Source organism: Heterocephalus glaber, unplaced genomic scaffold (assembly GCF_053883595.1).
Source record: "Heterocephalus glaber isolate CG9 unplaced genomic scaffold, H.glaber_assembly_v1.0 deba00000546, whole genome shotgun sequence".
NCBI lineage: Eukaryota > Metazoa > Chordata > Mammalia > Rodentia > Bathyergidae > Heterocephalus > Heterocephalus glaber.
The window spans coordinates 4,551,740-4,840,097 of NW_028258147.1; the positions used below are offsets into that span (position 1 = coordinate 4,551,740).

The 288,358-nt window shown below is 43.6% G+C and overlaps 2 long non-coding RNA genes and 1 other non-coding gene across 5 annotated transcripts; 1 reads left to right on the forward strand and 2 right to left on the reverse strand.

The window, feature by feature from the left end:
• Nucleotides 1–2,413: 2,413 nt before the first annotated feature.
• Nucleotides 2,414–46,075, reverse strand: LOC147829597 (uncharacterized). 2 transcript variants are annotated; one of them, XR_015448685.1, is made up of 3 exons: nt 45,479–46,075; nt 45,240–45,386; nt 2,414–7,416 (listed from the first exon to the last, which is right to left on the reverse strand). It is a non-coding gene; the product is annotated as an uncharacterized LOC147829597 (long non-coding RNA). The 2 variants fall into 2 exon arrangements; XR_015448684.1 differs by having other exon boundaries at nt 2,414–7,419.
• A 27,024-nt stretch (nt 46,076–73,099) lies between these two features.
• LOC110344250 (uncharacterized) lies at nt 73,100–237,234 on the reverse strand. Of its 2 annotated transcripts, none has more exons than XR_015448686.1 (5): nt 237,150–237,234; nt 214,292–214,340; nt 77,426–77,556; nt 76,908–77,089; nt 73,100–75,486 (listed from the first exon to the last, which is right to left on the reverse strand). It is a non-coding gene; the product is annotated as an uncharacterized LOC110344250 (long non-coding RNA). The 2 variants fall into 2 exon arrangements; XR_015448687.1 differs by lacking the exon at nt 237,150–237,234 and adding an exon at nt 232,179–233,520.
• A 34,074-nt stretch (nt 237,235–271,308) lies between these two features.
• On the forward strand, nt 271,309–271,415 carry LOC147829598 (U6 spliceosomal RNA). The gene has a single exon (XR_015448822.1). It is a non-coding gene; the product is annotated as a U6 spliceosomal RNA (small nuclear RNA).
• Nucleotides 271,416–288,358: the final 16,943 nt, after the last annotated feature.

Sequence of the window (288,358 nt, forward strand, 5' to 3'; positions counted from 1 at the left end):
CCTGCCCACAGTTTCTGGCTTCAGAGCTCCACACTTTCCTTTATGTCCTGCAACTTCCTTGTCATCCACATTTCTCCAAGGCTCAACTGGAAGCAGCTCTTAAGGGCCACAGAGGCAGTGTCCAAGTTGTCATCCTGCAACTCACCCACATCCATCCCAGGCTTCCTTTTCCTCCACTTGGCACTAAAGAGGGAAGAAGAAAGCTTAGATCTGTGAAGGTCTCCTCTGTGCCAGTCATGGCCACACACTCCACCTACGAGCCCAGGACAGCTAGACCAGGGCAGTTTATTACTCTCCCAGGGCCACAGGACTCCCAAGTGGTGGGGACAGGTCATCCAGTTGTAATATTATTTGCTGTCTTCCCAGCAGTATCTGAACCTGGGTCTTAAGATGCATTTAGTTCTATACCTCCATCTTACAAGTAAATAAATGAAGGAGGATGAGACGGGGGTTGGCCTGGTGTCTCAACAGACTAAGGCTTTGGGTTCCCCAATGGAACCTGTGACCTCTTCTTCCACAATACATCAAGGGTTTGGTGTCCCTGGCCTAACATGTGATCTTCTTTCCTAAACTTCTAAGGATTGAGACCTTGCCTGTTCTCAAATTGCCCTCTAGGACTGTGGTTCCTCTAAGGGCCCTCCAGAATCCTATCCTTTCAGTTCTGTCTTCCTGAAGCAGTATCCAAGGTAATTAATGGATGGACTATTATCAAAGGAGGCAGAAGGCACCATTCTTAGGGAATTGAGAGGTGGCTGTGCCACACTTAACTGAAATGCCAACCCTACCCTCCAGGCTAGCAGCTTCCAGATTTCAGAAGGATCAATATCCATCGTAGAATGACTAATTTGCCTTCAGCATCTGAAGTCTGTCGCAAGGAGGGTACTACCAATTAACCTATCAGTGAGAGAGAATCAGATTTGAGGGTGGAATTGCCCTGGGATCCATACAAAAGTGGCAGCATTCTACAGTAGAGTGAGGAGCCTACAATCTGGAAGCAAACAGATTCTGGGTCTGAAAGAAATGACAGTTGAGAAAGCACAAAATAAATCCATAATTCTTTTAGCTCCTGGATGTTCTGTTGTTAAGGAAATTTAGTCTTAAAATCCCTCCCTCTCTCTCTCTCTCTCTCTCTGAGGATTCAACCTAGGGCCTTCTCACTGAGCTACATCCACAGTCCTTTTTTTTTTTTTGAGACATGGTCTTCCTAAATTATTTACAATCCTTCTGCCTCAACTTTAAAGAGTTCTGGGATTACAGGCATACTACCACATGGCTTCCTTCTCTAAAATATCTCTCAAATTTCTTGCCTTCTTCCTTGTCACAAAGCCACCCATTGTCTCTCGTCATCTCAGACTGGGGAAATATCAACAGCCTACTAAATGTCCCCTTTGCCTTGAGTATCACCCCTTCCAATTTTCTTTCCACATGCCAACAGGAGGATCCATCTAAAATTAAAGTCTCTTTAAGAGGTCATTTGCTTAGAGGCAAAGTCTTCTAATTGCCAGGAATGCACAAGATATATTAGGGTATAGGAAGAAAAAAAATACAACTTACATTGCCTTTTATCTTAAAGTAGACCCCAAATCAGACTAATCATGATCATTGATTCATAACACATTTAATCCTTGGTCCTTTATTCATTTACACATATTTTTTCCACAGTGTGGTAAGTGTTCATAAATCCACCATCTAACCTGAAGGCTAGCATCTTGACAATAATTTCCATCAATATATTCAAGAATCTCATCCCTTCCTCTTGCTACCACCACCCAAGGTATCCACCATCCTGAACCACAGATCCATTGTGGCCTTACTTTCTTTTTTAATACAGTGTTAACACATTTATATGCATTTCTTTAAAAATATGTACAGTATTCCTTTTTATTTTAGTTGTTTTAAGCAGTGTTCTGTTACAATATTCTGATCTTTCCCCTACTTAATATAACTTTGTCAGTATTCATCCATATTGCTGCATATCAGAGTTCATTCATTTAGACTGCTGTGTAATATTCTTTTTTGTATATGTACCTCAGTTTTTTTCTTTACTCTTGTTACTCTTGTGTTGATATTAATAGATAAAATTAAAATTTATTTTAAGATTTAAGTGGAAATACAAAGATTGAAGAATAGCCAAGAAAGTCTTAAAAATATGTGTGTATGCATATATATTTTATTCAAAGGACTCTTAGACAACTCTTACACAGGATATCAGAATATATAAAGAACATCAAAATTCAATTAAAAGAAGACAAATTATCTGATAGGAAATGGAAAAAGATGCAAGTACTTCAAGAAGGAAAATACCCAATCAGGTAATAAATACATGAAGTAAAACTCAAGATCATTAACCTTAAAAGAAATGCAAAAAAAATAAATAAAACCATAAAACAAAATAAAGTGAGTTACAACCTCATCCAGCACAATAATAAAAATTAGAACAAATGATGATACTAATTGTTGGTGAAAATGTAGAGAAACTAGAACTCTCAAATTCTCAAAAGTATAAATTGGTTCAACTACTTCAGAAAACTGGCATTCTCTAGGCATGTTAAACATATATATACTGTATGATCCAGCAATTCCACTAGATATATGTAAAGAAAATCTACAAATAGACTCTAAAAGACATGTATACAAATATTTACAGAAGCATTATTGAACCTAGTTTGGTGCCAGTTATAAATTCTTCCCGAGGACATAATAGTTATTCCTTGGGTTCCACCAAAGGTTTGGTTTCAGGCCCCCCTGCAGATGATAAAAATCTGTGGGTGCTCAAATTCCTCATATAAATAGTTGCTACACTTTATTGTTTAGAGAATAATGACAACAAAAACGTTTGTACATGTTCATTACAAATGCAATTTTTTAAATATTTCTGACTAGTGGTTGGTTGAATCCATGGATGCAGAGTCTATAAATATGGCAGGATGAATGTATATACTTTATATGTATACACATCCTCCTTTGGCATCTCCACAACAAGCTGTAAGAGACTGGAACCCACCTCTTCCCAACAGGATGTATGGCAAGCTTATTTCTGAGTACAGTGTGTTCTAGAGAGACATCCTCAATCTCATGGAGAAAAGTTATTGTGCTCCAAGAGTACCAACTTGAGGATCCAATGCTAAATAGCTACAAAAGAGAAAAAAAAATGTATTTTGGACTCCAGGTACTCAACAATGGATTAATCTGAATTCCTGGTTGTGGCCCACTTTCAACATCTTTCCATAGATAGTCACCTTGTTTGCTCCTTCGTTCATACATTCCTTCATTTTTACTCACCATCAAACTCAAAAACCTAGAATAATATAGATAATATATCTGTGTGTTCTTCACCCAGCCTGGACCACTCCCTCACCTGTCACCTCTGCCCACAGTGATCATCATACTAAACCTTTTGCTCTTTGCTTTATTTCCAGGCAGTATCACCTATAAATATAGGCCTATGTTGATTATTTTGTAGTTTTAATTTTGAGATTTACTGTGAGCCTTCTATATACCTGCTTTTTCCCACTCATTGTACTTCAAGTGGAACCCATGTTACCATGTGTAGTACATTCCTCTCTGTTTCCCTTGCCATAAAATATTCTACTCAGTGAAGAGACCATAATTTATTTACCCATTTTCCTCTCCATGGACTCGAGAGTTTTTTCCAAATATTGCTGTTCTGAACAGTTCTGCTCATGTCCTAGGATGCATCATTTCTCATAGTGATTGTTAAGGTTACAGTATGTTTCTGGACACGTATTTTTGGAAAGATGATAGCAACAATAATAAGCCTGTGCCAGTGATAGCTGATATTTGTCTGATATGTTACCTGTCTCAAAGCACTACCTAATTGGACAACTCTAGTCCAGGCAGGTCAACCACAGGGTTAGAAAGTGACCAAATCCACCTGTCTCAGACTTTGTTTAGTGAATTATTCTGATCCACTCCAGGACCTTGGGACTTAATTAGCATTTCTAACTGTAAAGCCTATTCACTTGGCAATACATCATTAAAAATGAGTGAGATCTGTTATGTCAGTGGGCATCTGAGGAAATTGAGGCATATGAAAAGACCAGAAGAGGGCAGTCAGTTCTGGTACCACCCAAGGATTCATTCTCTCTTCTCCAGCCGAAGGTGGGAGCTTGCAGGGCCTAAGAAAGTGGAGCTTCCCAGAAGGCAGAATTCCCCCTAGTACAATCCACCCGGATGAGAGCTGATCATCCTTGCCTCTTCCACACTGTGTGGCTCTCCCAGTTCACACAGCACTCTCCCCCTGCAACACCACACTCATTTGGTGGCAGGATACTAGCCCTTCTCCACTCCCCATCCCCACCACTGAATAATGATACCAGATAAGTGACGGGATGGTGCCAGCAACCTCATAGCAAATACTCCCCCTGGATCTGGATCAATAACACTTAGCTGCTCCTTTTTGGCTTGGCAGGCAGGAAGCAGGAAACCCAGCCTGGGCCTTTCCCTCAGGGAGATGCTGCTCTGATACCCTCAAGCCCACCCTTGCAGACTCATGATCATTTCCAGCTCCCTGTAGAGAAGGGAAATAGCTCCCCGCGACCAGAATCAACCGCCTCCGTTCACACCCTGGGGCCTCCCATCTCCACTAGAATGTGATTATTATGTTCACCTCCAGGGAAAGGCTCTTGTCCTGAAAGTTCAGGTCTGGGCAGCCTGCAGAAGCTCAGGAAATCCCTGGATCCATCTGCCATCTTAGCACCTTGAGCTAATTGATTTGGATTAAAGGAGAACAAAGGGAAAGAGGAGGCACTTTACACATAGATGACTCACTGGACAACTTGGTCACCCACTAGTGTCTAGTCTAGACATTGTTGGGTCCAAATTGGTTCAAAGAATTACATCCTTCTTGTCCTTAGAAGTTCTGTAGAGATTAAAGAATAAAGACAGCCAGTACTCACAGTGCTTCCAAGCCCTTAGCTTATGATCCCTGAATCTCACAGTATGTATAGTCTATCATCTCCACTTTAGAGATAAGGAAATTGAAGGACAGAGAGAAATAAAGTGACTTACCCAGGGTCACAAGGCTGCTAGGCAGTGGAGCCAAGAATTGAAACCAGTTATGCAGTTCTAGACTATGTGATCTGGACCACTCCACTAAACTGCCTTCCAGGATTCTCCACCCCTGGGGCCAGGAGGACTGTGGAGGAAGATGTTCATGGTTCTGAATCCAGCTGTCATTTATCAATGACATCTCTATGGTTTGAATATGAATAGTATCCCCGGGAGTTCATGTGTTAAAGCCCCAGTCACCAGGGTGACACTATCGGGAGATGCTATGGACCTTTAAGAAGCGGAACCGAGTGGGAGGGCCTTAAGCTATTGGGGGCAGGCTCTCAAGAGGAAGATGTGAAACCGCAGGCTCTTAGAGCCTCTGTCTGCTTCCTAGTTTATCATGGGTTTTCTCCCACACATACTCCCTGCCATTGCCATCCAATCCCTCACCAGGCCAAAAGCAGGGAGACCAAAGAAATGGGGTTAACTGATCTCAGGCTAGAACTATGAGCAGCTAAATAAACATCCCTTTCCTTCATAAGTATCCTGTCCCAGGTACTTCATTATAGTGACACAAAGCTGACTAATACAGATGTGATGGGCCAGTCTCTCAATCTTTGTATTCATTAGTCTTCTTTTACTTTTGTGAAAAATAAAGATAATACTTATCATAAAGGGTTGTTGTAAAACTTAAAATGCAGTAAGTACAGGGTTGGTGTTCACAAGTGTCATAGTCATTTTTTCCACTGGGACACAATACCCAACACCCACAACTTAAAGGACTAGAAGATTATTTTGGCTCACAATTTTAGTCCTTAGGTGGCCAGATCCAAGGGGAAAGCATTGTGGAAAGGGTCTTGGCAGAAGAAGCAGAAATCAAGGAGAGACAAGCAACGGAGGGAGATAGACTATTCCACATCATGCTCCCAGTGACCCACCCCTTCCAACCAGGCCCTACCTCCTAACATCACATTTAGCTATAGTGCCTCTGTGATGCAACCACTTTCCAAGAGCTCCACCTATGAGTGCATGAGGCCTTGGGGGCACATCTAGACATAAACCATACAAGGTATTTGTTTCCTAGTGCTGGGCCTGAGCTTCCTTCATGCCCACTATGGAGGCAGGTCTTCTGACCTGGGCAGGAAAGCCTTTGTCCACATTTGAGGTTCTGGTATCACCTCCCTGGCCTGATATCACAGCCTTATCTTTTTCTTTGGTGGTTGTTCTCAGTTTCCTCTTCCCATCACCTCCCCAGTTCTCAGCCCTCTTCAAAGGGCGGGAGATCTTGAACCACTTCCATCCCCTGATTCTGCTGGCCCCTACCACTCCTGCCAACCTCCTTGGCCACACCTGGTGCATGTCTGGGCTGATGTCTGAGGCCTTTATCCAAATACTGGCAGGGGCTGTGCCTTCCTCAAGCAATCCTTGGCCATGTGTCTTGGAGCATAGTGCTTTGCTGTGCACATCTTAAGTGTGTGACCAAATGGCATTCTTGGTGCTGGGAGTGTAACACAATGGAGGATTGCTTGCTTAGTTACCATGCATAGGTCCTTGGGTTCAGTCCCTATCACTATATAGGATAGAAGTAAGGAAGGGAAGGGATAGAAGGGGAGGGGAACAGGGGAGGGGAGAGACAAATAAAATAGGCAAATAAGATCCTGCTCCTGCACTTACCTCACAGCCGAACTAGCCCCTCTAAAAGAGACCACCCAGCAGGCATGAGGTCACTGTTTTCTAAAGCTCCTTCACGTTCAGCAGTTAGGGAGATGGATCAAGAGAAGGCATGGTGGGGGGAACAACAGTAGCAATGCTCCTCTGAAGCTCTTGCCTCTTGGGGAAGGAAAGCTTCATTCCCTCCATGGAAAGCTGAGAATAACTTCTCAGTTGTGAAGAGAGGGTCCATTCTACTCCCTGGTTTGCCCTGTTGTGTGTGTGTAACTGAGCCTCTGTGTGTGTGTGTGTGAGTGTGTAAATAACTGAACCATATCTGTCAAGCTTTGGTGTCATTAAATTGGGTCCAAGAAGGTCACCCTAAAAAAGAGATGGAGAACTCAACTTGGCCAGGCAGGTTCTTGATTTATCATCATAGAAAACACATTTCAGGAAATGTCAATGAGAGGCATGGACTAATTTATTAGGCAGAGTTAGAAAGTAAGGGAAAATGAGAAAGGATTTCAGTTTAAGAAGAACAACTCAGATGAAGAAGATCAGACTGAACTGTTGTTAACAAAGGAAAAAAACCAACCTTTATGGGTTTGTTGTGGTGGGCAAGGGTCTGGTGGATCATTATTTCAGTTCTAGTTTTGCAAGGTGACTCTGAAGAAGTCCTTGAAGTATCTTGTGAGGGTAATTCAGTCTCTAGGAGATGATTCTGCTTGCAACAGTCTCAGTCTTGTGGAGGCTCTGCTGAAATCCAAGGTGACCATTGGTTTAGGACAATGACTAGAGTTCTAGGCACTCTAGGCCCTGGTTGGTAGTTGAAGGTCCCTGTAAATCTCTTATCTTCTTGCTGACTTAAGTCATGAAGGGGGAATGAAATAGGTTATGTAAATGTAGGGCATATCAAATTCGGCATTGCCAGCTTTTAGACAGATACTCTTCCAAATGATTACCATTCCCATATGCAGAGCTGAGCAAGGATCTGACTCAAATTTTTAAGGTAATAAAGGGACAAATACAAAATGAAGGACAAGGTTTTAATTACCTATTGGGCATTTGTAGGCTTAAGAGCCACTTCTTTTGCTTTGTTTTGTTTTCTTTTTTAGCAAAAGCAGTTTTTAAAACCCTGAAATGCCTCACAAGAAATTACAAATCATGTTTTCAATGAATAACAGGTTAAGGGCCCAGAAGTTATTTGTCCTCTGTCCCCATGGTGATCTGATTGTCTCACTGGGGCAGAATAGACACTATCGAATGGACAAAGATGAATAAGATGTCTGCTGTTTGCAAGAAGCTTACAGTGTACAGCTCACCACCACACAAAATAAGAGTGATTGTTAATTCCCAGAGCACACTGACCTGTATTCATGGCCAATTAAAGGGAGGTTCCAGTCCTTTGTTCTGAGTAGATGTGTGACTTAAAAGCAGAACTCTGTTGTTCCTTTCCCCTTATCTGATTAATCTTCAGAAAAAAAATGAATTATGACCATGCTATCATCTGCTACTCTTGATCAGAGCATGCGAGATGTGGGTCAGAGCTCTGGATTGTCTGTAGCTCATTTACTGAGCCCCACTGGGTGTATCCATGAAGATATACAGTAAGTCTGAGGCTAACAGCACAACCTCGATATAGTGGTAGCTGCTCACCTCTGATAACTGCCAGCCTTCAACATGGACTTGATGTTCACTTGGCCCTCATGGTCATACCTGAGTCCTTCACAGGGCTGCCAGCCCTCCCTTCTTCCCTCACTGTGTATTCCCTGGACATCACACCAGAATACAACTATAGTCAATTCTCCCCTGCCCCACTTCCATATAATATTTCTCTTAAGCTAACCCTCACCTGGCTCAAGTTCTGGGGACCTGAAGAAAAAGGAGGTCATTGTATGATAAGGCCTTCCTTTCTGTTTTCTGGTACTGGAGATTGAACACAGGGTCTTCACACTGAGCTACATCTCCAGTTCTTTTGATTTTTGTACTTTGAGATAGGATCTCACTGAGTTCCTCAGGCTAGTCTCAAACTTGTGATCCTTCTGCCTCAGCCTCCCAGAGTGCTGGGATTACAGGCCTGCACCACCAAGCCCAACAAGGCCATCTTTCCTAAGAACCCATGGGGCTGATTTGAAGTTATCACACCCCCTCCCTACTAGAGAAGGGGGATCCCTCTAGCCCCAACTGGCCACATCTCCCATTCTCCTCATCCATCACCTGGACAGTTGGGCCCTAGAGAGGAGCCACAAGCAGGATGAGGGTAATTAGGGTCCATTAAGGGGTTGAGGCTGAGCGGGGTGGGGGCGTTCACTCCCCGTCCAGTTCTCAGTGGCACCATCAAGCCTGTGGAGCTTATTCCCAGAGTTCCCGGGGAGTGGGGAGGCAGCTGGGTAAGTGAGCATCTTGAGGACAGAGAGGCCTGGAGCTGACGCAGGCATGATAAACCAGAGTTGGGCAGAGAAGGTAGGGAGTGGAGAAAGAGAAAACAGGATCTCCCAGCAGGAGCCAAGGTGCTCCCTTGTTCCTGAGCCAAGGTCAAAGTTGATGACTCCAAATTCTGCAATCAAGTCTGCTTTCAGCGCCTCCCCACAGAGCTCTGCCCAGGGTCCTCTTGGTGCCACAGTAGTGCCTGTACAACGGCTCTCATGGCACTGTCTAGACAGAAAGCAAATGCATTCTTTGAGAGGGGTGACAAATCAACCTCTTAACAGCTCATCAAGCCCCTTCTTCCTGATTAATCTACCAGGCAGGCTGACATGACAAAGAACAGCAACGCTCAATAGTAAAACTACGGGTTTTTATTCCTTTTTTACCAGATCAGAAAAACTGGATGGTGTGTGATTATGGAGAGAAGGGTAGACAAAGAGTGAGGTCTAAGAAGCACCAACTGCAGGTGAACCAAGATCAATGCCCACCTCTCTCCTGATGTCAGGCCTAACTCCGCTGGAGGAGGAACAGCAGTCTCTCCAGGACAGTGGGTAATGATGGAGAAAGTCAAGCCCCACATGTGCGCACACACGCTCAGCACACAGGGTCATGACTGAGTGAAAGCACCCAACCTCCAGATCGTGCCCAATCAGCAGAAACCCTCAGAAGCCATGCAGCAGACTCCGGCTAGCTGCCTTCTCTCACCAGCCTGTTCTTTTGAGGCAGTGAGGTAGCACAGGGGAGTCACAATATTTCTGGGCTGCCCAAGTCTGTGGAGAAGACAACAATGACCATGTTTCCCCCAAAATAAGAGCTAGCTGGAAAATAAGAAACCTTGAAAACCAGAGCAGCCTATTCTTGCCTTACCTCCCTTACAGAGTAGCTGCCAAGCAAAAGAATAGTGAAGACAGGCAAGACAAGGACAGGCTGACTGGGTCTGGCATTTTTAATCTCTACTTATCAAGGCTCTACTTATCTGCCTCTCATTGTTTTGCCCAGGCTGGGCTCCAGTTTTCAGGTTCAAGTAATCTTCCCACCTCTTCCTCCTAAGTAGCTGGGATTACAGCCTTATCCCACCACACCAAGTGGTAAAAATGATTCTTGGCTTTAGGGACAGTGTTTGCTCTACACAACTGCCTACATACTCATGATGTGTCAGTAGCTCTTATCTCCAAGAGATTACGCATCACCAGGGGACAACTTGCCACTATGTGACGTGCCCAAGGTCACACAGCTAGTAGTAACAGAATCTGGACCAAACCAGTTCATTTTATTTTCAGTATAAAATCCAGTTCTTTAATACACAAAAGCTGTTTAAATCATCTATGTCCTGGCAAATCCTCCAAATCTTCACTTCCAGGCTCTCAATATACATCTAAACTCTTCACTTACTCATTCAGAAATTCTTTCAGAACCAGTAAAAAAGATGATCCTAGATTAGAAGATGCAAAAACAATTCCAGACACACTCAGCCACCTCATCTTTGACAAAGGAGCCAAACACCCTCACTGGAGGAAAGATAGCCTCTTTAATAAATGGTGCTGGAAAACTTGGGTTTCAACTTGCCAAAGATTAAAACTACACCTATATCTCTCACCATGCACTAAACTAAAATTGAAATGCATTAAAGATTTAAATATTAGAACAGAAACACTAAACCAGCTGGAAGAGAGGTTAGGTAGAACTCTTGAAGACACTGGCGTACGAAAAGATTTCATGAACAAAACCTTAGTCGCACATGAACTGGCACAAAGAAGCAACAAATGAGATCTCTTCTTATTAAAAAGCTTCTGCACAGCAAGAGAAACTACCAACAGCATAAAGAGACAACTCACAATGTGGGAAAAAAATTTTACCAGCTGTTCCTCCAAGGTCTGCTATCTAGAATATATAAAGAACTAAAAAAAAAAAATCAGACCTCCCAAATTTAAAGACCCAATCCAAAAATGGACATCTGAAATGAACAGACATTTCTCAGACAAAGAAGTAGAAACAGCAAATAAACATAGGAGAAAATGTTCAACATCACCAGTCATTTGAGAGATGCAAATAAAAACAATGCTGAGATTCACCTCCCCCCAGAAAGAATGGCTGCTATCATGAAATCTACCAATAACAAATGCTGGCAGGGCTGTGGGGAAAGAAGAACCCTTCTCCACTGTTGGTGGGAGTGTAGACTGGTACAACCACTATGGAAATCAATATGGAGATACCTTAAACTACTAGGATTAGAGGTCCCATTTGATCCAGCTATTCCCCTGCTGGGTATCTTCCCAAAAGAATTATACCACAGCAATATATGTGCACACATGTTTATAGCAGCATATTTTATAACAGCCAAAACTTGGAAGCAGCTCAATTACCCATCAACTGGAGACTGGATAAAGAAGACGTGTTTTTTTTTTATTAAATAGAATACTACTGAGCCATGAAGAGTGAGAAATTAGAGACATTTATAGCTAAATGGATGCATATTGAGGTCATATTCTTAAGTGAAATAAATAGGACACACATGTGTAAATATCAAATAGTTTCTCTGGTGTGAGAAACTGAAAGTGTAAATAAGGATCAAAATGTATAATAGATAATGTGAAACAGGAAGAAAAGGTGCAAAGGGAAAGGGAGGGGTAGAGGAAAGTAGGAGGGGTAGAGGAAAGGAAAGAAGGGAAAGGAATAAATATGAGAAAAGGAAAAAATGGAAACGAAGTCTTTGTAAATAGGAAGGGGTGGAGGGGTTGAACAGAGGGCAGGGGAATGGGGAAAAAAATAAGAACCAAGATATACTATGTAAAGGTAAAAAATTCACAAATAATGAATGTCAGCATATTGTATACCTAAAATGTACCAATAAAATTAATAAATTAAAAAAAAAGATGATCCTATAATGATCTTCACATCTGCACACCAAGCCCTTAGTGATGGTTCTCCCAGTGAGGGCAGCTTACAGACTGTGCCTCAGTTTTTATGAGGCCACAGAGGACCACGAACTTCGGCCAAGTCAGATTGGTAAGGGCCATCTATTTTGTGGTTTAAAGTCCCCAAAAAGAGGTCAGAAAATAAAAGATAAAAAATATTGTGACTTTAGTCATTTCATTGAAGCTGTGCCCCTTAAATAAAAGAGCAAGAAGACATACTTTGATTAGAATTTGATATATTTACCACAAGCACAAATGCTATCTGAAATGTGTTTATTAGGTCTTTGGTTGTTGCTTCTCCCTCTCCTCTCTCCTCTTTTTCCTCCTCTTCTTCCTTATCTTCCTTTTCTCTGCCTCCACTTTCTTCCTCCTGCCTCAACCTCCTTCTCCTCCCTCTCTGTCTTCTTTGAAAGGGCTGGGGACACCCGGTTCCATAATGTCTAGCTAGGATCTGAAAAGAACAGGAAATGTCAAGGTTCCAGACCAAGGAGAGTGGCTGAAGCCACCTCCACCCAGTATACCCTGAATCCCACTACACAGGAACCTTGAAGAAGACATCCATCAGCTTCGTCTTTCCCAAGACCCTTACAGAGCAGAACTGAATTGAACCTGTATCATAGGTGCCTTTATCTCGCTGACTCTCCTGTAAGTCTGGCTCCCTTTACCTTCCTTTGCCATGTTCTTATTCAGGGTAGCAGTTAAAGCCACATGAGATCAGGAGATGGAAGAGGCTAATTATTAAAGTGCTGATGGTAAAAAAAATAATAATAATAATAATACTTGTACTGAGGTTTGATGTTAAGTATAAGGGGACTTAATTATTTAGACAGGTAGAAACTTTTGAATTTACTATAGAGTGGCAGTGAATGGCCACACACATTTGCATAATAGCTTTCTTGTTGTTCTCTTTGTTCTTTTCCTTGCTTCAACTAATTGCTTTTAAGCATCCTGTTATTTTCCTCTTTCCTTTGAAAGGAACCAGCTCTGGTGATCCACAAACCCTAACTTGCATCAGCACAATGCAGTTGTTCTATGTTCGTAAATGTGGAGAAATGAGATGGAGCTCTTGATGGAGACAGCCACAGGAATGTCTCCTCTTGTTCTTCTGTCAAACAGGCTAGGGAAGCTTTCCTCCCCAGCTGGCCCACAGGTGTAGCACCTGTAAACCTCAATATATGCCCCATGCTTAGCAGGACCCTGGTTTTAGAAAGGCACTATGCTTGATTTAATGCTCTGCTGTCACTGTCTAGAATTTCAATAATCTTTGACAGGAGCCCCAAATTTTCACTTAACACTTGGTCCTGCACATTATGTATGTTTCTATGAGTTTCTATGAGTCAAGTCTGGCTGGAATGTTGCCTCACTCCATGGAGGTGGTGGGGGCCAGGATGAGGGATTTGGGGGCATGACTAGGATAGAATCAATCAACAAGGCTTGGTGACCAATTTGATGTGAAGTGAGGGAGAGGGGTGTCCAGGAGATGTCTGAGATGATCTCAGCCAAGTCTGTCCGGGGAGTGAGCAGATGCCAGGCTGTGTTCTACACCCTGGGAGTATGACATGGAGGACAGGTTTAGAGTGGGGACTAGCGAGTCCAATCATGTTATCTGGCTCCCCTGGCAATCAGTCCTCCCTTTCAACTCTACACACCTCATACTCTCACTATCGGCTGCCATTCACCCAGTCTTTCTTTCTGGAACAATCTCTGAGCATCCCACAGATGACTTGAGCTCAGGAAAAATGAAAAGTTGGTTGTCTGTGAGCTCTCCCAAGATTCCAGGACTCCCAAACACTGATGTGCTGCAGGTACTTCATTTTTCCTTGATGTGCTGCGATATTAGAACAAGCTGACTTAAACCTTAACCTATCACTTAGGAAAAAACAGAAAGACCTTATTACAGTTGAAATTTCAACTGTGGCCTCCCCAGAACAGAAAGCATGAAAGTATGTATGCACTGAGGGTTAATTGTGGCCTTAGTCTTTCCCACAGCTTCAAGTCCCTGCAGGACTGAAATGGAAATGATGGGGTCCGGCCTCTGTTCTCCAAGCCTACTGAGTGTGTTTCCCCAGCCCTGGGCCCCTCTTCCTGTTTGTTGTGCTGACTCTTACATGTAGATTATTTATTTCTGTGCCTTTTTCTGATTTTGTGTCTCACACATGCCAAGACCTTTTAGCAGGAAAGGGACATTTGGTAGAAGAGGACTTGCGATTTCCCCCAAAGAAGCACCATCTTACTTGCAGTGTTTTGCTCTTAAGGAGGGCTGTTTAGAAGAGTGACACATTCTTCCCCTATTACTTGGGACCCACAGGTACTGCCTTTGGCTAAGCGGCCTATCTTTCTCTGCTCTGTCCAATATGGTAGCCAATGGCCACATGCAGCTCTTTGAATTTAAATGTCAGTTCATTAAAATGAGACCCACAATCCCCATACTGAGAATTGAACTCATGGGCCTTATCATTAAGCTGCATCCCTAGTCCATTTTCTTAATTATTTATTTGAGAACCAGTCTCCCTAAGTTGCCCGGGCTAGACTCAAACTTACAATCCTCCTGACCACTGCCCTCAGTGCTGGGATTACATGCATACAGCACTCTGCTCAGCTTTAAAATGAAATTTTGAAAAGTTTAAAATTCTGTTTTTCAATCCCAATGGCCACATTTCACATGCACCATAGCCACACGTGGCTGGTGCCCATGTCTTGGACAGTACAGAGAGGTAACAATTTCATCATTTTAGAGAGTTCTGTTTGGCAGCACTATTTCATTCCACCCATTCCAGATATGCCTTGAAACATGTTGGGCCAGATTGTGTGATCCAAGACCATGCCACTTTACAATAGTGCTTCTCAGCGACTGGAAGTTTATTGGAGAGGGAAGGAAGTCCACAGCCCTCAAAGGCCTTAGGGATACTGAGAGAACCATTTTGGGTATGGGTGGCACCACTCAAAATGCTTGTAGTCTGTATGGGATAAAAGGGAAAGGGAGGTTTGTTTTGCTGCTGCTGCTTCACTTGCTGCCACCTGCTTACCCTGCCATGGACTGTTTCTCCTCTACCATTCTCCTCTGTCATGTGGGGAGCCAAGGGGACTTAGTTTTGTGCAGCTAAAATAAGAAGCATGAACCCCAGAGGTGGCCTTTGCAGAACTGTATTCTAGCCTTAGCTCCAGGGAAAGAAGTCCACAGGAGTTTAGGGAATGCACAGATGAGTTTAGATATATCATGGCTCTCTGGCTCACTCCAAAGAAAGCAGTCTACCCCCATCACCACCACCACTACCACCACCACCTTTTATGGCTTGTTCTAAATGTCACCCCAAACCCCATGTGCTCATAGGTGAGGCTTTTCACGGGTGGCTGGATCTAGGGTGTGTGAGACTGGGATTAAGGTACTGGATTAGTCCACTAATTGGTTTATCATAGTTCTGGGTATGAGTAATGGGAACTCCCACCTGGATATGGGTGACACCACGCAAAAGGCTTATACCCTGGATGGAATAAAAAGGAAAGGGAAGTTTGTTTTGCTGCTGCTGCTGCTGCTTCACTTACTGCCACCTGCCTGTCCTGCCATGGACAGTTTCTCCTCTGCCTTGACCTTTTGCCATGCCACTCTGCCTTGGAGCCAGCTGACTATGGACTCAAACCTCTGAAATCTTGTACAAAGCTCCTCCTTTAACCTTGGGTGTTGGGTATTTTGTCCTAGCAACAAGAAAAGTAATTAAGATACCGCCCCTTCTTGCACCATCTCCAAAGGAACATCAGAGCTGCAAACAGGACACTGCAGGGCACTTAGAACCAGGTCCATCTATATGCTGCCCCAAATGAGTGTCGACATAGGGGTGCTGCTGTGGCTGGTCTCTAAGGATTGGGGCACCAGTCCTCAATACCTTCTCAAAAGCTCTGTGATCTCACCAAAGTCAGTCCCACCAGCAGCTCAAACCTTGGCTTCTCACTTGAGGGCCTAATCACTCTCTGAGGCCTGTTTCCCCATCTTTAAAATGCACTTCCTAAGCCAGGTGTCACAGGTTTGTAATCCCACCTACTCAGAAGGCTGAAGCAAGAGAATCAAAAGCTTGAGCCCAGCCTAGGCAAATTCACAATATCCAACCTCAAAATTTAAAATTAAAAAAAAAAGGCTAGGGATGTATTTCAGTGGTAGAGCAATCCTGGATTCAGTGCCCAGTACCACCAAAAAAAAAAGCATTTGCTCTTAATAAGGTGAGCTGAGGGTAGATGCAGGCTGAAGAACAGAATGCCACTTTGGGGACAGGTCACTGAGATGAACTCAGTAGATATTTTAGTAGGAAACTCTCCAGAGGCCACTTGTCTGCAACCTGCCTGGTGGTAAAGGAATTACCCACCCTCTTGCCTGAGTATCCCCTCCCATCCTTCCTTCTCCTATGAATCTTTAAGAGTGCACAGAGAAGCCTGTGTCTCCCTTTTGCCATCCTCTGGTCTCCTTGGCAACAGTTCTGCCCCTTCAATGACCCCTCTCCCAGGTCTTTCTCAACAGGACCACAAGGGAGATGTGAAAATGCAGAGGAAATAAAAGACCACAGTTTCTTTTTTCCCTGAATTAGCAGGCTGAGAAGAAGGCTGCTGCATCTGCGAGCTTCTCTACCTGCCTGGGCAGCCCACAGTGTTGGGGCCACTTGATTGCATGAGTCCAAGTGATTTTTGTTCTTCCCGTTTCTGAAAGACAGAAAAGGGATGGGTATTATTCATTGCCAGACCCACCCAGGTAGGCTTCTTTGGCCCCTCTTTCCTCTTCACCAGGATGGACACTTCTTTTCTTCTTTTCTAGTGCTGAGGATCAAACCTGGGACTTCATGCATGCTAGGCAAGTGCTGTACAACTGAGATACATCCCCAGTCCAACTGAGATCCTTTTAATTGGGGAAAATAAAAATGTCCACTGACCGTACAGTTAGCCAAAATTTGCATTAGGTCAGAGAGTGAGCAAAGGGTCATGATAGCTGAAATGGGCAATAAATTCATAGTGAAGTAAAGCAAGAGTGAAACTGTCTTTAAGTAGGATATTCATGTCTATCAATACAGTGGAATTTTAGGAATATCACCCTGCTCTAAAATTGCTCCATCTGCAGATAATAAAATCTGGAATTGCACTGTTAGAGACTCATTATTTTGGTTCCATAGTCTTTTAAAATAATTTAAATAAAAACAACCCTACTTAGGGATAGACTCATTTCTTGACCACAAGATAAGATATAGAAAACAGGTCAGAGAATAGTGCTCTGGGATGAGTTTGTCATTATATTTACTCCTCAACATCTTGGTATAACAAAGACAAATTTTTCTTACGTCCTAATTTCACCTGGATCTGGTTCCAAGTAGGTGATCTAGATTGAGCTTCTTTAATTGGTGTTGCAACCAAAGTCAAGACTATTACCCACATTCCAACTTGTAAAACTGCATCAGAACTGAACTAAGAAGCCCCAGGAATTCTATATTCTTTTTCTGATAGACCAGTCACGATCATTACAAATAGTTCAGTTAGCTCAGTTCTAGGAGCAGAGGCTGCCTGCCCAGTGCCCAGCATTTAATCAGACAAAACCCATAGACACACCTACTATAAGCAAGCCCCTGTTTATCAGATAGGATGATTTGCTACAAAACCCAGAAAAAACAGACAAATGTATATTAAATGATAAAATTTTAAAGTTACATAGCAAGAATTCTGGAGATAGGCTAGGTGGTTTCAAGTTGCTTAATACCTATTTAACCACATCATCAAGATCTCAGGTTCTTTCTGTCATTGTTCACTCTCATCTTTAATCAGGTGGTCTTCTTCATCATGGTCATAGGTTGCCTGCCATAGCTTCAGATACCTCGTGTTGTTATGAAACTACCCAATTGAAGAAAAAGGACCATTTCCTCCCATGATTCTCTTTATATCAGTTGGAAATCGTTTTCCTTTTTTGACACAGGGTCTTGCTATGTAGTTCAGGATAACACTGAACTCTCTATGTAGCCCAGGCTGGCCTTAAACTCATAACGATCCTCCTGCCTCAGCCTCCCAAGTGCTGGGATTGCAAGCAGGTGCCACCACGCCCAGCTTGGAAATCTTTTTTGCAGAAATTACCCCATCATTACTCTCATATCTCATTGGCCAAGACTGTCATGTGACCTTTCTTAGACCTACAGTGAGAATGAAACCAATCAAGATCCATATCTCACCCCCCTGGGAAGGGGGCTAGATTGCTTTCTGAAGCAATCATCTCAGAGAAAAATGCCTACATGAAACAAAGCTGGAAGGATGTGCCTCTCTTAGTTTTGTCTCTCAGCTAGACTCTCAGCTAAACTAGGAAAGTTTGAGGTCAGGCTGTGTCTTGGCCAATAGGATCTATCTCCTTTTCCATGAGTGATGGCCACTGAGGTACTGAAATGGTATAGTCAATTGACCCTTGTAAGACCTTATCAAGCTTGTGTCTGATCCCTGTCTCCCCTCCCTTCTTCCTCATGTGCCAAGAACATCAGGCTAAAATTCAAAATGTGTGTTCTCTATAGTCCTCTGCTGAATCTAGGTTCCATATACCCTAAAGTACAATGTCAATACTCCTCTATGTGACAAGCAAGGTCTCTACAGAGCTGACCCAGGATCTCTCCATCCTCAACTCAAACAGGTCTTCCCACATGGACCACAATCCAGCCTGCTGATCCTCCCTCCCCATTGTTCAGACACTCTGCCCAGAAAACTCCTGTTTACCTCCTACCATCCATTCTACCAGGCAGTGTTTTGAGATGAAGCTAAAATTGGATGCTCCCTGCTCTCTGCTCCCACAAACCTCTAGTGTAGATTGGTTCTTTGGTCCAAGGTCTTTCTCCCCTTTAGACAGTGGGCTCTGGGCTCCACTTGGCAGCCAAACAATAGACCAGGATGCAGAAGGAGCTAGAAGTCCAAGAGGGGTTGCACATCAAGAGGTTGATAACTGGAGATTGAGAAAACTAGGACCCCTGTTACTCCCTGGAAGGCCAGGAGCCAAGTGCTAGTGTGTGCAGGTCCTGAGTTCACCCTATGCTCACTCAAAAGAGATAGTTTTTCCAAAGCCCCCAGGAAGGAAACGTGTTGAGGACAAAGGATAATGACCATGGCACAAAAGATAAAGGAACACCTGAGAAAGAATTATCTGAATATTGTGACAGTTGTCAAGTAACAAAATACTCATGTAGTTTTAATGGATCTTCCTACCGATTACTTGTCAAATTCAAAAGGAAAAGAAAAATGCTTAAGAGCAGAGAAACTTGTCTACTACCCACTGGATCGAGAAACTGAAGCGAATGTCATCAATAATGGGACAAACCTAGGTCATTTGCTTTCTCCTCATGTAGGCAGAACACAACACAGCTTCTGCACTCCTTCCTAATCCAGAGGAAACCACAGACAGGCCCAAATCCAGGAACATTGTGCAAAGAAAGTGGTCTGTGTTCTTTAGAAATGTCAAGGTCCTGATAAACAAGGAAAGGCTAAGGAACTCTTCCAAACTGAGGGATGTAAAGAAACAACTCTTAATGGTAATGTGTGATTCTGAGTCAGAAGAGAAAAAAAGACTCCTTTAAAGGTCATTATCAGGACCACTGGTGAAATTGGAATATACTATATCGTATCCTATATCATATCACTGTTAAATACCTTGATTTCAGTACTATACTAAGGTTATAGAAGAGAATGCCCTTCCTCTCAGGAAATATATACTAATCATTAAAGGATAAAGGAACATTATGCATGCAACTTACTCTCAAATGGTTAATGAAATAGATGATGTGTATATATATTTTGAAAGATAACAATATGGCAAATGAGAGAAAATACTAACAATGAGTGAATGTGTGAGGACATTCTTTGTACTTTTTCTTTTGAAATCTGTTTGAAATTCTTTCAAAATAAAAAATGAAAAAGGACAAGGACCTGAAAGAAGAGCTCTTGACCTTAAGAGGGAAGTACAAAGAACTAACCTAATTCTTCTCACAATCACTTGGTCCAAGAATTCAGGCTGGACTCTCAATAAGGAAACACAAAAAGAACAGAACTGTTTTCCTAACCTCCTCTTCCTCCAAAATCTAAAAACTGTACCTCCCACATTTGTACCTTTTTACTCCTCATACTCCAGAAGCTCCCAGTTTCCATCTACTTAGGAAACCAACATTGAAATCTATCTTCCCACAAATCATTCCATGTAGTCCTAGAATGTAAAAATGTAAAAGAAGCTGACTGTCATGGAGGAAGCAGCAGTCTGGTAGCAGAGGCAGAAGCGTGAGTGACAAGTTTCGTAAAAGGCCCTGCAAGTGGTTGTACAGCATCATGGGAAAACAGAGGCACCAACTCTAGGGAGGAAACTCCAAGAACAGTTGCAGGGTGCTACAAGAGCTGGGTATGGAAGGAAAGTTTCCCAGTTGGGTAGGAGAGGAACAATGGCATTCCCAAAAAATTCAACATGAGAAAAACCTCAGAACAATTAAAAGATTAGGTCTGTTCTGAGAATAGTCAATATTTAGGGAGAACATGGGGTATAAATGCAGCAGGAATAGGTAAGTTTTGTCTCCATGCCATAGAGTTTTAGCAAAGGGAAGCCTAGAGTGGAAGAGAGTAGTATGATCAGATGTAATTTGCTACAGAAAATTCTGGTTATTATATGGCATATTAGTTAGGGTTTTCTAAAGGAACAAATTCAACGTAAATATATGTATGATTATACCAGGTATTTATTAGGTAGGCTTACTGGCCCAGAAGCAGAAGAGTCCAAGGGACTGTCTGCTGGATCAGGGGTAGAAGAATCCCAAATGGCTGGCTGAAGGCTTGGAAGCTCATTGCAGAATCACTGGTGTGAATCTGTGTGAGAAGACAAAAGAGTCTCCAATGGAAGGCTGAAGATACTGGAGACAAGTTCCAAAGGCAGTAGTAAAGACCAGAGCTCTTCCAAAAATGGACACATTTCCTTCTTCTTTCCTCTTTTATTCCATCCAGACTACAAGGCTATTGGCTGGTGTCACTTACATCCGAGGTTGGTTTTCCCCCCTCAGTTTGCTGGCCTACATGTCAATCATCCACACACACGCCCATCATTTTGCTAATCTCCTAGGCATTTCTTACTTAAGTCAAGTTGACATATCATAATTAACAATGCATATGGTAAATGTACTGGAAATGGGCACGATGAGAGAAGGAAGAAGAGTTATTAGAATGACTGGGGCTTGAGAGGGCCAGACAGACCCAGGGCTTGCACAGCCTGGGGAGAGAGTTTCTCCCACATTCCCTCAAGGTGCAGACCCCAGAAGGAGGGCCTGAAGGAGCAGAGTAGCTATTTTATGAAAGACATTGAATCCTCAGGATGCAGTGCTTGTGAGTACAGGGGTGACATGGAAGGAGAAAAAGAAAAATTTAAGGAAACTCCTGGAGATGAATGTGTGCAGTGCCAAGTACCAGGGAGACTTGATAATATGTGATGCTTGACAGAATGAAAGGCAAAAACCTCCTTCCTCTGGCCAAAGGTACTGACAAGTTCCCCAGAACTAAGTGAACATCCCCACTAATGAGGACATTAACCAGGGGCCCCTCTCCCTCCTTGTATTTGTTGGCTTAGCGGGTCTGTCTTCTACCCAGTTGGCCAATTACTGGTGAACAAGGAAGAACGCTGACAGGGCTGATTCTCTGGGCCACCCGCCCTATGGGGCAGAGTCAGGAAGAGCCCTAGGCCCTAATCCTGGTCCATCTCACCTGCTCCAAGCATAGCCCTGGGGCTCATGGTACAAATACAATTGTCATGAAAGTCACAGACTCCCTTTCCCCAAGGGCCAGAGGGGCCGGGGATAGTATTTTTATTCTCCAAATGGGACAGTTTGCTATAACAAAATACTGTAGACTGGGGGTCATATTTCTAAAAAAATTCACGAGAGGTCCAAGATCAAAAAGGATACAGTGCTTGGGAAGAGACAGCACTGTCCTGCTGTGTCCTCATATGGTGGAGGGAGGAGAGGGCTCTCTGGGGCCTCTCATGGAGCTAGTAAGTCCATTCATGAAGGCTCTGTCCTCAAGATCTCGCCACCTCCCAAAGACTGTCTCCTAATACTGTCACCTTGGAGGTTAGGACTTCAACATATGAATAGGAAGTTGAGGAGAGGCATATATATTCAGCCCACTGCAAGGAGGCCCGGAGCCTCCAGGAAGTTTTACTTTTATTTTGTTGTCTCTGGCCCTTCTGCATTAGCATTTTTAGCTATCTTATGTTTTGTAACATGTGAATGGTGCTTCTGTGTTCAGGATGGCTGTCCTTGGAGATGAGGGACATCACTGTGATTATTTTTCCTTAACCCCTGTGTCCCAGTGAAGAGAGGAAGAGGCCCTGGAGAACTGACCAAAAGTCAGGTGGCAATAAAGGAATGCTTGCGATGTGTTTTCTAACACAGTCTTTCATAGGAGATGAGTGCCTGTAATACTAATCAGGACACTGGGCCCTACATATGGCAGAGCTTATCCAAGTTCAAGTAACTGACAGGCACTGGGTCTAGGTCTGCTGATGCGCCATGATCCCCAGGGCAATGGAGGGGTGTGCAGATGCCTTGGGAAGCACAAGGGCTCTGGTTTCAAGCTACCTGTTTCTAATCTGGGCTTGCAGCTTTCTGACGTTGGGGAAGTGGCAGAAGCCCTCTGATCCTTGGTTTCTTACATCTCAACTAAAGCAGGACTGGTGGTAACATTTGTCCCAGATGGAAGCTGTTATAAGGATGAAAGATGCTAACACAGCACTTGCTAATGTTTCCTAGACACACAGCTGGACAGCACTTCTCACACCTTATGCACCTATGAATCACCCAGGGACCTTGTTATCATGTACCTCTGTCTCAGTAGATCTATCTGGAAGTGGGGTTGGCTGCCCTTGTGTATGTAAAGCTCCTCATGGTATTGACTCTGCTCTTCATGGACTACACTGAGTGGTGAGGAAGAGAGATCCTTGGGGTAGGGAAACAAAAACAAAATATTTCCCATCATCTAACCAAATAACAGTCTCAGCTATTTAAAACGATGCTCCATTAATTGATGTGGAATATCCTAAAAGAGCAGAAACAGAAAAGCTATAAAATAGAATCCTGCAGTGTTTAAATATAGCTAGATATGTAGAATGATCAGGTCTATCAGATTGGAGAGGGAGAGGAAAAAGAAAAAGGTACATATCGGAAAGTATTGATAATGATTATCTGTGGGGGATGGGATTGCAGCACTTAATTCTTTTCCTTCTAAGTATTTGAATTTTCTCATTTTCTACTATAATGAAACATTTCTTTAGTAACATGAAAAGTGATTTCCATCTTTAAAAGAACTCTCCCATCTGCCTGAGAATACACTTATTTATTGCACTTGCTATAATCACATGACAGCTCCTGGCGTAAGGGGGTCCTTGGGCACCCATCAGGGACTTCTCCTTAGCCCTTCAAGAAGGGATGTGACAAGGGTTAGGCAGCCACTGTGAGAAGTCTAAGCCCAGGCAGCAGCCACCTCCTCAAAAAGATGCTCCAAACACCCAGGGCCCTGGGAGGTATCCACCCTTACCACAGACTGTACAGCTTGTGGGCACCAGGACACAAGCTGACCCTGAACCCTGGGATGTGGCCAAACACTGTCTCTGAATTAAATGTGTAGCGTGCAGGAGGGAGAGCGGCTGTCACATCACTGACTGACAGCCCCTTAGATTAGCATTCCTGCCGAGACTTCTGGCTTCTCCCCAGGGCTCTTTCCCTATGCATCACATTGTTTCACTCTCTCTCCTCTAAATAGTTTATTTTAAGTCCTGAAGATGTTGTCCTTAATAAGCCCTTCTTTCTTATTCTTCAGGGACACATTCACCCTGATTATTCTAATTTTTAAGTAGGAAAACAGGTAGAGCAGAGGATGGACCCACGGTGGGACCTGCAGCAGAGAGCGCTGGAGTCATCCTCCAGCCCTGAGCCTGGGAGGAAACTCCCTGACCTCATTTCTCTTATGCCAGCCCCTGCTGCAGGGTCTTGTTAGTAGACGCCTAAAGGAGGGGAATGTGTAGCCAGGAGGATAGGGGCTCTCTGCTCGATCTAGCACTATGGCTGCAGTAGCCTTTTCTTGTGGGCCTGGGCCCAGGGTGGTGAGAAACAAGGCCCATGCTCACATCCCGAGTGTAGGCAAGGGGGGCAAAGTTGTACTAACAAATAGATCCAAAGCACTTGGTGGCAAACAGCAAGACGTCCACTTGTTACTCATGTAGGGTTTTGAGTTTAAGACACAGCTCTGCTCCACATGGTCACTGAGGACTCAGGCCAGTGGCTGCTCTGCCGTCTGCAGTGCCTGGCTCCCCAGGGCTCCCCAGGGCTCCCTGAGCATGGGCACTCAGGGAGGAAGAAGGAACAGCCAGGCATGCACAGGAAGAAGAGTGGATCTTGATGGGTAGGCACCTGTCTCTGCCAAATCTTATTACCTGACTTTGGGTTTGCCAAACTTTGGGTTCATAAACAAATACTGATTACCTACTATGCAGGCACGAGGAACTCAAAGATGAGCAAGACGCAGATCTCATCCTTGGCATCCCTTCTGCCTAGTCATTGAAGCCTACCTCACAGGGTTTGGGGATGAAGAGACAGAATGCATCGGGCCCCTCATAACTCTTCAGCAGCAACACAGGTAATAGCAAAGGGAACAGGAGCTTGGCACGGTGGCACACACCAGTAATCCCAGTGTCTGGGAGGCTGAGGCAAGAGGATCACAAGTCGGAACCCAGCCCAGGAAACTTAGTGATTTCGTGAGACCCATGTTGCTCAGTGCCAAGTTCCTCGGTTCAATGCCCAGTATTGCATAAAAGAAAGGAAGAAAGGAAAGGGAAAAAGGAGGGATCTGTGTTCCATGGGTGGGCAAGAGGGGCATTATAGAAATCCTCAGGCAATAACGTTGGGCATACACCTGTGAGCAGAATGCCCAGGCCAGGTAGGCAAGTGTGAATGTATGTAGGTGTGCATGTGCGTGAACATGTTTGTAACCATGCATGATGTACGGGAGCACATGGGTGTGCATGACAGAAAGAGAGAGAATTAAATGGCATTCAGAACTAGCCAACATCCTCAACTAATGTGAATATTTCTCTCCATTCTGAAGTCCAAAGTTTGGATTATCATAGTCTAGAAGTTTAAGTAGTTGCAAGGGAACTTTATACCTCCCTTTAATATTCTCTCATTTCTTAGGACATCTACTTAAAATGACTGAGCTACTTTCTACAGAGTTCAACAAAAATCCAACCCATAATCCTCCAGCCCAATGTCTCAGCCTTTCAAATTGCCCCATTTCTCCATCATAGTGTGAGACAAGAGGAAGCCATGACCAAGTGGGGCATAGAGACCAGGGGTCCAGATCAAGCCGAAATGTCCCGGTCTCATAGGGAGCTGGAAAGAAAGAGCCATAGTCCAATGCTCTTTCAAAGACCAAGCATGTGGGCATCCCCAGCAGAGGCTTCCCAGTCCTTTGCAGAACCAGAATGGACAGAACCTTTCTCCACAGAGCAGGCAAGCACAACACCAAGCTGTAGGAAAAGAAAGAAGATGGTTCCAAGCTAATGAAGCCCACTGCATTCCTTAATGAAGTCAGGGGAGGCGAGCATCCTGAGACCAGCCTGAGGGCGCTAGGCTGGGGCTGGAGGAGTGGCCAGGGGAGGATAACCAAAGGGGTAGTTAGGAGCTGACCGGTCCATGAACTTTCAATATTTTTAGGCAAGGATATGAGGCATTTGGTTTCAAAGCCAGTATAAAACTTACTCCAGATCAGGACGGCCCTTCCCATCTGCAGCCACCCCCCACCAAAAGAGGGGGCTACAGCCAGCTCAAGGTGTCTGCCTTCAGTCCCCAAGAGAAGAACACTGTGTGGGCTCCAGCCTGTGCATTCTAAAGTGGCTCACTTTCCCTTCCACTGAGGAAAACCATGCCTGCCAGCGTCACTTCAGCCTGAAGGTTTCCTCTTGCTTCAGGCTGAGGTTGGAGAAGAGATGGTGTCGGTGCAGCCATTCTTCAAGAGTCAGCTTATTGTGACGGGGAAAGAGAGAAACCCATAGTCACGTTAACCCCCATAGTAAAGGTGATTACGATGATTCCTCCCACCTGCGTGGAGCTTGATAGCTAGCAAGGCCCTTTTCTGTCCACTGTCAGCATCCTCTGTGGCCCTGGAGGTGTGGCCAAGGAAGGGAGGAGGATTCCCCAGCTCCATCCCTTAATTATCAGACTGAGGCCCATCAAGGACATTCTTTGGGCAGAGGGAATAAGCCACACAGGGTCTAAGTCCTCTTCCTACAGCTTGCACTGCCGACCTTGGGTTGGGGATACCCTTTCCTTTTGCTGGTATGAGCATTCTCCCATGATGGCCCCGTCCTATAAGGAGGCATCATCAAGACTTCCTGGGAATAAAGGGATCCTCAGAGGACATTTAGCCACTTCCCCTGCCTCTGGGAAAGACAGCCGGCCTCTGAATCTTCAAGCACAGATGGGAGCCTGTCCTATTTTTGCAAAATATCCACAAGACATGCCACCATCTGCTTAGGTAGTCAGATGTGTATGAGCATTGGACAAGGCCAAATAGGAGAAGGAAGTGGCGTCACTTATGGCTGAGATCAGCCATCATGGCATTTGGATCTCTCTGATCAGAACAGCACTGGCCTGTCCACAGGACACTTTCTAGGGAGTGTCACCATTTCCAGAGACTTACCTGAAGAGCTTCTTAAAAGAGCACTGCTCTTAAAGCATGGGTCTTGTCCCCAAGACTCTAAGGAGCAGGTCTGAGATATGACTTCAGCACATGTGGTTATGAAATGGCTCACAAAAAACTCTGATGTCTGGCTAGAACATGAGCCCTGGCCAAACTTAGCTTGGTGATCTTCATGACTGCCCTAAATGACAAATAGGACACATATCTTTAGACCCAATTTATACATGGGAAAACTGAGGCTCAGGACACTGGGTAGCACATCTAGTTAGGTTAACATCTAAAGCCACAGTCCTGCTCTGCAGTCCTCCAGGTGATGCCTCTACCACGCCTCTCTGCCCATTAGAAGCAAGACAGGGAGACACTTAGGAAACTGTCTTCGCCAAACCATGTACCTCCCAACAGGGTGGAGCCTATGAGTCACACAGGCCTTAATCAGTTTAGCAGGATCTTATCATGCTCTGTCATGTCTTACTTTTACTTCTGCATTATGGTGGGGGGAAAAGGTGACCCAGAGGATGGATGTTCTCTCTCCAACCAAGAGTGCTATCTCCTGAATACCAGTGTAGCCAAGAGTGCTATGTGCCCGCTGAGGCTCTCTGAGACAGTTTTCAGACTTTTCTGATCATAAAAAGCACCCAAGACTCTTACTCAAAGAGTAAATTGCTAGAAAAGTAGAAAAAAATGGCTTTAGTCCTTCGGGAGAGGGGACTGAGAAACTATAGCATCAACAGGTGACTTGGTGAGCCTCATCATCACAGAAGTCTGGGGGCACTGCTCCAGGACAGTGGTCCTCAACTGGGCAGGATGGTTGTTCAAACAGGGCAGAGTCCTGATTCTGCACTTTCTCCTTTCAGGTTGTCTTGATGCCTCACTAGGAGTTTCCCTCTGGCGCAGTTTTCTAACCTGTGCACTGCTGACACTGGGACCTGGTCATCCTCTGTTGTGGATTCGTCCTGTGTCCTGGTGAAACTAGCATCTTAGTCTCCACTCACAGGTCTAATAGCACTGCCTATGCAGTTGTGACAACCAAAAATGTCTCCAGACAGCCCACTTGTCCTGGAGGAGGGGAAGGCATCCCCCCACCCCCACCCCAGTGGAGAACCTCGGTCTAGTGGGAAGGCTGGAGGCCTGGGTTCAGGGAGCCCTGCTGGTCCCTGGCTGGTTCTACTGCAGACCCTCCTTGTGTGATGAGGACTTAGGTACAACTTCCTGAAGCCTTGATTCCTCCATCTGTGACATGGGGACACTGTATGTCTTACAGCAATGTTGTAGAGATGGATTCTGACCTAAGGAAGTGGCTTAAGAGAATTACTCAGAGGACCCCCAAGCTCATAGGACTCATCCTGTAAGCTACAAAGTCCTACAAAAGTTACTTCCTTGCTCTGCAACCAAAGCAGTTGCCTGCCTGAGCTACCATTGCTGATTCTGCTCATGGCATTGACTTGTCTTCACTATTTTGCTGGTCCCCTGCACTGGTTCACAATTCCTTCCACTTTTCCCTGGGAGCAGGGAGAAGGAGGACACCTCACAGCCCCTTCCAAGCAGGTCACTGGGGTGGGGTCATCCTCCAGAGGAGTGTGCTAATTCACTTCCCTCCCAAAGCCCTTCCAGGGGTGCTTAACCATAGCACTTGGGGTGAACCTCCAGGAACAACCCCCATAAACACAGGTTTTGGCTCAGGGTAATAATACCCTACATGCTCTTGCTGAAGCAATAACAAAACATTGTGACAAAGGTATATGTTCCTTGTGTTACAAAAATTAAAAAACAACCTTTCAGCAGAGCTGGTTAAGAGTTTGACTTTTCTGGAATGCACCCCCGGGAACATGGCTTTTCTTACTAGGTTAAGAACTTCAGAATACACAGGTGACCCTTAGCTGATGCAAGGCAGATCAGCCTGGATAGGAATCTTGGCCCTTCCAGCTCTGTGATGCTGGGTAAGCCACTTAACTTCTCTGAGCCTTAGTTTCTTCAACTATAGAAATGTGAACACATCCGCACAGTTCTTTTAAGGAAAATATGAGATAGTATCCATCAGAAAACACTAGCACTGTGCCAGGCACTTGGCAGTCCATCGAGGAAGGCTTGTCCTCGACCCTTGTCCTCACTCCTTATTGAGAAACTCATCACTGACTCTTCCACAGAGAGAAGTCCTCCTCTCCCATCAGAAGGCATTCCCCAGTCCAGCTGTTCGTAGAAGACAGACTGGTGTCTCCAGCTACTCCAATCCAGGCTCTCAGAGGCATAAAACAAGGGCTTAGCATTCTCTGCATTAAATTTGTTCCCACAACTTTCTTTCAACCCCTGTTTGAGCACCTACCATGTGCTGAAATCTTCTAAACTATAGAGTACCCCAGGAAACAAAAAAAAGGGACACAGCTCTTACGGAGTGCACCCTATAGATCTGACACTGGCAGCTCTATCCAGGGTCAGAGTTATGTAGGTTCAATCCCAAGCATTGTTCTGGTCACGTGGTATGACTGGAGATAACCAGATTCTGAATCTAGTGATTCTCAGAGGCCAGCAGTGTGACTCTCTCATGGTAAGGTACCAATTTCACCATTTCTGTCACTTTGGGAGAGCTCAGGGGAGGGGGTGCAAACACAGCCTTCCAGCTCTGTGCTCTGAAATGGGTCGAGGACTTGTCATTGTGTACCACAGTGCCACTACCATTCACAGGACTGTGAGAGAGCCTGGGAGAGGTGATAACCCATGAAGCAGACAGGAAGTTCCAGAAACCAGCCTTCTTTAGAAAACCCAACCCTTTGCCCTGATATCTCTGGGTGTCATGGATACAGAGAGGAGTCATTTCTTGCCTTAGGGAGAGAGAGAAATTGAATCTAGAAATACCACATGGATCATCTTAGCAGCATTTCCTATAGTTAAAAAGAAAGAAAACAAATCTCACTGAAGAGGCCACAGCCAAATTAATTGTTTTCCTGATTAACAAAATACAATTAAGCCCCAAATACTGCCGCTTGGGGGAAGGTTAGTCTCATTTTTTTCTGGGGACTATTCTGGGCGCAGAGCAATGACAGCTTCATCCCAATCCCTCCAAGAGGGGCCGAGAGAGACATAATGCCACAAACTCATTATGGCCATACCATCTAATTCCTCTCCAGGGAAGCCAGCCCCAACCCTAGCTAGAGGGAGGAACAAAAGGCAGACAGGAATGTCGTCAGGGAACGGACTGAGCACGGCTTTGGGGAGGGGGGCGGTGAGCCACATTCTGGGAAGCAGGTGAGGGTAGCAAACAGTAACAAAATCCAAGTACCTAGATCTGCTCTGTGTGCAAAGTAATCTTTCAGTGAATATTTGTTGAATCAAGAAGAAAAGAAGGGAAGGAGGAGGACTAAAGAGGAGAGAGGATACAGAGTGTGATCCAAATATATAGTGGATGTTTAAATTTTTAAAAAATGATTGTAGTAAAAGACACATTGGTGTTAATCCCCCTCAAAATACTTCCCCTCCAATTTGAGCACACTTATTCCATCATTCTTGCCACTTTCTGAAGCAATTCTGGAAGTCCTCTGTTATAGGTATCTTTGTTGCTCTGTTGTAGCTACCTTGATGTCTTGAATCCATTCAAAATGTTTACCTTTCATTTTGACATTGGGGAAGAGCCAGAGATTGCATGGTGTTAATTTTTTTTAAATGTTCGCCCCTGATATATTTGAGGTACCTTTATGAAACTGTACACTGGGGGCAATGGCACCTAATTCTGTTTTGGAGGTAGAAATGATAACTAATAATAACAACAATATTTCCCATCTATCAAGTGTCTGCTATTTGTCAGGTCCTTTTCTCAATGCTTGCCGTCCACTCCTTCACTTCCCTTTCCTAACTGTGATGGTTATCCTTGCTTATCAACTTGATTGGTTTGAGAGATGATAGGAGATTAGTAAAGCGTACTTCTTGGTATGTTCAGTGGATGTGTGACCTTAGGGACAACATCTGGTCTCTGCTCTCTTCCCTTCCACTGCTCTTCTCCTGCTCTCTGCTTCCCAGATGACATGGGTTGAGGAGCTCTCTTTTGCCATGCCTTTTTGCAATGATGTTCCTACCTTCAAGCCAGCTGACCATGGACTGAAACCTCTGAAACTGTGAGCCACAATAAACATCCCCTCCTTTAAATTCACACTGAACTACATCCCCAATCCTTTTTTATTTCTTATTTTGAGACAGCATCTCATTAAGTCACTAAGTTTCCTAGGCTTGACTCAAATTTGCAATCCTCCTGCATCAGCCTCCCAGAGTGCTGGGATTATAGGCAGGCACCACCATGCCAAATTAGAGATTTCTGGGTAGTATCTCTGTTCCAGCCACTTTCTGATCCATGAACTTGGACAAGTCCTGCCCTCTCTATCACAGTTGCTCTTGGTAAAGCAGGATAATGGCTGGAACACTGTGACAATTAGGGATAAGTTAGAGAAAGTACTTGACACAGGCAAGCCATCGGTGAGGGATAGAAGGATGGAGATAAAGATAATCACTTCTTTTCTGCAGTTTGCCGTCTGTAGTTCCAGTTACCCATGCCCAACCTCAGTCCAAAAACATCAAATGGAAAAGTTCCAGAAATAAACAATTCATAAGTTATAAATGCCACTCCATTCTGAAAGGTATTATAAAATTTCACACCATTCTGCTGTTCCACGCAGGACAAGTATGATCCCTTTGTCTAGTGTATCTGTGCTGTATATATTACTCACCAATTAGTCAGTGAATAGCTATCACCATTATCAGACTGACTATTTCAGTATTACAAACCTGCATTCAGGTAACCCATATTTTATTTAATAATGGCTGCAAATCACAAGAATAGTAGTGAAAAGGAGGCTCAGGGCATAAAGTATGGAAAGATAGTGCAGCTCTGGTACTATGTGGCAATACTGCAGAACACATAAGAAAATACAGAGTATATATAGAGTTTGGTACTATCTATGACTTCAGGAATACACTGGGGTTCTTGGAACATGTCCCTCATGGATAAGGGGAGACTACGGTATAATAAAAGCACAAGATGTGTTTAGGACAATATTTTCCTTTACCCAGGAAAAATGAGTGGAAGCAAAGCTCAAACTACTCAAACAAGGACCTGATTTCTCTTGTTTTTGCCCTCTCCCTATCTCCTCCACAGATAACTGCTACTCAAGGCAAATATAAGAAAGGCCAACAAGTCTTGTTAGAATCACCCCCCGCCAGGCTCTGCTTGGATGTTATATAGGACAATCTATTTCACTGGCACACGTGACTATGAGTGAAGTAAAGGAGTCTGGGCATTGAATAATTGAGATCCAAGGAAACACTGCTTTGGATGGACAGCTTGCTGTTTTCTTACTTGTGTCTCAGTTTCCCCTTATGAAAAGTGAAGGTCATGATCTCCACCCACTTCTGCCCATTCATTGACATCAAATATATAAAAGAAGTCTCTGGAAGTATTCCACAATCCATTAGGAAGTGGGTAGACTCCTAGAAGTCTTAGAGAAAGACTTCCATCCTTGGAGGAAAAAGAGAGATGTCTGTTTCAAGGAGTGGAAGGAAGAACTCTCAGCCTGGGGTTGCCTCTGGGCTGTGGCGCTGACCCATTGCATAGTGCCAGTCTCCTTCCAATCATAACCAGAGTGAGAATGAGGAATTAGGAGTGACTTCTTCCCCGCTCTCCAGAAACAAGCTCCAGGCTGACAGATCATCATCCCTGTGGGCCTCATCCAAGACTCTGAACAAAGGGGAAGGAGAGAGCACACTGCAGCTTAGTCCACTGTAGCCTTATAGCATTGGCCCCACTCTGCCTTTACTGCTATCTTGTGTCTTACAGGACCACATCCCAAAGAAAACCAATGTGGACTATATCTTGGAACCCCAGGCCTCAGGAAGGCCAGGCCATGAAAGACACCCTGTAAAGAGAAATGAACCACCCAAGACCAAACGCTAATCTTGCAGGGGTGAAATTGCAGGAAACAGAGTACAGTTGTCCAGGGCTCCTTAAGGAGATATGGATGGGAGGCCCAGCTGGCCTCTCTCAGTGTGTTGCAGTACTGGGCAGCAGGGATCTTATGCCAGCCTTTCTCTCTCGGAGCCACTGGGACTCTGGAGCCTCCATGGCCAGTGCTCCTAAGTTTGGATCTTTGTGGTGTTCACTCACTTTCCTCTGTGGCTCAGTGTGGTCCAGATTCCATGTCTAACCACTTGCTCTTCTATTTGGCCTATCCCCAAGAATGTCTAAGGTAAACTCTCTTGTCTGTCTGGAAAAGGAAGCCAGCCCCTCATCCCACTGACCTTCACCCACTCCCAGGGCCTTCCCTGCACCCTGAGACAAGAAGGAAAGGCCCTGTTCCTCTGAGTGGAGTCCCCAGGGCAGAGGAAGGAGAGCAGAGCAGGTTAGGTCCAGAAATGATAGCTCTGCCTGTCTGTGTACTTTACAAATACATTCAAGTTCACTGGCTCATTTAATTAATGTGTTTGATTAGCAAATATTTATTGAGGCCATAGGATGTACCACATGCTGTCCTAAGCAGTGAGGACACAGTGGAGAACATATAAAATTCCCATTCTCCTAAAACGCAGAGTGGGAGATAAGCAGCAAGACACCAAAGGGAGATGGTAATTTTGATAATGATACGGGAACTCAGGGAGTCAATCAGGACAAAGGGACAGCATGTGATTCTGTGTGTGTGTTGGGTGAGTGGGCAGTTCTCGTGTGGACAGGGTGGTCAGGACCTCTCTAAGGAAGTGACATTCATAAACAGAGGCTTAAATGATGCTCCAGCTGTGATGCTCTGGGAAAACTGCAGATAGGGAACAGCAAGCATAAAGATTCTGGGGCAGAAAGGAACTTGAAATATGTGAGTGAGGGTGCCAGCCTGCTATGGTCAGATGGAGGGGAGAGGGGCAGGGTTTTCAGGGCCCAGAGCCTGAGGGTCTGGGAACCAAACAGAGCAGACATGACCCTCTATTGTATCTGTTTTGCAGGTAGGGTACATGAAACCCAGAGAGGCTAAGTCACTAGTCCAAGGTCATATGACCTTGATGTTGGCATTACTACTTACACACAGTTCTTCAGACTCTGGATCTCATTCTCTCTCCTGCAGTGGCTACTTCTGTGGAGTGTGGCTATTGGACAGAAGGAGCTCTTGTCTCTGCACTGATGCAAAGTCCACTCCCCTCATGTTTACACCACTGGGTGCTGCCTGTCCTCTGGTCTATGAGGATTCATGTTCATTCATTCATTTACTCAACAAACATGTATGTGTGCCAGGGCCTTTCTAAGAGCTGGAGATGTAGTAAAGAATGAAATAAACTAAATCCCTCTCCTCGTGGAGCTAACACTCAAGTAACAAGATAGAACCCAAGTAAGTAAATCTTTGTAAAATATGTGAGGTGGTAAAAAGTAGCATGTTTAAAAGGCAGGAGGGAGGGAGGTTGGGAGGGGGAAAGGGAGGAAGGGAAGAAGGGGAGAAATTCTATGTGGCAGGGCTCAGTTTTGACTAAGGGGGTGGGCTTGCCCTTGTGGACAAGGTGATGCCTGCACAAATGTCAGAAGGTGGGACGAAAGGAGCCACGTAGCTATCTAGAGGAAGAGCACTCCAGGCAGAAGAAATAGCAAATACAATGTCCTGGGTGGGGGCCCCTGGAGGAGTTTGAGGAAGAGCCAGCAGAGACCCAGAGCTTGCCACCAGCTTATGCTCACCACACCCTCCAGCCCAGGCACTACTCCCACCAGCAGAAGGGCCCAGCAAGTATCACTGCCCCCATGCACCCTCCGTCTGACTCTGGACTCAAATACCCAAAGACCTCAGCCACACAGAGTGCTTCCGAAAGCCAGACTGGTGACCACAAAGCCTCTCAAGAAGGAAAAGAGGCGATGACATGCAGCCAAAAGCCCCAGGCTCCCAGCTGGAGCTGTGTCTCAACAGTGAAAAAGCATCTTAAGCCATTTGACTTCATCTCAGCTCTTCAGATATTTTATGCATTACGAAACTGCTGGATCCTAATGAAAGCTAGTTACATAAATTTGGAGAAAACAGCAACAAAAGCTCTTATAACACAAGGCATCAGCTCTTTTTGTTCCATTGCTCTTGGCATGAAAGTGAGTTACTATGACAGGTACTTCAGCAGGAAACATAATTTGATGTTTTTCACTTTACTATGGGGGTACTGACTCAGAAGATCTGTTATCATTAGTAAATGCAATCCATTTTCTATATCTTTTTTTTCCAGTCTCCTTTTTCTTTCTTCTTCTTTTCTTCTTGCCTTACTAATTCAACACTCATCAATTGATAGGTTTACCCTTTACCTAGAGCTCTAAATAATATGTGTGCTACAAAAATCACCAAGGCTACTAGACTCTTGTCCCATAAAGTATGACCTAGAAAGTTTTATAGGTTTGGTTCAGTGTAGACAAAGGTGAAATTCTGTTATAACACAGGACAAGGAGATACACTAATACACATTCAGGTGGAAAGGAGCCATGCAGTGGGGGATACAACCCACCACCTGGAGTTGGAAAGTTTGGGCTCCAATCCTTACTGCTTGGGTTTCAACAGTCTAAAGACATCTTAAGCCATTTGCCTTCAACCTAGCTCTTTTGAGCACCAGAGAACAGCCAGCTCATAATGAAAGATGTAAACCTGACGCAAGCATGTAAACCTTAGCTTCCTCACCCACAAAATGGGCATAGTAATTGCACCTACTGCCAACAAGCATTGCAATAGTGAATGAAATAACCACTGGAAAGCAATTAAAAATTAGCACAGAAATCACTCTGTAAAAGTAAGATACTATTATTAGATTTCTGTGACAATCACATATTGAAAATAATTAAGCTAATCAGCTAGGGTTGGGCATGTTTATTGCTATAATGAAATTCAGGGATATGGTCAGTGAATAAAGCATGGTTATGAATGTTAGGAAATTGGCTACTACACATAGGCCTCCTGTGGCATCAATTAGCAAGAGCTGGCTCAATCATTATCTCTCTCATCCCCTTCCAGCACCTCCTCATACAGTGGGTTAGGCTAGTGCCTAGTGCCTCAGGTCCTTTCCAGTGTGGATGCACATCTTTAAAGAGGAGCATGGCCTGTATCAGGGAAGCATGATTCCAGGAGGATCTCCACTGTCTGCCCTTTCCCAGAGAGAGGAAACCTTCCACTTACAACAGATCACCTTGCCCTTGTCTGTCCAGCTTTCCTCTCCTTCCCTTTCTTCCCTCCTGCATGACACTGCAGCAGTTCTCCTGGTGGGAAGTGAGTGGCTGAGGTGATGAGGTAGGACAAATGCACACACACACATGTGCACACACACACAAGTACACTCATGCACTCGTGAGCACATGTGTGTGCATGCACATGCGTGCACACATGCACATGCACATGCATGCCTCCTCTGTGCCTGATGCCTTGGTGGTATAAAGCAGGATGATTTAAGTCTCCTCTAGGGGCAGGATCTGCACCAGCTGCTGCCTGCAGTGGAAGATGCTGTTAACCTACCTACAAATTGTCTGGAAATGGAGAACAGCTGGATTCCTAGTAGGAAAAAGAAAGGGACAGCAGAGCTACTCCACACTAGGACTCCCTGACTAGACCAATTCTCTTCCTCAGTTTTCTCTAACCTGGACACTTGAGCCAAATTCAGGCTGGTACAGGGCCCTGCCAAAATAGAGCCAGGAGGAATGAGATCTACAGTCCCTGGTCAGCAAAAGAGAGTCCAAGCATAAGCAGCCTCCTTAGGAAGGCAGAACTGAAGGACTGTGTCTAGTTTTAAACTTCAGTTCACTCTGTCCTTTCAATCAGTCTCCCTGAACCTCAGTTTCCCTGGTTGGGTTTTATACCAGCTGCTCAGGCCCTCTCCTGGGCAACAGGATTGAGATAACATATGAAGTGTAACAATGGCTCACAAAACTGGTCCCACACTTCAAGATGAGATCAGAACCTGCCATTTCAAAGCAGTAACACCCTGGGCTAATCTGCCACATTCAGTTACAGGATCTGCAGACAGACACCTCCCCAGGACACTCTGCCTGCCTGACCATCTTTCTGGGCAAGCCCTCAGATGGAACTTCAGACCTTTTGGAAAAGCATGCCAAGCAGCTCATTAGCAGCTCCTCCCCTTACAGATGGCCCCCAGGCCGTGTCTATAGTACCCTGCTAGGAGCCCAACACCTTCCTGCCTCCAACCAGTTCTGAGGCATTCTAAAGAAGACCCACCACCCAGCCAGGGTGGTTCCTCACCTGGCTCTGTTCCCTTGATAAGCATTTGTTTCCCCACTGTTCCTCCACATCCACTGCAGTCTCTGGGAACCCAGGCTCATCTGGGAGCCCAGGTGCCTGACATGGGGCCACCACTTCAATTCCTCATTGCCTCAACTTCTGAATCTGTAAAATATGGACATTCATCTCTGTCCTGCCCAATCTCGGGAGCAAAATGAAATCTTTAAATATGAGCTATTTATAAAGGTCGGGCTGGGTTTGTTTGTTCCACCCAGCTTAATAGCTCTTTTCTTTTGTATTGCTTTGCATGTGTTTATTCTGAAGTGAGGACAAGCCTCTTAAATAGAATCCCTTGTCCTATTGGAGAAGGTGGACGAACCAGAGAAAAATAAAAGGAAAACCTGGGAGAGACACAAGCTAAGGAACCTCATCTTCCTGCCAGCTCTAGGAAAGGTTCCTCTCTCTGATGTTCTCTGCCCCACAGGTGAAGGTGTGTGTGGTAAAAACACCCTGCCAAAGTGTCTCTGCGGTAGCTTACACTATTCCCATCATGAAATGCTGCACGTGGATTTAGAATCTGAATAAAATGCCAAGAAAACAGGGACATACAGAGTCAAGTCTGTCTCTCCAGGTGATAAACACCAGCAAAGAGAGCTTGATCCAGGTAGTCATTTTGAATTACATACACTTCCCCATGGTGAGTGACATCTCTCATGGTAAAACGCACTTTCTTTCGGAGAGGAAAGGAGAATGATGGCAATGATGATAAGCCCCTCTCACTAACGTAGTTTACTGAGTTATGTGCTGTGAACTTGACCTGCGGTAGTTATAAACCTCACCACATCCTTATAAATCTGATGACACTATTAGTCACAGCAGCCCTTTTCAAATTTCAGCACATATCAAAATTGCCTGGAAAGCTTTTAAACCCAATTGTTGATAATTCAGTAAGAATTAGGGTATGCCCCAAGAATTTGTGTTTCTATCAATCGACGGTGTTGCTGCTCTGGAAATTACACTCAGAGAGGCACAAATTTAGGGATTTGGAGGTGATACCATAAAAATGAAGTTATCTATCATGGTCACACCATATAAAAATTCCTAAGCTGATCTTTGAATCCAAATCTGTGGACATCAAGCCTAAAATCAGTTCCTGGAAGACTGTCTCATGGAGCTGAGCCCAGGGTGGTGATGTGTATAGGAATGACCTGGAGTTATCTAGAATCCAAACTTTTCTGAAAGTTTGAGAATAATTTAGGATGGGAGATAGAGCCAGATGTACAAGACTTAGAGGAAGCCTAGTCGCTGCTTCAGTCAAATTCTGCATGAAGGAAAGGTCATTCTGAATGCAGTGTTCTATGACCAGTGCTACCCACTCTGAACCAGATGGGAAGGCATGGAGACCATGTAGGAAATCTTCAGTGGTTAATTCATTAACTTGCCATGAGGTGATCTCTACAACCCATGCCAACACTGTGGGACAGAACCTAAGCTTTAATAGTGTCACCCCTACAGGTTGCTGTGACTCAGTCTCCTCATGTATAAAAAGGAGAATGATTTCTGTCACCTCAAGGTCCCAGCTTGGCTGTATAAACAAGTAGCACTTAAAAAATAAATACCCAGCGCTAACAGCTCCTTTGCAATGGGTGTTCTATAAATACCAGCCGTCATCACCATTATTTGTGGTGTGGAGTCCTCTGTGAACCGGGAGGTTTGCAAAGCACTTTCCAAATGTACACCTTCTTACTGATGATGGCAAGAGCTTTAAAAGATTCCTAGAGGGAAGTGTTTCCTATAGATTTTAACTAGATCCTCCCTTGGGTAAAAAATAAAAGAAGAACAATTTACTCAACTTCCACAGCTCCATCTCCTGATCCTGGCATCCCTGCCTGCTACCACCAAGTGTCATATCAAGCATTAGTTAAAACCAAATTAGGTTTTTAAAAATAGTGAGACATCTGCATATAATGTTGCTTTACCAGTACAATTAGGCAAATTGACTTTTAAAGCAAATGCAAAATCATTTCAAGAGGATGTACATTAGTCATGAGATGAATAGGGCAGAGGCAAGCCCTGGGCAGGTGGGCTGCACCTTGGCTCAAGGTTGGGGAGGGCCACTGAAAGGAGGCGGAGGGAGAGGCTAGGGCCGCACTGGTGTTCTGCTCCATGGAGTTCCCAGTCCCCGTCACTCTGGGCAGGATCAGTCTGGCTCAGAGAATTCAATGTGTAGAAGATAGAAGCCTTTCATTTGTACTCCTCTTGGAACCTTCCCAGGCTTCCATCCTGACCCAAGAGGTATCTGCTCACCCATTGAAGTCACTGGCCTTCTTCTAAACAGTGGGGAGGGGGCCTGTCTTCAACCTCCCCCCCCCCATGAAGGTTTCTCAAATCCAAAGGCATTTTTCAGAGCCAGCAACAGAGACAAGGGGAAAGGCCATGCCACTCCATGGACTTTACCTATAAGTATCACTTGATACATGTCTCATAGTTTATCCCCAGAAAAAGTTAACATTCCTTTGCAAAAAGATGTATTTCTTAAATCATACAGTGACATTTGTGTGATGCATTCTATTGCTTCTTTTTGCTTGGACCACCAGACATCTCGCAACTCACATATTTAGTCAGGAGTACAGAATGCAGTATACAGTATTATATAGTATATAAATTTGCCTATATAGTACAATGTGTTTAGCAAATGGGTTCAATGACCTGGGTTCATTGCCTAGCACCAAAAACCAAAAAAAGAAAAAACAAAATAAAAACTCACATATTCCATTGTGGCAACTAAAGTAGCCTAGATTATGAGTATAATTATCTCTGCTCCTCCTTCTATATGGTTCTGAAGTTTTATTTTATGTTTTATTGAATGCTGCCATTTAAAGGAAATCAGGCCTCGAGTTGACATTAACTCTGCATTTCAGTAAGGATACAAAGCATCTTACAATGATATAAGCAGCTGGAATTGGTCCAAACTCATTAATGAACTAAAGCACAGACCAATATTCCTATTTGGGGTCAACATGATGCTAGAACCATCCCAAAACAGGAGTGAATCAAAATCTCTGATACTGTTTATTGAGTGTCTACTCTGTCCTAAGCATCTTTTTTTAAATTCATTAATTTTATTGGTACATTTTAGGCATACCATATGATGACATTCCTCATTGGGAATTTGTACCTTTACATGATATATCTTGATTCCTCATTCCCTTGCCCTTGCTTCAACCCCTCCACCCCTCCCTATTTACAAAGCCTTTGTTTCCATTTTTTCCTTTTCTCATATTTATTCCTTTCCCTTCTTTCTTTTCCCCTACCCCTTAAAATTCCCCTTCCCCTTTGGACCTTTTCTTCCTAGTTCACATCATCTATTATACATTTACCCTTTCAGTTTCTCATACCAGAAAAACTATTCGGTATTTACACATTTTTAATATCCTAATTCTCATAATCCTATGAAACTGGACAAATCCCTCCCTTTGACTCTTAGTTTCCCCATCTGTAATCTAGAATCAGGGTTCTTATTCAAGTCTTCATAAATTGCTGGAGTTGAGATTAGACATGAGATATATCTAACTGCAGAGTACATACTAGGCCACCACTAGCCTAGAGAATGTTTTCGAGTAACCCAAAGGAAGACACCACTCTGGGGGAGGGGGAGACAGAGGTCTCTAGTGACAGGGACACCTTATTATGGTTTGTACTGAGAATGTCCCTCAAAATCCTCGTGTGTGCATAGGTGGGGCTTTTGAAGGTGGGGGTGGGAATAGCTGATTTGCTAGCAGGAGACGAGGTGTGATTGGAATAGCAGTCACTGGGGCATGGCCTGGAAGGGTCACATGACCACTCTGGGGAATGGCAAGAAGGTGACCCTTATGTCACACCCTGCCTGGGTTTAGGAACCCCTTGCAGCCCTCCACTCTCTTTCTTCATCTGTGGCTGAGTAGGAAGCTCTGGGGATGGGGGAGGATGGAGCCCTGAACTGGAAGGGCAGTTGAGTCCCTGGGTGTCTCTGTGAAGAAGAGGCCTCCACCTCTGTCCAACTGCATCACTCTGTGATGTGAGTGAATAATGTAATATGATTGTGGTTCAGCCCCTAACATTTTGGGGTGTTATGGTGCTTGACTTCCTCTAACATGAGCTCAAATGATCCTGCTTCTTTTCAGCAGGCCTGCCTGAAAAATTCAAAAAATGTGTGGTTTAAAGCAGTACAGTTCTGATCCGAGAAAGTGAAGAGATGATTCCATTTCCTTCTTCCTCTAAGTAAAAATCTCTGCAGATCACCCTACTTACTTCTATCCAACCTTCAAAGACATTCTGAGCTAATCTCACGTTCTGCTGAGAGCTTTCACCCTACTTACAGGTCATGGATCTACAGAGTGTTTTAGCCGAAAGGCACCCCTGAGATAACTGTTACAAATATTGAAGATATATGGTTTGTCTGGGGCCATGGCGCCAAGACTAAAAGCCAGGCTGCAGATTCTGTGTCCAGGACTCATGGAAGCTATGCTCAAGCATCTGAACAGGTGAAAGCGGCACAGTGTCAAGTTGCCTCTGAAACAAGCCATGGGTTCCCTCGCTGGAAGGCTGCTCTGTGGAGGGAGGCCAGTGGCGCCCTCCACTGGACCTCCACTGGTATGTCCTCCACTGACGGCCAGGTCCAAATTGCAACAGGGCAAAGACCACTTCTCCACGGGTCCTAGCCATCATCAGCCTTTTTGAGACTCTTTGAGCCTGTGAGCTATTCCCTGCCATGTTTTCCAGGTGACAAGACATGTCTGTTGGACACATGTAAAGTCATTTCAACCAGATTATAGCCCGCCTTCTTCTCTCTGGCTCACCAACCCTACAAAAACAAAGAATATTCCATCTAAGGTTGAACCTCCTTTTTTAACAAAAAATTTAGTCTCCAATTCTAGGCGAAATTAATATTTGTCATCCCTCATTGTGTTTGCAGCAGCATCAGGATAGGAAAGAAATGCACCCAAGAGGAAGAGAGAAAGGCACAGCTTCCTCCTAAATGACAATGGAGTGGGAAATGAAGAGCAGGGCCAGGGGCCCAGCTTGCTCCTGCCTCTCTTATATTCTGCTTTGAACAAAAGCTCACTGGGAGGGAGTGTGGTCTGCTGTGGCCAGTTCACTGAATAGAGAACCCCAGAGCAATTGTAATTCCGCTTTCTATTCAAGAGGCAATTTTCTCGGAGACAGCAAAAAGCTTCTAACACTGAGCCTCAATTTCCTCCAATCTACAAAGCTAATGACTCCCATTTCACAGGAAGGCAGAAGGGACTTCCATGGCATGAATTAACTGCAGAGAAGCAAACCTAGGCCCAGAGAGGGACAGAACTCATCTGAAGTCACCCAGGGCATCACTGGCAAAGGTGGACAGAAACTCAGGTCTTCAACATTCATCCCTTAGCCCAGCCCTACCTTCTCTTCCTGGCCAGGGTGGAAATGGCTCTAGAAAGGGCTCAGAAGAGAGGATGAGGGCATTTCTTCTCCAGACATCTGTAAAATAAAGTAGGCCTCTACCTGCCTGGGTACAGAGCAAGAAACAATACTTCAGCCACAAGTTTTAGGGGTGAGGGGCTTGGGGTCCATGGAACATGAAGCAAGGGGCCACCTCTGCATGGCCTTGAAGAGCCTGCAGCTGTGGGATCCTGAACTCAACCCTACGCAAGTGTCCTCTGTGGATAACCATCCTGGCTGCCCCTTCCATGGAGGACCATGAAGTGTAATGAAATAATACAACCCAAACTCTCTTTTACTTTATTTTACTTTATTAGTAGAGAGTGGGGTCTTCAGGTGACTCTTATCCAGTTCCTTTGTTTTATTTTATTTTTTTAAGAGTAGGAAAATTTGTTGGGGAACAGGATTTGGGGAATAAGAAGAGCTTCTGGGAGGGCCGGAGGTAGCTCAGTGGTGCAGCACCTGCCTGGCAGGCATGGGTCCCTGAGTTTGATTCCAGGTACCAAAAGAAAAGAATAAAAGAACAGCTCCTGGGAGACAGGAGGGGTCCCGAATGGACTGCCCCTTTTGTTTTTAGAACCGTTTTAGAAAACTGGAACTAGAACTCAAGAGTTCAAAGTACTTCAGCACTCTTCTCTCTAAGACAACTTGGCCTCTGTATTGCTTGCTCTGGGTGTTGAGACCCCACAGAAAACTAAAGAGCTCCAGACTCACCAAGGCTTTTCAGAGCCTAGAGGGGTCTCAGAAGCAGAACAGAGGGGGCTGGGTGTGACCTGCTGGTGGATGAGGCTCCCAAGGTATAGCAACGTGTTTTCCCAGAGCCTCCTCTACTGCTGATTCCAAATCTAAACAGCTAGCATCTACCTAATACCTTAGTGAGCCCTCTAAGATCTATCATTGAGAATTTTTCACAGATTTCTTGTTTCAGAACCACAGTTTTGCAGGTGTCCAGGCCTCACATCAGCCACACTGATACAGATCTCCAGAAGTGAGTTCCAGGAATATTTAAGCACATTTATCCATCATGAACTAACAGCATTCCATGTATTTAAAACAAAATACAGTGAAATCCAAAAACCTTAGCATCATCTGTGGGAACCCAGGCGAGCTCCCACTCTTACTTTTCACTATTACAGACACACTGGCCTGCTCTGTGTTCCACAAGCCAAACTCATTCCTGCCTCAGGGCCTTTGCACTAATTTTTTCCTCTAGCTGAAGAAATTATCACCTGATCTTTTCATGACTGGTCCTTTTCATTCATTTCTGATAAAGTAATTATTTACTCTTCATTAGAGAGGACCCAGGCAGCTCCTTTGAGATATCTGCCTTGACCATCTTATCTAATGTTGCACTCTGCCCACCAAGTCCTTTTCTGTCATTATAGTGGCGTCCAAAGTAGAATCTTTGTTTCCTTCTCTTCTGGATTCCTGGCCACTATAGCAATGTCTCACATGTCATTTGTACTTAATAAGTATCTGCTGAATGACTGAATGAATGGCATAACATATTTTGTTCTAAGATTCTCTTATTTGTTCACTTATTATTTATTTCCCCCACAAGAGTGAAAGATGAGTGGAAGCAGAGTCCTCATCTGCCTTGTTCCCACCATATCCTCAGTGCTTAGAATAGGATCTGACTCCTATCATTGGTGCTCAGAAAAGTGTTGCTGAATGAACTAATTTCTGAGATTCCTTGATCTGGGACTTCTGCCCAGTCTGGGGACACAGTTATTGTTTCAATCAACAAACAAATTTCTAGGCACTATGTATGTAAGAAGCCATGACAATGTTAAAAAGGCACAGAACATGTACTTTCTCCTCTGCCAAATCACTCACAGATTCATGGAGGAGACAGAAGTAAGAGCAAAATAAATGCAAGTGCCTGATACAGTGTGAGCAAGGTATTTGGAGGTCAAACCATGAAGCCACCTCTAACTTAGACAACCAGGGAAGTCTTCAGAGGATGTGACATTTGAATCGAGCCCTAAAGGATGAAGTGAAATGGGAGGAATACAAGTGGAAGAAAAAATGGTTTGAAGGCAGAAGGAAACTCGAGGGAAGAGCTGAGTGGGTGGCAGCATACAAGTGATGAGGCCAGAAAAGCTGGTTGATATTTTCTTCCATAGCTCAGTGGTTCCCACACTGTTTAAGTGGAAACAATCTCTCCTCTTTTAAAGGCCCCTTTTGTTTGTTTGGGTTTTGTTTCATTTTGTTTTTCCAGATGCTGGAATTGAATCCAGGACCTTGCACATGCCGGGCAAGCCTTCTACTACCAAGCTATATCCTCAGCCTTTAAAGGTCCTTTATACACAAGTTTTATGAAGATCAAATATTGATCCATATAAAATAAATAAATCTTTAAAGTCTAGAAAATATGAAGCCCGTATTTCTACTCCAGCAACATGAATCAAAAATCAGTGATCACATTTTTTTAATTTAATTGCTATCTGTCCATATAGATGAGTCTATAGATAGGCAGATAGACAATTTTATCTTCAATAAGAGTAACCACCACTTCATGACAAAATGGATAATTCTTAAGGCTGGAGATGGAAAATATAAGATGAGCTTAGAGTAACACAAAATCAGAAAGTAAGAATGTGCTTTAAGGACGAAGGATAAGATAGGGTAAAAGGAGCCAAACCAAAAGACCTCTCAGTGGTCCAGGGTGGAACAAGATGAGCTGATCATGATAGCGTTGGACTACAACTCAGAGAATAAGTTTAGTATCCATTTATCCATATTTACTTAAAAATTAAATAAATAAAAGGGAAGGTAAAGATGAAAGGAGAAACAAACTTTTTCTATAGGAAATTTTCAAATAAGAAATGTAGATAAGACGCCCTACCGAGGTCCTGAGTCACGCAGAAGCCGCCGAATCACCCCACTGCAGACAGGCAGGTCTGTGCACTCCCTTCCGAGGTCCTGAGTCACGAGGAAGACGCCGAATCACCCCACTGCAGACAGGCAGGTCTGTGCACTCCCGTCCGAGGTCCTGAGTCACGAGGAAGACGCCGAATCACCCCACTGCAGACAGGCAGGTTTGCCCACACCCTGCCGAGGTCCCCAGTCGCGCGGAACACACACCGAACCAGCCCTCTGCAGACAGGCAGGTCTGTGCACGCCCTATCGAGGTCCTAAGTCACGCGGAAGACGCCGAATCAGCCCGCTGCAGACAGGCAGGTCTGTGGACGCCCTACCGAGGTCCTGAGTCACGCTGAAGACGCCGAATCAGCCCCCTGCAGACAGGCAGGTCTGTGCACGCTCTACCGCGGTCCTGAGTCACGCGAAAAACAACGAATCACTCCACTGCAGACAAGCAGCCGCCTGATTCCACATTACCAAGGCGCAGAGGACACCAGACCACCGGACCAAGGCACTGAGTCCCGCTGTTCCCGGCCCAGAGGTAGGGGCATCTGAGCCGTAGTCCTACTGCTCCTGGTCCAGAGGAAGGGGCTTCCCGGTCACCATCCCTCCCGCTGCTCCCAGCCCTGAGGAAAGGGCTTTTGGGCCACCTTCTGTCCCGCTGCTCCTGGCCCAGAGGAGGGGGTTTCCCGGCCACCATCCCTCCGGCTGCTCCCAGCCCACAGGAAAGGGCTTTTGGGTCACCATCCCTACCGCTGCTCCTGGCCCCTGTCCCACCTCACCCAGCTCAGAGGAGGTAATCTGTGCAGGCACTAACAGCCCCCCCCACCCCAGTCGAAATGAGAAAACACGTAAATAAGTCTCAAAACCAGACTTCCAGATCACCTTCAGCAACCCCAAAGGGAAATGAGATGGAACCCTCTGATACTCAACCACCTGGACCCACTGAACTGGCAACAAAAGGGGATCTGGAAAAAATGAAATCAGAAATAATTTCTCAGATAACAGGAGAAATTGTGCCCTTAGTGCAAGACATGATTAATAAATCTAGAGAGGAGCTCAGGAACATGATGGAATCCCAACATAAGAAACAAATGGAATCCATAAAACAGATGCAAATAGATTTCCAGGACATGAAAAACTTCATTGAAAGTCTACACAGCAGAATGAGCCAGTGTGAGGACAGAATTTCAGATATAGAAGATAAGATTGCAATTAGTGACCAGGAAAAGAAAAATTGCTTCAAAATTATAAAGGAACATGAGAAGTAATCCAGCAGCTGCTAGATGATGCAAAAAAGAATAACGTAAGACTGATTGGGCTCAATGAAGAAACAGGAGAGAGTGCAGATGACATAAAAAATCTCTTCACAGAAATAATGGCAGAAAACTTCCCAAGCAGGGGAAAAGAGCTTGACATACAGATAAGGGAGGCATATAGGACTCCAAATAGCCTTGATCAAAAAAAATCTACACATAGGCATATAATTGTTAAGATTCCAGAAACACAACAGAAGAACAAAGTTCTCCAAGCAGTCAGAGAAAAGAAACAAATCACATACAAAGGAAAGCCCATCAGAATCACAGCAGACTTCTCAACACAAACCATCAAGGCAAGAAGAGCTTGGAGTGACATATTCCAAGCCCTAAAAGAAAACAGCCTCCAACCCAGATTGATGTACCTTACAAAACTATCTTTCAAAATTGATGGAGAAATAAGATACTTTCATGACAAAGAGCACCTTAGGAACTTTGTGAATACCAAATGAGCACTCCAAAAAAATTTACACAATATCCTACGGATAGACATTGAGGATCACAACCCCAGGGAGCAAAGCAGAATGAACCCATCTGGCATGACAAGAAATTAAATGTAAAGGGGGAGAACCCAACAAAAAGAAAAAGTCATGGAAATGACAATTCAATAGGTTGCAGTTATACCCATCAACGTTAATGGTCTCAATTCACCAATCAAAAGAAATAGACTGGCAGAATGGATCAAGAAGCAAAATCCAACAATATGCTGCATACAAGAAACACACTTCATTCAAAAGGAAACTCATAGACTGAAAGTTAAAGGGTGGAAAACAATACTGCATGCGACAGGAACCCGAAAAAAAGCAGGAGTAGCTCTCCTCTTGGCAGATCAAGTAGATTTCAAACCAACACTAATTAAGAGAGATGAAGAAGGACACTACATCCTTGTAAAGGGAAGAATCCAAGAGGAAGAGATGACAATCATAAATATCTATGCACCAAACACTAGTGCACCCAACTATATAAAACAAATACTAATGGACATGAAAAGCCATATATGCACTAACACAATTGTAGTGGGGGACCTCAACACCCCACTATCACAAATAGATCAACTAGACTAAAAATAAGTACTGAAATACTAGAACTCAATCGAACTCTTGAACAAATGAACTTAACAAATGTTTACAGAGACTTCCACCCCACAAAATCAGAATACACATTCTTCTCAGCTGCACATGGGCCATTCTCCAAAATAGACCACATACTCACACACAGAACATGTTTAAGTAAGTGCAAAGGAATTGAAGTTATCCCCTGTATATTATCAGACCATAGTGCCATGAATTTGGAGATCCATAGCAAAAGAAACAAAAAATTTCATGAGCATGTGGAAATTGAACAACACACTCCTGAATAACCAATGGGTCACAGAGGAAATTAAAGAAGAAATCAGAAAGTTCCTTCAATTAAATGACAATGACAGTACAACATATTGGAATCTATGGGACACAATGAAAGCAGTCATACGAGGGAAATTCATAGCAGTGAATACGCATATTAGGAAAACAGAACAAGTGCAATTAAACAACCTGATGCTGAACCTCAAGCTTCTAGAAAAAAGAAGAGCAAGACAACCCCAAAGCTCATACAAGGGAAGAAATTATAAAGATCAGAGGAGAAATCAATGCAATGGAGACTAAGAGAATGATACAAAAAATCAATGAAGCCAAGAGTTGGTTCTTCTAAAGAATCAACAAAATTGATAAACCTTTAGTCAACCTTGTCAGAAAAAGGAAAGAAAAGGCCCAAATCCATGCAATTAGGAATGAAAAGGCTGAAACTACAACAGACCCAGCAGAAATCCAGATGATCATCAATACCTACTTCCAGAACCTATACGCCAATAAGATGGACAACACAGAAGAAATGGACAGATTCCTAGATACATATGAATTACCAAAGTTGAATTAAGAAGACCTAAAAATTCTGAACAACCCAATATCAACCAATGAAATTGAAAATGTAATTAAAAACTTATCACCTAAGAAAAGCCCAGGCCCTGATGGCTTCACTGCTGAATTCTACAAGACATTTAGAGAGGAACTGCTGCCACTACTGTTTAAACTCTTCAATGAAATTGAAAGGGAAGCAATACTCCCAAATTCATTCCTGGAAGCAAGCATCACCTTGATCCCCAAAGCAGAGAAAGACCCAACTGAAAAAGAGAACTATAGGCCAATCTCACTAATGAACATAGATGCAAAAATCCTTAATAAGATACTAGCAAACAGAATGCAGAAGATCATCAAGAAGATCATACACCCTGATCAAGTGGGATTCATCCCAGGCATGCAGGGATGGTTCAATATATGAAAATCAATTAATGTAATACTATATCAATAGAGCCAAGGACAAAAATCATATGATTATCTCCATAGATGCAGAAAAAGCATTTGACAAAATCCAACATGCATTTATGATAAAAACCCTACAAAAAATTGGAATAGATGGTCTCTACCTCAAACTGATAGAAGCCATCTATGAAAAACCAACAGCCAATAGCATACTAAATGGTCAAAAACTGAAATCCTTCACACTAAAATCAGGAACAAGACAAGGATGTCCACTATCACCACTCTTGTTCAATATAGTTCTGGAAACATTAGCCACAGCAATTAGACAAGAGAAAGAAATAAAAGGAATAAAGATAGGAAATGAAGGAGTAAATTGTCATTATTTGCAGATGACATGATACTCTATAGAGAAGACCCCAAGAACTCCACCAAAAGTCTTCTAGACTTAATAACCAAATTCAGTCAAGTAGCTGGTTACAAGGTCAACACACAGAAATCAATAATTTTCCTCTACATGAAAGACAGACTCACTGAGAGAGAAATGGGGCAAATAATTCCTTTCACAATAGCACCCAAAAAACTGAAATACTTAGGAATCAACCTAATGAAAGAAATCAAAGACCTCTTCTCTGAAAACTATAGCACTCTGAAAAGAGGGATTGAAGATGACATCAGAAAATAGAAAGACATCCCTTGGTCCTGGGTAGGAAGGATCAACATAGTGAAAATGTCCATACTTCCAAAACTGCTATATAGAATCAATGCAATCCCAATTGAGATCCCAGCAGCATACTTCATGGACGTTGAGAAAACCATCCAAAAATTCATTTGGAATAAGAAGAGACCCAGAATAGCAAAAGCAATTCTAGGTAACAGAGACATGGCAGGGGGTACCACAATCCCCAACCTGCAACTCTACTACAAAGCTACTGTGATAAAAACAGCATGGTACTGGCAAAGAAACAGACCTGAGGACCAGTGGAACAGATTAGAAGATGCAGAAACAACTCCACACACACTCATCCATCTCATCTTCAACAAAGGAGCCAAACACCCTCACTGGAGGAAAGATAGCCTCTTTAATAAATGGTACTGGAAAAATTGGGCTTCACCTTGCCAAAGATTAAAACTAGACCTATATCTCTCACCATGCACTAAACTAAAATCAAAATGGATTAAAGATCTAAATATTAAAATAGAAACTCTGAACCAGTTGGAACAGAGGTTAGGTAGAACCCTTGAAGACATCAGTGTAGGAAAAGATTTTATGAACAAAACCTCAGTTGCCCATGAACTAGCACAAACAATCAATGAATGGGATCTCTTCTAGTTAAAAAGCTTCTGCACAGCAAGAGAAACCACCAGCAATGTGAAGAGACAATCCACAATGTGGGAAAAAATCTTCACCTGCTCTTCCTCAGACAAAGGTCTACTATCTCAAATCTATAAAGAACTTAAAAAGAGCAGACCTCCCAAATTTAAAGACCCAATCCAAAAATGGACATCTGAAATGAACAGACATTTCTCACACAAAGAAGTAGAAATAGCAAATAAATACATGAAAAAATGTTCAATGTCACTGGTCATTCGAGAGATGCAAATGAAAACAATGCTGAGATTCCACTTCACTCCAGAAAGAATGGCCGCTATCATGAAATCAACCAATAACAAATGCTGGCAGGGCTGTGGGGAAAGAGGAACCCTGCTCCACTGCTGGTGGGAGTGTAGACTGGTGCAACCACTGTGGAAATCAGTATGGAGATACCTCAAAGAACTAGGACTCGAAGTCCCATTTGACCCCGCTATTCCACTGCTGGGGATCTTCCCCAAAGAATTAAAAGAATCATACCACAGTGATATATGTGCACCCAGGTTCATAGCAGCACAGTTTGTAATAGCTAAAACTTGGAAACAGCCCAAATGCCCATCAACTGGAGACTGGATAAAGAAAATGTGGGTTTTTTTATAAAATGGAGTACTACTCAGCCATAAAAAATGAGAAATTAGAGACATTTATAGCTAAGTGGATGCACATTGAGGTGATACTCTTAAGTGAAATAAATAGGACACAGATGTGTAAATACCGAATAGTTTCTCTGGTGTGAGAAACTGAAAGTGTAAATAAGGACTAAATGTAGAATAGGTCATGTGAAATAGGAAGAAAAGGGGCAAAGGGGAAGAAAGTGGGAGGGCTAAGGGAAAGGATAGAAGGGAATGGGATTAATATGAGAAAATGGAAAAATAGGAACAAAATCTTTGTAAATAGGGAGGACTGGAGGGGTTGAAGGGAGGGCTGGGCAAAGGTGAAAAACAAGAACCAAGAGAGACTGTGTAAAGGTGCAAATTTCCAATGATGAATGTCATTATATTGTATACCTAAAATGTACCAATGATGAGAATGAACAATCGATGATGTAAAATAGGAATAAAAGGTCCAAAGGGGTAGGGGTAGTGGGAGGCACAGGGGAAAGGAAAGAAGGGAAAGGAAAAAATGATGGGAAAGGAAAAAATGATGAGAAATGGAAAAAATGGAAATAAAGTCTTTGTAAATAGGGAAGGGTGGAGGGTGTGAAGGGAGGGCTAGGAATGGGGAAAAAATAAGAACCAAGATGCATTATATAAAGGTACAAGTTCCCAATGAGAAATGTAATTGTGTTGTATACCTACAATGTACCAATAAAAGAATTTAATACAAAAAAAAAAAAAAGAGAAGAAATGTAGATAAGTAATGCACAATAGAAAATCACCACTGGAGCCCCATGGTTCAAAATTACCATAGCAAATAGTTTGTGGGAAAATGTAAAAGGAGAAACAGTATGTTTAGCCTGGAAATCTTTCCCACTAAATATTCATTACTTTTTTCTAATAATTTCCCTAAAGAGCAGTCACAATTTAAAAAGCAAATATTTCTTCTGTTTCATTGTCCCTTGCTTGATAAAAAAAAAAAAAAAAAAAAAAACTTCTTAAAATATTTAGAATGCATATAAGGAAAGTATAACTATATTATATACATAACTTTTTTAAAAAATTAATCAAACCCAAGCATATTGGTAGATGTCTATAAACTCAGCTTCTCGGGAGGCTCAGGTAGGAGGATACCAAGTTTAAAGCCAGCCTGGGCAACTCAGTGAGACCCTATCCCCAAATTTTAAAAAATAATTAAAAAGCACTGGGAATGTAGCTCAGTACTTCCTGGATTCAGTTCCCTGCCCCCCCCAATTGAATTTATCTTTGAGGGTAGCAGTTTTGAGTTTACAGGAAAAAAATGAGAGAAAAATTGAGTCCCTACTTGGTCTCACCTGCCCCTCTCAGATTTCCCTACTTTAGCATCATGCATAGTGTGGTGTTGATCACCATTGATGACCAAATAGCAACATGTTATTATGAACTAACGTCTGTAATTCACATTAACACTTTCTCTTTGTGTTGCATATTCCATAGGCTTGAAATGGATAAGGAATGTATCCACCACTTCAGTATCCTGCAGAGTACGAGTCTCACTACCCTGAACATCCTGTGTTCCTCGTATGCCATCTCTTCCTTCCTTCCTTTAAATAAAAAGGCTTTAAACCAATTGTGTTGTTACTGTATGATGACAGCAGTATTTACCTGTACTGCAAAAACATCATTTAACCTATGTTACATGCATTTACTGGTCCTACTGGTTATGCATAGAGCAAGTGTGAGTCATGAACCTGTTTTCCTGGGGCCCTCTGGAGCTTGGGAACCACCTGCTAAAAGTGATAGGGAGCCAAGGAAAAATGATGGGCAGGAGTGGATTAGGATGAGTGTATCAATTGGGGGTCGATAGGAGAAAAGATTTACTATAAAAATATATATATATAAAGAATTTACAAGGTAGGCTTACAATGGCTGCCCACAGAGTCAGAATGGAAGAGTAGAACAGGGCCATCTACACATTGGAGAGCCAGAGAATCCAGTCAAAAGTCTAGGGCCTGGAGCTCACTGCAGAGTCCAGTGCAAGTGTCTGTCGGGAAGCTGAAGGGTCTGTTCTACAAGGCTGAAGGGTCTGCATTGAAAGACTGAAGGGTCCATGCTGGAACCCAGGAGATGAATGTCCAAGGGTGATGGTGAAGACTTGCGATCCTCCAAAGAGGCAAAAGTGAGACTTACTTCTGCTTTCCCTTTTCTTCCATCTAGGCTACAAGCCTATTGGTTGGTGCCACCCACATCCAGAGTGGGTCTTTCATCTTCAGTAAGTCCATCATCCACACACACCCAGAACTGTGCTAAACTAATCTGCTAGGTGTTTCTTATTCAAGTCCACAACACAATTAACTATCACAAAGGGGTTTGAGTTTAAGTAAGCCATTGCAGACTTGAAGACAGAGATTGGAAAAAGAGGGATCAGAGAGGAGCCTAAGTCACTCATGGGTGCTCCAAGATGTGTCACTGCCTCTACATTTGTGGGAAGCACGACATTGTGACCAGAGGCACTGACTCCACCCCCTTATCTCTCTGCATCCCACCCTGTTTCCCAAAGATAGCAAATGGCAATAGCCCAAGGTAAAGATGAACCAAACCACAACTGCATGTGATTTGCACCCATAGAGCCCTGACCATCAAGGTGGAAAAGAGTCTTAATGAGCTGCCTGCAGTCCTGCAGTCTGGGCCCAAACTCAGCCGAGCAACTCACATGTTGGTAGATTTTCTTCTAGACATTTTGTTAAGATCACACCGCCTTATGTCATCTTTTTTTCCCATCTGTATTATTAACACTGCTATGCCATAAAGCATTTTTCTAAAAGCATGATTTTTAGTTGTCACATAATATTCCACTCTAAGAATGTCCGATAATTTACCATTCTCCCATTGTTTGATATCCAGAGAGTCTCTAATATTTCACTATTATTAATAGCACTGAGATGTACATCCTTATACATAAATCTCTGCACATCTCTGATTATTTCCTTGGGGCAGATTCTGAAAAGTGTGATTGCTGGAATACTTGCCACTTTGATGGATTTTTCCTCTCACTGTTCCACCCTCCCTCATGTCCAAATGGCAAAAGATAAATACCCATGAAGGGCTGCATATGAAAAACAGGCCAAGCACTGACTGACCAGTACTGTTCAGGGGAGCAGCCCAGTGCCTAAGGGACAATCTGGGTGGCAAGCAAGGCTGCATATCTATTTGTGACATTTCCCTGAGCCTGCATTGAGAGGGGAGTAACCAACATTAGGAAGAACTAAGCATCACAAGAAGATGTCCAAGGGGTTGAGGAAGAGGAGGTTCCACATAGTCCCATGAGTTAGCTGCCCAATACCCAAAAGCATAAAAACAGAGCAATGTGGGATCTTCTACTATGTTTTCCTGCTTCAAGGGATGCCAGAAAACATACAGGATGTCCTGTTCAATTTGAATTTTCAAAAAGCAAGGTATAATTTTTTAGTACAAGAATCTCCCGTGTGATATTTGGAACGTACTTATACCCAAATAATACCCTGCTGATCTGATGCTCTAATGCAGTGGGCATGCTGGATTTTTCTTTGCTAGGTCTGGGAGCCCCACCTGCTGCACAATGACAGTAGCCACACCACTGCAGATAGAGTAACTATGAACTGAGGCAGTGTGCAACTTGGTACCTTGAAGTTGAAAGCAATCGTTAAAGGAGGCAGGGGCTGGAGCTTCTTAAAAATAGGGCAATTTATTTATTTGGGAGATCTCTGCACAAGGATCCCCACCCTCAATTGAGAGAAAAACTGAGACATCCAGAGATCCTGAACGGCTCTGACTGCACCTCTTAGGGTGGCTCACCTGGCTCAGGTGTGTGCTGGGATCCCTGGGCCAGGAAATGGAGAGGACACATGTGACTACAGCAAGGAGAGCTGTGGCCACTGCAGCCTTTCCAGGTGGGACCAGAAGGAGGCAGCTGAAGACTGGCAGAGGCTTGGGACCCTGAGAAAGGGCTCTCTCTCCCTCCTCTCACTTATGCCTAAACACTGCTTTATCTAAAGGAAGGAAAGAAAAAGTAGGGCTCTCTCTTTATACACACACATACATACACACACACACACACACACACACACACACACACACACCTTCTTCAGGTCGTGCCTTAGCAGCCCTTTGAACAATATGCTCTAAATTAATAGCTTCAGGAGGTAATGGTTTATAAAGCAGAAGTTTGTATGCACCTGAAGAAAATGTTCTGCCTCTTATTATATAGCTATATTTATTTATGGCCAGATTATGAACAAAAAAAGGTTCAGTGCACGCAATACACACACACACACACACACACACACACACACACACACAAAGAGGCAAACAGATTTGCATTTTCTGCTCCGTGGCCCACTGCTTCAAGCTCCCTTCTTTAGCTCCATCTTGACTCTTGCCTTCACTTCCATTTTTTTCCTTGCCCTGTCTTTCTCCTTTTTTCCTCCTCCTCTTATGCGTCTCATTTATTTTCTTTTCCTTTGTTTTTTCCATTCCTGTGCTGTCTTAGTTTTTCTTATTATTTGTTCATTTTCTTTCTCCTTGAGGCATGAGAATGACTGAATCAAAAATAAAAAGATCACAGAATGCTAAAGCCGGAAGTCTCTGTCCTGCAAAGAAATGAAGGTGCAGGGACATTAAGATAACACAGTTCTAGCACATGGAGTTGGAGAGCAATGGTCTCTGTCCATGTTCATTTCCCTTTCCATAGTGTGAAGCTTCTTATGGGGTGTGGCCATTTGACAGGTTGATTGGTTTTCTATTGTGGGGTGAATGGTGTCCTCCAAAATGCTATGTTAACATCCTAACTATACCTGCCTGTGTCTATGACCGTGACCTCGTTTAAAAATAAAGGTATAGTGGATGTAACCAAGTTAAAACAAAGTCAGACTGGAGTAGGGTGGCTCCTAAATCCAATGTCTAGTGTCCTTATAAGAAGGTTATGTGAAGACACAGAGACACACAAAACAATGCCCCTATGAGACAGGGAGAGATAGAGGTGACACATCCACAAACCAAGGGATGCCAAGGATGTTAGCAACCACCCATCCTGGTAGGAGAGAAGCGTGGAATAGATTTTCCTCCGGAGCCTCCAGAAGGATCCAACCCCACTGACACTTTGGTTTTGGATATCCATGCTCCAGAACTGTGAGAGAAAGCATTTCTGTTGTCTTTAAGTCCCTTGGTTTGTAGTACACTGTGATGAATTTCAGCCACTGGAAACTAACAGACCTTCTCCTGCTCACATTGCTACAAGTAATGGAGGGGAAACTGCACCCGAGGTCTGCAGATGGCCTGGACTCTCTCTTCTCCACCATGCTGTCCTCCTCACCTGAAGAAGGAACCCTACATAAACACCTTGCCCAGGCAAGAGCTTAGGCCTGATATGTTTACCTACTAAGTGGTATAAGACACGGTGTTCCTTTAAGAATAAAATGAGGAAGGCCATACTAAGAAATGGCTGTAGGGTGTCAAAGAGGGGCCAGGCTATCCCAAATGAAATGACTTCTCAAACTGCAGCTCCATCCAGAGAAAAAAGCTCAGCTAAATATTTCCCAAATGGGGACACCCTTGAGACACTGCTTCAGAGGGGCAGCTGACTTTCCAGGTGGTGGCAGACTGCATTCCCAGTAGCCTGACCTTGGGACACTTCTATGACCACCAGCTGCCTGAGGCCTGGAAACTCCACCTCAGGCTGTGTTGAAGGCCTTGGCCTGACACAGCCTCTCCAGTAACTTGACCCTGAGCAAGGCAGGAGGGTGGGGATAGCTGGGGGACAGAGGTAAAGTAGTCTTCATCTTCCTCTTGTCCTCAGGTGGCTGAGATGCTCTCCTTGAACATCAGCATCCCAGCCCAGCTGTTGGGCTCAGCCTCTGAGCTCTTCAGAGGCTACCATCAGCTCCCACTCAGAATCAGGGTATGAGCCTGCTGGCCTGGCCAGAACCAAGGCTTCCCCAGGCCCAGAGGAGCCCCACTCCTGTAGGGGTGGGAGAGGGTGTTCCCAAGGAGAAGAAGGAGGGACTGGACCTCTGGGACTCTCTCCCACCTTGACTCTGGGTGAGGTGCCTATCCTTCACTCCCAGAAAATTAAAATGTCCTTTATATTCATAACAGAGGCAATAATCTGCCTTAGGTTTTAAAGCCAAGGCAGAATATAGTTAATTCAATGCTCTTGTCAGATGCTAATCTGACTCACTGATAATGAAGAAAGCAGAAGGGAATCGAGGGGGAAACCAGGTCGGTCTGTGTTGTCAGATGATTTGCAGGGGAAAGGTGGGGGGGAGGGGGCTTTGAATTAAAATTAAATATTAGGAGGTGGAAAAATCAAATGCAGGAAGACTGGCCTGAAAGCGATACAAGAATTGATGTAAAGAGCAATAAAGAGAGAGGAAGGAGGGAATGACAGCTGGATGGGCTTGGGGGTGGGGGAGATTTGGAAGAAACAGTAATAATGCTGCTGAGTACATTATTAACCTGAAATCAGCTTACAGCCTCCCCTTCTGAATTAATTCGGGGGGAGCGTGTGGGGTGGGGGTAGGGCTACCGATGACAATGGTGGGTTTTCCATGAGTATTCAGTTTTCATTTTAGCTTAGTGCTTGAGTTTGGGGGTCTGCTGGTTGGGGAGGGAGTTTGGTGAAGTATTAAGAGTTAAAATGGGAAAAGAATGAAAGAAAGTAGTCCTCTGCACCTGAGGCAAGAGAAATTTCAGAATGTGACTAGTCTCCATTTCCTGAACTAAAAGAATTTTTTTAAGTACTGTCTTGTTTTTTTTTTCTCTTTTGCTTCTCATTCAGCAAATGAACCTTGCAAGACAATGGTGTTTTTCCCAAAATCTTAGTTTGCACATAGCACATCCCCTCCATCAGTTGCATGTCTTCTTGTTCCTCAGTTTTGGCACAGCACAAGCTCTTTGAGATGCCTGATAGTTCCCCAAGGTGGAACCCCAATACATCACAATATTCCTTCCAAATTCAGTAAGAATTCCTCCAGCTGTTTTCACAGGATGTAAAGGGGAAAAACAGAATTAATGCTATTCCCGTGTGCAAAACCTGTCCCATTGTCAAATGATTCCAAAGGTGTGAAAGTGGTTCCTTCCAGTCACTGCACTCCCACCACCGACCCCATACCTTCCACCCAGCGGGCATGCACACCCCCTCCAGATGACAGCCACACCAGTGTTGGAAACCAGCTGTATTGTCCCATAGGTTTCTACATGTTAAATAAAATTGGATCCCTCGACTTTTCCTCATATAGGTCAAACATCCCTAATCTGAAAATTTAGAAGCTGAAATGCTTCAAAATCTGATACTTTTCTAAGCACCAACACAATGCCACAAGTAGAAAATTCCACACCTGGCCTCATGGGACAGGTTGTAGTCAAAATAAAAGTGTACAAAAATTATTGTATGGAGGTATCTGCAAGCCATGTGTATAATTCTATTTGAGACATAAATAAATTTTGTGTTTATATTTGGGTCCCTTCACCAAAATATCTCACTATGTATAGGCAAATATTCTAAACTCCAAAAAAATTCAAAATCTGAACTTCTGGTTCCAAGCATTTTGGATAAAGAATACTCAAATTCATGTCCTATCTTCCATATCTATGGTCAGGTAGTTTGTTTGTGTCCCTGTTAAAATATGGTCATTATAAATTGATGATATATTGGCCTTCCTTACTTCTTTCTTCCAGTTCATCCTCCACATTCATTACAAAATACATACCACATTAAGCAGCCCCCTGCTAGGCAAAACCCTTTAATGGCTCCCCATTGCCTGTAAGGAAATATTCTTACCCCTTTGCATTCCCTAAATTCCCCGTGTATCTCTGATGGCTCCAACTGGGCTCCTCCTGCTCAGTAATCCATTCTCCATAGTATTGTTTACTTTCCTCTGATTCTAATTCATTAAGGAATCCCCATTGTACTTGGAATAAAATCCAAAGTCCTCCCTAAATCCTACAAGATCCTACTTGATCTGGCTCCTGCCACCTCTCCATCTCCTCCATCACCCCTCCTCTCCACACCCTAGGTTCAGCCCTTGTTTTAGATCCCCACATAGGTCAAGCTCTTTCCTGCCACATACTTTTCTCCCAGTCTGCTCCCTCTGCCTGGAATGCTCTTCCTTTATTCTTCACAGGGCTACTTTCTTCTCATTGTTCATGTTTCAGCAAGGATGCAGCCTCCTGAAAGCTGCCATCTCTGACCACCGTGTGCAAGTAGTGGTCCTTGCTACGCACACAAACACATCATCATCTTATTTCTACCCACTATCATTTTAAATTATAACACTGAACCAAATTTATAAATTGGGGGTTGGCTTCTTTCTTTGTCTGCTTGTTGACTGTCTAACTGACCCACTAGAATTCAATCTTCACAAAAACAGAATCCAGTGTCTAGTCTCATATTGTATTCATAGACAATGCCCAATAAATATTGGTTGAATGAATGAAGGTCTCAAACACCAAATACCCTTATCTGCAACCCTCCTTTCACTCCTACTCACTCTCTAAGATCCAGATCAAGAGTCCAACATGACATCATCTTTGACTTCAAGAAGCAGAAGTTACCAACCCCACTACCACTGCACATGCAGGAAATAATGACTGGATGCCCACTGGGTGCCAAACATGATGACAGGCACTGGGAACACAAGGACAAAGCCACACATGTCCTGGACTTCAAGGATTCTATACCCTAGGAGAAGGGCTATGGGACAAACTCCTCTGGATTTGCCCTCTTCTGCAGGCTGCCTTGGGCCTCCATGGTCACTGATGTTTGCATCCACGCAAAAGACCTCTCACTCAGAAGAGTCCTCCCTGGACAAAACCCAGCTATTTATTGAGAGCCATCTGCCACATGGATTAGTGCAGCCCCATATTTCACCTTTATGGCCAACCCCACTTCACACAGCTGATGCCCCATCTGACCTTTCAGAACTGCTAAGAAATGAGGGGCAATAAATCACTGCCCACTTGACCAGCCTGGCTCACTGCCACTACACTGCCATCACCACTGCCAGCACTGCCTGCACTTCAGAAGAAAGACCTTAGGGGAGCCATAGATGATGCTGAACTTCAGGTTAGTCACACAAGGTGATATTTTCCAATCATGGAACATTAGCATCTCCCCTAATTATGAAATTGTAGAGGTAATATCTTTGGGAGCAAACAAGACCAGTGTTCTCAGCAATTTGAATGTGTGTGAACACACATGTATACATACATCCACAAATGTACAAGAATGCATGCAGGCATGCGTACACACACACACTCATACACACAGTATCCATGGGACAGTTGGATTTACCTATTCCATAACATTGTTTAAAAGTAGACTTTGCATTTTTCTCAGAAGAAGAGGTGAAAATCACGTGAAGGAAATCCTTGAATCTCAGGCAATAATCCTAAGAATTCATAGACAACGGGGATTGTAGAAAACAACAGCTACAATTCAGAGAGAATTAAACTAGGTAAGACAGTCTGCTTTTCCATCAGGCCTGTTCACCAAGAGTGGGTGGGATGTGGAAGATTCTGTGCCACTCAGCAACTCTGTGACTTTATGAAATTCACTGGAACTGAACTCTCTCCATCATATGGAATATGAACACACTTCTCATTCACTCATCCAACAAAGATTTGCTGTGTGACTACTATGCACCCAGCCCTGCTGGAGGTCCAGCAGACATAGCCGTGAGCAAGAGGCAAGGATATTCATACATCTGTACTCACTGGGGTCATGCTCAGGGCTTAGCAACGGTACCATGGGGCAGTTCAGGGTAACATCTGCCATTCCAGTGAGCAGCACATGGGAGCTGCCTAACACAGCTGGCTTTGGGGTAGCCCTGGTTCAAGAGCAGCTCTTCCAGGGTGAAGGAACCTCACTGGAACCTCATAATCATGTATTAGAAACATTTTGTGTCACCGGTAGCTAATGAAAGCTTTAAAAAGTTTGAAACACTTGGCAAAGTATATAAATGAGTAGATACGGGCATTTCCATATTAAAGGTAAAAGAAGTAAAGAAAAGATAAATGATTTATAGAAAGTTATTATATGTGAATATTGTATGTATACACACACTCATATATGCACATATATGGGTATATTGTATTTATATATGTCTGTGTTCATATTTCTACCCTTATGTTCTATTTATCCCAGAGTTACTTTAAGTGATAAAAACGTAAATCTCCTACCAAAGCATCTGGCACATAGTAAGCTTCTAATACATATTAACTATCACTCAGTCTTTGCTTTATGACAATCTAAGTGTGAAGACAAGCCTGGACTGCCATCCTGTGCCGCCCCGTATTGCATTTCCCAAGGGGCATCAGAACTTGCAGTTCTAAAATAGAGCCCTCGGCTTCTTCGTGACATCACTCCAGCCCAGAGGTGCCAACTTGCTCTTTTCACAGCAGGAGCCACAACAGCCTGCCCTGGGGGTTCTCTGGGGTATCCTAGACATATCTCTCTCAGTAAGACTGAGACAGCCACCATCTTGCCCACAAGCCCAGCCCTGCCTGCCATCAAGTATGAACAATACCGATACTCGGTTGGATTTCCTTTCTGTCATGTCCTCCTTCCTCCCATCTGATGTCTCCTGTCCACTCACCCTCAGCCAGTGTACAGAAACAGATGCCATCCAGGACCTTTGCCTGCTAGAAGGCTGGCTGGAACTATAAGCAGTGAATCCCTATTCATTCTACTCTCTGCTGTTCCAAGCACACTGGCTCTGGTTATCTACCAGAGACAGGACTCTAGTCCAGTGTTCATTTGACACATCACTCTTTCCTAAGTTGCACAAAAATGAAATATGCCAGACAGAGCCTGGTCCCTTCCCCTTGCCATACTGCCAGGCATGAAGATTCCATGGGAATGTCTCATCTTTTTTTTTAATGTTTCTCCTTGTTGCCACAGATTGATATGCCAGTTAAATATTTAGACATGCTCCCCCACCTTTCTCATAAAATATCACCTGACTTTGAGCGATGAGCAAGGAGAAATTGGGGCTGCAGCTATTCCCTGCCTGGGACATGGAGAGAGACAAGTGTGACAAGAAGAATATCCCACTCCTTGGGTCTACACCTCTCTGGGAAAATCTGACCAATCAAACTTCAGTGAATTCAGCACACCTGCCCTTAAGAGCTCACAGAGGTCTGAGAAGGGCAGCCACTTCCTGTCCTTGGATGGTCAAGGTCTTGAATTCTGTTCAATCACACTACCTGCACTCCCTCAGTTGGTCAGTCTTGCCTCCCAGCCTTCCTGGCCACCAAATGGCTTTCAGGTCCGTTGGCTCATATAACCTTATAGTATCCCTGTTGGGCTCAACCTGAGCAATTTAATGACTTAGTGAGATCCGGACTCCAAAAAAAAATTTAAAGGGCTGGGGATGTAGCTGAGTGCAAAGCCCCTAGGTTCGATCTCCAGTACTGTAAAAAGAAAAGGAAAGCTAAGCATAACAGCAACATGACATGACACCCATTATCTCATTTAATTGCCACAACAATCCCCCATAAAATGGAAGTTATTGTGCCAATTTACAAGAGTTGGGACTGTTTCAGAAGAAAGCTGAGGCCACCATTATATGGAGCTAAAGGGCCCCCCAGAAGAAGAACCAGTCTCATGAGTGTTTCAGGCTCTGCAGGAGCAGCCAGAGGGAGATAGTTGTAGCTGAATCCTAGTCCTTCACTCCCAAGGTAGGATAACTGGAGGACTAGAATGCCTTCCAGAGAGTCACAAGCTTATCCACAACAATAATTCAGATCTCCTCAGTCCCAGCCCAACACTCACTGGAAAAGCCAGCCCAGTGGCCACCATCTTGGAAGCATCCCAAGACTCCCCAAAATACTAATATGAGGACAAGAATGAAGGTCGTGGTCTTCAGCTATAGGAACATTGGAAAATGGATCTAGGAAATAAATTTAAAAATAGTATGAGAAATTCCAAGAAAAAGAAAAAGTAAGAGAAAGACAAGGAAAGATAACAGATACTAAATAGATGCCATTTTCTACCTTCTCAGTGTGCAGTGGTCTGTGTGCAGGCATTGTAATTTCTACACCTGAGAAGGCAACTTAGCAACAATTGTCAGCACGGACCTCCCAGGAGACACATTTGGCCAGTCACGTATCCTTAAGCTGGGTTTTTATTAAAATGGTAGAGCAATAAAGCCATGATATTTTATGATGGGATCAGAGTGACACACAAAACAAAGCAGAACTCAGGCATCCCAATCCTAATATCACTTCCACAACCTCTTCCTACACCAGTCTAAGGGAAACAAGATTATTTGTCCCTGTGATTGTCCCTTGCCCACAGGTAAAACTTCTCTAACCAGCCTTTGTCTGCCAAGAAAGAATAAATCAAACTTTCTACCACCTCTCAGAGACTAACCAGATCTTAACAGCTTCAAAAGTGGACTTAGGCAACACCAACATGATCCAACCAGCCGCACCACGGGCATTCATTCCAGCATCATCATTCCAGAGTAACTCACCATTTGGAATCCTCCAGGAACTGCAGCAAATCCCTTTCCTATCACACTAACTGATTCCTGGGATAAAACATGCTCCTTCTCCATGCTTCAGCACAGTTGGTGGAGCAGAGTGAACCCTTCTGCCCACTCTTGAGCCCCTCTCCCATCTCATAACAGCTCCTATCTCACTGACTAGAGTGTGGCATACACTAGGCACACTGCATCATGGGCAGAATGACCACACTGCAGGGTGATGGGCCTGGAGCACTTCACTGTGCCAACCAGATGGGTGAGTGTGTTACACAAGATGTTTTTGTTTACAAGTCCAAAACAAAGTAATTTAAGGTAGGGGCCAGGGATTTAGCTCAGTGGTTTCACTGCCTGCTGCGCAAGCACAAGGATCCGAGTTTGATCCCTGGTACCAAAATAAACAAACAAAAACATCCTGGAAGGAAACCTTTATCGTGCCATAGAGAAATCTTCCAAAGTAACTTAAAGTAACAAAGAGACATTATTTACGTAGCTGTAAAGACCAAGAGTAGAACTTAACTCACGCTCAGCTAGATTCAGAATTCAAGAATATCAGCAGGTTCTCACTCTCTCCCTCTCTCCTTCCCACCCTTCTGTTCTCTCTCTCGCTCTCTCTCTCTCCCTTCTGTCTCTTCCCCAATCCTTCCATCTATCAAATCTGCTTGTCTCTATGTAGACTTCTTCTCTACTACACATGATCTTTCCATGGGCAGACAGGTGCCTCGGACACCTCTGTACTTCTCACCCTCCATTGGTAACACTCCAGAGGAAGGGAGACCTTCATCGTTCAGGGCCAGAGGATCAGCCTTGTTGGAGCCACATCCATATTCTACAGTCAATGCATCCATGACCAAAAACACTGTCAGAGAGTTCCTCAAAAGAAATGGCAGTGCCTTTGCCAGGAAAAATAGGACAAATACATGAGACATCCACATACAAAGACAGCCTGGCTCTTCTTGCCTGGATTGGTTTTTAAAAGCAGACTTCAGAATTCCCTACAGAAATTTTCATGTTCAAGGCTCAGAAAACAAGGAATTTTTAAAAGCCACATTTGAACCACTTATCCAAACTAGAAAATCCCCAACTAGATTTTTCCTGAGAAGGAGTGCCTCTAGAGTGATCAGGAGCTTCCCTGCTTAGTAAGAAAGTTGTATGTTTCTCCATTTGACTGTTCTGTAGGGAGAGTTGGGATCCTTAGGCAGGGTTAGATTAGGGAACTGGTCCCTTTAAGAGGTAGAAAGGAGGGAGCCTCTGCATCTCAGTCAGCAGCCCAGCTGACAGCCTGAGGTTTTGAGGCCTTCTACTGTGTATTTACACTAAGCTGACGGTCTGGTTTTGATGCCTACCTGCCTCAGTGCAGGCAGCACTGCCCCCCAGTGCAGGACACCATGCTTACCCAAATTCCCCCATTAGTCCACAAGACCAAACTCCTAGCAACAAGCCCAATACCCAGTCAATCAAGTGTTAACCCTCAAGGGGCTGGAGACCCCTACCCCATAAAACAGGACCGAACTCCCAGATTCATCAGTGTCCCACCTCTGGGCCCCGCCACTCCTCTGGAATGGCTCTTTACCACTTCGATTGCAATACCTACAATAAAATCACTTTCCCTTTGCATTGGTCTTTTCTGACTTCTCTTTCTATGTTGGAGAGAGACCAGCCTGGCAAGGGTGAGTCTTGGGAACCCTAGACCTCAGACCTATCAAACATAATAGTTCCTGGGGAATAGCTTTCTTCAAATAGGAACCCTGAAGGAGAGAGGAATGGTGAAGAACAGAATTCAAAGACAAACCCATAACACCCTGTGCCATTACCCAACTACACCCGGTCACCTCCCTTCCTCCTAAACAGCCCAAATAGGAGAGATAAAGGAGGAAGAGGGGAGGGGAGGATAAGGCAGGACGTATAGTCAGATGAGGTCAGCACATGCTCACACCTGGGAGGAAGACTTTAAAAGATGCTGAACATAGGATTAGAGACCTCACTCCATGCTGGCTCCATGGAAAGCACAGCACTGGGTGACTCAGGCAGACCACAGCTGACATTGATGACAATAATGGACAACAGTGTTAGAAACCCCCAGGGAAGAGTATTTGTTCCATTACTTACCAGCAAACCTTAACATCTGTGATCCTTAGTTTAACCTCTGTAAAATGGGAAGTCTTTGGTGCCTATCTTATAGAGCTATCTGAGGATTAAATAAGATAATACCTTTTTTGTAATATTGAGACAATGCCTTTAAAATGCTTAGAAAATTGCCTGGGACATGGTGAGATCTCAAAGCATGTTTTTCCTTTAAGCAGAAAGAAAAACATGTCTCAATCATGTATGCATTATTTTTCAAGTGTGGTAATTTAATTTATTAAATATAAGAGCACTGAAAATTTTAACTAAATACAGTGTACCTTACAGTAATTACATATCTTAACTGAATACTCAAGTGTAGTTATTGCCCTATTGAGATTTCTATTGTTTTTCAATTAAAAGAATCCTCAAACTCAAAAGAGGTTGAGAAGCAAATACATATCACTATGTTGCTTTAGTGACTTCAATTCCAAAGAAGTTACAACTCAAATGCAGAGTTTAGAACCAATCTCTTAACATTTTCAGAGACTGATGCTCTTTTCTCATTGCCCTTTTCAATTGTTGCTTACAAAGAAATTAGGTAAAATTCATGGCATCAGCAAGCACTAAATATGTCTGCCTTGCCAACCCAGAAGTTTTGCTCACCTAGATTTTTCTCCTGCCACAATGGATGGCCAGGAGCCACTCTGTCAGAATGACTTCCAATCCATAAATAGCCCTGCCATTTAGATGCCATGGGGATAACATTAATACCAAACACAAAAGCTAAATAAAAAGCCTATAGCCATTGAATAGCCCTTAGATTTCAGAGTTATCGATCTGGTGGAGCCTGCTAAGTTATTATGGTTACAGTTCTGTTCAGAGAAATGTGTGATCCTGAGGAAAGGGAGAAGTCACGGTTACCTCTAGCTACAAAGCACAACGAAAGGACTTTGAAGACAACTAATTATGTCATCTACACTGTGACATTCTGAGAGCCCTGTACACTCCTCCACACTCTAATCTAGGGAATTGCTCTGTGGCTCAGTTTTTCCAGACCAACAATAGTTAAAAATTCACAGCACTTCTAACTTTTGGATTTAGTCTCAGAATAATTTTCCAAGATGGGATAGACATTATTACAATTCTGTATAATATAAAAGAAATTAAGAATGGTCAGGAGATTTTTCTAAGATCAAGCAATAAGTGACTGGCAGAGTAGGACAAGAATGGCAGCCTTTTCTTCCTCCTCCACCCAGACAGGAGAGCCTCTAAATTTGCTCTTGGACCCTGCATTCTTTTGTTGCAGTCTCTCCTAAGACTTACTCAGGGTGAGGGCTTACGCTTCACCTGGTACTGACAGCTGTTCTTGCCTAGAAGTTTTTCTAGCTCCTCTAGTAACCCCCACTCCAGGGCTACTCCAGGGTTGGACTAAGTTTATCATACTGCCTTAGACTTTGTGCCAAGCCTAAGCATTGGGGTGAACTCCAATAAATGATGTCTCCCATGGTGCAGTCTGGAGGTCATGGCAGAAAAGGCTGAATTTGCCTGGGTCCTACACTCTCCAGGCATCTTGCAAAGAACCACTCTGGGCTTGGAACCAATTCACACAGCATGGCATGCAACAGTGTGGCAGCAGAGAGATCCCAGTTCCTGGGCCTCTCCTTTATGGGGCCTGATAGTAGCCTTGAAATAATGCTAGGATAGAGGGGCTTCTGAGCCCCTGTCCCACCTCTCCAGGCCCAGAGGAAGAGGCTTCCAGGCTGCCATCTGTCCCACTGCTCCTGGCCCAGAGGTACAGGCTTCTGAGCCACTGTCCCAACTCTCCCAGCTCAGAGGAAGGGGCTTCTGGGCCACCATACATCCCGCCACTCCCAGCCCAGAGGAAAGGACTTTTGGGTTTCCCTCTATCCCTCCGCTCCTGGCCCAGAGGAAGGGGCTTCTGAGCTGCTGTCCCACCTCTCCCAGCTCAGAGGAAGTGAGCTGCACAGGCACCAACAGCCGGTCAAAATGCGAAGACATGTAAATAAGTCTCAAAACCAGACTTTCACATCACCTACAGCAACCCCAAAGGGAAATGACATGGAACACTCTGATACTCAACAACCTGGACCCACTGAACTGGCAACAAAAGAGGATATGGAAAAAATGAAATCAGAAATAATTTCTCAGATAAGAGCAGAGATTGTGCTCCTAGTTCAAGACATGATTAATAAATCTAGAGAGGAGCTGAGAAACATGATGGAATCCCAACATAGGAAACAAATGGAATCCATAAAACAGATGCAAATAGATTTCCAGGACATGAAAAACTCCATTGAAAGTCTACACAGCAGAATGAGCCAATGTGAGGAAAGAATTTCAGATATAGAAGATAACACTGCAATTAGTGACCGGGAAAAGAAAAATTGATTCAAAATTATAAGGGAACATGAGAAATCAATCCAGCAGCTGCTAGATGATGCAAAGAAGAATAACATAACACTGATTGGAGTCAAAGAAGAAACAGGAGAGAGTGTAGATGACATAAAAAAAACTCTTCACAGAAGTATTGGCAGAAAACTTCCCAAGCAGGAGAAAAGAACTTGACATACAGATAAGTGAGGCATATAGGACTCCAAATAGCCTTAATCAAAAAAAAAATCTACACAAAGACATATAATTGTTAAGATTCCAGAGAATCAACAGAAAAAAGTTCTACAAGCAGTTAGAGAAAAGAAACAAATCACACACAAAGGAAAACCCATCAGAATCACAGCAGACTTCTCAACACAAACCATCAAGGCAAGAAGAGCTTGGAGTGACATATTCCAAACCCTAAAAGAAAACAACCTCCAATCCAGACTGATATACCCTGCAAAACTATCTTTCAAAATTGATGGAGAAATGAGATACTTTCATGACAAAGAGCACCGCAGGAACTTCGTGAATACCAAACCAGCACTCCAAAAACCTTTACACAATATCCTACGGATAGACATTGAGGATCACAACCCCAGGAAGCAAAGCAGAATGAACCCATCTGGCACGACAAGAAATTAAATGCAAAGGGGGAGAACCCAACAAAAGGAAAAAGTCATGACAATGATAAGTCAATAGGTTGCCGTTATAACCATCAATGTTAATGGTCTCAATTCACCAATCAAAAGAAATAGACTGGCAGAATGGATCAAGAAGCAAAATCCAACAATATGCTGCATTCAAGAAACACACTTAATTCAAAAGGAAACTCATAGACTGAAAGTTAAAGGGTGAAAAACAATACTCCATGCAACAGGAACCCAAAAAAAAGCAGGAGTAGCTCTCCTCTTTGCAGATCAAGTAGATTTCAAACCAACACTGATTAAGAGAGATGAAGAAGGACACTACATCCTTGTAAAGGGAACAATAAAACAGGAAGAGATGACAATCATAAATATCTATGCACCAAACACTAGTGTGCCCAACTATATAAAACAAACACTAACGGACATGAAAAGTCATATATGCACTAGTACAATTGTAGTGGAGGACCTCAATACCCTTCTGTCACAAATAGATAGATCAACTAGACAAAAAATAAGTAATGAAATACTAGAACTCAATCAAACTCTTGAACAAATGAACTTAACAGATGTTTTCAGAGTGTTCCACCCCACAAAATCAGAATGCACATTCTTCTCAGCTGCACATGGGTCATTCTCCAAAATAGACCACATACTAGCACATAGAGCATGTTTAAGAAACTGCAAAGGAATTGAAGTTATCCCCTGTATACTATCAGACCATAGTGTGATGAAATTGGAGATCCATAGCAAAAGAAACTCAAAAAATTTCATGAGCATGTGGAAATTGAACAACACACTTCTGAATAACCAATGGGTCACAGAGGAAATTAAAGAAGAAATCAGACAGTTCCTTCAATTAAATGACAATGAGAATACAACATATGGAAATCTATGAGACACAATGAAAGCAGTCTTATGAAGGAAATTCATAGCAGTGAAGAGGCATATTAGTAAAACAGAATGAGCTTAATTAAAATACCTGATGCTGAACCTCAAACTCCTAGAAAAATAAGAGCAGGACAGCCCCAAAGCTCATACAAGGGAGGAAATTATAAAGATCAGGGGAGAAATCAATGCAATGGAGACTAAGAGAACAATACAAAAAAATCAATGAAACCAAGAGTTGGTTCTTTGAAAGAAACCCATAGCCACCCTTATCAGAAAAAGGAAAGAAAAGGCCCAATCCATGCAATTAGGAATAAAAAGGGTGAAATTACAACAAACCCAGCAGAAATCCAAGGGGTCATCAATACCTACTTCCAGAACCTATACGCCAATAAGATGGACAACACAGAAGAAATGGACAGATTCCTAGATACATATGAATCACCAAAGTTGAACAAAGAAGACCTAAAAATTCTAAACAACCCAATATCAACCAATGAAATTGAAAATGTAATTAAAAACTTAACAACTAAGAAAAGCCCAGGCCCTGATGGCTTCACTGCTGAAATCTACAACACATTTAGAGAGAAACTGCTGCCACTACTGTTTAAACACTTCTATGAAATTGAAAGCGAAGCAATACTTCCAAATTCATTCCTGGAAGCAAGCATCACCTTGATCCCCAAAGCAGAGAAAGACCCAACCGAAAAAGAGAACTATAGGCCAATCTCACTAATGAACATAGATGCAAAAATCCTTAATAAGATACTGGCAAATAGAATGCAGAAGATCATCAAGAAGATCATACACCCTGATCAAGTGGGATTCATCCCAGGGATGCAGGGATGGTTCAACATATGCAAATCAATCAATATAGAGCCAAGGACAAAACCCATATGATTATATCCATAGATGCAGAAAAAGCATTTGACAAAATCCAACATGCATTTATGATAAAAACTCTACAAAAAATTGGAATAGATGGTCTCTACCTCAAACTGATAAAAGCCATCTATGAAAAACCAACAGCAGGGCCGGGGATTTAGCTCAGTGGTTCCACTGCCTGCCTTGCAAGCACAAGGACCTGAGTTCCATTCCCAGCACCAAAAAAAAAAAAAAAAAAAACCCAATAGCCAGTATCATACTAAATGGTCAAAAACTGAACTCCTTCACACTAAAATCAGGAACAAGACAAGGATGTCCACTATCACCACTCCTGTTCAATATAGTTTTGGAAACATTAGCCACGGCAATTAGACGAGAGAAAGAAATAAAAGGAATAAAGATAAGAAATGAAGAAGTCAAATTGTCATTATTTGCAGATGACATGATACTCTATAGAGAAGACCCCAAGAACTCCACCAAAAGTCTTCTAGACTTAATAACCAAATTCAGTCAAGTAGCTGGTTACAAGGTCAACACACAGAAATCAATAATTTTCCTCTACATGAAAGACAGACTCACTGAGAGAGAAATGGGGCAAATAATTCCTTTCACAATAGCACCCAAAAAACTGAAATACTTAGGAATCAACCTAATGAAAGAAATCAAAGACCTTCTCTGAAAACTATAGCACTCTGAAAAGAGGGATTGAAGATGACATCAGAAAATAGAAAGACATCCCTTGGTCCTGGGTAGGAAGGATCAACATAGTGAAAATGTCCATACTTCCAAAACTGCTATATAGAATCAATGCAATCCCAATTGAGATCCCAGCAGCATACTTCATGGACGTTGAGAAAACCATCCAAAAATTCATTTGGAACAAGAAGAGACCCAGAATAACAAAAGCAATTCTAGGTAACAAAGACATGGCAGGGGGTATCACAATCCCCAACTTGCAACTCTACTACAAAGCTACTGTGATAAAAACAGCATGGTACAGGCAAAGAAACAGACCTGAGGACCAGTGGAACAGATTAGAAGATGCAGAAACAACTCCACACGCACTCATCCATCTCATCTTTGATAAAGGAGCCAAACACCCTCACTGGAGGAAAGATAGCCTCTTCAATAAATGGTGCTGGAAAAATTGGGTTTCAACTTGCCAAAGATTAAAACTAGACCTATATTTCTCACCATGCACTAAACTAAAATTGAAATGGATTAAAGATCTAAATATTAAAATTGAAACACTGAACCAGCTAGAACAGAGGTTAGGTAGAACCCTTGAAGACATTGGGGTAGGAAAAGATTTTTTGAACAAAACCTTAGTTGCCTGTGAACTAACACAAACAATCAACAAGTGGGATCCCTTCTTATTAAAAAGTTTCTGCACAACAAGAGAAACCACCAGCAGTGTGAAGAGACAACCCACAATGTGGGAAAAAAATCACCTGCTTTTCCTCAGACAAAGGTCTAATATCTAGAATCTACAAAGAACTTAAAAAGATCAGACCTCCCAAATTTAAAGATCCAATCCGAAAATGGGCATCTGAAATGAACAGACATTTCTCAGACAAAGAAGTAGAAATAGTAAATAAATACATGAAAAAATGCTCAACAACACTGGTCATTTGAGGGTGCAAAAAAAAAAAATGCTGAGATTCGACCTCACCCCGGAAAGAATGGCTGCTATTATGAAATCAACCAATAACAAATGCTAGTGGGGATGTGGGGAAAGAGAAACCCTGCTCCAGTGCTGGTGGGAGTGTAGATTGGTACAAGCACTGTGGAAATCAGTATGGAGATACCTCAAAGAACTAGGACTCGAAGTCCCATTTGATCCAGCTATTCCCCTGCTGGGTGTCTTCCCCAAAGAATTAAAAGAATCATACCACAGTGATATATTTGCACCCATGTTCATAGCAGCACAATTTGTAATAGCTAAAACTTGGAAACAGCCCAAATGCCCATCAACTGGAGACTGGATCAAGAAAATGTGGGGGTTTTGTAAAACGGAGTACTACTCGGCCATAAAAAATGAGAAATTAGAGACATTTATAGCTAAGTGGATGCACATTGAGGCAATACTCTTAAGTGAAATAAATAGGACATACATGTGTAAATACCGAATAGTTTCTCTGGTGTGAGAAACTGAAAGTGTAAATAAGGACTAAATGTATAATAGGTCATGTGAAATAGGAAGAAAAGGGGCAAAGGGGAAGGGGAAGTGGGAGGGGTAGGGGAAAGGAAAGAAGGGAATGGAATTAATATGAGAAAATGGAAAAATGGAAACAAAATCTTTGTAAATAGGGAGGAATGGAGGGGTTGAAGGGAGGGCAGGGGAAGGGCAAAAAACAAGAACCATGATAAATTATGTAAAGGTGCAAATTTCCAATGATGAATGTCATTATATTGTATACCTAAAATATACCAATGATTAGAATTAATAATCGAGAATGTAAAATAGGAAGAAAAAGTCCAAAGGGGTAGGGGTAGTGGGAGGGGCAGGGGAAAGGAAAGAAGGGAAAGGAAAAATGATGAAAATGGAAAAATTGGAAATAAAGTCTTTGTAAATAAGGAAGGGTGGAGGGGGTGAAGGGGGGGCTAGGAATGGGGAAAAAATAAGAACCAAGATGCATCATGTAAAGGTACAAGTTCCCAATGAGAAATGTAAATGTGTCGTATACCTAAAATGTACCAATAAAAGAATTTGAGAAAAAAAAAAGAAATAATGCCAGGATATAGATAGCTTGGTTAGTATCAAATGCTGTACAGTAGCTTTGAAAGTGACATTAAAAACTGTCTGAGTTTGGCTATCAAATACTGAGCTGAGTACTAGATATTTAGCATCACTAGGAAGGCTGAGGAAGGCTGGCTCCCTGCCTGGTGTCTGAACAATGGAAAAACTGAGGAAGTTGATTGTGCACAGGTGTCCTGCTGGAGAGGGAAGGAGAGCCCCTGACTCATCTGGCTTGTTATGATGCCACTGGAAGAGATCTGGGGGACATTCAGTAACCACTTCTATTTGCTCTCCAATTTGCATTTTTTGACTATTGACATCTCCTTACAATGGGGATGGATAAGGGAGATAGATGATATCCAGTAAAACAACTATCTAGGACTCCAGAGAGCTTCTATAACCATTGCTTCTTCCCAGAAGAAGTTCTCTAATAGGTTGACTATCCTGGGCCATGCAATTCATCACAAAAGCAATGTAAGGAACTCACAGTGGGTAAAACCCACTAACAAGGATTCTCCCTTCTTTGGGAGCAACCTAAAATGTGATCATTTAACCCTAACCCTACCCTTAGCAGACTGATCCATTTGTAGACCCCTGAGTAAATACGGACCACTTGCATTTTCTTCCAACTGATGATTTATATTATGGGTGGTCAGAAGACCCCAAGCTGGGAAATTCAAGAACCAAGCTGCCCAGTGACAGGTTTGGAGACAAGGCCCACATTCTATATTGGAGTGTTTCCAAACTTGCTCCAGTTTCTTGCCTTTTCCTAGACTTGGTTGTTTTACAATTCTTTGAGTTCATAAAATTCCCTAGCTGGGCTGGGGATTTAGCTCAGTGGTTCCACCACCTGCCTTACAAGCGCAAGGACCTGAGTTCGATCCCTGGTACCAAAAAAAACAAAAATAAAAAAATGAATAAAATAAAATTCCCTAGTTTCCCACCAAAAAATTCTCCTTTTGCCGAAGCCAAGCAGAACTGGTTTCTTCTGTTTGAGGAAAATAAAAATCTTTTAATTAATGTGCATGCAATAACTGTTTCAAACTATTCTGTATTATATTCATACATAAAATATTCTGAAGCAAAAGTTGGTTCCTTTCATATGGTTCTAAAATAAACTTTTTAATCAAAGTTTTTTATAATTAGTATAAAACCATGTACATAATTAGTATAACTACGATGTTCTACAATTTCCATTAATGTAAATGGCATGTCAGTAAAGAGAAGAATGGCTAGGGGAAACATTGGCATGAGCTCAAAGACTCCTCCTTGGAAAGATTTTTCTGTTTACAATAAAAGTGAGAGCAATCAGAAGAATTTAGAATAGAGCCAGGGACAAGATTTTGGGCTGGGAAAGCCCAGGTTCCAATCCAGGTATCTCTCATGGCCCTTGACCTTCAGGAGGCAGAGCTGGGCAGGGCTGTGTCACCACTTCTCAGCTATGGGATCTTAGACACATTATTTACTGTTTCTAAATTCTAGTCTGCTTGCCATCTGGCTGAAACATACTTTGTGTGTGCCCAGCACTGTCACCTCATGGTTTCAGACAGGTTCTTAGTGACACTGCTCATGTTTATCTCTATAAGAACCATGAGCAAGCTACTTAAACTCTCTGAATATCAGCATCTTCCTCATTCTTACAAAGGGAGTAATAACAACTGCCTCACAGGGGTTTTTTTTTAAAGAATTAAATAAGATGGAAAACGTAAATCGCTTAGAAAAGTAACTACTGATAAGTGCCCAAAAGACATTAGCAGCTACTGTTATTCTATTAAGTTCTACACCACTCCAAATGAGAAAGTTAACTAGAGAGAAAGAGGGATAGGCAAGGTATTCTAGAAACAAAATTTGGAGAAAAGAATTTGAAAAATGATTTATTTTTGTGAAAGAGCTGTTATTATCCTCTAGAACTAATTAGAGAAGTGATCAAATACTTAGCTCTTTGCCTCCAATACATCATAAGTAGGGTTATTAGATAGATCCACAGGAGAAGAGTTGTAAGCGGTTTTCTGAAAAACTATATACCAAGCTAAGGGCATTTTTGACACTTGAACCACCAAAGAAAGTTAAGTATTCTCCTTGCATTGGAGTAGGGAGACCAAGATGAGGTTAAAGTGGTAATTAATAGTCCAGAAGGAGCAGATAAAAAGGAACTTAATTTGAAGACAGATATTTTATTTCTTTTAATACTGTTTCATATTATTTCCCCTTATTTTATCTCATAATTAAAAATTGAAGTTATGTTGACAGAATTAAGTTTGTACAGGAAATATTTTAGGAGTCCAAATCAAATGATACATTTCTATTTCATTCCAATATTTCACATACTAGATAATTCCAATTCTTTCAATTAAGCTGCACCATTCACATGCAGAAAGAAGATATTCTAGATATTCACATATTTTGACAGTTATTTCATTTCAAACACTATCTCACCTCATTAGTTCATTTACTACAAATAACGTATGTGGCAGGTCTTGATAGCTCCATTTCATGGGCAGCAGAGACACAAGGACTTGCTTAAATTTGCCCTAGTAAGGAAGTAATAAAAAGAGTTAGCATTTCAACCCAAATGTGATGGTGCATACCTGTAATCCCAGCACTCTGGGAGGCTGAGGCCAAAGGATCCCCAGTTTGAACCCAGCCTCAGCAATTTAGAGTGAGACCTCATCTCAAAATTTTTAAAAATATTTTTAATTTATAAAAAAACAACACTTTATTGAGAACTTTCCATGTGCTAAGCATTTTTACAAACATTAATCTCATTTAATTTTTATAACAATCTATTATTTTTATTATTTTCATGTTTTTTAACAGAAAGAAAAACTAAGAGGTTCAATAATATAGCAACTTAATGCTCTATTAAAAGTGAGGGTAGGCTATGGATTCGAATTTGGCTCTTGTGTGACTTTAACATCAGTGCTACAGCAGAGCAAGTTCAGGGCCCAGGTCTTTTGCAGGGACCCTTCTTTCTGACTTCTCTGTGCCTTTCAGGTCCCAGCAGGAACAATCTGCCTGTGTACTCTTGGTAATAAAAATGCTGTTCCAAAAGGCTGGTAAGCAAAGCTGTTTGCAAAACAAAAACATTTGCAAAGCATTTTGTGAATAGCTCATTCTACTGCTCAGAGGACCTAGGTGAGGGCAGGTGGAGCCTGGGAAAGGATTATGCAAAGTCAAGGGTACTTAGCAAGAAGCCCCAGCTTCCACAGCCGTGGATTTCTTTCACAGGACCCAGTGGGGTTTGCACACCATCTGCACTCCATTTCCCTCTCCTGTCCAGCAGCTGCCGCACCAGCCAATCAGAGACCACACGTAGACCTGGACCCCAAGGGAACCTACTGAGACCTGTGTTTTCAGTTAGCAAAGATCTTCATGGAGGAATGGGAGGCATGAGGTTCACTATACTGCAAGGGTAAGACTATAACAGCGATGACACTAATGATGTCAGTTTCAAAGCACAGGCTCAAGCAGGGCACTTAAGATGTGTCCCACTTGAGACTCCCTGTGCCTCCATTTCTCTGCCTCTTCCTCTTGCTCATTTTTATGTTTCTTTATTGTCTCTAGGTCAAAACTAGTTTTATATGGCTTTCAACAAATGAAATATGTTTCATCATCCTACTGGTATGCGCATTTAAGTAGGAAATTGGACACTAGGGAGAGAAAAGCAAGCACTTTTACCTAGATGGCTGGTGTGGGTGCTGTAAGTTGGCACCAGCGTGGGTCTTGGTCCCCTGAGAGCCGCAGCAGATGCTAATCTGCCTGTAACTCTGATTGCCTGGTGCTGGCAAGGGACACACATGAGAGCTGGCTGTAGGGACAGGAGTTGGCTCCACAGAGAGGCTGCCCTATTGGAGACCTCATCCTACAAGGTCCTGAATGTCAAGTCCATGACAATAGTTGCAACACATAGGGATGGAAAGTCCCTCTTTTTTAAAAAAAAAAAAATTCTTACCTGTCTGGCAGAGAGGTCCTTTGGCCCAAAGACAAGGAGTCAAATGCCACCTGCAGCTGAGGCTTCCAGCAGTGACTCTGATAGGGTCCTCAGAATGAGGACATCCTGCTGCCAAAGCTAAACACAACTTTTCAGCTCTTCCTTCATCCCTTATGCAAAGAGCCATAAGCGAGCCCGTATACCTGAAAATAGGAATGACAAGGAGACAGTGACTTTCTGGACTGGGCACTGTGCAGGCTTGCAGAGCCCTGGGATCCAGAATTGGGATTTCTATAGATGCCAAAAAGCCAGCACTTGCAAATGCAGCCTGCCCAGACACAGAGGCAGTGCATCACAGTGCGGAGGGATGCTGACAGGTTAATAGCAGAGTTTTCCCTGGCACGCCACTCCAACACACCACCCACTCACTCCCATCCCCTCCTCCAGGGCCTCTTGCTAATGAGAACAGACTTATAAGACTGCTCCTGGGAGAAAGCTGCTCAGCTTTTAACCTGGCTTCCCCACCTCCACCCCTTTACCTTGGTTCTCTCCATGGGGCCTCCAGGGCTGGGAGCCAGGGTTACACTCACTGAATAAACAGTAGAGCCAGCATGTGCAGAGTCCCTGGGATGTACAGATGATCAAGGTCCAGCCGTAGAGAAACTCTCCACTAGTGGGAGTCAGACACATGAGTCAATCACCATCACAGCCAGATACAGTACCGCACACCTGTAATCCCACCTACTCAGGAAGCTGAAACAGGAGGATCAAAAGTTCAAGGCCAGCAAGGGCAACTTAGCAAGACTGTCTCAAAACATCGTTTTAAAGGGTTGGGGATGTAGCTCAGGGGTAGAGTGCTCCACGGTTTTATCCCAAATATTGCAAAAGGAGAAAAAGAAATAACCATCATACAAAGCAACCAGTGACTTGCCTGTCCCTAGCAGGTCAGATAGTCCTGTGAAGGAGGTCTGTAGAGTCAGGCTCCATGCAGGAGCTTCCTGACATGGCACCAAGAGAGAGACTCTGTTCATCCCTTCCCTCGGCCCAACTCAAATGTGAGCAGTCTGTCCAGAAACAAACTGGGAAAGCCAATGTCTCTCATCTGTTTCCCAAGCAGTTTTTCAGGTTGATCCTAAAGGTAAATTTATGCATCAGAAAGAGACATGGTATAAATCATTTCCGTCTATTTGAACTAATTTAGATGGATGAGCCTCTATTGGCACTGAAAAATAGTGGGCCTGCATGAAACAATGAGGTCAAAGCTGACTAGTGTCTGCAAGGTTCTCCCCATTTCTCAGGAAGGAGACCCAGGCTCAGGGCTGGACCATCCCTGCTTGCCCCTGTGCCACATCCCTAGATCCCAGTCCCAGAGATCCTCCCTTAGTCATCTCCCCCACTCCAGCCCAAAACTTCCAGCTCAGAGTTGAGCACACAGCAATTGCTCTGAAGGGGAGGCTGCAGCTTTTCCTGGCATAGAGAGAAAGGGATGATGGATGTGTTGTGTGTATATGTGCCTGAGAGAAGTTGGGGAGGCCCTTGGAGCCCTCCCCGGGGGCAGAGGTGGCAGGCAGAAAGGAGTGTCTAGCAAGGCAGGCAATCTCAGCATTAACAGACAGGCCACCTGCCAGCTGGCGGGCAGCGCCTCCTCCCCCAGCTCCGAACCAGATCACCCCAGCCTACCTCCCCCTCTCTCTGCCTCAGCTACTCGGATGCTCCATATAGATGTGACAGCTGATCACTCACCTGCCACAGCCCTCTTCCAAATTAGGTCCATTTGCTTTTCCATTATCAACTTCACAAAACTGCTTGACAGGAACAAGCTAGAAAAGACCCCCCTCTTGAAAAGGGGCTTTATCTAACTGTATTGTCACAGCCAACCTGGGAGGTAGTGAACACCTTCCCCCAGAACGCCTGAGAGCCCATGGGAATGCGCCTTGGAATCGTATCACTGATGGCAAGGCAATGTGTGTTTTGTCCCTCCAGTAAGGGTCACTTAGGGTACCTGAACAGTGGCACTTTCAGCTGCCCCAAAAGGAGCTGAGCAAGTAGAAGGATATGGGCCGTGAATGCACCAGCAGCCTCTGCTGCATCTGAAGAGCAAAGGAGCAGAGCAGGTTAGAGAGTTAAGCATAGAAGCCTGATGGGACCATGTTATAGTTTAGATTTTAAATGCTCCCAAAATTCTCACATGTTCAAAGGTAAGCTTGGGGAAGGTGATTGGATCCTGACGGTGCTGTACTCATCAGTGCATTGTTCTGCTGATGAGTTTAGAGCTGAAAGTGCTATTAGGGTGTGGGACCTTGTCAAAAGAGGCAGGTCACTGGAAGTGGGACTGGAAGGTACTCTTGTCCCTGGCCCTTCCCTTCTCTCTCTGCTTCATGCCTGGGGTGGGGGGAGCAGCTTTCCTCCACCATACCCTTCCACCATGCTGTTCCTGCCTTGGAGCCAGCTGAGCATGGACTGAATCCCCTGATATCCTGAACCAAGGTAAACCTCTCCTTCTTTAAGTTGTAGGTGTCAGGTATTTTGTCCCAATAACTTCAAAGTGACTAATACAGACCATTTGTTCAGCTGCCAGTAGAGCCTTTCCTTGGTCACTGTGAGCAGACTGCTGCCCCATCATTTACTAGGCATGACCCTTGTGGCTGAGCTTTTGCCCCATCTCCTAACAGATGCCCTGGTTCTTCCAGGCTGGGGGTCCAATCACAACTCCCACTCTTCATCCCTGTTCCCAATCCTTGACTGCAGAGTGTCAGAAGAAGCTATAGTAGTCCCTCTGACTGGTGCTTTCACTTTCTGCAGTCACGGTTACCTGGGTCAGCTGGTATATGGAGGCAAGTTCTCTTTGCCCCTCAGGGGTACCAGAGGAATGGAGCCCAGGCACCCACAAGTCTCACCTATTCATCAATGCACTCTTGCTGCTACCCACTCCACTCTCCCTGGCCAAACCAGATCACCTCCCAAATCCACTCCTTACACCAAAATAGTAAGGTTGCTGTAGGGGATAATTCAAACTAAGGCACCTGTTATGAATTGAATTGTGTCCCCTAAAAATACACCTTGAAGTCCTAACAATATGACCTTATTTAGACACAGGTCATAGCAATTAGTTAGCACAAGGTCCTACTGGAGGAAGATGGGCCCTTACTCGAGTAGGAGTGTTGTCCCTTTGAGAAGTGACATAAAGGGAGAAGACAGAAGTAGAGAGTGACACATCTACAAGCCAAGAAACCCCAAGGAAGCCAACAAATTCCAGACACCAAAGAGGCAAAGAAGGATCCTCCCTACATGTTTGGGGCAACGGTTTTGGAGTAAATTAAACATGAGTATGGGAGTATAGTGGCTCCTTCCATGAAGCTCAAAATGGCCTGTGGTCAGTCACTTTTTGTGAGGGCACAGGCTCTGAAAAGCAAAGACCGCTGAAGCTTTAGATATAGGGGATTCTGCATGCTGTCTGCATCCCCTCCCCCTCCCAGCTCCAGCTCTCTTAAACATAATACCACAATCCCTGACTGATATTAAAAACTGACAAGGAATTTTGCCACCGGCACTAGCATTTTAATATTGAAAAGTTGTGAAATCTAATAAGAGCTACAAGGAGGTTGATGGGGGTGGCATTATTTTTCCCCCTTCTGAGCTTGAATAGAACTGGGATTCAATAAGCAAATGTGACAGAATGTGTAATTTCCCCTTGATCTGCTGCAGCCAGGCATTTCCTGTTTAATAACCTTAAACCATCATGGCCCCCTCCCAGATCAACCCCTCCCAGAACATCTCTTCTCTCTATCTTATCAGAATAATCCTTCATTTGAACACAACTCAGACTGGCACTTTGGTGGCACCTTATCGCCGCTTGAACACACAAAGGGAACAAGCTGAAATATTATTTTTCCCCTTTGTGGACAGGTGTTAATAAGATCTTCCTGCCATTGCCCTCCCTGCAACGATGGGAAATCCCTGATCCCAGCTGTTCTGGTCGAATCCCAGCTTTAAAACCTGTCCGTAAAAGAAGGGGCTCCTGGTGCACACTCAGCCTCCAGACCAGGGGAGGTCAAGACAGATAATTTCCAGCTGGAAGTTGACAAGCAGTGGGAGGAGCCCCAACCTGGTCTGGGAGCCTGGCCTCTGAGTGTTCCTTCAGCCACGGTCAGATCCCACAGGGCAATGACATCACAGGCTCCTGCCTTGCACACTTAGCATCTTGAAGCAAAAGAGGTCAGTGAAGGGCTCCCAGGAGAGTTCTGGGGTTGGCTGCCCAGCACAGGGTGAGGGGAATCCCACAGCCTGCATGGGGCCTGGGCAGTGCTCTCTGATGCACTAGGTCTTGCAGGGACAGAGTGAAAATCCTGGAGCTAATTTCAGTTTTCTCTATAGTAACCCAAAGGGTACTCTGCTTGTCCTCAAGCAAGCGATTTCTCAGAAGCCCTGCTGAGCAGTGGAATAAGAAACGTGGTGCCGCATGTTAATCATCATTGTTGATGTTGCTGACACAACAGCACAAACTGGAAACCCACTATGCACAGGTACATGCCCAGGCTGCTCATGCATTATGCTTCTTACCCCTTGCAACTACCTAGGAGGCAGTTACTATATTATTTTCCCCATTTTGCATATCATCAAGTGGAAGCTTACAGTGATTTGTTCTCCCCCAACATACACGGGTGATAAATGGCAGGTGCTTAGAACCTGGTCCTTTGATTCCAAAGCCTGTGGGTCTTACAACTTAGTCACAAAGGCCCAGAAGGTCCTGCAGCCATTCCAGGGCTGGGACATAGACACAGAGAGACAAAGACTGCAAGAATTGCAGGGGAGCTGTTTTCTGAAGAGTGTGAGCAACGAGGGGAAGGAAGAGGATGGCTGCTGACAGGAAAGGCCTGAGAAAAGCTGGGAGGCTTGTGTTGTTAGGGTTGTTTAGTACAGGAGGGCCCAAGATTAGGGTGAAGGGAAAGAGCTGGAAAGGAGAGGGACAGTGGTTCCTGTGGTTAAATTCTGGGGAAGAAGGAAGGAGGCATAAAGGGGACACACATAAGGATGCAACCTTGAGCTAGATGCAGGACTGAGTCCTTCAAAGAAGGAAGCAGACAGAGAAAGGAATAAAAGGAAAGAAGATAGGAAAGGAAGAAGTGAAACTGTCATTATTTGCTGAAGATATGATATTCTACATAGAAGACCCTAAAAACTCTACCAAAAGACTTCTAGACCTAATTGACAGATTCAGTAGAGTAGCTGGATACAAGGTCAACACTCAAAAATCAATAGCCTTCTTATACACAAATAACAGACTCACTGAGAGAGAAATTAGGGAAACAATCCCTTTCACAATAGCACCCAAAAAGATGAAATATCTAGGAATCAATCTAACAAAGGAAGCAAAAACCTCTACATTGAGAACTACAGCACTCTGAAAAAAGAGATCGAAGAGGATATAAGAAAATGGAGACACATCCCCTTTGCTGGGTAGGAAGAACAAACATAGTGAAAATGGCCATACTTCCAAAACTGCTCTACAGATTCAATGCAATCCTGATTAAAATCCCAACAGCATATTTCACAGAATTAAAGAAAACAATTCAAAAGTTTATCTGGAACCAGAAGAGACCTAGAATAGGAAAAGTAATTCTAGGTAACAGGGTCATGGTAGGGGATATCACAAGCCTCAACTTGAAACTGTACTACAAAGCCACTGTGATAAAATAACAAGGCACTGGCAAAGAAACAGACTGTAGGATCAGTGGAATAGATTAGAAGATGCAGAAACAACTCCAGACATACTCAGCTACCTCATCTTTGACAAAAGAGCCAACCATCCTTACTAAAGAAAAGATAGCCTCTTTAATAAATGATGTTGGAAAAACTGGATTTCAACTTGCCAAAGATTAAAACTAGACTCCTATCTTTCACCATGCACTAAACTAAAATCGAAGTGAATTAAAGATCTAAATATTAAATCAGAAACACTAAACTTGCTAAAAGATAGGTTAGGTAGAACTCTTGAAGACATTGGCATAGGAAAGGACTTTATGAACAAATCCTCAATAGCTTGGAAACTAGCACAAAGAATCAACAACTGGGCTCTCATCTTATTAAAAAGCTCTGCACTGCAAGAGAAACCACCAACAGAGCTAAGAGACAACCTACAATGTGGGAAAAAATTTTTACCAGCTGTTCCTTAGACAAAGGTCAAAGAAATATAAAGAACTAAAAAAATAAATAAATAAAAAGAACTAAAAATATATATATATAAAGAACTAAAAAAGAACATATAAAGAACTCCCAAATATAAAGACTCAACTGAAAAATGGGCATCTGAAATGAACAGACATTTCTCAGGCAAAGAAGTAAAAGCAGCAAATAAATATATGAAAAAATGTTCAACATCACTGGTCATTTGAAAGATGCAGATGAAAACAACACTGAGATTCCACCTCACTCCAGAAAGAATGGCTGCTATCAACCAATAACAAATGCTGGCAGGGCTGTGGGGAGAAAGGAACCCTTCTTCATTGTTGGTGGGAGTGCAGACTGGTGCAACCACTGTGGAAATCAAACAACTAGGACTGGAAGTCCCATTTGACCCTGCTACCCCTCTATTAGGTATCTTCCCAAAAGAATTAAAAGAATCATACCACAGTGATATATGCACATCCATGTTTATAGCAGCACAGTTTATAATAGCTAAAACTTGGAAACAGCCCAAGTGCCCATCAACTGGAGACTGGATAAAGAAGATGTGGGTTTTTTTTATAAACCGAAGTACTACTCAGCCATAAGGAATGAGAAACTGGAGACATTTGTAGCTAAGTGGATGCACATTGAGGCTATACTCTTAAGTGAAATAAATAGAACACACGTGTAAATACCGAATAGTTTCTCTAGTGTGAAAAACTAAAAGTGTAAATAAGAATCAAAATGTATAATTGATATTGTGAAATAGGAAGAAAATGTCTAAAGGAGTAGGGGAAGTGGGAGGGGTAGGGGAAAGGAAATAAGGGAAAATAAAAAAATATGAGAAAAGAAAAAACATGGAAACAAAGTCTTTGTAAATAGGAAGGGTAGAGGGTGTGAAGGGAAGGGAGGGGAATGGGGGAAAAAAATAAGAACCAAGATACATCATGTAAAGGTACAAGATCCCAATGATGAATGTAACTGTATTGTATACCTAAAATGTACCGATGAACTAAATGGAAAAAAAAGAAGGAAGTGGGCAGGAGGCTGTGCATATAGAATCATTCACAGGTAAGCAGAGGATCAATAAGAGAGTCCCTTCAAGGACCTCAATTTTCTTCCTTTTTTGTCCCCAAGGGCACTTCCATTACTAGGTCACACCACCCTTTTGAGACCTGCCTGATTCTTCCTTCTTCTCACCTGGAGGACTTCACACATCCAAGTTCCTGGAAGTCTCACCTACTCTGTCTGCTTCTGCCCTGGTCCGTTCATCTAGAATAAAATATTAGAGAAGGAACCTTGGGGATCTTTAGGGGGGCAACTTTTAAACAGTAGGCTTTGAAAGGGTGACTGATTTTGCCAAGCAAGAAGGGAGAAAATGTAGTGGGCAGAGTGAATCTGTTGAGGAAAGCAGATCCTGGGGCCAAGATGGGCCCAGACTGTTTGGGGACCGATCAAGGATTCTCAGGGTAGCCAAGACACATTGAGACACCTGGGGAAGTGTGAAAGGAAGACTGGAAGGGAAGTCTTGCAAATGGTCTTGAATGTCACCTATAAGTGCTGTGCTATAGGACTGGATGAGCAGTAACGCTGCAGAGTGACACAAGGAGTTTGGGTTTTGGAGCACTGGACATTGCTGCAGATGGTATGAAAAATGATCTAGGGGAGAACAAGAGGCAGCTGCAGTGGTCCAGGTCAGGGTAGACAAACTCTTTCTGTAAGGGGACAGATGGCAAGTATTGTAGGTTTTGCAAACACAGTCCATACTGTATGGCAGCTATAGAAATGAATGAACACAGCTGTGCTTCCATAAAACTTTATTTACAAAACAGGACAGCAGGCTGAATTCAGCCCAAGGGCTGTAGTTTGCCAAACCCTGGTCTAGGCAATGAAGAGGTAGACAGATCAGAAGTAAAGGATCTTGCCCTGCCTTAATGAGGTGCCCTAGAAAGAGAGCAGAACAGCTTGAGCACTGAGAAAGGCCTAAAAAAAGAATAAAGGGCATCAACAAGGCCGAGTGGTATTGAGGTCACACTTGGCCCAAGCCTTTCTCGGTCAGCAGTGACATCAAATTTTCCCCTAACCCTCCAAGGAGCTCTCAAGACCTTTAAAAATACCCCTATTTGGTACATTTTCCCCCTTATTTTGCAAGTTAGGAAACAAAGCAGACCACTGGCTATGGAAGGGTGCCTCATAAACCACAGCCATGTGGGCAACAGCTAGGCAAGGACAGTTACAAGCATCCTCTGACTACTCTGGCGGCCAGCCAGAGGTATCAAGATGTTGATTTTCTCTTGAGTGAGCCAGAGAGAGCTTTTCTCATCATCAGAGAAAAGACCTGAAGATGCAGACTGAGTCTTAACCACATCATACTGTGTTCCCCTCACAAGAGCCCAGAGAGAACCCAGTATTTATCCAAGGCCACACAGCTTGCTCGTGGTAAAGCCAGAACCCAACTCCATGCATGTGATCTCTGCTCCCTGCTATTTGTGCTATACCAGCTTTTTCACAAAAAATACAGGGTGTGGGCCCAAAATCAGCATGCCCATTCAACATGCCTTGATGAACACACACACAGGCACACAACAATCACAGAGCACAAAAATGTCCCCAGGTTCCAATGATCTAAGTACTCTTGGACAGGAATGGTAGAGCACCCTTCTTTCTGCTGCACAAGCTGCCACCATGAGGCCTGGTGCTTACTCGGATAAATGGTAATCTGCGGCCTACTTCACAGCCAGCGTCAAAGGGTCACCTGATTGATCACACTTCCAATTGTCACTTCAACTCCTAATTTGCCATCATTTGCTCCTAGGTATTTTAGGGGTTTCCTACAAAGTTAAATTAGGCAGACAGGGAACCATGCTGACTTGGAGTGGGCATTTCCTGGTTCTTTCCCAGTACATTATATTCTGGCCCTATGGATGCCCAAGCCTGGGTCCCCAGTGGTACTGGACAGCAAGCTTCCTTATGCTTTCATTGCCAGATCCCTTCTTCTTGTGCCACAAGGAGAAAGGGATGCTAACAAGAGTGGAGAGTCAACGGCACTACCCTTGGTAGATGGGACAAGGGCAGAAGGAGTCCTGAAGACATGAATTAAGGATTATTTAATGCCTGACATCAGTAGCCAGAAAGCAGAGACAATGCAGTATTAGGGGAAAGAATGTTAGATTTGGAGCCCAAAATCCTGGACTTGAATCCAAGCTCTATTAAAAAAAAATGTTTGCCTTGGACAAGCGCTTTTCTCATCTATAATGGATCTTGGTTTTCTTATCTATAATGGAAATAGCATATACAAGGAGTGATCAAAAATACAGTGAATGTTAAAATTTTTAAATTTTATTATAAAGACATTGCTATTAATCCCCCTCAAAATACTCTCCCTCTCTTCAATCACATTTATCCCATCATTCTTGCCACTTTCTGAAGTTGTTTTAGAAGGTCTCTTTTCTGAGTGTCTTTATAAGGTGTGATCAAAAATATAGTGAATGTTGCTCTGCAATTAAAGGCAGGCTCATCCATCTCATTCACTGGATCTTGCACTGTGCAACTTCTGGTTCTTCCCCAAAGACAAGATGACCACAAAAGGTAAATGTCTGTATTGACTCAGGATATCAAAAACAGCCACAACAGTGCATCTAAAGACACTCACAAAAGAAGACTTCCAGAATTGCTTCAGAAAATGACAAGAACAAAGGGCTAAGTGTGTTTGAGGCTAGCTAGTGCAAAGGAGTAGTTTGAGGAGGATCAATGGAAATATGTCTTTACTGTAGTAATTTTTAAAAATTTAAATACATGATATATTTTTCAATCCCACCTCATATTTATGCCCAAAGCTTTTCAGTGAGGACAGAATTATGTAAAGAGCAAGTGAGCATGGTGCCTAGTACATGATGGGTCTCAAAGGAGCTGTATGGTCCTCCCTTGTCCTATGTGCAGGTGGGCCTTAGATGGGGATTTTGTCCTCAGCTCTCAAAGGCTGCAGGTGATTCTGATTCATGAGGCTGGGAATGAAGAGCTAGGAAGACAATAATGACAAGACAGAGAACAATACAAGGTCAGAAGTCAAGCAAAGGGAAAACCCCAGGCAAGAGTCTGGGCACAGACACACATTCTGCCAGGCAGGGTCCCCGGCATCCTGCTATCACCATGAAGGGTATTTCCAGTCAAGTTGCTAGAAGATACAACAGTCAATTCAAGTGTGGGATGTTGATAGAGAAGTAGTAAGGCACAGGGCTTGGAGGGGCAAGACTGTGCTCAGTTCTCCTTCTGGACCCTTTAAACCTGTTCCAGTACAAGTTCAAAGAAGGTCCTCTATCCATATTGTTGTCCTTATCTATCTCCTTCCACAAATGGCTGAATGGCAGGGAAGGAATCTGAGGGCAGAGTTTGGCCTTGGCATGGAGAACCTTCCTGATACCATCCCCTGGCCCTGAGAGAACCAGTTATGCCAATAATGTGAACTAGGCTACGTGCACTGAAAGGCTACAGGTAATTCTGAGAAAGTGGATTACATGGAGCTTTCTTCCAGGGATCTCTTTTATCTCCATTTTTCTGCAGAGCTTATGGGGCTTCTGTCTGCACATGTCTGTCACAATATATAGAAGCAAGGTCAAGTAAAAGACCCTCCTCCAAGAAGATAATTATACTGTTTATAGGATAATTTCCTTTAAAATGTTTAAGTGTATAAACTGGATGGGCAATACGAAGATTGGTCTCTCAGTGCATTCTGGAGGTGGTAAGCATTCGAGATGCCCTAAAACACTCCAAGGTGGTCAATCAGCACAGGGATCCAATCAGAAACTGTCTCTTCAGAGATGATTATTTAGCATGTGAAATATCAGTGTCAAAAGTCTCCTAGGTCAGTTTCCTACCTGAAGATGGGCATAAAGTAGATGAACTTAGCCATTATTGAAAACGCCCATGCTATAAACAGTGGTGTCCAGGCCAGGATACAGCCATGTCTCATTAGGGTGATTTGAGCCATCCTCAGGACCAGAACGTAGCTAACAAAGACTGTGACCAAATCAGTAGCTCAGCAGAATGATACCGTAACAAAGCCCTACTCCCTCTTCAAGATCCTCCATGTAGGAGCACATGGCTATGAACAAAGCCTCCATCAAGGTCTCGGCCAGCACTGGCCAAGGGAGACAGCCCTAAGCTCAACCCAGGTATTGTGTTCCATTTGTTACCATGGAGTGTGGTTGTTAAAGGCAAGCCCTAGTGGCTTTAAATCAGGGCCCTGCTTTTCAGTAGCTGTGCACGCTGCCTAACCTCTCAGTGCATCAGCTAACATAGGTAATAAACATAAAGGCTTAGGGTTGTACTCAGCAAACAGTAAGTACATTAGTAGTCAGCATTATTATCACCATCCCATAGAGGAGAGCTGAGCATCAGGCCATCTGAGCACTGAGACACAAGGTTTTATTATGATGGTAATAATTGCTACCTTTTAATGAGTACTTTAATCACCATAAGCACACTCTACTAGCTCCTTCCCATACATTAATTCCCTTAATCCTCACAACTCCTTCACGTAGTTATTACTATCCCCATTTTATGGATGATGAAATTCAGGCTTAGAAAGATTAAGTAATTTGTTCTCTGCCATGTTGCTTAAAGCAGAACTAAGACATAAATCAAGTCCCACATGACTCCAGAGCTGGGTTCAGAACCCTCACAAACCTCCCTTCTCCCTAGGATGGCAACTTCTTCCTGGAGTGCTAGGAATTGCCGACGTCCTTAACAATTATGTTTCTCACTTTGAGCATTCATATTTATAAGTCAATTTCTTATGGCCTGGGTTCAGGTAGTGGTTGAAGGTGTTGGCTGCACAATGATTTACTAAAGTTTTTAAATCCCGATATCCCAGCCACGCCCTAGATCTGCAGACTGTGACACAAGCCACAGTGTTTTTTTACAGCTTCAAAACACGGTAAGGCACAGCTCATGAACACTGGGTTTGGGTGAACCAGCAAGACTGTATCTTTCGCAAAACTAGACCCTGATCCTATGATACATCCCACTCAGTATAGTCAGGTACACCCAAGCTGACAATAGCATCACCTCTCTGAAGGGGACACTGGGAATGTGCACCGGGTTTAAAACCGTGGCTGAGCCTCCTCCCAATAGAGAGGAAAATGGTCCTGGGAAACCTGGGCTGTCACTGCCCCAACCCTTCCTGTCCTCTCTCTCTGCAGCACCAGCCAATGTATCCATCTCCCTGACTCCAACAACACATTTGTATCTGGACATTCGGCTATCACTCTCAAAATGAAATATAAGGCTTTGCCTGGGATATAATTAGTTGGATAAAATTTTATGGGTCTCTATGGGAGGATTCAGTGGGGGGCTTGAGATCTGGTGGCCAGAGGGGTGGGGAAGGCAGAGGGCAGATGGGTAGCAGCTCCCCTCATCAGTCCCCATGGGCAGATAGAAAGTCTATAGCCAAATCCTCAGAAAAGTCTGGCCATCAGCAGAATTAGCATTCAAACTGCTTCCCCCAGACAGCAGCTCCCCTCAGCCAAGCCCCCATCAGAGGTAGTCAACTCTTATGCCTGCAGTAAATGCTTAGGAAAGCATACGTGATGCCAAATCTCTCTGGAGGCCAGCAGAAAGGGATTGGGGCTTAGGCTTCAGAAATGACACAGATAAAGTAAGTAGCTGAGAATAGAAGGTAGCAGATAGTCACAGGGAAGCCAAGAAGCACATAGTATCCACAACAGCACCTATGGAAGACCAAGCCAAGGCATGAAGATGCCAGCTCCCCCAAAGATGCTATAGATAGCTGAGCTCATCATGGTCTCTCAGGATGACATCTGCTCCTGGAAAGTCAGGAGAGAAAAACCTACCCCCAAAAAGAAGTGCTGTAGTGGTGCATACAGTCATCACCTCCAAGAGCAAGTGACTGGATGGCCTCACTGAAGGCTACACAGGCTTCTTCCTGTCCTAGACCCTGACCTCTCTTAGAGCACATACATTAGCAAACTGGGAACTATAAAGACCCAGAATTGCCAAAGCAATCCTGAGCAAAAAGAGCAATGCTGGAGGTATCACAATACCTGATTTCAAAATATCCTACACAACCATTGTAACAAAAACAGCATAGTACTAGCATAAAAACAGACATGGACTAATGGACTAGAACAGGGGACACAGAAACAAACCTACACAGCTACACAGCCATTTGCTTATAGCCAAAGGGGTCAAAAACATAAATTGGAGAAAAGGCAGCATTTTTAACAAATGATGCTGGGGAAATGATTGTCTGTATGCAAAAGATTGAAACTAGAGCCCTATCTCTCACCCTGAATAAAAATCCACTCAAAATGAATCAAAGACCTAAGTAGAAGAACTGAAACTTTGAAACTGCTGGAAAACATGGGGAAACACTTCAAGACATAGACACAGGAGATGACTTCCTGAAAAGAACTCCAATAGTTCAGGAAATAATAAATGGAATCAATAAATGGGATTACATCAAATTAAAGAGCTTCTGCACAGCAAAGGAAACAACAAAGTAGAAACAGCATACAGACTGAAAGAAAATATTTGTCAGCTACTCTTCCAACAGAGGGTTAATATCCAGACTACATAAAGAACTAAAAAACCACCCAAAAAACCCCACTAAGTTAATAGGGAATTGAACTAGACACTTCTCAAAATGAAAAAATGTTTAACATATTTAGCCATCAAAGAAATGCAAATCAAAACTACATTGAGATTCTGTCTCACCTCAGTTAGAATGTCTATCTTCAAGAACACAAAAAATAATAAATTCTGACAAGGATGGGGGGAGAAATGTTCATAAACTGTTGGTAGAAATGTGAATGAGTACAGCCTATATGGAAATCAGTATGGAGGATTCTCAAAAAGCTAAAACTAGAAGTATATGGTCCATCCATGCCATTTCAGGATAGATATCCAAGGAAATTAAAGTTAGACTACTATAGGAATACCTGCATACCCATGTTTATTTCAGCCAGTTCACAACAGCCAAACTATGGAGGCACCTAGCTGCTGGCCAATGGATAAAGTAAACATGGTGTGTGCATATATATACACAATGGAGTATTATTCAGACACAAAGAACAAAAGCCTGTCACTTGTAGGAAAGTGGATGGAACTGGAGATCATCATGTTAAGTAAAATAAACTAGACTCAGAAAGACAAGTATACATGTTTTCTCTCATATGTGAAATCTGGAGTGGGGGAGAATGATAACATGAAAATAGAGAGGAGACTATTAGACAAGAGTAAGAGGATGGGAGAGAGAGGAGAGAATGGTAAAGAAGGGTAATGAGATGGACAGGATCGAATACATGCATGCATAACAATGTCACAGTGTCACCCGATAGTCTATATAATTAATATACACTCATAAATGTTTAACATTTTTTAAAGAAAATGTAATCTTCCCCCAAACTCTTTTCTATTGTCTCACTCAGGGAGGTCTTTGTCAAGGGACAGTAGCAGTCCTGCTGAAATGCAATTAGCAAGAGAGATAGGACCCCTATTTTCCATTCTCTGTGGATAGGTAGGATAGGTAGGAGCCTAGCTTTTTTCATAGGGAAGATTAGCAAACACAGATGGCCCTTAATCCCTCCTCTGCCCCATGAAATTTTCTTTCCTTGAAACCTCAAAACATCCAGAAAATATCAGTAGCTGCACCTCTCGAGATCCATGTTCTATACAGAAAAATATGAACTTTGAACAATCATTTATTGAAGTTATTTTACCTGGGTCTGCAATATAATTCTAATGTCCACTAGGCCCTGCAGCTTGTCCCTCCGCCCACTGGCTGGGGCACCCCTGATACCTTACCCGGTGGCAGAAGCCCACACCATTCCCATTTTAGTCTGCCTGGAAAGCCCAGGAGGTGGCAAGGAGGAGTGGGCACCCCCACTAACTTCAGAGTGTGTCCACAACTCTGTCCTGTCCCCACAGCTGCTGGGGCCATGCTCTGCACAGGCTGTGGCCACATTTCACTGTCACCCCAATTCAGAACCTTTTTACTTTGAAATCTTCCACACTGGGCAGCTGCCATGGGTGACCTTAGTATTCATCTCTTCTCCAGCCAGAGGGAAAATGCCTTTCTTTCCTCATGCCCACTGTGGGAACCTTCAACTGTTGCTTGACTCCCAACAGAAACATCTCTGTATTCTACTGACTGCCCTCCTCTTTCCAGGGGCAGGTTTGGGGTGAATTCAAGCACAGTGTCATTATATTGAGAACTCTGGGCTCTTTTTTCACTGGGGCCTTCCTCCCTGCAGATTCTTCCCTTCCTCATGACCACCCCACTCCTACCCAGGATCCCACTGTCCCTCCATAATACCTGCTTCTCTTTCAGGGTCTTTTAGAGCACCAAGCTCATCAAGGAATGTGGCTGGAGGCAAAATAGAGGTCACCAGAAACAGGGATTGATGCACTACAAAAACCCCTGCTTCAATTACAATATTCCAGCCACATGGATTGAACTCTGCTCTTTTCAACTCCAGAGAAATTGATTTTCAGGGGCAGTTTACAGATTTGCCCCAATGGCTTTCTTACCATATAACTTTCAGCCAATTGTTAGATTATCATAATCTTTGTTGATGTTGGAATTTTATGCATCCAGGGGTCCAACTGGATGAGAAAAAATACCTAGTTTAATGAGATACTTAATTAGAGGGTGAAAGACTAATAATGATTTAAATCACAAATTTTATTTAGCACTTTCTATGTTCCAACCTCTGTGTGCTAAACCCCACACATGGATCATCTCACTCAATATTTTCAAAACATATGGAGAAAAAATTAGAACTTAGAGAATTTGAGCCGTTTGCCCAAGTTCACACAATTAAGTGCTGAAGTCGAGATGTGAAACCAGACAGCCTGACTGACAGCACACCCTGTCACCTCCTCATCATGGTGCTTTGGCATTCCTGGTGCCTAGATTTAATTCTTCATTCACAGCAGAATCGAGATGTATCTTCTCAGTGTATCTTCATGAGCTTTTTCTGCTGAAAGAATCAGCAACATCAACAAGACACCTTATTTAATTGGAGGCTCTCTAAACAGCAGACTGTTGGTCTATTGCCAGCATTTTATGGATCCATTATTACCACTCTAGCCCAAAACATCTCACATTCACTGTTTACTATGCCACTATGACCACATGGCTCAAATGCTACAGACTAGTCCTAATTTCAATATTGTCACCTATTTTGTTTATAAGCCACAAAACATTAGAGAAATTATAGTCACGTCCAAACTAGATTCTCCCTCTGCTTCTTGTATCTCTTTAGATGCAATTCCTTTGTCAGATTTTCTCTCATCAAAATTCCTCGGGCTCTGAAAAGCCCAGCCACAGCATCATGTGGACTCTTCATATCACGATGAGGTAGTGTTAGCTCACTTACTTGTGGCTGAGGCTAATTTACACTTCAGCAAAGTGATTGGGCCACGTGGTGTAATCACCACAGCTGAGCCAGAGCATCCTGTCTCAGCTCTGGTGTTTAATTAGCCTCCATACACTCATTGACTGCAGCCATTATCATGGAGCCAATTCTTACTTATTATGGACTTCTGCTGGTAGTGGTACTATTTTCCAGAAGCCTGACTTTCTCCCCCAGAGAACAGACAGCAGATTGTCATAAAGCACTGAAGCACATCCTCACCACTCCCTATGTCATACTGCTGTGCCGTGGCACCAAGCCCTGTAGAAACCTGGCCAGTTCTCAGAGGCTGGAGGCTCCTTGGTGCCAGGAACACATGTGGCCAGGCATTCTGTTGGTCCTGGGCTTTGTACACTGCACAGACCCTCATCTGTCTGCCCATCTCTTGCACATGTGTTTATACAACTCTCTTCTGGGCCATGTCCAAAAAGCACCAAAAATACCCTTGGCCAGGAGCCATAAAGGCTAGGGTTCCCCTCCATTGAGTTTCAGCTGAAGGCAGGTGGAAGCCAGGGATTTGCAGCTCCTTCTGTCAGTATCTGCCCTCCAGGCAAGCTCTCAGCCACTGTGCCCCTAATTGATGATGCCACCTTCCTGGAAGCTGTCTCATCTATTGGATGGAGAATGGTGAATGGTGCTCGTGACACAAGGGACATGGGATATGTGGGCTGTAGTACCAGGCTCAGTCTTCCCTTCCCCAATAACTCAGCATTTTGATACATTTAAAATTATCTCTTTGCTTTTGAAGTGAAAGGAAATTTGTATCAAAGTATATCAGCACAAGTCAAAGGGTTAAATAAAAGTCAAAGACTCACTGTTCGGGAGTTAAAGGAAAAGACAAAACAGACGGGGGCCATGCCCTGCAGAACAAGAGCTCCAAGCCTGGCAAGGGAGGGTGGAGGGCAGACAAATGGTCAGGAAAGACAGCAGATTGAGGCAAGAGTGAATTTATTTGGCCAATAATGATCCATCGCACAATTTCAAGCAGGTCCATCTTCTGCACACCAATTGACCTGCATGGCCGGGTAGTGGAGCAAGACCACAACAAGCTGTCAGCAATGAGCCAGGAGTGAAAAAGGCCAGAGCAGAAGGTGAGCGGTATGGTCAGAAACCCAGAGAGCAACAACAAGATGTCAAAGCCAAGATTACATGGTAGAGTGGAGCTCAGGACATGGCCGTGGTTAGACTCTGAGAGAGCAAAATGAGAGATGTCAAGTCCATCAAGGCTGCGTGAGTCAGAGGTGCTACACCCAAGGTCAGGTCAGCAGGAGCCAGTAGGAATACAACACAATATCCTAAAAGTGAGCCCAGAGGGGATCGAAACATGTTCCCACAGAGTCGCCCCTGGAGGGACAGTGGGTGTCACTTCTAATGTGCCTCGTTTTATTTGTGTATGATCCTGAAACATAAGTATGGTGGTTTTGTGTGCATGCATTTTCATTTATGTCAATGTTATTGTGCTTAGATCTCACACTCAATTATCACTTGGCCAAGATGCTCACATGTTGCTGTGTATATATCCCGTCCTCTGTTCCTAACCATTGCCTGTAGCAGGCACCCACCACACCACCATATGTGGTCCCCTGGCAATGGTAACCCAGACTGCTTCTAAATCACCCCTGGCCTACATAATAGAACTATGAGCACCCTCCCCATACCACTGCATAGAATCTCTTTGGGAGATAATGCCCAACAGCAAAATAGCTGTGTCTTAAGAAAAATACATTCTTAATAACCAAAAAGTGTGAGATGGCTCTCCAAACGTTTCACAGTCCACATGCCAACCAGCAGGGCAAGGCTGTTCTTATAGCTGAGGGTTCTCTTCTGATGATCTGGGGCTCTGCTCCTTTCAATTCATTTCTTTCTGTGGCAGGCATCTAATGCCAATCAAACAGAAGCCCCACGTAATGATAGTGCCCAACATCTTCCCCAGGTGACCATGGAAATGTTCTGGGAGACAATGCATGTTTGTGAAATTCTTTTAGCTTTCATCTAAATGTTCCCTGCTCGTTGTCAGGATTTCAAAGCAGAAAATAACTAAGGCATATTTTCAGGCAATGTGTTTCTGGCCTTTTCCAAGCCTCTAGGCCCACTAGGTTCAATTGTCAACATCAGTAGAGGCCCATAATAAAGTGGCTGTTCAAAAAAATCTATACTGCATTACCTATAGCTTCATTAGTTCAATAGGTTTCTGTGCCAACACACTGTGCTTTAAATTGGTGCTTCACTTAGCATATTTTGTAGTCTTTCTTGTAATGAGTTATCTTCTCATGTCCCTGTTATTCCACCTTTGATATTTTCCTCAGATTATTCTATTCTGCTCTAATTAAATATATGTATGTGTGTATGTCAATAATTGCAATATACTGTATATAGCTTTGGCTCAGCCTCTGCTGCCAAGACTTTCAGGCATAAAACTATATCTTGAATATGTAGTCCAGGGACAGAGCTCTTCATCTTATTTCCTTTTATTTTACCCTCCCTGATTGCATTTCCATCTGCCTAAAAGCAACTGCCATCCTGTCCAAAGGTGAACACCATTCAGTGTTCTTCATTTCTTTTTATGTCTTCATTCTTTTATCACAAATGGGCTTGTTGCAGAAGCTGCTAATTGTTCCCCAACAGCCAGTCTTCCTGCTTTACATAATATTGGAATTTTTAGCTGAGTACATACTAGCTCAGGTGAAGCCTATATTTCCTGTCTTTCTTAGATGAAGGCACTTATATGGCTATGCATTGCTGGGAAGTTGTGGCTAGGATAGCTGCAGTGACATCTTCAATCATGAGATGGGCAGTGCTCCTGAAGATGCCAAAGAACCCACAGGGGAGGGTTTTAGTTAAGCCCTGGACTGCTGACCTAGCATTTCATATGAGAAAAATAAACTTCTTTCTTGAGTCTTCCATGAAAGTTATATATCAGCCTAGCATATATGAGGCATCATCAAAATATGGAGTGAATGTTTAAATTTTGAATTTTATTATAGTAAAAGACACATTGCTGTTAACCCCCCTCAAAATATTTCCCTTTGCTTCAAACCCACTTATCATTCCTATTGCTTTCTCTTTTTTAATTTTTATTTTTATTGGTACATATGTACAGTACATAATGATTACATTCCTTATAAAATTTGGTACATGTACATAGCACATTTTAATTGTCTTTTTTATCCCCCTTTCTATTCCCTTGATCACTTGGTCCCTTTCACTTTTGCAAAAGATTTATCTCCCTAAACTGTCACTTTCTGAAGCAGTTCGGGGAGTCCCTTTTTATGTCTTTATGAGGTGGGATCAAAAATAGAGTGAATGCCGCTGCCAAGCACCGTCAAACGAAAAGGCTCGCAAAAACATTACAGTGTTGTCATCCACCTTATTCACCAGATCTGACACTGTGACTTCTGGTTCTTCCCTTAAAGTGAAAATGACTATGAAAGGTAACTATTTGAATCATTTCAGGACATCAAAGCAGCCACGACAGTACAACTAAAGACACTCATGAAAGAGGACTTCCAGAAGTACTTCAGAAAGTGGCAAGAATTATGGCATACACACATTTGAAGTGAGCAAAGGGGAAGTATTTTGACAGGGGTTAATGGCAGTATGTCTCTATCTGTAGTAATTTTTAATTTAAATATTCACATATCCTTTTATCATACTTCCTATGTCCCAGGGACCAGCAAATATTATCTATGGTAAATATTTTGGGCTTTTAAGACCATACTGCCTCTGTTCTCCTCTGTCCCTTAACAAAAAGGTATCTGTAGATAACATGTAATCAAATGGGTGTGACTGCATTTTATGAAAACCTGAATGTAGAAAAATAGGCATTCATTGAGTTGGATTTGGCCAGTAGGCTACAGTTTGCCACCCCTCGTATAAAGTATCATTTACCTGTTTTTACATTTTATGTAAATGGTATCCCACTCCATGTAAACTTCTTCTGCTTACTTCCTTTGCTCAACAGTTTTTGAGATTTATCTGCGCTATGTATATGAATTTAGTTCAATTGTTTTCATCACCAGAAGCTATAGCATGGAATGAATCCTTCCCAATTTATTTATTCTTCTGCTGATGGTCTTTCTGATTGATATAATTCTGTTGATGGTCCACCCTATTACTTTGAATTGTTCATTTTCACAATGTTACAACCCACACTTATGTAAATGTCACCCTGATGCATGTGAGTTCTCTCGAATTCACACCTGGGAATGAAATTAGTATATCTATGCAGTAGGCATGTTCAGCTTTATTAGATGTACCAGATTTTTCTCTCCATGATGGTACCAATTAAACCATCTATCAGTGTATGATGGTTGCTTCTGCTCCATGTTTCTGTTACTTGCTATTATCAGACTAAATTTTATCAATTTGGTGGGTCAGAAACACATCTAGTGTGATTTTAGTTTGTGTTTACCTATATACTAAGAGATTAAGCATTACCAAAAGGATGAATACATTCTCAGGTATTCACTGGTCATTTTAAATTCCTTTTTGCAAAATTCCCCAGTAATATCCCTTACCTCTTTTCCTCTTAGATAATTTGTATGTTTCATATGGATTTATGAGACATTTTCTCATATTCTCAATACTATTTATCTGTTATATGCTGTAAAAAAATCTTTCCCATGTTTGTGACTTGACTTTTACCTTGCATTTTGACAGACGAATATATTTGATGTTAATATAGTGAAATCTATCAGATTTCATATTTTGATTTCTGCTCTTAGCATCTTGTTTAAGACACCTTTCCTTTCCAAGATCATGAAGACATTCTCTTATAATTTCCTCAAATATTTTGAAGCTTTTCTTTTCACATTTAGGTCCTTAGACATCCTAAAACTGGTTTTGGTGTAGATTTTAAGTAGAATATTTTTCCATTTTAGATTGTCATATTTCCCACTGTAATCTTTTAAATTGCCTCTAATTCCTAACAGGTGTACAGTGTACCTTGTCATATACCAAATCCCCATCTATTATGGCCGTGTTTCTGGGATCTTTTTTCTGTCCTTTCTATCCTTTCCATTTTCTATACCAATATCAAACTGACCTTGTCAATATAGCTTTATAAGAAGTTTTTACTTCTGATAGATACATTCTCCTAATTCTTATTATTTTTCCTCAATCAGATACCCTTGCTCCTTCCTTTGTGCTCCCAAATAAAAATTTAGAATTGCTGTATCAGATTCTATGAAAAAGAGGTTGGAATTTTGCCTTGAATTGCATTCAGTTTATGGATTCTTCTGGAGAGGATTGATATCTTTACGATACTAAGTTGTCCTAACTATTGTGTCTCTTGTACTTCCGTAGTATCAGTTGATAATAATTTGAGGCAAATTTATGACCAATTGAACCACTGTGACCAAAGATTGTTGATTAGTGGTTCTATATAGATACAGACAAAAGTTTCTACCACCTGAATAAAGAATTCTGTCCTTGGTCTTGTCCTTTCAAAAATATCTGTCAATTAATTATTCAAATGACACCAACCTAGTAGGGAGAACATGTGCCAGAGGTGACATAATCAAAATTCAGAATGATCTTAACAGTCTACTTGCATCTCCAAAGCCAAGAAGATAAAATTTAATATGTATAAATGCACAGCCCAGAAGCAAGCTCTGAAATTCACTTGTACAAATGCAGAATGGTTGCAGAGGGAGTACCAGTTTGGCAGCAATTTATGTGAAAAGAATTTTGTGGTGCAAAGGAGACAGCTAGGTAGTCATTGATCACAAATCTTATATGAGGCAATAATATGATGTGGCCATATAAAGAGCTAATGTAAACTTATTAAGGTACAATCTAAAGTTCATGTGAATTATAGGCTCCCTGTACTCTGGTGTAATCTGATCACATCCACAGCTCATGCTTCATTTTTGGATGCTACACCTACTTACCCCAGAGCATCTAAATAAGATACGGATAAAGTATCTAAACAAAGAGATGTGGAAAGCTCTCCATCCAAGATCTAGATCAAGAGGCATCGCATGGTAAAGCAACAAAGTAAAGCCACAACTGCCCAGCTTCCAGAGGAGACAACTCTTGACTTACTCTGAGGATCTCCCCAGTGATGAATGGTCAGGTGCTCAAGAGGCTTTGAATGTCTGCTCAAGTTGCACTAACAGAGACTTGACCCTCTCCCAGGATTGGCAGTTGCGGGGGACGCCTACAGGGGGAGCCCTGCATGGTGGGTGATCACAGTTGTAAGATCATCCCCTTCTCCTTCCTGCCAGGTCCAGCACAAGCTTCTTCTATCCTCAGTACGAGAAAGAAACAGTACACAAGCAGGCAGGCGCAAAAACTCAGAGGAAGTACAAAATCCAGTTTTTCCCAAATTAGGAAGAATTTCATCACCTTTTTTATTTAAAAGAATGCAGTTATTAAATATTTCAAACACACAAAAAGCACAGAGAATAATAAACTAAATACCTATATGTCCAACACTGAAAATTAACAACTCAGAAATTGTTAATTAACAATTTTCTGTATTTGCTTAACAGTGTTTAAATATCCCATTGCAGGGATTGTTGGATTTACCATACCAGTCCTATCCCATTTCCTGTAAGAGGCAATTCTCCTGAATTTGGCATATGTCCTTCTCACCTGGGTATTTAAAGCTCACAACATACTTCCATAAAAAACATATAATATAGTTTTATGTGCTTTAAAAATTCATAGAAATAGCTACATGCTATTTATGATGGTCTGTAACTTGCTTACTTTACAAATAAGGCTGCAAAAATCATCTTTGTATCCATCTCCTTGTCTATATATGACTGTCTCAGAGTATGTGTACCTAGAAGTGGCACTGTTTGCTTGAAGTCACATACCATTAATGTTACTGGATAATGTTAAATCAGTTGTACCCACAAGCACTGTAAAAGAGTTTCCACTATTCTACATGTGTGCTGATATGTGGTATTATGTTTGTAGAACATAATGATTACATTTGTGGTCAGCACATGTACATAACATATCTTAATTCTTTTTATCCCTTTTCCCTCTCCCTCCCCCTATCTCTTGGACTCCTCTTTTTTATTTTTTATTTTTATTTTTTGTATGTTGGTGGTACATAATGATCTTGTTCTTTGTAGGGAGTTGGTACATATACACAACACATCATAATCTCTGGAGTTTTTTTCATTGTATTTCCCTCCCTTCTCTCCACCTCAGTCCTTATCTGGTTTTATTTAACTTTCAATTTTGGATAAATTGATAGACGTGAAATGGCATCTAATTTTGTTTTTTATTGTTGTGGATTTTCTGGATGCTAGTAAAGATTAAATGTTTTTAATATACATTTGGCTATTGAGAATCACTTTTCCTACTCCTTTGACTATTTTGAGAGACTTGTCTTTTCTTACTGACTTGTGTGATTATTCATAAAATCTAGATATTTATCCTTAATTAGTTAAATACCAGGAAGTTATCTTCTGCCACCTTTGACTTCATTTTTCTCAAGATCTTCTCTGATTCAAATCTCACTACACACTTAGCAAGTGGTCCCAAATTACCCATGATAGTTGCTGTCGCTTATAATACATGGCTTTACCAAGCAACTCCTCTGGGAGTTGGTTGCCTATATTCATCTTTGGTATTAAACTAGAACTCTACCAACTTCCATAGGCAGTACTTTTGTTTATGCTGGGGAGTTATAAGATGAAGTGGATAATTGAGCCCACTTTGATCTATTTAATTTTTATTAAGACATTACATTTCTTGTTTCATAATTAATAATGAGCCGTTATCTAATAAATTGAGAGCAAGGTTTAAAGAACTATGATACCAGGGTACAAGTCATTAACATTATTGACAACCTTAAGAAAAGCCATCACTGTTTCTTCTATCTCTAGTCCTCTTTCTAGAGTGGGTTCACTTTGAGTCGGGCCGACCACCCCCACTCAGTTCTATACAGTGCCTACCTCAGGCTACCATCAGCACTAGCCAAACTGATCTCAGGTCATCAAGGGCTTCCTGGAGGAAGGAAATGAAGGACTGGACACCAGGAATTGTTAGCATGCTTCAATTATCTTAGGATTGCTCTCCATTCCTTCTTGGAGCTTATCTTTATCACCTGTGCAAAAGCGCCCCTGTTGCAAAACTCAGACTGTCCAGGGAGCTGCTAACCCTAATCTTCTTCTCTCCCGTCCCTGGGCCTCCTCTCAGCTTCTTCACCGGCAGCTCCGCAACTCTATTGTCCGTCACTTCTGGAGATCCAGTAACCACTTGAATAGTCCGTCACTCTTTGGTGCCATCTGTTTGGGAACTGCTGTCCTGAAGTGCAGGGTTCTGAAGCACATAACTAGGTGCCCAGGCCCAGATGCCATCTTGTAGAAATGGTTAGTCCTGAGACAGAAGAGTACACAGGGACAGGGAAATGTTCTCCTCTTGACGACTCTGTGGTTTACTATTGGGTGCACTGTGAGACAGGCTACTTTGTCATTTTTCATGGCTCTTCATATGTGCTGAGGTTTTTTGGTTTGATTTGTTTTCATTTTTGTTATTCACATATATTTAAGATATCCATGTCCCTGGAATACTATTCAGCCTTAAAATGGAAGAAATTCTGACCCATATTATGACGTGGATGAACCTTGAGGACATCCTGATAAATGAAATAAACTAGTGACAAAAAGATAAATATTGTATGACTCCACTCATATAAGGTACTTAGAAAAGTCAAATTCATAGAGACAGAGAGTGGAGTGGTGGTTCCCTGGGGCTGGGGAAGGAAGAAGTTTTTTGGGGGTATAGAGCTTCAGTTTGCAAGATGAAAAAGTTCTGGAGACGGTGATGGTGGTTACTCAAGGTGCTTAATACCACTAAACCATTCACTTAAAAATGGTTACAATGGGGGCTGGGAATTTAGCTCAGTGGTTTTACTGCTTGCTGTGCAAGTGCAAGGACGCAAGTTCGATCCCCGGTACAACAACAATGACAAAAAAAAAAAAAAATGGTTACAATGGTAACCATTTTTACGATGGATACTTTACCCAGTTTTTAGAGTTCATTTCTTTTGTAGATTTCCTAATAATCCCTCATTCCATGCACACAAATGGTATTCTGAGTCATCATCAAGATTTTTTTACCAGCCCTTATAGGCATTTCCACACCACTGTCTTCTTTAATCCTCAAAACAACCTTGTGATATAAGTATTTTAGTTGAATTAACAGGTAAAGAAACTGAGGCTCAGAAATGTTATATAACCTGCCCATAGCTTGTTGGAAAGAAAATCAGGAGAGCCCAGGTCTCCAACACCAGATGAGTGTCATTTCCATGGCTGTAACCTATATTTACTTATCAACTTGGAGATCCAAAATTGAATCCTTCAAGCTCAGACTCAAAGGACATGTTCCAGAAGTTTCTACAAGATCAACAGCTGAGGATACATATCCACATGTCAACCAAGCCGAGGGAGGGAGGGAGGAAGAGAGAGAGAGATCCTCTAAACCATCAAACACCAAAGAAAAGATAGCAGTTATCTCTTGTACCCTGTTTTTGGAAATGTAAATTAATATATCCACTATGGAATTTAAGGAAATGATTCATGAAACACAAGCAACCGTAAGTTAAATTTTAATGATAACTGCATGAAACTTTGACAAAGTTCTCCTCTTGCTCGGCCATCCCTTTTTCTCACTTTTCCTATCTTCTCCCTGACCCTGAATACAGCTTATTTTTATGCGTGGATTTCACATTTTTGTCCATGACTATGAACCTATGATATCTATGAACCTATGGTATCTATGAATCTATGGTCTCCATCAACCAATTTATTAAAATATGTTTTAAAAGAATAGCTCTTCTCTGAGAATTCTTATGCCAAGGATTAAGATAACAATTTTGTTCCACCCACTACAAACAAATGGCAGAAAGACCAAAAGACAGAATTCTTGCACCTTGGATTTAGTCAGAGCACGGATGGGAAGAGGAAAAAAATTTTGGGTTTTTAGCTCAAGAAGTTAGTAGTCAAGGTAAGGCTAGAATTTATCTGTAGTTTGTCTATCTAGTGCTCAATGCCCTAGAGTTACTTTGGGATCTACATTACAGTATCTCACCCAAGAATGAACTTCCTTTTTTCTCTAGAACACTTCAATTTTATTTTCTCAGTTTCCAACTTAACGTCCAATCAATTAGCAAAATTCAGACAGAAAGGTAGATGTGTATTGGAAGCAGCCTGTATGTCTATCAACAGATAAATAAAGAAAATGTGGTACTTACACACAATGAGGTATTATTCCACCATAGAGGACAAACTTGAGTCATTTGTAGGAAAATGGAAGCACCTTATAACCATAAGGTTAAGTGAAGTAAATCAGACATACCGCTTCAACATTGCATAGTTTCTCTTATACTAGAAGCCCAATATATAAATAAAGTTCAAAATAAAAGACAGACAATAAAAAAAGAGAGAGAAAATGTTATTGTAATCCAGCATGGACAATATGTAAACGTATTTAGTTGATTTAGTATAACTGTTTGTGTTTTTTATGTTTTTTGGCCTTTTAGTCTAGCTGTTGATCTGTATGATAATTAACTTGATAAGGACTTATAAAATAAATAAATGAATCTGATGCTGCCAAAAAAACTTTTTAAGGGGGAAGGGTGTAGAGAAAGGAGCAATAAAAGAATTGAGATGCATTACATACATGTACTAATTTCCCACAATGGAGGTAATCATTCTGTACTGCAAACATATAGTACTATTAAAATTTTTTAAATGGGGTACAGGATATGCATACAATGGAATATTATTCAACATTTGAAAAAAAAAAGAAAATCCTGCCATTCATGAAAACATAGATGTGCCTGGCGAACATTATGCTAAGTGTAATAAGTCAGTCACAGAAAGACAAGTACTGCACGATCTCACTTCTATGTGGAGTCTAAAATAGTCAAAGGCATAGAAGCAGAGAGTAGAAAGGGGTTGCCAGGGGCTGGGGGAAAAGGAAGAAATGAGATGTTGGTCAAAGGGTACAAAGTTTCAGGTATGCAGAATGAGCATGTTCTGGGAAGCTAATGTATAGGATTGTGACTGTAGCATGGTTAACATAGTAACTGTATACTTGAAATTTGCTAGGAGGGAAGATCTCAAGTGTTCTCACCACAAAAGAAAAGAAAGAAAAAATGGTTACTACATGTGGTGATGGATGTGGTAATTAGAACCATCAAAACATCATGTTATATACTTAAATACATATAATCTTTATTTGTCAATTATACCCCAATGAAGTTGAAATAAAGAAGTACAGTAGTTCTCAAATAGGTGACCAAGCCAGAGGCAGAAACAGCCTCAGAATTGGTTGCCATGAACAACATAACACAATTCAGTCCCTATGTCCTTGGCATATGTAGCTTTGCTGTCCTTGGTCCCACACCCTGAGGCATCTGAGCAGGGACCACGAGCACATGAAGAGAAAACCACCTATCTTGAAGGAGTACATCCCCACCCCCAATCCTGCTGGCTCCAGGACAGAGTGCTCTGGGGCAGAGCCTCTCTCTGAGAAAGCAGAGGGCAGAGATTGGAAGGCAAAAGGAAATGGCAAATGTGGTACAACAAATCATGCTAGAATGACATGAGAATGTGTGTGTGTGTGTGTGTGTGTGTGTGTGTGTGTGTGTCTTTCAAAATGGTTTTTTCAAGGCTAATGACCTAATAGGAAGTCAAAGACTACTGTTGCTGGCACAAGAAGGTAACATAGTCAAACTTTGAAGTCCCTGCTGGGTCCCCACTCCTTCCATTGCCGTATTTCCAGAGGTAGGTGGTGGTTGGTAAGAAATGCTAATCGTTTTACCTTAGTGCTCTTTAACATTTTAACCTTCTGTAAATAAACAATACAGCCCCTAGCCTTCCTCTTTCTCCTGGGATTTATCCCTACTCACCCACCTCTTGCTCTTACCCCTTCTTTTGTCTGCTTCCTGATCTCCTAGACCCTAATAGGGAACCATGTGGATGAACTGGAGAGGGGCAGGTGACAGATGTCCCCACAGAATGGCAGAGGAAAAAGGTTCAATCTGGCCTGCATCCTTCCAAGCCTCCAGAGACTTCCCAAGATGGGAAGAGGTAATGTTTTCATTTCCATTTAAACCCTCTGCCTTCACATCCCAAAATATATCCACTCAAGAGCTAAACATATAAAACCAGGAAAAGTTAAAAAATAACAAAGCTGAGATATTTCAATCAAGCAAATGCCTTTGAAGTTCCTGCTAGGTCCTTCCATGAAGTCTCACAATTAATTGGGTGGACAAGGTTGATGCACAGGAAACATATATATTGTCCTAGCCATCATATTATTAAGGAGTTGTTTCAGTCTGGCGCCAACAAGTGATCGTAGGTAAGTGACTTCACCTCTCTTAGTCTCAGTTTCCCTCTACGTAAAGTTGAACAGGGGGTGGAAAAGAAGGAGAATGTTTCTTTTACCTCTCAAGGTCACATGAGACCATGGCTCTTTGCAAACATTGTTGGAAAAGCCAGGTTCGGAAACTGACACTCACCTCTGAGCCCTGTCCTCTCACCCCCACCACCCCCTCTCCAAGATCTGTGCATCAAACTTCCCAGAGCCTATCTGTGTGGGTTAATGCTAGGTGAAGGAGAGGCAAGGGAGGTGGAGTGAAGGAGCCAACACAAATGAGGTCTGAAGATGTATCAGCATGTTCTGTGTTTATAAAGCATGCACCACAGGCCAGGGATTTAGCTCAGTGGTTCTGCCTGCCTCGCAAGCACAAGGTCCCAAGTTCGATCCCTAGTACCAAAAAAAAAAAGAGAGAGAGAATGCACCAGAGGTATGGTACACGGCCCTGAGTGTCATCCTCAAATATCAGCTCCCATTGTCCCCTGCTGCCACTTGCATTCTGTGCCTATTTCCCTCTACGTCCAGTCGTGCTCAGCTGACAATAATATACACCACCTTTGAAGCCAGCAGGAACCTCAAAGGACAGCTTAGAAGCCAGGGCAGCAGGACAGGGTAGCTGTGACAAAGGTGAGCAGAAGCTGGGCTGGTGGGATCCAAGACAGCAAAAGACCTCTTCAAATCCACACATGCTTTTGTCTCTGAGTAGGGATAGTGCAGCAGGCCCCCCAACTGGCAGGCACACCTGGGGGTTATAACTTGTTCTGTTTCATTGTACTTTATGAAGGAGACCTCAGCTGAACCTCAGAATGACTTCTGAGCAGTTATGATTTCCTCCAGAGGCCCTGGGGAGGGAGAAGCCTTGTGCCACATTGTAAAGGGCCATCTGGAGCCATTCCATGGGAGGAATTCAGGGAGGTCTGAGGCTGGTCCACAGAGTGTCATTATAATTGAGGTCAGTCAGTTGGTCATTTCTGTTCATCTGTCAAATAACATTCCTAGACAAGCCCATGTTACAGAGTCAGGCCCTTTTTCTAGACTAAAATAATCAGATTCCCCTCTGCTCCAGATGGAAAGGACAACTCCATGTCACTTAAGCACCCTCCCCGCTGCTCCCAGGTCCTGTAATCAGAATGGCTCCGAAACTGTAGGCCTTGGCTATATGCCTGACAGCATGCTTAGGCAGGATCTAGAAGAAAAGCAGGCTATATTCTTTTCCCAGAAAGGACATCAGTCCTTTGCCTTACCTGGTAGTAACAATAACCACAAGTAGCATTTACAGAGCCTCTACTCTGTGTCACACTGTATTCTGACTGGTTTTCTTTTCATGTGTTATCGGCTTAATCCTCATCCACGTCTTAAAGAGGGTTCCTATGGCAGAGGTAAGGGTGCTACTCAGCAATATTTGTGTTTTATATTTTTATAGCAGATTCTATGGTCAAGAAGACCAGGAGGTCTGGAAGAATAGCATTTCCAGCTTCCTGCTACTGGATTATGGGGATGCAGCTACTCCTGAGTCCCTCATGTATGCTGTGGGTAGAACCTTGCTCTGCCCATCATGCCTACCACTGAAGTAACAGAATTGCATTAGTTACAGGTTCAGGGTCATCGGTTCAGGACATATATATATCTTATAGTAGATCCAGGCTAGTAAATCACCACAGACTAAGGGCTGACTGCCTATGAAGAGCCTGTTTCTAGCTCCTCACATGACCCACAGGAACATACTTAAGGTGAACTAACACCTAGCTTTAGGTTTCTCCTATTGTGTGCTCCATTGAGTTAAAACAGCTGGCAACCATCTGTAATGCAGGAAAGGCCATGCCAGTGCCTTGCCTGGGCCTGATGGCCTGGTCAAGAGTTGTTTGTTGGCCCTAAGTCCCCTGGATGTGAAAGAGAGCTCTGGAGTAGCATGAATCCACAGCACCTATCAGACCTTTTAAAACATGGAGTTCAGGGCCCCCAAGTAGAGCTTTGAATTCAGGTCTGGGGTGGAGCTGGAGAATGTTCTTCTCTAGCAAGTTCCTAGAGGATGCTGATGCTGCTGATTGAGGGACCTCACTTTGAGAACAACCATTCCAGTCTAAAGATTTTTTTTTCTCAGCCCTGCTCCACATTGTCATGATCTAGGAACCTTTAAAAATGACCACTTCCTGGGTTCTATCTCCCAGAAACTGACTCTGCTGCCCCTAATCTGGACCCAGCATGGGTACCTGGAGATTCTAGAAGCTCCTTGGTGTTCAATGTGCGGACCATTTTTTGGAGCCAATCTGGAGGCAAACTCAAGCTGGTAGCCTGAGAAAAGTCACTTCACCTCTTCAAGTTTAATTTCCTTCAAGTAAAATATGGATGGGAATTCTTAATGCTCAGGGTTTTTGTGGAAATTAATGATATAATGTAAGTAAAGCACCAGACACACAGTAGGTGTTCAATTCCTGTTCCTCCACCTTTCCCTGACATTGTCTTCACTGAGTAGCCTTCATCTCTACCTTGATCCCCAGATTCTATCTACTTATTCTGTATTCTTTGAATTGGGCCAGCAGTGTCCCCAGAAACCTTCCAGCCCGAGGGTTCAAGGGAGAAAGATAGACTTGATAGACTTGGTCCCTGAAGGACTTGACATTAAGCAAGGAGTTTACTTAAATGGGGGGGGGGGGGTAAATTAAATTTTAAAATGTGAAAAATTCTATGAAGGGAATAAGAGGTCAAACTCTGGGAGGGAAAAAATAAAGCTGATTTTGTAGGTAGTCACTGGTCAAAAAGGTCTTTCTTTTAGTTGACCTCCAAAGGAAAGAAAGGGTTCTTTCTATCAGAATGGCCTCCTTTACTGGCAGTGCAAAGACTTCTGCCATTACCAGTGCAAGACATAAAGTCATACCTTAAATTCTCTCTTCTATGCTAGCTGCAGTGAGTTGTCTCCCAGTGGTGGCCATGGAAGAGGCAATGCTAGCACAGACAAGTGTGGGGAAAATAATTCTGACCCTCTCTAAGGGACTGGTGGACACAAGCTGCAAACCAGAAACAGACCAGAAAGGACCACCCCACTCTGGCCACAGCTGCCAAGGCCACCAAAGCCAGCAAATCTACCAAAGCCACTGTCTTGTAGTACCTCAAATTTTCAATATAACCACATAGAGGGCTAAGAACACTGGCAGTGGTCATACGAGGGAACAAGACCCACTTGAGGCAAAAACACAGGCGAGTGGCTAAGGAGAGGAAGCAGTTACTATAAAGGAGGCCAAAGCATTGCTGGCCAACATAACAACCATCCAGTCCTAGGCCAGCTCAGTCCTGACCCTGGGATTTCACCTTCAGTCTGTCCATTCAATTTCTTTCATCCAAAACTCCAAGCCCAGCCAGGTTCCTAGCAGATACTGAGAAACAAAGACCCAGGATCCAATAAAAAGGCACTGATCTGATCTACATAGATGCTCAGAAGCCCAAGAGGTAGACAAATAGCAGAGATAGACACCAACCTCTGCCAATGTATAAGAAAACAAACCATAAACAAGCACTGCACCCCATGCACCCCAACACTTCTACATACCAATAAGCAGATAGCACCAAAGAGACTGTCTTACCTTGGAGTCTAAATCCCACCATGGGCACAACCTGAATTCCAGATGAGGAACCCAGAAGTGAGTGACTTGTCAGATGTCCAAGTTGCCTTTGTTGACCAGTCTGCCACACTGTCTTTTCTTCCCAGAGTGTCTGGCCTTAGCCACCTGGAGGCTACTGCAATGCTGTGGACTGGGGAGGCAGAGGTCACTCCAAGGATGCATCCTACTGTCTTAGATAAACCTGACCTTTTGAGCACCCAGTCCTGCTGAAGACACAAGTTGGTTTATCTCCATTCCTGACCCAGGGATATAGCCACAGACACTAGTAAGGTTACGTTTCCAACAGACACAGATGGATTTCTGCAAAAGCATCAGAACAACGCTGCTCTGCCAAGCCCTCCATGAAGGTGCAAATTGCTAATGTGATTTGAATGTCACTGGTTAGCTTGGGCCCCATCAAAAAGTTTGCTACAGGATTTGAAAAGTAATAAATACAGGTTTCTGATATAAGCGCTACTTGTATTTGAACCTGAAATGAATTCTTAGTTGTCCATGTGGGAGCCAATCTCTGTGTTTTAAAATGGGGTTGGCACGCAAGACAAGAACAAGATAGAAATGAATCAATAAAATCAAGAGCAGGGATTGATTAAGTTCCCAGAGTTTTCCACAAAACAGTAACAAAAGAAGATGGTAATAGCACTTCTTCCCAAAAAAGACAAGTTGAATATAAATATAATATATATTATAATATGTTATATGTACTATTAATATATGTTATATATTAATAATAATTATTATATATACTTATATTATATTATGAATATATTGTATATTCATATATGTTCAACTTGTCTTTCTTTCAACATATATATATATATGTTTCTGGAAAAATAATTTAATTTTGACACCATCTCCACAAATCAAATGGGCTTATCTTTCTCCCACGGAGAGTAAAGAGTGCCCTTTTTCTGGCCAGAGGGGAATCTCATTTCCCTTCTCCTTATCATTTATTAGAAATCAAAATATTGTTTCAAATGGGTATGTTTAATATTTCAGACTATGTAATGTGTCCAGCACAGAAGGATCATCACAGGAGGCAGGCGACAGAGGTTTGCAAATAGATGAGAAACTAAGACTCAATCCTGAATCTCATGACCAAAGATTTCTCCTCTATCTATTCCTCCTTGTCCTCAGAGCCTTGGCTTCTTGTCCATTCCCTTATTCTTGAACTTGCTCCACTCTGAGGAGGAGGAGAGCAAGCTGAGGTCTTCCCTCTCCTGCTTTCCAATATAAACAAATCCAAACAACATCGATCACAACATCCCCCCACCAGAGCAAATTCCCTGTTCCAAATGATTCTGATCATCTAGAACTAACACATTTTCTCACTGGAAACACCACCCCACAAAAGAGGTAGAAGATTCAGACAGCAAAAACCTTAAGAGCTAGGCCATATCAGTATGGTCCAACTTAGTAACTTGTTTTTCCTTTGTGACATTTTGTATATGGCAGAGATCCTCAGTACCTTTGCCTGCCACCTTCTCTCACCTCCTCTCCTATCTAGAGCTGTGGTGACAGATCGCTTCCTAGACTTGAGCTCCCTCCTTCTTTCTGTGTGTTTAAAACGCCTGCAGAGCCAACCTCGTGCATTGTGTTGTCTCCGCTGAGTGCTTGACAACCCTAGCCCCCAATGTCTTCCGTTCAGCACTCTGACATAGGTAAAATGTAATTCCTGCACTTTATCAATTTGGCAAGTTTGAAATTCAGTGTGTCAAGTTTACCTATAATGAGGGACACCTCTACTAACCTAGATGACAGGATCAGCATGAGGGATAGTGACAATACAGCTAACTCAATTACCAAGTGTTCGGAATGTGTGAAGTGCTATGTGAATCCTAAGTAATAATGTTATGGTTGCATCTGAAAGATGTGTGTATCACCCAGGAGCATCAGTAAGTCAGTAACATAATTTGCAATAAGTCATCATTAATTAACGCTAAATTACTAGGCCCTTCCTGGGGAAGCAGCATATTAAACTGACATCAGGATGTGAAGAGTTCATTATGGTTAATGCTACAAGAACACAAACTGAAGAACTTAATAGTGGATTAGAAGGTATTTATGTCCAAACACCTCAATATGGGCTCTGCAGCTACCACACTCCACCAAAGATATTAGCTTGCTGCCAAGGAGGACAGTGGGACTGTTGGAAACTTAGGAAGAGGCTCCCTCAGCATGGGATAATGAGGCATTTGGAAGCACTGGGAAAAAATGAGAGCTGGTACCCACCCACCCACACTTGCCCTCATCCTCCCCCTTTCCCACCAGAGCCTGGAGGGATGAGATGGAAGCAATGAGCAAAGCGGTGCAGGAGGCAGTGGTCACCTAGGGCACAGATAAGGGTCAGGATTGCCTGGGAAGCAAGACAGGAATGGGTGAGTCAAGGTGGGCTAAGATAATCACATAACTCTTCAGGTGATTCTATTTCCCACCCTAACTCCCCTCTTCCCCTCCCCACTTACTGTTATCAAGTGATTTTGCCATGTCTAACATTGTCACTGTGAATTTAAACGTGAAATGATCCTAGCATGAATTCATGAAATTCATGGTGAATCAACACTGGCATAACTAATATAATCACTAATCTATGTATACATTATCATAAAAATAAAATGAAAAGTCACACATAGTACAAATGCATCTTCTCCAACATCTGCATTTCAGTGGCCTCAGGTCTCCTTGCAATAAAAAAGCAAGAACTCCTGAACGCAGCACACCATAGCTACCACCCATATACCTCCCTTATTCCCACCAAGTGAAAGGACCTAGTAGAAACATACTTTGTTTCCAAGTCTCTTTATTAGGCATGATTGGTGCTTATTAAAAAGGAAGAACATTTCTTCTGCTACTAACAAAATATTAGCATGGAGACAAAAATTGTGAGGTTTTTGTGGGATGAGATATATTATTTTCCATGCATCTATTCACTCAACATTTAAAGCTCTGTGCCTGCATGAACGATATAAAAATGAATGATACAGAAGAGGTTTTCCCCACAAGGCATTCTTGTGCTAGTCAGAGAAAGAGTCAAGTACACAAATGAGTAAATATTTATGAAACAGTGAAGGACAAGGTGGGCTCACAGGTTGTGCAGAACACACTGGGACTGGACAAGCCAGGAAGGTGGCTGGGAATGCTGCTCAGAGACAGGTATGCATGGGGCTCATCGAGGAGTCAAGGATACTACCATTACAAGCAAAGGAGAAACAAAGGCACAAATCCTATGCCTGGAGGAGGAAACCCTTCCCACCACCAAACCTGCCCCTCCAGCCAGCAGACTGGACCAGGGGCGCCACCAGATTGGACCTGGGCCAATCCATCCCCTCTCATAGGAAGACAAGACTAAAAGAGTAGCTTCCTGTAAAACTGAGAACTCAAGTGTCAGATCTGCCATTGTTGGGCCACGTAGCCAGAGAACCAAGCAGAGAAAGGGGTCTGGAGAGAGAAAAGGAAATGAGCACACAGACCCAAGGAACTACCATCCCTCAGCAAGGAGAGAGTGAGAGGGATGATTTTTCCAGCACCCAGTTCTAAATCACCAGCAGGCTCAGCTCCTCTTATGGGCCCTGAGTTCTGGCCAAAGCTTTCAATTCCTTTGAATAATCTTAATTTAAGAGTGCTGGAATGGGACTTGAGTGCTCATAAATGAGATACACTGAAGGATCCTGGAATAGAAATGGGTGATCCTGTGCCCTCGCATATGGCTCCCACTGCAATGGTGATCATGTTAATCACCATCACCAGAAAGGACCAGGCAAACTGATTGGATTAGGGACAGAGGGGCTGGGTTCCCCAGCAGGACTTCACACCTACTTATCAGCTTTTCATAAAGATATAGTCTCTGAAGCACTTGCCAGCTTCTCAGGAGAAAGATGTGAGATAAATACAAGGCATTGTTAACAAAAGGGTCTTTCTTCTTTATTATAAAGCTATGGGAAAAGAATGGCTTTTCCAGGCCATAAGGGAGCTGCAGTCCTGTCTCAACAGGTAACCTTGAAAGTCAGACACCATGGCTATCCCTTTTCTCAGTTCTCTTTCTTCCCTTACCCACCTCCCTGCAGAACCACACTTATCCATTCATAGCCTTATTCAGGTAATGAGACAACACCTCATCCCCTGCATACTGAGTGATCATGGTCACTGGCTGGCTGGACCCTGCCCTGTCTTGTCAGCTCAGCACTGCCCATTCCTCCATGAGGACCAGCCTCCTGGGTTAAAGGCTCCCTACAGCAGTCTAAGGAAGTCTGCTTTTGAAAGAACAAAGGAAAAAGTCTTTCCTGAATTGCAAAATTTCTTCATAATTTTTTCTGTGGGGACAGGATGTTTGTGTCAATAAAACTGTGCTTAAATATTTCAATATACATTGTCATTGGAATGCAACCTGTAGACTTGCAGAGGGTCATCGATGAAAAGCAGGGAAATGCCTGGAAGCATGAGGAAGAAGAGGAAGGCATTACATATTCTGATTTGTGGAAATTGAGGCAAAGAAGTCAGGGCAAGAATTGAGGTGCAAGCATTTGTAGCTATTTGGTGGAGGCTTAGATGCTTAGACAATGTTTAGAAAAGAATCTTCCCTGGAACAAAAGCAGCAAAAACTCATCTCTCTAAGCATCTTCTCTGACTGTGGGCTTAACCTCCCCCGCAACAAAAGAATGCCCTAATCCATCTTGGGAATCTGCTGGGGGATACCAGACATTGAGAAGTCAAGTCAGATACTGAAGCATTTGGGATGCTCAACCTCCATCGTCTTCATTTACACACCCCTGTCACAGAGATTTACAAAACGAAACAACAGCCACCATGACCAGACTCCTGTCCTTGCAATAGTCATCCACCACTACTGAGCCTGTGGTGAGGCCAGGTGGTCACATTTTCACAGATGACCTCTCTTTGCCTCACACCTACTAGGAAATCTGACAAAAGCTGGGCCAATCAGTTTCTTCCCCGTGGAATGGGTCACCTAGGTGTGCACTGAGTTAAACTGAGTGGTCATAGATAAGCAAGGATGGGATTAACAGGATGTGTTAAGATAAGCTGACGTTATGCAATGGCAGGGACCAGGCACAGGCAGAAGTCGTCAGTGTGCAGAAAAGAGGTATGTAAGAGAAATACAAAAATTCAAGGTTAAAAGGCCTGAGACAGACAGACTCACAGAGAAACTTCTTCAGGCCTCACATCTTTTAATTACTCTGTTTATTCAATCTGTATGGTTTATCTTCCTACCCTCACTTTGAACTACCTTTGGTGGATTTTGTTCTTCACAATCAACCCCTGACTCAGACAAGTCCTCCCCAGTCTGTTTCTTCTTCTGTAAAATGATTAATATCCACTTAATTTCACCCCCAGAAAGCAACCTTTGAGATGTGAAGTAATGTACAGGTTCCAAGCAAAGCACACTTTTATTAAAAACATGGCTGTGATGCTTCCCTCCCACAGACACGTATTGAGACAGAAGTTATTGCCCTCCACATGAATCAAAGGGGAAATGTACCTAAAGCAATGGGAATGTGACTTTTCCTAAATAAAACTGCATAATGGTTATTAAACCAGAACAAGAAGGCTAAGTATACATAGCCCTCTTAACCCACAGTAACTTACAGTATAAAAGTAAATATTAATGTTAATACAAATGTGCACACACACAGGCACAGCCTTGCATAGCCACAAACATACTTCACAAATAGGAACTCCTTTCACTACTGGCATATCACAAGACAACATAGACCCCTTGAGTCAACTCTCATATGGGTTTGCTTTCCAGAGCACATTTTCTAAGCACTCAACAGTCTGTCAATGGAGAAACCAACTCAAAGAGTAGTTTACAGGTCTCCCCCAGGCAATTCACGTAAATATTGCAAACAGCAAGTTTATACTGCCAACTCACTGCAGAAACCCAGAAGGATAAGATTTTACAAGCTCTCTTCCCAAAGGAAATCAGACTGCAAATATAAAGTGAGCATAGCTGGGATGATGCTGCCCCCTTCGATGGATGTAACCTGGAGAAATATCTTTTTTATATATGTAATGAATTTTTTAAATTACAAACGTAATGCACATTTACTGTAGGGAATTCTAAAATCCCAAAAATTCAGAGGAGAAAATAAAGTTATGGTTAAATGCTACCACCAAGAGACAATTAAGGTTTGTGATTGATTATTACCTTCTAGTCTTTTTTTCTTCATATATAACACATATATGTATTACATACTCATATGGAAAAAGGCTAGATAGATAATATGCATATATTTATGTACACAAATATATATTAGTCTCTTTAGGAAATTGCAATAATGCCTTTTGTTTGGTATTTCACTTAATATTGTATTGATGGAAGCACAGAGAGAGATAACTAATGAGTACAGTATTTCTTTTTAGTGAGATGAAAAATATTCTATAATTAGGTTATGTTTCCCTTAGTCATTTTCAACCTCCACTTTTCAGTTGTTAAGACCAAACCCTCAACACTCACAACTTAAACAAGGAAAGGTTTATTTTGGCTCACAGTTTCAGTCCGTGGTGGGCTGGCTTCAAGGCAGAAACAACATAGAAGAGGGAAACAGTGGAGGAAAGCTGCTCACATCACGGGGGTCAGGAAGCAGAGAGAGAAAGGCAAAACTGGGAAGAGAGATGTACCCTTCCAGATCAAAACTCCAGTGACACCTCTTCCAAACAGGTCCCACCTCCTAACAGCACATTCAGAACATTCCATCAGTGGTTTATAGCACCGCCATGATCCAATCACCTTCCAGAAGCCCAACCTCTGAACACATGAGAATTTGGGGGGACATTTTAGATATAAACTATAACAACATTGATGATTGCATAACTCTAAACAAAAAACATTTAACTATATACTTTAAATAGGTGAACTTCACAGCATATAAATTATGTCAATAAAACCACGTTTTTAAAACCTTAATGAAATACTATGACATTAGGGTGACTAATAGGTGTGTAATAGAAAGGCTAGTACTAAAAACAAAAATAAAACAAAAAATAAACTCATCTTAAAAATCTGACAATCCCTAATACAAATAAGGATATGGAGCAACTGGTATTCTGATAAGGATATAAAGTAGTCCAGCCACTTTGACAGTTTGCCAATGTCTTACAAACTTTACTACCTTATACCTACCACACTACCTGAAAATCCTACTCCTAGGTATTTACCCAAAAGAAGTGAATGTATATGTCCATGCAAAAACCTGTACAAAAACACTCATAGCAGCTGTATTTGTATTAACCCCAAACCAGTAACAACACAAACACCCAACAACTGGAGAATGGATAAACACATTTTACACATTTTTTTAAATTTATATATTTATTGGTACATTTTAGGTATAAAATACATTAACATTTATCGTTGGGTGTTTGTACCTGAACACGATGTATCTTAGTTCTTATTTTTTCTCCCATTACCTGTGCACCCTTCACCCCCTCCACCCTTCTCTATTTACACAGACTTTGATTCCATTTTTTTTCTTTCTCATAATTTTTCCTTTCCCTTCTTCCCTTTCCCCTTCCCCTCCTGCCACCCCTAAACGCTTGGACCTTTTCTTATTTCAAATTATCAATTATTCATTTTAGTCATTTTCATCCTTATTTACACTTTCAGTTTCTCACACTAGAGAAACTATTCGGTGTTTACACATGTGTCCTATTCATTTCACTTAAGAGTATGGCCTCAATATGCATTCATTTAGCTATAAATGTCTCTAGCTTCTCATTCTTTATGGCTGAGTAGTACTCCATTTTATAAAAAAAACACACCTTCTTTATCCAGTTTCCAGTCGATGGGCACTTGAGCTGTTTCCAAGCTTTAGCTATTACAAACTGTGCTGCTATAAACATAGGTGTACATATATCGCTGTGGTATGATTCTTTTAATTCTTTGAGGAAGGTTCCCAGTAGGGGAATAGCTGGGTCAAATGGGACCTGTAGTCCTAGTTCTTTGAGGTATCTCCATACTGATTTCCACAGTGGTTGCACCAGTCTGTACTCCCACCAACAATGGAGAAGGGTTCCTTTCTCTCCACATCCCCGCCAGTATTTGTTAATGGTTGATTTCTTGATAGCAGCCATTCTTTCTGGTGTGTGGTGGAATCTCAATGTTGTTTTCATCTGCATCTCTCAAATGACCAGTGATGTTGAACATTTTTTCATATATTTATTTGCTGCTTTTACTTCTTTGTCTGAGATATGTCTGTTCATTTTGGATACCCATTTTTTAATTGGGTCTTTTTACATATTTATTTGATGGTATACTAGGTAATAATAAAAAGGAATTACTAATATAGGCACTAACATGGATGAATTTAAAATCATTAGGCTTACTTAAAGAAGCTATACAAAGACAAAATACAGTATTGTTCCACTGATATGAAATTTTAGTTTTAAAAGAGAAATCTAATCTACCACAAGAGAAAGCTGATCAGTGGTTGCCTGGACCTGACAGTGAGAAAAAGCTATTGAGTGCAAATGAACACAAGAGAATTTTGGAGAATGAGGGAAATATTCTGTGTCATAATTGTGTCAGTAGATATGTGGTCATGCACATTTTTTCTAAATTCATCAAGGTGTATACAGAAACTCATTATATTTTATTATATGTGAATTATACCTCAGTGAAATTTATTTTAAAAGATAGAGAAAAAAACTCATCACCCTATACACTTGTGGGAGCATCTATTTCCTCAGTAAATTGTTTATCAGTAGAGTTGAGTTTTTAAAATAGAAACTATATATTATATTGTTTTTATTTTCACGGGTCATTAAATATTTTTCAAAAATATCTTAAACTGAATATTATGCAGTGATACTATTCAGTGTTATAGATCATATTCTATATGAAAAGAACCACAATTTAATTAGATAGTGCATTACTGCTAAATACATAGGTTCTTTTTCTTTCTTCTTTCTTTTCTTCTTTTCTTCTTTTTTCTCTTCTTTTTTGCACTTCAAAACATCTCAGTGAGTATCAGAGTATATAAAATGCTGTCAAGATTTTAGATTCTTAAAGATGGAAAAATTGAGTCACAGAGCAGAAATATTTTCAAGGCACTCAATACATTCTCAGCAACATCTACTGGAGTCATGGAAATATTCTGCATCCTGTTCTAGATGGTTGTATGGTAAAGCTTCTTGGAGCTATCTATTTAATATACTCCAGATGTATATATGTCATATCTCAATGAAAATCATTAAGTAGGAATTAAATTAAATAAAATTTTGAACTAGATAATAACTAAAGTTTCTCTGACATTTTACAGTCTCTCTTGAAAGCTCTCCTGATCTAAAAGTTTTTTATTGTATACAACATTTATTGATAACTTGTATTTACCAAAATGTTAGAATAGCATAATGAAGGAGGCTAAAATGCCATAGAGTATCAATTTCCCTATCACTCCACCTGAAGAGTTCACACATTTCCATTCTCTAGCCCCAAGTCCACCAAGAGATATCCCCTGTCCTGTATCATACCCACACAACTTGTCCTAAACAAAACTCTTCCTCTTTCTCCTCCTTGCCTTCATCCAGCACAGGTTCTGTCAGTGTAGGTCCCCAGCTCACCATAATTTCCCCTACTCTAGTCATAGCCCTAAGACACGGGGTGGGGGTGGAGGGACCTGAAAGCAAGTCTGTCCACCATGAGTCTTACTCCAGGCCACAGTTGCCTAACCTAGGTAAAAACATCTTAATCAAGTTGTCTCTATCCCTCTGCTGTGAGTTTAAAATCTGCACTGAGAGCCACTGAAAGAGCTCCTCACAGATCTCTCTTCTTGCAGTCTCCAACCTCCCCAATTCATCCTTCACAGCTCTGTGAGAAGAGCTCCCTGAAGCCCAGGGCTTACCATGCCATTCAATGGTGAGAGCCTTTGCTGGCCCCCCAGTGTCTCCTAGAGGAAAAGCACAGGCTCCTCAGTGTGGCACCCAATGGCCAACCTGCCTTTCTAGTCTCCTCTCTGGTTCCCATCCTCCAGCTCCTGCCAAGCCACGTGTGCTACCCTTCAACCACACAAGATGACCTGCAGGTTCCCACTATAAGTGTTCCCACCTCTGGGCCTTTGCTAACATTGCTCTTCTGTCAGAAATGTCCCACCCCACTCTTCCTGCCCTCTCTTCCTCTGGGATTGTGCAAACTTCCCCCATTCTTCCAGGCCCACCATGTGCATAAGCTTGCCCGTGTTAGAATTCATCATCAAAAGAGCTTTCCTTGACCCTCTATTGTGTGCTACTCCTGACCTTGAGTGACTATCCCCTCCAGTAAACTGGTTCATTGTGAGTCATAACTAGATCCAGTTTCCCCCATATGCCTTCTTCCTACCACAGTCCCTGGCATGGACTCAACTCAGTGCTCAATGACTGGGTGTGGAATTGAATTTTCTAAACCTGTCATTTAAAAAGAAAAGAAAGAAAGAAAGTGAAAGAGGAGGGTTACAACAAGAGGCCTTAGGCACAGCAACCTGAGAGAATGAGAGAACAAAGAGCAGAAGAAGAAAATGCTTAGGACATGGATCTCTCCCCTGAGGTCAATTCTATCATCAAAAGGGACAAATACTGCCCCATGTATCCCCAGTAATAGTGCTCTTGAGAGAGGAGAGGAGACAAGGTGCAGACGCCAAAGCTGAGACAAGAGCATGGCACACAGGCAGGAGCACCCATTTCCCTAAGCCTGGCTGGGAAGCACTGGGGTACTCTGGCCAGCAGCCTGCCACCAGTGCCTAGGGACTAGCTCACTTTCCTACACCCAGGAGGAACACAGTAATCAGCTTTTTAAAAAATGGACAGAAAGAATAAAGCAGAAAGAAAAATTCTTCCATGATGCTGCCTCCCATGGCACAGAAATGATGGAGATAAAAGGAAGAAGAATGGAATGGTAAAGTCAATCTCCAATCTGAATCTCAATAAAATCCCTATGAGGCCCAAGACTTCCAGCTGATGGAGAGTCAGCCACCGTTCCACTGATCTCCCTGGGAAGGGGGTTGCAAAGTGAGAATAAAGAGGGGAGAGAATCAAATGGCTTTTTATAGCCCCTAATATCTCTTCTGACACCAGAGTGCACAGATTCCCTGTGCCAGAACGCCAGGAAGATGAATGGATTTGTCTTTTTGTTAAATACCATTATAAGGAGCACTGGGGAGAATGAAGAATGGGCTGCAGACTCACATTCGAGGTTTCATCTCTTTTCTCCTAATTACGAAAAAAGCTACAAGAACAATCCCCACGTGCCCTCCCCCACCCATGCTCACCGATCTCAGAGAAAATAGGTAACCCATTGAATTCCAAAGACTGCCTCCTGGCACCAGTGCCCACCTCACCACCCCACCAGCCCTGAGAAACTGAAGTTCAAATCTAGTCCATCAGCACAGTCAAGTTCACAGTAGGTTACTAACCTACTTCAAGATCCATTAAGTCACGTTCAGGAGCCATCATCTTTAAAACCCAATAGCATTTTCCATTAAGAGAAATCACAAGGGTTTGCTCTTTTCCACAGGTACAAATGATTCTTCTTGTTGAGGGGACTCTCTGTTGCTTTGCTGATTTGAGCCATCCATAAATATCACAACAAAGCAAGAAAAACAAATAAAATTGGTGGTCCCGCTTCCAGCTTAAGGACAAATTTAACAACAGGTACAAGATCTGTATATTGGAAACATGAAAATGGCTCTGAAAAATTGAGTGCTATCTCATGTCAAGTAATAGAACCAATATATGAATTCAGTAAAGTCATAAAATACAAAATTAATATAGAAAACTCAATTGTGTTCTCGTGTTAGTAGCACATAATTAGAAAATGAAATTTTAAAATAAGTTTATTTATAGTAGTACCCAAACTATAAAATACTAGCAATAAATCTAACAAAGTTGTCTAGAACCCCACACTGAAAACAACAAAACATTGTTGACATAAATTACATGAGACCTAAATTGATGAAGAGATTCCTCATTCAGTGTGGAATGCTTAACATTGTTGAGATATGAATACTCTTCAAACTAACCCAAAGTATCAACACAATCTGAATCAAAATTCCAGAAAACATCTTTTGTGGAAATTGGCTGCTGTAGTTTGGATTTGGAATGTCATTCAAAAGCCCATGTGTTAAAGTCTTTGTTCCCAAGGTGGTACTATTGAAGTGTAGAGTCTTTAAGAGGTGGGGCCTTTGGTGGTCTTCTGGTTTGGAGGGAGTGCTCTTGAAGAAGACTATAGGATCCTGGCCCCTTCTCTCTTTCATTTTCATTCCCTGGCCATGAAGTGATCAGTTTTGCTCCTCCATGCACCTCCACCATCATACACTACCTCACCACAGGCAATGGGACCAATTTATCATTAGTTGAAACCACCAAAACTGAGAGCTAAAAGAAACCTTTTCATTTTGTAATTTGAATTGGTATTTGCTACAATGACAGAAAGCTGGCTTACACATTGGAAAACTGATTCTAAAATTTGTATGGAAAGTCAAAAGATCTAAAGTAGCCAAAACAAATTAAAGAAAAAAAATGGACTTAGAAGATTTATACTAATTCATTCTGAGACTCCCCAAGGCTAGCTACAATGATCAAGACAGTGTCTATTAGTGTAAGAATAGATATATTGACCAATGGACTAGACTAGCATGTCCAAAAATAGACCCACATATACATATGGACAATTGATTTTATACAAAGGTGACAACATAATTCAATAGAAAAAAGAGGGGTTTTTTCAAATGAACTAGGAAAATGAGATATCCATATGGAAAAAAAAAGATGAACCTTGGATTATCACTCACACCATATACAATTTGAAAATGATCATAGACCTAAACATAAAACCTAAAGTATAAAACTTTAAAAAGAATATATAGGAAAAGATCTTTGTAATTTGTATTAGGCTTTGATTTCTTAGAACACAAAAGCATGAATCACAACAAAAAAACAAAATAGACACACACCAAGGTGCAGAACAGCCCCCAGCACAGGGGAAGTGAACCTTATGGGGCACCATACCATTGCCCCCAGAGCCAAGGAGGTGAGACACATAGGCACCAGCAACACACATCCCCCACCAAATTCCACTGAAATGAGAAGAAACTTAAACAAGTCTCAAAACCAGACTTCCAGACCACCTAAAGCAATCCCAAAGGGAAACGAGATGGAACAAATCTGATACTCAACACCTGGACTCCATGAACTGGCAACAAAAGAAGATATGGAAAAAAAGAAATCAGAAATAATTTCTGAGATAACAGCAGAGATTGGGCCAATAGTGGAAGACATGATTAATAAGTCTAGAGAGGACACATATTAAAAATAGAGGGGCTGAGAAAGATGATGGAACCCCAACATAGGAAACAAATGGAATCCATAAAACAGATGCAAGCACATTTTCAGGATATTAAAAACTCCATTGAAAGTTTATGCAGCAGAATGAGCCAATGTGAGGACAGAATTTCAGATATAGAAGATAAGATTGCAATTAGTGACCAGGAAAATAAAAATTGCTTTTAAAATTGTAAGGGACCATGACAAATCCATCTAGCAGCTGCTAGATGATGCAAAGAAGAATAACATAAGACTGATCAGAATCAAGGAAGAAACAAGAGAGAGGGCAGATGACATAAAAAAACTGTTCACAGAAGCGATGGCAGAAAACTTCCCAAGCAAGGGAAAAGAACTTGACATACAGATAAGTGAGGCATATAGGACTCCAACTAACCTTGATCAAAAAAATCTACACATAGGCAGGCATATAATAGTTAAGATTCCAGAAACCCAACAGAAGAACAAAATTCTACAAGCAATTAGAGAAAAGAAACAAATCACATACAAAGGAAAGCCCATCAGAATCACAACACACTTCTCAATGCAAACCCTCAAAGCAAGAAGAGCTTGGAGTGATATATTTCAAGCCCTAAGGGAAAACAGCCTCCAACCCAGATTGATGTACCCTACAAAACTATCTTTCAAGAATAGCTGCCATCAAGAAAACAACCAATAAAAAATGCTGGTGGGGCTGTGGGGAAAGAGGAACCCTGCTCCACTGCTGGTGGAAGGGGTGTGACCATTGTGGAAATCAGTATGGAGATACCTCGGCGAATTAGGACTGGAAGTCTCATTTCACCCAGCTATTCCTCTGCTGGGTAGCTTCCCCAAAGAATTGAAAGAATCATACCACAGTGATATATGTGCACCCATGTTCATAGCAGCACAATTTGTAATACCTAAAACTTAGAAACAGCCCAAATGCCCATCAACAGGAGACTGGATCAAGAAAAATGTGGTTTTTTAAAAAAATGGAGTACAACAGCCATAAAAAATGAGAAATTAGAGGCATTTATAGCTACATCTATGCACATTGAAGTTATAGTCTTAAGTGAAATAAATAGGACACACATGGGTAAATACAGAATAGTTACTCTAGTGTGAGAAAATGAAAGTGTAAATAAGGACTAAAAGGCATAATAGGTAATGTGAAATAGGAAGAAAAGGGGCAAAGGGGAAAGGGAAGTGGGAGGGGTAGTGGAAAGGAAAGAAGGGAATGGAATTAATATGAGAAAATGAAAACATGGAAACAAAGTCTTTGTAAATAAGGAGGGATGGAGGAGTTGAAGGGAGGGCAGGGGAAGGGGGGAAAAATGAGAACCAAGACAGATTAGGTAAAGGTGCAAATTTCCAATGATGAATGTCATTACATTGTATACCTAAAATGTACCAATAAAATAAAATTTTTTAAAAACTATCTTTCAATATTGATAGAGAAATAAGATACTTTCATGACAAAGAGCACCTTAGGAACTTCAGGAATACCAAACCAGCACTCCAAAGAATTTTACACAATATCCTAGGAACAGACAATGAGGATCACAACCTCAGGAAACCCAGCAGAATGAATCTGTTGGGGGTGACAAGAAATTATGCACAAAGAGGGAGAATCCAACAGAAAGAAAAAGTCATGACAATGATAAGTCAATATGTATCAGTTATAGCCATCAATTTTAATGGTCTCAATCCACCAATCGAAAGAAATAAACTGGCAGAATGGGTCAAGGAGCAAGATCCAACAATACGCTGCATACAAGAAACACATTTAATTCCAAAAGAAACTCACAGACTGAAAGTTAAAGGGTGGAAAATAATACTCTATGTGACAGGAACCTTAAGAAAAGAAGGAGTAGCAATCCTCTTTGCAGATGAAGTGAATTTCAAACCAACACTGACTAAGAGGCAAAAAAGGACACTACATCCTTGTAAAGGGAACAATCCAAGAGGAAGAGATGACAATCATAAATATATATGCACCAAACACTAGTGTGCCCAGCTACATAAAACAAATAGTAATGCACATGAAAAATCAAATAAGCACTAATACAATAGTAGTGGGGGTCCTGACTATCCCACTGTCACAAATAGATAGATCAACTACATAAAAAATAAACAACGGAATACTAGAACTCAATCAAACTCTTGAACAAATGAACTTAACAGATTTTTACAGAGTGTTCCACCCCACAAAATCAGAATACACATTCTTTTCAACTGCTCACGGGTCATTCTCCAAAATAGATCACATACTCACTCATAGAACATATTCAGGAAAGTGCAAAGGAATTGAAATTATCCCCTGTATGGTATCAGACCATAATGCAATGAAATTGGACAGCAGTCGGAAAAGAAACCACAAGAATTTCATAAACACATGGAAATTGAACAACACACTTCTGAATAACCAATGGGACACAGAGGAAATTAAAGAAGATACCAGACAGTCCCTACAATTAAATGACAATACCAATACAACTATTGGAATCTATTGGACACAATGAAAGCAATCTTACGAGGAAAATTAACAGCAGTGAATACTCATATGAGGAAAACAGTGTGAGGCCAATTAAACAACCTGATACTGAACCTCAAGCTTCCAGAAATAGAAGAGCAGGACAAACCCAAAGCTCATATGAGGGAGGAAATTATAAAGATCAGAGCAAAAACCAATGCAATGGAGACTAAGGGAATGATACAAAAAAACCAATGAAGCCAAGAGTTGGTTCTTCAAAACAATAAACAAATTTGACAAACCCTTAGCTAACCTTATCAGAAAAAGGAAAGAAAAGGCCAAAATCCATGCAATTAGGAATGAAAAGGGTGAAATTACAATGGACCCAGCAGAAATTCACAGGATCAGCAACACCTACTTTGAGAACCTAGAAGCCAATAAGGCGGAAAACACAGAACAAATGGACAGATTCCTAGATATGTATGAATTACCAAAGTTGAATGAAGAAGACCTAAAACTTCTAAACAACCCAATATCAAACAATAAAATTAAAAGGTAATTAAGACCTTACCAACTAAGAAAAGCCGAGGTCCTCATGGCTTCACTGCTGAATTCTACAAGACATTTAGAGAGGAACTACTGCCAATACTGTTTGAAGCCTTCAATGAAATTGAAAGGGAAGCAGTGCTCCTGAATTTATTCCTGGAAGCAAGCATCACCTTGATCCCCAAAGCAGAGAAAGACCCAACTGAAAAGGAGAACTATAGGCCTAGCTCACTAATGAACATAGATGCAAAAATCCTTACAAAGATACTGGCAAATAGAATGCAGAAGATCATCAAGAAGATCATATACCCTGACCAAGGGGGATTCATCCCAGGGATGCAGGGAAGGTTCAACGTATCCAAACCAATGAGTGTAATACACCATATCAATAGAGCCAAGGACAAAATCCATATGATCATCTCAATAGATGCAGAAAAAGCATTTGACAAAATCCAACATGCATTTACAATTAAAACCCTACAAAACAATTGGAATACATGGTCTCTACCTCAATCTGATAAAAGCCATCTAAGAAAAACCAAGAGCCAATGTCATACTGAATGGTCAAACCTGAAATCTTTCACACTAAAATCAGGAAGAAGAGAAGGATGCTCATTATCACCACTCCTGTTCAATATAGTTTTGGAAACATCAGCCACAGTAATTCTAAAAGGGAAAAAAATAAAAGGAATAACAATAGGAAATGAAGAAGTCAAATTGTCATTATTTGCAGATGACATGATACTCTATACAGAAGACCCCAAGAACTCCATCAAAAGTCTTCTAGATTTAATAACCAAATTCACTCAAGTAGCTGGATACAAGGTCAACACACAAAAATCAATAGCTTTCCTCAAAACAAACCACAGACCCACTGAGAGAGAAATAGGACAAACAATTCCTTTCACAATAGCATCCATAAAAACTGAAATACCTCAGAATCTACCTCACAAAAGAAATCAAAGACCTCTTCTCCGAAAACTATAGCACTCTGAAAAGAGAGATTGAAGATGATATCAGAAAATGGACAGACATCCCCTGCTCCTGGGTAGGAAGGATTAATATAGTGAAAATGGCCATACTTCCAAAACTGCTAGATAGATTTAATGCAATTCCAATTGGGATCCCAGCAGCATACTTCATGGACCTTGAGAAAACAATCCAAAAATTCATTTGGAACAAGAGACCCAGAATAACAAAAGTAATTCTAGGTAACAGAGACATGGCAGGGGGTATCACAATCCCCACCCTGCAACTATACTACAAAGCTACTGTGATAAAAACAGCATGGTACAGGCAAAGAAACAGACTTGAGGACCAGTGCAACAGATCAGAAGATGCAGAAACAAGGCCAGACACACTCAGCCATCTCATCTTTGATAAAGGAGTCAAACACCCTTGCTGTAGGAAAGATAGCCTCTTTAATAAATGGTGCTGGAAAAATTGGGTTTCAACTTGCCAAAGATTAAAACTAGACCTATATCTCTCACCATGCACTAAACTAAAATCAAAATGGATTAATGATCTAAATATTAAAATAGAAATTCTGAACCAGTTGGAACAGAGGTTAGGTAGAACTCTTGAAGACATCGGGGTAGGAAAAGATTTTATGAACAAAACCTCAGTTGCCAGTGAACTAGCACAAACAATCAACAAATGGGATCTCTTCTAGTTAAAAAGCTTCTGCACAGCAAGAGAAACCACCAACAGTGTGAAGAGACAACCCACAATGTGGGAAAAAATCTTCACCTGCTTTTCCTCAGACAAAGGTCTACTATCTCAAATCTATAAAGAACTTTAAAAGATCAGACCTCCCAAATTTAAAGACCCAATCCAAAAATGGCCATCTGAAATGAACAGACATTTCTCACACAAAGAAGTAGAAATAGAAAATAAATACATGAAAAAATATTCAACATCAGTGGTCATTCAAGAGATGCAAATGAAAACAACACTGAGATTCCACCTCACCCCAGAAAGAATGGCTGCTATCAACCAATAACAAATGCTGGCGGGACTGTGGGGAAAGAGGAACCCTGCTCCACTGCTGGTGGGAGTGTAGACTGATGCATCCACTGTGGAAATCAGTGTGGAGATACCTCAAAGAACTAGGACTGGAAGTCCCATTTGACCCCACTATTCCACTCCTGGGGATCTTCCTCAAAGAATTAAAAGAATCATACCACAGTGATATATGTGCACCCATGTTCATAGCAGCACAGTTTGTGATAGCTAAAACTTGGAAACAGCTCAAATGCCCATCACCTGGAGACTGGATCAAGAAAATGTGGGTTTTTTAGAAAATGGAGTAACTCAGCCATAAAAAATGAGAAATTAGAGACATTTATGGCTAAGTGGATGCACATTGAGGCAATACTCTTAAGTGAAATAAATAGGACACACATGTATAAATACCAAATAGTTTCTCTAGTGTGAGAAACTGAAAGTGTAAATAAGGACTAAAAGGTATAATAGGTAATGTGAAATAGGAAGAAGGGGGCAAAGGGGAAGGAAGTGGGAGGGGTAGGGGAAAGGATAGAAGGGAATGAGATTAATATGAGAAAATGGAAAAATAGGAACAAAATCTTTGTAAATAGGGAGGACTGGAGGGGTTGAAGGGAGGGCTGGGCACGGGAGAAAAATAAGATCCAAGAGAGATTATGTAAAGGCGCAAATTTCCAATGATGAATGTCATTATATTGTATACCTAAAATGTACCAATGATTAGAATGAATAATCGATAATGCAAAATAGGAAGAAAAGGTCCAGAGGGGTAGGAGTAGTGGGAGGGGCAGAGGAAATGAAAGAAGGGAAAGGAAAAATGCTGAGAAATGGAAAAAATGGAAATAAAGTCTTTGTAAATAGGGAAGGGTGGAGGGTGTGAAGGAAGGGCTAGGAATGGGGAAAAAATAAGAACCAAGATGCATCATGTAAAGGTACAATGCCCAATGAGAAATGTAATTGTGTTGTATACCTAAAATGTACCAATAAAAGAATTTAACAAAAAAAAAAAGAAAATGTGGGGTTTTTTTATTAAATGGGGTACTACTCAGCTATAAAAAGTGAGACATTAGATTCATTTACAGCTATGTGGATGCACATTGAGGCGATACTCTTAAGTGAAATAAATAGGACACATATGTGTAAATACTGAACAGTTTCTCTAGTGTGAGAAACTGAAAGTGTAAATAAGGACTAAAAGGTCTAATAGATAATGTGAAATAGGAAGAAAAGGGGCAAAGGGGAAGGGGAAGTGGGAGGGGTAGGGGAAAGGAAAGAATGGAATAGAATTAATATGAGAAAATGAAAACTGGAAACAAAGTCTTTGTAAATAGGGAGGGGTGGAGAGGTTGAACGGAGGGCAGGGGAAGGGGGAAATTTCCAATGATGAATGTCATTATACTGTATACCTAAAATGTACCAATGAAATTAATTGTTAAAAATTGACAAACAACATCATCAAAATGTTAAACTTCTATTATTTGAAAATCATTATTAAAAGTGACACATTTCACTTGAAATTAGTTATGTGTGCATAGGCTCCTAATGCAGCTAACTACAGTGTTGTCTCTGGTCAGAGGTTGCACAGAGCACAAATTTAATAATTTGATAGTCTTTTCTAATGTCTAGCTGACAAACACATTTTAAAAATGAAGTAATTTTTGCTATGGTTATAGCAAAGTACGGGAAAAAGTAAAAGTTATCTTTTGTTATGTCTCTTACTGTGAAAAAAAGCATATATCTCACACCTAAGTCTGTGTGTCTGAATGTATCTGTTATCTGTGACTGACTAACAAATTGCTCCAAAATTGGTACAAGAGAGCAATAATAAAGAAATTCTCCTGGAAAAAAAAAGGTATGGAAATAATGACAATAATGACTGGGAGAAAATACTTGCAATTTATGTATGATATATATGAGATAAATACAAATGTAAATATGTACTAGACGAAGATTTATCAAGACTATGAGAATGATTAGCTATTCCACAACGTATACATACATCAAACGTCATGTCACATACCACAAACTCAAAATTTTTATTTGTCAATTTAATACAACTTTTAAAGATTATGAAGAATTCTTGGCATTCAAAAATAACAAGACAATTCATTTTGAAACAGATAAAAACACAAAAGAAAATATATTAGTAAGAAATAAATACATGAAAAGGTGCTCAATACCATTAGTCATCAAAAAATGCATATAAAGTCTAAATGACATATAACCACAGACCCACTAGAATAGCTAAACTTAAAAGGCCTGGACAAAATGAGATATCACCACACACTCACTAGAATAACTGAAGTTAAAAAGCCTGAGTAAATAAAATTTGGTACACACAATGGGGTATCTACTCTGCCACAAAGAAAGATAAACTCGAATCATTTGCAGGAAAACAGATGCATCTTGGTACCATGGTGTTAAGTGAACTAAATCAGACACACAAGCTTAAGTATTGTTTTATTTCTCTTATGGGAGAAACCGAAATTATAAACAAAGAGAAAACAAAAGGTAGATAATAGGAGTAGGGAGATAGATCTTTCTCAAATGGGAAGGGGATCAAGAGATAGAGGGAGAAGGGCAGGACAAGAAGGCGATGAAAAAGGAATTGAGATGTGTTATGTGCATGTACCGATTTCACACAAGGAATGTAAACATTATGTACTACAAATATATATTCATAAAAAATAAGTAAATGAAAACAATTAAAATGCCATTAGAAATTTTTAAAAAGCCTGACAGTATCAATTGTTTGTGAGAATGTGGAGCAACTAGTACTTGTAAGCATTGCTGTTAAGAATGAATAATAGAGTGGGCTGGGGATTTAGTTCAGCGGTGCCACACCTCCTTGCAAGTGCAAGGTCCTGAGTTCGATCCCTGGTACCAACAAAAAAAAAAAGAATGAATAATAGATTAACCACTTTAGAAAATATTTCAGCAGTTTCTCATAAAGGTAAACATACACTTTACTATAATACTTACCATAAAGGTCATATGCCCTAAGCATTTACTCAAGGAAACTGAAGTTCTATGTTCCCACAATGCCTATATGAATATTTACAGTAGCATATTCAATTCATAAGTGTTAAAAACTGGAAATAACTATGTCCAACAACAGGTAACTAGCAAACATGTTTCCATATTCCATACCATGAATACTACTCATCAGACAGAGGAACTGATACCAGTACACACAATGCCACAGATGAACTTCAAAAGCATTTATCTGTGAAAAAGGAGTCACAGGAAGATTTTATTTATATGGAATTCTAGAAAAGACAGAACCACTGTAAGTGACAGAAATCAGATGAGCTGTGTCCCAGGGAAGGGGGAAGGGATTGTCTACAAAGGGGAGTGGCGGAGCTTTCTGGGGTGATGTAAATGTTCTGTCCCGATTGTAGTGGTGATGGTTACACGGATGCATGTTCTTTAAAGTGTGCATCATATAGTATGCTGCAATAGTTCAAATATAAAAATTTCCCAAAGGCCCATGTGCTAATGTTTGGCTGCCAGCTTTGTACTCCTGGGAAGTGGTGGAACTTTCAAGAGGTAGAGCCTAACAACTTAGGCCACTGGGTGTGTGCCCTTGGATCCCAGGCCCTCTTCCTCCTTTCTGTGTCACATCTGGCCATGATATGAGCAGGCCTCCTCTGCCACTTCTTTCACTGTAATACACTGTGCTATACAGGCCTAAAGCAACAGGGCCCATCGGTCATGGATGGAAACCTCCAGAACTGGAAGCCAAAATAGAACTTTCCTCTTTTTAAGTTTATTCCTCTCAAATGTTTGATACAAGAATGGAAAGTAATATATATATGGAGATCATACCTCAATGAACTTGATTTTAAAATACTGATGTGTGAGTTCCAGCTCTATATGTGTCATTGAATTGGTCTAAGAAATATCTTGGGCATCCAAGATTTCTACAAATTTCCCCCAAAGACTCCAACATACAGCCAAAATTGAGAACTACTTCACGGGCTAAGGAGAAAAACGAAGGACCCAGTGTCCTGGACTGAAGTCACAGACCATACACACTGTCGGACCACCACAGTTCCTACGGTTCCCTTTGGCTCATGCCTGGTTCACATGACCTCTCTGTAGGGTCAGCTCATCTATAACATGTGGTGGTCATTACAGAAGCACATCTTCACTCCTAAGACCAACATCCAAGGCCAATGTTGCCCTTTGAAGCTCCCTGGTCTTTTCTAACAAAGCCCCAGATGAGAATCAGCCCCGCATTCTGGCAGAGGGTGAGTTTGCAGGCATTAGCATAGAAACCCAGATGTGGTACCAAAAACACAGGCTGGCCAGAGAGCACTGGGAGGACCCTCCAAGCAATGTGCCCTGTGGCTCTCTCCCCCTGAGTTGGCAGCCAACAAGGAGAAGCAGCCACCAGGAGAGAGCAGCATTCAGAAGGTTATGTTTGGAGTCACACAGCTAGGGATCATGCGAGTGGCATTTCCATGCCTCACTTTTCCATCTCTGATATGAACAATAGTGTTACATTTTGGATATTTCATTTGTAAAGGGTCAGTGGCCTCTCCAAGGAAGAAGACCCTCATTCTCCTGGTGCAGGTCCAGAAGAGACCTGCTCCAAGAAGATCCATGAAACTCAGCATGAATTCTTTTTCTTCTTGCTCTCTCCTGCATTACAATTTACCCACCTGGACATGGACACACAAGTCCCACATCGTCAGAGCCAGAATGCAAGTATCAGTATGACTGACTTCCCAGTTCCTTCTTCAACAGGGGGACACCGGTGCAGGTGGACTCTGGCTAGAGTTGCAGGTCTGAGATAAGTGAGCCCTGAGCTAGGCCCTGCTCACAGGAGTTTAGGGTAATGAGGCCAGAGGAATCACATGTAAGCTGAAGCCCAGGCTGAGAGGCCTTGCTTACCTGGGACAACCATGAGATTGTCACTCCCAGGTAGCCAGGGCTCATTGCTTGTGTGATGCCCCCCAGCAAGACAGGCATCCTGAGGAAGATCTGCATCTGGACTCGGGTGGGGCAGCAGCAGGTGGGCAATGGGTACAGAGTGGGAGGATAGTAGCACTCAGGAACAGGAGCTATTCAGAGACCCACGCAGGCATCAGTGGAGAGCTTTGTCCATGAGGGACCAGTCTCCAGGCATGTGAGGTGGGCAAGCTAGATCCAGGCAGGTCTGCAGAGCCTAGAGTTCCTGAACTACTGAAAATACTCAGGCCCAAAGAACAAGCCAGAACCAGGACCCAAAACAGAGATTAGGCTCCCAGGGAAGGTAGAAGCCCATGGGTCAGAAATGCCCCACTTGTCCTGACTCCTAACTGCAGATGGTGTGGTGTCAGAGTAGGAGGTAAGGCTGACCCTGAGGCCCACATGAGGAAAGAAGGGGCCTGTGGGGAAAAAGAACTGGCCAGACGTGTCACATGAGCTCAGCAATGCCACTCTCATCCCGGTTCTCACAGCAACACCTGCACTGCTGGGGGCTAGTTAGAAACTCAGGATCTCAGACCCCTACTCAGAGCTACTGAATCAGAATCTGCAGCCTAACAAAATCCCTGAGCAACTCAATTAAACAACAGAACTGCTTTCCTGACTACTAATTATACGTGGGGTGTTGGGACCTAGAGCATAGTAGATGCTCAATATAAAAATAATTGAATAAATATGAAAAGAATTAAAATTGTTTTCTTTCCACAGAAGTCATTACCCAGTGTCCTCAATGAGCCAAAACTTTAAGTAGCATCCTAGCCTCTGAGTTTTAAATGGTGTTTACTCTGGTTGAATACCAGGTGATTTTATTTCCACTTAACATCATATAGAAGTATATCTACCAGCACAAATGTTTAGTGAGGTGCATATAAGGTATGTAAGATGGTCTCTACATTCTTTTTAAAACCTTTCATTTCAAAAGATCACTTTAATCAAGAAGACAAGAAGTGTCCAGATAGACTCAGTAAAAGGATGGATTGGCAAGATGAAATCAAACACAGCTGCCACTGTCAAGGCCCAGAGCAACTGCATTACCTCCACAGGCAAAGGTCTTGGAATCCCTCAGCCCCCTCTCCCACTCCCTGGGATGACAGGAGTAAGCCTGGCCTGCCTGGCCTGCCTGGCCTGGTCCTCCCCTTCCCTGATGGGCTGATGCTCACCCTGCCACCACCAAGACTGACCTTGCTTATGACCCTGGGTAGACACCTTCCCTAACTCCATTTCCCCAAGGATCAGTTGATGCATGGTTCTGACAAGCATTTGCTGTTTTCAATCATTTTATTAACTGCTGGGCAAAAAAGGAAGAAAAGAAGAAAGGAAGATAGGAAAGAAGAAAGGAAGGAAGAGGAAATGAAGGAAGGAGGGAAGGAGAAGAAAAGAAATGAAGGAAGGGATGAAATGAAGGAAGGAGAGGAGGGAGACAATGTAGGAAGAGAAGGAGGAAGGAGGGAAAGATATTTAAAGGAAATAAGTGAAAGTTTCAGAGGTGGAGAGTACCATAATTGAAATACAATACTCACTGGATTGGTTCGGTCAGATAATGGAGTTGAAAGAGGAAAGAATTGTGAACTTGAAGATAAAAAAATATCAATTGTCTTATCTGAAGAACAAAGCAATCAAAAAGAAAAGAGGACCTCCAGGACCTCAAACACCTCTGAGACAATATCAAAGGCCCCATTTTTGTGCATGCAGAGTACCAGAAGGAAGTAAATAACTAGGTACAGACAAAAACAATTGCAGAAGTAATGACTGGAAGCTCACCAAAATGAAAAACTCCACCACAATGTTGCTTTTTAGATTGAGAAACTTCAGCAAATCCAAAATAGAATAAACTCAAGGAAAGCCCACATAGATACATCATAATCAAACAGCTGAAAACTCAAGATAAGGATAAAAATCTTGAAATCAACCAAAGGAAAAAATAACATACAGAAATCAAATTTCACACGACTATGGATTTCTCATTAGAAACAAGGAGAGCAGGAGAGTGTGGAACAGCATCTTTAAAGTGTTGAAACAAAAGAACTGACTACACAATTATATATTTAATAAACATACTCAGGAATTAGAGGGAAAGAAAGACATTCTCAAATAAGAGTAAATTAAGAGAATTTATCATTTGGTTTAACAGTTGTAAAAGAAAGGCTAGAGGAGGTTCTTCAGACTGAAGGAAAATGATACTAGAGAGAAACTTGGAACTTCCAGAATACAAAAAGAGCACAAATTGCCTAAAAATGGAAACATATAATACTTTTTCTCCATTTAAGCTCTTTCAAACTACTGATATTAATATTGACATCAATATTGATATCAATATTAATAACACTGATAGTAATATTGTATGATGGAGTTTTCAATATAGATAGGTGCAACACATTTGTAGATAGATGTAGTTACATAAACAACTATTAAAATTGATCTTTTTTGTTTGTTTGTTCGTTTTTGTTTCAAAGTCCTGGATAAGTTTTTATTTTGACACATACTTGACAACATGACAATTATCTCCATATTAAACTTGATCTTAGCCAAAAGGCCGAGAAGGGATACAACAACTATTACAAATTGAGGAATAAAGAAGTTATGTTTCTTGGGCCGGGGATTTAGCTCAGTGGTTTCGCCGCCTGCCTTGCAGGCGCAAGGACCTGAGTTCGATCCCCGGTACCAAAAAAAAAAAAAAAAAGAATTATGTTTCTACATTTTACTGGATGTGGTAAAATCTTCATTCTTAGATTATAAAGTTTAGTTATGTATATATAATCCCTAGAGCAATCACTAAAAAAATTACAAGGAGATACAGACAAAGTGTCAGTAACTAGATCAGACTGGAAAAATAAAATAAATATCCAAGTAATTCAGTAGAAGGCAGAAAAAGAGAAACAAGAATAAGAACCAAGATGCATTATGTAAAGGTACAATTCCCAATGAGAAATGTAATTGTGTTGCATACCTAAAATGTACCAATAAAAGAATTTAACAAAAAAAAGAGAAACAAGAACAAAAGTAAGAGAGAGTGAATGAAAACAAATGAAAAAAGAATAGACCTAAACCCTACTAGTTCAATAATTACATTAAAGGCAAGTATCAACGTACAAACTGACAGATTAATAAATTGATTAGTAAGAAGGCATGATGCCTATAAGAAACCCATTTTGAAAATAATCACAGAGATAAGTCAAAAGTAAAAGATAGACCTGAAGATGTATCTCAGTGGTAGAATGCTTGCCTAGCTAACGTAAGGGCCTGAGTTCAAGCCCTAGCACCACAAAAAAGTAAAAGATATACCATACAAGCACTAATCAAAAGAAACTTAGAATGATTACATTACTATCAGATAGAGTAGACTTTAGAAAGAGAAATATTTCTTAGTGTAAAGAGTGGAATTATATAATTATAAAATAAGTGTAGTTAGTTTCTCAAGAATCTAGAGGGCTGAGGATGGATGGATGGTGTCCAAGGAGCCCCACAGAAGCAGAATAAAGTCAGATTGTCAATCATCTGGAAGATGAGAGCTGGGAATAAAAGGTTGAGTGGCAAAGTAGAAGGAAGTGAGCACTGAGACTGTCATCCTAATCAGCCCTGGTCCCAAAATCTGGTGTGCTGGCTCTCTGAATCATTTACAGAGTAAGAAATCAAGAGGCAGTTATTCCTAGTATAAGAAGATGCTCTGTCCAGTAGCATGTGCTCAGGGCCATTTCTCCAGTGAATTCTCCACCTGGTCCTCCCAGAGGCCAGTGATCCACACTCCAAATCCCAGGGTGCATGGCCTGAAAGATCAACTTGCTCAATGCCTTCATGTCAGAAATGAGAACCCTGGAGCCCAAAGCCAGTTAAAAGCAAAGTCTGTACTAGAAAACAAGGTTCCATTACTGCTCCACTGAAACACGTGGCTTCTTTTACAAGAAGGCTCTATGGGATTAGGTTTGGTGGGTGAGGCGGTGGGCAGCAGAAACTAAAAGAACTTTCATTTTGCAGAGCTAACTGGTTCGCATCCCTACCAAAGACAATCCTGCTTCTGAAACAGAGGCCAAGGTGAGAGTTAGTTATCAGGGAACCAGCACCAAGGACAGCATCAGAGGCCTTTGTGATGGTATTTTATGCTCTGCCTTTGATTATTGAGCTTTTTTTTTATAGTTCATTCTATACTGATGTCTGAGGTATGCAAATGTAATTACTCAGGGTCCTTGTTTTCAGGGACCTCATAGTCAAGTTGGAAAAATAAGAAACAAAACCCAAATCATTGGGGGAACTATATATAGACCCTGTGGAACTGCTAAAGTTCATGATCAGATGATCAGGTTGATCTGAAAAAGATCTTCAAGAAGATCCACTAGAAGGAGAGGGGATAACAATGAGATCTAAACAGGACAGTGGTTGTAATATTCTACAAGAGTCCAATGAGACAGGTTCAAGAGCTGGAACTCTTTCAAAAGCAGTGGAGAGGACTGAAAAGAGGACTTGAGAAAAATTGATCAACATCGTCACGTAACTGAATAGAATAAAGGGGGAATTGCAGGATAGCTCCCATTTTTCTGGTTTAGTTTGCTTACTACTTGTCACAAACCAAGTCAAAGAATGTAGGAAGTACAGTTGATGAGAAGAAAAGATGATGAGCCTGGTTTTAGATATCTAAAGTCAAAGGTGCCTAGAGGACATGTGCAGGAGATGTACAACTGGTAATTAGGATGGATTCAGAGCTAACAAAGGAGGTCTGGAAAAAAAGATACGGGAGAGGATACTCTCACTCAAGGAGATCGGCTGGAGTGAGAAGGGAGGAAAACTTAAGGAAGAATCTATATTTTTTGATAAGAGCAGTGGGAAGAGACCTCACTAAGGAGACTTGATTTGTGAATTACCAGTGGTATACTGTAACTATGCCAACCTTTAGTCAAAATAATCAATGGGTTAGGTAACAGGACCCTAGGGGTCCAAGTCTTTTAGGAGAACACTGAAACTAGAATTTCCTTGTTGATCTCCATAAAGGTAGAAAATTCCTAAGTTTCAACTCTTCAGTGCCTGCAGATTTTATGTACATGAATCAAGTCTCATGAAGCTTTCTGGAGGAGGGCCAATATGCAATGAGTATGGGTGATCCCAGGAGACACAAGCCCAGAGGACCTTGACTGTACAAGACACAGGAGACTTCTTAAACACAGAAATGTCTCTCCTTCAATTTAGGATCAATACCCTCTTTTTCCCATGGGCCAGACTTCTGTGTATTTTTATTAAAAAGGAAGAAAATCAGCCCTGAGAATTGCAATTCAACAAGCATATGCGCTGAAGCTTCAGAACCCTGAGTAAGAAGTGAAAGCCTCACATATCTTTGGGCTTGATTACTATGGCTATTTTACAGAGATAACTAGCAAAACCCTAATGACCTCTCAACTGTTACATGAATCAAAATATGCTCCACAATCTCATCTCCTGCATCAAGAAACAACCTGGTTAAAGTTTTTGGGAAGGGACAAGTGGCCTATTTTTCTAATGAATGAGAGGGCCTCTTTTCTGAACAACTCAATTAAGGAATGGACCATGAACATGAAGCCCTCATCTATCCAGGTCTAAGTCCTCAATGATATTTAGAAATTCCCCCCACACCCACATCACCAATGATAGATCTGTCAGAAATCCCAGCAGCTGAAATGAGGCAGAACAGATGTGTGCACTGGGCACTGAAAAAGAAAAAGAAATAATAATGACAATAATAACCTCACATGCAGATTTGGAGTTCTACTTCCTAGGAATAACGTATGGAGATGTTATTTCACTAAAAAATGCATGTGGCAGACAGCTGGCCAGGCAGGCATTGACATGGATGTGCTGTAAGCTTATATATTTATTTGCAAATCACAATGTGATAGAAATGGACATCATACTTTGCATTTATATAGCAACTATTTCTCCAAGGACCTCAAAGGATTCCGCAGCCATTACTTGATTCATCCTTGTTACATGCTTGTAAAATGAAGAAGAGGCAAGGATTACTCATTCCATTTTATTAAAGGGAAAGCAGGAACTCCAAAGGGGTACATAGATTGGCCAAGGCCACATTGTGAGTCATTTATTTGCTCAAAACCATGTAGGGGCTGAAATTAGTCCCAAATTATTCTTATACGTGCTTTTTTTACCTACTGACTTCTGAAAAGGAAATGATTCTGTTTCTCAGGCTTGTGCTTATGATTCAGACCATGCAATGGGCAGGGCAGGAAGAAAGATATGGACTGGGGAAGGAGAAAGATGTAAGTAGTTCATAGTTCACTTTTCCTGCAGCCGGCCACCACTGGGCATATTCTTCTGCACAGATAGACCCAGCACTCCTGACAATAAAAAAGGGGGTAGTGTTCCAACCGTGGTTGCATCAGACTCAGCTCTATTAATAGCTGTCACTAATGACCATTCACAATGCACAAATATAACATATTTTATATATTGTTTTGTTTGTCTGTACCATGACTGCTATGTAAGATAGGCATTATTTACATGAAAAAGGAAGATACAGGCTCAGACAGAGTGGCTCATTTGTCCATGGACTTGTACCTAACAGGTTTAGGCTCAGGATTAGGTGAATTTTGGGTGATTTGACTAGATCCTACCTGTGCACTCCTACCATGTCTTACCAACATGATTCCACTCCCATGCAATGGGCGTCCTAAAGTCATAGCCAAGAGAACTGTAAGACACTGGAGCTTCTCACCACAAAAATGGTACTGAATGAGGTAATGCATAAGACAATATATGTGTGTGTTTAGCATAAATACATATAATTTATCTGTCAATCAAATATATAAATTAGCCAAAAAGAAAACCCTGCAGACAGTCTGGATGCCCAACCCCTCCCCCCACCACATGATACCTTCCAAATGACAGCCAGAGAGAGCTCAGGTACCATTCCCTTCTCCCTGGACAGGCTCATGACTTATAGCCTAGCCTTTACCACTCTCATCACCAGCATGGTTTGGGCCTTTCTGGTGCCAGATTCCCATATTGCATAAGACCCAGGCCAAGTGAGGGCAGAGATGGCCAAGGTGCATGAACAGAGGATGGAAAGCAGATGAAAACCTTGAAGCTGCCCAAATATACTGCTCACTCGACCACCACCAGTCAGGATCTGGGGTCTCACCATTGCTAGGGCAGTAGGGTCTGTCTCCCAGGAGCCTTACATCCTTCACTAAGAAGAAAACTAAGGCACAGGCCCATCCTAAATTACCAAGGAAATTAGGAAGTACAAAACCAGCAGGAACTCTTCCCTGATTTTTTTTCTAATTTCAGATTTGTTCACTAGCATGTGATATCCCATGCTGTGGAAAAAGTCATCTAAAAATAAAAGGTGGAAAAGAGAAGACCAATACCTTTAGTGGGATCTTACCCTGTTCTGAATGCTTTGGATCCAATGTCTCTATCGCCATACCTCTGAGGTACAAGTGGTACTATCGCTATTCTCTAGATAAAGAATGTGAAGCCCAGGATATAAAAGCAGAGCTAACATGGAATAAGTCAGGATTCAAACATAGATCTGTAGGTCTCATGCCCTCGCCATTAAGCCCACTAGCTCCCAAAGAGTTTGAGGGTGTGCCCTTCTCCTGACAATGTCATCCCCAATGTGGCAGGAAGGGGATCCTGCTCAACATCAAGAGGCCAAGTACAGGTGGAACACCCTCTCCTAGAACAGGAAACTGGGGCTGGAGCGGAGATCAGTCTCATTAGCACTGTGACTCTCAGATTTTTGTCTCCAGCTGGCAACTGGTTGTACAGAACAGTGCTGTCCACACACACAAGCTACGTAGGCATATGCAGTGTGAAATTTCATATAAGGCACACATGCAAGTCACATATGCAACCTTAGTCTCTGGTAGTTACATAAAATTAGAAAAAAGAAAGAAATTATATTTATTATAATAATAATTTTACTTAAACCCATATACCCCATAGATTATCATTTTAATATGTAATCGATAAATATCATCTTAATAAGATATCTTAAATTCTTTTTAAATAGGTCTTTTGAAACCCAGAATGTATTGTATGTTCTACTTACAACACATCTCTGTTTGAACAAGCCCCTTTTCATGTGTACAGTAATCGCAGATGGCTGGCTAGTGACTACCATATTGGACTGTGCAGGTCTGGAAGGATGAGGGATGGAGGTTTTGAAAACTTGGACTGTGGATTCTGATTTAACCAGCTACCAGAGCAACTTAGCATAATGGTTGAGCTTAGACAGTACAGAAGGCTTGCTTGGCTTTGAATTCCATTCCTACTGCACAACAGCAAGTTGGGCACATTTACTGACTTCTGTTGCCTCAGTTTCCACATCTATAAAATTGAGATGATAACCATGTCCCCCTTCCAAGGTTTTGTGAGGATAAAATAAAGAAGTGCTTAGAACTTCCTTGTTCAATGTCAAGGATATAAAATCATCTGTGGCTAATACCATGATGGTTATTTCCAATGAGATTGTTTCCTTTCCCTAAAATAAGGATGTGGAAAATGTGATTATGGAGATACCGTCTTGCTCTGTTGTTTGTGGAGAACTGGGATGGGAATCCAGTGGCCTGGTTGTATCTTACCTCTGAGCCTTAGGTCTGAAGAGCACACTGGCCAGAGCCCCAGCCTGCTCTACTTACTGCAGACCCTTGCAAGATGCTTCTATGACGGCTATGCAGTGGCACAGCAGAAAGACTCACCCAGTTTATCCCCACTGTCAGAACTATTTCGCTTCTTCTTGGGCTCAGGTTGACTTGCTTCCTCAACAGCCTCCACATTTTCAGAGTTGTTCTTATGGACACTGCCCAAGCTCCCAATTATAATCCCTCCCCTATTTGAATCTCTGTGCTACGAGAAATCCAAGCCAGGTTTGCAGTTTGCAGCAAACTGTCTGTCTCCAAGTGCCTCCAGCATAACCCAAGAGAAAAGAATTCCCCAGGCATGATGACCCCGTGGCTTTGCCTCCCAGCCATCCCTGGGCTGAAAGGAATGGAAAAGGAGAGGTCAAAAGGCCAAATAATTGGAAAGTTGTGAGTGAAGATGGCCAAACTCAGCAATGAGTTATTCTGAGGCCCACAGCTCAGGGAATTTTAGCTGTCTGTCTTGTCCCTCTAGACACCAACTGACAATTGTACAGATTCAAGGGAGAGGCAGCCCAGTGTGTCAGCGCCTTGTCTCCAGGGAGACTAGCAGAGGACAGCGTGTCTCCAGTTCATCTCCAGGGATGGCTCCAATCTTCCTGGAGCACCTCAGAAGTTGGTGAGTCTACTGCTTCTCTTGGAGGGCAAGATTCTGCAAACTAATATGTCTCTGTGCCTGGAATTCTTCCTCCCCAGGATACCAAACAGATAGATGACAGGGCTGCTCATCTTGAAAGAGAAGAACAAAACCATGGCCCCTCCTGGCAAGCCACAGTTTCTTCCCAGCTGTTCTTGTCAGTTTGCTGAGAGCTCCATTCACTCACATCAGCGATACCTTACCAAGAGCCCACTCTGGAAAGAGAGATGCCTTTCATCAATTTCCTGTAAAGAAGCAGAAGCCACAAGCCCACTGATGAGGGAGGGCTCCAGACCAATCACTGGGCAATCATGAGACAAAACACTATTCTTGGCCCCAAAGCGGGCAGGAATAAAACACAAAGACTCGTCCACTCATTCAGACACCATGGCCATTAGCAGCACCAGACCCCAACTTCTCTCCCTTCCCCTGTACTGGACCGCTGTTTCTGCATCTCCCGGACACAGTGGCTGATTGTGAATATCATGGCTGGCTGGAGGACTTGTTAGGGACTGAATGTCTGTGTGCTTTCAAAATCCATCTGTGAAGATACCCCCATAGCTTAGATGTGATGGTATTAGGAGTTGGGTCTTGGGGAGGTAATTAGGGTTAGACCAGGTCACTGCGGTGGAGCCTTCACAAATGGGATGAGTGCCCTTCTCAGAGTCAGGAGACAGCTGGCTGTGGCTTCCTGCTCTCTACCAGGCAAGATACAACAAGAAGTCAGTAATCTGCTCAGAAAAGTGTCCTCACCACAGCCTGGACATGCTGGCATCCTAACCTTGAACTTCCAGCCTCCAGAACTGAGAGAAATGTTTCTGTTGTTTACAAGTCATCCAGTTGATGGTCTTCTGTTGTCACAGTCCAACAGAGCAAGATGTGGTAAGGAGCCACGTCCTCCCTCTTGCTGAGAGCTCCATGGCAGCTGAGCTGTCCCCACAAAGGATCCCAGAATCCTCTACCTTATCAAAAGGGCTGGTCCACACTAATAAAGTGAAGTGCCTTCATGCATGCGCGCTGTGTTTGGCATGGCCAGCTCCCACCCATCCACTGCACTCACCCTGTGCCAGGGAGCCACAGTGAGAGCTCTAGGCACTGAGGAGCCAGGAATGGCAGTGGAGGTGCTGCCAGGCCTGGGTCGTGCAGAGGCAGCTGAATATTTCCACAGTGCAAGAGGAACAGTTTTCTCTCCAAAGCCACCTGTGGTACTCAGATTCAGGCCTCTTCAGGCCCCTGCCTTATGCTCATTAGTTAAATGTCCCAGCTCAAGGAGAGAAATCAAGGTCTGCTTAGCTTTCCCCATTGGCCCTGTCAATCATTCAAAGAAAGTCAGCTCCTGCCACAGCGCTCAGGAAATGGGCCCCATAGGGCCACGAAGCAGCTCCATCCTGTAAATGTGTTTACACAGCACAGGGCTGTTTCCCCCGCCTCTCCCGAGCGCCCCAGGGAAGGTTTATCACCTGGGAAGGCTTGTGCCTTGCCTCGCTCCACATCCCTCCTCGATCATACAACAGACAGGCTGTCGGGCTTCATGGAGGCCCCCCCAAGGCGAGTCGTCTTGGTGGCTGACAGAAGGTGCCCTGGCCGGCAGTAGCAGGCTGAGGCAGGTGGCCTGTGGAGCATCTTCTGGTCACCCACGTCATGCCCTGGCAGGCTCAGAGCTGCTCCTCTCCAGGCTGAGGGGGAGACCGCAGCCCTGTCATAGTAGCATCTTTTTTTTAGTGGGCAGGGGATGCTGAGGATTGAACCCAGGGCTTTCACACTGAGCTACAGCCTCAGCCATGTTTTATTTTTCATTTTGAGACAGAGTCTCACTAAGGTGTTAAATTTCCTGGGCTGGGCCCTGACTTGCAATCCTCCTGCCTCAGCTTCCCAACGTGCTGGGATTATAGGTATGTGCCACCGCGCCTAGCTCATTACATCTTTAACAAGGGTACAGCTTGGAAATGTAGGGAATGGGTCAAGGTCAGTCTCAGACAGGCAAGACTTCATGAAAAGGACTGCATGTTCCAGAATTTCAGAGCTGAATAGGGAGTTCAAAGACTATCCCACCCTACCACCCATTGTACAGGGAGAAAACGGCAGAGAATATAAGAGCCTTGGATAGGAGCTAAGAACAAGACCTTTGAGGTCTGTCTGGGTTTGGTTGTAAGCTACCCTAGCTCTACAGCTTCTTGCCCCATAACCTTGGACTTGATTCCTGAGAGTCCCTATTTTCTCATCTCTAAGATGCATATCATAAAATCTACCCCCAAAAGATGGTTTGACAAGAGGGCCGAGAAGAGGACAATGAAGTAAATAAAACATTTAACACTGATCTAAGCCTGGGAGACAGAAATTGCTCCTGGATACAAGGTGGGCACGGCGGGACCGGAGGAAGAAGCTAGCATTCTGCCGCACAGTAGGAGCGCTGTGGACATCAAGGAATTGAATATTTCCAAACAGCTAGTAGAGGGGATGGTGAATTGACAGATACACCCATTACACTGATTTAATCAATATATGTATTATAATGCCATACTGTACCTCATAAACATGTCCAGTTACTGTATGTCGGTTAAGATGTATATTCTAAAATTTTTTAAGCACTTGGAGTAGTTGCATAACTTATAGTAACTATTATTAGTATTCCATAATTTGGCCAAAATCATCCAAAGAATTTGTATCAACACAAGACTCAAATTCAGTTCTTTCAACTCCCTAATCAGTGTTCATGTGTGGGTAGTCAAAAGAACCTTCAAAGCTTAGTCATTTCCTGAATCAGTTAGGAATTTCATGTATCTACTAGTAATGGTGGCTTAGAAGGTAGAGTTCATATAAAATTAGACCAAATGTAAACATTACAGCACTGGTAAAAGGACCACAAGAAACCAGACTCCTATTTTTCTGCCAATCTTGGCTTTCATCTTCAGTGTCACAAGATAGCTGCTGAGGCTCCAGCCATCAGGGGGAAAGGAATAGGAAGAAACAACTGGGCATTCCTTTCAATACAGACAGTCCCCTTTAAAAGTTCCCCCCACCCCCCGCAATCCCATTCTTTGACTTTTCTCATAATAATATGCCCCCGGATGCAAAGTAAGTTGGACAATGCTTGATAAAGCCCAGATTTTCTTTACCAAGGAGGAAGAGTACATACTGCAACAGTAATGAACAATCTCAGCTTTTTGGCCACACTCTCTAATAATGAAGTAAGTCACCCCTCACATCTGTTTTCCACCAGAACCTTTGACCAAGTCCCTGATGTTTCCTGTCTCTGCTGTGGCTGCCCCAGGGACCCAGCATGGCTCAGGATCAGTGTCTTATAGCCCCGCAGGCATGGCCCAAGCCTTGCTGCTCCATGCTGATGGGCACCTTGGGCACAATGTAGGGCTGGTCTAGGTGAGCCCTGCACTGCCCACCATTTCTCTTGAGGCCTGGGAGTTTAGAGGCTGATTCCTACTTCCTCTCTATTAGAGCCATCTGAGCAACAGAGGTTTTACCTCTGTAAATCAATTTGTAAGTCAAATTATGTCTCCTCTGCTTCAGAATTTCCAAAGCATCCTGTTTCTCACATAGCAAAAGTCAGGTCCTTATACTGCTGTGCTGGGCCCTGGAAGCCCTCTACTGGGCCCTTCTTAGCTTTTCTCCCCTTCACTCACTCTGTTGCTGCTACACCAGCCTCCCGCTGTTCCTCAGGCAGGCCAACTAGAGTGTAACCGCAGGGCCTTTGCACTTGCTCTTCTCTTGTCTAGAACACTCTACCCCTCAGGTATCCAAATGGCTCCTCCTTTACCTCTGGCAAAGCTTTATTTAAATGTCCCATTTTCAATGAGGCACATTGCCACTCTATGTAAAAGTGTAACCACCTTGGCACTCCACAACCCATTACCCTCCTCTACCTCCTATCTGCCTGTGCACTTCATTTATTATGTCTGTCACATGATGAGCTGTGTAATTGATCCATTACTTATGCCTACTTATTTGTGTATTGTGAGTGCTGGGATTCCTGCCTCTTGTCACAGCTGCACCCTCTGCATCTAAAACAGAGCCTGACATGCTGAGCAAATGCTCCATAAATATCTGTTAATAAATGCATGGATTAGCATACATCTGTCTTGGGGCATCAAATTACAATCTCCAATTGGGAAAGGCAGCTGGCAAGAAAGGAACTGACAAAAGTCTGGAGCAAAGAGCAATACCGATAGATTCATCTTATGAAGTCAGACCAAGAAAATGAGCGTTCTGCGAAGAGACACAGAAGGCCGGCATAAAGGGTTGGGTGTGGGCTGCAGCTTTCCCCAATAAATGAGCAAACACTTTCTCCAGTGTTCTCCACCAAGGGTGATCAGACCCATTCAGCAGGTGGGGAAACTAAATCCCAGGAACAGCCAGTCCAGTGTCTCTTATGGTCCTACCAAATGACTCAAAGTCTTAGGCCGGTCTCAAGGTTCCATAGCCTAAAGAAAGCAGCTCATATTCCAAACTGGCCACTACTGATTGTCCATCATCTGCCAACTTTCCGTTGACTGTGACCTTCCTCCTGAGCCACTCTGTTCCTCCGTGGCTTCCACAGGTGCTCTGTTACCGAGGAGGGGTGCCCTTCCATGTCAGACCACATGCTGCAAAAGTAGAAGGACTTCCTGTGTCAGTGAGCAGTCAGTTCTGAGCAAGGTCCCCTTCCACCCATGGGCCTCAACACCCATACTCAAAGGGTGCCCAGGTGATGAGGGAATCTATTGCCTGTCTTTAAAGCAGCGAGAAATGTTGATTTTCCTCCTCCTACTGAATAAGTAGGAAGTGATTTTGAAAATGCAACGCAAAGAGAGCAGTCTTTTTTTTTTCTTCTCACTCTCTCTTCTAGCCATAAAAACACCCACTGCCAGAGCCTGATTAATGTTAAATGTGACCTTTTGCAAAGTTTCTTGGCAGGTTAATTTATGATACTTCCAGATTTTAATGTAGCAGGCAATGGTTGTTTATGTGTTTGATGAAGTATTCTTTGTCCAGAGTTGATACATTTTACCAGAACTTCTGTAACTTGCTCCCCCTTTCTCTCCCTTGCTCTTTCAATCTCTCTTTGACTCTAACTTTGTGATTGAGTATTTAATCAATCTTACTGGGAAGAAAACATGAATATATTTATGAATTCTCAGTCCCTAAGGTGTCATGCACTCTGTATTAGCTTATTACTGTATCTCCAAGATAATTCTTCTTTCTCATCTCCCTACACCTGTGCTTTTGAGTTCAGGGAGATCTCAGCTCAACCAAAATGACTTTTAATGTTTGGTTTCCTACAAGAGCTGCTTTGATGGTTTCTGTCTTGAACAGGTGTATCTTCTCCTTGCATCCTTATTGCTTTTGCCTTTGTTCTTTCCTGTCTCCAAAGATAAATCTAGTGAACTCGACTTGAGCCCCTAGAGGTTGCTTCAGCCCAAGAATATAACTAAGCTTAATGAGCAAGCGGGCACACTATGGAGGAGACACCAACAGATGTGTGTCGGGGATGTAGGAGACTCAGGAAGCATCTCACCCTTGGAAGGTGTGTCACGGAAGGGAACCGTGATTCACATGGGTGGTCCAGGTTATTAGAGATTTGAACCTTTCTTTTCCAGAACCTAGAATGGAACATGGCACACTTGGTAATTGACTTTTGTGGAAGGAAAGAAAAAAGTTAAGATATCACAAGAAGGAAAGGTACAAGAGATCATCATCTCTACTACAGTGACACTCAAATCCTGTATCAGGCTAGGCATGGTGCTGTGTAACTGTAATCTGTAATCCCAGATACTCCAGAGGCTAAAGCAAGAGGATCACAAGTTCAAGGCCAGCTTGGGCTACTGAGAAAGATCCTATCTCAAAATAAAATATAAAAGGGACTGGGCGTGTAGGTCAGAGGGAGAGCACCCCTGGGTTTGATCCCCAGTACTGAAAAAAATCTTTCATCAGAGGTGGATGGACCAGAGTTTGAGACCACAATACAATTTTCAGATTTTATTATTAAGGCTCAGAGAGCTTCCAGGATCTCACTGTCATTTCTCAGGGAGCTGTTCTAGGTGCTGAGAACCCCTTTCCCCAACCCTGCAGCTCCCCTTACGCTGTCAGACCTGGTGTACATCTTTGGATGCATCTGGAGCAGCTTTGCCTACAATAGTGAGGACAGGAAGGGGCCGGCATTCGGCACAAAAGCATCCCTGAGCTGCCTTGAAGACCTAGCTGAGGCACAAGAACACAGATTGGCAAGAAGGCCAGGCAGAGAATGATGTGTCTTCTCCAGAAATGTTTCCTAGCCTGGAGAAGGTGATGGACAAGTTTGTCCACACTGAAGAGTCACCCAGGTAGGTGCAGTATAAGCTCAGGAGAATAAAAGAAGGGACAAAGCCAGAATGAACACAGGACCCAAGCTATAAACAGAGGTGGGAGACACCAAGAACTGTGTGATCTCTATTATCCTTTGATCTATAAGCTTTATTTTATATTTGGCAATATATAAATCATTGATGAGATGTTTTATTTCCCAGCCATTGGGGTATCAATTAATACATCCCAACTCTCTTTGTCCTCAGCAAGGAGAAAAATGAGCAGAGCTGGGCAGGGCTCCCATCCATATCCACATCTTTGGAGGCGTCTTACACAGTGTAACAGTTGCATTTCAGGACTCTAGAGCAGTAATCCTCACTTGTGAGACAAAGAAACAGATGTCACCTCTAAAATGTGACTTGAAGGACAAAGGGAAAGCTGCATAGCCTCCCTGCCCGATGCCTTCTGTCAGCCCACTACAGTGACTGAAATGTCGTCGCTATTATTCACTGTGCAGTTTTACTGTACAGAAACATTAATAAAGCACAAATGTTATCAGAAAAGAGTTGAAGAGCTGAAGCAATACAAAGAACTTGGGAGTCAGACCAAGCTGAGTCACACCCCAGCTTTTACTCTATAGCAGTGTGATACCTAGCAAATGACTTAGCATCCCAAAGGCTCTGTGTCCTTATTTATAAAAATGTGAAACCTGCCAATTTTGTAGGATTATCCTAAAAATGACTGACGTATACAGAGCATCCAACACAGAGATGACAAAATTGCAGACTTGAAAAATGTTTGTCCTTTATACCTTTGTTACCATGAAACCTGGTAAGGTAGGAAACGCCTGGATAAGAGTCAAGAGCCATGGATTCTATTATGAGTTGTTCAACTAATGAGCTGTGACCTTCTTAATGTCACTTTACATCCCTGTGCTTCAGTTTCCAGTAAGAGCTTGACCTGGATTCATTCATTGCTATGGTTTAGATCTAAATTGTCTCCCCAAGCCCCACGTGTTTGAGGAAGGTGATTGGATCATAGGGGTTCAGGGTTTGGGGTTTTTTGGTCAATTTTATTGGTACATTTTAGGTACACAATATAATGACATTCACCACTGGATATTTGCAACTTTACATAATCTCTCTTGGCTATTTTTTCCCCATTCCCCAGTGCTCCCTTCAACAACTCCATCCTCCATATTTACAAAGACTTTGTTCCCATTTTTTTCATTTTCTCATTAATTCCATTCCCTTCTTTCCTTTCTCCTACCCCTCCCATTTCCCCTTCCCCTTCCCCTTTGCCCCTTTTCTTCCCATTTCACATTATCTATTATACATTTTAGTCCTTATTTACACTTTCATTTTCTCACACTAGAGAAACTATTCTGTATTTACACATGTGTGCCCTATTTATTTCACTTAAGACTATCATCTCAATGTGCATCAATTTAGCTATAAATGTCTCTAATTTCTCATTTTTGTGGCTGAGTAGTACTCCATTTTATTTTTAAAAACACATTTTTTTTTATCCAGTCTCCAGTTGATGGACAATTGGGCTGCTTCCAAATTTGGACTTACAAACTGTGCTGCTATGAACATGGGTGCACATATATCACTGTGGTATGATTCTTTTAATTCTTTGGAGAAGATCCCCAGCAGGGGAAGAGCTGGGTCAAATGGGACTTTCAGTCCTAGTTCTTTGAGGTATCTCCATACTGATTTCCACAGTGGTTGTACCAGTCTACACTCCCACCAGCAGTGGAGCAGGGTTTCTCTTTCTCCACAGCCCCACCAGCATTTATTATTGGTTGATTTCGTGATAGCAGCCATTCTTTCTGGGGTCAGGTGCAATCTCAGCATTGTTTTCATTTTCATCTCTCAAATGACCAGTGATGTTGAACATTTGCTCATATGTTTATTTGCTATTTCTACTTCTTTGTCTGAGAAATGTCTGTCCATTTCAGATGCCCGTTTTTGAATTGGGTCTTTAAATTTGGGAGGTCTGATTTTTTTAAGTTCTTTGTAGATTCGAGATAGTAGACCTTTGTCTGAGGAACACCAGGTGAAAATTTTTTCCCACATTGTGGGTTGCCTCTTCACACTGTTAGGGGTTTCTCTTGTTGTGCAGAAGCTTTTTAGTAAGAAGAGATCCCACATGTTGATTGTTTTGCTAGTTCGCAGTTTTTTATGTCATCTGCACTCTGTCCGGTCTCTTCATTGACTCTGATCAGTCTTATGCTATTCTTCTTTGCATCATCTAGCAGCTGCTGGATTGATGTCTCGTGGTTCCTTACTATTTTAAAGAAATTTTTCTTTTCATGGTCAATAATTGCATTCTTATCTTCTATATCTGAAATTCTGTCCTCACAATGGCTAATTCTGCTGTGTAAACTTTCAGTGGAGTTTCTAATCTCCTGGAAATCTGTTTGCATCTGTTTTATGGATTCCATTTGTTTCCCATGTTGGGATTCCATCATGTTCCTCAGCTCCTCTATTTTTTATCTGTGTCCTCTCTAGATTTATTAATCATGTCTTGCACTATGGGCACAATCTCTGCTGATATCTCTGAAATTATTTCTGATTTCATCTTTTCCAGATCTTCTTTTGTTGCCAGTTCAGGGAGTCCAGGTGATTGAGTATCAGAGTGTTCCATTTTGTTTTCCTTTGGGGTTGCTTTAGGCGATGTGGAAGTCTGGTTTTGAGACTTATTTAAGTGTCTTCTCATTTCAATGGCGGGGGGGGGGCGTGTTTTACTGACTCCCGTACAGCTCACTTCTTTGGCGCTTGGGGCAGTGGTTCCCTGGCCTGGAAGGTTCACCTCCTCTGTGTTGGAGGCAGCTCTGCTCCTCGGCACTCAGGGTGGTAGTATGGTGACCTGTTTTTTAACATTTATAGTATTCTTGAAGCCAGATAATATTAGTTTTTTGACTTTCTTCTTTGGTAATGTGTTGGTTATTCTGTGTCATTTGCCTTTCCATTTAAATTTTAGTACCACTTTTGCAGATATCTATGAAGTAACTCTCTAGGATTTTGATTCAGATTGCATTTAATCTATAGATAATGTAGATCAAATTGGGTAGAACTAGCTTATACCTCTTTATTTATTTAGATCTATATTTTTCATCAAAATTGTTTAGTTTTCTTCATAGAGATTCTGTGCTTTTTTATTAGACTTACACCTAAGTGATTCACTTTTTAAGTATTTATTGTGTTTTAAATTTCATATTCCAATTATTCATTCTGGACATACAGGAAAGCAACTGACTTTTTTATATTGACCTCATATTCTACATTCCTGCTATAGTTGCTTGTTAGTTCTAGGAGATTTGGGGAGGGCCAATTCTTTGAGATTTTCAATAGTCATGCTCTCTGCAAACAAAGGCAATTGTATTTCCTTTTCTTCATCTGTTCAATTTTAATTTTATATTTTTTCTTGTCTTATTCCATTAGTTAGAACTTCCAGTATGATATTGAATAGGATGGTGAAAGGAAACCGCTTTTCTTGTTTCTGAGTTTTTGGTGGACTCATCTGATTTCTCATTAAGGATATTACTTCTTGAGGTTTGTAGACTGTGTGCAAAGGTAAGGAGGTTTCTATTCCTACTTCACTCTTTTTTTTTCATTAAATCATGAATAGATGTTGGATGTTTTCAATTTTTTCTGCATCTGTTGATACAAACATATATTTTTTTCTTTTTTGGCCTGTTGATATGAATTGTATAAATTGATTTTTCACTGCAGAACAATATTTGCCTACCTGGAATAAATCTTTTTTGGTCATGGTACACAATTTATTTTATATGTTGTTGGATTTGATTTGCCAGTATTTTGCTGAAGATCTTTATATTTATGTTGACAAATGATATGACCTGTAGTTTTCCTTTCTTGTAGTGTCTTTATCAATGAATATTTCATAGAATATGTTGGGAAATATTCCCTCTGCTGCAATTGTTGGAAGAAACTGAAGAAAACTGGCATTATTTTCTCCTTAAATCTTTAGCAGAATTCACTTTTGAACATAAGATTTTCTTTTTGGAAGGCTATTAGCTAATAATTCAATTTCTTTAGGTATAGTCCTATGACCTATTTCTCCTATGTGAGTTTTAGTGGCTTGTATTTCTCAAGAGGTTGGTCCATTTCATATGTTACCAAATTTTTAGGCATAGAGTTGTTCATAAATTCATTTATTTTGCTTTTAGTTATTCATCATAGGATCAATAGATGTAGCTCCTCTTTCATTTGCAATATTAGTAACTTGCAGTCTGACTAAAAGTTTATCAATTTTTAATTTCTTCTAAAGAACCAGCTTTTGATTTTGTTGATCTTCTGTATAGATACTCTGTTTTCAATTTCATTGATTTCTGCTGTAACTTCCTTTTGCTTCTGTAGGTTTATGTTCTCTTTTCTTTAATTTCTTAAGGCAGAAGCTTAGATGATTGATTTTAGGTCTTTCTTCTTTTCTTATTTATGTATTCAGCATTATAAATTTCCCCCTAAACCCTGCTGTTGTTGTATTCATTCATCTTGATAAGGTGTATTTTCATTTGGCTCAAAATACTTAAATTTATCTTAGGAAATTATCAATTATCTTAGGAAAATTCACATTCACACATGAAGGATGAGCATGAAAGAAACCATTATTGTTTTGAGCTACCAAGCATTTTTTTTGAGCTGTAGAAAACTAGCCTATTTTATTGGTACATGGGGACAAAGGATTTTGTAAGTGTAGTGGTCATGGTTCTAAGTTTCAGGCAACAGAAGCCAAAGTTGGCTAATTTAAGCAAAAATGAACTTATTAAAATGAGAATGAGGTGGTTTAGGATAACCTCAGGCACCCTCAAGGACCTAAAGTATAGGCTACATATCTGGGAACAGTCTTCCAATTGTGCAACAAAACAAAGGCAGGGAAGCCACCACTGTTGGTGCCACCAGGCAGTGACACTGAGGATGGCACTGCAGGTATCCCCAGGATTAGATGCTGCCACAGATCAACAGAGTGAATTCCTTCAGCACCTGGCTCTTCCCAGTCCTTGCTTTCAATGGAAAGTCTTGGAGGGCTCATGCTGGTTAGTTCCACAGAAGATAACATCCACTGTACAAAGTAACAGTGATATAACCAGGAGAGCACTGCACTGCAAAATGACCTGGGTTGGTCTAGGCTCTCATTAGGATGAGCTTGAGCAAATCCCTTCCCCTCTGTGAGCTGCAGGGTAGCATGAGAATGAAGGGAGGCCAGTTCCTTGAGGGTATCACATCTTTTATGGATGAACATTATTATGTTTTTGCATGCTGAAGTGTGGTTAGCATACTCTCCAGTCAACAACACCACATTAGGCACACATCATGCATTTAATATTTATTGCAAATAAAGGATCTAAACCTGTGCATGTTAAAGTTTGTGGCCTCTCAGCACCTGTCTAACTATCAGAGTGTAAGCATTTTTCTAGGGATTTTTGCTGGCAATGATGTAGCCCCACCAGTAAGAACAGGCTTTGGAGAGTGGGCCATAGCAAATATTTGTTGAATAAGTAAATGACCAGTGGAATGAATGAATATCTCTATTCTGTCATTTGAGACCAGAAGGTTCCCATCACAGACCCTTATTTCTATGTTCATCTGAGTATTTACTTTCTGATTTATTTTCACCTGTCTTCAGTTTAAGTGAAGAAGGTTCAAACACTGTCCAATTGTCCAAGCAGCCAGCTTCCAACTTTGTTTCTCCAGGTCTTATGATCAGGGCCTACAGTGTCCCTTTTAGCTTGCCACTGAATGGCTTCTTTGCCTTTTTAGCTGTACTTCTTTCTCTCTTTCCAGGCTTGGTTCTGATTTTCCCTTGCTCAGTGGGAGCCTAGCTGATGTACTCTAGCATCAGTCTCTATTTCTTAGTGAAAGTAATCAGCCCATAAAAGAGTCATCATTTGACTTACCCCAGTGTCTCAACAAAGTCATGTTCTGACTGCAGAGAACAGAAGATGAAGACTGTTGGCCCTAGAAAGGACTTCAGAAGCCATTGGAACTGGCTTCTTCTGAGATAGCTTTTATGTTTGCTATCCCCGTTCTGTGCACAGCATCTGCTCTCGATCCTCTGATGTCTGGGCCATTCTTGTCACTGGAGGCATCAGTATAAAATTGGCCTCTTCACATAAGTCTTCCCTGAGTACTCCCTCTAAAGTAGCCACTCAGGACCTCACTATCATAAGCCCATATTATCATGGTCTGTCTGATGCTTACTGCTATTTTGCGTACACATTCATCCCTTGAATACTGACAAGTGTGTGGTACATATTGTGAGTGCAATAATATTTTTTAAATGAATGAATTAGTCATTTTCTCATCATTGAGACACAATACCTGAAACTAACAACTTGAAACAAAGTTTATTTTGGCTCATGGTTTTAGTCCATGGCCATATGACTCAAACACTGGAAAGGGATGGTGGAAGGGCCTGGCAGAGGAAAGCTGCTCATGCCCTGAGGGCCAGGAATCAGAGAGTAAAGGGAGTAGCCAGAGAGGGAGACACATCCTTCAAAGTCATGCCCCCATGACCCACCTCCTCTGACCAGGCTCCATCTAACAGCACATTCAGCTATGGATTCACCAATGGATTAATCTTTGATGAAAATAGAACCTGGAACTGCCACCTCCAGCGCTGAGGAACAGAGTCACCCCCAGTGATGAGGAGGAAACTTCTGGGCCAATGTACCACTGCTTCCAGTGCCAAAGAACAGAGGTGCCCTCAGTGCAGAGGAGGTGAGCTGTGTGGGTGCAAGCAACACAAACGACCACCAGCACCACCCACTTAACCCATGAGAAATGAGAAAACACATAAACAAGTCTCAAAACCAGGCTTCCACATCACCTAAAGCAACCCCAAAGGGAAACAAGATGGAACACTCTGATACTCAATCACCTGAATTCCCTGAACTGGCAACAAAAAAGGATCTGGAAAAGATGAAATCAGAAATAATTTCAGAGATACCAGCAGAGATTGTGCCCATAGTTCAAGACATAATTAATAAATCTAGAGAGGACAAAGATTTAAAAAAATAGAGGAGCTGAGGAACATGATGGAATCCCAATGTGGGAAACAAACGGAATCCATAAAACAGATGCAAACAGATTTCCAGGAGATTAGAAACTCCATTGAAAGTTTACACAGCAGAATGAGCCATTGTGAGGAAGGAATTTCAGATATAGAGGATAAGATTGCAATTAATGACAAGGAAGAGAAAAAGTTCTCTAAAATAGAAAGAGATCATGAGACATCAATCCAGCAGCTGCTAGATGATGCAAAGAAGAATAGCATAAGACTGATCAGAGTCAATGAAGAGACAGGACAGAGTGCAGATGACATAAAGAAACCGTTCACGGAAGTGATGGCAGAAAATTTCCCAAGCAGGGGAAAAGAACTTGACATACAGATAAGGGAGGAATATACGACTTCAACTAGCCTTGATCAAAAAAAAATCTACACATAGGCATATAATAGTTAAGATTCTATACACCCAACAGAAGAACAAATATCTCCAAGCAGTTAGAGAAAAGAAACAAATCACATACAAAGGAAAGCCCATCAGAATCACAGCAGACTTCTCAACACAAACCATCAAGGCAAGAAGAGCTTGGAGTGATGTATTGCAAGCCCTAAGGGAAAACAGCCTCCAACCCAGATTGATGTACCCTGCAAAACTATCTTTCAAAATTGATGGAGAAATTAGATACTTTCATGACAAAGAGCACCTTAGGAACTTCAGGAATACCAAACCAGCACTCAAAAAGATTTTAGACAATATCCTAGGGACAGACATTGAGAATCACAACCCCAGGAAACTCAGCAGAATGAATCCACTTGGCATGACAAGAAAATAAATGCAAAGGGGGAGAAGCCAACAAAAAGAAAAAGTCATGACAATGATAAATCAATACGTATTAGTTATAACCATCAATGTTAACTGTCTCATTTCACCAATCAAAAGAAATAGACTGGCAGAATGGGTCAAGAAGCAAGATCCAACAATATACTTCATACAAGAAACACACTTAATTCAAAATGAAACTCATAGACTGAAAGTTAAAGGGTGGAAAACAATACTCCATGTGACAGGAACCCAAAAAAAAGCAGGAGTAGCTATCCTCTTTGCAGATCAAGTAGATTTCAAACCAACGCTGATTAAGAGAGACAAAGAAGGATACTACATCCTTGTAAAGAGAACAATCCAAGAGGGAGAGATGACAATCATAAATATATATGCACCAAATACTAGTGTGCCCAACTATATAAAACAAATAATAATGGACATGAAAAATTAAATAAGCAGTAATACAATAGTAGTAGGGGACCTCAATACCCCATTTTCACAAATAGATAGATCAACTAGACAAAAAATAAACAACAGAATACTAGAACTCAATCAAATTCTTCAATAAATGAATTTAACAGATATTTACAGAGTGTTCCACCCCCACAAAATCAGAGTACACATTCTTTTCAGCTGCACATGGGCATTCTCCAAAATAGACCACATACTCACACATAGAACATGTTGAAGTTAGTGCAAAGGAATTAAAGTTATCCCTGTATATTATTGGACCACAGTGTGATGAATTGGAGATCAGTATCAAAAGAAACCACAACAATTTCATAAACACATGGAAATTGAACAACACACTTCTGAATAACCAATGGGTCACAGAGGAAACTAAAGAAGAAATCAGAAAGTTCCTACAATTAAATGACAATGACAGTACAACATTTTGGAATCTATGGGACACAATGAAAGCAGTCTTACGAGGGAAATTCAAAGCTGTGAATACTCGTATTAGGAAAACAGAGCATGCCCAATTAAACAACCTGATGCTGAATCTCAAGCTTCTAGAAAAAGAAGAGCAGGATGAACCAAAAGCTCATACCAGGGAGGAAATTATAAAGATCAGAGCAGAAACCAATGCAATAGAGACTAAGAGAACGATACAAAAAAATCAATGAAGCCAAAAGTTGGTTCTTCGAAAGAATAAACAAAATTGACAAACCCTTAACCAACCTTATCAGATAAAGAAAAGAAAAGGCCCAAATCCATGCAATTAGGACTGAAAAGGGTGAAATTAAAATGGACCCAGCAGAAATCCAGAGGATCATCAATACCTACTTCAAGAACATAGAAGCCAATAAGGTGCAAAACACAGAACAAATGGACAGATTCCTAGATACGTATGAATTACCAAAGTTGAACAAAGGAGACCTAAAAATTCTAAACAACCCAATAACAATCAATGAAATTGAAAATGTAATTAAGACCTTACCAACCAAGCAAAGCCCAGGTCCTGATGGCTTCACTGCTGAATTCTACAAGACATTTAGAGAGGAACTACTGCCAATACTATTTGAAGCCTTCAGTGAAATTGGAAGGGAAGCAATACTCCCTAATTCATTCCTGGAAGCAAGCATCACCTTGATCCCCAAAGCAGAGAAAGACCCAACTGAAAAGGAGAACTCTAGGCCAATCTCACTAATGAACATAGATGTAAAAATCCTTACTAAAATACTGGCAAACAGAATGCAGAAGATCATCAAGAAGATCATATACCCTGACAAAGCGGAATTCATCCCAGGGATGCAGGGATGGTTCAACATACCCAAATTAATCAATGTAATACACTATATCAATAGAGCCAAGGGCAAAAACCATATGATCATCTCAATAGATACAGAAAAAGCATTTGACAAAATTCAACACGCATATATGATTAAAAAAAAACCCTACAAAAAATTGGAATAGATGGTCTCTACCTCAATCTGATAAAAGCTATCTATGAAAAACCAAGAGCCAATATCATAGTAAATGGTCAAAAACCAAAATCCTTCACACTAAAATCAGGAACAACACAAGGATGTCCACTATCACCACTCCTGCTCAGTATAGTCTTGGAAACATTAGCCACAGCAATTAGACAAGAGAAAGAAATAAAAGGAATAAAGATAGGAAATGACAAAGTCAAATTGTCATTATTTGCAGATGACATGATACTCTATATAGAAGACCCCAAGAACTCCACCAAAAGTCTTCTAGACTTAATAACCAAATTCAGTAAAGTAGCTGGATACAAGATCAACAAACAAAAATCAATAGCTTTCCTCAACACGAACAACAGACTCACTGAGAGAGAAATAGGGCAAACAATTCCTTTCACAATAGCATCCAAAAAACTGAAATGCCTAGGAATCCACCTAATGAAAGAAATCAAAGACCTCTTTTCTGAAAACTATAGCACTCTGAAAAGAGAGATTGAAGATGACATCAGAAAATGGAAAGACATCCCTTGCTCCTGGTCAGGAAGAATCAACATAGTGAAAATGGCCATACTTCCAAAACTGCTAGATAGACTCAATGCAATCCCAATTAAAATTCCAGCTGCATACTTCACAAAGCTTGAGAAAACAATCCAAAAACTCATTTGGAACAAGAAGAGACCTAGAATAGCAAAAGCAATTCTAGGCAACAGAGGCATGGCAGGGGGTATCAAAACCCCCAACTTGAAACTATACTACAAAGCTACTATGATAAAAACAGCATGGTACTGGCAAAGAAACAGACCTGAGGAGCAGTGGAACAGATCAGAAGATGCAGAAACAACTTCAGACATACTCAGCCATCTCAGCTTCGACAAAGGAGCCAAACACCCTCACTGGAGGAAAGATAGCCTCTTTAATAAATGGTACTGGAAAAATTGGGTTTCAACTTGCCAAAGATTAAAAACTAGACCTAAATCTCTCACCATGCACTAAACTAAAATCAAAATGGATTAAAGATCTAAATATTAAAACAGAAACACTGAACCAGCTGGAACAGGGGTAGGTAGAACTCTTGAAGACATTGGTGTAGGAAAAGATTTTATGAACAAAACCTCAGTTGCCCATGAACTAGCACAAATAATCAACAAGTGGGATCTCTTCTTATTAAAAAGCTTCTCCACAGCAAGAAAAACCACCAGCAGTGTGAAGAGACAACCCACAATGTGGGAAAAAATTTTCACCTGCTGTTCCTCAGACAAAGGTCTACTATCTCGAATCTATAAAGAACTTAAAAAAATCAGACACCCCAAATTTAAAGACTCAATCCAGAAATGGGCAACTGAAATTTACAGGAATTTCTCAAAGAAATATAAATAGCAAATGAACATATGAAAAAATGTTCAACATCACTGGTCATTCGAGAGACGCAAATGAAAACAATGCTGAGACTGCAACTGACCCCAGAAAGAATGGCTGCTATCAGAAAATCAACCAATAAATGCTGGCAGGGCTGTGGGGAAAGAGGAACCCTGCTCCACTGTTGGTGGGAGTGTAGACTGGTGCAACCACTGTGGAAATCAGTATGGAGATACCTCAAAGAAGTAGGACTGGAAGTCCCACTTGACCCAGCTATTCCCCTGCTGGGTATCTTCCCCAAAGAATTAAAAGAATCATAGCACAGTGATATATGTGCAGCCATGTTCATACCAGTACAATTTGTAATAGCCAAAACTTGGAAGCAGCCCAATTGCCCATCAACTGGAGACTGGATAAAGGAAATGTGGGTTTTTTATAAGATGGAGTACTACTCAGCCATAAAAATTGAGAAATTAGAGACATTTATTGGTAAATGGATGCACATTGAGGCAATACTCTTAAGTGAAATAAATAGGACACACATGTGTAAATACAGATTAGTTTCTCTAGTGTGAGAAACTGAAAGTGTAAATAAGGACTAAAAGGTATAATAGGTAATGTGAAATAGGAAGAAAAGGGGCAAAGGGGAAGTGGGAGGGGTAGGGGAAAGGAAAGAAGGGAATGGAATTAATATGAGAAAATGAAAAAATGGAAACAAAGTCTTTGTAAATAGGGAGGGATGGAGGGGTTAAAGGGAGAGCAGGGGAATGAGCAAAAAATAAGAACCAAGAGAGATTATTTAAAGGTGCAAATTTCCAATGATGAATGTCATTATATTGTGTACCTAAAACATAGCAATAAAATTCATTTTTTAAAAAATGTTAAAAAAACAGGCCAGGGATTTAGTTCAGTGGTTCTGTTGCCTCCCTCGCAAGTGCAAGGTCTGGAGTTCGATCCCCGGTACCAAAAAAAAGACAATAGTCTTGGAGGTAGAATAAAGAAATTAATCAGTAGAACACAACAGAGACCAAAATAGACCTACTAAAATAGGCCACCTATCTTTGACAAAGAAGCCAAGGAAATTCAATGAAAAAATTATAGTCTTTTCAACAAATGGTATTGGAGCAAGTGGACATTCTTATATTTTAAAAATCTAGATAAAAACCTACTTTTTAAAAAACCTCAAAATGAATCATTAGTATAAATGTAAAGCTATTAAAGTATAGAAGCAAATCTACGTCACCTTGGTTTTAGAGATGAGTTTTCACTACATCAAAAGTGCCTCACTTGAAAGAAAAACACTGACAAATTGGACTTAATTAAAATTTAAAACTCCTGCCCTGCAAAAGATACTGTTAAGAAAATTACAAGAGAAACAACAGACTAAAAGAATATAGTCACAACTTCTCCAATCAGTAAAAGATATGAAGGAAATTTAAGTGCATATTGCTAAATTATAAAAGGTAGTCCAGGGCTGGGGCTGGGGCTTCATGGTAGAACACTTGCATAGCATATGTGAGGCCCTGGGTTCTATCACCAGCACATCAAAAAACAAATAAAACTAAAAGAGAAGTTAGTCTGAAAATGCTACATACTGTATGATTCCAATGATATGACATTCTGGAAAAGGAAAAACTACAGAGACATTTTTAAAAGTCAGTGGTTTTCAGAGGCTGTGGGTAAATAAATGAAGCATGGAGGATTTTAGGGCAGTGGACATATTTTGCATGTAATTGTAACGATGTATGCATGGCTTGCATTTATAAAAACTCACAAAACTGTTCATGCACTTTAGTTAATAATGCATTGATTTTGGTTTGTTAATTTTAATGATAGGTGAAACTATCAGTAGGAAAGCTATATAGGAATTCTGTACTATCTGCTCAGTTTTTCTATAAATCTAAAATTGTGATTTTAAAAGATCCAGTAATGTTAAATAGAAAAAAACTTTATTGCTTAAAAATTGGTTTCTCTTGTTATCATACTTCATATCTATACCATGTTGGCTACGTTACCCTCATTGGGAGATAGCCTGGTTGATGGAAACTCTCCATTCAAATATCACCAGTCACTGTAAAAGGAAGAGTGTAGAAAAGACACACAATGGTCTTTAAAAAAGAATTACCAAAAGAGGTACAAGGTTTCAACTCACCTTTCATTAAAGAGCAGGTCATCCAGTCATATCTACTTTTAAAGGACTTGGAATAATATTTTATCATATGCCCCCCAAAAAGAAAAATCAGAACACCAGTCATTACTCTCAATAACTATTACTTCTTGCTTCTTGGCAAAACATCACCATAAAGACACACACACACACACACACACACACACACAGAGTGGGTGGAGAGAGGAAACTTTCATGCAGTAAAGTGGTCACTCAGAGACAGAGGCTCTGTGAGCCCACTAATCCCTGCTAGTGGCTTTGCCATGCCTCAAGCAAGCTCTACTTGCTTAATTGCTTCTTCACTCTAAAATCCCTCCTGAAAAACCCAGCTCTTTTATGAATTCTACCTTTGCTTCAAACCCCTGGTGTCAATTTACAAGAGGGGAAAAGTCCAAAGAGTAACAGAAGGAAGGCTGAGGAAAGTGTGCTTCAAAAAACACCTTTGTAGGTAAGAAGATCAAGGACCTCAGTACCAGCTTTCACTCCACTGAGTATTGCTCTGCATGCTGCTTGACCTGTCTCTTCACCCGCCACCACAAAAGCAGATGGCAGGCTACAAAAAGACACATTAGTTGTAAAGAATTATACAGTCATGTTCTGTTGATGATGGCCAAAAATGCCTTAAGCATTCTAAAGCTGAGATAAGTAGAAGAAAAGTATTATTAAGGACTATTTGATTTGCATGTGACAAAAATTTAACTCAAACAAGCTTAAGCACAAAAGAATGAGCTGTTCTGCATAAGCAGGAAGTCCAAATGACAGACATGTCTAGATTCAGGAATTAATCTGAATAATATCATTTCTCTCTCTCTCTCTCTCTCTCTCTCTCTCTCTCTCTCTCTCTCTGACTTACCAAATTGACTTAGTGATATAAATATATCCCAACTTTCAAGCAGTTCACTCTTTCAGGAAGAGATGAGGACAGAAACATAGAGACAAAGAGAGAACACCTCAAGCCACTAGTTCCAGCAAGTGTCAGAAGGATTCTGAGAATGCTAATGGGGTTGTGTGACCATCTTTGAATTAATTCCCATGGTCACTGTAGTTTGGGCCCACCAGACGTTAGAGAACAGACTTCTGGTTAGAAAAAAATGTTTCCATTTCCAGAAAAAGAACAAGGGGAGGAGTGCCTATCAGTAGAGCTTGCCCCAGTAGAGGGAGAGAATCCAGCAAACACACACATTCAGGCAGTCCTTCTATCCTCAGGCTACCACCATCTTGAACATTCTTGGACACGGGTTATAGTTCCAGGATTGTCTAAGATTGAAGGAGACAGAATCAGTCCTCCAGAGCTGCAGCCCTGCTGTTCTTCTCAAAAAGAAGACTGGACTGAAGACACTCTTCCAGTTTCTCCTTTCATATTTGGACACCCGTTTTGTAATATGCCTCCCCACCCTATGTCCCACCCGGAACCTAGGAGTGTCTTGGAGAAAAGTCTGTCTATGTTTTTCTTTGTATTCCAGCATGTGGCCTAGGAATAGCCATTTGGCCAGTATTGGATGAACGCTTGGATCCATGGATGGACAAAATATGGAGCTTCTAAGAAAGTAGAAGAGATGGCCTTAACTCCAAGATGTTTTTACTTTGTGTAAAGTAATTATGATACCTCCTAGTATAACAAATAAAAGCAGCAACAAGAGTAAATTAACTCTGTATAATTTAAATCAGGTAGTGATCAGAAGATGCCAAGTATAAAAGTCAACAAAGATGGGTTTCCAGTTATAGGACACACTTAGAAAGAGCTTTTGCTTCTTGTTATTTGTGCACAAATCTTACTCCCTGTCAGTGATGTCATCTCAAATAGAAGCGGCACATAGTGGATACAGAGAGAAGCTTGGATTGGAAGGGCCCATGGTGCTTTGATGACCGCAGAGAAACAAACCCTAGGGCTATAGTTTCCGCCCAAGCCCAGAAAAGTTTATAGCTACCCCCACCCCTGACCACCAACATCTCACTCATCTCAACCATCCTCCATCTGGGAATACAGAATTTCTCCATTTGTACAGAGTCAAAGTCTTTCCCACTCTTCCTTCTCTGACATATGCAGACTACACATTAGCATGGTAATGTCTCATGCCATTAGTGAGTAACGTGCTGAATAATTAGGCTATGAAAATCTAACGGCAGAGATTTTTGTTTTATTAGCAATTTTCCATCCTATTGTGTTAATTTCATCTCGAGTCAGCCAGCTTTCTAAGTAAACAATGATCACAGGCAGACATCATTTCCCAGCACATTGTGCTGCCTGGGTGACTTAACAGACCAGAAAATGGCTTAAGTTGTCTTTTGTCTTGCAGTTTCTGCCTTCTGTTCATGTCACAATATATCTAGTCCCTGGTTTCTTGTGACCCTGGGATATTCATTTCCTCTTTGTTTGTGCCTTTCTCTCCCTGTCTGTTCTCAATCTATCTCCACATCCTTCTTGCCCATTCTTGTTTTTCTTCTTCCTCCTTTCTTCTGTCATCTCTTCTATGTTTTCTGTGTCTACCATAATGAAGTCGCACTGCTCCAAACCTTCATTATATAAAATAATTTTCACATTCATCCTTGAATTCCCTGGCTGCTGTTCATTTTTACACACACACACACACACACACACACACACACACACACACACACCTTATTCACTCTTTTCTGCTCACCAAGAATGCCTGGTTGACAGATGGTTAATATAGGGCCCAGCCTTGTTGAAAAGTTTAATGCTTTTCCTGTGATATTCCCACAGTCATAAACATCTGCAAGTTTCTCCCATAGCTGAGAAAAAGTTCCATCCCTTACTATATTTTGTCCAAGTTATAAAAGTAGCTTCCAAGTCTGTGAGAAAGATGATGGAGAAAGATAGCAACAGTTTGACCTGGATTAGCAAGTGGGACAGAGACAGCTGGGGAGGGGGAAAGGTGTTTGATTGTTGGCCCTTCTTCTGCTCTTCTTCCTCTCTGGCTCCAGGAGAATATAAATATTCTTCCAAGGCAGTGTATCATTTATTGTCTCTACTTAAATAAACAGGCAAAAGAACTAGAATAACAAGGTAATACCTCCTTGAAAAAAAAAGATATAGCCAAATGCTAATAACTCAGGCACACTGTCTATGTATCCATACAAAACCAATAGCCTGACAAACAGCTACTCGTAGGTAGTTTAAGGCAAGCCAACACAATCCACAGTTTTCATAATTAAACCACAAAATACAACATAATTTCCCGCACTGCTACCACTAAGGAGCATAAACATTGTCCCTTTGATTCCACTCACCATTACCCCCTCATCACTAAACCACATTTCTCCATGCCTCCTCTATAATGCTTAAGACATACATAACTATTTGTTGGAGGCGGGTTTAATCACTGGCTTAACCAATAAAATTTTAGCTTTCCAAAAGCTATCATGGCTCTGGTGAAAAAGAGACACAGGTAAGAGTACAAGAAGCTTTTGAAAAGCACAGAGATTCCAAAGACTGAGATTTCTGCAAATGTGTCGTATACCCAGAACTGTTCAGTGGGAAGTTCAAAAGAAAGAAGAATAGTTTTTGTGACCCCCCAAAAATGTTAAAGAGACAGTTGAATAGGAATAGGTAACAATTAAATTCTGTGAGATAAGCTACATATATACCTGCACTTGAAAAGAGAAATAGTCTAGTTTCATGAAGTCAAGGGTGATTTGAGGTAGGTTTTAGACATTACTGGATAGGGAAACAAAACAGCCAAGGCACAAAGGTAGGAATCCAAATGGCCTGGGATCACAGAAAAGGCAGATGTGCTGATGTGAATGGTGGTCACTGTTTGGCAGTAGGAGGCTGCCAGGCACTTCCAGCTTCATCCTGGCAAACCCACCGCCCCAGCATCCCCCTAGGGCTGACCACTGAGACCACTGTGCTTCATTCACCATGGACCAATCTCAGAACCAGAAATGTGATGGCCAACCTCACTCCTGCCACACCTTTCTCTCCGCTCTGGCCACATGCTCAATCTGATATCCTACAACAGGCACACAAGTGGCACCGTGCTGACTGCTGTACTAGCAAAAATCACCCATCGAAGACTTCCGGCCTTCCACACATCAGCATTCAGCACCATGGCCAGCACCTGCAGCAGCAGGAGGAAGCCAGCCCCAAAATGCGCTTCCAGGAAAATGTAATCCTTCTCCAACCCGTTAGCCAAGGGGCCCCTATTTTTTCTCTTGTTTCTGATGCTTCTTCCCTCTGGGGCCACTCAGGGCCACTATGCCTGGGTGTCCATAAATATCAATTGTGTTGTAGTAAGATATTCACTGATTAACTGGTAGAGGAAGAAAAAGGAAAGCACCTCCCTCCATAGCTCTCTCTCTCTCTCTCTCTCTCTCTCTCTCTCTCTCTCTCTCTCTCTCTCTCAGAAACTGATTGCATTTGACAAAAACTCCTTCCCACATCCTGCCATTTGCTAAGACAGCAGACCCTGCAGTCAAGCTGTCTGGGTTCAGATCCACCATATAATATCTGTATAACCTTGGCCTAGTCAGATGCAAAATAATGCTTCTTACCTCATTGGCTTTGATGTTATTATGTTTACTTACTGCTATTATCTGGCCACATTGGCCAACTTGCTGTTGCTTGAATAGACTTCTTCCTCCAAGACTCAAATATCACTTGGTATGTCCTAGGCAGAAGCTCTCTTCCTAAGTAGCCCCATGTCTCCCTTCCTCACCTCCTCCAGATGGCCAGCCCTCCCTGTGGCTCCCTCCTCCCTCCCTACCATTTCCACTTTACTTCTCTTCCTAAAATTTATCACGTCCAATATGCTAAATATCATTTTTGTATTTTTACCCTCTCTTTCCCCTCTGAGAATTCAAGGAGTTCCATGAGGGAATGAATTGTTTTGTTCACTTGTATTGCTCATTCCATGGAACAGCACCAGGTATGTAGTATGTACTCAAAAGTACTAACTGAATGTGGCATTATTACTATGATTATCAAAATTATTATTTAGGGGTGATTTTCTCTGTTATAAATGGGAACAAGCAGAGGCATAGAAAAATGTAGCCCACCTATGAAATGCAAGCCTATAGGAGAACAAAAAATAATGAATTGAGAGCAAACCCCTCAATCCATTTTATTAGAACAACCCATAGTGCATGAGATAAGAAAGACCACCACTTGGAGAGTATCAGTGCCAGCAGGTAACAGATTTCCTTCTCCTCCACTCCTCCCTGGCAGTTGGCCCAGAGCTCTGGAAGACTGCTGGAGGCTGGCCAGGCTCTGGTTCCTTAGACCTCCTAGAAGGCACGCATAGGAATCCAAACTCTTACAGGGCGAAGACCTTTGACATGGAGACCTGGCCAAAGTGAGGCAGGTGTCAGCACTGAGAAGGAGATGTCAGTAGGGTTCTGATATATCAGGTTTGCTCAGCCTCTCCTACAGCAGTCAGTGTTTCCATAAACCACCTGCCCATGAAATTCATGCTACCCTTCTGCCCTTTTGAAGAGGGATGATGTACTGGAGGACCACGTCCCTTCCTCAGCAGTGGGTTATTGTGTCAAAGGCACAGGGTGGCAGCCATTCTGATCCTCCTGAAAAGGAGTTTGCTTCCAAAGTGTCCAAACCAACCTGCTGTTGTTATGTCCTTATCTCAGGTCCAGGATAGGAGGGAGATAAGCCTGGCTTGCTTATGGGCAGAAAGGCCTGAGCCCAGGATGAAATCACACAAGGGCCGCCTGTACCATAACTGTCCCAGTGAAAAGGGGATTGACTGGGGCACAGAAAACTCCAAATTTGAGCCAGTAAAGCATATCTGGGCACTTAAATCTTCCAAGCTATGGTGAAGAAATTGGAACACTAGGAACAAGACAGATTAGGAATACACAAGGGAAAGGAAACCCTGGCTCTGCTACTGGACAGCCTTTAAAATCAGCCTCAATCCAGTAAATGTGAGTCCTGTGAGAGGCAAGAAGGCAGAGTTACAAACCAGGTCACCATGGTGATGACAAGGGAGAGATAAAGGCCAGAGAGAAAGGCCAGGTCATCCTGTGAAGTTGGTAATGATCACTCTCATGCCTTACCATGCACATCATCTTCATCTTTCTTGCCTTCTACTCCACTATGTAGAGAAGCACAGACACAGAGACTCATGTGGGAGGAACATCGAGGCATCCAGCTCAGACCTCATCCAATATGGCCTACCTCTCTCCCTACTAAGTGTGACATCTGCTGAGGCTCATCCAAAAAAGGTATGGCTTGTGCACATGACTGAGCAGCAGAAAGGGTATCTATCCATATTCCAGACACAGTAGAAGCCACACTGAGGATTGGTCTATCCAAAGTCTGGCACCTAACTCTCTGGTAAGATGCCTCTATTGTCCCAGGAGGACTAAAAAGACAGACATCCAGCCTACCTGAGAGTCCTGGAGATATGCTATGCTGCACTGGGTGATTTTGATATCCTTTAATCTTGCTTTAAAACTTTGTTCCCTAAAAGGTATAATAATGGAGTAATTTCTGATTTTAGCTCATCACTTTTTTGAGACTGGGTCTCACTATACAGTTCAGGCTTGCCCCTAACTCACAGCAATCCTCCTGCCTCACTCTCCCGAGTGCTAGGATTACAGGTCCGTGCCACCATGCTGGGCTTGTAGCTCATCACTTCTAACCGTGATCATGAACCATGGTGTCATAGAAAAGTTAGTGCTGCATGGGCTTGCACGTGGGCCCAAGAAAGAAGTGGTCACAGATTTAGGCCCCATCCCTGTATCATTGCTGCAGCACCCAATGTCCAAATCACATGCCCTTTGCTCAGAACCCCACACCTAAGGCAGGGCCACATCTGTTCAAATTCATTGTAGCAGACTATGGTTGGAGCCCTTCCACATTCTCCAGGGAGACAATACGCAAGAGCCTTGAGGCAGGACTCGGCTGTCAGGCTTGGTAAACAGAGTAGAAACCACAGCTATAGACTATTTCTCACCTGGGCCACCAGGGAAAGTATGGGCCTCCATAGTTGCTTTGTGATCCTCACAAACAAAGTCAACACTTGATGAGCGCAACCATCACTTTAGCGGCCACCTCAGAGAACAGCCATCTGTTGAGCATCAGATTTCTTACACACCTTTTCCTATAGCATGCTAAGTAGTTCTGGAGACACAGAGTGTGAGTCCTCAAAAGAGGCCTACATTTGAAACCCTGGTAAGGAATTTCAGTGAAGGAGCAATGGCTTGGGACTAAGAGACCTGACTTAGCCATTAACATGCTATGCTCTCCCTGGCCTCTGTATCCAAAACTGAAAGGGGGAGGGGGGTGCCAACTCCCAGCATGGCAATGACAATAAATGAAACCATGCATTCTCTGCCATCAGAGGTCCCAGAAGAAAGTATAATATGCACGCCAGGTGGTGTTATTAATGACATACTCAGATGTTTTCTGAAGTTTGCAATTAGCATGCAAGAGTAATGGTTAACTATTTCATCTTCTCAAAATTACCCCAAGAAGAATGTTCTGGCATTAAAGAAATGACCTCCCACTCTCATCTTTGTCTGGATCTTCACCATTTGCACTAGCTTACTGATGACAGGAGATACTGCTAAGAGAGTTAGTTCCGAGAATATTAATTGACTTCCTTATTTGGTGGTGCTCATTTGCCTCTCTCTTTCTCTCTCTCTTCTCTTCCTCTCTCTCTTCTCTTTCTCTCCTTTATTGAGCTGATTCAGACAACTCCTCAAAAGCTGTTGGCCCAACAGCCACACAGCAACAGGCTACAGGAGCCTCAACAGCCACAGAAACAGCAGCAGCAAGCAGAGCATCAAGCGCTTTCCTTCTCTCCATCTCAGAAAGCAACAGGAGCTTTGGCAAGTGCTGGCAAGGGGGCTGGCTGCTCCAGAATCCCCGCTTTTCTCCAGAGCCTGGCACTGGGCACAGGAGTTGCCATGAGCACACACACCAAACAGAGTGGCATCCAGCTGGTGTGGGGAGCTATATGCTCAGCACTGTTGGGAGGAGTCAAGGAAGGAAGGACTACAGCCAGCTTCTGGCTAGTACAGACACACAGAGTGAGGGATCTCAGAGCCATAAGGTAGCACCATGGAGTTGGACACAGTCTCTAGCAAGGAAATCCATCTGTCCTTGAGACTCAGCGAAGGAGAATCCTTTCCTGAAGGTCACAGGGGGATGAAAAGTAAAAGGAATCTTCCCCTGAGGACTCAGGCTCCATGTGGGAGAACTGGAAAAGAGAAAACCCATAAATAAACACAAGATGTCAAAGTCAACAGATTCTCTTAGCCCTTTAAAGCTGCCAATCTGAGCTGTACTCTGGACAAAGCACATAACTGATCTTAAATGTCCTCATGGCACGTAATAGTTGGATTATGCATTAAGATTTGGGAAGACCTTCTAAAAATGCTTTAAGCCTCAATAGCTTTACCAAGAATTGTGGACCCTGATCCCACTAAAATATCTCCTATCAGGGCAAGCCCTAACAGCACATCCCTGACATCGGGGTGTTCCCTAACCCAATCTGACCAAGACTGCCCCTCTCTGTTCGCCCAGCAGGCACTGTCACAATGCATGAGAACTGGGCCCCCAGAGCCTGAAACAGGAGGAGAAAAGGAAAAGGGTCTCTGATAAGCAAGTAGAGGAGTCCCTGGCAGGCAGGGGTGACAGTGAGAGCTCTGGAACCACATACCTGAACACAGAGCTGGCTCCATCTACAGCCCATGTAGTCTGGTCAAGTTACTTAAACCTAGTGCCTCTGTTTCCCCATCCAGAAAACAGCAATTGTAATAGCAACACTTCTGCCCTGGCCATACCCAGGGCTCAGGGGAAGGAGCATGGAGCCGGCCTCTAGTGACTATAGAGCAAAAACAGCCTCTAAGGCTGTGAGGGGAGGTGTGGCAGGTCTATGAGCCCCGCACAGCCCACAGCCGAGGCAGCTTGAACCGCAGGAGGTGTAGGGGACAAGACCATCTTATACTACCTAGCAGTTCCCCTGCAAAGACATATCCCTGGAGGCACAAGACCCCTATTGACTCGGGGCTCCCACTCCTACTGAAACGTCCATTCTTCACCAGTTCATGCTTCTCCCCGTCCCTGCATCCTGGGCCCATCACCCCGTGATGGAATCAGACTCTAAGACGAGCAGGCAGGAGAGCCAGGAGGGCCACTCCTTGCCACCCTCCTCCTTCCCTGTCCGCCCTGCCACTCTGCCTTCCCAGCTCCCCGGGGACCCCGACACCTGTTGGGGCGGGAGCCAAACCTTCTCGGGCTCCGCCTTTCGGCGCTCCCTGCTCCCGCCGGGATCTCCCTCCTTAGCTAGGCCGCACCTGTATTTGTTAATCAAGCCGCCGAGGACGCGGTAATTGCCCAGCAGAAAACATGGGTGCAGATGTTAGGGAGCGCCGGGGCAAAAGCACTAAATGAGATTCTTGTTTTCCAAACAGAGCCCGAGATTTAATTACAGCCTTTCCAAGTGCTTATTAAAAACCCCTTTTTTTTTCCTTATTGTTTTCCTGCATGGCGCATATTGAATCAGCCGCTGCTGTTGTCTTGTTTTTGGAGCGTTCATAAAAAGAACCGATGTGGAAAATTGCAAATACAGATTGTACCCAAACAATATCTTCTCCCTTTGCTTTTTCCTTCTCCTTTCTTCCTGCTGAATAACAACACCGGGGAATGTAGTCAGCGCACATCCGGGTTCTTTCCCAACTGCCAAAGGGGGTCCTTTTCCCAGTCAGAAACCACCCTCCACGGCCTGGGCCAGAGAGAGCTTGGCCGGGGCGCAGGAGCACGTGGGGAAGAGGAGGAGACAGCTGCATGCCAAGCCTGGAACCAGGGTCAGTCAGAGCCAACAGGACCAGGCAAAGTGGCCACGACCCTCCCATGGCAAGTGGAGAGCCCACCACAGAAATAAACCCAACCCCACCCCACCCCCACACACACCTTCTTTCTCCCAGTAGAGAAGATGGAACTCAGGGCTTCACACGCGTTAGGCACGTTGCTCTACCTGTGAGCTGCACTCCTAACCTGCTTTTATTCTTTTATTTTGAGACACAGTCTCACTAAATTCTCTCAGCTGGCCTTGAACTTGCTGCAGTCCTCCTCCCTCAGCTTCCCAAGTAGCTAGGATTAGAGGTGTGTGCCACCACCACACCAACTACATGTCTCTTCTTGATGCTTCTGGGGCTTTATCTGCAAAGACCTGCAGGGTCCTTTTAGGCCCATAAGCTCCTCCTTCAAAAGGGGAGTGGGTCTCTTGGTTCCTTCTCAACTGAAACTTCAAATGCTGATGAAAAATGCTGAAATACAGATAGGGAGCATCACCGCTCCCAGGGGACCAGAGCCAGGGTCCCAGCCAGACTGGGTGCCACCCAGTACTCAGTACTCAGCAGTGTACTGACTACTTACCTCTGGCTGATGCTACCTCTTGGAAAAACAAACCTATTTCCCAGGCCTTTCACAGAAAGTTTCCAGGGTCCAAGTTCTGAAGACACACAAGCCAGAGGAGATTAGAGCCCTCTGACTGTCCTCTGGTCTCCTTCAGAGCCTCCTCACCATGAAGAGTCCTCACTGCCTTCTCAGGCTTCCCACTACTGCCACTTTGTGGAACCAGTGTCAAAGGAGAGGCAGTGCTGTCCCGGGCTGGGCGACTTTCCATCCCTCCACTCTCTAGGCAGGAATGCCAGGAGGAGGTGCCAATGTGTGTCAATTTGGAGTAGGAATGCAGGCTTGGGGAAGGCTTGAAATTCTCCTCCTCCCTGTTTCCCTCGTGGTGCAGCAGCAGCCTCCCACACCATTCTGCTCAGTATCTCAAAATGCCTTGTGGAGGACGGGGAGCACAGGGAGGGGAAGGGGCTGCCCCCTTTAGGAACTCTACTGAACTCACATCCCGGGCCACTCTGCTCAGGCCCCTCCAGGTAAGGAGGAGCCATCTGTGCCTGGATAGGAGGGTCCAAGACCTTAGCCATGGGACCCCAGAGGAGACCTCTTTCCTCTTGAACTTCCCTGTTCTCCATCCTTCAAATTCTATCTTTCAAAATTACACAAGAATGAAAGTTGGGGTGAGAGGAACCTTAGGAAGACAGAGCAATCCGCAAATTCCTTCATTACTCTCCTAGCCCCAGAGTGGACAGCAGAAGTGGGACCCAAAGGGCACAAACCCCCACTGTCCCAGCATGCTGGGCGCCTCAGCCTTTCTGGCCTGTGGGTCATGCACAATGGTAGAGAAACGGTGGAAAGACTGATTTTTTTAAAAAATTGGAAAAGTTGGTGTTTCTGGTGAGGCTCTCCAGGTCTTCTCCTAGCAGAATCATGGAACTTGGGAGCAAAAAGATTGTGTGAAATGCTCAGATCCATTCTCCATTTCCATGTCACCCTTCTATCCCGAAGCTCACAATGCTAAAACAATACTTCCTGCCTTTCTTGTGGCTCAGCCAGGGATCTGCCCATTCAGTGCCTTCCCATGGGATCTGGGGACTGGAACCCAGCAGACAACATCTCTCTGCAGGGGAACAGTCAGCACTGCAGTCTCACCACTGGTGTCCTTGGTGGCCGGATGCCAGAGTCCGTGGTTTGGTCACCAGCTTCGAGAGCACACAGCAGCGTGATCATGTCAGTGAGGACAGCCACTGTGGCAGCAGCTTCCTGGCCTGGGGCTCTTTGATTCCATTTTTCTGGCTCCTCTTCCTAGGACGTTGTAAAGACTTGTTTCTCTGTGTAAAATTCATTTCTGCTGTTCTAGAGTGGCTTCCATTTCCTGCCTTAAACCCTGACTGATACAGGGTCTCTATAGGCCTTTGTATCCATTTTGCAGATGAAGCTCAGAGAAGTGAAGTGGCTTTCCCAGGGGCCCACAGCAATTTAGGAGGCAGAGCTGGGACCAGAGTCACCTCTCCTCCCCCCAACCCAGAGCTCTTCAGCAGCAGAGTGGAAAGAATCTGATTCCTATAATTCCCCTTTCCATTCTCCTCCAAGCCCTGCCCTCCCCACACCCAGAACAGTGTGTGTGTGTGCGTGAGAGAACCCAGGGGCAGAGCCATATGTTGCCCTGGTACTCTCTAATGCTGCGCATTTCTGTACTGGTGGGTATTGTCCCTGGCACCACCAAAAGTGGTGGCTCAGCTGCCACCTTTGTGCTGTGGCTCTATTAAAGATCTTTCAGGGCGCAAGCTTTCATTTCATGGACAATTCGGAATCTCTGTTCAGAGGAAATTGATGCCTTGCCGGGCATTTTCCCACATGAGAGATGGTCAGAACTTACCATGAAAGCAGATAAAGACAATGTCAGTTGGCAGCTTGGAACTGCACATAGAAAAGCTGAACTGTTGAGCAAAGACTCTGAAAATGATGCAGAGAAAATCCTGCGTCTCCACAGGGAAGCTGTTAACAACCTGTCACCTGGGCCCTCGGGAGCGCACCACCAGCCAGAGACAATGCATAGACCCAATTTACATCCTCAGGCTGTGAGGAGCACTGGACTTGCAGTTCCCAGCTGGGCTCCATTTAGGCCTCACGATGTTCATGTAGGCCCTTGGCTTTTTTTTTTTTTTTTTTTTTTTTTTTTTTGGTACTGGGGATCGAACTGGGGACTTTGTGCTTGCAAAGCAGGCAGCAGCACCACTGAGCTAAACCCAGGCCCTCAAGCAGAGCTTCTTTCTGAAAATGGCAAGTTCAGCCCTGGGGGAAAGGGTACGGGCCATCGGATCAGCCAACAGTGGAAGGTTGTGTGGTGGAGAAGAGGAGTGGAAGGAGTATTGATGCTGTATTTGACCTTCGAAAGGTACCTTATCATTACAATGCCCTCCCTTCTCCAGGTCTCCTTTTCTGAATCTAACAGGTGCTGTTCTCTAAGAATCAACATGACCTGCTCTGAGCAGATTCCCCGCTCTCCCCACCCCCAGGGCCAGGACAGACCGCCTCTCTGGCCAGAGGAGCTTTCATTTTGTCCCTCCCCATCCTCTCTCTGAGCCTCACACCTTGGTGAGCCCTGAAGTCATTGGAAAGCCAGGGTACAGGCAAGGCCTGCTAAGACTTTAGCAAAATGAAAAAGTTTAAATCAGAATAATGCAGGGTATGTGTGAGTGAGTGAGTGAAGGAGTGTGTTAGGGTGTATATGGTGGTGGCGGCGGCATAGTGTGATATGTGTGCATGTCATTTATTCTGAAATTCTTTCCTTAGGGTGAATAGTTTCTTTTTCTTGTTATAAACTGATAATAATAGTCATGTTGTTTTAAGGGAAGGAGAAAATAGTTTCTTTTCCTTTTCTTTTTTAACCTTCTTTCTTGGCAGAAGAAACTCCCTCATATTAATTGGGTGTTTGTTTTTGTCTGTCTTGTGGCACTAGAGATTGAACCCATGACATTCACGCTGAACTACATCCTCCGCATTTTTTTTTATTTTGAGACAGAAACTCATTAAGTTGCCCAGACTGGGTTCAAACTTGCCATCCTCCTGCCTCGGCCTCTCAGAGTGCAGGGATGCACCACCATAACAGCTTGTTTATTTTTTATTTTTTCTACTCTGTATAGTACAGCTCATGCCCTCTGGCCCTCCCACTTGCAGGGCAGGTGTCCAGGGCCAGGCAGTTTCCTTTTTCTTCTCCCCTTCAGGTGCCGTTTCTAGTCCCCTTTCACACACCAGCAGAAGCTGGAACAAGGAGAAAAAGGTCCAGGATACCTGCTGACCCTAGCCACCTTCCCTGAGTATCTCGGGTCTCTGAGACCCCTCACTCCTGGGGGCCTGGGGAGTCGCACCTTCCTGTCCCCCATGCCATCTCCTCCTAGACTTGCCAACCACTTTGCCCACTGAGAATCTTATGTCAGGGTTTGCCCCAGAAAAGTTTCAAATTACTTGCACACATTCTTGGGAGTGTGTAAGATAAGCATTGCCTCTCAAAACCAAGCTGGATCTTTCTTTGGAAAAGGCCCCAGTTCTGAGTGAGCCATACAGTGGCCCAGCACAAATGACACCCACTTCATGATCTTTATGATCAACCTAACCATAGTGGCATTGTCCCTGCAAATGCCCCACCATCACCCGGGCAGCTCAGGGCTACAGGAATGGGGGCACCAATGGAGGCAACCCTGCCACCCTCAAACTGCAGCCAACCACCCCCACAAGCTGTAGGCACCCACCACATTCTTTTGTGATTTCCCAGGAGGTCAATCTGGCTGCTACACCTCATGACTCCATTTTTTTCTTTGATTTCAAATATGTATTAACTCATGTAATTATGCACTATTATCATGGCCATTTTATAGACAGAAAAATAAGACTCAGAGAAGCTAGGTAATGCACCAGGGTCACAGTGAATAGATGGAGAAGCTGGGATTGGAACCTACCAGTCTGGCTTGAGAGTCTGTGCCTTACCTCTCAATGTTGCCCCTACACTTGGCACATAAGCTTCCTGAGACCCAGAAGTTGGGACAGAAGCAAGATCCAGGAAAAGGATCAAGGATGTATTTCCTTCCAGGCTACATACAGCCCTATCCAAGGACCTCTGAGATTCCTGGGCATGTGAAAATGATGCCCCAAAAGTTGTTCATCCACTCCAGGAAGCAGGCAATAGGGCCCTATTCATTCAGACCCCTGCCTTAGCCAGCAAGAGCTCCAGAAGGACCAGGAAAACCTCTAAGGGCACCTTAAGGCAGAACGAGGCCTTCCCCACTGTCAAGGCCGCCTTCCCAGACCCAACTCCAGCCTTTGCTCACTCTTCAGGGCACCCCCAAAGTCCCAAGGCCAACAGGGCTTAGGGGACTACATGACAGCCCACAGCAAGCCTCCTGGCAAATTAGAAAACAGTGCCCCTGAAAATGGCACAAAGCCCTGTAGCTGCACCGCAGGTTAGAGAAATGAAGTGTGCTTCAGCTGCCACAGAACCCACAAACCTTCAATGAGTAAACAGCTCTACACTGACTTGGGGGAAGGACATCCCAGGCCGTTCTCTGCTGAATGATCTGCATGAGTCTGTGTTGCTCTCCAGCCACTCTTTTCTAAATTTGTCAGATGGAGTTAACATAGCAATCCCTTCTCGAGTGGCTGTGATGAGCTATTATGTTCAAAGTAGAAAATACTGCAACTGGGCACAGTGGTGCATGCCTGTCGTCCCAGCTACTCGGGGTTGAGGCAGGAGGATTGTGAATTCAAGGCCTGCCTGGGCAACTTAACAAGACCCTGAAGAAAGAAAAAGAAAGAAGGAAGGAAGGAAGGAGAGGGGGGAGGGAAGGAGGGAGAGATAGAGAGAGAGGAAGGAGAGAGGGAGAGAGAGAGAAGGGAAAGGAAAGGAGGGAGGGAGGGAGGGAGGGAAAATATAAAGTGCCTACATGTGGCAGACACAGCCAGTGGCAGCTAGGAGCAGCATTGGATGAGCAGCATTCTCTCTTGCTCTTTAAATTCCTCAAGGGGAAAAGGAGGATGGAGGCAGGCCCCTGTGGATACAGTAGAAAGGGGTTCAGAGGGTCAGAAGATTTTTAGGAGTTCCAGCCCCCATCTGTTTTGTTTCCCAGGTTTGGGGACGTTGTTCCACCAGAGTGTCCCCAGAGCTGGGGGATTCCAGCCACCCTTGGGGCTCTCCTTCACAGGGCACTGCTGGAACAGGGGGCCACAAGGACACCCAGGCTGGTGTGTGGGGTTTGAGGGGGTGCTGGGAGAGGGTCCCTGCCCTCTGTCCTGCAGCAGATGGGATAAGATGCCTTCAAAGAACTGAGAGCTGGTGTGTCGCAAGGATGTGGTCAGTGGCCTCACAGGAGGCCTCTCAGAAACCTCCACCCCTCCCAGAAGATTCTGGGTCTTGGTCTCAGTGACAGCAGCCTATGATCTGCCTGAGGCCCACCCCGCACATCAGCACCCTCTGTCCCCTTTGATCCCAGGCCTCAAACAGCAAGGCTGCCCTGAGTCTCCGGTTGAGCAGATCCCTGTCCCATGCTGCATAACATTTTCTGTTACCATAGTTACCACAGCCCTTCCCACTGGCTGCCACCAAGCCACAGCCCAGCCTTGGCTCCTCAGGGCTGCCTGCCTCCTTGTTCCGCCCTTCCCAGACACAAGGGGAAAATTGCCTTTTACTCAGCTCCAGTCAGTCACAGAACCCTTTGTCGTCACAGCATTTTTGTCTCATCACCTCCAATCTGCCAGGTCAAAGACAAACTTACCTTGGGTTGCCATGGCAACTCTGATCCAAGCCATCTATGTACCTTGACCCTAGAGCTAAGAGAACAGGGTCTGTGCTCATGAATCTTTGGGCTCAGGGAGTCACCAACAAGACTAGTGGACATGCTGGACAGGGAGATGCCATCATGGGTGCCAGGGCACCTGCACTATCAGAGATGTCTGCTTTCTCTGCAATAGGAGGAACCAAATGAGAAACAGGATGTCACCCCAGTTGGCCCACTATTTCTGGTGCTATCTATCTGCCACTGGCTCAGCCCAGGTCATCAGCTTCTTTTCTCTGAACTCAGCCAGTGCCAGACAGAACCAGAGAACGCTGATACAACCTCCCTGTTGGTCTCCCTGATTCAGACATGGCCCCCACAATCTACCTCCACCCACAGCCAGGAATTGTTCTCTAACTGGGAAATGGATTGTATCCATCCATGCTTGATATTCATCAGGCACTACCTGTTGTCCTTGAGTCCTCTCCTGGGCTCTTTTCAGTGCCACCTACACCTCATCCCTGGCCCTCAAACCCTCCCCTTTCTTTATGATCAAATCCTCCTGAGCTTCCTATAATTCCCAACTGTAACAGATATTCTCTCCACTCTGGGCCTTTGCATATGCCATTCTCCCTGCCGCGATTGCTCATCTCCTTTGCTTAGCTAACTTCTGCTCAGCTTCCAAGGCTGAGCTTGTTACCACTGCTCCAGCAAGGCTTCCCTGGGAGCCCCTCTCACAGTGCTGGAGGTATCTGCAGGCTCTTCCATGGCCTTTATCCTTCCCCCCTTATGGTGTCATCACATGTAGTGTGAGTACCCATGGGCTGGGCTGTTTTCCCACCCACTCTAAGCTGTTGAAGGCAAGGCAACTGTTTTGTTTACCCCGTGTCCCTCACACTGAACTAAGGAATTCACTATGTGAATGAATGAATGAGAAGTGGGAGAGGAATCTGCATTTATGACTGCCTACGTATCATTTCATCACATAAAGTTAATATAAGAGCTGGCTGCATGGTACTTCTCCAATTGCCTCAGTTTGTAGAATCAAACCTGGAAATAACAAGGATGAAGAGCTCTTTACATCCTTAAGAAGATGCCAGAAACATACAAGAAAGCCTCCCTCAACTCCAATCGGAACCCCATCCCCAGCCTGGTTTACATAAATAGAACGCAAGAGAGAAGTCAAGATCATTTTAAGGCCTGAGGTAGGGGTGGTGGTGGTCATATTATGGACTTTCCCTGCCTTCCTGTAAGGAGGGGTAAAACATGATTCCCCCTGAGTCAGGCAAATGTGATACCAGCAGAAAAGTTTACAGAAGCCAGAAAGACATGCTGGATCTCATCGGCACCAGGAGGCCAGCTGGCTGTGCCTCTGGGTCTACTTTCCCTACTAGTCACCCCCATGCCCTGGCATGGACAGCAGAGAGTGAATTCCTAAGCATCCCTAAGAAACCTATGCCCAAAGCTGCCACAGCAACCTGCTCTGGGTGGTCACACCAGGCTTTCCTGAGGGAGATGGGGCACACTGGACAGGACAAGGGAGCTCAGGTTCTGGCCTGGGCCAAACCTGACATCCTTCTAGATCCTCAAAGAAGCCAGAGAGCCAGGGCTCTGAGATGTCACTAGGGGATAGCAAGGGAAACCAACCCTGGTTCCTTTGTATCCCTCTCCATCCAGGCTGTTCAATAAGCCAACTCCATCAGGAAAGAGGGATTTGGGATTCTTCCAGGCCTGGAGGAATAAAAGGGTTGGGGAGCATGACCGCCAACAAGTTCTTCCCAAGGTGTGGAGATTTGCTTATAGGCTTCTGCCAAGGCTCTCTCCCTCTCCCTCTCCCTCTCCCTCTCGCTGTTGCTCCCCCTCTCCCTTTCCTTCTCCTTCTCCAATTCCACCCCATCACTACCCTCCCATCTAACCACTGTTTTGATTATACAGCACTAAACATCTGGAGTTTCAGCATCCACCTGCTGAATCTAGACTAATTCTACTTGGAGGACAAGATCCAAATGAGTGCCATATTGGGCCAGGATGTTTTCTTCCATTAGTCATTAAAATGTGTGCTTCGACATCCTGAAACTACACCATGAACTCAAAGTCAAACCTAGTCTGACTTAGCCAGCAAACATGGTACCCCTAGGCCACAGGACTTTGGACAGGACCACAGCTCACAGCTCTGAATCATGAAATCATATTCCTGCCCCAGGCAGAAAGCCCAGGAACCCTCAACAGCAAACCCAAACCAAGAGGAAAATGTGACTCCTTTTGTGTTGTTAAAAGGATCTGTTTTCTGCAACCTCAGCTACTCAAGAGGCTAAGGCAGGAGAAATCGAAATTAAAATCCAAGTTGAGCAACTTAGCAAGACACTGACTCAGAATAAAATTTAGGGGAGAGGAACAGAGGCCCCCAGTGCTGAGCAGCTGAGCCTTTCTGGCTGCTATACCACTTCCCCAAGCACAGAGGAGCAGAGCCACCCCCAGTGCCAAGGAGGTGTCTTGTGAGGGTGCTAGCAGCACACAACCTACCCCCCACATTGAAATGAGAAGACAAATAAACAAGTCTCAAAACCAGACTTTCAGATCAGGTAAAGCAATTTCAAAGGGAAACGAGATAGAACAATCTGATACTCAACCACCTGGACTCCCTGAACCAGCAACAAAAGAGGATCTGGAAAAGATGAAATCAAAAATATTTTCTCAGATAACAGCAGAGATTGTGCCCACAGTGCAAGACATGATTAATAAATCTAGAGAGGACACAGATTAAAAAAATAGAGGAGCTGAGGAACATGATGGAATCCCAACATAAGAAAAAAATGGAATCCAAAAAACAAATGCAAAAAGATGTCCAGGAGATTAAAAACTTCATTGAATGTTTATGTCGCAGAATGAGTCAATGTGAGGACAGAATTTCAGATATAGAAGATAAGATTGCAATTAATGGCCATGAAAAGAAAAATTTCTTTAAAATAGTAAGGGACCACAAGAAATCAATCCAGCAGCTGCTAGACGATGCAAAGAAGAATAACATAAGACTGATCAGAGTCAATGAACAAACAGGAGAGAGTGCAGATGACATAAAAAAAACTGTTCACAGAAGTGATGGCAGAAAACTTCACAAACAGGGTCAAAGAACTTGACATACAGATAAGGGAGGCATATAGGACTCCAACTAGCCTTGATCAAAAAAAAAATCTACACATAGGCATACAATAGTTAAGATTCCAGACACCCAACAGAAGAACAAAATTCTACAAGCAGTGAGAGAAAAGAAACAAGTCACATACAAAGGAAAGCCCATCAGAATAACAGCAGAATTCTCAATGCAAACCCTAAAGGCAAGAAGGGCATGGAGTGATGTATTTCAAGCCCTAAAGGAAAACAATCTCCAACCCAGACTGATGTACCCTGCCAAACTATCTTTCAAAATTGATGGTGAAATAAGATACTTTCATGACAAAGAGCACCTTAGAAACTTCATGAATACCAAAACAACACTCCTAAAGATTTTAGACAGTGTCCTAGGAAAAGACACCAAGGATCACAACCCCAGGAAACCCAGCAGAATGAATCCATCAGGCACAACAAGAAATTAAACACAAAGGGGGAGAATCCCACAGAAAGAAAAAGTCATGACCATCATTTTTAACGGTCTCAATTCACCAGTCAAAAGAAATAAACTGGTAGAATGGGTCAAGAAGCAAGATCTAACAATATACTTCATATGAGAAACACACTTAATTCCAAAAGAAACTCATAGATTGAAAGTTAAAGGGTGGAAAACAATACTCCATGTCACAGGAACCCGAAAAAAAGCAGGAGTAGCTATCCTCTTTGCAGATCAAGTGGATTTCAAACCAACATTGATTAAGAGAGACAAAGAAGGACACTGCATCCTTGTAAAGGGAACAATCCAAGAGGAAGAGATGGCAATCATAAATATCTATACATCAAACACTAGTGCACCCAACTATATAAAACAAATACAAACAGACATGAAAAATCAAATAAGCACTAATACAATAGTAGTGGGGGGCCTTAATACCCCACTGTCACAAATAGATAGAACAACTAGACAAAAATTTAGCAACAAAATATGAGAACTCAATCAAATTCTTGAACAAATGAACTTAACAGATGTTGACAGAGTGTTTCACCCCACAAAATCAGAATACACATTCTTTTCAGCTGCACATGGGTCATTCTCCAAAATAGACCACATACTCACTCACAGAACATGTTGAAGTCAGTGCAAAGGAAATGAAGTTTTCCCCTCTATATTATCAGACCATAGTGCAATGAAATTGGAGATCAGTAGCAAAAGAAACCACAACAATTTCATAAATGCATGGAAATTGAACAACACACTTCTGAATAACCAATGGGACACAGAGGAAATTAAAGAAAAAATCAGACAAGTCCTACAATTAAATGACAATGCCAATACAATATATCGGAATCAATGGGACACAATGAAAGCAGTCTTATGAGGGAAATTCATAACAGTGAATACTCATGTTAGGAAAACAGAGCTAGACCAATTAAACAACCTGATTCTGAACCTCAGGCTTCAATAAAAAGAAGAGCAGGACAAACCCAAAGTTCATACAAGGGAGGAAATTATAAAGATAAGAGCAGAAATCAATGCAATGGAGTCTAAGAGAACAATAGAAAAAAATCAATGAAGCCAAGAGTTGGTTCTGCGAAAAAATAAACAAAATTGACAAACCCTTAGCCAACCTTATCAGAAAAAGGAAAGAAAAGGCCCAAATCCATGCAACTAGGAATGAAAAGGGTGAAATTACAACGGACCCAGCAGAAATCCAGAGGATCATCAATACCGACTTTGAGAACCTATACATCACTAAGGTGGAAAATACAGAACAAATGACAGATTCCTAGCTATGTATGAATTACCGAAATTGAACGATGAAGACCTAAAAATTCTAAACAACCCAATATCAACCAATGAAATTGAAAATGTAATTAAAAACTTACCAACTAAGAAAATCCTGGGTCCTGATGACTTCACCACTGAATTCTACAAGACATTTAGAGAGGAACTACTGCCACTACTGTTTAAACTCTTCAATGAAATTGAAAGGGAAGCAATATTCACAAATTCATTCTGGGAAGCAAGCATCACCTTGAACCCCAAAGCAGAGAAAGATCCAACCAAAAAAGAGAACTATAGGCCAATCTCACTAATGAACATAGATGCAAAAATCCTTAATAAGATACTGGCAAATAGAATGCAGAAGATCATCAAGAAGATCATACATGTATCCTAGGTAGTTCTTGCCTACCCTGAATTCATAAATATTTTCCCTTATAATTTCTTCTTAAAGTTTTATACTTTTAGGCTTTCTTATTTAGGTTCAGAGATCCCTTCAACTTATTTTCATGTATGGAAAAAAAGCATTGCAGTTAATTTTTTATATACGAATACCAGGTGTTCTAGTGCCGTTTGCTGCAAACACTATCCGTTCCTCAGCTCTTGAATTGAGTTTAAATTCCATAAAATGCTGATGTTAAATAATCTTTCAAAACTCAGTGGACCATATATGTGTGGTTCTATTTCTAGATTCTCTGTTTTATTCCAATGATCTACGTGTCTTTCCTTACACCAACACTGCCTTGATTACTGTAGCTTTAGAAGAAGTCTTAAAATTAGATACTAAACATCTTCCAACACTGTTTTTGTTTTTAACTTTTCTAGATCCTTTGTACTCCTACATAACTTTTAAATTTCAATATCCAATTCTTCATTTATAGCAAGTATATACACAGACCTGAATTTTTATATATACCTTGTCTTTTCTAATCCTGCTAAATTCAAATACAAGTTCTAGGGGCTCCTAGAGATTTCTTAGTATTTTCTCTGTAGATGATCATTTCACCTACATATAAAGATTTTGCTTCTGCTGTGCCAATCCTATCCTAGTTGTGTCATTTTATTGCCAGACTATTTTGGTGGGGACTAGGTTTCAAAGCTTAATGGACAGATAAAGAGTAAGCATATCTGCCCTTGTTCCCCACCTTAAGGAGAAAGCATTGTATCTTCTCCATTTATATAAGGCATTCTCACTGGAAGTATGGAGTGCCTGTCTTTAATCTGTTGAGAAGGTTCTGTTCTACTTCTAGTCTCCTGATAGCTTTTACCATGAACAGCTGTAGAATTTAGTCCAATACTTCTTCTCCAACTAGTAACAGGATCATATGGCTTTTTCCTTTCCTCTGTTTAAATGATGACTTTTGGGGGTGGATCTTCCAATGCTGAACCAACACTGCCATCCCTACAACAAAACCACTTTTTACATCCTGCCAAATCTGACTTCCAATAGTTTGTCTTATTAAACAAATTTCTATCTATGTTCATACTTTTTTCTTCTATTATCTTTATCCAGTTTTAGGATTAGCACAATGTTGAGTTCCTAAAATGAGGGGAGAATTGTTCCTTCTTTTTTCTGCTTTAATTGTTTGATATAATTTATCAGTTAAAATGTTTATGAGCCTGCTGTTGTCATATAGGTAGGTTTTCAAGCTAGGAATATACTTTCTTTAATAGGTGCTATTCAAATTTTATATTTCCTCCAAGTTAGTTTCATTAATTTGTCTTCCAAGGTACTTCTTAGAAGTTGTCCAATTTATTTCAAAAAAGATTTTTGTAATATGCTTTCTATATCCTTTTAAATTCTGTAAAATCTGTGGTAATGTCTCCTAGATCTTAATATTGTAATTTTAAAAATGTATAACTGATATTGTGTAACAGGAAGAAAAGGTCTAAAAGAGCAGGGGAATTGGGAGGTGTAGGGGAAGGGAAAAAAGGGAAAGGAAAAAATATGAAAAGAGGAAAAAAAATGGAAACAAGGTCTTTGCAAATAGGGAAGGGTGGAGGGGGTGAAGGGAGGGCAAGGGAAAGGGAAAAAAATAAGAACCAAGATACTCATGTAAAAGTACAAGATCCCAATGATGAATGTAACTGTATTTCATACTGAAAATGTACCAATAAACTTAATGGGGGGGAAGAAGATCATACACCCTGACTAAGTGGCATTTATCCCAGGGATGCAGGAATGGTTTAACATATGCAACTCAATCAATGTAATACACTACATCAATAGAGCCACGGACAAAACCCATATGATCATCTCAATAGATGCAGAAAAAGCATTTGACAAAATCCAACATGCATTTATGATAAAACCCCACAAAAAATTGGAATAGACGGTCTCTACCTCCATCTGATAAAAGCCATCTATAAAAAACCAACAGCCAATATCATACTAAATGGTCAAAAACTGAACTCCTTCACACTAAAATCAGGAACAAGACAAGGATGTCCACTATCACAACTCCTGTTCAATATAGTTTTGGAAACATTAGCCACAGCAATTAGACAAGAGAAAGAAATAAAAGGAATAAAGATAGGAAATGAAGAAGTCAAATTGTCATTATTTGCAGATGACATGATACTCTATATAGAAGACCCCAAGAACTCCACCAAAAGTCTTCTAGACTTAATAGCCAAATTCAGTCAAGTAGCTGGATACAAGGTCAACACACAAAAATCAATAGCTTTCCTCTACACGAACAACAGATTCACTGAAAGAAAAATAGGGCAAACAATTCCTTTCACAATAGCATCCTGAACTACCTAGGAATCAACCTAACAAAAGAAATCAAAGATCTCTTCTCTGAAAACTATAACACTTTTAAAAGAGAGATTGAAGATGATATCAGAAAATGGGAAGACATCCCTTGCTCCTGGGTAGGAAGGATCAACTTAGTGAAAATGGCCATACTTCCAAAACTGCTATATAGATTCAGTGCAATCCCAATTGAAATTCTAGCAGCATACTTCACAGACCTTGAGAAAACAATCCAAAAATTCATTTTTAACCTGAAGAGACTTAGAATAGCAAAAGGAATTCTAGGCAACAGAGACATGGCAGGGGGTATCACAACCCCCAACTTGAAACTATACTACAAAGCTACTGTGATAAAAATAGCATGTTACTGTCAAAAAAACAGACCTGAGAACCAGTGGAACAGATTAGAAGATGGTGAAACAAATCCAGAGACACTCAGCCACCTCATCTTGACAAAGGATCCAAACACCCTCACTGGAGGAAAGATAGCCTCTTTAATAAATGGTGCTGGAAAAATTGGGTTTCAACTTGCCAAAGTTAAAACTAGACCTATGTCTCTCACCATGCACTACAGTAAAATTGAAATGGATTAAAGATGTAAATATTAAAACAAATGCTGAACCAGCTGGAACAGAGGCGAGGTAGAACTCTTGAAGACATTGGTGTAGGAAAAGATTTTATGAACAAAACCTCAGTTGCCCTGCTGTTCCTCAGACAAGGGTCTACTATCTAGAATCTATAAAGAACTTTAAAAAATGAGACCTCCCAAATTTAAAGACCCAATACAAAAATGGGCATCTGAAATGAACAGATATTTCTCAGACAAAGAAGTAGAAATAGCAAATAAACATATGAATAAATGTTCAACAGCACTGCTCATTCAAGAGATGCAAATGAAAACAATACTAAGATTCCACTTCACTCCAGAAAGAATGGCTGCTATTATGAAATCAACCAATAACAAACGCTGGTGCGGCTGTGGGGGGAGAGGAACCCTGCTCCACTGCTGGTGGGAGTGTAGACTGGTGCAAGCACTGTGGAAATCAGTATGGAGATACCTCAAAGAACTAGGACTGGAAGTCCCATTTGACCCAGCTATTCCCCTGCTGTGTATCTTCCCCAAAGAATTAAAAGAATCATACCACAGTGATATATGTGCACCCATGTTTGTAGTAGCTGATGAAGCCCAAGGAAAATGCTGATTTCTCAACGCAGCAGTGAAGCAGGTCCGGTCTTTTCTGGAACCTGCTGGTTATGGGAACTTAGATCCATGCTCATGAAGCTGAGGCTCTTCTGTACAAGACATGCAAAGACATGCATCTTTCCCACACCTGTAATACCCACATGGAGGCAGACTAGATGAAAAGTGGACTCAGCAGTATGATCATAGCAATGCTTTATAAACAAGCCTGAAAGAACCTGGAAACACAGCCACATGTTTGCCGTGGCTGTCTCTGGGTTATGGAATTGTGGGTGATTTTTAGTTTTCTATTTAAAAGTGTGTGTCCCTTCACCATCAGTACTCACCCTTATTACTTTAGCATTCTTAAGGGTCTGCAGGCTTTTGATGCATTTGAAGTAACCAGTCTGGAGACACATTATCAATAGCTTCCTACAAGACAGTAAGGAAAGGGAGACTTCAGGCTGCAACCACAGACAACAGCTCCAGACAGACCCTCTGGAGACAGAAAGCTGGTGGGTAGATTAGGAGTCAGTAGTCGATGCCCTTGGAGCCCTGGCCAGCTCTCTGTACCTGGGGATTGCAGGTGGAAATAACACCAAGAAAGGAAATCTTTGCCGAGACTAGGGGGGAAGCCAAGGAGGCCAAGAATGTAAAACAACAGTCTTAAATTCTGCTTGACAAGATGACCCTCTGTCCAGGAAGGGTCTCTGATATATGGGGGGCCAGGGAGGTTGCAGAAGGAAAGGGCATGTGTGGAGGAGTGGAGGGCATGTGTGGAGGAGTGGAGTGCATGCAAAGCGATTAGCCCTGGGAAGTGGAGCAAAGTAGGAAGGCCTGAGGCACAGCTGAGCCTTCCTCAAGTTCATCCCTCAGGAATGAGCTCATCAGAGTCTGGCTTCATCAAGGAACTGGCAAAGACACCCAGGCCTCTGGCACTTCCTCTGGTTCTGCATCCGTTATGTTTGCTGATGTTCTCTCAGAATTGGATTTTGGACTCCTGAGCTAAAAAGGACAAGTATAACAAGATTACAGCACTTCCTGCCCCTTCAACAAACACAGAATCACAGCAAGAAAGAGCGCTCCAAGAAGCTGTTTCTGAGCACCAGAGTTCCCTCCTCTCAGAGCCACATCACAGGGACATGTGAGCTGCCACCTTCAAAAGCTGTAGCCTCTGTAGACGCCCTGAAGTGCTCCTGACTCCTCTTAGAGCACCTCCCTCATCTTCCAGCTACCAGAAAGCAGCTTCAAGACACAGTTGTATGGAGGCAGGGTGCAGACTCAGGGCTAAAGTCATAATTCCCTCTCACTAACTACAGCAATGGGGCCACAGGCTAACCAGAGCTGGAGTAGGACACCTGCCCACCAGCTTACACGATCCCTCACCATCAGAGGTCACCTTGGTGGTATCATTTGCATGCTATCATTTGACAGAGTTTTATGGAGTAGCTAGTGTTGGGCCACCAAACAGACATGGCCACTGCCCCCACTGGGCCTCCCTTCTCCCTTTTTATAATTATAAAAACTATAAGGGCAAAAGGAAATGAAATCTTACCTCCCAAAACTATCAAGATTTTCCCAGGGATCAGTCCTTGGACACCCTCTCTTCTTTTCTTTCCTTCCTTTCCTTTGTCTACACCAACTGACAACTCCCACATGAGCAGCTTCAGCCTGAGCATCTTTGAATTCAAACTCATATTCAAATACCTGCTCAATATCTCCATTTGGATGTATGTGTGTCTGCATATGTTTTAGTCAGCTTTCTGTCTGTGACAAAATACCAGAGATAATCAATTTTTAAAGAGGAAAGATTTATTTTGGCACACAGATTCAAAAGTTTCTGTCTATGGTCAGTTGACCAGTTGCTTTTGGTCTGGTGGTGAGTCAGTACATCATGGTGGGAGCACATAGCAGATGAAGCTGCTCACCCCAGACAACCCAGGAAGTAAACAAGAAGAAAAGAAAGGCTCTGGGACCCAGTATCCTCTTCAAGAGCACACCACCAATGACCTAACTTCCTTTAAAGCTTCCACCACCCCTGAGGACCAAGCCTTTAATATATGAGCCTTCAAGAGTCCAAAATTTTATATATATGTATATATCTGTGTGTGTGTATATATGTAAAATGCAATATATATATAAAATTTAACATGTAACATATTCCAAACTGAACTCCTAATCTTCCCCTCTCCATCCTAAATTGGCTCCCCACATAAACTCTCCATCTCAGTTAATGGCAACACAAACCTTTCTGTTGTCCAGATTTAAAGCCCTGAAGTTGTATTTGACTACTCTCTTTTTCTCATATCCCAATCCTGTCTGTGAAGAAAGCCCATTCATTCTACCTACAGAATTAAGCCACTTGTTTCCACACCATCACTAGGATTCTGAGCCAACACACATACACACACACTTCTCTCACATGGACCACTGTGATGGCCTCACAAATGTTCTCTGCATCTACTCTGCCCCTGCAGTCAGTTCTCAACTCAGCAGCCAGAGGGATTCTAGATGGTGGGTGTCACATCTGTCTATGCCCAGGCATAGACAATCACTTGCAGGTGGCCAGGAAAACTTGGAGGGTTGGAGACCTAACACTAAATCCATCCAGAAGGGCAGAAATGGGCCCTGGAAAAAAGTACTGCTGGTCCAGTGCTTGCTGCTCTCAGGGAAGCTCTGTATCTCAGGGACAGAGATCTCCAGCAGAAGTCTAAGTGATGGTGAGCAGATGGGATAGAGGAGGGAGAAGATGGTCCAGCAATGGGCACTTGCAAGGGGGATGCTCCACAAACAGGAAAGCAACTTCCAGAGGACAGGGCAACCTGGCTCCTGTCCTCGAGAAACACTCAGGTCTCTTGTTCTCAATTTGCCCCAACCCCAAAGGGAACACATGATTCCCCTCTCTGTTACTGTCCCGAGGATCAGTGATCTAGATTGAGGCCAAAGACACAATCAGGCTGAGGTGATGGAAAAGGTGTGATGTAGGACGATGTAGAAGACTAACACCTGAAACTAATGGCCATCTCTTGGAGATGAAGGGTCAAAACCACTTGACCTTTCTTTTAGACTCATACTTGTGATCCTCCTGCATTGGCCTTGATCAGTGCTAGGATTATAGGCATGCAGCACTGTGCCCAACTCAACTGCATCATTTTGTCTCTCAGCCTTCCAAGAAGGCTGTGTAGTCAAATGGGTCTAGGACTTCTCCTAATCCCTTTTACCATCTCCCATTTCCTCAGAAAACTAAACAAGAACCAGGGTGGGGCCAAGGAGAAAGAGGCCATCTCTATACCAGTAACAATACAGCATATTTGTGTCTTATGTAACCACTATATATCTCCCCACAGGATGGAGTGGGGAGAACATAGATTGGCTACTCCTCTCTGGAGTTACAGCTAATGTTTGCAGTGGAAGGCATGGCATGTGCTGGCCTGCTTAACTGCCTAATTAGAAAACTAGATAATGGGGAAGAGTCTGCAGTTTCTTATTTTCTGAGAGTTAATGCACAACCATTTGCATGGATTTAAACACCCCTCTGCAGCCCCAGAGCAAATATACAAGCAGGATAAATCATACCCTCAAGGAATCTGAGTTAGAAGGGACCTCTCACACCCACACCCCACACGTGCAGAGCAAATTCTGTCTCATTTGCTCCTACTCAGCTCTAAGGTCCACCTCTTCCCCTGCCCTCTTCCTATCCTGCTCCCTCTACCCGATGCTTCTTGGACTGCCTGGAGCCACAGCAGTGGTCAACATCATCTCATCCAGAAGCTCCCTAAAAACCCTCATATCATGCACGTCCCAGAGAAGAAGGGGAGGGGTTTGGGTCTGGTGGCTACTGGTTCTGCTTCCTCTTGAATCCCTGCCCAAGAGAGTTCTCCCCACCTTGAAGATGTCTGCTTAACACCTGCCTTGGTTGGAAATTCATCAGTCAGGCCTCATAAACCCTCATATGGAAAGCCCTGGGATGAAGCCACACTGCCTGGTAGCGGATAGAAACCCCACAGAATGGAGCTGCAGGAGGGCAAGAAGTTACAAAGGCACCTGATATTCAAGGCCCATCCCTCAGCAATGCCTTACTTCTGGAAAAGCAAACTTCTAAAGGCAGCGGTCATTATTTGCCTAGAGCACTGGTGCACTTACAACATATATGTGTGCTTATGCATGTGTGCTTGTGCATGTAGGAACACTAATGGGGAAAAGGGATGGGCATTATTTTCAACATCTTTCAATGTAATCATTTTGCATTGAGAGGTATCCAGCATGCAAAAAATTATGAAATCAGCGTCTACTTGTAGACTTGGTCCAGGACAGAAGTGACCAAAATTGGAGGAAATAGCCTTGATAAGTACCCAATTTTTATCCTGTGTACCAATATTAGAAGGTAGAAAAAGTCTTAATATTTTCAAAATCAGAAGAATCCTCTTCTGGATAAACGAGAATATTCTAACCAGATGTCTGCTTGAGAACAATGTTTGGGTTGGTTGAGAAGCTTTATTTATTGTTGTTTAGAAGTGAGTACAGGCTTGAGAAAACAGCAGTTTATGACCCATTTATTTCTTCCTTTTTAACAATTATTGGCACTTCACATCTATGCTTGAGAAGTATAAATATGGCAAGACCCTTGCCTTTACTATCTTCAGTCTTCAAGCATATTGGCCAAACTTTTATTTTTAGGTATTCAAACCAGATCTTGGACACCATATAGATTCATCCTTAAAAATGAATGAATTAACTTCAATTTTTCAGCAATGTGGTTAGATGAGAGAGCTGAAAAACCTCCAATTACCAAATACTTAGAAATGTCAGATAAAATAAAACCAATATCCTCTAACTGCATGGCTGATCTCACAAGAAAGTAAGGAAAATCTCAAGGGGCCAAGAAAAGAGGAAGCTGAAAAACTAGAGTGGTAGGTATACTGGCACCATGACTGCTCTCAGAGCACTGACTGGTCTCAGTTTTTTAAAAACTAGAGAGATCTAAGGATGTAGCTCAGCAGTAGAACACTTGCTTAGCATGCATGAGGCCCTGGGTTCAATCTCCAACATCACAAAATAATAATAGTGATAAAGCTTTGCTTGAACAGTCCAATAGCAACAAGAGACAAAGACTTGAACCTGGATGAAATGCAGTCATACCTGAAATATTATAATGATTGACATCTACAGTCCCCATGCAAGTCTACCCACTGTCAAAGGAAAGTGGCACCGAAGTCCATCTAACTGGGCTGAGGTCTAAGAGGAAAAAATTATATGTAATACATATTAAGAATTTTTTTAAAAAACTGAAGAATTCATAGCCACAGGCCTGTTCTACACTATGCATGGTCTCTGATTTTCCCAATTAAGAAAGTCACATAACAAAAAAAAAGAAACTCACATAAAAATGGCCTCTACTACTAATATCTTAAGCACAAGACAAAAACAAATGTAAACTACCCCTACACCTGTGGCACTCTTATAAATGTGGCATAGAGTCCCACAGATACAGCTCCACTGAATCAAAGCTGGCAGGCCCCGGTTACAAAACAGGAAAAAAGACAGAGTGAGCAGGCTTCATCAGAACAACAAACAACAGGATTTGACCCACAGGGTGTTTAGTCAACAGAATTATTCAACACATACTATAAAATCAAAAATTCAAATTCATGTATAATATAAAAGAACAGGTCAAAACAAGAAAGAAACAAAATAATGAAAAAGAATGACATAGGATTTCTCTGAAGAAATGTTATTAAATTTTAAAACTGAATGAAATCTACTGTTTCTAGCAAGTTTGCAAGATAGTTCGATAGAGTTCCTTTTAAAAGGAAAAAAATGCCAGATAATTTTTTTTTATTTACTTTAAAAACTTCAAAGAGTTGACAACTAGGGAATTATCAAGTCAAAATCTATGTGATGGAAGAAATCAAGAGTGCTGGGGCTGAAAGTATAGCTCAGAGCCCCTAGGTTCAACTCCAGCACTACACACAGAAACACACACGCACGTGCACACACACATACACACACACACACACAGGAATCCTGACTGTTACACTTACCCTGAGGGCATTTTGCTATAGCAAAAGAACTTTAAATTTGAGTTTACTCAGCTTCACAAGACTGGGGAGGTAAAAGACAAAGCCCAAAACCTGTCCAACAGGGGGAGTCTAATAGAGGACCTCTTACCATAGGTTGGGAACCTAAACAGTTTTATCATCAAGATGAGTATTAAACAGAAATGTGCCCAAGCCTCCCTCATACTCCCAGGGGACCACATGAAAAGTTGCCTTGGCACAGAGAAAAGCACGAACAACTCTCCCACTGAAAAATTACAAGTCAGATTTTCACCATTTGCATGCCCCAAATAACCTCAATGAATTTAGCTCAGAGGACTAGTACCAGTGGTGTCCTTTAAGCACATGGAAGAAGTAAACAAAATCTTCTCTGGACCTTTATCCTAGACTCAAAGAAATACTACAAGTAAGTATCCATAAAAAAGTTTTCAGCTTATAGTCAAAAATAACCAAGAAAGCCAGATGTGACGGCCCACACATACAATTCCAGCACTCTGGGAGACTGAAGCAAGAGACTCACAAGTTCCAACCCAGCCTGGGAAATGTAGTAACTTAGGAAGACTCTGTCTCAAAATAAAAAACAAAAAATGACTGGGAGTAGTTCAGTAGGAAGGCCTTGGGTTCAATCTCCAGTAAACAAAAAAAAAAAAAGCAAAGCACCAGGACAAGAAATAAGCAGAAGCAGATTCACAAAAGCATACATTGAAATTATACTATTAGGTTACTTAAAAATAAATTATTCATTCTTTCATTAAGTCAAAAAGACAAACTAAACTTTTTTTAATCTATAGGCAAAAGAAAACTATTTCCCGAATGACCAAGCAAATTTGAAAGATATCTAAACTGAAATTCTAGAATTAAATATTTATTACAATTGAAACCTCAGTGGATGGATTTAACAGTACTTTAGATAATGTAAAGAGAGAATTCATCAAGTGGAAGATATATTAGAAGAAAAAAACCCATGGAAAAATGGACTAGAGATATGAACAGTTTACCCAAAAAAATGACATAGAACGATTTCAGGCGTCTAGAGAATGTACAGTAGTTTGAAAAACATCACTTGTACTCTTATAATCAAAAATCATAAGCAATCTGAAACTGGCCTTTTTTTGATCTGAGCCCACCCAGTAACCTGAAATCCAGGGAGTCAGCTCCTCCAAGAAGAGGTGGGATATGAGTACTGGAGCAGATAGTTGCAGGTGCCATAAAAACTGGCAAGAATTCCAGTGTGTTAACAGTAATGCTAATGGCCAGGTAGGAACTAGTGTGGGAAATAAAAGCCCAGGGGCCTGAAGATACCAGGGAAATTCACATCACCAGCCCACTCTTCTCTGTAGATCTCCCTTCACTATGTACACACAGGAAATATTGGGAACAAGGGAAAAATTCCAAGAGAGCTTAGCTTGGGGTACAGGTCTGGGGCAGGGGAGTTCTAAAAAAAGTATTCATACATAAAATACACTCCAGGACCACAGTCAAATAAAACTAGAAATAGGTAATAGACATTTAGAAAACCCTCAAGGTATTAAATTAAACAACACACTTCTAAAACATCTGTTGGTCAAAAAGAATCACAAAAAAAATAGAAAAAAATTTAGTTACATGAAAATTCAACATACCAAAATTTCTAGAATATTGAGCTGGGTACGTAGCTCAGTAATAGAGCCCTTATCTAGCATGCGTGAAGCCCCAGGTTCAATTCCCCACACTGAAGAAAAAAGAAAAAGAAGAAAGAAAAAAAAGAAAGAAACAGAAACCCAAGAAATGAGAACAAAGAAAAAAAATAGAGAAAATCAGTGAAACAAAATAATCATTCTTAAAAAAAAAAGAAGTGTTAATTTCTACTGACCAAAGTAAAATGAAATCACCATAGACCTTATAAATATTTTAAAAACTACAAACAAACAAACAGAAACTACAAACAACTGTATTATAACTATAACCCGAGTACTCATATCTTTTTTAAATGAATCTATGGTTTAAAACCTTCCAACAGCTGGGCATAGTAGCGCATACCTGTAATCCCAGCTACTCGAAAGGCTGTGGCAGGAATTTAGCTCAGTGGTGCTGCTGCCTGCCTCGCAAGTGCAAAGTCACGAGTTGATCCCTGGTATCAAAAAAAAAAAAGGCTGGGGATTTAGCTCAGTGGTTCCAGCACCTGCCTCACAAGCGCAAAGTCCCAAGTTCGGTGTGGAGGGGGTGAAGGGCGCACAGGTAATGGGGAAGAAAAAATAAGAACCAAGATACATCATGTACAGGTACAAGCACCCAATGATAAATGTAAACGTATTGTATACCTAAAATGTACCAATAAAAGAATTTAAGGGAAAAAAAGAAGGCTGTGTCTAGAAGATTATAAGTTGAAGGCCATCCTGATAACATAATGAAACCCCAGTCTAAAAACATAAATAATTTTTAAATAAATAAACAAAACCTTCCAACAGGGAACACTCCAGGCCCAGATGGCTTCATGGGTAAATTTTCCCAAACAGCAAAGAAGAAATAATACCAATTCCACACAAAATCTCCCAGAACATCCAAAGAGAAGGGAACACTTTCCAACTCATTTTATAAGGCCAACATTACCTGCATATAAAAACCAACAAAAATATTACCTAAAAAAGGACATTACAAACCAATATCCTTCATGAATAAAGCTTCAAAAATCTCTGAACAATACTGAGACATCTGATCCAAAATTATCAAAAGCATAATTCATCCTAACCAAATGAGTTTATATCATAAATCCAAGGCTGATTTAACCATCCAAAAGTAGTCAATGTAACTCACCATAACAACAGATTAGATCATCTCAATAGAAACACACAGGTCTTTGACAAAATTCAACATTCATTCATGGTAAAACACAAAAGTGCTCAGCAAACTAAGAATAGTAGGGAAATTGCTCAAGCTAATAATGGTATCACCAGCACTATAACTAGCAGAATAGTCAAGGGTGAAAGACTTATTACATTATATGTTAATGGTGAAACAGCAAATGTCTTCCCATTTAGATTGGGAATAAGGCTCCCCACTCCTGTACAGTATCACATTTGAGGCCGTATGCAGTATTTTAAAAAGAAAAAGCATGGAGTCTAGAGAGATAGAAACTATCTCTCATTGCTAACAATATTACTGTTTGCAGAAACAATCACCAAAAAAACTACCATAAAACTATTAGAAATAATAAGTGAGTTTTTCAAGTTTGCAGGACACAAGACCAGTATACAAAATTAATGTATTTATATATACTACAAATAAAAAATTAGAAAATGATTTTTTTTTGGTACTGAGAATTGAATTCAGGACCTTGTGCTTGCCAGGCAGGTGTGGTGCCACTGAGCTACATCCTTGACCCTAGAAATTGAATTTTTAAAATATCACTTACAGGCCATGGATTTAGCTCAGTGGTTCCGCCGCCTGTCTCACAAGTGCAAGGTCCAGTTTGATCCCCTGTACCCAAAAAAAAAAAGGAAACCACTTACAAGCATAACAAAACACCTAGTGATGTAAAACTTACAATATATATGCAAGATCTATATGCTAAACACCACAAAATACACATAAAGAAAACTAAATGAATAAATAGATGGTATGTCATGTTCATTGATTAGAAGACTCAATATTGACAGCAAGGCAAAGGAAACAGAATAGCAGAAACAAACCTGGAAAACAAGAACAAAGTTAGAATTCTCACATTGCCTGACTTGCATACATAACATAAAGTGTTCGGACTCAAGTCAATGTGGCATTAAAAGATAGCTAAACATAGATCAATGGAACAGTCAGAAAACCCAGAAAAAGGCCTACACATATATGGTATATTGATTTTGACATAAGGAGAAAGGTAATTTAATAGAAAGAAAATAGTATTTTGAACAAATGATCGTGGAAAAATTGATAGCCATATAAAAAAGAAACATAATCCATGTCTTTGCTATATACAAAAACTAACTCAAGCTCACTAATAGAAATAAATGTAAAAGCTTAAAGTATAAAGCTCCAAGAAGGAGACATAGGAGAAAATCTTTGTGATCTTGGGTTAGGCAACAATTTGTTAGCTACCACACCAAAAGCACAATACTTGAGAGAAAACTGATAAATCAGACTTTATCAAAATTTTCAACTTTTTATCTGTGAAGGACAATAGTAAGAGAGTGAAAATATAGACCACATACTGGGAGAAAAGACTTGCAAATCACTTACCTGATAAAAGGAGCTATATCTAGAATACATAAAGAATTCAAAATTCAGTAATGAAAGAATTCAAATTTTTAGTGGACAAAATATTTGAACATACCATTCACCAAAGAAGATACGCTGATGGCAGGAAAGCACATGTTCAATAACATTAGTTACTGAGAAATGCAAACTAAGACCACAATGACAAACCACTGCACATCTATTATAATGGCAAGAAGACAAACAAAACCCTAACTGAACACTTGGGACAACAAGTTGGCATTATTTTATAAAGCTAAGCATACTCTTACCATACAACCCAGCAATGCCACTGCTAGTTATTTGCTCAAATAAAATAAAAACTATGTTTAGAAGAAATCTTGCATGTGAATATTTACAGCAATTTTATTCATATCCAAAACCTAGACTCTAGCCAGGCATTATCAGAGAACTCTATAATAGGGTCTCATCTCCTGTTTGGTGCTACGGCACAAGCCTGAGGGAAAAAACTAAAAGACAGAACTAAAAAGACAGAGAAAGTGGGGAACCAGGATGACCAACGCTGCTTTATTAGCAAAGGCACTGGTCCGTCCAAGCCACTCATTTTTATTAGTAATCAACTGGGGTAAAGGCAAGCTACCTGTGAGGGTGGGACTACAAATGAGGACATCCATTCATGCAGTTTCTATGGAAACTAATGAAAGCAAGGCTTGTAAGAGACAAGACAAAGCAGTCTCAAATTAGGAACAGAATAGACAAAATACATGGTTGTAATTAGAACACTGTCCTTCTAGTTAAGAAAGTTAATTGTGGGAATGGAGTTTGGGTGTGAGTTACTCTGACCTCTGCACATAGGCTTTGGTGAGACTTCTCAAAACAAGCCATTTGAGGGATTAACTTTACAGCCTGCACTGCTTACAGACTGCTTTGTGCACAATCAATATTGCAGTCCCTTGCAAGGCATGGTGGCATACATCTATTTTCCCCAGCTCCCTGGGAAGTTGAACCTAAGCAACACAGAAATATCCTATCCCAAATAAGAAAGGCAGGGAGGAAAAAGAAAATCCTAGAACGTGTCTAAAGGCATTTCAACTAGGGATCAGATAAGCAAACTGGTAAATCCATACAATGACATACTTCTTGCTAATAAAAAGTGATACAACAATAGCAAATGTGCTACATTAAGTAAAAAGCGGTCAGATTCAAAATGCTACATAATGTATTATTTCATTTATTGACTGTTTTTTTGGTACCGGGGATTGAACTCAGGGCCTTTCACTTGCAAGGAAGACAGCTTAAACCACTGAGCCAGGTCCCTGGCCCATATTGACATTTTCAAAAACAAACTATAGAAAATGTACTAGTTTATTTTCCATTTCTATAATAAAATAATTGAGGCAGAATAAGTTAAAAAGAAAATAGGTTTATTTAGCTCATAGTTTTGGAGGCAGAATGTCCAAACAGCATGGTAGCAGCTTTGGTGAGGGCCCTGCATTACATCATGGCAGATGGCAATCATACTGATACCATGTGCAGAAGGAAAAGATCACACAACGAGCTAGGAAACCAGAGGGAAGGGAGGAGGTATTCTTCTCACAAGAACTGAGGTCCTATGAGAACTACACCAAGCCCTTCCAAGGACAGTGCTGACTCCCACCAAGCCAAAAGTCCCAGCAGCTAAATGGATGCAACTGGAGACCATACTCTTAAGTGAAATAAATCAAACACACATGTTTAAGTACCACATTGTTTCTCTGCTGTGAGAAACCAAAAGTATAAACAAGGACCAAAATGTATAATAGCTATTGGGAAATGGGAAGAAAATGTTCAAATGGGAAGAGGAACAAGGAAGGGGGGAGGGGGAAAGAAGGAAGGGACAAAAAAAAAGAGAGAATAAAAGGAAATAATGAAAACAAAGCTTTTGTAAATAAGGAGGGGAACAGAGGTTGAAGAGAGGGGATGGGAAGGGGGGGGAAGAAAGATCTATCATGTACAGGTACAAATTCCCTATGATGAATGTTATCGTTATGTATATCTAAAATTACCAATAAAAATTTTTTAAAGTCCCAGCAGCTCTTAACCTTGCCACACTGGGGCCCAGCTTCTGACACATGTCCCTTAAGGGACACACCACATCCAAACCATAGATGGAACAGAAAAGAATTGGTGATTTCCAGGGATTAAGGGGAGATCTGATTCCCATTGGTTTGGGGGAAAAATTGAATGGTGATGAGTTGACTCTGTATTTTTATTGTGGTGGTAGCTATACAACTATTTGCACCTTTCAAAACTTAAAACCATAAACTGAAAAGAATAGATTTTCCTACATTACATTAATACCTTCATTTTTAAATAAAAACAATGAAAATGACATTAACCATTTGAAAAGATACACAGCCTTGCTCACAAAAGGAAAATGCAAACTCAACTACCCTGAGATACTATTTATCACCCATCAGATTCCCCACATCCCTAAAATCCAACAAGACATCCTGCTGGAGACAGTATGAAGAAATAAGCACCCTCCTGTGTTGCTGGTGAGAATCTAAACCAGGTATGTACTCCTATGGAGGGGACTATATCAAAAATTAGTAAAATCACATATTTATTTATTCTTTGACTCCAAAATCATTATTGTAGGCATCTTAAAGAGACATCAGTAGAAATGCAGAGACATATATGCACAATTCTATTCATTGTATCAGGCTTTGTAATAGCAAAAGCCTAGAAGCCAGCCAACTATCCAACAGTAGAGAATTGGCTGAATAATGTAGGGTACATTCCCACTATTATGAGGTACAAAAAGAAATGGCCTCACTAGTGCTATCCAGGTACATTGCTAAGTGAAAAAGGTAAGGTAGAGAAAAACAGGTGTGGTATGCTAACATTTTATCTAAGAATACGCAAGGGATTATGAACATAAGAGTATTTTTTTTCAGCACTGAGGATTGAAGACAGGGGCACTGAGCAAAATCCCCAGCCATTTTTATTTTGAGACAGGGTCTCATTAAGTCACCCAGGCTGGCCTCAAATTATGATCTTCCAGCCTCAGCTCCCAAGTAGCTGGGATTATAGGAGTGCACCACTATGCCCAGTTTACAATTTTACCTATATTAAACATAAATAATAGAGGGCCGGGGATTTAGCTCAGTGGTTCTGTCACCTGCCTCACAAGTGCAAGGTGCTGAATTCGATCCCCGGTACCAAATAAATAAATAAATAATAGAAAGATAATGCATAAAAACACTTAAATTGTCACCTATAAGTGGAGAAAATATGGAGGAAACAGAAATAGAAGCCAGGCTTTGTAGAATATGTGAACTATTTAAATATTTTTCATAATTATAAGAAAATTATAAATAACTTTTAAATATTAAAAGCAGATATATATGAAACTAATTTAACTTAACCAAAGCTATGTTCATTGGCAAAATTAACACAAAGGAATTATCCAAGTAAATTAACTAAACAACCCTAATGGGAATAGATAGACCAAAAAAGAAACAAGACAATCCTAAAATAAATATGAAAAAATCAAATGAGTGGAAAAGGTTAAGTAAAAGTCTGTAGCCCCAAATTTGAACTAAAAACAGTAGTATGAATTCATGATATAATATATCTTTTTTTAATTACATATTTCCTAGCTTTGTCCACTGAAAAGCCTTATGAACAATAACTAATCCAAAAGCTCCTTATCTCTGGATTATGATATTCAAACACTATTTCTCCTTAAAAGAAACCAGCACTCCTTGAAGCAGTTGATTCCAGGTTAAAGCAGGGAATGTTATAACAAGGGCCAGACATTTTGTCATAAAAGGAAAAAGGGAATCAAAAGGACTTAGGGAACAACCTAGAGAGGATTAGATTATACTGGCCAAAATGTGGGGCAACTAATTAGAAGCTATGGCACAGGAAATTTTCTAGTAAATTCACACATAGATAAGAAGGATTGGAGGATGAAAACTTCAAAAGCACAAAATTGAAGCCTAGAGAAAATTGACACTTTTCTAGCAGAATTTACACAGACTGACCCAAGAAAAACGGAGTATACACTAGAGTAATGGAATCAGTTGTTAAGTCATTCCAATGGAGATGGGAAGTCCCTGAGCCAGAATGTCTCGTGAACACATTCTACAAAAAACATAAGAACTAATGTCAGTATTATTCAAACAGTTTAAGGAAATATAAAAAGGAGGAAAATTTATCAAATTATGAAGTTTTCAAAATATCAGTCCCAGCTGGGGATTTAGCCCAGTGGCACCATGCCTGCCTCACAAGAGCAAGGTCCTGAGTTCAATCTCTGGTACAAAAAAAAAAAATCAGTTCCAAAATCAGACAAGGATATTACGAAAAAGAAGCATGAGATAGTACTATATTTTCTCAAGAATAGCATGAGAAAGAAACAAGTCAACCACATTTATGCAAATGGATGTGAAATATTAAATATAATTTTAACAAACTGAATCAAGTGTGTAAAATTAAAATACATCAACTCCAAGTAAGATTTATCACACAAGGGCAAGCAAAGTTCAATACCGGGATGTCTACTAATACAATAAGCCACATTAAAAGAGGAAGGTAAAAAACAAAACAAAAGAACCCTACATAATCAACTTAACAGTGACAGAAAAATCTTTTGCTTAAAAAAACACTAGGGACATATAAAACTATAAATAGATGAGACCTTATAAAACATCACACTTCTAGTGAAAGTATTTATTTTTCAAATCAGGAACAAGGTGAGGATACCACTTTCCTTGCTTCTACTCAATTTTTACTAAAAAGTATAAAATTGTAAGTGTTCACACTTGATATAATTTCCAATAGAACACCAATGACAATGTTTTTAATAATTAAAATTAATGATAAAATTCATCAAAGGTGGGGGATATGGGGCCGGGGATTTAGTTCAGTGATTTTGCTGCTTGCTGCACAAGTGCAAGGACCCAAGTTTGATCTCCAGTACAAAAAAAAAAAAAAAAAAAGTTGGGGGATATGAAATTGTTATACAAAAATGAATCGGGCTGGGGATTTAGCTCAGTGGTGCTGCCACCTGCCTTGCAAGCACAAGATCCTGAGTTCAATCCCTAATACCAAAAAAAAAAATCATAATCCCATACATCAGCATCAAATAGAAAAATTTTAAATGTTCTTTACAATAGCAAAATCGAATTATAAAGTGTCTATAGTCTGGCCTTGTGGCACATGCCTGTAGTTCAAGCACTCTGGAGGCTGAGGTAGGAGGGTTTCTTCAGCTCAGGAGCTTAGGGCACCCTGAGAAACCTAAAAAAAACCCAGATTGGAAGGGGAAGAGGGAAGGAAGAAGGAAAGAAGGAAGGAAGGAAGGAAGGAAGGAAGGAAGGAAGGAAGGAAGGAAGGAAGGAAGGAAGGAAAGAAAGATAAAGTGTCTAAGAATCTAACAAGTGGAGTGTGGTGCACACACCAATAATCCCAGCTACTCAGGAGGCTGAGGCAGGAGAATGACAAGCTCAAGGCCAGTGTGAACAACTAGTGAGATCGTGTCTCAAAAATAAAATTAAAAGGGCCAAGGATATAGCTCAGTGATAGAGGGCCCCTCAATTCATCCCTCAATGCCACAAAAAAGAAAGAAAAAAATCTAACAATAGATGTGGAAGAAACAATTCTTAATGCCATTGAAGATGACACAAACAAATTGTAAAATAGTCAATGTTAAAGAATAGGAAGACTGGGCCAGGGATTTAGGTCAGTGGTGCTGCACCTGCCCCATAAGTGCAAGGTCCTGAGTTCGATCCCCAGTACCAGAAAAAAAAATAATAGGAAAACTAAATATCAAAAATATACATTTTCCCTGATCAAAATATAATTTAGTGAAATTCCAGTCAAAAGCCCAAAAGATTTTTTTCATGGAAATTCTTCATTTCCACGGAAAGTGAATAGCCAAGACTGATAAAGAGGAATCAGGTGAATAGGCTTCCTTATCTGAAATCAACACTGTTAAATAAGGTTTAGTCATCAAGACAGTGTGGAACTGGCCTAGAGAGGGAGAATTAGATTAATTAGAGAAAATCAAGAGTCCAAAAAAGAGAACCATCTACATAAAAATAACTGAACATATGGCAGGTGAATTGCAGATATTAGGAGTGAGGATGTAATATGCAGTAAACACTATCAAGGTAACTATCCATATGGACATATAATTGTTTTCATTCCCAACTCACACCATACACAAAACATCAGTTGCAAGTGGATTAAGACTTATGCTGCAAAGCATAACTTTAAAACTTTTAGACATATTTAAAATGTAGGAAAGTAAAACAGATAAACACGCAAGAAATTTCTTAGCAAGACACGAAAAGCGTAAACTGTAAAAGGAAGCATTGATAAATGTAACCAGGTTAAAATTAAATTTAGAGGCATCAAAAGGCACCATAAGGGCCGGGGATTTAGCTCAGTGGCTTCGCTGCCTGCTGCGCAAGCGCAAATGCAAGGACCCGAGTTCGATCCCCGGTACCAAAAAAAAAAAGGCACCATAAACATGATGAATAAATAAGTCATAGTCTTAGAGAAATTATTTGTAAGACATATAAACAATATAGAAATTGTAGCTATATTATATAAGGAACTTCTACAAAGAATAAGACAAGCTACTCAACAGAAAAATTGGTAAGAATATGAAGAGAGATACATTAAAGAATATAACCGTGTGTTCAAGAACAGCTTGTTTCTTAAATGCTCAACATCACCATAAGACAGAGAGTGCAAATTCTAACCACAGTATAATTCCATTTCATAACCATCAGATCAGCAACAATTTTGACACTATCAGATCCTGGCAGCATATGTTACGATAGTTCTTATATGGTGCTTGGGAAAACCACTTCAAAGAAAAACTGGGCACTGTCTAATAGAGCTTAGAATGCTTATAACCCATCACTCAGCAATTCCATTCCAAAATGCATCCCCTAAAAACTCTTCTACACATGGTCTAGGGGACATTGATAAAAAAAAACCAACTATTCCAACACTGACTGTAACAGTGAAAACTGCAAATAACTTAAATGTCCATCAAAAAGTAGATGATTGTAGCAAACTGATTCAATAGACTACTACACCACCATGAAAATGATTACACAAAAGGTATAGGCATCAATTCAACAAATTTCAAAAGCTATAATTTTGAGTTTTAAAAGGCAAGGTATAGGAGGATAAGCACAGCTTGATAGCACCATCCTATTTAAATAGTTTTATGATATGCAAAACAATCCTAGAGATTATTTAAGGAGACATATATTCACAGTGGGGATATAGACAGGAGAATAATAAACACCAAACTCAAGATAATGGTGACTTCAAGGAAGTGGGCAGAGCAGGGGGAATGTGAGAGAGAACAAGTGTACACAGGGGGCTTTGTAATCTTTTTGCCTTTCAGTGAGGACCAGGCACATGGTATTGTTTTGTGTTCTGTAGCTTTTGGTATGGCTGAAATTGTTTTAACTTTGCTTCTTTAATTTCGCTTTTTTTTATTTTTAGATAATTACTGATTTGCAGGAAGTTACGAACACAAAACAGAAAGGTTCCCTGCACCCTTCACTCAGTTGCCCCCAGGGATTATGTGTTACCTAACCATGACGTAATACCAAAACAAGGGTATTGGCTTTAGTACACGTAGGTGTGCAGTTCTGTGTGTGAAGATTCCTGTCATCCCCACTGAAATCAAGATATAGAGCTAGTTCATAACCACAAAAGTGTCCCTGCTGCCATCCCTTTAGAATCACACCTGCCTTCCCTCCTGTCCCCACCATCTCTGATCCTTGGTAACCACTAATTTGTTCTCCAATGCTATACTTCTGTCACTTTTTAAATGGTATATAAATATCATGCAACATGTGACCTTTTGAGATTGTCCCTGTTTTGCTCAGAATATCGCCCCTGAGTTCCGCCCAAGTTTTCTTGCACATGAATAATTCTTTTTCATTTCTGAATGGTAGTGTGTGGAATACATGTATCACACTCTAATTAGCCATTAGACTATTGTACAACATTTTCATTGTTTCCGGTTTGGAACTGTTGCAAACAAAGCCACTATGTCCAATTATGCAGAGGTTTGGGTGAATATAATTTTATTTTTATTTCTTTAGAATAAATGCGTAAGAGACTTTTTGGTAGGTTATATGATAAATGTATTTTTTAAGGAAACTGGCAAACTATTTTCCAGTTTTTCCCCCATAAGCAATATCCAAGAGGTACAGTTAATCCATGTCCTCCACAATAATTAGTATTGTTATTATTTTTATTATTCATATTATTTATTATTTCTGTTGTTCTGATGGGTGTGTAGTTATAGCTTGTCATAGTCTTAATTACATTTACTCACAACTAGTGATGCTGAACATTTTCTCATGTGTTTACTTGCTATCTGTATATCTTCTTTGAGAAAATGTCACTCTATTTCTACTGCACATTTTTTGTTTGTTTTTTTAATGTTGAGTTTGGGAAGTTTTTTTATGTAGTCTAGATATGAGTCCTTTGTCAGATATGTGGCTTGCAAATATTTCCTCCCAATCTGTAGCTTTTCTTTTCATTCCCTTAACAACAGCTTTTACACAGTGCAAAAGATTTTTAATTTAGATGAAATTCAATTTATAAATTTTTTTCATTCTTTGGATAGTGCTTTTTGTGTCATGTCTAACAGTGCTTCTCTAGGTCCTACATTTTCTTCTAAGCATTTTATAATTTTGTAATTTATATTTAAATATATAATCTATTTTAGCTCATTTTTGTACAAATTTTTACATTGTAAGGTTAGTCAAGGTTTCAGAGTTTGTGGGTTTGGGTTTTGGTTTTTATATTTGTTTATTTCACCTATGACTACCCAATCACTCCAATAACATTTGTTGAAAAGACTACACTTCCTCCATTAAATTATTTTTCCACTTTTTTCAAAAATCAATTGGCATACAGTTTAGAAAGAAATTAAACTGTTCCTACCTGCAACAGACATAATCTTCTATGCAGAAATTTCCAGGAAATCAACAGCTAAAATGCCTAGAATGAGCTCAGCAGGGTCACAGGATACAAAATCAACATGCCAAAATCAGTTATAATTCTGTCTACTAGCAATGAACACATGGGGGCTGGGGCTGGGGCTCAGTGATAAAGCACTCGCCTAGCATCCGCCATGAACACATGGATACCAAAACTAAAATTACAATACTATATATAATCTCTCAAAAATAAGTGGAATGCTCAGTCATAAATCTAAAAAGATTAACATGGATTTATATGCTGAACACTACAAAACACTAATGAAAGATTTCAAAGATCTAATTTAAGTGGAGTGACATACTGCACTCATGAATTCGAAGAGTCAACAGAGTAAGATGGCCATTCTTTCCAATTTGTTATATAAGTATAAGTTTGATGCAATTACTACCAAGAGATCAGTGTATTACAATTTTTTTTAATTTCTTAAAACAACCAGTTTTTTACTGATTTCAAGTGAAAGAAAGGGTACCTGTATGTTTCTGAACATGTATGCATATGCAAGTACAGGATTAGGGCTTAATTCAATTCAGTGAAATACAGCCCATTGTTGTACTTAGCTATTCATGGGATGAAAATAAGTTGAAAACCCCTCCCTCCCCTTTAAGTTCAGCTTATATGAGATACAAAGTAGAGTTGCATGAAAGAAAGAAGTTTGTGGATCACTGTACATCACAGCTATGTTGCTTTCTTTGCTTCCTTCCTCTGCCTTCAGCTCAGACCACATGGGAAATAGGTCTCACCCTCCCGCTTTCCCTCAGCACAAAGCTGAACACAGAAGAGGTCCTCAGTAAGTTCTAAGAATTGACTCTGAATCTAGTCACTTTACTCTGTAACTTTCCCTCTGGCCTCTGTGAGGCTACGAGAGATCCATTATCTACTCAGGTGATTTGAGATCCACACCGTCCTCTTCCGTGCCTCCTGCCCAGCCAGGAATGGAGTTTATTCTTTTATCTCCTTCAGACAGCTGTTCTCTGCCTCCACATTCTCACTGGCACACAAGTGTCCTGGTCTCATTATGGAGCACTCATTAATATTCACCACAGGTACACTTGTGGGTGGCCTCTGTACCCACAGATGAGTCTAGACTTCCATAAATATCAGTGCAGAGAAAAGCAAATTAAAAATCAGTTGTAAGTCAACCAGGAGGGCACAGAGCCCTGAAGTGGAGCCCCAAGTCATCAGGTTGAGGGAAGCATCTAGAGTATTTTGACTGTGAAACCACTCACAAGTCAATGTGACAGAAGATCCTACAAGGAAGTCAAATTCTATTAAACAGCCGTTGTTAGCGGTGCATGGAAATTGTGTTAGTTGATCACCCAAATATAACTCACAAGACTTCTTTGTTCACATCCCAATCCAGAGGTCTGGATGCTATGTACATACAGCCATGATTGGACCCTTGAGTTCTACTACTAGCTTCAAGACAATCTGAAATCCTATGCAATTGTTCATATGACACTCACTGCCAAAACACTGGCTTCTGGCTTTACTGATGGTGCTGGATATGAGGCCAATATAGAAATCAATAAGTATTTACTACCCTCTGATTACCAGGTACTGTACTAAACACATTGGTAGATAAAAAGTCAAACAAGTTATGGTATCTGCTCTCCAAGATCCTACAATCTAATGTCAGGGGGAAAGAGCTATCCCATAACAAATAACTGAGGATGTCTTTAATAATGCACTACCTTTAGCAGGTAGGTTAGAAAGGGAGTGATCAGAAAAAATAAAAATGTCAAGGTAGACTTCATAGTCAGGGAAGACTTCTTTCCTGGATCAGGCTTCCAAGGTGGCTGGTGATTGGATGGATGGAGCAAACAGAAGCTAGAGCAGGAGGAGTTTTCCAGCCCTACAAAGGGAGGGGGCCAGTCCCCCTAGCTGTTGTGGCCACTTTCAGAGCTACTTTGGGTTGCGCTCATGGTCAGTAAAGAATACATGGAAATGACAGCCATCTGGCTGATCCAGATGGAACCCTTCCCCATTGGTTCTCCCTGAAACTTAAGAAGATCAACTGCCGACCCCTCAGAAAATTACAACAGATTGGTAAAGGAAAGATAGATTTGAGCGTAAGATCAACTCAAATTCATTGCTTAAGCAACCTCAGGAAAGTTACTCTTCTTCTCTGAGCTCCATTCACTTTATGTGCCAAATGGGACTTAGAATGGTACCAAACTCATAAATAAAATAATGCACACACACTGCCTGGAACATAAGACATACTTCATTAAAAAGTAATTCTGGTACTATTGTCTTGTTCAGTCAGCTTTCATGCAGTTTTAGCCACATGGTCAGTCTTGTTTCTCACTCCTTCCTGCATGCTTGTGCTTCTATCCAGGATCCCTCTCCCTCTGTCTGAAGAATGTTTTAGTATTTCTTTTAGGACAGGTCTGCTAGTACAAATATCTGTCTTGTTTGCCCCCCACCCCCGCCCCAAATGCTTTACTTCACCTTCACTTCTGAAGGATATATTCAATAGGTAGAATTCTGGGCTGTGATTGCTTTCTTTTAGCCCTCAGAAAATATTGTCCTTTGGCTTCCAATTTTTCTGCCAAGAAGTTAGCTGTTGATGTTCTTGCCCCTTGTTGTAATTCTAGCAATGTGTATCCCACCCCCACCCTGTTTGGGTACTTTTAACATTTTTCTGTTTATCTTTCATTTCTGGCTATTTTACTATGATGAGCTTGGGCATATAGTTTTTTATGTTTTCTTCGTAAAGCTCATGGTGCTTCTTGAACCCAGGGCTTGATATTTTTCATTACTTTTGCAAAATTTTTGGTCATTTCTTCCGATGGTGTTTTACCCCATTATCTCTCTCCCCTCTTCTGGAACTCTCATTGCATAAGTGTTAGAACTTTTTGCCACTTTCCTTTCTATAGTTTTTTATACGCTTTTCTAAATTTTACATTTTTTGCTATAATTTGAATATTTTCTTTAAGCATATCAAATCTGCTATTGAACTCGTGTTGTATTTTTCACTTTTATAATTTTCCTCTTTTTGTTCACATATAGTTTCCAATTCTCTGTTAAAATTCTCTCCTTGGGCCAGGGATTTAGCTCAGTGTTTCCACCGCCTGCCTCGCAAGTGCAAGGTCCCAAGTTTGATCCCCGGTACCAAAAAAAAAAATCTCTCCTTTATTGTATAATTTCTCGAATGTTAATTATGTAGTTTAAAGTCCCTTTCAAATCATTCTAAGATCTTTATCTATTATGGGTTTATCTCTGCAATGATTTTGGTTCCATAGTCTTATCTCTGGAGATGACTCACATACCTGAAACCTTATAACAGTACAATTATTTTCCAAATTAGGTCCTTAACTCCACCTATTTCCCTGAATTTAATTATCTTAATCCTTTTCCATACCAAGTCACATTTTTATAGAATTCTAACAAGTTCATGTCATGATTCTTTAAGTGTAGAATTATGGTTCTATACTGATTTCTTCAAAACATCCAAAACAGCATTTGAGAACTCTGTGAATCAGCCTCCATTTTTTCTCTCACACACGCTTCCTCTTGTACCTCTGACAATCCAGCCAAGACAAACTAGTCATCACTGCTTGTTCCCCTGCATTTAATCAATTCTTTCCTCATTTTTCTACCCTTGTGCACATTTCTAGCAGACAGAATGTTGTTTCTCTTGTATCTGCCTATTGAAATCCTAGCCTCTAAACCCTAGAATAAATGACACACACCCTCAAATTAAACCCTGAATCCTCTGACTTTGTGCTAAGCCTATTCTTTCCTGACTTACAGAGCCTTAGATGCTATTTATGCCCAGGTCTGATTTCCACCAGCAGGCTGGCCACGGGCAGCCCTGTTTCTGTCTTTGAAGGGACCCTTCATTCTTTCCACTCAGAAACCCCCTCCCCTCACTCAGACTAGATGCTTCTAGAAGAACTCCCACTCCCACTCCAGGACTAGGGCTTGGTTCAGGGCTGGACCAACAGAACCTCTGAGCCTCAACCAGGAAATTGTGCTAGAATTGCGAGTTGAGGGTGATAAGCAGGAAGGATGTGCTATTATGTCTTGTCTCTATCTAAACACAGCAAAGGCTCCCACTGTCTCAGAGAAGATGCCTAGAGTTCTCTGTAAAGAGCTTGCCCACCCCACCAGCTGCTTCCTTGAATTTTGCTAATATTCTTCTCCTTACCTACTCACTTCAGCCACACTGGCCACTTCGATAATCTCACCTTAATGTCTCTGCTCTATGTTCTGGGGCCACTCTTTCCTCAGACCGCCATTGAACTAACTCTAAATAGAGAGTGGAAGGGAGATCTATGAAAATCTCACTTGCCTAGCAAGGCTCACCCTAAACACCCTTTTTGATGTCAGCAGCCCACAGTACTCTGACGTATTCCCAGTGCCCTGCAGTCTACTCCTTTTCCAAATCATTTGTCTCTCTAAGGTATTCTATATTTTGCTCATCTAAGCTAGCCAAAGCCAGGGATCTGTGTCCCCTTTGTTCACTGATATCTCTCAGGCCCAAGAAGAGCGTGGCTCTGGGCAGGATTGCAGATATTGCCACTACATCACCTGGGAATCATCCATTTCCTATAAGCAGGGTCCTTGCATCCTATCCTTTAGGTAATCAAAACATATTGAGGCTATCAATCCCTAGCACCACAAAGATATACAGATAGATAGATGATTGATAGATAATTAGATGGATAAATGATAGATACATAGATAGATAGATAGATAGATAGATAGATAGATAGATAGATAGGTGTTTAACTAGGGTGAGTGTTCTGTGAAGTTCCAACTTTGGGGGCTGCTGTGGGCCTGGCTCACATTTGCTTTCTTGGGCAGGGGCACCCCATGCCCTGCAGTTTCCTTGCCTCCTTCTCCCTGGAAAAGAAATCCTATTAACCAGTCAAAGAAATCAAGTTAGGGAAACATGAAAATTTCGAATGGACTCTGGGAAATTGAGATTGAGCGGAACAGAGACTTTGGGTAAAATAAATCTGTGGAAATACAATAAAGTAAATCTGGAGCCAGAGTAAATCAGAAGCTCAGTGTGGCTCAAATGGCTTCCTGATGTCAAAATGTAAATGCTAACCCAAAATGTCATGCTTTTGCACTCTGTGGTCCATTTAATGTCTATTATTTCATATTATCTTCAAAACAACTCTAAGAAACAAATCATCCCTATCCTAGGAGATGAGGAACTGATACTCAGGGGGGAAAATAAACAAACAAAGCTATAAAAGTATGTGGTGAGGCCAGAACCCAGAAATCATGAGTTAGAGAATAGTTCTTCCTCCTAGGAGTTTGAAGTTCAGGAGCATCCAGAAGTCCCTTTACATCCAGGAGACCTTGGGCAAATTACAGTAGCACCTAGGTTCAGGGACTTAATTCACCCCATGATTCTGGAAAAGATGACCACGTTGGTGTTCATATGGGAAAGATGGCCACAATCATGTTTGTCATCCAATGCAGAGTTTGCAATCAAAAACAAAATTTTGCTAAACACTTGTTTGTGAACCAAACAGTTCCCAAACAAAAGCATTCATGAACCAAGGTGCCACTGTACTTCAATTCTCCAAGCTTCACTTTTCTCACCTGTAAAATGGGGTAAAAATGTCCTCTTTCTGGGCTCATTATTATAAATCACAAATCAGGATACATAAGAAAATCCCTGAAAACAGAGCCTGACATGGAAAAAAAGAAAAGTATGAAAACATTCATTTTTTAATCATTATTGTGTTGGAAGGTTTTTAAAAAAATATATAGAAATCATGAAGCAATCATTTCATTAGAGTCCCCAAACTCCAAATGTGTGCAATTTAAGGTTTCACTTGAGAAGAAAGAACTGGAAAAGATTTAGAGGATAGAAATTGCAAAGATGATTAGGGCTGAAAGAACTGGATGCTTGAGGAGAGGGGTTTTTTTAATTAAAAAAAAAAAATGGACTTTCTTTGAATTTGAGGAGAAAAGAGCCAAAAGAGATTTAGGAACCATCTTCTCAAAAGACAGAAAAGGGCACAGCTGTGTCCACCTGCCAGGGCAGGTAGCAGATGCCACACTGACCTCAAAGGGGAGGGAGGGTGGATTAGGAATCCATGGCTTCTGTGTAGCTGTTAGGAATCTTAGAACCACTGAGTGAGCAGTGGAACCATCTATCTAGAAATTTCCTTAGAGCTCCTAAAGTCCCAGATACAGATTCATGGATGTGGACCAACTGGGTCTGTGAATAGAAAACTTAGCCATCCATTTAGTGGGATTGGACGTGCCCTCAGTCCAGGTTTCCTACATCAGCTTCTCCACGGGCCTTGCTTGGACACCCTCCATTCCTATTTTACTTATTACCTGAGCTGAACTATTCATGGTTCCTACGGACAATAAATGCTACCTGGAAAGTGTTATCCGTGAGTCATTTCCAGTGCTTAACGCTGCAACTCATTGTGCCAGCTCCTGTCCATCAGCACAACTTGGGAAAGGAACACAAACAAGAATGTTTGAAACTTAGAGCAGAGAAAGGCAGAGATGCTACCCAGTCTGACTGCTGGGAACAGACGGGTGACCCTGGAGGGAAGTCACCTGGGAGCAGAAGATCAAGGTCCTGCCTCACCAATCCTCTGCTCCTTCTGCCTGTGGCTCCTCAAGCAGGACCTGGTGTGTCCTGTTTGCAGTTTTATTCTCAGGGCCTCTTGCCAGGCACACAGACATGGCATGGCCGGGCACCTCAGCAGGCACACCCCTTGCAGCCCCTACAGCTGGAGCTGTGAATTCACAGTCCCTGAGGACTTGCTCCAGAGCTGCCTTTTCTAAACCGAACTCCACCCTGTGTCCCTAGCCTTTGGCTGACAGGTCTTCTCCCCAGCTCTCCCCGCAGCACCACCCCTACACCCTGTATGTCCAGTTTTCCTCCTTGGTTCCTGTCTCCTGCCCTCTCCCACACCAGGCCTGCCCCATCCCTCTTCCCTCTCATCCCAATCTGACATGCCACCTGTCCAGGTCTGTCTCTTCTTCCCCTACACCTGCCTTGCTCTGGGTTTCCCTGCTGTTCCTGTGTCTTCTGGCTCCCTCCTGCTCTCTTGCATTGTCTAGCCCCAAATCTAGAGCCATAGCTGGCTTTCCTCAGGAGGGGAGAAACCAGACTACTCTATTCATGCAGCCTGAAATGTGCTGTCAACCAGACAGAGAGAGAGAGAGAGAGAGAGGACACCTGGGGCACAGTAGGTGCTCAGTAAATAAGTGAAAGCAGGTTCAACCAATGAGTAGATCATAAATGCAGCTGAATAAATAATTTAGTAACAGTCATACTAGAAAGCTTAGGAGAGGAGAGCACAAGACTTCCTGAGTGCCTCACCCTGGAATATTCTGTGCAGAGAGTATTTCTCAGGTCTGAGAAAATACTATGTTCAATTCCTGCCTTCTGTGGAGAGGGATCCTGTGAGAAAGACCCTGCCATGATCCCTGGGAAGCCAGAGTGACTTGAAGGCTCAGAACTGGTCTGGCTATTGTTTCAGAAGGAGGCGAGAACAGGGCCAAGGGGCCGCCCCCTACCTGGAGGCCTCTGTCCCCTCAAAATTCTTCAAGGCAAAAGCCAATAAAGACTCCCAAGATGCAGATTATGTTGTCTGTCCTCAGGGGACTGGAAGTCCCTAAAAACTTGCACCCAGTCCTGTGTCGCCAGGCAGCCTCATCTTACAACATCATCCCCAACATCCCCACCAGCTGGGGCAGGAGGCATAACTGCCAGGTGTGGAACTTGGTGTTGCTCTCAGCCTCAAATTCAGTGGCCCCTGTGCTCATGTTCTGAGCTACCTAGGAACCCTGAAGTGGCCCACTGCAGAATGCAGGCAGCTGGGCATCCAGGCCCTGGGCCAGCAAGCCCAGACGCTCGTGTCGGGATTGGCGTTTGGGTAGAGAGAGGTGCTAATGAGACACTAACAGGGGAAGGGAAGACGGTCCTGCTGGATGGGAGTCAGGAAGGGCCCAATCACAGCTAGGGAGACTGCCTCAAGGCCGGCTTCAGGGCACCATTGCTGTTGGCACCACCAGGGCTCAGCAGGGTGCCCTGGAGGGCCCAGCCCCATGGGAAACACTTAGCCAGCCCCATCTCGATCCTCAAGCCCCTCTGAGCCTCATCCATGGTCCCTCTCTTGGGCAGAGGCTCAGTAAGATCCAAGCAGCCTCCAAGGGCAGCACTGGGGCCTCAGCATTATTCAGCATCATCCAGGACAGCTGCCCCTCCAACCCCTGCTCCTCACAGGAGATCAGCACATGTGGCCAGGTCTGGCTCAGGGTGGCCTGCCACATCATGTCCTCAGCTAAGCCAGTGCATGCTGCACAGGTCATTAAGACATCCTCAACCTGCCTGCCACACGCCCTGCATGTCGGATCGCTGAGGTAGCCTTCCTGGCAGAGGCCAGGCTGTGGCCAGGAAACACAGGGGAGGAATCAAGGCATGAAGTGCTACTGCCCTCTACTGGCATCTTTCAGAATATCCAGGCTGAGGTCGAAGTCAGAGGAGGCCAGAAGGGCGTCATCCCCACCTCCACTCACCTTTCAACAACACAAAGAAGCACTGGCAGGTCCCATTGCAGCCATGGACCTGGTGAGAGAAAGGAATGATCAATGGCAGGAAGTCACATTTCTCCATCACTTCATGCTTCAAAAAAAATTTCATGCACTGCTCTCATCTCCAGTGCCTGTAGCTCTGAGTAAGAGCTAGTGCCAAATCTCCATGTCATAGAAGGGGAAACGGAGACCTGGAGAGGTATGTGGTCACCTCAGTCAAAGCCTGGTCCCCAGACTCTCCTGCCCACCAAGGGCAAGACAGATCTTCAGACGTTTCCAGGGGTGAGTTCGATTGGTGCCCATTGCAGAGTCACACACTGGCTGGGTCCTCGGAGAATGTGGCTTTGCCATCTACAAGTGGCTTCTCTCACCAGTCAGCTGTCCCCTCAGAAGAGCACTCCAAAGGAGGAGACAGATAACCCTCTTTGCTGAACGAAGAGCAGAGTGGAGAAGTGAGGTGGCCCAGATGAGAAGTCAGAACCAAGGTCCTCACTGCTACCACCAGGGCCGTGTTCTTACGGTCACCTTCTGCCAAGGTGACCCCACCCCACAACTTCGGCCATACATGCTCTGTGTAGCTCAAGAGCTGGGAAACGTCTATCTAGAGTCTTTTGTTCAGAAAGAAAGAAGACTCAAGCCTAACTTTGCCTCCCCAATCTTTCCTGATCACCACCACCACCACCACCTCTAGGCCAGGGGATCCCTAGCAGCTCTGTGGCCTCCGCCCTCTGAGCCTCATGTGTGGGTCTCTCCCGCCCTCTGGTGGACAGATCTCAGCAGTGCAACCACATCCTGCTCAACCCCAGTGCGGAAATCACCTGTCCCCAGCTCCACATTGTCAACTTCTGTTCTTCTTCCCACAGGATGGTGTACCCAAGCCTGATATCATTAGGGCCAAATTATTAGTAGGGGGAAGGGCTTCCTTTCTGCTCCATCACGCTCAGCCCCCTCCTGTCCTACAGGACAGAATCACTTCTGACCACAGCATTCCACAGGCTGCTGGCATCATGTCCGGCTCCCTCCCTTGGCTGGCATCCTGCCCCAGATGCTCCTGAGCCTTCTCTGCACTGTTACTGCTTCTTCAGTGCCCCCTTGCCCAGATCTCACCTCTGCTGTCTGCCTCCCCAGCTGGTCGCACCCACTGAAAGCTCTGACCTCAACAAGAGCTGACCTGGCCCCAGATGCCCAGCTGTGGCCTCCAGCCGCAGGGCTCTGGGTTCCTGCTTCTGAGCCTCTGCTTCTCTGAGTCTCTTTGATTTGCTTCCTGGGCCTGGCTCAACCGAACTCAATGTAAGTGCATCCACCAAACACCATGCTTTAGCAGGTGTCGTGCCAGGAGCAGGAGCATAAGAGATGGAGAAGCCACAAATCAGTTCTCTGGGGAAGGAGGACTTGAGGAAAAGGCCCCAGAGCAGAGACTGCAGGGTGCTGAAACAGGACCCTAGGAGGGCAGTGGGCTGGGAGCCCCAGAGGAAGATTCAGTGGGGAGAGGGACCAGACTTAGGGGTGGCTGGGTAAGCCACCTCTTCCAAAAGGAGCAGTAGAGGGGCTGGCTCTGTGCCCTGTGGCTGCCATTGCTGAGCAGCGCCCTTACCTACATTATTTCTCACCCTCACCCTAACCTGGAAGTTAAACTGTGATCCCATCTTGGGCACATGACAGTGCTTCTAGCAATTAAGTAGCAGGCCCTGGGTCCCCCAGCCAGTGAATGATCCTCACACGATATTCTGTGGCTTCTCTAGCAGAAGGCAGAGATGGACACGCAAGCAAGAGGAGGCTGGAGGTGGTGACACCCTCCAGAAAGGGAGGTTTCCAGATAAGCTGAGACACAGCAGAGTGGGTGTAGCTTTGCAGAAGACGCCTTGTGACCACTCTCAGAGCAATGCTGAAGCAGACGTGGATTGCGGGACCAGGGGCTGCCCAGATATCCCACGATAACCTTCTCTCTATGGTTATAGAATCTTTGTTTTTTGATCTTAGTTCTTGGTCACTCTATGTTTTAAGAAATCTTCATTTCTCAGCTGCTATAGTTTGAGTGTGCCCCCTTCAAAATTCAGGTGTTGAAATTTAAGGGCCGATCCAACAGTATAAGAAGTAGAGCCTTTACAGGTGAATAGGCGGGGAGGGCTACTTTGAGAGCCGGATTAAGTCCCTTAGTAAAAGGGGGGCAGCTGCTGCCCTGCTGCCCTTGACTCTGTGAGGACTGTATCCCCCACCCAGAGGCATCAAGCTGCCCTCTTGGAAACAGAGAGCCTCATCAGACAGGCAAGCCTGCCAAAGCCCTGATCGTGTGCTCCTCAGCCTCCAGAACTGGGGACATAAATTTCTCTAACTTATAAGTTACCCAGTCTCGGACATTTTGTTACAGCAGCACAAACTGTCTAAGACACCAGCCTTCCTCACTGATCAATGTGACCACATGGTGAAGGGCACAGGAGTCGAGTGTACAGAATGAACAGCTTCCAGGTGACCTTTGTGAAGGAAAGAGAATCACTTCCTTCCCTTGCTTGGCCGCCTCTTCCTGCTGGCTGGATTACAGGAGACATGGTGAGACGGCTGGTGTCACACAGATAAGAGGAACACAAAGTGACACCAGGGACCTATCATGCCATCCCAGCACTCCGGATGGCTGCTCATTAGGTATAGAAGAGAAATAAACTTCTCCTATTGAAGCAGGTCTTTGTAGACTCTGCTGTAGCAGCTGCTCCTGACTCTTGCTACCGTAGCTGTTGCAGGGTCTCAGCCTGAGGATGAAGTCTGAAGCCACAAGGTGAGGGTGTTCCTGAGACCCTGGAGATGACTCCAGTAGGACCTGGTATCTGACCAAATGTGAGATGAGGAAAGAGAACCAGTGTGGCCTTAAGTGGCCAGCAGAATAAGGCATGCAAGACAAACTGTCTTGGGCACTTGGTCATTTCACTTCTAGATCCAACTTCCTCCTGGCGTATCTGTCTTCATGACCTTTCTTTTTTACCAAAAACAGCTTCACCAAGACCACTCCTACCTCTGTCCCTCACATGTGCTTGTATCTGCCGAAACCATACCTCCAGTCCCCCTCTACCTTTGCCTGGTTAACTCATAGCTTTTGCTTTCCTTCAGTGCCTGGATTAAACCCAAGGCCTTGTGCATGTTAGGCAAGCCCTCTACTACCACTCCCTCTCAGTCTCCCTTCTTATTTTGTTTTGAGGTAGGGTCTCACTGTATAGCCCAGGCTGGCCTTGAAATTGTAATCCTCCTGCCTCAGCTTCCTGAATAGCTGGGTTTACAGACGTGTGCCGACACACTCAACCCTCAGAGCAACTTGTAAAAATTTGGTGCAAACATAGCTTCCCCTGGGGATCTTCCCTGACTCCCCTGAGCTGGGTTAGGTCCCTATTACCTATACCTCCACAATATCAAGGGCTCCCTTTTGTTATAGTGCCTGGCACATGATAGGTGCCAAAGAAATGAAATGTGCAGAGTTCTCCTTTATCCCTGTCCCCCAAAACCACCTTCTGGCTCCCACGCCATTGCCCCTCACCAGGTTCCCCCCATCTGAGCCACAGTGCTAAAATGAAACAAAAGCCAAAAAGCCAGCGAGGAAAAAAGAGACTTCCAGCACTAATGTTGGGCAGCCTCTTGCAGCTGCCCTTGCCACGCTCTGACTCAGAGTGGCCATTACCAAGGGGTGAAAGGTCTCTGCGATCTTACTCCCCATTTGGACAGAAAAACATGAAGCAAGTGCTCTCAAGGATGTTTAACTTGAAATGTTCCATACCTTAAAATTTAGGACTCCATTTCAAAAATGATTCTGCCTTAGATGAAAGAAGACAAACGCCACTATTTTATCAAGAGAAAGTTATGAAACATCACACATCTCAAATTTCCATACATCTTTTCTTCCTAATGCCGCAAAATGATACCTTTATCGCTGTTCAATCAAAGGCCCACTCAGCTGGCGCAGGGAGATGGGGCTGCTGCAATAATCATCAGTGTTTCTGGCAACCCTTTGCACCAATCCATTGCACAGCATTGCCATTATCAACACAAGAAAGGCTTCCTCAATTACACTCCCCATCATCATCAGCCACAACAGATATTTATTGACTGCCTGTTATGTGCAGGACACTTTGCCAGGTATAGGAAAAGAAAGCCAGAAGAGAAATTTCCCAAAGATTTTGAAAGGGGGGAAGATCTGTACCTTAGAACTAACACATCTGCCTCTAAAATGAGTCCCCTAGCCAGGGATTTAGCTCAGTGGTTTTGCTGCCTGCTGCACAAGCCCAAGGGCCCAAGTTCCATCCCCGGTGCCAAAAAGAATCAGAGAATAAAATGAGTCCCCTAGCTGGATGTGGTGGCGCATGCTTGTAATCCCAGCACTTGGGAGGCTGAAGCAGGAGGATCGCCTGCCATGAGTTCAAGGCCAGCCTAGACTACATAGTGAGTTCAAGGTCAGCCTGGATTACACAGCAAGACCCTGTCTCAAAAACAAATAAATAAAACAAAAAGTCCCCTGCAGGAAGAAGGCAAGTGCAGAGGCTGTGAGAATGTAAGATGGTTTGGACCAATGTGCATTATCAGACTGCTCTGTGCACAATTTTTGCCAAATGTGGGAAAACTATTCCATTGTCATCGTTCAAATGCAGGGTAACTGAGTGGATGTGGGAAGGCAAAACCTTCTGCACAGCATCTTTGTCTCTTCTGATTTTCACTCATCCTTGCTGTTATGACTTGGATTTTATGGTCCCTCCAACCCAAGGCCCGCACGACAAAGGCTAGGTTCCCCAGCCTGTGAGCTACTGGGAGTTGGTGGAACCTTTAGAAGGCAGGGCCCAGCAGAAGGAGGTTAGGTCATGGGTGTGTGCCCTTGCAGGCATTACTGGGACCTGGCCCCTTCCTCTCTCTTTTTGCTTCCAAGTCACCATAAGGTGACAAGCCTTGTCCCACCAGGCCCTCCTCGCCATGATGATCTGCCTCCCCACAGGCTCTGAGGCAACAGAGCCAATCCAGCATGGACTGCAATCTCTGAAACCGTGAACCCAAATAAGTCTTTCCTCCATTAAGTTGATTATCTCAGGCATTTTGTCACAGTGACCAAAAAGCTAACACACGGGCCGATATGAATGGGCAAAATATTTCCATGATCTTATTCTTCATTTGGTCATGAAAATGTGAAGCCTGACTCTGTAAATGTTTCAAGATCAAGATCTGAAAAATCCTCTTTGGATCCAAAATTAGTCACACAAAGAATGAAAACAAATCCAATGGTATTGGGAAGAAAAACAGAATTCTATGAACATAAAAATCTCTGCATGCTTTTTAAATATATTCAAAAAATGATAGAAGTGTTGTCATCACCGTGCAAGTGCTTCACTGGGTCCAGGCAGCAATGTGAGCCCTCTATCGATCATTTCTTAAAATCTCTTTCCACAGTCAAATCGCTTAGCATCACTATTAGCAAAATATTAAAATTCACATGATTTCACTCATTTGCACAAGAAAAATTGAAGGAAAAATTGTCAGTGTTTTGAACCTTGGAGTTTTATATATCTGACATACTCCATGCCTACATCAAGGGTCTGTGTACTTGTTTTTGCTTAATGTGGAGAAAGTGGGTGCCTGTTCCTGCTTAGAATGCAGAGCCTGAGAGCCTCCAAAAACCAATTTCTTCATTCTGAAAGATGAAAAGATTGAGGCCCAGGAAGGGCCATGGCCTGCACAGTTGCAAAACGTGATGCAAGAGGCTGGATTGTCTAAACGCAACCTGAGACCTCACTCTGGGTCTCCTGAGCTCTGAGCCAGTTGCACAGAGCCGCCTCCCCAACTTCTCCCAGCAGGAAGTGCTGCACCCAGGCTTCTCAAGGGGCCTGTAGGCTTCCTCCCTCCCTTCGCCCCACCCTCTGCAGATGGGGTGCACCTTCTCTGAGCCCAGAGGCCAGATAACCCTTCAAACAGCTGGCGCTGAAAGCTAAACTGCCCAGAGCCCAGGCAGGGAGCCTCCCCTCCTTGGCCATTGGGTTGCTCTTTTCTTGCCCATTAAAAAGACAGATCCCAGCCGGGCAAGGCCCCTCCATAAGACGCAAACCCACACTGGATACAGCAGAGCACTGGCCTCAGCCTGCGTCTTTGGGGAGATAATGGGGGTTGGGGCACCTATACAGTTTTTCCTCTGGGCTAATCTAACCTTGTACATTCCATTTAGCCAATGCCAATCCCAAAAGACTTCTTGGGGGGGCGGGGACAAGTTCTTTCTAAGTCACTATGTTGCTTAGTCAGGGCTCAAACTTGTGATCCTTCTGCCTCAGCCTCAAAAAGTGCTAGGATTATAAGAGCTCTATTTTTTAACCTATACCATGTGACACGGTAGACTGTGTGCTAAGCCCTATCACATAGTGAGTGGGCACCCAGGTGGTACCTCCTGTGTGACTGTAGTAACCATGACAGGACACCTCATGCCTTACCAAGCCAGCTGACAGCAAGAGTTGGGAAAGAAAGCCAGGCCCCAGACTCCCAATCTGCTACACTGTTATAACTTACTTCAAAATTCTTCAGCATGGATGGTAATACATAAAAATATACATCACCGTAACACACATGTAGCCTAGAGGAAGTTATTTAACATTTGAAGCTCCTTAATTGGGAAGACTCACAACAGGGGTGGGTAGTTAACATTTGAAATACTCCCATGAAAACACCACACTTAGGAAGCAGCTGTTTACAACCATTCCAACCAACTTGATTTCTGATCAACACTACAGTTAATTAGTATAAAGGATGTTGGAAAATATTTTCATGGCAGAAGTGAGCACAGTTCACGATGCATGGGTTCGATAAACATATTTCCAAGGGTGAAGGGATGGAGAAGCCAAGGAGCCTGGGCTATGACCTCTGGGGCAGCACCCAGCTCTTAGGGTTCCCTGGTGCACACGGAGGGCTGTCATCCGATGCCAGCCATATGGCTAACGGTATTTTCTGCTCAGGCATTTTTGTATCCACTTGAGTATGCAAAATGCTCTAAAAGAAAGCAAGACAAGAGAGAGACTCTGTCTCAGAATACAAAGGGCTGGGGGGAAAAAGGGGCAGGTTAGAACTTCATAGAGTTTTCATGAGCCAGTTTCATGATCCTTTTTGTGCCTGTCTGTTAATAAATTTCACTGCATGTAGCAGAATTCATCTTATTCTGAGTTATATTTTCACTAGACAATACCTCAGGTATAAAGTTTAGTAGGAGGAAGAAGAGGATGAGAAAGAAGAGAAAGGAAGCCATTTATACCCCTTGTCTGGCTCCAAATATTATAAGTGAGAAATATCAAGCCACAGCACCTAAAATAATGAGGGACACAATGGCTCGAGTAAGTTTGCAACAACATTTACTGCTCTGTCCTCTAAACCGCCCTGCTCCCCATACCTTACCATGCACTGTCCTCCTTAATGAGCACAATCAGGAAGCAAAAACTAGAACGTGGACTTTGGGCATCAAGATAGAGTTTCAGAGAAGCAGATGTGAAGTCCCATAATCAAGGTCATAAACTGTCAATTACAAAGGATAGGACAGGAGGAAAGATCAGGTTTGCAGCAGACTTACCTCAGGGCCTGAGAGTGGTGGTTTAATAGAAGTTTACAAAACCAACAGTGAGGATGCGTGGTAAAACTTATTAAGTATTCGGATGACATCTACAGATCAAGGGAAAGAGCTATTTCACAGCATTCTGCCCTGGTCAAACCAAATCTAGAATATGGTGATCAATTCTGGGTCCCATATTTTAAAAGTCATTTTGACAAATGAGATTATATCCAGAGTGGAGTGACCAGGAGGATAAGATGTCTTAAAATCATTTTTAAAATATCTCAGGAGATTTATACTGGAGAAGAGATAAGAAAGGGGAGATACACTCAAATATCAAATATTTTGTTGCAAAGAGAACGTTTTCTAGATGAGAGGGTGAAAGATCATCTAAACAGAACAGAGAACTCACAGAATTAGAAGTGTCTGGCAATAGAAGGGCCTGGTTATGAGATAATTGTTCCTTTATGCAATAGGTATTTTCACCACCATCATTACCATTACCATCATCATCATCATTATCAACACCATCTTCACCATCACCATTACCATCACCACCCATTATCAACACCATCATGACCATTATGATCATTATCACCATCACGATAGTGATATTAGGACTGAGACAAGTTAACTAATTCACACCATGTCATATGATGATTTATTAAAAAGACACTCCAACAATAGAATTCTATTATTTTCAATTATTCAAGAAGCTCTCTCTTTTCTCCTTTCTTTGCATGAAAGTGAATCAAGGCTCCACCCCCACAGCCTCCCTTTGTTGCTTCTCCACTGTAGCAAGGTAAGATCTTTGGCTCTGATGTTGGACAAATTCTTTAGGGTACAATCCCTACGTTCTATTACGTACTAGTCATGTGAACAAGAGTAAGAGTCTTAGCCTCTCCAACCATTAGCTTCTTGTATTAGTCAGCTTTTTGTCACTGGGACACGCAGACTTAAAGGAGGAGAGGTCAATCTGACTCAAGGCTTCAGGGGATGCAGTCTTGTATGGCTGACTCCAAGACAGGAACATCATGGCAGAGGGGGTTGCAAGATGTGGTCCCTGGCCACACCGATCCAGCTGCAAAGCCTTCTTCTTCCAGAAAGCCCACTTGAACAAATGACTAAGGGTCCAAAAAACTTTGCAAAGGGAATATAGGATCATTAGCCCTAAAGGAAACAAATTTCTGCTTCAGATAGTCTGCCTCCAGTACTCGACTGTAAAACTGCGTGAAAATACCTACAGCAAAAGCCTCCTCTCTCAAGATTTTCCTTCTCCCAATTTAAAAAAAAAAAAATATATATATATATATATATCGATATATATCACACGCTCACAGACTCTCACTGTGCTGCATAATCCCTAGATTCAGAAATTCCAGGACACCAAATGAAAGAGCAATTTGGCAGTAGTGGGGGACTTGGCGCTGGGAAGCAAACCCAGGGCCTTGCACATGCTAGGCAAGCACGCTGCTTTTGGACCACTGGTTTCTATGGAGACAAAATAAAATAATTCCATTTTCTTTTTTCAAATTATGTGGTTTTTCAAGTCTTTGCTTTCCACAAAATTGGAGGAGCACCTAATCAGGTTTGGGGTTTGTTTGTTTGTTTGTTTCAGTACTGGGAATTGAACTCAGGACCTTGAACATGTGAGGCAGGCACGGCGGCACTGAGCTAAATCCCTGGCCCCAGCCAGGTTCTTAACTGATACTGTAGGTTGCTAAAGATAATGTATCATAATAGATTGTGATGTGACTTGGGCCTAGAAAGTTAAGGAATTGAACTGGTAGAACAAAACTCCTTCCTCGTACCTTCTTATTTATGTGAAAAAAAAATTGTTCAAGGCTCACATCTATAAAAATAAAAAATAAGAGCAGAATGCATGCTGAATCCTGTCTCACTCCAGCAATAAGCAATATTTGCCTGTGGGTACTTGACCTACAGCGTCGGTTCCATTCATGCCCTGAAAAGATGCATTTCACTTTTTAAATTATTTATCAAAATGTATATTTGTTATTTTGATCAATAACATATTAATAATTGCAAAAATAATTCAATCCAGAAGAAATGTGTTCAACATTTAGGGATTTATGATCACAGGAAATGAAATTTAATTTCATAAACATGTTTGTATTGCCACGAAGTATGAAAGGATAATCGATAAAACACTTTTAAAGGCAAAATATTACATCAGGAAAAATTACTCAGGAGGCGGTGGTACAGAAAAATGAGTTCAAAGAAAAACAATGTCAAGTTTTAAACTTTTAATGAAGTCGTATGTGCATTTTTAATGAATGGTGGTGGCTATGAAATCACTAAGGTATTTAGATTACCTTGAATACACTTTCAAAAGTGATATAGCCATTTTATTTTTAAATAAAAATATTTTGAATATGGTGGTGTGGAGAGCGGTGTTAGCCATAGAGGCTCCATTTTGAATCTTACCCTCCATTGTATAGAGCAAGGAGACTATGTTACGAGGAACTGCATCCTTGCCAAATTAGATGTTTACCTTCAGAAATTGTCCTGGAACATGATGAACGTTTTGTAAACCCGAGAAACAAGAAAGCCCATGAGGGTGGGGAATTTCCAAAGAACTAGAGAACAAGGAAGCAGGTGTCTTTGGATAAGGGTCATGATTAATAACAAAACTCACCTGTAAAAAAGAGAGGCGGAGAATAAAAAAGCGTGGCGGCAGTCTCTCTGGGAGCCCTCCCGACTCTATCTCTACGTCTTTCTCTTTCTTCATCCTCACTCCCCCATTCAGGTGCTGTTCGACAAGTGACTCCGTCATGGTGGAAATTATCTTCTGCAGTTATTCCAATTTATTTTTTAAATGCTAAAAGACACATTGTTTTTCAAAATTCTTTTAAGCAAAAGAAAGTCAACTGAGATCGATGATTCCCATCTCTTTCAAAGAGACTATCTACAAATCAGTACAATCAATTCTGCTGCTCTCTTTCTTCCCCTTGCTTTTATGCAGGAAGCATAATACATATTCAGTTAAAAAAAAAAAAGTCTTGGAGACTTTCAATTCCAGCAAGATGGGGACGAAAGTAACCTAAAAATGCCTGGAAGTATGTACTAGAAAAATACAGTGAAAAATAATTAAAGATACAGCTAGCTAAGCTCACAGGAAAAAGTAAGAGGGAATTCCCGGGTCCACGAGCCAAGTAGGAAAGGAAAACCCAGACTGCAGGCTTCTCCAGTTAATCCAAGGCAGTTAATCTGTCTCAGCTAAATCTGAGCTGTTAATCAGTACCCAAGAGCTTCCTCCATCCAGTGTAGGAGATGAAACTCTGTAAGAAGAATAGTTAGCACTAAAATCTCAAAGACTGGATTTAGACAACAGGATGAATTGGGGGGGAAAGAATCACTCACTAAAACAAGGAGACTACAGGGAGACTTATCTGCCCTTCTTGGTTTATCAGAGAAGTCTCCACTAAGAATTCCAGACACTGTATCTATGACTCACAAGACTGGGGGTTGGAATTACACTACCTGAAGATCTCAAAACCTCAAATAGAAAAACAAACATAAAATTGGTTCTACCATAAGGAGGGAGAGGAAGAGTAGAAGGCCAGGAAGAAGCAAGTGCAAAACGAGCCTGAGGAACATGAGCATAAGGCCAGGCAAAGCCCTGCTGAAGATAGGGAGATCACCATCCAAAATTACAGCTCAACATTAGAAGGAACTATCCACCATGTGCAAAAGTCAGCAGACAAGATGAACAGAGACATTAGAAGCCCCAAAATTTGAGATACAGAAATAAATGTTAACAATTAGAAAATACTGATATTTAAAATAGGCACAAAATGAATGAAAGTGTAAGGACAACACATACCATGAAAGAGGCCTAAGCTGTCCAGACAAAGATTCCAGAGAAACCTCAAGCCCCAGTACTGGCAAGTACCAATCTGCTGCCTTCTGTCCCGAAACTGTTTGGGCCCGCAGTCAGATCAGACCCCGGCCAGTCCAGGGAGTAGCAAGCCAGGGCACTGCATGCTATCTGTGCCATCTCTGCACCATGGTCCATCCAAGGCAGACTCAAACCCAGAGAGCATCCTCAGCCTGCCGGTGGCAGCAAACCTGGTTCAGCCGAGTGGCCCTGCCCCAGTCCCTTCCAAGAGCTTCCTCAGTCATCTGTAGAGTCCATAAGAAAATCACTTGTGCTGTTTTGCCTTGTTTTTAACAGTAATCTTGGGGCACGGCTCATTTTCAGCTGGGAGCACCATGGTTCTAACCAACAAGATGCAGAGGCTAACAAAACTTGTGTCCTAGCAGTTTGCAGAAAAAGGTGATAGACTCACTGGATGGTCAGACAGGAAGGGGCCTGGGGGACCATCCTAAGCCTGTGCTCCCCCTGAGAGGAAACAGAGCCCCCGAAAGGTTGAAGTAACTTGGACCAGGCTCTGCCCCCAGTTTGTGGTGGAGATGAGTCTAAGTCTGCACAATAGAGGTGCTGAGAGCAAAGTTGTGCGAATGTCCCAGCTCTCCCTCTCTGCTTCCTCCCTTTGGTGGAGGCCTTCATCCTCCATTGGTGCAGCCATCTCCGTGGCCACTGGGGTGGGACGGGCAGAAGCCAAGAGGATTTCCTTGTTATTGGTACAGTTGCCTTACATCACAGCAGACTCACATGAGAATTTTATTTCTGTGCATTTTTCAAATATACTATCTTGAGGGAGAAAGTTGATACATTTTGTTGATAAGACGTTGCTACATGTTGCATTCTAATAAAAGGATTAATCTCTAATGGTGAAACTTCAAGCAAGTAGAAAGAGACAAGAGAAAGATCTGAGAACGCTCCTTCATACAGCTCACACTTAGGCCACTGCATCTAGCTTCTCTATGAGCTAGCTCTAGTGAAAAAACCCAAAAGGGAGGGCTGGAAAGGAAAGAAAGGGGACAAATCTGTCTTGGAGGAGACAAGCCACCTGGGCTCCCTGTAGCAATCCCACAAAGGAGCTGGAAAAGAACAAGGCTAATTTAGGCTCCGAACGTGACTTGGAGCCACCAAGAACAGCTGTTCCACTACCAGGTCCCTCCTCCTCTCCTGCCCTGCCTATCGTTCACTCCCCTGGGACCCTTCAAAACCACATCTGCCTGCACTGCAGGACCTGCTGGCTCCTACGTACGGGAGCAGCTCTCTGCCCTGGGTGACAGTTCTGTGTGGACTCAGTAATCACACATTTAAACACACGCCAGTATTGCAAGCAAATGCTAAGGCTGATCCCTGGGGACACTGGGGCCAGGAAGGGTGGCCTTCCCACCTGAGGAAGCAGAGGCAGGCCCAGCTGTGTGTCAATGACCTAGCAACTCCAGAGTGATCTGTCTTGAACACATACATCAGCTGGCCCCAAATCAAATACAAAGGGCATTGATGCACGGCTGAATGACAGAGTCCCCCAGCAATACTAGATGCAGCTATTTGGTTTGGAGTCTAGGCACAGGCGCCAGACAGACCTGTGTCCTAGCTCTGCCACTTCCTGTGCTGTTACTGCCAGTAAATTACTCAGCCCCTCCAAACCCAAGTTTTTCACCTACAAAACACAATAACAACAGGGAACCCAAAGGGTTCCTGTGAGGAGTAAATGAGAAAGTGTGCATAAAATACCCAATTCAGTATCTACAGGCAGTAGGTATCTGATAAGTGTTATTTCCTTTCCCTTTTCTTCTTCCCCATGGGCCAGAGAGCAGTACAGATTTAAATAATGAAATCTGGTGCTACACAGAACAGTTACACGCAGAGAGGAATCCTTGGAGACCCACAGGAGAGCTGGACCACATGAGCCAAAGAAGGAGCAGCAGCAGGGCTGGATGAAACCTTAGCTCATTCATCAGTGCAGTGCATGGTCATCTTGGAGTCCCAGGAACCCCAGTTCCCCTTCTTCTCAATCCTTTGTTCTACTTAGCTGTATCTATCTGCAAACTGAGCTACCCAGGTATCAAGGTCAACACCAGCCATGTAAGAAGCTCCTCTCCCAGAGAGCGATTGATTTTGTCTTGCAAGGATGCCCTTGCTTTTGACTAAGTCCTTGCCTGGTCCTGACCCCTTGGTTGCACAGATGCTCAGTCTGGTGCCGACTCTTCTTTGCTCTCCAGGCTCCAAGTACGAGTCTAGGCAGCTGCCTCAGCCGATCTGACTGAGCCCGCTTGACTGGCCCTCTCTCATGTCTCTGTGTCTCCCTGACCTCTCAGTTTGACTTCAGACCTTCCTGGCTGCAGGTCTTCATCCTGTCTACCCAGATCCTCTCTCCTATTTCTTCCTACACAGTCTATCCAATTCCTGTCTGAGTCCTGAAATAACAAACGTCTACTCATAGACTAATGCGAACCCAACCACGACTACTGCAGGGCAGAAGTTGAAGGGAATGACCAAGACAAAGCTCTGAGGTCTCTCCTGTAAGGAACAGTGTGGGTTGAAACAATGACCCCCGAGGGTGACCTGGCACTAGCTAGTAAAGCCAGAGATGTGCACACCCTGTCATGCAGAAGATCCATTTGTATCTGCCAGGGTAGCCTAGGACAGCTACACTGTAGTTAAGAACAACTAAATATTAGGAGCTTGAGACAACCTAGTTTCATTTCTCCCTCCTGCTGCTTGTCCCAGTGTGCCTGGGGTGTCTGTTTCACATTGTCCTCACTCCCAGAGCCTTCTTCTCTGCAACTTTGGCAGTTGCCACAGTAGGGAGAGGAAAGGGCAAGATACTCACAGGCAGGGCCAGTGATTTAGCTCAGTGGTTTTGCTACCTGCTGTGCAAGCGCAAGGACCCGAGTTCAATCCCTGGTACCAAAAAAAAAAGATACTCACAGGCCCCTGGAGGCTCCTTGAGTTATTGGCTAAGGCAAGTGCATGGAAGCTTTTGTCTTCAAGGAGAAGGGAAGCATCCCAGGCGCTTATTATGGTTGTCCAGATAGAAGCTGACTGGTACTGGGGAGACCACTCCTTCACCCAGCCAACGGACAGCACCCAACCTCTGTCACCTAAACTAATACTTGAGGAGACGTAACATTACATAAACCTCAAGGCCCTGAGACAAATCTGTAAAGCCACCACTCCAAATCCAGATTTCCCAGCACCAAGCATACTGTGTCTTCTCCTCTAATAAAGCCACACTTTGTGCTTTCCCTACAAATGGGGAGGTTGGCAGTGTGAAGCATCTTCCACCGGGATGACTCCCACCTCCTGACACGGCCCTGCATGGCCCTGCCTGCCTCTTCGAGAGATGATGGGGAAAGAGGGATTGTGTGCATCTCTGCCTTGCTGAGCCTGCTTTTGTGAGTTTTCTCTTCTTTTAATAGCATCTTTTTTTACCCATGTCTTATGACATTGTGAAATACACTCAACCCTTTGCATGACCAATGTCAGTTGAGGGACCCCTCACACACAGCTCAGAAGAGGACAATCAGAATCAGGACTGCTGGCAAACAGCAGTAATGACCTCCATGGTCGATCCTTATCCAAACCCAGTATTTAACTTATTCTCACTTCTATGTGCAAAATATACTCCTTTTGCCTCCAAGGGAGACAACCTGAAAGCCCCAAGCCAGCACAGCATCAAACGCAAAGCCCAAGATACCCAGTTTTTCACAGTACCGTAATTTATATGAAATAATGGGTAGCTACTGCTACATGTCCTTGGGGTGCCCCCTCATCAGGACACCAAAAAGACAAGTTATCACCTCTAACAAATCAGCATTTTGTAAGGAACTCTAGGGCATGAAAACAGCCACAAACACTCCCATTCAGAAAAGAAAAGAATGGTTACAGCAGGCACAAATCCTCAGCAATTCTGTGATCACAGAGTGTTCTTCCCCAGAGATTAGATTCTCATTCCACCTGGCCCACCCTTATCCTTCAAGAGATTTCCCTTTTCCATTATTGTCCAAAGCCTAATTGGACAGTGAAGAATGTGGCCTCCTTGTGGGCCCAGTGTCTCTCTAAGCAAGAATTGTTTTAATACTCAATCAAAATCTAGATCAGGCAGGGGTTCTTCTGGCAATGTAATTATCTCCCAGCCATCAATTCTGACCATTTGATGCCAGGAAACACCAAACATCAAAGCTCCTTTAAAAATAAATCTCCTAAATAAGATGGCTCATGCCCATGTACCAACTATCCACAATGAATATATTCATGATGTACCGCAACAATGAAAAATAAAAAATAAATCTCTCATTCACTATGTCTCCTTTTTTGCGGCTACCCGACTCTAGATAAAATTGAAGATATTTTGGCCCACCCCCTAGTCTTTCTTCCCCATTCATTTTTGTCTAGCTGATACAGTCTGAACCTTTATCAGAAGATGCCTTAATACTGTAAATCCAGAGATCCTTTAAATGGACGTAAATCCACAGCCTAGATGTAATACTTGCTTACAAACAGTTTTAATCATTCTCTCTAAACCTTTCTCAGTTTTATCTTTTTGCTTTTTTGAGATGAGAAGCCTTTGCTTATTCTAGCCATAAAAAAATTACACATTGGTCAATTCTTTCCTAAATGCATCTTTCTTTAAATAGCTTGCCAACTGTCCAGAGTAACTAACTTCCACAACCAACAACCCACTTTCCAGCGTCTTTCTCTACACCCATAAATTCATTAGGTAAACTAATTCTTACCAGTGTAGTTTTACAAAATGATTCTCTATCATTTTCTTTCTTTTCTTTTCTTTTTTTTACCGGGGATCGAACTCAGGACCTTGCGCTTGCCAGGCAGGCGCAGTGCCACTGAGCTAAATCCCCAGCCCTCTAAAATGATTCTCTAGTATACACTATAGGTGACCATTTTTCCAGCCCCAGGTACATTTCCTCAAGTGCACCCCATGGCACCTTTGGGCCAGCACCACGGTCAGGCATTTAGTCATGGAGACCCACCCTTTAGGTACTGACTGATCTGTGTTCCAGGGAGGCTGCAAAGGTTATGCTGACTTGGCAAAATAACCTCAATCTCAGGGACTGAAATCGCAGTTCACTTCTTCCTCCCACTACAGAGCCACCATAGGTTGAGCTTGGGCTCCACACTCTTCTCTTTCCAAAGAGAAGCTGGCAGAACCTCTCTGTCTGGTCACAGGGCAGCAGGAAGGGGAGAGAGGATCAACACTAGGTCTTCAGATCATCCACATGTGAGTAGCGTGTAGCCCTTCCACTTACTTTCTCATGACCACAAGTCATGCAGCTGGGTCTAATCACAAGGGAACATGAGTGAGAGTCTATCTTCTGCCCAGCATGGGGAAAGCTGAATCTGTGTACGCCTATAGCATTCCTACATACTGTTTATGGAGGTATATGTAACTATTGAATTGAACCAGCAGGACTCATGGGTGTAATCAGAAAGTAATCTTACTGTTCCCTTTTAATGCTCCTTAAAATTTATTTGATTAGGCATATTCTTCCCTACCCCAGAATGGGTTTTTTAAGCAGTGCTAGTCAAATTATGTCCTCCAGTCAATTAATAATGTCTATCTTAGTGTAATCATCATAATTTTAAATTTTATTTGGTAATTCTTTTTATCGGGCAATTATTGCCATAATAATGCTACGTAATAAACCTCCCCAAAGCTCAGCAATACACAGAAATGAGCATCTACTTCTAGCTCAGAAGTCTGGGAGTCAGCTTGGTAAGTTTGCTGGTTCTGGTTGGGTTTAGGTGTGAGTGCTCCTTCTCGGATTTTGTTTGAGTGTTTTGTTTTGTTTTTGAGACAGTGTGTTGCTAAGTAGCTGTGACTGTCCCTGAACTTGCTATCTAGCCCAGGCTGCCCTAAAACTCATAATCCTTCTGCCTCAGCCTCCCATGTGCTGGAATTACAGGTATGCACCAGCACACCCAACTGAGCATTCATTCTTAAGAAACCAGTTTACCTGGCCATCGTCTAGCAATGGTGGCAGAAATGTGAGACAGTTCCCCCGTGCAAGCATATCTTAAGCCTCTGTTCACATGACAGCAGCTAACACCCTATCGGCAAGTCCCCCAGCCAAGCCCCATACCCACAGGGAAGGCGAAGAGAAGAGACAGTCACAAAATCAAAAGCCACTTTCCCACTGCACAGCTTCAGACCAGCCACAGCCAAGCCATCCAGTGAGGAAGGAGACTGCCTTCTCCTCCTCCTTACCAGGAAAATCCGCCCCTCCTTTCTACTCTTGCCAATCTTGGTTTCCAAACCTCCCAAGTCACAGAAGAAAGAGAGATAAAGAGCTAGGGATTTAGCCCAGTGGTTCCAGTGCCTGCCTGGAAAGCGCAAGGTCCCGAGTTCAATCTCCAGTACCAAAACAAACAAACAAACCAAAAAAAAAGAAAGAGAGATAAAAAGAAAGGATCCTGAGAGCTCCTACCTGACCAGTAGCGCCGTCAGTCTCTGGGCCATGACTCGAGGTCACTGTCATGGACACTCACAGGTCTGCCAGGTCTCCAGAGATCCTTGTGCTGTCCAGTGCACACCCTCACTGGCTGGCCGCTCTCTCCTTCCTTGACTCTGGGCATCTGGAAGGGCAGGAAGCCACAAAGAAGCCACCTCTCCCTACTATATCTTCAGAGCAGCTGGTCTTTAGTGGCCACCTTAGTCTCTCCAGAGAGGGTCTGACTCCAGGCCTGAGCAACCCTGTGTGCAGAGGGGAGGTAGGAGCCAGGCCCTCTGAGCCCCAATTCGGAGGATGGTGCCTGTGACCCAAAGCCCACCAGCAATAGCTGACACATAAAATCGCCTCGAATCGCAAATCCCTGACTCACGTGATCTCATGGCAGATGAGGGTTAAGGACTCAGCACCTCATCCTCCTTTGTAAATCCCTCACCAGGGACTTGCACCTCATCTATTGTCTGGGCGCTTCGATGGAGGCTTCCTTCCACTTGACAGACCTACTGTATGGACCCACAAATGCATTTAGTAATAGCATTAAAATATGACCAAGGGCTTTGGATTTAGCTCAGTGGTTTCACCGCCTGCTGCACAAGCTCAAGGACCCAAGTTCGATCCCTGGTACCAAAAAATAAAAATAAAATAAACTATGACCAAGAGATGGGGGCAGGAAGCACACACCTGTAATCCAAGTACTCTAGGAGGCTGAGGCAGGAGGATTGAAAGTTCTAGCTCAGTTTGGGCAGATTAGTGATTAGTGATTTAGGGAGACCCTGTCTCAAAATGAAAAATAAAAAAGGGCTGGGGATGATGTTCAGTGCCAGGGCTCTGAAGTTCAATCCCCAGCACCAGAGAGAGAGAGAGAGAGAGAGAGAGAGATCTTCCAACTTCTGGACCATTGCCATGCCCCTAGGGAGGGAACCAACAAGTAGAAGCCCATGAAGAGGGGCATAGATGGAGATATGAGGGGTCAGGGGCACTGGGGACTGAACTCAGGGCCTCATGTGCTTGCCACATGCTCTACCACTGTGCTACATCCCCAGCCTCAAGATGATAAATTTCATGTGTCAACTTGGCTGGGCCATGGAATCCTGAGATATCTCATTAAACTTTATTCTAGATGCTCTTGTGAGAGAATTTTTAGATGAGACTAATATTTACAGCAGCAGGCTTTGAGTAACCCAGACTGGCCCCTGCCATGGGGTGGGCCTCATCTGATCAGTTGAAGACTGGAATAGAATAGATGGGCTATGTTGCCAAGAGGCAATTCTGCCAGTGGAAAATCTTTGAATTTGAACCGCACCTCTTCCCTGGTCATCAGCCTGCCTCCTGGCTTATCTTGAAGATTTTTAATTTGGTAGCTTGGCTGCACATTTACAGAGGCCAATTCTTAAATAGATAGATAGACAGACACACAGACAGACAAATAGAACTAGACAAAGGATGAATGATGAAAGGGAGGGAGGGAGGGATGGAGGGATACATACACCTATGAACTTGCCCTGTATTTTCTGTCTCTCTAGGGAAGGCTGACTAACACAAGGACTTAACTACAGATGGCCAAGGTGGAACAAGATGAATATCACATCTTGTACAAGTTTTCTTTTTCCTTTTCTGTTAAACCCTACATACACAGTTCCTGCCTTTTGCCACAGTGCATTTTATCCTTAGGTCAGGTTATGTTTCTCTTGGCCAATGGCTGCTTTGAGACAAATGCATTCCTGGAAACCACACTGTAAATCCAATTGTCATAAAGCAACTTGGGCTTTCCCATGAAAACAATGTTACACTGAATGATAACAGCAGGGGTAGTGCCCTGCCTTGCACAGGACTTTAGTAGTGCAGAGAGGACTCTCACATCCACTGTTGCATTTAGCCCTGGCAGGCTCACAATATGTTCTCTTCATTGTATAGGAGAAACTGAGGCTCAAAGAAGCACTTTACTAGCATCACACACTCCTAAGGGACTGAATCGGGACCCACTCTCTAACCTCATAAGGTCTCAGCTTCCATCAAATCATACACACAATGAAAAATGCAGCCAAATGCAAAGACTCTAGAATGCTAAGCCTCCATGATTGTTTAAAAATTATAAGACTGTGCTCTTAAGTCACATAAAAGAGGAAAATGAGCATATTGATTGCTCAAGAGACCCTTAAACTATAAAGCAACCATATAACACATAAATAATCAGCTCTGCCCACCACAAAGCTACTTACCTAAAACTATTGCACTTCACCACCATCCATCCTAAGCACTTAATGAGCAATCATGCACTCCTCTGAATGAACCACAACAGTGTATCGGACCCCCTGAATCCATGCACTTTTCTAGCCCTTTTGTTAACGCCCTTTGAGTTCCTTTGGTTTTCCTCAAAACAAAATTTAAATTCATAAACAAGGTCACTTGTATCAGTCTGGGTTAGGTAGGGGGACAAGCAATGTGGACATCACTTAAAGAAGGGCTGGGCTCGCTGGGTTCAGTGGTGCATACTTGTAATCCCAGCTATTCAGGAGGCTGAGGCAGGAGGTTAGCAGTTTCAAAACCAGCCTCAGCAACTTAGAGAAACTCTGTCTCAGAGAGAGAGAGAGAGAGAGAGAAAGGCCAAGGATGTAGCTCAGTGGTAAAGTGCTTGCACAGTACACATACATGAGGTCCTAGGTTCAATCCATGCCCAGCCTGGCAACGAAAACAAAGGAAGAGGAGGAGGAGGAGGAGGAGGAGGGGGAAGGCTGGCTTGCAGGCACCATGAAGTAGGCTCAGAAACATTGGCAGGGGGAGAGGTACCCACTAAAGTAGCCAGAAACCATGGCTGAGGCCTTCGTCCTCTCTGCAGGGCTGCTGTAGTGACTCCGGGGCCTGCCTGGCTCCCTCCCTCCTCCCTCTTCCCCCTCCCCACACCCTTGTCATCTCTGCAGATCCAGCCAGGGCCCAGGCCCTGGAATCTCCCTAGCCCTGACTGGCTGCAAACAAAGCTGTGCCTTGGGGACACAGCATGCCATGGTGTCAGCCTTGATATGTGACCCCTACTTTTTCCCACCACCCCCTGTAGACTTCACCAGCCCCCATGTGGAGGAAGTGGCTTTGATCGCCAACTTGTTCTGGTTCCCCAAGACCTGAGTGTGCTCCCAGCCCTCCACAGCCTGCCGTAGCCCTTGGACCTGCGACAAGGGTCACAGGTCATGTGTCCCAGCCTCCGGAACCCCAGCTCTGGAGAGCCCCTTGAAGCTAACGACCCATGGGCAACAAGCTATCGGTGTCCCTCAGGCCTTGGGGCTCATCCATCCCCACTTCCTGTGATATCATGAGCTGCGGCAGATCCCGGACCCAGGAAGAACCTGTGTTCCAAATTCATGCTCTGGGGTGCCTTAGACCAAAAATGCCTAGGCAATGACTTAGCAGAATACATGAGCCCCTGAGTGGCAGCAAGAGGGGAGAAAAGGGGTTCCAGTGGCTGGAGCTACAGAGACCTAAAAAGTATTCATACAAAAAGTACCCACCAGCTGCCGACCCAGGTTCAAGGGCTCAGAGAACAGAGCTGTCGGGTATCTCAGCAGCCTTTGGATTTTTTTTTTTTTTTTTTTTTTTTGGTACCAGGGATCAAACTCGGAACCTTGCGCTTGCGAGTTTCGAGGCAGGCACCGGAACCACTGAGCTAAATCCCTGGCCCCAGCCTCAGACTTTTATCCTGGAGGTCCGCATGGACCAAAGGACTGGGGAAGTCAGTACCTAGTGAACCAGGCTGTGAAGTCTAAGCTTGGCCTAATCTGTGCCTCTGAAAACATCATCACATATGCACACCTCTGAGCCCCCAACGTGCAAAGCCCACTGACCTCTAGTGTGGCTTTGTAACAACATCTCTGAGGATTTGGGGGGCTTTATATCTGCTTGTCAGCATTGTATATGGGCAGCAGTGAGTTCAGTGATTAGCAACTGGTGTCAAGTGTACGTTCAAAGCTAGCAGGTCTATTAGAAAAAATAATTCTACATCAGTGTTTCTCAAAGTGTGCCCCAGACCCTTGCACAATCTAGAATTGACCAAAGCATCAGCCTCCCCTGGAGGAGCCCTGACGGAGACTCTCGGGTGGGCTGGGCAACAAGCCCAAGTCATGTTTCATTCACACTAAATCCACAGTTCATGGCTGCATCCAGGATTCACCTCCTTCAGATAGCTCTGAAGAAGACCAGAGAGCTGGATCCCCCGCAGAGGGAAATTTAATTGGTCAGGGAGGGGCAGCCTGGTCCACACCCAGAGTGACTCACTGTGCCAGCAAGATGAGCTCACTGCATGGGAGTTGAAGAACTTTATGGAGCCTGTTTCAAAAATAGAGTGACTGGGCCAGGGATTTAGCTCAGTGGCTCAGCACCTGCCTCGAAAGTGCAAGGTCCAGAGTTCGATCCCCAGTACCAAAAAAAAAAAAAAAAAAAAAAAAAATAGAGTGACCAGCCAGGCATAGGTGCACGCCTATAATCCAGCACTTCGGAAGCTGAGGCAGGAGGGTTGTCATGAGTTCGAGGCCAGCCTAGGCTACATAGTGAGTTCAAAGCCAGTCTGCACTACATAGCAAGACCTTATCTCAAAACAAAACAAAAAAATAGAGTGACCAACTTGTGAGTTGGCCTAGTGCTTCCCTTATTTTAACACTCCAATTTCTGTGTTCCAGGAAGCCCCTCGGTCCTGGGAAAATGGGGACTATAGGTCGCCTGAGTACAGGATGGCATCCATGTGCAGTTAAAGATCAAGAGAGCACAAATGTGCTGTGTTAAGAGCAAAGCAAAGGGGCCAGGGATTTAGCTCAGTGGTTCCGGTGCCTGTCTCGCAACCACAAGTTCCTGAGTTCGATCCCTGGTACCAAAAAAAAGATTAAAAAAAGAACAAAGCAAAGGACAGAGCCTACTGTTTCCAGGTGCCCCCCACTCCCCGCCATTGCTCCCAGACAGAGGACTCACAGGGAATCGGATCTGCTGCAGGAAGGTGGCTGCTCCCCAGCGCTAGTCCTGATTTCCTGGTAGCTCACAAAGCATTTCCATGCTGGCCCAAAGTTTTTGTTTCCTGTTCCCTCCCATGCTATTTTTAGGGCACGAAGACATTTCCTGACTGGGTCTGTCCCACCCACCTTGGGTCCCTCCCAGCCTCTGCCACGGGGATGTATACAGGATGGGCCTGAAGTAGCTCATCTGGGGTCAGGAACCCTGGTGTCCAGAGGAGCACCTGAGCACCCAACAGGTAGTACTGCAGCTACCAAGTCCTACTGGGTGAGCTGTCCCCAGGGTAAGTGGCTTTTTAAAAAAACCTTGGAAGCCTTAAAGTAGTATGTTCCCTTTTCAGTTCCAAGTTCCTTAGATTTTTACACATCAGTCTGCAGCCTTAAAGGAGTGAATGTCCAAATAAGTGGGGGTCCATCTTTAGCCTCTTCCTTTTTTGTCCTGTCTTTTTTGCAGTGCTAGGGATCGAACTCAGGACCTCACACATGCTAGGCAAGCGCTCTCCCACTAAGCTACACCCCTAGCTCTGGCTCTCATTTTCTAATGCCTCAGTAGTCATCTATCTGTGCTTGTCTCATTAAAGCTCCCAGAAATCATAGAAGTGGCAAGGATCTCCATTTCGTGAGGTCAGCAACCCTAAACTAGATAAACAAGATACCCTAAGGCACACAGCAGACAGCCGTCCCCAAGCCCAGTCGGACCGGCTGAAAGCCTCTATGACAGTATTTCTCAGTCTTTTCCCCCATAATTCCCTTCCTAAGGAGGCTTTATAGACATTTTCCCCAATTCTCCCTCCTTCATGAAATTATAATACTCCAGATATATGGTACATCCAAGTAGGGACTGGAAGTGTACCTGCTTTAGGTACATAAAAAGACTCCATGTTTCAAGAACCCATTGTAGCTGAATGTGATGGCACACAAATGTAATCCCAGCTATTTGGAAGGCTGAGGCAGGAGAATCGCAAATTCAATGCCAGCCTGAGCAACTTAACAAACCCCTATCTCAAAATAATGTTTGAAGGGCCAGGGATTTAGCTCAGGGGTTCCGCTGCCTGCCTTGCCAGCACAAGGTCCTGAGTTATATCACCGGTACCAAAAAGGAAAAATGACAACAATAATAACGTTTGAATCCCTGGTACCACACACACACACAAAGAAGCAATTTCATCCCTTTCAAGTGCCTTTACTCTGGCTGAGAATGCCAGCAAGGTTTAAAGTCAGACTGCTTCGTTCCCCATATTGGTTTTGGGTGGAAAGGAAAACGTTTTCCCAAACTAATGTCTTCAGAACTCTAGTGGGCCAAGGTTGTCACCAAAAGGGCTCTATGTCCAAAGACACTTGGGAGTGAAGGCTGCAACACCTCCCACCTCTTGGAAAGTCATTTATCCAAGTATCTGAGGCACTACTTTACAAAGAAAACCTGTCTGTTACTTCCACGATAACACGGTCTAATCTAAGCTGGCTGCAGTATTGGTCTCTTCTTTTTCCATTCTCATCTCTCTCGCACTCTGATTTTGAAATGAGTGGCTATGAGTCGATATTATACATTTCTTTGAGCTAGTGTTTCCAGAACTTACTTTTGAAAATGCTATGGTGGGGAGAGTTGCTTTGTGTCCCAGGGGGCCGCAGCCCTGTTTGTTGGTCTTCGTGGGGAATGACTGGAACACACAGCTGACCCAGCCGTGCAGGGTGTTCCCACTGGGCACAGGCAGAAGCACCATGGTGATTCCATCAGACCCTTGCTTACTTAACAAAAATGTGCAGCCCACTTCACAGCAGAGCAGGGAGCTGCCACACCATGGTCCGCCTGGAAGCCAGGGCCTCCCAGCGACAGCCAGCTGCAGCCCCACCTGGCAGCCGCACAACACACAGCCCTGGAACAATCAGCAGAAGCCCCAGGTGCTCCCCAAGCCACTCTACCTGGTCTGTCACCTAGAAATCTCCTGCCTTGTCATCACTCTGCAGCCCAGTCTTGATCTAGAAAAGGTGACAAACCCGGTCCCTCCAGGGCTTTATAAAATCTGACCCCAGAGCCCACGCAGACCTGCTGACTTAGCGTTCCAGAGGCTCGGGTGTGAGTTCACGCGGACAGAGCTGGTTAAGACCCTCGTTTGTTGAGCCAGCCAGAGCCGCTAGAGGTTAAACGCCCCCAGACTTGGGCACTACGGCTCCCCCTGTGCAACCGTGCGGGAGCATTTATCGTGGCCTTGGCCTCTGGGGGGCAGTGTGGACCCTATTGGCCTTTGTCCCCGGTGCGGAACACAGTGGCAGGCACGTGCTGTTGCCCAGAGGCCGGAGGTACACATGAGTGAGGGGTCGTCTCAGGGCGGGCAGTCGCTCACCCATCGGGAAGCGGGATCAGCACGAACGCCGGAAGGACGCCCGCGCTGCACGCCTGATTAGTCGCACAGAGTTGCCCGAACCGTTCGGTTAATTCGGTTTAATCTCAAATCACCGCTTTGTTTGTTTTAAAAATCATTATTAGAAAAAACACAGCTGTCGGAGAGTGTGAAGTCCTCTAGTCACCCTGTCCCTGCTCCCGGCTCTGGCAGGGATGAAGTGTAAAGGGACTGTTCCACACAAAGGCCGCCTGACAGCCTCACTGATGGCACCGCTACCGCCATCCACGAGTGCCCCGAGAGCCACCACGGCCCCTCGGCTCAGGGTGTCCCCCTCGCAGCCCCCTGGGCGGTGGGCACCTGGGGAGTTATCGCTCCCCTTTATGCCTGAGAAGTTCAGAGGGAAACTCGCCTCCCGTGGCACGGAGGTGGGGGAGAGCCGGTGGGGACAAGAGGGAGGCCCAGGGAGCTGGGACGGGAGAAGGGAGGGCCAAGGAGAGAACGTGCCCAGCCCGCAGCTGTGGGTGAAACGCCCTGTCAGCTTCCACTCTCGGCCACCAGGTGGCGGCCCAGGGCCGTCTGATCCGACAGCGGCGCTCTGGCGCAGCTGCCCAGGGGGCAGCCAAAGGCCGCCGCCGCGGAAGCTGGAAGGCGGGAAAGGGCTGAGAAGGACGCCCCACTACACAAGTCACAACACACACCCCACAACACAGACCACACACACCGCAATGCACACGACGCACAGCACAGCACACACACAACACAGACCACAACACATATCCACACACGCTCCATAACACACACCACAATAGACAAGCCACATACCACAACTCACATATGACAACATCCAACACATACCACAACACACACAACACGGCACACACACCATAACACACACTATAACACACACATACCCACATCACACACAACATAAACACTACAACATGTACAACACACACCCCACAACACACACCACAGACTTACGCAACATTACACCCAACACACATACCACACATACACCACAACGTACACCCAGAACAACACTCCACACACCACACATGTATCCAACATCACATACCACACACATGCAACACCACACACACAAAGTGTGCTACCACACATACCCCCAATACACACACTCAGCATACGCGCACAACATGGTACACACAGCACAACACACCCGTCACCTGCAGGAGGCTGTTCACGTCCGAACACCACTTTGGGATGGCAGCTCCTGGATCCCAGCCCTTCTGACTTCTCTCCCCTCGCCCTAGGCGTCTGTGAATCCCCGGCTCCTCACCACCTCTCCCCACTGTGGGCCTTCTTGCTCCTTCCTGAGAGGGAAATCAACCTCCCAAAGTAGAAGAGAAGAAATAAAGAGAAAAAAGACAAGGAAAATTTTGATCATTATATTTTTAAAATTGTGGTTATAAGAAAAACTGTAGCTTCGGGACACAGAAGTTACTCGAGCATTTTTCACTTCCAGGAAACTCACTAAAAAATTCCTAAGAGTCTTAAAGAAAACAAGCCTATAAAGGGGACTCTCCAGCACCTTCCACCTGTGAATGGCGCTCCCTCCTGTGGACACATCCTCCAGAAAGTAGTGCACTGGGTGCAAACAAGTCTCAGAGTCTGCCGGGGCGGGGCCTGGGGGACACTGGGAACACATTCTAGAAACTTGAAGACACCAAAGGCCACAAAATACACCCAGTTCCAGGCCACGATAGCGCCCGCTCTCTCTCTCTCTCTCTCTCTCTCTCTCTCTCTCTCTCTCTCCTTGTAAAATTCTGCCTAATAAACTTATTCTGTCCCCTACTGACACACATTTTGAAAATTCTTTTTCTGTAACAAAAGCCAGAGAACCCACAACTCATCCCCTGTGTGGGTAAGTCAAGATCCCCCAGCTCCTTTTTAGGGGAGCTCCTGAGACCCCATGGGGACACCCCTGCTTCAAAGCACTTTCTGCTTTCCCATGCGCTATCTCACCTGCTTTCCCTTTTGCTGTCTCAACAATCCCAAGGCCACTATTATTACTTTGAGGAGGAGGAGGCAGAGACCCAGCCATCTGGAATTCCTAGCCCACTCATGAGGGGCAGGAGAGGCCAATTCTTCCAGCCCTGCCAGTGCCTTCCCCTCTATGTCCCCAGGTCACCAGCAGACGCCCCACAGTCTATTCTCCACCCCTCTCCTACACCAACACTCCACCCTCCCGCCCCACACCTGTCCCTTCAAAGCCCTGGTGTGATGGGAGGGACGGGGAGGGGAATCAAGCCTTCCCCAGGGAAAACCCACAGCCCCAAAGGCAAAGGGTGATCAGCCTGGGAACAGCAGGTAACTCAGACCCAAGGGCAGGTCCTGAGACTCTTTGCCTCTCAGGGCTTCCGCACTTTCCAGGAGCCCAGCCCCAGAGCCTTAAGGGCTTCAGGGTGCTCCCAGAACCCCACTCTGGGGACACCTGCTCCGGACATGAGTAGGCCTCTTTCAGGCTCAGTATTTAGCCCATGGCTTGGACCACCGGAGACAAGCCAGGTGCCCGGGGCACAGGTGTAACAAGTGAGGAAGGAAGGCCCTGCCCCGGCACAGTACCCTGCTGACTCTGGACCGCCCACCCCGCAGGGGTCCCCTGACTTCCCCACCTCCTCTCACCACCACCTTCTTCCTCTCCAGGATCCCAACACCTGTATTTTCTCATCTGAAAAACGGCAACGGAAAACCTCACACAGCCAATGCAGCGACCGAGTGAAATAACCCAGACGTTTCCAAACCTTCTGTAGCTCCCAAATCTGTTGTTGGTTCCTACTTATTTTATTTATTTTTGAAGTGTTTATGGAAGCAGTGTAGGTTCATAGCTAAAGTGTTCAGGAACTGTAAACATGACAGGAATGAGGGGTGCTCTGGTCAAAGTTCCTAGGGGTAGGGGAGGGGGAGGCAACAGAGCCCCTACTCTGAGGATCTCGAAAGTGGGAAAACTTCCTGATAGCACCTGAGAAACTAAAGCAGCCCTCAGCATTCAATGGCCCCACAATAATGGGCGGTCACACTCGGAATCCAAGCTCCAGGGTCCATCACTGATGAATGGATAAAGAAAATTGTGATATTTACACACAATAGAATATTATTCAGCTTTACAAAGGAAGGAAATTCTGACACATGTGCCACATGGATAAACCTTGAGGATATTGTGCTAAGTGAAATACTCCATTACAAAAGGAAAAATACTATGTAAGTCCACTTACAGGAGATATCTGAGCTATCTGAATCCATCAGCCTCAGTAATTGAAGGCAGAATGGTGGTCATGGGACAGGGGCGGGGCTGGGGGAGATGAGTCAGTTTAGTGGGAACAAAGTTTTGGTTTCACGCAATGAAAAGTTCTAGAGATCTGTTGCATAGCCAGATGAGTACATTTGACTCTGCTGAACTCCACACTTAAAAATGGATGCCAGGCGTGGTGACGCACACCTGCAATCCCAGCACTCTGGAGACTGAGACAGAAGGACCGCTGTGAGTTTCAGGTCAGCCTGGGCTCCATAGTAAGCAAGGCCAGCATAAACTACATAGTGAAACCCTGTCTCAAAAAAAAAAAAAAAAAAAATGGTGAGGATGAGCCAGAAGCAGCGATGCACACCTGTATGTAATCTCAGCTACTGGGGAAGCTGAGGCAGGGAGATCCCAAGTTGGAGGGCAGTCTGGGCAACTTAGCAAGACTCTGTTTCCAAATACAAAATAAAAAGGGCCGGAGATGTGGCTCAGTGGGAGCACCTGCCTAGCATAAGGGTTCACTCCTCGGTGACACACTTAACACATACACACACAATATGGTGAGGAAAGTAAATTTGATGTTACTTTTTTTACAACTAAAAATAAAGTGACACTACAAGAATGAATCCAAGTGAATGGTGGCCTGAGAGGGTGCTGGGTTCAAAATGTGGGATGGGGCAGCCAGGAACATTCCTCCCTCCCCTCCCCAAGGTTTCACCCAACTAAGACCAGGTTTCCACAAACAACCACGCCAGCTTCAAAGGCCAAAGTCACAGAGAGCCAAGTGGAGGAGGTGGAGGAGGGAGATTGTTTATGTGCTGTTTGGGAGAATTTATGAGCTCCAGCTCTATTCTGCGGGCTGCACTGCAGGCTGTTTCGAGAGCAGATGCTGACCCAGGCACCTCCAACACAGTCCAGGCCCTGGCTGCAGGGACCAGCCCAGTGCCAGGAACACTGCCCTGCTCCCCAACTGTGCAAAGCTAGGTCACACAACCAGGGCTCCCCAACACACTTGCAGTTCCAGCGTTTCTCAGAAGCGTCCTCCCCAGAAGTGCCAAAGACTATTGCCAGCCAGCACCCTCTGGCACCCGATCTTTGCCCCGGGCACCCTCGAGCTCTGCCTGTAGCTACTACCTTCAGATGTGAGCACAATCACCTGGATGGACATCAGCCGCACGTCCCTGCCAAGGAGGGAGCAGGGTGTACCTACCAGCAAGACAGGTGCCTACAGCATTTCTAACCCCTCAGGCAAACAGCTGGGTGGGAGTTGGAGAGGTAGGTGTGTCTGGGCAGACGATGCTGGAGATGGAGGCCAAGCCCCACGGCCACCAGCCCTGGCTCCACCACTTGACAAGAAAATGCTCCGGAGCTCGAGACAGAAATGGCAGGCTCTTGACACATTTACCTTTTCCAGTCCTCAGAACCACCCACAAAAGGAAGGGAGCTTATCTCCATCCCAGGAAACTGACCAGACACTGACTAGCTGCCCAAGGTCACTGGGAAGGAGGGAAAGAGGAGGGATGGGAATCAATCGATCCGCACACTGATGCCTCCCCGCACGGCTCAGGCTCAGCTCCTAAAGACCATCCTCCCAAACCAACCCCCGGCACTGAAAAGCCTTATGCCATCCTCTCAGCCAAGCCCAAAGCACCTGTCCCTAGGTCCCTTCGTTCCCCAATTGCCCACCTCCTGCTGGCTTCCAGGCCAGTCCCACCCTTCATTCCATCTGCATGAACTGTAGTTAACTTTTAGTTCTCAATGAGCTTTTCCTTCTGCCTCGCTAGCCACAGATCACCCCAGGCTTTGGGAAAAATGGACCTCACACTCTGCCTCTGTGTCCTGGCCTGCTGGACCCTTTCTCCTACTCCAGCTCTGAGTTTTCCGTAATCCTTCCTCTTTATTTTCCCTTCCCTCAGCGTCCCTTGGAATTGTTTTGTCATCCTGGTCAGAGTGTCCCAACTAGGAACACACGTATTCTCCTGGACCTCTCAAACACAAAAACAACAGCACAGCCACCCCAAACAAAAGGAACAATGTTGGAGCCTGGGATGGAGTCAGGTCTAATTCCAGGAACGGAGTTGGGGAGGGACATTCCTGGGCTGGGGCCAGAGAGTGGGGTTATCTCCCTGATTTCTCTTAAAAGTGCTTGCTTCACTTCAAAGGAGCTTTTAGTGATGGGCTCTGGCAGTCAGAGCCTGTCCAGTGGGCAGCAGTAAAAGCGTGAGAAGGAGCAGAAGTGGGCCCGCCCACCACAGAGCCAGATTGTCAGGGCAGATTCCAGAGAGATTTACGGTCCTGACTCTGAGTCCTGCCTCTTCCAGGTGGCCTCTTCTATGGCAAAGGGAGAAACAGAGGCAGCTGACAGGTGGTGTCCAGTGCTGTGGAGTGGTAAGACTCCGGACCACCCTGATTTCTGCTCCCACTGTGGCCCCCACCATGTTTCCTACCTCAATTCACGGCTGAAGGGGTAGTGCTGGGACAAGGGCCTTTCAGGGAGACCCTGTGTCCAACAGGGTCAGTGTAGAATTCCAGAGGGTGGGACTCCATGGCATGCACCTGTAATCCCAGCTACTCAGGAGGCTGAGACAAGAGGATCATCGGAGCCCATGAGTTTGAGGCCAGCCTGGGCAACTTAGCAAGAGCCTGTCTCAAAAAAGAAAGAAAGAAAACTCCACACACCTCACAGGGCCTGCACTTTGGGCCAAGTCTCAAGGAGAAAATAGAAAGGGTACAGCTGGCGGCGGTGGTGCACGTCTGCCATCTTAGCTACCTCGGAGCCCGAGGCAGGAGGATCACAAGTTCAAGGCCTGTCTGTCGACTTGGTGAGACTGTCTTAAGAAGTGTGGGGGGGGGGGTGCTGAGGGTGCAGCCTCAGTCCCCAGTGCCACACAGCAAAAAGAAAAGGAGTCACAGACTGCCTTTAGTGAGCACCACACTGGGGTTCTGCTTTACACCAAGGTGTTTTTCCCCTCAAAGCCTTTTGGCCACCTGTGAGGTAGGGGTTGTACCATCTTTCCAAATTAATAAAGTAACTCAATACCACTAATCACTAGGAAAATGCAAGCTCAAATCACAATGAGATACCACCTCACACTCAATAGGATGGCTACTGCCAAAAAAAAAAAAAGCAGTATTTAGGAGGATGTGAGGAAATTGGAACCCAGGTGCACTGTTGGTAGGAGGGTAAAATGCAGCTGCTGTGAAAAAACAGCAGAGTGATTTCTCAAAAAACTAAAAATTGCAAGAATATGCTTGACTTCAGAAGTTTACATACCAAATCATGGTTTATGATCAGTAAATAGAGCAAATTTTCTCTTAATAAAAAATAGAATAACCATATGGTGAAGCACTTCCACTTCTGTGTAATACCAAAGAACCAAAAGCAGGGACTTGGAAAGACATGTGTGTCCATGTTCATACGAAGCATGTTCATATGAACCATACAATAGCAGCAACCCAAGTGTCCTTCAACGAATGATGAACTATCAAAATGTGGAAAAAGTGCTGAGTGGTAGAGCATGTGCTTAGCATGCCTGAGGCCCAGAGTTCAACACCCCCAGTACCAAAAAGAAACCCGAAAGGAAACAAAAATGTGTTGGATGTACATCATGGAATATTATTAAGCTCCTAAAAGGAAGAAAATTCTGAAGCATGCTATGACGTGAATGAAATTTGGGGGCACATACTAAGTGAAATAAGGAAGTCACAAAAAGACAAAAAGGTACTGTTTGATTCTAGGGATAGTAGGTAACTGGAGCAGTCAAATTCACAACACAGAAAGCAGCAAGGTGCTTGTCAGGGCCTCTAGAGAGGAGGGAACAAGAAGGCATTGTTTAATGGGCAGTTTCAGTTTTGCAAGAGGAAGCGTTCTGGGAAGGATGGTGATGATGGATGACCAGTACTTAATGGCACTAAACTGTACACATAAAGATGACAGAGATCAAGCTGGGCACCATGGTGCACACCCATAATCCCAGCACTGAGGGAGGCTGACAGAGAAGGATCATAAATTTGAGTCCTTACTAGACAACTTAGTGAGACTCCCTCCATCAACCAGTCAGTCAATTAATAGGACTGGAGATACTTCTTAGTGGTAGAGCACCCAGGGATCCAGTCCCCAGCACTGCCAAAATATATATAGGGCAGCCTGAGTCCTCTATGGGTGTAGCAACAGAGGGTTTTAAACCAGGGGTACTGTGATTGGATTTTGTTTTAGAAGTAACTCCGGGGCCAGGTGTGGTATACACACCTGTAATCCCAGCTACTTAGGAGGCCAGCAAGTTTGAGGCCAGCCTGGGCAACTCATCAAGGCCTTGTTTCAAAATAAACAAAATAAAAAGGGCAGGAGATGGAATTCAGCGGTATGGAGCTTGCCTAGCATGAGAGAGGTCCTGGGTTGGCTCTCCAGCACTGTAGAGAGAGGAAGGGGTGGGGGAGAACTCAAGAGTGTGGCTCTTAATTTATCCTTCAGAGGCCAGCAAACCCCTGCTGTAATGGGTGGGCTCAGGGCCCCAATGGGAGCTTCCAGAGTGTCCAGGATCCAGGCATTACAGCACACGAACTGCACCCCATCTCTGTGCTCCGAGGGCATGCTAACATTTCCATAGGGATGCCCTTAACAGGAGGGCTTGGAGAAGCAGCCCAACCCTGAGGAGCTGGGCCACGCTCTGATCCAGCGCTGCGGGTGAGACTCACCTTGCCCACCCAGCCCTCCATGTCCGCCATCTATAACACAGAGTCATGGAAAGGATTCTCCAGATTGCCTGTCTCTGATAAATTATGACTTTAGGAGCCAGGGTAGAAGGGACACACTAGATGCTTTTCCCCCAAAGAGTGGAGTATTTTTATCCTCCTAAGCAGCTCAACAGTGTCAGGAGCTGATCACAGCAGACAGCTGAGTACAGAGACCAAGGTTTGAAGGTCTGAGTCTCTGACAACCACAGAGAGAACCCAGGTGTTCCAATTCCCCCAAAGCAGCCCAGGGTTCCCAGGGTCAGCTGCGTCCCGAGACAGGAGCCTGTCTGGCTACAGCCCCGTGGCCATTGCACCTGCTGTCACCGAGGGCCCAGAGACTCCTGAACTCCATCAGCTCCTGCCCTGACACAACATCTCCCTATATCTGCCTGACTTGTCAGAGCTGGGCGGGGAGAGGGAGGCCGCCCTTGACCACCAGGACGGGTGAGAGCAACCCGGTTCTGGTTAGGAGGTGTGGGTGAAGACCCCTCCGGACTCTCGCTCTTCTCCGAACTACAGTGCGCCCTGCCTCTGGGCTGACTGCGCCATCCTGGCCATCCTGCCATCTTTCTCTGGAGGCCCCTCCCCACTCCCCTCATGGGGCTCAGCCCTGTCCCTCCAGGCTGATCCGTCTGCGGCCTAACCCAGCCAACTGCCTGCACCACCCCTGTAGCCCTGACTCGCTGACTGCAGCTTGACGGATGTCAAATTACTGATTCCCTTCCCCAAACTGGCTCCCTGTCTCCCTCAAAGACACCCAGCACCTCTGACTTTATGTGACAGGTCACAACACGCTATCTGTTCCAATGTCAGCCATCCTCTCCTCACCCTCCTACCACAGGACCCTTACTTAGCCTTTTGACCTGCATTACTACAGTGTGTCTCAATGGCCCCTGGTTTCCAAACCATCCCCACACTGACCACCAAGAGTATTTTCCAAGACATAGATATGCTCACGCTACTCTCTTCCCCTTCTCTCTCTCAGTTCCCCAGGAACTTCAACCCCTTCATAACCCGACCTCGCCCACCTTGCAGCATCTGCTCTCTCCACCTCCAAAGAGCTCTGCTCTTCAGAACATCCATATCAGCTCTTTCTGAAACACACCATGCGGTCAAGGCACTTTTCCCATGCTGTTCCTACAAATGCCTATGCCGATACAGACCGAGTTTGGCAAGGGGAATCAGTCCACCCAGCATCAGGGCCCAGTACCAGCCACATGGATGCATTTGGGTTCCAAGTCATCATTTCCTACCTCACCTCGATGTGCTGGGTTTGCCCCCCAGACCACCCCTGCATCTGGGTGTGGAAGCCAGGGCCACCTTGCTACCTTCCTAGGGATACCCAATCCAGAGAACATCACCTGGCTTGCACAGAACTGGAGAGGGAGGCTGGGGGAACATGCCGTTGGAATTCCAGGGCTCCTAACCAGCACCATTTGACATCATCCCCCAAGTTGTACCAGGAACAGGGAGCCCATAAGAACACTGGAAGTTTCTCTAACTAAACAACAGAGTACTGGGTACGAGGCAGCTCCAGACGCAGCCCACGGCTAGCAGCTGGCGAGGGTGCGGGGCTCGGCCTTTATCATCATGTCAGCCGAGCCAGGGGCCAGGCCTCCTCAGTGCTACCCTGGGCGGAGGAAGGAGGGTCGGAGGAAGTGCAGGGATGATGGAGTGCTGTCTCTAGCTCGGTCAATTAAGAAGGAGTTAAAAGGGCCTTCGTGTTATTCCACTTATGAGAGGAATGTGGCTTGGGGCCTTGGTTCCCAGTACCTGCTCTCAACCTCTGGTCGTGGCTCCCCTGATAAGGGTGCTCAGGAGTGAGGCTCTGTCTCTGGGAAAGCTTTCCCTAGCTATGTGCTCCCCCAACAGGCCCCCCGGGCCTCTCTGCACGTCCCAGTCTGTCTGCTCTGCATTCTATTTATTCTATATTCTCTAAGATGTGACTGAGTCTCGCATCCCCATCCCGGGAAGATGTGGCCACAGGAGCCGTGAGGTTTGAATGGACAACCGTGCTACATCAGCACCAGGGCTCATGATAGCATTCATGCCCAGCATTAGTGTGGGGACAAATGGTTCTGTGGAAAGACCAGTGGCCCAAGGTCCTAAGCCCTGTGAGCTAGACAAGGTCACTTTCTCTCTCTCAGGCTGGTTTTCCTGACTCTAAACTTGAGCTATACAAGAGAGCTGTCTTGAGCTCACTGCAGGGTGTGCCTGGTGGGACCTCTTCCTTGTTCTGGAGGTCAGGAAGTGCACAGCTGAGCATGTCAGAATGGGGGACCATCTGACCTTGCACCTCAAGTACCCAAAGCTGCCTCCAAGCTGCTCCCCAGCTCCTTTCTCTAGTCCATCCTGTGGGGGCCCAGCCCGGGCTTCCATTTCTCCTCTTAGCCGAGGCTGATTTCATCCTCACCTCACACTTAACAAGCCCTCCAGCCTCTGAGTGCAGACGGAAGCAAAGTCTTGTGTCCCCAAGGTCTTGAGATCCATGAGACAGTCCAAGAACCCCGCTAAAACCAAGACCAGAGCATCGCACAGCTGGTGCCTGAGCATCACTCAGAGGCTGGGCTTCCAACCCTATGGGCGCCCCTGTCCCAGACTCTGCTTTCCTGCCTCCTTACAGTACCCCGCCTGTGCCCCAGGCCTCGCCCACAGCCCCTTCTCACAATTCTGTGTGTGTCTTTGCTGCCAACACCACAGACCCTCACACCCAGGCACGTGAAGACCAACCTTGGGGTGGACAGAGGATTCTTTGCCTCAAAGGCATCCTTGTGTTGCTGTGTCCAGGGGTGGTAGGAGGAGGTGATGGTCATCCAGGGAAAGGAGGAATGAGCAAAACTAGCCCCTGTGACTTTCTCTACCAGGCTCACAGCATGGAGACCGCGGGGAGTCACATGACTGGACCAGGGATGGTTGGTAGGAAGGAAAAATGAGGATGTCTCCCTCCACTCTGTGGTGGCACGAGTTTGCAGGCACGCCACCAGCACAGAATGGTCGTGTCATGTGTTTGCCAGTAATCCCTTCTCGGCGTAATTTACCTCTCCAAAGCACATAAGACTCTAACAGTCACAGTACTTCTCCAACTGCAGCCCACCTCTTGCCTTCACCCTAGAAAGTATCTAATAAAAAAGGTATCTCTTATTCATTTATAAGACTCCTAAATCATAGTGAAGGGGCTTGACCTCAATGATAAAAACTTGAAATTCAAGCAAAGATTCAATGCCTCTCAACTAGATACAGTGCAGAGTTTTTAAATCTTTCTAAACCAGGCTACCATGATCCTCAATATGGCTAGTTAGTTTTCTAAATTCCTAGGTACAGTAGGAAACTTAAAGGACGTGGGTTAGGAGCAAGAGGGAAAGCAGTACCTGAGCAATCCCGACTCTCAGAGACAATTGCAAATAGCTATGTAAGTTGGTACCATAAGTTTTAGAAAGAAAAATAAAATCTTTCCCTAGTGGAACATTAGAGCAAGATGGGATTTGCCTTCAAATTCTGGATCTTAAAGGTTGATATCATAAAGAATGATAGTCCAAATGAATTTTGGGATTGTTTTCTCAAGGTCCGTGAAGTATGGTGCTGGTATTTCAATTGGGATTGCATTGAATCTATACAGCAGTTAAGGAAGTATGGCCATTTGCACTAGGTTGATCTTTCCTACCCAGGAGCAGGGGATGTCTTTCCATTTTCTGATATCATCTTCAATCTCTCTTTTCAGAGTGCAATAGTTTTCAGAGAAGAGGTCTTTGATTTCTTTTGTTAGGTTGATTCCTAAGTATTTCAGTTTTTTGGCTGCTATTGTGAGAGGAATTGTTTGCTCTATTTCTCTCTCAGTGAGTCTGTTGTTCTTGTAGAGGAAAGGTACTGATTTTTGTGTGTTCAACTTGTATCCAGCTACTTTACTGAATTTGGTTATTAAGAGAAGCAGTAGAGCAAAAGCAATTCTAGGTAACAGAGGCATGGCAAGGGGTATCACAACCCCCAACTTGGAACTATACTACAAAGCTACTGTGATTAAAAACAGCATGGTACTGGCAAAGAAACAGACCTGAGGACCAGTGGAACAGATTAGAAGATGCAGAAACAACTCCAGACACACTCAGCCACCTCATCTTTGACAAAGGAGCCAAACACCCTCACTGGAGGAAAGATAGCCTCTTTAACAAATGGTGCTGGAAAATTTGGGTTTCAACTTGCCAAAGATTAAAACTAGACCTATATCTCTCTCCATGCACTGAACTAAAATCAAAATGAATTAAAGATCTAAATATTAAAACAGAAACGCCGAAATAGCTGGAACAGACGTTAGGTAGAACTCTTGAAGATATTGGTGTAAGAAAAAATTTTATGAACAAAACCTCAGTTGCCCGTGAACTAGCACAAACAATCAGCAAGTGGGATCTTTTCTTATTTAAAAACTTCTGTACAGCAAGAGAAACTCCCTACAGTGTGAAGAGACAACCCACAATGTGGGAAAATTTTTTCACCTGCTGTTCCTCAAAAGCCTACTATCTAGAATCTATAAAGAACTTAAAAACATCAGACCTCCCAAATTTAAAGACCCAATCCAAAAATGAGCAGCTGAAATGAACAGAAATTTCTCAGACAAAGAAGTAGAAATGGCAAATAAACATATGAAAAAATGTTCAACATGACTGGTCATTCGAGAGATGCAAATGAAAACAATGCTGAGATTGCACCTCACCCCAGAAAGAATGGCTGCTATCATGAAATCAACCAATAACTATTGCTGGCAGGGCTGTGGGGAAAGAGGTACATTGCTCAACTGCTGGTGAGAGTGTAGACTGGTGCAATCACTGTGGAAATCAGTATGGAGATACCTCAAAGAACTAGGACTGGAAGTCCCATTTGACCCCGCTATTCCACTGCTGGGGATCTTCCCCAAAGAATTAAAAGAATCATACCACAGTGATATATGTGCACCCATGTTCATAGCAGCACAGTTTGTAACAGCTAAAACTTGGAAACAGCCCAAATGCCCATCAACTGGAGACTGGATCAAGAAAATGTGGTTTTCTTACAAAATGGAGTACTACTCAGCCATAAAAAATGAGAAATTAGAGACAGGTATAGCTAAATGGATGCACATTGAGGAGATACTCTTAAGTGAAATATACAGGACACACATGTGTAAATACCGAATAGTTTCTCTAGTGTGAGAAACTGAAAGTGTAAATAAGGACTAAAAGGTATAATAGGTAATGTGAAATAGGAAGAAAAGGGGCAAAGGGGAAAGGGAAGTGGGAGGGGTAGGGGAAAGGAAAGAAGGAAATGGAATCAATATGAGAAAATGTAAAAATGGAAGCAAACACTTTGTAAATAGGGAGGGATGGAGGGGTTGAAGGGAGGGCAGGGGAAGGGGGAAAAAATAAGAACCAAGAAAGATTATGTACAGGTGCAAATTAAGAAAACTTTAAAAATTAAAATGGGAAAAAAGAAGAATGATCTCCCACAAGTCCACGGTATTTTTCTAAGGGACACAGTCCCTCAGTTCAGGGGCCCATAGGCCTAAGCCAGGGGAACATTTCCCACGTCCTCATGCACACCCAGAGACTGTCCCACCTGCTGCAGCCAGGAATTCCTTCTCCAAGCAGCCTTGACTGCCTGCCAAACGCCTTCGCCTGAACCTGATGGTCAGAATGCACAGGGAGGTATTTTTTAATTTAGCTAGTTTTCTGTTTCTTTGTTCTTCCCTGTGCCTCATTATCTTGAGAGGTCTTTAATAACTAAGTGGGCCTGGAACATTCCTCTTCTGCTTCTCCCACATGGGCTTTTGCCACTCCCACGCTGTGGAGGAGGGCGGCTGAGTCTGGAGCTGGTGCTGACTTAGGTGTCTCCCAGGTGATAAACAGGGAGAGAGAGTCCTGAAGCCTCCGGGAAATGCGATTTGCAGCAGAAAACAAGGAGCTCTGTCCACCAATGCTTTCACCCCATCCTCCACACGTTTGACACCCACATATAACACGTCTACACACACGCGTCCTCCAGCCAGGAAGCCCATAGTCATTGTATGCCAAGAGTTGTTAGGTTATTAGAGTTTTGGAGGGTCAGGGTGCTCTCGTTTACAAAACATCAAATCAGGCATTGTCCCACAACTCACTATGTTGCTAGGAAACCACGCAGCCAACAGGATATTACTTATACAGTATGATTAGGGAGGCCCAGCTGCTCAGCATGCAGGTGGCAGCTATAGAATAGTCCACATCTCCAAAGTGCTTCTCAAAGCATCAGGTTTCCTGTCACTCCAGGGGGAATGAAGGGGAGTTGGTGTACAAGGCCACAGATGGGAGCACTGTGCTGGGAATGAGGCACCAGTGCAGAAGCCAGTCCCCTACAGAGGGACCCACAGCCAGACACCACAGCAGCTGAATCTGCTAAGGCACCACAAGGTGCCATCTCTCAGAGGGGCATCACACTCAAGGTGGTGCTCAGCTGTCTTCTGCAGGAGGTTGCAGCATGGCTAGCCACACAGACCTGTGCCCTCTGCAGCCAGCAGACTGTCGCAGAGAACACAGATCTGGAGAGCCAATGAGGTTGCAGAGCAAGCAGAGCCAGGTCAAAAGGCATCCCATGCTGACAGGAGAGTTTAGATTTCACTTGCTCTAACACTGGACTTCCGGCAAGGATTTTAGAGCACAGCAATATTCTGGAAATGGTTAAAAGCTCAGTGCCCAGAGCAGATGCCTGGGTTCAAAGCCTACTTCTGCCACTTACTTGCAATGTGACCTTGGGAAAGATACTTAACCTCTCCACCTCTCCACATCTCGGGGTTTTTGTTTTGCTTTTTGGAGTTGTTTTGGGGTTTTTTGTTTTATTTGTTTGTTTTGCAGTACTGGAGATTGAACCAGAGAATGTTGAGCTATGTCCCTCACTCTTTTTTTTTTTTGAGATAGCAAGTCTCTCTAAATTGCCCAAGTTGGCCTTGAACTTTTGATCCTCCTGCCTCAGCCTCCTGAGTTACTGGGATTACAGGCGTGTGTCACCATACTCAGCTCACATCTCAGTTTTGTTATCAGTTCAGCAGGATAACATTTTCATCAATTATAAAATACACAGTGTTTTGGTTTTGGTTTTAACATTTTAACATGTCTAACGTCATTTTAGAATCATTGGCTGGGAGCCATAATGATCTAGTTGTCATCACTTACACATGCAAATCAAAAAATTGCAAAACCTAGCCAGATGTGGTTGCACACATTTTTAATCCCAGCAACTCAGGAGACTGGGGCAGGAGGGTTACAAGTTCAAGGCCATCACAGGCAATTTAGTGAGAAGCTCTCAAAATAAAAAATAAAAAGGTCTGGGCCTGTGGCTCAGTGGTAGAGTGTCCCTGGGTTCAATCTCTAGTACAGAAAAAATAATAAATTTTAAAAATTAAAAAAAGGAGGCTGGGGGCGTAGCTCAGTGGCACAGCACCTGCCTGGCAAGTGCAAGGTCCTGAGTTTGATCCCCAGTATCAAAAAGAATAAAAAATTTTTAAAAAGATCTAACTGGATGTGATGACTCATGTCTATAATCCCAGCACTCAGGAGGCTGAGGCAGGAGGATTGGTGCAATTTTGAGGCCAGCCTGACTATATAGTGACTTCAAGGCCAGCCTGAACTACATAGAAAGACACCATCTCAAACATAAATAAATAAATAAATTTTTAATAAAAAGTTCTGTGGATGCAGCACATAACTAAAGCACTTGCTTAGCATGGCCCTGGATTTAATCCCCACTATCACAAAAACAAAACAAAAAGATCACAGAATCAGAGGCTAGCACTATAGCTCAGTTGTAGAGTACTTACCCATGGTGTGCTCGAAGCCATGGGTTTGATCACGGAAACTGCACACACAAAAAATGCCTAGACTTACTTTTTAATTTTTTTTTTTTTGGTACCGGGGATCGAACTCGGGTCCTTGCGCTTGTGCAGAAGGCGGTGAAACCACTGAGCTAAATCCCCAGCCCCTAACTTTTTAAATTTATAAACTTATTTCATATGCACAAGGTCTATCTATGATTTTTGACAATTCATGTCTAAACAAGTCTAACCAGCTCTTTCATTAAACATAAAATAAAAGCTAAGTGGCAAAGTATTGTGTCACAGTTTTCCTTTCTTACTTTTATAAAACCAAGGTGCATCTTACAATTGGTGGCCCCTTTCTTACAGTTAGTGAAATATGGTTATAACCATACATGCCTCATAAGATTGTTAGGATTAAATGAGTTAATACTTATGAATTACTCAGGATGGCGCCTGGCATATAACAATCCCAATATGCACACTGTCAAAATAAATGGTATTTAATCCCACTGAAACAGAAAGATTACTGTGAGTTCCAGGCCAGCCTGGGCTACATATCAAGATCCTGTCTCAAAATAATAATAACAAAGTTAAAATGGTATTAAAAAATGGAATATGACTTTCACTTTAGAAACATTCCTGTCAGTGGGGACCCAGGGCAGGAGATCCCTGCAGTTGTGGTTGAGAGACAGTGAAAGTCCCAGTTAACTGTGGCCATGAGGACAGATGGAAGTGATGGGTAGAAGGAAATAGTTTGGCAGACAGATCGTCACATATCTGTTGCTGGGTGTGTGTGTATGAGGAAGAGGATGGAGATAAAAGCCATAGAAAACTCTGATTCTCTCTGTTTTTACTTGGGCCTCTCAGCTATCCAGGAGAGCTGGGCTGCGTGGGATGCATTTGCTTCCTCAATATTTTGTGAGCCATTTTTCCTGGTCTCTTATTGTTTCAGATTTTCTCCCCCTCCTGTTGCTCTGTCTCAATGTTTCTTGTACCTACTGCCCTTCTCTGGCCTTCTCTGCCCCTCTCTGCCCTCCTCCAGGCCCCAGGAGCCCAGACCTGGCTCCACGGTGCACAGTGGGCTTCGGTCACGAGAGTCAATCCTCCAAAGTTCTCTTCTGACTGTCCAGGGCTTCACACCCCCACCCACCACCTGCAGGCCAGCCCATCACTCCCATGCATGCTCCTGTAATCACATCATTGTTCTGAATGACTCACTGTCCAGCGATCATGAGGAAAGTCTAAAAGGGAAGTTGGGGGCAGCCTCCGGTACACAAGACTGGCTTTCTAAGGACCCCTTCTTCCTAGGGGAAACTCCAATCCAATTCCACCACCGCTGGGCTGAGTTGGGAAAATGGATAGAGAAAGAGATGGCCCAGAGCTCATCTGCTGTGAACTGAGCCCTGATATTTCCCTATGTCTAAGAGGGGCCTCTGACACAGGGAAGGCAGAGGAAAACAGGCTGGCTGAGGTCAGGGAAATGACATCCTGCCCTGTCCATACCACCACCCCTTCCGTGGGTGCCCCAGAATGACTCCAGGCTTGGATTTTGGTCACTATGCATCCATCTTCCCACTCCAGCCCATCAAAGAGCACTGAATATGTGTCCCAGCGGCTGTCCCTTCCTGGCCTGGTTCTGGGTCACCGAGGCATCTCACCCATCACCGGTATAGGATGTTACATCGTACAGTCCCTCTTTGACCTTCCCTCATCCTGGCCAGCTGGAGGGAGGGGAGACAAAGTCACCTTATGTCATCAGAGCTAGAAAAGAGAAGCTGAGACTCAACAGGGAAGGGGCTACTGGGAAGTCCTACGGAGACTACAGAAATTTGGGACCTGAGAAGCATGGGATAGTGCATGGGAAATGGCCCTTGGGATCCATGAAAGTCCCCAGAGACCAGGGTTTTATAAGGAGACACCGCTGGAAGTTCCAAAGTAGGACACAGGAAGCCAGATGGAAGAACCCAACACTGTGTAGGGAGGTGAGGTGAGCCATGGAAATGGGAGGTGCGGGGAATGAAAAGCCAAAAAGGCCCTGAGCTTCATGCCAGGAGTCCCTAGAGAGTACAGTGGGCATCTGGCACATAATGACTTCAACATGCATGCTGCCAAATACATAAATCGGATCTGATTTACCCAAGCCCCAGTTAGTCAGAGGTGAAAACCCTAGGGAGGACCAGAAGAAATGAGAAGGAAACAGCACAGACTTTGGAAATGGGATTTCTGGGGTATGCAAAGGCAGAGCAAGTAGGCAGCAAGTGGTCTTGGCTCTGAGAGAGAAATATTGGGGAAAATTGATTTTCTGAGACATTTGGCATATGTCTCAGTCTTTGATTTATCCAACTGTCAAGTCTTCTACCTCAGTCAGGTTTGTCACAATTTCCCAGGGGTTCCATAAGGTGCCTGCTGCGGGGGTGGGGGGGTATTCCTTTGTTCCTTCTTTTTCTAGCATTATGATCAACTGAAATATGGACTGGGGTACGGGTTCCACCAATCAGAGCATCTGTCAGTCACACACCATCCCCATGACTATCAAGTGGGTTTGAAACTGGGCTATGGTAGTGCTGGGTCCCAAGAAATGTTTGTTGCATTGAAATGACTTGAATAAGCATCAATTTAATAAGGGGAAATATCAGTCTGTTTGGTCAAGCAACTGGCTTGACTTGGGAACAGAGGTAACTTTCTTTTCACTGAATCATGGTCCTAATGAGGGCTCCCGGCTGACACACAGAGCTTCTGGCACTTTCACATGGAGGCGCTGCCCCTGGCCGCCCACTGCTTCCCGCCCATGGCCCACAGATGAGTTGGTGCTAAATGAAGGGCCGGCCCAAGGGGAGCAGCTGGGCCCTGCTATGTTTTCAGAAACTCAGGATTGCCTCTAGCATCAGCAAATACCACCAGAAAGTTTAATCAAAAGCAGGGACTAAATAAATAAATAAGAAGCCAGGGACAGCTGTCTGCCATCACCCTAATTTTTAAAAATATGCAATCCACCATGGTCAGCTTTCTACTGTCCCCTGGGTCCCCCTCCACACACTCGCAAGCAATAGGCCACTTGTACAGGGACAGAGGTCACAGCCGTGGGAGGACAGCCGAGGGCCCAGAGAGAGCCCTCAGCCTGCGTGTGTAAGATCCCCAAATGGACTTGATCACAGCTTAAGCTCCTACCCTCCAACCCTTGCTTTTCCTTGGAGCTAGGGCTGTACCCTGGGGCTCCCCACCTTGCTGTTCTTTACATCTGGAAACCCTCCAGCCACACTACATTGCTCCCTCCTTCTTTCCTTCAAATAAGGCCTCCTTCGAAGGCCTTCTCTCCACACCCTAGCGAATACAGCATGCATGCCACAGGTCCCTTCCCAACTCCTTCTTCTTCTTTTCTTTTCTTTTTTCCTTCCCAGTACTGGGGATTGAAACCAGGACCTTCACAATGGGCTGCATCTCCAGGCTTTTTTTATTTTGAGACAAGGAAGGTCTCATTAAGCCACAAAGTGACCCAGACTGCTCACATTTTCTATGCTCCTGGCTCAGGTTCTCAGAGTGCTGGGATTACAGCTGTACACCATCATGCCCAGCTCAAAGCACCCATCTCTATGTGAAGTGTTTTGTTTTTCATTTGTTATCTACCCCTGCCCACTCATCCACACCCTGAGAACGGGGCCTATCTTGCTCACTCTCATCTCCCAGACTGCTCAAGGTGCCTGCTCACAGTAAGCTTTCAGTCGTCTTTGCTAAATGAATGAAGTGCTCTTCCTGCCACACCAAGATGACCCACCTGACTTACAGTCAGAATGTGAGCCGCTTTTTCCAGTAAAGGGTGCAGTGTAGGGTGTTCCTGGTCATTCTTGCCGAAAGGCCACCTACCAGGCTGGCTCCCTTGCGCAGGACTCTCTACTAGTTCTCTGCATGTCTTAGATCATTTCTTCCATATAATAGCCTTAATCAGTGGGTATTTTTATCCCCACTTAACAGTCAGAAAACCAAGGCTTGAAGAAGGAACTGAAATTTCCCAATCGAGCTTATTCATGATGAGTCCAAAGCCCAACCATCAAGAAATTTTTTCCTGGGACAAAATTAGAGCAATTGAACCCTTCTTACTACCCCTCAACCACCACCCCTTAAGACTAGTAGCCTTGCCCCTGCTTCGTGGGAATGGTCAGACTGCCAGGGGAAAGGCACCTCGGTCACTTTCTCACCCACCACACCGTCGGATGTGCCCAAGTTTCCAGGTGGAAGACTCACTGAAGCTTTTTGGGTTAAGGGATGAGAAGGACAAGGAAGGGGAAAGAGAAAGGGGGGGGGGGGCTGTGGGGTTCAATGACCTCCTTTCTAAGTTCTGTGCCCCAGTACTGCTGCACAGAGCCTCCCTTCCCCTGAACCCGATAGGTATCTCTAAGAGCTATCTCAGCCACAGAAGGAAACAAACGTCAGCCCAGCACAGCCGGACTCATGAGGCCCAAGCAGCAGCCTAGGACAATGGGGCCCGGTTTCCGGCGTTCCAGCAGAGGGACTATTCAAGAGGGGAGGGAGAGCCCTGGCTGGAGCAGAAGACAGAAACTCAGGGCTCTGGCAGAGACCTGCATGGGCAAGGAGATGCCAGGCTCCAGAACCCCCAGCTGCTGACTCACCAAATGTCTCCAGGACAAGTCACTTCCCCTGAGGGCACCTTTGTGTCCTCCTCTAAGGGACAGAGTCATCCTGCACCCACCCTCCAAGGGTCCAGAGGAGACAGGGAAGGGAGACAGTCAGATAGAAGGAAGGCCAGCTCTGAGAAGAGTCCTTTAAGCAAAACACGTTTGCCAGCCTTATGAAGTGTCCTGTGTACAGTGCTTGCAGATGTCACCTCACTTTCACCTTGACAATGTCCTGTAAAGGAGACGCCTAGATTGTTCCCATTTTACAGATGAGGATACTAAAGCTCCGAGGGGTTAAATGACTTGGCCCAGGCGTTTCTGTGCTGCGTTATCCTATGTCCAGTCAATAACCATCAACACAAGCAGAAGCCAAAGCCCACCAAGAGCCTTTCCCCATGGGGTGGGGACAGTTCCATTGTCTCCCAGGGCAGCCTGGGCCCAGCTAGGCCGAAGGTAGCACAAGCATGGAGACCTATGGAGATGTGTGACCTGTGTGCTTCTTGCTGCTTTACACAGCCTCTAGTTTCTGGTGACCCTTGGGAGGACAGAGCCATTTCAGCTCACGACGTGGGTGAAGATGACAGGAAGTGGGGCAGATAAAAATTTCAGGTTCAGTTGTGCTGCTCATGGAAGCATGACTTTCATCTGTCACATGGTGGGAAAGCAGTTGGCCTCTTCAGAGGATCCTCCAAGGCCCAGTGAACCTTCCCTGGGACTGAGCATGAAGTGCTACGCTGAGTTGGTAAATCAAGGAAAGACTACCCTCCAGGAGTGTGAAGCCCGGTCCCTGAGTCATCAATACCCACTCAGCATAGCTGGGGATGTCGAAGCAGAACAGGTTCCCATGGGAGGCCTTCTCACTCTGCACCATGAGCTCGCACAGGACACAGACACCTGAGATGGGATCCAAGGTTGCCTTTGGGGAGAACAGGTCCTGCCAGGGTCTGATCTATCCAAATGTGACTTATAACATTCAATTCCTTTCCTTCTCCCTCCAGCTCAATTGCCTTGACTGTGAGGTAACTTCTCTCAGCATCTTCTATTAAGCTTTTTGGCCAAAGAGGCTCAGTAAATCCACAGAAACTGTTGGGATGCTAACACCAGAAGGAGCAAAGTGACCTTCTTGGAAGACGGCATCACCTTGTAAGGCATTTTCCCCGAAGAGCTTGGGGACCAACTTCAAGGGTAGTGGTTGGTGTTGAAAGCTCAAGTTTTTTAACAGGGCGTTGACAGCATCCAGACTCAAGATCCAATTGATTTTTCTGGGTGTAATGCTGGGACCCCAGTGGACCCTATGAGGTTCCTGTCAACTCTATTTTTGTCACTGTGTCTGGGAAAACTGACTAAATTTCCTTTTATTTGGAAGCAAGCCCAACTCTGAAGTTGGGTGGATGTAGCCACATTTCCGCACCCAAGTTTCCACAGGTTTGAAAACAAGGCTGGGTGTTGCAGAAACAGCTGTGCTAACAAGCAGAGCTCTTATCTGTCCTCTAGTCCTGCCGGGGTGTCCCAGAGAGCCAGGGTAGTGACTGAAGAGTGGCCAGCCACACCCGAGGGAGACTGCGGGTGGTCAAGAGCATAGCTGAGGCACAAAGGGTCTGGCTCATCAGAAAAGGAGCCCTGAGAACACCCTAGAAAGAACCAAGAAAGTCAGCTCACCAGTGTGAAGGGTTCTCTCACCAGACTGCCTCCAGAACCTTCTCCAGAATGGCTGGCCTAATGATCCTCACCCTACCAGAACCATTCCTTCCTCAGCATTTTCAGTTCCCACATCCTAGTGGGTACAGGTTGAACATGGTAGTCATCACACCATATATGCCTATCTCTGTGTGAAAAGTTCTGCTCTCTAGCCAACTTTTGTTTTGTTCTGTTTTTTGAAATAGGATCTTGCTGTGTAGTTCAGGCTGGCCTTGAACTCACTATGCAGCCCAAGCTGGCCTCAGACTTGTGGCAATCTTCCTGCCTCAGGTGCCCAAGTGCTGAGATTACAGGTATACACCATCATGCCTGGCTAAGATCTGTCCCCATGTCTTGAAAAGGGTAAAAGGACATGGGCACTGGAGCCAGACTACCAGGCATAAGCCCTCCCTTGTCACCTGCTGGCTGTGTTACCTTGGGCTGTGCCACCTCTCTCTGCCTCAGTTTCCTCAATTATAGCACAGGATAATAATAGGGGAGAACAAATGAGGTGATCTGTGAAGTCTCAGACCCCCGTAGCCTGGCAAGGGCCATGTGACTATTTGCCATTGTCTTTGGAAAGGGTGGAACAGAGTCCATCTAACCCACCTTCAAATCAACTCTTAGCCCCCTCTTAGTCACCCATGTGCTCTCCCAAGGCCCAGTTTGGGACAAGCACATCCACATGGCTCCTCTGTAAATACCAGGGTCTTTCTGCATCTTCCTGGTGGCCCCAGTGGTTCTCAGCTCTGGCTGCACAGCAGAGGCATCCAGAGAAGCCCAGAAAAAACCCTGCCCCACACTTCCCCTAAAGGTTCCAATTTACCTGGTGTGGAATGCTGCCCAGGCCCTGATACTGTACGTTCAGACTTGTATCCTGGATTGAGATTTCTTGCTCTAGAGAGTGGACAACTTGGGGCCAGCAGTTCCTAACTCTAGGAGGTTGGAACAGGTAACCCAGGAGGGAGGTAGGAGGATGCCCTCGTGCAGCCATCTTTAGAGTCAAAGAGATCCAGGCAGTAAGTGCTTCATTTACCTGGGACTGCTGACCCAAGAGAGGGACCTGGCCACAGGGTGGAACCTTCTTCCTTCCCAGAGCAGAGACCACAGCTTCTGGGCAGGACAGGTATCAAGGCGCAGCTCGGGCACTGGTTGGTCAGAGCAGATCCCTGACCATCGGACAAGTGTCAGCCGACTGGGTGGTACCTGCTGGAGCCCAGTCCAGCTTCTAGGGTTTCTGCACCTGTCCTTAAACACTTGCTACAGTATTACTCAACAAATGCTCAACACACATTTTTTAAATTTCCAATTCTCCTTTTAAAAGTGTAAAAGTAATGCTTGCTCATGGTAGGGAATCCAGGAAAGCATAAAAGAGAACCCCAGTCAACCACAACCCACCATCCAGAGTCAAAGGCCTTAAATATGCGCTCTAGGGGCCCCCCACTCCCCTCCTGCCCAGGTGGCCCAAGCACATCTCCCTCGGCCAGTCTCTGAGAGGCGGCTCTTCGGAGGGACTCTGTCCCACGCACAGTCAGAGGACCTGAAACCTTGTAGATCTCTTTCTGCTAATCTTTCTCCTCAGGAAGCAGGAAAGGGCGGGAACCTTAGCCTGCTTTGAAGAGAAAGAGAAAGTGAGTGACCAGGATGGGCTGGGACCTTGCAACAGCACACTGAGCCTTCAGCAAACATTCCTGGAGCGTGACGAATGCTGGGGAGAGATACTGCCCCAGTCCCAGAGGAGTAGAGAAACCACCCGGACCTGCCCCCCACCCCCGTCCCAGCTGCTGACACTGAATGAGCTGATAACCGGAATGTGCTGAGAATGATGCCTGGGCCCTAGGCAGTGCCCTGCAAGTATCTGCTGATAATCTTACTTTATTACCCAAGATATTTACAGGTATGTGCCAACAGAGTGATAAAGATCAAAGGGTACATAGTTTGGAGTAGGAAAGATTGCTAAGGTTTGGGACATCAGGGATGGTTTCCTAGGTTTGGAGAATGGGCCAAGACCTCAGTCCTGGGCTTTGAAATGCCCAGGAACCACACCCAGGGTGGACAGAGGCTCAGCAGGCCGCACTTTGGGCCATGCTCGCCCTCATTCGGACCCTCGTGGCTGTCCTTTTCCAAGGTAGGTGGGATGCAGCGAGGGCACTGTGCCCTGAGCAGGTCTAAGAGATCAGGTACTCACAGCTCAGCTGTTTACTGGGTCCCTGTTTGCTGAGCTCTCCTGTGCATCTGCTCACTGGGGAGAAGCTGCAGTCTGCAAGCTGAGGGACTTCCTGAGGAGGCCGGAGGGGAGGATGTGGGACAGGCCCTATCGACTGGGACTCCAGAGGAGTTTTTAAAGTCTAAATGAAGGATAGGAAGGGGGTTCGGGGCTGGCAACCCCATCCAAGGAAGAAGGGTGAAGCTGAGGGCACAGACATCTAGTGAGCAGTGAAGACTCTTATTAGGTGTTGCTGGGTGACTAATGTGTGACCTGACCCTCTCTTCCACACCTCATCAGGACTCCAGGAAAATCCGAACTGCCGCCCAGGGCTTGGGGGCCAGTGTGTATTTAGAGTCTGTAACAGGGTGTTGGTCACACCTATGCCTGGCATAGGGAGGGCACAGAGGTCCCCTCAGGAGCAGTTCTTGCTCAGGCTCACGGAGCCTGCTCTTCATTATTTCTGGCCACCCTGGACTCCACAGGATAAACCAGCCAGGAGACAGAACTGGGAGGAACCCTGTAAAGCTCCTCAGCGTGCACAGGTGGGCTGTGCAGGGAGATTTGAAAACTGCAAGAGGAAAGGTGAAATCCCCTCCTCACATATAAAGATCCTCTTCTGTCTGGCCTGTCACTCCCGCCACTGGGCATGAGGTCCTGGAAACAGTGGTGTGTGAAGGGTGGGCCCAAGAGCAGTTTCTTTTTGATCTGTCCTTATCTCCCCTAAAGCAGCTTGGGGCCCAGGGCCCCTGGCTCTGCCCTCCCTGCTGGGCCAGGCCTATAATTCACACCATGGCCTCGGCCTGGCCTCCCCCTTCAGAGGGGCTCTGGCTGGGAGGGCGCAGTCCCAGCCTGTACCAGCCACACCCTCTCTCAGGCCCCTGGGGATTAGGGTGTGGGGAGCTCCTGCATTCCTTTCGACCACCTCACCTCCAACCCTCTGCCTCTAGGGGCCTCTCTGGCTGCTGTAGACCAGGTCAGGGGCTCCCTTTGCTCTTAGGAAGTCTGTGTAGCCCTTCAGCTGGAGAAATAAGGAAATGAGATCGCTTCTCCCCAGGAACCTAGGCCTTCCTCTCAGATGAGCCCTGTCCCATGCCATCTGCCTCACACTGCCCCTGAGTCAACCCCTGTGCCTGGAGCCAGGAAGAATCCTCTTCGGCTCCTAGAAGCCCTGCTCTGCAGCCCCAGGAGAGGAGGAGCCAGCAGCGGTGGGACAGGGGCACCCACGGCCAACATCCTGTCCCCAGCAAGTCTAAGCCTTCACTGAGCCAGCCATCCCACCCCTTGCTCTTTGAGGGCCCTTACTCCTTATGGCCCAGTGCTTGGCACAGGCCGCTGCTGAGAAACATCTTCAAGGAAGTGATACTTCAGAAGACTCCCCTCTCTGCAAAGTTGATCTCTTTGTTTTGTCCTTGGAAGAACTTGACCCTGTCCTGGGACCCAAGCTGGCCTGGGAGTCAGAGCTCCAGGGTCTGAAGCATCCACCCTGCTTCAGCTGCCCGTGTGTGCACCTGCAGGCCTCGTACCCATGATGTGGCTGGTGAAGGAGATGGGCTGGGCCCTTACTCTGGGCTGGGGCACGTCACCCTTCAGGAGGCTCCCACCACCCTGCTTTCTGAAGCCCTTGGAGTTGTGGCCCCTCTCCACGGCCCTGGAGCTGTCTCCTCTGAGGTGTCTCCAGTTAGTGTTTCCTCTGCTGGATGAACAACAGGGTCCACAACATTGAGAGGCCACCTAATGCTTAATGCCAGGGAATACTGTTTAGGGCATCTTCTGAATTTGGTACTACTTTATCAGTAACACCAACTCTCACCTTCACAGTGTCCTTGAGAAATGGCAAGAACAGGTATTGTTGTCTCTGTTTCATACATGAAAAGTTGGAGAATGGAAAAAGTTATGTGGCTTGCCCAAAATCTCACAGCCACTTTGTGACAGCCAGGTTAAACCCCAAGCTCCTGGCTCTTGAATGCAAACTGTACATCTCCTGGAGGCAGGAGGGAGGGGAGAGGATAGTTAACCTCGAGAGTGGAGATGCACCCCAACTGTCTTAGTCACTTTTCTCATTGCTGAGATACACAAAAAAGAGTGAGGTTTATTTTGGCTCACGATTCAGTTAATGGTTGGCCAGGTCCAAGGAAGAAACAGCATGGCAGAGGGGTATGGTGGAGGAAAAGCTGCTCATGTCATGGCAGCCAGAATGAGAAAAGGGAAGAAGGAAGTAACTGGGGAAGGAGGTGCATCCTCTCAGGTCACAGCTCTTCCAATCAGGCTCCACTTCCTATCATCAAGTCAGCTATAGGCCCCATGGTTCAACCCTCTTCCCAAAGCCCCACTGTGAACCCATATGGCCCTCAGGGGACATCTAGATATAAACTGCAATGCGGACATTCCACCGCTCCTGTGACAATGAGCCCTCATTCACTCCTCACTTATATATGAAGTGCCTACCTTGTCCCAAGCACTGTGCTATGAGCTAGAGACAGATGTTCTGTAGGAAGAGACAGACATTAAACAACTGCCAATAGAGTTCAAGTTACAGGGTCTCATGTAGAAGCCACTGTCTTCCTGGCCAGCCATTCTGCCTAGAGACCCCCATGATCCCTCTCTTCTGCCCCACATCCTCCCATTGAGTTTACCTCTGTCTTTCTCTACTTTGGCCACACACACACGCACACACACACACACACACACACACAAGTGTACAAGGCTCTCTATTTTAAGCATGTGTTTCCCGTTCCTGTGGCTCCTTCAAGCCACCCTCCAGTTTCTTTCATCCCTTCTGCTTCGGTCCTGCAGCCGCTGCTGCAGGTCTCATCCCTTTATGATGCTAGGTCCTCGTGGCTGCTCAGTGACCCGGGTATGGCCAGCGGATCACCGCCGCGTCCTTTATTGCTTCCCTCTCCAAAGCAGCCACAGCTCTCCAAAGAAGATACCTCCAGGTTGCTGACTGTTTGTACTTTTGCAGTCCTGGCAGCCTTGAAACCAGTTTCTGGCACCATGTCCCTTCAGTTACTGAAGGTTTCAAAGTTATTGGTTTCAGGACCCACTTACACTCTGTGTTGTTGGGTTTTAGGACATGTTTGCAGTATATAATGTTTATATCCCCTGTGTGAAGTTGGTACATGTACATATCACATCTTAATTCTTTTTATCGTCTCCTTCGCCTCCCTTCCCCACCTCCTCCCTCCATTTCTTGGTCCCTTTCCCTTTTGAGAAAGGTCTGTCTTCTTACTTCCTATTATCTATCTTTAATCTTGGTTTTTATTTATATTTTGAGGTTTTCATATAACTGAAACCATGTGATATTCAAGCTTGTGTGTCTGATTTACTTCATTTAACATTATAGTCTCAGGGTGCATCTGTTTTCCTACAAATGACTTACATTTAGCTTTCTTGTTGGCTGAGTACTACTTTATTGTATGTACATACTACCTTTCCTTTATCCATTCCTCTGTTGATGGACATATAGGCTGCTTCCAAGATTTAGCTATTATGACCTGTGCTGCTGTAAACACAGGGATGCATGTATCACTGTAATGTGGTGTCTTTAACTCTTTAGGGAAGATACCTAGAAGGAGAATAGCTGAGTCAAATAGAATTTCTAGTTTTAGTTTTTTGAGGAATCTCCATACTGATTTCCATACATTCTTAAATATAGCTGAGGACACTAAATCACTGAATTTTATGTACTGATATTTATTATATGGAAAACGAACCAAGCATGGTGGCACACACTTCCAATCTCACCACTCTGGGGGACTAGAGCAGGAGGATCTAAGTTCGAGCCCAATCTGAGCAATTTAGAGGCTTAGCTAGACCCTGTCTCAAAAAATATAAAAAGAGGCTGGGATATAGCTCAGTGCAAAAAAACGGCCCTGGGTTTAATCTCTCGTACCACACAAATACACACACACACACACACACACACACACACACACACACACACAGACAAATTAAGACAAGTGGACATGGTTTTATACATTTGTAATCCCAGCTTCTCAGGAAGGTAAGGCAGGAAGATCACAAGTTTGAGCCTAGCCGGGGCAACTTAGTAAGACTCTGTCTCAAAATAAAAAGAACTGGGGATGTAGTTTAGTGGTAGAGAGCCCTTGGATTCTACCCCCTGTATCATATATAAAGAAAAATTTTAAACAAGGGCTGGAAGCCAGGCATGGTGGTACAAGCCTATAATCTCAGCATTCTGGGAGGCTGAGACAAGAAGATCATAAATTTGAGGTCAGCCTGAACTACACACACAGCAAATTCAAGGCCAGCCTGAACATAAAGACCCTGTCTAAAAAAGAAAAAGAAAAATAACAGGAGCTAAGGATTCAGCTTAGTGAGAGAGTATGTGCTTAGTATGCACAATTTCCTGGGTTTTATCCTCCAGACCAAAACATTAATAAAAATAAATGAAACAAATCTAGGAGCAATGGAGCAAGATTATAGTCCCAGTACTCAGGAAGTTGAGGCAGGAGAATCTCTTGGTCCCAGGAGTTTGGGGTCAGCCTAGGCAACACAGTGAGATCCTGTCTCAAAAAAAAATTAAAACAGTTCTGCCGCCTGCCTTGCAAACACAAGGTCCCGAGTTCAATCCCCAGCACCAAAAAAAAAACCATTACTCATTTAAAATAATGAACACATTTCACAGTGACATATTTTATTTAAACAAAAAATAATCATAATTGTTTTATTAAATATAATCTAATAAATTAATACATAGCATACTCTTATTAAATATAATTATATTATAAAACAAAAGTACGTTTATGAGAAAAGTGGTATTTTATATGAGTGCAAATCTTTTTGTTGCCTGGGTTAATAGAAGACAGCTGGCTTCTCACATCTGCCTCTGTTTTCAGTCTGCCGTGAAACAGTTTTGTTGGAAGACTATGAGGGAAATCTGGCTTTGCAGATTTGTAGATGAAAAGGGGAGGAGTATTTTAATAATCATTCAGATAATTCTGGAAATTTCTTCTTTAATGTCACACTAAAACTCAATAGCTAGCCATAAAATCTGAATAGAATATAAAATCTGAAACAGTATCAATTTTTTATATTCTGACCTAAGAAAATACATTTTAGTCTCTTTTTGAATGAATCTTCTATCTATGCATAATTTTATAATCTCATGCACTGATCATTTAAAAAGTATTGTTTCTTTGAATTATAAAAATGTCCCAAGAACGGGCTCATTTCAAACAATATCAAAAAGCCACACTCATTACCATCAACACCAATCTCTTTTTTGTTTTTTTTGGTTTGTCAGTATTTTGTTTTGTTTTTTGTTTTTGAGATATGGTCTTGTTAAGTAGGCCAGGCTGGCCTTAAACTTACAATCTTCCTTCCTCGGGCTCCTGAATGTTAGGATTACGTGCATGTGTCACCATATTCAGCTCAACACCAATGTTTTCAGAAAAGCCTTTCAATATTGGGCAGCCAGCAAACACACAGCAGCAGATACAAGTTTTGTAAAATTTTAATTTCTGCTTTAAAATGGAAATTTTATAACTGGCAATAAATATTATCAGTTTGTTTTCCTTCAAGTGACAGGCTCATTTGATGCATTTTCAACAAAGTATCTGCAAAAATATTCAAGTCTGAACAACCATAGTTTGTCATTCTTTGGGGGAAGGGGGTTCGTTTTTTGAGATAGGGTCTCACTATGTATTTCAGGTTGGCCTTAAATTCAGTATATAGCCCATCACGACCTCAAACTTGCAGTGATCCTTCTGCCTCAGTCTCCCAAGTATTGGGATTACAGGCATGTGCCACCGTGCCTGGCTTTAGTTTGTCATTTCAAGGAAAAAAAAAAAAAAGAGGTTCCACAAAGAAAGTGACTACTTTAGCTTGTAACTCAAAAAATTCACCCATGCCTTTCCTCTAAGACAACCATTACTTCAGCCTGCACTAAAGTTTATGCATATTTTCTGTCTTATCATGTGGAAAAAATAAACAAAATTATGGGTGAAGAATTTGATAACAGCTCCTGCAGTTTGGTAGGATTGTCTTTATTTATGCTAGGGCATCCCATAGCATTCTGACATTTTGGAAGCTACTGCTTATAAAATATTCTTCTAAGTACTGTAATAAAATAAAATTCTCTTCTTTTATGGGCTGTAACTCCCTCTGCCTCCTAGTTGGGTTCTACACTGGGAACCCCTGCAAGAGATGAGAATCCAGGAGAAGGGTGAGACTAGGGTATGTGTTCCACCAGTTCTCTGTCTTGGGCCATGTGGATTGCCTAAGGCCTCTCAGGGAGCTCTCTTCTACTCCTACAGCTTTTCTCCTCCTTTCCCTTCAAGCCTGAGGCAGTAATGGCTCCCAGGTGTTGCTACTATTATACTGTGCTGTGCCTTCTCCTATGGTTTGTCCTTAATCTTGCCACCTTCTGTGAATAGTCCCTTTATTAAACTCTCCTCAATAAACTTCTTTGTGTACCCTTGTTTTTCTGCATGAACTGTGACTGAACACCAACTCCTCAGCCTCAGGATGTAGGTCCTGCCTCCCTGGCTATACTCTTTCCTTCTGTCAGTGCCTCTTTTCCTTACCTCTCTTTTGGGGGATTGGCTTCCCAAATGGTTCACTCCCTCTTTCTTCACACACTCCTTCTTCCCTTTCTCCCTTACGATACTCTTCCTCCATCACCATTTCAGATATATATTCAGATATATTTATATATTTTTTAGCATATCTATACAAACATTCCATGTTTAAGGACTAAGTTCCAGCCCTATGACTAGGTCATTAAATGAACTGGTCACTAAATGAGGCATTGTATATAGTATGTATATTACAATATTCAGAACAAAGAAAAGGTCAAAGGAAACTCCAGATTGATGACTTTGCTTTTATTTGCATAACTCTTATGTGTAGTACTGTAGTCTATGACAGAACATAAAGCTACAGTACTGTACTGTGCAGTACAAACAGCAAAAATTATAGTTCTATACTATAGAAGAAGCCACCATAAGGCTGCACTGCCACTCACGTTCCAACATCATGAGTCCAAACGTGGCTCATAAGTTGGAGCTGTGGGTCATAAGCCCAAACAGTACTTAATCAGGTAGGTCATTAAACAAGGAATATTTGTATACAGGAGCAGCTATATATAGAGATAGAGCTAGAGACAGAGACATAAATATGAACATAAGGCCATCCTGTTTTTTAATTTTTTATCAGATTATTTTTGTTTGTTTGTTTACAGTGCTAGGGTCAACTCCAAGGTCACACATGCAAGACAAGTACTGTACCACTGAGCTATATCTCTAGTTCAATTAGGCAATAATTCTATGCAAAAAAATACAAATGTCAGGCATGGTGGCGCACACCTGTACTCTCAGCACTCAGGACTAAGGTAGGAGGATCACCACAAGATCAATGCTAGCCTGGGCTACATAGTGAGTTCAAGGACACCCTGAACTACATGGTGAGACCTTGTCTCAAAAAAAAAAAACAAAACACAGTGCTTGCTTCAGCAGCACATATACTAAAATTGGACCAATACAGAGAAGATTAGCATGGCCCCTGCACAAGGATGACACACAAATTCTTGAAGCATTCCATATTTAAAAAAAAAAAATACAAGCCAGGGATGATGGCACACACCTATCATCCCAGCACTCAGGAGGCAGAGACAGGAGGATCACTGCAAGTTCAAGTCCAGCCTGGGCTACATAGTGAGTTCATTGCCAGCCTAAACTACAAAGCAAGACCCTGTCTCAAAAAAAAAAAAAAAATACAAATAACATAATGTATATCTATGTGTGAATGACTCTGCTGAAAAAGAATGTCACCCAGACATTTGAAGATCCTTTGTGCCTAACCCTTTCCATCTTCCACCAAAGGCAAATGGTCTTCTCAGCTTTTTGTCTAAAATACCCATGCTTTTCCGTATACCTCCAATAGTTTTGTACGATTTTTTTTTTTTTTTGTACCGGAGATTGAACTCAGGACCTTGTGCTTGCCTGTCAGGTGCTGTGCTGCTGAGCTAAATCCCTGGCCCTGTATGCATTTTTAAATTAAAATTCTTAAGTTTAGTACATTCTTAAATATGGTGACCTTTTTATCTTTTTGCTAATGTTCTTATCAGGAGAGGTGGGCTATGTTCCAGTCATAAAACATAAGCCACAGTCCACAATTGTCAAGTAGTTCTATTTGACACTTCTAGGCTACTTCTAATATGTGAGGCTATCCTGTTACATAAGATGTCCAAAGTCATTATTACATCCCATTGCTCAAGCCTCTTAGGGCCCAAATCTAGCTGCAAGGATGTGTAGCAGAGAAAAATGTGTCTATACAGAGAAAAATGAAGCAAGACTTGGTGAACTCATAGTGGTATCTCTCTGCCTGTCCAATGTATAAATATTTCCAGTGAGGTACTAAGCTGTTAGTTCCTTAAAGACACGCCTCATGTGTAACTCTGTCCCTCTGCTAGCAAACCCTAGACAGACTTCAAGTAGTCTTCCATCCACATCCAAGGGAGTTGTTTTCAGGACCTCCCCATCCCTATCAGATACCAAAATTCCCAACCATTCAAGTCCCTCACACAAAATAGGATAGTGTCTGCATATGATCTGCATGGTTCCTCCCACATAACTGTACTTAAATTAATTTTTTTCAAGTGCTGGGATTTGGACTGAAGGCCTCAGACATCTTAGTCAAGAGCTCTACCACTCAACTACACCCCCACCTATAGATTACTTATAATGCTTAATCAATTGTGAATGTTATGTAAATAGTTGTTAGATTACATTGTTTAGGGAATGACAAGAAAAATCAGTACATTTTCAGTAGAGACACAATTTTTTTTGCAAATATTTTTGATCTGTGGTTGGTTGAAAGTGAGGATACAGGACCTGCAGATCCAGAAAGCCAACTGCATTTAATTCTAGGTCCACAGATACCCGGGGACTCCATTACTTCATGCTCTGGTGTGAGCAGAGCTTAGGGACCATCCTTCTTTCCCTACCACCTCTGAATTTTGTACCATCTTTCCTAGTCCTTAAAACAACAACAGGAACCATCATTAACTTCACATTTAGACTTTAAGCAAGGACACGAACTTTGGCCTTTAAACAGCTGATGCTCTTCAGATAGAGAACAGAGCCAGGGGAAACTCAGAGGGACAGATATTGGGGTAGAAATAGCCCTGGACTATTCTGGGAGTCAAGACTGATGTGATCTAATTTAAGAAGCTGAGATGTAACTCACTATATGCATGGGCTTCAATGTCAGATTCTTCTTAGCTGAGTGCTCTTCATCTGGAAAGGAGGATTTGCTGTAGGTTTGTGGACAACAGCAAAATGGATGAGAAGCACAGACAGTACTCCGTGCACTGTAAAGGATAAACAAGTGAAAGTTGTGTTAATTTTGTAATAATATTTATGGATATTATTCCATCCTTTTGTACAGACATACATTTCAGGTGCCTTGGAAAGTGTCACAGTAGGGATTCAGCACCATGGAGGAACAAATCAGTGAGCTTGCCAGTGACAATGTGATCAGCTTCACTCCACCTCCCTGGGCCTCAGTCTGTGCTGCCATATATAAGAGTGAGGGCAAACTGGCAGCTTCTTCCCTCCAGCACCTGGCACCATGTCACAAAGAAGCATTGACCACAGAGTAGGTGCAGCCGGGGACAGAAGGATAAATGAAGTCAGTGCTCTGGACTGAAGGAGTGTGGATGTTTAAGGAGGAGGACTTGTAAGAAAATATCAAGAGCTAGGAAAGAGGGCCTGCGGGTCTCTGGTTGCCAAAGGTAGATAAAGCAATCTGCCCTGTCAATGCTCCAAATCTTCCCTGCTTTTCTGTGCCTCCACCCTTAGGATGCAAAGAGGAGGTTGTAGAACCAAAGGGTGTTTTCCCCAGCCCTGGGTATCTGGGAACTTGCAAACACAGAGCCTGGGTACCATAGCCTGAAGCATGGGATTAGATTTGGTTTCATTCATTCACTCATGAATGGTGAAACACAGGTACTTGCTACAACTGGGCACAGCTAGCAGCGAATGACCTAGTCCATCCTCATTCCATTCATATCCAGGAGGCAAGCTTGCACCAATCATTGGCACAAATACAGAACTGCTCAGTGTCCAGCTGTCCCAACTAATGCAAAGAAAAGTGAAGCCAGGTGTCAGGGTAACTGGGGTGGAAAGTGAAGGCCCTTTCTTCCACATCGTCCTCTCCTAGGTTGAGAGGCAGAGACTGCCAGGTGCGGAGGCGGAAGCTGAGGTATAGACAGGGCAGAGTGGGGAGAAAAAAGAAAAAGTAAGGGAAAAGACGAGAAAAAGTGGCTCACAGAATAAAGCAGGATGCAGAAGGTGGTGGGGATCCTGGCATTTACACAGGTGGCCTCACCCTGCCCAGTTTAACTTAGCCAGGTTGGGCTGGAAAGCTAATGGAGGAGCCCTCTGGTGGCACATGTCTATAATCGCAGCACTCTGGGAGGCTGAGGCAGGAGGATCACAAGCTCAAGCCTAGCCTGGACAACATGGTGACCTAGGGAGATCCCATCTCAAAATAAAAAATAAAAATAGAGTTGGGGTGTAGCTCACTGCAGAGGTGCTGAGTTCATTCCCCAGTACCAAAACAAAACAAAACAAAAAACTGCTGGTGGCCAGGGCCCAGCCTTCCCTGCTGCTCACTGGTGTCCTCCTGTCTGCCCCCAGTCTTCTCTCTGGGAGCCTCCTTGGTACTCTCCCCCCAACTCCCCCTCTCCCCCCGGTATATGAAGCCTGGGCAGGGCCCCAGGGAGGTCTCCGGACAGGGTGATGGGTTCCCCAGGAGTGACAGCAAACATGACCCACCAGGGCCTCCAGATGTCCTGGTTGGGACCATTTATTTGTTTGTCCCTGGTGGAAATCTGAATGAAATACGGCAGCATTTTCCCTGACAATCAAGGGCCTCAAGGCCAGTCGGCTGTCACTCGGGGTGAGACACACCAGGGCTCCAGGATGCTCCCAGCTACCCTAGGCCCCCCAGGAACCAAGCTCAGGAACAAGTCAACCTCTGGAAACCCGCATGTGTCATCACAGCACGACAGCACCAGGGCCCAGCCTGTGGCCTGAGCACAGCAGCTGAGCAGCCAACCCAGGGCTACAGAGGAGGCAGGACAGGTATAGGCTGCAGTCACCTGGAGAAAGTCAGGCCTGAGCTCTACTGAGCCCCGAATCTTTCCTGCTAGATCCAGGGCATAAGGTGGATGAGGACACACTGTAAAGTTTTTACAAGCCTGACTTCCTGCTAGATGGCACTCAGCAGCAGCATTCACCATATCTGTGATCACACCCTGTGAAGACACTCACAACAGAGGACTTCCAGAAGTGCTTTAGAAAGCAACAAGAATAATGTGTGTTTGAAGTGAGGAGGAGTAGTTTGAATGGGGATGTGTCTTACCATAGTAGTTTTTAAAAATTTAAACATTCACCATGTATTTTGATCACTCCTTGAACATGTGCACTGCACATGAATGTATAAATAAATACATTCAGTCTTGATAGGGACTCACATGGGACAGTGCAGTGAGCTCCAGACTTTTAACTAAATCCTTTGGTCTCTGGTGTGCAGACAGACCCTCTGGACCCTTCCTCTTCCAACTCTGTGAGTGGCCATTGTAAGCCAATCTTATGAATCCATATATATTTGTATATCTTGTGTTATATCTGCTTCTCTGCTACATACTGACTTATGCAGGGGGAGACAGTCTATATATGAGGAAGGTTATCTATGTATGAGGAAGGGTGTCTACATAAGAGGGAGGGTATCTCTGTATGGATAAGGGCATCTCTATTTTTTTCCTTTAGAAGCATTGTACCTGCCATGTTTCCTAGCACCAAACAAACAAATAAATAAATAATAAACTCAGTAGCCCCCACCTCCGTTGTCACCCTGCTGTTGCCTCTCCCCAGAAGCTCCCTCAGCATGGCTGCAGCTCTTCCTCACCCTTCAATGACCCCCTCCCATTGAGGAGCCCCCTGGGATTCTATCCCCTGCACCAGAGTCCACAGCTAGCACCTCCCTTCTCCTCCAGCATTGCTCGAAGAGCTGCGTTTTGGTGATGTCTCCAAGCTGCAGCCTTTAGCCTGCTCCCACTCAGCACTGGCTGCTCCATGCACACAGCAACCCTTTCACTCACATTCTGTGCAGCTGAGGGGCTCAGAGCGGCTGCAGCCACGGACCATGTGATTCTGTGTCCTCCCTCAGGAAAGAGACTTCTGAGCAGATCCCCAGCTCAGGCAGGGTCAGGAGGAGCAGTGATATTGTGCCACTGATGCCACGTGTCCACCAGACCCCACGTCTGCCCGCAGGCCACCAGTCACACTCAATGCCATCTCTGTATGAGATTCCTCATGAAAAGCCCCTGTGTTGTGGCTCCTGGCTCCCGCAAGGGATGGGGCACGAGGTCTCCATTCATCCCAGGCTCAGCCTTGTTGGCCACCCAGGCGGCTTTGCCCACTGAGGACAGCTGCCTGGGATGCTGATGATCTTCCCCCGGGGTCCATAGAGGTTAAGCACTCACTGACCAAATTCACCGTCTTTCATCTTCCGGGAAATCCTGACAGTAGCTCAGAGGACCAGAGCTGGGCACACTGGCCAGCCGGAGGGTCTTTAGGAGACTAGTATCTTCTCTGTCATCATCATCCAGAATCAGAATCCCAACTTCTGTGAAATATCCATGAGACATCCACAAGCAAAATATACGGAAGAAACGTTTTCTCTTTCACTGAACTAAGAGGGGGGGAAAAGGAAAGCTGGCTGAAAGATGCCTGTGTCCAGGGGCGAAACAGTAAATCAATTCTGAGGACTGGGGGCAGTTGGGAGGCTCTTGTCATGTTAGAGTGCTTGTTGACTGACTTTTTGATACCCATACAGCTTGGAGAGTCCCATGCTATTCCATAGACCATTCATGTCTCTAACAATAGAATATCACGCACACCCAGCACCAGTTTTGGGGTGTACATTTGTTTTTGTTTTGTTGTTTGGCTTTGGTACTGGGGATTGAACTCGAGATCCTGCACTGAGCAACATTGCAGCCCTTTAAAATTTAATTTAATTTTTATTTTAAATTTGCAATATTAAGCATTGAACCCAGGGACTTCACACTGAGCTCCCTCCCCAGCTCTTTTTTTATTTTTGTTTGGAGGCAGAGCCTTGCCAAGTAGCCCAGGGGTCTCAGACATGGGCTCATGCTCCAGTGGTCTCCTAAGTAGCTTGGATTACAGGCGCGCACTACCATACCCAGTGTATTAATCAGCTTTTCTTTGCTGTGATCAAGAGAAAAACAGCTTACAAGAAGAAAGATTTGGGCCAGGGATGTAGCTCAGTGGCTCTGCACCTGCCTGGCAGGCTCAAGGTCCTGAGTTAAATCCCCATTACCCTCCCCCCCCCAAAAAAAAGAGAGAGCAAGAGGAAAGATTTAACTTGTGGGCAGGGATTTAGCTCAGTGGTGCCACTGCCTGCCTCACAAGCACAAGGGCCTGAGTTAGATCCCCGGTACCAAAAAAAACAAAAGCTTTATCTTGCCTCATGGTTTCACATTGTTTCAGAAGTTTCAGCCCATGGTCAGCGGGTCCCATTGCTGTGGGCTTGAGGTAAAGCCAAAAAATCATGGTGGAAGGGCATGGTGGAAAAAATCCGCTCCCCTCATGGTGGTGAGGAGGCAGAGAGAAAGGGAAGAGCCCTAGACAAAGGGACCGTGGACAAAGTCCACCTTTCAAATTCACTTCCCAGTGACCGGCTTCCTCCAACTAAGCCCTGCCTCCTAACAGCCTGTTTAGCTAAAGAGCTGGCAAGTGGATTGATCCACTTGATGAACTTAGATCCTTTAGGATCCAGTCCGTTCTGAAAGCCCGTCCACTGGCAACCACACTTAGAACACAATGAGCTTTTCGGGGGGGATGTTTTGGGTCCCAAACATAACATCTGGCTGACACGGGTTCTTACACTTGAACTCACCTTGGGATAATCTAGAGGACTTATTTCAACACGGATAGCTGGACCCCCTTCCCTGAGTTAATGGTTTATTAAGGCCCGGATGGAACCTGGAAATTGAATTCCTAACAAATGCTGTGGATGCTGCTGGTAGGGGACTTCACTTTCAGAGCCATTGGAATAGGGTCCCCCTTGACTTCAAGGAGCTACACATTGTTTGAGACAACCAGTACATACCTGGCTATTCCTAGAGGCAGTCTCAAAGGAAAATCTTACCAGTGGATACAGTGCAATCTGAACACATTTGAACGGAGGGCATGCAGGAAAAAAAGAGAAGAGGGTCCTTGAGTACCTACTGAAGGAATCCGACCACCACTCTCTGACCAGAGACCCCTCAAAACCGCCCCTCCCACCACAGCTGTACCTGGACTTATAGCACTATCAGTCCTGCTACTCATAGCAGCCACTGCTCCCTGCGCTTTCACACACCTCGTCCTTGGGCAACCATCACTGCCTGTGCTCTCTCAAGCCTTGTTCTTGGCGGGAAGCCACAAGCCCCTTTCACTGAACTCCCCCTCCCCAAGACCCTGAAAAAGACTCCATAGCCTGTATGAGAGCAGCTGGCCTGGTCTCTAGTTCCAAAGTGGTCCCTCTCAGCTTTGTTCTCCAATCAACTTGTCCCTTTGAGCTCCTACCTCTGTTTCTTCTTTGCCTTTTTCCTAACAACTACCACAATCCAGTCATTATTTCACTCAAGTACCATAAGCTCTGAAAGGTGAGGAATTGCTTTCTTCATTTCACAGACTAGAGAAAAGAGGCTCAAAATGTATCACTCATCCAAGGCTAAGCAACTAACAGAATAACAAGGGCTCTGGGACCAGAGCGACCTCACACCAAGGTGTAAGGAGAGTTTGTAGGAGAAGCTTCCTCCAGGAAAAGTGACTCAAACTGGATGAGCAGCAGGGAGTTTGTGAACTGGAGGAAGAGAGGTGAATGAGAACTTGGTGGGCATGACAGCCATACTGAAGGCCTTGAGTGGAGACTGCTAGAAGCTGGGAGGAAGCGGGGCTTCCTCTATTGCTGGGGGCCTCAAGAGCCACAGCAAGACCTTTAGCCAGATTCAGTGGCTAGGGGGCGCTACTGTGGGTTCTGCCATTGGCAAGGGTATGGGGAAGTCAGCCTTTGAAGGAAAGGATCCTGTCAGCCAGGGGAGGCAAGAAGAGTTCGAAGCCAGCCTACCAAGTGTGCAGGTCGTGGCAATGGCAGAAGCAGTTTCCCTGATGCTGCCCTGTGATAACCTGGAGCAGCTTGTGTGGGTTGTGCAACCCATTCACTATCACTGCCCACACTTCCTCCAAAGATTATCTGTGTGCTGTCAACTTCTACCTTTTCATCACCTTCTGTGGGATTATACTGACATCCCCCAAAGCCTGGTGTTCTGCAGAGAAGGAGAATGAGGTTAGAGTTCAATAATTTGGTGCAGAGAGAGCCGGCAGACATTTGTCCAGACTGCCAGGGATCCTGGTACCTCTAATGTCATTCTGTCTCCTCAAGAAGTATTTGTGTGTGTGTGTGTGTGTGTGTGTGTGTGTGTGTGTGTGTGTGTGTGTGTGTGTGTGTGTGTGTGCTTGAATTCAAGGGCTCGTGCATTCTCGGTAAATGCTGTACCACTGAGCTATATCCACAGCCCATTTTATTTTTTTGTTTTGAGATAGGGTCTCACTAAGTTACCCAGGCTGCCCTTGAACTTGTTATCTTCCTGCCTCAGCCTCCCAAGTAGCTGGGATCACAGGCATGCATACCGCCCTGGCTCCTCAACACATCTCGAAGGGAAGATTCTGTGGACGCTCTCCTACTCTTTCTTCATTCCTCATGATGTAATGAAAATTTATTACCTTTTGTTCAGTGTCCAGTAGGGCAGGAAAACAAAAGAATGTTAAGCTAAAGGAGGTCTCCTCCTAAAGGGCTCTCTCAGAGAAGGGAAATACCTACCAGGAGTGGCCAGGAGCGTTCATCTCCTCTGTGTGCCACCCCAGCACTGCTCATGTGGGGGCGAGCGTGCTAGAGCATGTGCTGCTTGTTGCAAATGTCCCTGCCATGTACTGGGACAACCACGCACATGGCCCATCAGCCATCCGGTTCTCAAAAGTATCTTCTTACAAAGGACAAGTGCAGGGGCTGAGCAGGGAAATTCCTAATTTCATTTCTCCTCAGATACAAGTTTTTATCAAGTGGGCAGGAGGCCAGGCTGGGCTTGGAAAGAAAGCCACCCTGTCAGAGGCTGCGCCCTGGTTACAGAGCCAGGGTGGGGGAGATGCTGTTTCAAAGAGGTACTTTGGAAATTCCTGACATTTTTTGGCCTTTGTGCCTGGGCATTGAGATGGAGACCCTCATTTTCCTCTGCTGAGAGTTCCCAGCCTCTCCTTTGCATTCAAAAGGAAGATCCTAGCGGAGCCAAAAGAATTCCAGCTCTTTTTCATTTCAATGATCAACTGAATCACTTGGGGTCTGGGGAATGACAGGGAGATCAGTTTCTTCTGCTGCTTCTTCCTGGCATTTCCATTTCTCCTCTATTGCCCTGGCCTCAGGCCAGCATCCTCAGTGATGTAAATGTGCCTTTGGAGAAGGGCTGCCACCCCTGCTGCCGGTTCCCAAGCAGCTCTAAAGTCCATGTGCAGGTGGAGTCCAGGACACATGGAGCCCAAGGACTATGGAAAGCCACACACACACACACACACACACCCACCCCTACACCTCAAAGGTGCATTGTACCACCTTCCCACATGAGTTTAGCCTATCATCCCACCCCCCAGCCAAGGAGGAGCAAAGACATGAAGGTGACAGCCACAGTGACAGTTTCAGTGTAAGAACATTAACAGGGGCAGGAACACCATGGCTAAGTTCCAGCAAGAAGTTAGTCAGGGCTGTATGGGGGTGTGGCTCAGGGGTAGAGCTTGCGATTTGGATGTGTGAGTGTGTGAGGCCCTGGATTTGATCCCCAACACCACACACACACACACACACAGAGTTAGCTAAGAAGCCCCTCACCCGGAGATTTCAGATTTCCACAGACCTAAAGCTGTTGTTGCTGTGAATGAAGATCCCTGTTACCAATTTGAGACTCGTGTCCTTTTATCCCCCATGAATTCCTCCCCTCCCTCTCCCACCAGACGCCACTTTGCACCCTAACTGACCAATTGAAAGTCGCTGGGGTGTGTGTGTGTGTGTGTGTGTGAGGCACAACAATGTCCATGTTGTGCCCTGAGCATCATCCCTGCACTTTCCTGCCTTGGAACGATGTCGCCTGTGCTCCCGGAGCCTAGTGTTTTCCATAACTTTTCTAGTACTGAGTCACCCTGTCCTCTTTGGGGCCTAAATGACCCAGGCCCAAAGGGGGAGATATCCTATAGAGAGTGAAGCACATGACAGTAACTCGATATTCCCTGAGAGACTCTTGCACCTATTGTCAGGTTTTGTCCCCACCCCAGCTTCAGTCCCCATGAGGTAAAAGGAAAACTGACCTCAGTTGAAGGGTAGTGGCCTTGGTAAGTGAGATTGCCAGGCACCCATCACTCATGGCGGGACCTCAGAGGAGTCACATAGCCTCAGAGCTTCAGGTTTGTCCTCTAAAACCAGAAAGGGTTGGCCCCGAAAACTACCAAATTTCCTTCCAGACCAAGCCTAGGGAGCAAGTTTGAGCCCCAGATCTTACAGCTCCTCCATTGCTTCCATGGCTGTTCTGCTCCTGGCCCTGCCTGAAGGACCTGGCTGTGGCTGGGGTCCAGCCTCCAATTCCTTTGTAGTTCAACCTCCATGGGTGGCTGCAGCATGAAAACCACAGACAGATGACAACCACCCTTGCATACAATATGGGCCACCGACCAACCTGGTCATTTTTCCAGCCACTGTCCAGTGTCACAGCCCTGAGAGGACACCCTTGCTGTAAGCCCCTGCCCAGTGTCCTTGAGGCAGGTCCCTTCTGAGTGCTGGGGCCACAGCCAGCCAGGAGCTTAGACCTAATCTGTGCTCTGATTATTATAGACAGCTGAGTTAGGTAGAAATATTCTAAGCAGTCAGACCGACTGCCCAGGAGACCAGTAAACATACTTCTGCCTGCGTCTGGATAGGTCATGGAGATGAGAGCTTGGGGATTGTAGCTGGTCCTGACCCCTTCTTCTTGGGCCCTTTTCCAGCTCCCTGCTTTCTTTTTTTTTGGTACCCGAGATCGAACTCAGGTCCTTGCGCTTGCGCAGCAGGCGACAAAACCACTGAGCTAAATCCCCGGCCCCAGCTCCCTGCTTTCTAAATACCGTGAGTTGAGCAGTTTTCCTCCACCATACCCTTCCACCATGATGTTCCTGCCTTGAAGTTAGTCGACCATGGACCAAAACCTCTGAAGCTGTGAACCAAAGATAACTTTTCCTCCTTTAAGCTGTGGGTATAAAGTATTTTGTCCCAGCAACAGAAAGGTGACTAACAGTCTTCTCTCCTTCAAACTATGATAGATAGGTAAGTTAATTAGATTACCTAGTAGGCAGTTGGACAGGGCCGCCCTCAAGGCCCCAGTGCTCAAGGAGCCAGCACTCAAAGAGCCAACATAGTGAGGAGCCTACATAGAGAACAAGTAAGTCACATTCACTGGTTAGCATTATAAAAAAAGAAAAGAGATACTATTTCCCCTAGATATAGATAGCAGTGATTGATATTCTAAATGGGAAATACCTTGTATGTGACTTGTTTTCCAATTTGATCCCATTACCTGGGCAACAGTACTTGTAATCTTATTGGTTGGTCATGGTTTTGCCCCACCTCATGCCTACCTTGTAATTTCCATTGGGTCGTACAGTTTTGTCCCAGCTTGAACCTGCCTCATCTCATGGCTTTGCTCCATAAAAACCCCCTGGGAGGGCCAGGGATTTAGCTCAGTGGTTCCGCCACCTCCCTCGCAAGCAAAAAGACCCAAGATCAATCCCCTGGTACCAAAAAAATAAATAAATAAATAAAACCCCTGGGAAATAGGGTCCTGGCAACCCACTTTCCAGTCCCCTTTCTCTGTTAGACAGAAGCTTTCTTTCTCTCAATAAATTCTTCCTACTCTTAACCTCCATTGTTCCTAAAATTCATTCTTTGATTTTGGAGAACACGAACTCTCATTTCAGATATCTAGTAGGTTCGGGAGTTACATCTATTCCCCCTATATCAAAACTACATCCCATTCTCGGGGAGGCCAGCTCTGTGGTGATCCTTACTCTTCCTGGTTGGATGGCTTTTTCTGTGTCCCTTGGGAACTAGCCCTTGTTTCTAAAGCCTATTTTCATGTGTTCTACTTAGAGTTTGAGTACACTACTCAGGGTCTCTGGTGCCCTTTCCCTGGTTACAGTCTGTGAAGCTGAGGACCTCAGGGAGATTTGAGTCAATTCACCATGTACAGATTTGCAGCTGGGTGACTTTGGTGAGAGGCTTTCCTCTCCCATTGTTACAGGAAATGATACTGGAGATAAAATATAAAATATTATATCTCCCAACCTGTTAACTGTATGATATGCTGAGTGCTGGTTCTCTAGAAATCAAAGAATGAGTCATAACAACAATGGAGGTTAAGAGTAGGAAGATATTTATTGATAGGAAAGCTCCCGAGGGGCAAGAGAGGACCTGAGTGGGTAGCTGGGATCCCACTTTATAGAGGAGTTTTATAGGGTGAAACCCACATGGGTACAATGCAGGCCACAGCCATCATCATCCAATAAGGTTACAGTATAGCCACTTAGGTAATGGTGGTCCAGTTGGGAAACAAGTCACATAACAAGTGTGGATGGAAAGAACAAAGACTCTCCTAGGAAGTGGAGGGTCCAGAGGTCTCTGGTCACCCACCGGGGTGGTTGATGTCTATAGACTTCATCAGGCCCAGTGTTGTTTGTTCTTTGAGGAAGAATGTAGGTCAGTCATCTTGTCTTTATCTTGAGGCCTGGTTTTCAGCTGATGTGTCTCTGGTTGCCACTGTGGTGTGTTTCGCCTTTGTCCTAACCCTCTCGAGGACCTAGCCCTATCTGACTGCCGTTAATATTTCTACCTAACTCATCTGGCTATAATACCATCACATATTTCGCAGACCCTTATTTGAGGACAGCTCTTCCCTCAAACCCACTCAAAGGGACCCTCCATCTCTCTGTCCTTGAGAAGCAAGGATCATCTATGAGCACCCACTATTTTGTAAGGTCCCCTGAGTCCCCACCACCCAATGTGCTCCACTTGGGCAGGGGCCATCCAGATGAAGGGGAGTGAAATTGGAGAAGAATGTGTGGAAGTCTCTTAAACAAATAGCAAATTCCTCCAGGCTGCCTCTGCCTGAGTCAAACAATGATGTGTTCAGGGAGGCTCTGAGGAGTTACCTTAGCAACGCCCAGGCTGTTTTCAGGCAAGATCTAGTTAAAGAGGAAAGAGAACAAAAATAATAAAGGGACGGGTTTGGACGGGGTCCAGGAATGAGGGTCCTTTGGCGGAATATGTGTTTTGTGTTCCGTTGTGCTTACAGTCCTCCCGTGGGCTAAGTTTTCTCCCACTCCTCCCGTGTGTACTCATTGGTGAGGCTAGCTCCCTGGAATACTAATGGAGGCCAAGAAAAGAGAGGGCTAGACTTCATAGCTGGGACCCCCTCAGTGAGAATCGATCCACACCATGCCTGCCTACTAGGCTGGCTCTTGAAGTCACAAGGGTCACAGGATGAAGAGGACAAGTGAGAAGGACTCCCAGTCTTCTCCAAGGTGACAGATGTGAAGGCCTACAGCAGGGCCCAGGCTTGGAAGAGACTCATCAGGCCCTTGCTATTCACAGCGGGGTCCCTGGGACAGCTTAAAAGCATCTCCTTGGAGCTTAATGGAAATGCAGGCTGGAGGGGGGCCCCAGGCCTGCTAAAGCAGGGTCTGCATTTTGGTAAACCCCCTGCTTGCTTGCCTGCCTTGAAGTGAAGTGAACATCCACACCAAAAACAAGGAGATCCAGTTCGCTGATAATGCATTCTTGGTGTGTTTGTTTTCTAACACTGATTCTTTGTGATTATGATGACAATGCTGGTGCTGATAGGAAAGGTGACATTAGATACTGTTGTGGGCTGGATCTTGCCCCATCCCCCTCCCCCCAAAAAGATTTGCTCAAATACTAATCCTTCTTCCTTCTACTTGTGAATGAATGTGACCTTATTTGGAAACAGGATCTTTGCAGATATGTAGTTGAGGTCCTTAGCATAAACTCTAATCCAGTGACTGGTGTCCTGGTAAGAAGAGGAACCCAGACACTCAGGACCATGTGATGATGGAAGCCAAGGATGGAGTGATGGTATCACAGCCAAGGAACACCAAGGATTCTGAGAGCTGCCAGAAACCAGGAGAGATTCTCGCTCAGCGCACCCCAGAAGGAACCAGCCCTGCTGATATCTTGGCTTCAGGCTCCTGGCCTCCAGACTATAGGACAATAAACGTTTACTGTTTGAAACCACCCAATTCCTGGTAGTATATGACAATCTAGCAAATGTACCCTGAATCCTGCAACTTCACCTCTTACCCTTTTCTACACATCACCCTGTGAAGGCAGAGAAAGACGTGTTTCAGTCTGCTTTAAAAACAGGAAAGCCCTTTATCACTTTGACAAATCACAAAGTAGTGGTCCCACAGCCAGTAGGTAATGAAGCACTTGAAGCTGGATCCTCCCATGCCCGCTGGACCAGGAAGGGCCTGCTGACCAACCGTGGGCCTGTCGCTCAGCTCCCAGCACTCCCAGGGACTCCGGGTGAGAAATACAGCCAATGTCACTGCACTCAGCCCATCTGAAGTAGAAGCCTCACGATCATCTCTACCATCTGTGTCACGTGGGCTCAAAGGTGCCACGAGCAGTGGTGTCCTAGTGCAGAACCGGCACAGCCCCAGTATGCATCCTCCCTGTATCCAGAAGTTGGGGTTGTCAAAGTTTACCTCCATAATGATACTTTCCCTGAAGTGTCCAAACACTATCCTTAGTGGTCCAACCTCTTGACTAATTACCTATTTCCCGTCTCCTTTAACAGTTATAAAGTCTGGTTCTCAGAACAGCAAAGTCAATGGAGAAAAGCCATGGGTGGTGGCACTCTCCTGTAATCCCTCTATTCTGGAGGCTGAGGCAAGAGGATCACAAGTTCAAGCTCAGTCTGGGCTAATTAGCAAAACCCTGTCTCAAACTGAAAAGCAAACAAAGGGCTGTAGATATATATGCTCAGGCCAAAGGTCTTGGGTTCATCCCCAGTACTACCAAACAAAAACAAGAGAAAAAACCCACACATACGCAATTGGAAGGCTGGGAATGTAGCTCAGTGGTACAGCACTTGGCCTAGTATAGGTGAAGCCTTTGTTCAGTCCTCAGCACAAATAAATGGATAAATAGGAGGAGAATCTTTTAAAAAACATTCTGGCAAGTATATGCAATGAAATGTTACACACCTTTTGAAAAGAATGACTTGGATCCATAGCAGTCCATGGATGGCTCATGTTTATGAAGCAGGAAAGCAACTGGAAGGGTACTAGACATTGTACAATTCTCTTTTTGAAAAAGATACATGCAAATGCTTACATGGCTACCTGTTGGAGGTGGGTTTGGGGGACGAGCCGGGAGTGCAGGCCTGGGCCAGGCTAAAAGAGCCCAGACACAAGGCCAGTTCCTTGCAGAAGCAGAAACTTTGGCAAAGTTAGAAGAGGGGCATGCAGGAGAGGGACCAAGGACAAATTCTATCCCTGTCACTCTTTGTCTACAACTCCAGAACCTCTCTTGTTCCTTCTTCCATGCCTGCTGCCATTGAATTGTGGGAGCCTGGGTGGCAGGGCAATTTGCAGGCATCCATGGGGAGAGTCCTTTTCTCAAGGACTCTGAGGCTTTGGGGGAAAACCAGCAAGGATGGTGATGACAAGTTGAAGGCAGGGCAGGAGCTGAGGTCAGCCAGAAGCAGTCCTCCACTCCAGGCTTATCTTCCCATCCTCCGTGTCCATGCTGGGGGTGACACGCCCACACATGGACCTGGGGTACAAGGAAGTGGCAACTGCCTCCCCCAACACAAAGGAGATGCAGGGGGCCCTGGCCTCGAGGAGGCTGCAGCATGACAGGGGCTTCTTGGGGTGCAGCACCAGCCCGCCCCCGTCGCCATCTAGACTTAGAGGGATACACCTCACCCGCTGCAGCCTCTTTGCTCCTCCCTCTCTACCCCAGCACAGCAGCAACTCTTATCAGAGCCTTCCGCTGGGTATCCGAGTTTGGCCTGGCTGCTAGTGCTTAGGCAAAAATGCTGGCTTTCCTGCCCCTGATCCTTTGTTAAGGTTCTAGCTGCTTCCTGTGCCTGGAGGGCTCCTCCCCACCAGTGCCCATGGGTCTCCTTGATCCAGAAAAGCTGGAAGCAGGGCCGGGGATTTAGCTCAGTGGTTCTGGCGCCTGCCTTATAAGCACAAGTTCCCGAGTTCGATCACCGGTACCAAAAAAAAAAAACAAAAAACAAAAAAAGAAAAGCTGGAAGCTGCCCCCTCCAGCCAGAGTGGAGGCAGCCCTGGGCCCCTGTGTTGCTCCAGCTAGGTTCTGGATTTAACTCTGTTGCACTGAGTTCCTAACCTCCTAGCCTCAGTGTCCCCATCTAAAGCAGTTAGAGCAAGTGCTAGTCAGGATTCAAGACCACGGTACCTGCAGAGAACCCATCCTGATGTCTGGGACATAAAGGTGCTCAGTAAGCTGGGCATGGTGGCACATCCCTGTAATCCCAGCACTCTGGGAGGCTGAGGCAGGAGAAACACAAGTTCAGGCCCAACCTGAGCAACTTAGTAATTTAGCAAGATCCTATCTCAAAAAGATAAAATGAATAAAAAGGACTATAGGTGTAGCTCAGTGCAAAGGTCCTGGGTTCAATCACCAGTACAGCTAAGTGAATAAATGAATGAATATGCTCAGTAAAGGTGGGGGGGTTATTGTCAGAGTTCCTGATGCTGAGTACCATCAAGGACAAAAGATAGAGGAACTAAAGTGTCCACCAGTCAGAAGCCAGAGGTCTGCTGGGAGAAGTAGGCCAGACATGGAGGACATGAAACTAGGAGACTACATGGGCCTGGTCAGTAATAAGTGCTTTGGCCTCACTTGCCGTCAGCAGCTCTGCCAGAGGTCCCCTGACAGCACCTCCCCTCCCTTCAGCTGTGCTTGCAGCCAGCTTGCTTCGGCCCAGGGCTCCTGTGACCAGGATGGACCTCTGGACATTCACACAAGAAGGAGAAGGCCCTCAGCCAGTGAGAGGTGGGAGCTGGTGCTAGATGCTCTCCCCTTCCATCCTTCTTGGGACAGTTCTGAGACGCATTCTGCATACTGCTCAGGGAGCTCCAGCCCTGGCTGTTCACAGCAGCGACCAGCCTGAACACCCATCATTTGTTTGACTTGGGAGTGGCTTGCCCTCCTTCCTTGTCACTCTCCAGTTCAGCACCCCTGTTTTTTGGGTTCATGTCCCCACATGAACCACCTGGAACCAGGTCCCTGCCTCCGGGGTTCTTGCCCAACAGTGGCTCAGGGCACAGGCTTATTCTGGGACTAATCTAATC